The sequence below is a fragment of the Equus caballus genome, chromosome 15, assembly GCF_041296265.1.
Source record: "Equus caballus isolate H_3958 breed thoroughbred chromosome 15, TB-T2T, whole genome shotgun sequence".
In the NCBI taxonomy this organism is placed as follows: Eukaryota; Metazoa; Chordata; class Mammalia; order Perissodactyla; family Equidae; genus Equus; species Equus caballus.
In genome coordinates this window covers 92,742,471-93,030,828 of record NC_091698.1, presented here as the reverse complement: position 1 = coordinate 93,030,828, position 288,358 = coordinate 92,742,471, and the positions used below count along the sequence as shown (strand labels likewise).

The following is a 288,358-nucleotide window of genomic DNA, read 5'->3' as shown; positions in this document are numbered from 1 at the left end:
CCAGACGGAGGCCATAAACCTAATTCGACATCTTATCTGGGCAGGATTCCTTTCTGCTTGTCTCAAATGGGACTGTGTGCTCCTCCAATAATTAACTGAAAAATATCTTGAAAGTTACCTGCAGGTGGTCACATTCTCTTACTATATCTAATTTTCCCAGGAGGTAGTGCCTCCCAAGCAGCCACCCAAAGGAGTGAAAACTGGAGGTTAAGAAAGGAAAAGGAATGAAGGGCAATTAGAAGCAGCACAGGTTTCAGAACTATGTGAGGGGCTGGCCGGTTATTCTTCACCAAGGGGCGACCCTGCACCCCTCAGCGTTAATTGGCTGGACCCTGTCAAACAGCCAATCAAATGATGTAGCCACGGCTCCCAGCAAAGAATCCTAAAATTTATATGGAGCAACAAAAGACCCCGAATAGCCAAAGGATTCCTGAGAACAAAGAACAAAGCTAGAGGTATCACATTCCCTGATTTCAAAATATACTACAAAGCCATAGTAACCCAAACAGCATGGTACTGGCACAAAAACAGACACTCAGATCAATGGAACAAAATTGAAAGTCCAGAAGTAAACCCACACGTTTATGGACAGCTAATATTCGACAAGGGAGCCAAGAGCATATGATGGAGAAAGGAGTCTCTTCAATAAATGGTGTTGGGAAAACTGGACAGCCACATGCAAAAGAATGAAAGTAGACCATTCCCTTACACCATGCACAAAAATCAACTCAAAATGGATTAAAGACTTGAATGTAAGACCCGAAACTATGAAACTTCTAGAAGAAAACATAAGCAGTACGCTCTTTGACATCGGTGTGAGCAGCATATTTTCAAGTCCCATGTCTGACCGGGCAAGGGAAACAAAAGAAAAAATGAACAAATGGGACTACATCAAACTAAAAAGCTTCTGCACAGCACAGGAAACCATCAACAAAACGAAAAGACAACCTAACAATTGGGAGATGATATTTGCAAACCATATATCAGACAAGGGGTTAATATCCAAAATATACAAAGAACTAATACAGCTCATCAACAAAAAAACCAACAATCCAATTAGAAAATGGGCAAAAGATCTGAACAGAGATTTCTACAAAGAAGATATACAGATGGCCAACAGGCATATGAAAAGATGCTCAACATCATTAGCTATCAGAGAAATGCAAATCAAAACTACAATGAGATATCACCTCACTCCAGTCAGAATGGCTATAATTAACAAGACAGGAATCAACCAACGTTGGAGAGGGTGTGGAGAGAAGGGAACCCTTGTTCACTGCTGGTGGGAGCGCAAAGTGGTGCAACCACTATGGAAAGCAGTATGGAGTATCCTCAGAAAATTAAGGATAGATCCACCATATGCTCCGGCTATCCCACTGCTGGGTATATATCCAAAGAACTTGAAAACACAAAGGCATAAAGAGACTTACACCCCTATGTTCATTGCAGCATTATATACAATAGCCAAGACATGGAAGCAACCTAGGTGCCCGTCAGGGGACAAGTGGACAAAGGAGATGTGGTATTTATACATGAAGGACTACTACTCAGCCATAAGAAATTATGAAATCCAGCCATTTGTGACAACATGGTTGGACCTTGAGGGTATTATGCTGAGTGAAATTGCTGAGTGAAATAAGCCAGACGAGAAAGTCAAATTCCATATGATCTCACTCATAAGTAGAAGATAAAACAATGACAAACAAACACATAGCATTGGAGATTGGATTGGTGGTTACCATAAGGGAAGGGTGGAGGGGGGAGGGCAAAAGGGGTGATTAGGTTCACATGTGAGGAGATGGACTATAATTAGTTTTTGGGTGGTGAACATGATGGAATCTACACAGAATTCGAAATATATTACAATGTACATCTGAAAATCAATCAATCAATCAATCAACCAATAAATAAAACAGTACTAGCAAGGTGCTAAAATTTAACTAGTGAGTAATATAGACTAAATTTTAGAGTTTGCTCATCAAGAACCCATAAACCTTAACATCATTTAATGTCATACCATGCCTTTAATGTTTAATATTAAAAAATAAATATTTTAATTAAGGAAATTAAATTTAACTTTTCCATTAAAATGTTTTTCATTTAAGCCAATGCTCTAAATTGTGAAAATTCAAAATATAGCTTCATGAATATAATTGTAAACATGAAGAAATGCTTTTAACATTTAAAAGATTAATTAAGGGGGTTGGCCCCGTGGCCGGGTGGTTAAGTTCACGGGCTCCACTGCAGGCGGCCCAGTGTTTCATTGGTTCGAATCCTGGGCGTGGACATGGCACCGCTCATCAAACCACACTGAGGCAGCATCCCACATGCCACAACTAGAAGAACCCACAAAGAAGAATATACAACTATGTAGCAGGGGGCTTTGTGGAGAAAAAAGGGAAAAAATGAAATCTTTAAAAAAAAAAAAGATTAATTAAGATACTATTCACTAGATAGATAAATATCTCTAATTTTTTGGATTTCTTCCCATAAGATTTAAGAATAAACAGAATACACTTTTATTTTTATTTGACTTTTTAATGTATGACTCCTGTATCTTCCCAACTAGGTCATCAGCTTCATGAGAGCAACCATGTTTTATATTCATTGTATATGCTGGAGTTGGCCTGATGTCTTGCATACAGTAGAACTTAGAAAAAAAAAAAAAAAGAAAGGGAAAGGAGAGAAGAAAAGCAATATGAAAGCAGGTAGCAGATATGAAGTCTATGGGAAGACATTAGACCCCATTTCATTCAAAAAGCATCTATTATGTGCCAGGTACTGTGTTAAGATCTGTGGTCTTAGAATCTGCATACTTGAAAAAGTCACTTAATCTAAATATTAGTTTCCTTATCTGGAATGGGGATGATAATGGATTGGTGAGAGGTTTTAATGAGGTAAAATATAGAAAGTACTGTAAACTTTTTAAAAACTATGCAAATATGCATAAGGATGATAATGATAAACTAGCTACAATTCTGCAAAAAAACACATGACAATGAAAATAAAATTAGGGGAGTTTAAGAGATAAAGTTTAATTTTCTGAGCTTTTGTACTAGGACAGCAAAGTAGAAAAAGATATCCTAAAGAGAGATGTCTGAAATAGACATTCATCTTGCATTCCTCAAATAATTATCGATTACTTAAGGGGAAGGTAATTTAGAGACAAAAGTTAAATCCTTACCATCAATGACCTCATGCTTTAGTAAGGTAGACAGTCCAGTAAAGTGTATAACAACAGTTGAGGGTAATAATCTTATACTACCATGGAAGTATTGATCATGAGGTTCCTTTTGATCCTAAAATTTCAATTCCATGGACAAAAAGTTTCCATCAGGAACATTATAAAAGTAGATGTAGAAGCAGATGGGAGCCATGGGTATTTTAGAAAAAGAATGTTATTTCAAAAAATGAGAACAATACTAAGAAAAAACAAAGACAAAACCTTTGAAGAAACTGAATCAGGATAGAAAGAAGAGATTCAGAGAAAAAATGGAAGGAAAGAAGATGGGAAGGCAGGAAGGAAGGAAAGAAAATGAAGCGAAGAAAGAGCCTGAGTGGCATGCCTTACCTTTGAATTACCCTCAGTATAGAAGGTTTAGAGAAAGAATTTCTCCGAAGGCATATGAATCACTAGAAAATGAGAACATTCATTATTCTTTATTGGAGCTATAATGTGTGAAGTACTAAAAATTAATTTGTTCTAAATTCTAGAATTTCAGTATACTGCCTTCTTATCTCAGAAAGCCTCTATTAATCTTCTGATTTACTGAACACAAATCAAACTCTCAAAATTAAAAAAAAGAAAATTATGAATGAGGAGCAATTTTTCACTATAAGTAGAGAATTAAGTCCTTCAATATACTTATTTTTAATCTATAATCCCCCATGATTTTGTATAAAAAATAATAAAATGAAAACTATACCATTAACAAACTTATAAATCTCCAGCTAAATTGCTCATCTTCATGCTGTTCCGAAAAGAATCTTCCCCTGCCCTACCTAATCTATGCTCATTAATAAATCTTAAGATTTAGCTTAAGTTCTCATGTTTTATATACTCTCCCTCCCCAGCCAGAATCAATCTTTCAAATTTCTGCACCCCCATAGAACTCAGATTGTTCACTCTGTTCTACCTGTCAATATGTTTTTCCCTCCAATTAGATTAAAATTACATGTCTCGTCTATCTTTGTAACTCCCACAGTACTGACCAAGTGCTTTGTATATATCAAATCCTCAAGGAATGTTTATTCAACTGAATAATGTGTTTTATCTATTTTAATCTAACAATATTTCATGCTTTCTTTCAAATTTACCAATATGTAATATTTTTCTATGCCTAAGGATTACTAAGTATTTTGTAAATTTAGTTGCTCTTCAAGTATAATCTCAGTTACTTTCATAATTCTATCCCAATTTAAAACTTTTCTCCTTGATGTACTATCTTTGTAAGAAAAAGCTGTTAAGCAAAGGAACTTTACATCCAAGTTCTAACAAATTCCCAAGCAGTTTTCAAAGACACATAGGAATGTGTTAGCCATAGCTAAGAATTCGATGATAAAATCAGTTTAAGTCAAAAACTAGAAAGACTTGCAAAAGTGAGTGTTTTCTCCCTTCTGTTGTTATGGATTTATGATGTCACTCTTATGATAAAAAAGGAAAACTGAGCAAAATATGTTTTTTAAATAAAGTGAAGTTTAAAAGTCTATATACAACAATGTGCATGTACTTAACGCCACTGAACCATATACTTAAAAATGATTAAAATGGTAAATTTCTATGTATATTTTACTACAATAAAATACAGCTATGTCCTTTTTAATAATTCATTTATAGTAAAAGGATTTCCATGGGACTTGGCACAGTGCATTACACATATTAAAATAAATTACCCCAAACATATATAGTGTTTGAACTGAGCCTTAATAAAGTAAATATTCTAAAAAGTAAATATTCAAACATACAATCGAGACTTTGAAGCATAAAGGTAAATATTCTTCAATCCATGCTTCATAGATGTGATTCCTTAAGGTAGGAGACCATACTAGTAATTTTATTTATAACCTATAAGGGATAGGAAAGTTCCTTTCTAAAGCATTAATGAAAATAATAGCTATTAGTAATCATACGCTTACTATGTACCAGGAGCTGTGCTAGACATTTCATGTACATTATTTCTAATGTCAATACCATGAAAATCAATCAAACAACCCCTACTCCACTCCCCAAGTCCCCATAATCACAAATATTAAGGCTATTAAAACATCTTTTCTTTTTTTCCAGGTGTGGAAAATAGGTAAAATCCATAGGATTGTCTTTATAACAGACTTCAGAAAACCCAAGCAACCGTTTTTACGGTTCATCCTATATTATCAATATAGAATAGGAATCAATTTATGATAGAGTTCCTTATAAATTAGACAGGCCCAAACCACTCCATGGAAACCATTTCACGTGTAGGTTCCCTTAAAAGGATGGTTGCTGTATAGAAAGAATAATGAGTGATATGATTTGAGTTTTATAAATGAGAGAATTTATAGAAATGAGGTCATTTGTTCAGTTCCAATCTCATGATATGCCTTCAATAAATGTTTGTGGGGTCATAAATAAATGAATAAATAAATGAGTCCAGAAAATCATCATATACTTCCTATCTGAGATACATGAAAGATAAATAATAATAACTACTTTAATCATTATTCCTTTTCTTTTTCATCATCCTTAAACAGCAAATAAAAGTTGCTAAAATACCTAAAAATATTGCACATTCTTTGTTATTTACATTTCATGTCTTTATCTCTTACTATTACTCCGTTTATTTCCAATTATTATTTCCAATCCACAGGGTATTTCATTTGCAGAACAACAGAATATCAGAAGTTATTTTAGTAATTACAATATGCCAAATGAGGAAACATCTGAAAGCCAAATGAGGCTACATGACATAGTCAAGGTCATGCAGACAGAGTCAGAATGACATCTCAAATCTCCTAACTATTCTTTTGTTCAATGGGTTTGCCTCTTAGATTTTGTCAACTAAATTTGTATACTCTCTAAATCAGGAACTACGATATATACATGCTTATCCCACAAAGTACTTGGCAAACTGCTAGACATTTACTGAGTCCAAATAAGTACTTGATGGTTATTAACATTCATGTGGTCACAGAACTGGAATTACTAATAGTATTCTGAAGTCCATGCAGCACATCATAGAGCACTCATTATACAAGACATCACCAGAGTAACACATTAAAATATCCCCTTATATTGGTTAGTACTTTTGATTTCCACTTACTAGAACTTTTCAAGCCTAGCATAGATTTTTACAGCACCATCTTAATGTTGACCATTTAGGCTATTGTGCATTTTGGCTCCTAAATGCAGCTGTTGCTAGAAAAATAGAAGTTAAATTAATAATAGAGGAAACTTTCTTTGGAGTCATTTTATAACGGCTGAAATTGCTTTGAAATGTCTCTGTTCAAAGGGAAGCTTTTGCCAATGTCGACAGTGTAGTTCCTTTGAAGAATATCCACAAAGAAAATCTATGTGAAAAACTTTCAGATGTCAAGTGGACACAGCCACAATTTAAAATGAACTATAATTATTGTCTTTTCCTCTAAAAAACTATATATATATATATATACACATACGTATATAGATAGTAGGTGAAGGCCTAAAACATTTGGGACTTAAGTCTTCTACTAGGAGAAGATCCCTCACTAGAAAAGTTAAGATTATAGGAATCTTAAATGCATGTTGCTAGGTGAAAGAAGCCAGTCTGCAAATGCGTATTACATGATTCTAACTACATGACATTCTGGAAAAGGTAAAACTATAAATACAGTAAAAAGATCAGTGGTGGGGCCGGCCCGGTGGTGCAGCAGCTAAGTTCATATGTTGCGCTTCTCGGCGGCCCGGGGTTGGCCTGGTTCGGATCCCGGGTGCGGACATGGCACTGCTTGGAAAAAGCCACGCTGTGGTAGGCATCCCACATATAAAGTAGAGGAAGATGGGCATGGACGTCAGCTCAGGGCCAGTCTTCCTCAGCAAAAAGAGGAGGATTGGCAGTAGTTAGCTCAGGACTAATCTTCCTCAAACAGCAAAGATCAGTGGTTGTCAGGAGTTGGGGGTGAGGGTGTGAAGAGGGATAAAGAGGTGGAGCAGAGGTTTTTAGGGCAGTGAAACTATTACATATGATACTGTAACCGTGGATACATGGCAGCATGCATTTGGCAAAACTCATAGAACTATACAACATACAAAGAGTTAATTCTAATATAAACTATGAACTTTAGTTAATAATAATATATCGATATTGGTTCAACAATTGTACCATATGTACCACACCAATGCAAGATGCTAATAATAGAGGAAACTGGTAGGGGGTGGTAGCGGGTAGTATATGAGAACTCTGTACTTTCTATTCAATTTTTCTGTAAATCTAAAACCACTCTAAGAAATAAGTACTATTAATTTTTTTTAAATTAGTATTATAAAAATGTTAATGGTTTATAAAGCTATGGTCTCCCATTTCTTAACAAGAGTTTTAACCTAGCATGAGAGCATTATAACTCTTTAGATATACACTTTTTCAGCTCTATACAACTTTATTACATTGTATATTTATGAATTCTCAATGCTATTACATAATTTCTTTGTAACCACTTCCAAACTTCTTTTCCTTTGTATTTATAAGTTTCAAAACATTCCTAGATCCAACGACAACTTTGTGGCATTCTAATCAAAATACCTATACTTCAATAAATTTCTTTCCTGTTAAAAAGTTTTTATTATTAAATAAAAGGTTGAAAAATATGTGTGAATTAAGTCATTTTTTAGAGAAATAAATCAGTATGCACTTCAAAGTGTACATTGAGCTAATGTCTGTAGTACTCTGCCTCACGCAAATTGAAATTTTCTGTCAATAAGTTTGAAGTTTGTCATGTTCAAATAAGGGAACAGATCTGAGATGTGCAGTGAAATTTTGTGAAAGTATGTAAAATGTTTGAGCAACGTGCAACCGGAGTGATTGGAAAATGAAGTACCAGCTAGAAGACTGATGCGTGCAGCAGGCTGTGAAAGAACCCTTGCTTTTGCCCCATTGCAAACCAGCAGCCTCCAAATTTTGATCACTGACACTAACTTTGTATGTCCTATAGCAAGTCGTCCTGCTCATAAGGACACTTGATGGCTGATAATGAAGATGACAGTAACGATGAGAATAATCAGGCCAAGTGTAGCATTTAGAATAGTAGTAGATATTTGAGGTATTATTCTCTGAAGGAAACTTTAGAAAACAAGGAAAAATAATTTTGTAAAACATTCAGTTTTGCCTACAGATGAAAGTACACATAAATAATTTCATAAAGTTTTGTTGAAAATCAGTTTTATCAAAGAGTAAAAAATAAATGTGTAAATCAATTTAAGGAGGTGTTCGCCATATTAAAAGGCATTTATACAAGCTTTGTGAGGAAAAGTTGGGTTCTGTTTTGAAGACCAAAGACAAAAGTATGCCAAAAGCCACACTGGGTTTAGATATATTCTCTTCTGAAAACCAAAAAGGGCTATGAACTTAGTAGATTTATCAATAAAAATATAAAAGCAAGCATAAGAAATCATGAAATAAATGCTATATTAATATTCAATAAATATATAATAAATGTATAATCAATAATCACTTTGAATACAAGACACTGATCAAGTGCTTTAGAGACTGCAAAGAAGTTTTTAAAATGATCCCTATCCACAGCTTAGTTAGGTAAAGAGATAATACAGAGAGGTATAATAAAGGTTTTATGAGTGAATTTAAATAGGAAGCACTATTGTTATTCATGGGATATAGTAATCATAAAATGTTCAAGTGGTTGGAGAAAGCATTATAGAGGTTGTAGTTTAAGGATAGGTAAGATTTAAATAGGCAAGAGAGGAAAGCACTTTAGGAGAGGAAAGACTATGAGCAAAATGGGAAAATATTAGTTTAGAAAGTGAAGCATTGTTAGACTAGCTTAGCTATAAGGAGGTTGTGGGGTCATCATCTGGACATTTTCATTAAGTCAGGTCACATTATAAAGGCTTGAAAGAGTGGAAAACGATGAATAGGTCAGAGAACTCTTAGGAGAAGAAAGCAACAGCATTTGATAGTAGGGAATAAATATCAGGTAGGAGAGTGAATGATGACTGATAAGATTTTGGATATAGTGAGTTGAGGTTATTAGCCTGGAGCAATGTGGAAATTAGAGCAGCATACAGTAGCAATTAAGAGCTTTGCCCTGAGGCAGACTGCCTGGGTCTGAATTCGATTTCTGCCAATTAATACTTAATGAACTTAGACAAGTTATCTACATTCACAATGTAAAATAGAGATAGAAATAGTATCTGAATATTTAAAGATTGAATGATTTAATATATAGAAAGAGCTTAGAATAGCTCCTGACTCATATCATGCATGCAATGAATATTAGTTTTTTTTATTATTGTTATGTAATTGAAATTAGAATTTGAGAAAGATATAATTTGATGCCAAAACCATAAATTTGGTATGGTAGATGATTCCATGAAAATTGATGAGCTTTCTAAGGAATACAATACAGAAATAAAAAGCAAAAGTCCATGGACTAAACTTTGGAGTGTGCTCATATCTAAGAATCAGAAAGTAAAAGAAATAGTATGTCAGAAAAATAAGAGGTAGCATATTATCACAAAGCGAAGATTTCAAGGATAGAAGGCAGCTAGCAATACAAAGCAATATAAGAAAATGCAAACCGAAAAACGGCCAAAGTCTTCAGTGACTTTAAGAATGTTCTTCTTGGTGAAAGGAGGCAGGGCAGGGCACAGAGAGATAAAGACTGACGAGAGTAGAGAAAGGATAGGTGTACATGTAAGTGGAAACTTACAAAAGCATTGAGTAAGAATTTGAGATACTGGATGAAGAGCGGCAAAATAAAGGAGGGAAATTGGAGTGGGAATTAGCCAGGCAGCAGAATCAATCACAAAGAAATTTTAAAGAAGAGACATAGTCCATAGGACTATGTAATTAAGCAGTCAATAAAATTATATTTATTGAAATATGAAGCTTATGTTAAAGTAGTATTAAGAATATTTTAAAAGTTAAAAATCAGCATTTTTAAAGTTGCTTTAAAAATTAATGTAATTTTGGGACCAGCCCAGTGGCATAGTCACTAAGTTTGCACACTCCACTTTGGTGGCCTGGGGCTCACAGATTCAGATCCTGTGTGCAGACCTATACAGTGTTCATCAAGCCATGCTGTGGTGGCATGCCACAAATGAAATAGAGAAAGATTGGTACCAATGTTACATCAGGGGCAATCTTCCTCAAAAAAAAATAAATAAATAAATAACAAATCAAATGTCAGATAATCAAAATGTCCGATTCACTAAACTCATTTGACATTTCAAGTTTCAGTTTCTTTAGCATTAAAAAACTTTTCTCCTTTTAATCTTAAATTTTTAACTTATTGAAATGCATAAATTATTAAATGTATTAAGTATTCTATAAAATGTGTAGATACAAAATAGGCAACAACTAAAAACATCTATATGCTTATTAATAATAAATGTCATTGTTTCATAGAAATATGTAGGGACTAGGAACTATTACTAGTTTCTTCCATCAAGGGAAATTAGATAGCTGAACGTTAAAAAGGAAAGGGGGTACTTATATTCACTATTTCTCTTTTTTTATTGTTTGCATTTTGTACCATGTCTAGAAATTAACTTTTTAAAAATAGATAACTAAAGGGGCCAGCACCTTGGCCTAGTGGTTAAGTTTGGTGCGTTCCACTTTGGCGGTCAGAGTTCAGTTCCCGGGCACAGACCTACACCACTCATCAGCGGCCATGCTGTGGCGGTGACCCACATACAAAATAGAGAAAGACTGGCACAAATGTTAGCTCAGGGTGAGTCTTCCTCAGCAAAAATAAATAAATAAATAAAATTTAAAAGATTATTTAAAGAGTAAATAATGAAAGGAAATAAAAATTTGGAGTACTCTAATAGCTGTTTTTTACTAACACAAAGAGAATATGTAATTAGAGAACTTAAATTTATTATATTGACTTTATAAAGATTTTCAAATGGGATAAGAGATAGGACATTGAATTTTGAGAAGTATTTTTATAATTTAGTTTTCAAAATGATTTTAAAATCATATATGCTATATTATTTTGTTTTACCTTATTTTTCTCTTCATTAAAAAAAAAAGACAGACATTTAAAACTGACAAGGTAAGCAGCTGAATTTCTGAAGGATGATACATAGTACCTGATCTAAATCCAAGCTTTGTTTTCACATCTTTGGCTCAAGGAGAAAACGCAACACAGACAAGCAAAGAGAGAAGAGACTTTTAAATTCCAGGAGGGCACAGAACTGTATGCCTCAAGAAGAAAAGTTTAATCAGCATGATACATTTGAGACATACCTACACTTGTTCACATTGCTCATTCTTGCATTCGACTAACGTTTATTAAATACTCATTATGTCAAGCACCGTCCTAGGCACTGGGGATACAGCAATAACAAAATAGTTTAAAGCTTTGCCCCTGCAGAGTTTAAAACCTACTGTGAAAGGCAGACAGTAAATAAGATAAGCAAGTAGAATACATGGTATGTTGATAGTGAAGTATTAAGGAGGAAAAGATAAAAGCAGGGAAGGGATATATGAATGTTAGCAGGAAGGAAAAGCCACATTGAGATAGTGATATTTGAGCAAAGTTCTAAAGAAGGGAGTACAAGGGAAGCTGTACAGATATCTTAGGAACAAGCACTCCAGAAAAAGAAAGCAAGTGAAAGGCCCTGAGGCAGAGACAGTTCTAATGTATCCAACAAACAGCAAGACCAGTAACGTTTCAGTAGAATGAAAAAGGGGGAAATAGTAGGGAAGAGTTTAGGGAATTAAGACAAGGTCAGATCATATAGCCCTTATGCATCAAAGTAAGAATTTCAACTCTTTCTCTGAAAGAGATGGAAAGCCTTTAGAAGGTTTTAAGCAGAGCTGTGATGTGCTATGACATACTTTAAAGAATCATTCTAGCTGACGTATTCAGGATAGACAGAAGGGGAGCAAGTACTAAAGCAGGGAGACCAGTTAGGACTCTATTGCAATCATCCTGGCAAGAGAAGCTAAAGCCAACAGGATTTGCTGATGGGCCTGCTGTGGTTGTGAGAAAAAAAGAAGTGTCAAGAATGATTCCAAGATTTCTAACTGAAAGAATGGAGTTATTATTCGCTGAAATGAAAAACTGTGAGAGGAAGAGTTTGGGGGGAAATATTAGGAGCTCAGTTTGAGGCATGTTAGGTTCAAGATGATGGTATTACACATCACGATAGAGATGCTGGGTAGATAGCTATGAGTAAAGTTCAGGGGAGAGGTCTGCAAGACTTCATTTTTGTTTGTTTAATTACATGTGCTCCAAAATTACAAAATTTATTAAATTACAGAAACATTATAATTACAGAGACTTTTAGATCATGAGTTTATTCTTTTGCCCATAGCCTGAATAGGTGAAATAATTTAATGACTATTTCTTCTGAATTTGATGTTATAGCATCATGTGCCTGTGTTTTACCAAAAAAAAAGAGAAACATGAAATAGGGCTATCTGGCAAGGATAGTTTCAAACAATGATATATTTTACAACAAAACAGGGGAGATATAATTTGAAATCCTTCTGATATCTTTATATCCTAGTCCCCTTAGCCCAAAAGATGATTTTTTTAGCAGTATAAACTCTGCCACAAACTATTGTATGTCTATATAAGTGTGTAATGTCTATGTTATTAGAAAAATTTCCCAAAATAATGACTGACTCTCTAAATACTCTTTTATGTGGCAATTTAGATGGAACTAAAGATCAACTTCAGTACATATTTTGTTTTCCATTTTGCTTAACTAAATAAGGCTAAGTGGAGAATATTAACTCAGAGGTTTGCATACTTAAGGTACTGACCATCAACATTAGTTTTTCAAGTTGATTTAATATAAGGCCCTGCTTCTCTTCTCGTGGTCACTGTTATGCATCCTAAAGTGTATTACTTTAAACTGAAGTAACACAGAGATTTATTCTAAGGTTGAATAAAAGCAAGTATCTTTTAAACTGGCTTTTCATCCTTTGAATATTTTTCTTGTTATCTGAAAGCATTCAACTTTTACATTTAAGAACAAAGATAAAAAGAACAAAGTGGAGGGAGGATGGGTTTCAATTTAAAATGTCTTCTACCACGCCCCCAATGCATCCTCTTCAAACCTGGCTATGAAGAAACAAAAATTTAAGAGCTAAAATGTTACCTCCCTCCTATCCTCCAACTTTCTAATTCCAGAGCCAAGAACTCACAGAACCAGGCAGGAGGAGGAAGGTGATGTCTGTTTGTATATGTATTATGTGTGCTTGGGGATGAAGTACTGGGGGAAGGGGTGCTTGAGTAATGACACAAGCAGGAGCAAGTTTTGCATTTGGGGAGGTGTAATCTTCCCCAACTTTTTTGTAAGAAAAGCATTATTCTGATGTAGTCCAATTTGTTAACTTTTTCTTTTGTTTCCCTTGCCCACGTAAACATGGTATTCAAAAAGATGTTGCTGAGACCAATGTCAAAGAGTGTACTGCCTATATTTTCTTTTAGGAGTTTTATGGTTTCAGGTCTTACATTCAAATATTTAATCCATTTTGAGTTAATTTTTGTGTATGGTGCAAGATAATGGTCTACTTTCATTCTTTTGCATGTGGCTGTACAGTTTTCCCAACATCATTTATTGAAGAGACTTTCCTTTCTCCATTGTACGATCTTGGCTCTTTTGTCAAAGATTAACTGTCCATAGATGTGTGGTTTTATTTCTGGGCTTTCAATTCTGATCCATTGATCTGTTTGTCTGTTTTGGTGCCAGTACCATGCTGTTTTGATTACTGTAGCTTTGTAGTATGTTTTAAGTCAGGGATTGTGATGCCTCCAGCTTTGTTCTTTTTCCTCAGGACTGCTTTGGCTATTTGGGGTCTTTTCTTGTTCCATATAAATTTTTGGATTCTTTGTTCCATTTCTATGAAGAATGTCATTGGGATTCTGATTGGGATTGCATTGAATCTGTAGATTGCTTTGGGTAGTGTGGACATTTTAACTATGTTTATTCTTCCAACCCATGAACATGGAATATCTGACTAAAAAGCTTCTGCAAAGCAAAGGAAACCATGAACAAAACGGAAAGACAACCCATCAACTGGGAGAAAATATTTGCAAATCATTTATCAGACAAGGGGTTGATCTCCAAAATAGATAAAGAACTCATACAACTCAACAACACAACAAAAGTCCCGATCAAAAAATGGGCAGAGGAAATGAACAGACATTTTTCCAAGGAAGATATGCAGATAGCCAACAGACACATGAAAAGATGCTCAACATCACTAATTACTAGGGACATGCAAATCAAAACTACAATGAGATATCACCTTACTTGGGTCAGAGTGGCTATAATTACCAAGACACAAAACAACAAATGTTGCAGAGGATGTGGAGAAAAGGGAATGCTCACACACTGCTGGTGGGATTGCAAGCTGGTGCAGCCACTATGGAGATCAGTATGGAAATTTCTCAAAAAATTAAAAATAGAAATAGCATATGATCCAGCTATCCCACTACTGGGTATTTATACAAAGAACTTGAAATAAATGCTCCAAAGAGATTTATGCACCCCTATGTTCACTGCAGCAAAATTCACAATAGCCAGCATGGGGAAACAACCCAAGTGCCTTCTACAGATGAATAGACAAAGATGTGGTAGATATATACAATGGAATACTACTCAGCCATAAAAAAAGGACAAAGTTGTCCCATTTGCAACAACATGGATGGACCTGGAGGGTGTGATGTTAAGTGGAATAAGCCAGAGACAGAAAGACAAATACTGCGTGATTTCACTCATATGTGCAGGATAACAAATATATGGCTAAAGAGAACAGATTAGTGGTTACCAGAGGGCAACGGGGTTGAAGGGTGGGTGAAAGGGACAAAGGGTTTCATACGTATGGTGATGGATAAAAATTAGACTACTAGGGGTGAGCAAGATGAAGTATATTCAGGAATTGATAAACAATAATGTACACCCAAAATTACACAATATTATAAAGCATTATAATCCCAATAAAATTTTTTTTAAAAAAGAAAAGCATTGTTGATCAAAGTAGTAATGGGGCAGTGGCATAGAAAACCACTGTAAGCAGTATGGCATGTCCTTGGAGGTTAAACTTATCACAGAGTCAATTCAGAGTATGGAAGAACCAGTAGTAGTTGGAAATTTCTGTATCATTTATTAGAGAAAGGATGAAAGCATCTATGAAAGCCTCCTAAAGATTAGGAATAAGACTAGAAGTTCATAAATTTGCCCTCAAGAAATAGATATGAGAACAGAATTCAATATTCATAGGTAACAACAGAGAACAGGGAAAAGAACCAAGGTTTGTGAAGACAAACCTTGATTGTTGATTGAGATGAGATTGGCCTAGTATAAAGATAAAAGAAAAATCCAACATGGGCTTATAATAATAACAAAAAGAAAGAAGAGGAAAATAATTCAAGAAAAAGTCAAACATTCTAAATAGTTATTATTTATTAAGTAGTTACTATGTATCAACAAATTGTTATTCATTATTGAGTAGTTACTATGTATCAGAGCTGTTTTAAATATCTACCATGTATTAACTAGTTTAATACATATGTTTAATCCTCACATGATCCCATGAGGTTTCTTTGTTGTTGGTGCTGTTGAATCAATTCCCACTCTTAGTGACCTGCTGTACAGCAGAGCAGAACCCTGCCCAATCTTTTTGCACCATCCTCTCTCCTTCTGGCACTATATCAGACAATGTTCCACTGCTATTAATAGATTTTTCATGGTCAATTTTTTCGGAAGTAGGTGACCAGGTCCTTCTTCCTAGTCTTAGTCTGGGAGCTCCACTGAAATCTGTCCACCACGGATCACCCTGCTAGTAACTGAAATACTAGTGGCAAAGCTTTCAGCATCACAGCAACATGCTGCAGTTATCCCGTTTTTAGAAATGAGGACTTGCCCAAGGTCATAAAGCTATTAAGAATTTTAAAAGACATAGTTATTATGAGTAGGTGTAGAAATTTATTTATTCGTCCACTCAAATAATATTTCATGGGTACTTACAAGTGGCAGGTACTATTCTAGGCACTCGGGATATATTAATGGGGAGAGAGTAAAGAATCCTGCCTCCAGGGGCTTGGATTCTAGCACGGTATAAATTATATAGTGTGTGAGGAGGTGATGAGTTCTGCGGGAGAAAAAGAGAAACTACAGCAGGATATTGAAGTTGGAAAGTACATGGTGGGGGATGGAAATTAATGAATAGAGCTGAATTTGAGATGGTTTTTAGTGTGTCTGAGAACCTTGGCTTGTAATAGGATAATTTAACCCAGTCAGATTTATTTTGTGAATTGATACACTTAATCTTCCTTCTATCATTATATGCTTTCTGTTTTTATGTTTTTTTGATGCTTCCTTCATTCCTTACTTTTTGCTAAGTAGCGCATTTTAATGTGATTTCTCATTCTGCTGTTTTGAAAAGCATAATTCTTAACTGATGGTTACCTTTGAATTATGTATATCCTACATATCTTTACCAATCTCATGCTCGATAGGGCAAGGTGTTATATGTGTCTTCTCTATTCTACCACTGAGCCTAACACAATAGTAGGAATATTAAAATATATTTGTTCTATGAGTGAATAAATTAATAGTGGGTATTAATTACATGATCATAATTCTGTTCTGGGGCCAAAGACACTCTGGAGGGGGAAATAAAAAACAGAAAGTGAAAGCTGAGAAAAGTGGGAAAGAATGCTACAGAGGAGAGTGCATCTATCCCAATCCTGATACAAACTACGTGAGCTTAAAAAACTTACCCATCTTCTTTGCACCTCTATTTTTTTCACTTGAAATATGGAGCGAGTGGGTTAGAACAGTGGTTCATTACCTTTTTATGAGTTCCAGAGACTTCTGAGAGACCTTTAGAGGCTATCAATCTTCTTCACAAAAGCTTCATATACATATATCATGAAAAATAATAAGTTGACGTTTTATAAGATCATGAAAAGCCTTTAATGTGTATATTGTTAATATGACATGAAAACACCAGTGAAATGTTTTACGACATTTAAAGATTAATTAGATACTTCACACACACAAAAAACCCTCTCCATACCTTATGATAAAGAAAGCCCAAAACCCCCAAACATTTACCCAAGAAGAAAGCATTTATCCAAAGAAAGAAACAGAAGATTTATAGATGTTGTGAAATGTTTTGAAATATTAAAGTCCAATATCTTCTTTGAAGTTCTCATAACATATCTATTTCAAATAGGGATGAAGTTGTTTAAGCTTAGCTTTTCTTGACAAACCGACTCTGATTGGTCGACTGCATGTCTTAAGAGGTAGTACTCTTGAAATTCCATGTGAAAAATTACTACCTAAAAATATAAGACAATAGAAGTACATAAGGGAGTAAGGATTACTTACAGATTTTAAGCTTAAAAATTTTTACCAACTTCTAATCATGATACTAGCAACACGTACTGAGTCACTGAGCTAAGTGCTGTAAACACAGTAGTTTACTTAATTCTGTCTCCATTTTTAAAATGTGGAAACCTTAGCGCAAAAAATTTAAGCAAATTGCCCAATACAAAATAGCAACTTAATAAAATCAGCATTCCAGTCAGGCAGTCTGACTTAACAACAACAACAACAAAACCATACGGGTTTTAAAGTTAACTCGATGTAGCTTTAAAGACCACGTCATTTTTCTATTAGAAGCTAAACAACTAGGCTATCTGTTAATGATTACATTTGGCTCCTAATAGAGATTATTATCAATAATAAAGCACAAATGTATTTCACCTCTTGATTTTGAAGTTTTTATTTAACAACACATTATCATTTTCAAAAAAGTTCAAAACATTTCATGGAGGTACACCTGTTACTAAATTAGTTAACCAAACAAATAGGATCAACTATCCTTGACAATAAAATACAAAATACCTCTAACTTTCAGAGTGCTTTTTTTAATAAACAGTGGGGTAAATATGCAAAGCTAAAAATGTATCAAGCTTTAATCAAATTCTAATGAATTAGTATGACCTTAATATAATAGCACATTATACTAAAAATAGTGCAATCAATCTAATGTTAAATCTGACAAAAGGTAAACAGCATGATTTCTAATAAGTTGAACCAAACAGAATTTCTGTGTGAATCTATGTAAACAATAATAAAATAAAATACAAAATTTAACTATTCTCAAATAAGGAGAAAAAAACTTAACACAAACATAGCTATAAATCTTTTTATGATACTTTATTCAATATCAAAATTATAAAGTTAATTGTAAAAAATGAGATAAAAATTTGTTAGATTTTTTCATTTTTTAAACAAAAAGGAATTGTCCAAATAAAGTAAAATTGTTGGATCATTTCTGATACACTAAACTTGGTTATAAATTAGATAATTTCAGCAATTTATGCTAAGTGTACTTCTTCATTATGAGATTATTATTTCAGAATAAAGCCATGATTAGTCTATTTGACTACTTTTTCAAAGCATAGCTTCCTCTTTCATATTCTAATATGACATTCTTCTGGTAATTTTGCAATAGGTGGGAAATCACTGAACCAAATTCTATCAACAGCAGCCCTTTTGCAAAGCATATGCCCTGACACAGCCATCAAATTATGGTTATGAGGATGTGCTTCTTGGTCTCCTTGGATAGCTTATCTTTTTATTAAATAAATTATGATTCATTTTATTATTGCTATACACTGGATTAACGTATTGCTTATATTGTTTAACAATTCTAAACATTCAGGCACACTACCAGAAATTGTTCATTTTAAAAATCAGTGTTAAAAAAGTCATGTGACGGCCGGCCCAGTGGCCTAGTGGTTAAGTTCACATGCTTCACTTTGGCGGCTCAGGGTTCGTGGGTTTGGATGCCAGATGCAGACCTACACATCACTCATCAAGCCATGCTGCGGCAGCATCCCACATACAAAATAGAGGAAGATTGGTACAGATGTTAGCTCAGCAGCAATCTTCCTCATCCAAAAAAAAGTCACAAATTTTACTAGTGCTCTTTTAGAAATAATACTAACTCAATTGTTTTCTAAATCCTAGCAACTCAAAGTCTAGTCCACAGACTAGTAGTATCTACATTTGCTAGGAGCTTGTAACAAATGCAGAAACTGAGGGCCTGCTCTATAAGAGAATCAGAATCATTTAACAAGACACCAAGGTGATTCATATATATATTAAAGTTAGGGAAGTATCAGTGCTAAATGACTTATAAAGCACTCACTAGCTGGCTGACATATAACACATGTTGAAAATAATTTCAAACTACCTGCCTTCTCCACAGCACAGAGAGAGGAGAGAGAGACAGAGAGACGGGAGGCATTGGAGACATTCGCAGCAGCAGTTTTAATTGTAGGCATCATGATGGCAAGTGGATAGGTACATGTCAGCACAGTAGAGGGTTTCCCAATGCCTTTTAAACCACATGCATAAGCAGGCACCCACTCCACCTAGACAGTTAGCCTGTTCTTATCATCCTCACTTGCCAGTATCTTCCAACTTTTCTCTTACATTATGGACTTTAACAAGCCTCAGGGAGATCACTCCATTTTTATGAACTTTGAAAGGGAATCCAAGACAACTATCCGGACACAGTATTAAGTAATTCTGGCTGACTATTATTTTTCATATTTCATGACAGTGAGGCACTTTTCCTTGTAAAAGTACAATAGAGTATTATGGGTTCAGATATTTCCAACAAATGTAACATTTCTCTTCCAATTTGTGCATATACTTTAATCATCCTCATATATTCATTTTATTATCACAATTATAATCATGATGACAATATGGGTATATGTTCCCTAATCTTCCTCCATTCTATCTCAAAATATGCTCCTACATCTAATTTCTTCTTTTCTTTATGTCCTAGAAGAAACAACCCTATCCTTTCCATGCTAATTCCACCACCCTGCTTTTAGTCCCATAGAGGATTATTCCCTCAATTATTCCCTTTATTCAAGGGAGAAGAGACTACCTGTGGGCTTTTGACCTCCGAAATACACAGATTAATTTTTAAGATTATTTCATTGTAAGCTAAGAAAAGAGGAAAAGATGCAGTTTTGAAGTGACTGAATAAAGATACCAGGGACAACATTCTACCAATGATGAGAAGCCAGGAAAAACGTTTTGTGAAATGATGAATGACTGAAGATGTTTTGGTAAATATATTTTACCTACATCATTGTTCTCTCTACATCTAGTCTTGTTGTGTAATTCCAGCAATTTCTGACCATATGAAAATTTAGATCTTTAGGAAATTGTTCCCTAAAATCAATCCTACCCCTACCTCATCCCCATTGGTACAACAAGCTAGAATAGATGTTATGCTTAGTGTATTTTTTATTCTGATATTGTAGACCTCCTAGGCAAAGAATAAGGTTAGTTATTTAACTTTTCTTTAGTTTTATTATTATTATTATTATTATTATTTTGGTGAGGAAGATTGGCCCTGAGCTAACATCTGTGCCAGTCTTCCTCTATTTTGTATGTAGGATGCAGCCACAGCATGGCTTGATGAGTGGTGTGTAGGTCTGTGCCCGGGATCCAAACCCACGAACCCTGGGCCACTGAAGCAGAGCACATCAACTTAACCACTACACCACTGGGCCAGCCCTACTTTTATTTTTAATAGTAATCAAAAGTTTAAATGCCATAGTGATAAATGATGTTAATATATCTAAATGATACTAAATTTTGTAATTACTAAATAAAACATCTATATAAAGAGCCCCATAGTACTTAAAGCATAGAGAACATTGATAATAAATACATAATTGGGAGTAATATCTCATCAATGGAAATCCAACTTAGAGAAATGCCTTTTTGGTTTTGCCAGTTAATGTTACTCACATTAGATGTATATCTTAGACATATATAACACCTATCTTATCGCATAGTTATTGCAATGAGTAACTGCAAATATTTAAAGACAGTTTTGTAGAACACATTTCCCAATAATATTCTAAATGGCATTTTAATTTTTCACCAATTTTTAATAATTAGAATTTGCATCAATAAAGTTTTAATGTTTACAAAAGTATTAAATCCTTGTATTTATCTTCTAACAACCTAAATATATTTTCCTCATGCTAAAAATAAAGAATGCAATAATCATCTTAGAAGGTGTTCTAGAAAATAACCAAAAATCTTACCTCCCTTCAGTAAATAATTAATTTTTTCTTCTTTAAATTCATCAGAGAAAAAAGCAGGTCTTTTAGGTAAAGGTTTTTCACAATCTGAAAATAAAGATCAATATGTTATAGCAAAGTAACTATGTAAAATGTTAATACTATAAACAAATTATTTTTTCAGAACCATTTCCTCCCATTGGCTCCTAACATTTAGATAAATGAAGAAAGACTCTTCAAAACTCCTTTTAAAAATTTCATCACTTGTTACCTTCAACTTCAGTATATTGTTCAACATTTGAAAGGCCTTTATAGGAAAATAATGTGTATCAATAAACATTGTATTACACTATCTTCTTTTTTGCCAAAATTATATACTTGGCCTACACACAAAAAAAGGAGCAATTTTTATTTATCATGAGAAAGAACATTTTAAAACTAATCTCATTACCTTCCTCAGAAGTAGAATATAGTAATTCTTCCTCTGATGTTCTTGGACAGCAATATTCACTAGGAACTTCCTGTTCTCCATTTTTGGATACTGTTTTCCATTTAAATAAACTTTGGTGTCTTTTATGCATATTAGGATCTTCTACAGTATCCGAGAACAAAGAAGATGGGCGTATTTTCTTGACTGTAACCATTTTCAAATCTGTTTTTATCTCCATTTTTACTTCCTCAACATCATTATTTTCTCCAAAGTAATTTTCTTGCCCATTGTTTGTTTCCACAGGGCTCAGAATTTCATTTTCCCTACTAATTTCATGAAACATACGAAGTTCTTCAAGTACTAAATCAAATTTACTCTTCATCTCAAAATCTTTTGCTACTGCCAGAGCGTCTGTTGATAAACACTTGGCAGCTAAGTCCTGAAAACATTCATTGTTTCCTACCCTCAAGTCAGTATCAAATTGTTGATTAACACATTCTGTAGAGTCATTCTTTGGATGAAAATGCTTTGAATTAGCTAACTCATTTTCTTGCAAAATACTCTCATGTTCATTTCTATCAGCTACATTATTTTGATTAATATACTTACTTTCTTCCACATTTACTTTCTTACTTATTAATGAAACTGGTTGCATAGGAAACATGCCATCCATTGAATAAAAACTATTTTTCTCTTCCTTTTCTTTCTTAATATCTTTATGAACTTGGCAATTGTTTGTTAAACTTTGTGCTATGACTTTTACTTCCTCCTTCAAAATTAAGTCATGGTTTTTTCCTTCAATTTCACTTAGCAAGTTTCCAAAATTTACCACTAGAGATATAGTCATAGGATTGGTTCGTTCACTATGTTTTGCATCGTGCCTTGTCGGTATGGCCCATTGCCCAGTCTTAAAGAAATCTTCACATACGCACTTTAAATTAAAGCTGCTGATCTTACTGTGCTCCTTTTTTCTTTCAGTATCTAAATCTTGGTTGTACACATTTGTTTCACAAAATTTTTCATTAACATATGTACTGTTTTTCTGTATAAATTGAGAACCAGACTTAACATGTGTTTCAATAGTATTAGGACTACAGTGAGCCCAATTTTCCAGGTTCATAAGTTGTTCAGGACAACTCTTATTCTTGTAACTAATTTCTTTTGTCAAAGAAATTTCATTCATGTCATCAAAGTCCATTAAAAGATGAATTTTTTCAAAAATTGGAAAATGGATATATTTAGTTGTCATGTTGAAGGAATTGATGGATGTTATCTTAGGCTCTTCAAAAACTTGTTTGGTTTTAAACAGCTTTCTTTCCTCTAACATAGGTTTTTTCTTATCTTCTAATAGTCTTGAAAAAGTTAAAATGTTTACTAGATATACAGTATGATTCTCCACTATATTTTTTGAATAATTAAAATACACTATCCATTTGAAAATGCATCTGTCTTCTAATTTAGAATCATTTTCAATTCTTGTTAAAGAATCAAAGTTATTGAGCAAAGAAGCTATATTGGCTTTCAATATGATATTCAAAAGTTCTGAAACACTGGTTTGTAAATATATGCTTAAAACATTCTTTCTATTGACATTCATATTCCTAGTTATCAGATTTTGAACATCAATTTGCTTTTTACGCTTCAAAATTTCATACCAGGTTAAAATACTATTATCTTTTTGATTTCCTGAAATACTTTTATGGAAATAAAAAATTTCTGTAACAAAACTTTCAAAAATGTTGCTGAAATGAAAGTCTTCTTGCATAGTATAATATCTCAACTGTAGCATATTATTGTTTCCTTCTTTACCACTTAACAAAAAAAATTTTATTGAAGCTTTTTGGTTACGCAGTCTTCCTCTCAGGAGAGGCTTTGACTGTTCTTCATGTGTATTCATGGCTTTTGTATTGTGATAATCTTTGCTTAAAATATCTATTTCCAGCAATTGCAGCAAATTCAATTTTTCTCCAATTTTTTTCACATTTTCACATTTAGTCTTGTAATTATCCACAATCCAATAATTTTCCCTATTTCTCAAAATATGTCTAATATTACAGTCTGAGCTTTGAGATTTTTCCAATCCATTAGATATGTAACTGTCCAGGCATGTTTCTGCTTCTTCCCAATTTGCATTTTCTAGTATTGTAGTGTAATTCTTTTCAGAATCTCTCACATCAGACTTGATACTACTGTGGTTACAGTAGTTTAAATTGATCAAGTCCTTTTTTTTCACGCAAATATTTTGGTTGCTGAGTGACTGGTGATTACCTTCATAACATTCAGAAACAATATTTTCTGCATCCACAATTTTTTTATCATCCTGCAACTTTTGCTTCTTAACATCAGGTCTATTTTGGGACCAGTAAATGTTTGTGAAATTTCTAACATATGCCTCGTTTTTGTCATTCCTTTTCTTTGCTGTTTCCTTTAAATAGACAGAGGACATTTTGCTATTTAAATCGGTTGGGAACTCAAGGATACTTATTGTGCTGCTATCTCTAAAATAGCTGGGTTTGGCAATTTCCATGCAGGGCTCGTTTTGAGATTTTGATATTTTTAGTGTAGATGCTGAAATGTTATTTTCTTTTTTATTTGATGGCATAACACTGCCAGCTTTACATCTGTTCTTAATTTCACGAAATGTTGGTTTCATTTCCTTGTAAAAGGTAACGTCTAAAAATAGGTTTTCTGTCTGTTCTATGTAACTATCGTCTTTCTGACTATCGTCTCTCCCTTGGACTAAATATTGTTTTCCATCCTTGTTTTTCACTCCGTTCATATCGTTTTTAGAGGCGTTAGGCAGAAGCTGAGCAACCTCTGCTTCGGATGTGTCACTGCAGCGCACACTGGAAACCTCTCTGACGTTCAGTCCTGATTCAGAAGACCTTCTGGAAGCCCTCAAACCAGAATCAAAACTTTGTGAGGGGAGAGACTGCAAACAACTATTCATCTCAGATTGGCTCTTTTGGCATCCCGGGTTACCTATCTGCTTCCCGCTGCCTGATTTCTCCACACACGAGTCTGCGGAGTTACCAAAAATGAAGTTCGCTGAAATAAGCGGCCCTTTGAAGGGTCTAGGCGACAACTCCCAGACTTTTTCCACCTCAGACAAGCGAGGCACCAAAGGCAGCCTCCACCCCGCCTCAGAGACACCCCCAGGCTCCTCCAGACGGAGCCGCTTACTACTGGGGGGCTGGGAATCAGAGTCCTCAGGAGGCGGTAAAAGGGCGGGAGGCTCCCTGAGCTCGGCAACCCGCTGCGTGGGGTGCGTGAGCGACATGACAGCGAACGGAGGAGATCTGTCCGAGGTTCCAGCCAGGCAACTGTCTCTTATTAGGCGCCAGGCGGCTCTGCCCCACCCCCTCCGAACGCCCGGGTTACGCCCCTGACACGCCCCTTGAGGCCTGGCCTCGGCCCCAGCCTGGAGCAAGCCCCGCCCTGTCCCCGCCCCGACCACGCCCCTCAACTGCCCTCGTCAGCTCCGCCCCGGCCCCGCCCCCACCCCGCCCCCTCGAGCCTGCGGTAGTTTCTCCCTCACAGCACAGAGCGCCTGGGGCCGTTACATTGTCTATTTTTAGCGCCTCCCGCAAATGCCACAACTGTATCTGACGTAAATATTTTCTTCCCTCTGGTAGAATTAAGGAGAAAAGTCAGAACCTCTCTCTCTTTTTTTTAACATTTGTGAACGGAAACAGCTTTACTTTTAAAATTCTAGAGTTCTATGTTTTCCTCAGAAGCGGCTTCTCCTCTTCCTCAGTTGCTCCGAAGCGTGTTGACCAGTAAATTCGTGTAGTTCTGTAAGCACCAGACCAAATCTCTGTGTCTGGAAAAACTTTTTTTTTAATGCTCTTAATCATCCCAGTGGCATTCAAAATCAGATTTCCATTTCACTAATAAAGTGTGTTTCGGGGAGGAAAGCACTGGTTCTTCACAATCTGAATATTTCAGGAAAAATTGTGTGGAAATTACTATCCAGATAATTATTAATCTTCACTTTTTAAGACTATAGAAAAATAGTTTTCATGTGAGCTGTGGGGCTTCCTTCCTCATAATTGTGAATAAAATTACTCAAAGATAAAAATTATATGTTTCAACTATTCCATTTATTGTAAGCATAAATAATACACTTCTGACTCCTACCTAATAAATTTTGTAAATGTTTTCTTTTCCTTCTGCTTTGAAAATAATTTATAATTTCCAGTCATTCTGATTTTTAGGAATTCCATAATCATAAAGAGGAAAGTGATTTTCAAAATGTTTATTATTACATGTTTATTAAGAAACATGTATTTATTAAGAAACATGTAATTATTGCTCAGAAATCAAAAACCTCAATGCCCTTGGTGATTGTTTCAAAGTGTTCCCAGGTAAAAATTTATAAGAACTACAATAATATGCGACAGAAATCCTAATCTCAGAACCCATGGGAGCATATATGGCAAGACATGAGTGGCATACCACTTTAAATAATAAGATGTTCCTCAACCTCCTGTCTTGTAAATACTCTTAGATATATTGTAATTCCACTTCTGGGCATTTGCTATTACCGTAGCTGGTAAAGTCCTCCAGAGAAATGTTTACTTAAATTTGAAAAAAGCCTTGCAGTGTAACCACTTCATCAACACTATAAATAAGAATGTGGCAGTGGTTCAGATTATACAACAGTGAGTTCTCAAAGTGCTACTTCTATATATCTTAAATTCCATTGCTTTTTCATCCCGCATTCTCCACAACTCTACATTCCATTCCAATGCAATCTGTTCTAGGTTTGTGATCAGCATAAGGACTGACTTGCTTAGCTAAGGTGGATGCAATTGGTGCACTAACATATTAGGAGCAAGCTTTCTATCTGTAAAGGAAATGTCGTAGCTTTGTGATTCTAGATTCATTTGTAACTTGGTGTTTGATTGTTTCTTCATCTTGCTAGCTTGCCCAAGAACACACTATGTGTTAGATCTCTATTACACCGTTATTTAAAACCTGTGCATTGTTTAAGGACCAGAATTCAAATAAAATTCAGAAGTATTCAATTTAATTCAACAATTGTTTGATAACTATGCCTAAGGCAGTGTTATGTGTACAGAAATGTATAGGGTTTTTTTTTTTTTTCCTATCCTGAAGAAACTTATAGCAATGAAGACAGATTAAGTCTTTTCCTGCACTTACTTATTTAAACATTACACTAATGACCACCATCATTTCAATGTTTATTGAAACTACTATTTATGTGTCTTTTGCTTTGTTTTTTAAATGCCACTAGTTTGAAAATAGACTAGCTATCAGTGAGAAATGTAAAGAGTTGTATCTTCAAGTCATCACAATCAAAATAAAAAATGAGACTTATTCAAATCTTAACCTACTCTTCAAAGCTTATTTCAAATGTCACATTTTTCTATATTACTTTACCGGCCCTTCCTTTGAAATCTCCTGCCTCCTTTAATAACAGCAAACTGAGCCTTAAGGACAGCACCTGTCATCCCTTCCAGCTTGCTGTCTTATAACAATTCAGATCTGAACGAATGAAAGAATGAATGAGTTCATGAGATAAACCTCATCCGAAAATAGCACACAGGCTCCTGTCAGAGTTGTCAGATAGTCACTCAGTAAGTACCTCAGGATGCCTCGAGTCCCATGTCCTTAGCATAGTACAGCACATCTTCACAACTAGATCCTAGCTTCACTTTTTCAGCTTCATCTTTTTTTCCAATTTGCCCCATGCTGCCTACGCCAGACTGTCATTTTCTTTCCTTTCCATACGTGTTCTCAATGTCCTTCTCTTTCACCAACTGACAAATTCCTATTCACTTTAAAGGGTCCTACCCAAAAGTTACCTCCACTGTGAAAGCTTCTCCACCTCCTTCCTGCTCTCTCCAATCCCCAGGCAGAATTATTCACATCCTCGTCTATGTTCCTATAGAATTTTATTTTCGACTGTATTATAACACTTAAAACATTTTATTGTACTGAGTTGTCTACATTCCCTCCACTAGACTATGTATTTATTGGGGCAAAGATTTATTCATCTTCACTTCCCCAGTGCTTCACACTAAGTACCTCAGTTAATGAGAAAAAAATGGAATGATATCACTATTACTATACCTCTACCAATGCAAATGGATCTAGTGGTGTCTTGAGAGTATTTTAAGCTTCTTATCTTGGTTTTTATTTTATATGTTAAAATGGAGACTTGCTTGAGACTCCACTGGCATAAAAGCCAAAAATTTACTTTAGATGTTACTGGTTTTAACATCATTAAAGTTTCATGGTAGGACCAGGTATTTGACACAGCAGTTTTTCTCTTGTGCATCTTTTAACCAGTCATGTAAATGGTGAATAAATACACAAAACCTAAAACTTTGTTTCATGCTGACAAGATAACCGAATATATTTTAAATACTTAATAAGAACCAGTAACAACAATATTTAAACCAAATACAGGGGTTTAAGGGGAAAATATCATCACTTACTAAAAATATGTAAAATAAATATGGTTATAAATAACACAAATAGCACTTTTTATCAAGGCTAAAAAGCACTAGGTGAAAAAATATTTCAGAAAACCATGATGCTGTGTATATCTGCATATAAGCAGAGCAATAATGGTAATTTATAACATAAATATAATCTTAAATGACACAATGTATGTGCAAATACTTTAAACTTTAAAACATCTCCTTATTCTCAATTTTCCTTAATGACATTATCATCTACCCAGTCTCCTAAACTAGAAACTCTTAGTGTTATTCTTAACTTTTTCTCTTTCTTTCCTGTCTTACCCCAACGTCCAACCCCTATATAGACATTCATCAAGTCTTGTTGATTCTACATCACATATGACCCCGAAATTACTCCTGTATACTTTTTTTTTGGGGGGGGGGATTAGCCCTGAGCTAACATCTGCTGCCAATCCTCCTCTCTTTGCTGAGGAAGACTGGCCCTGAGCTAACATCTGTGCCCATCTTCCTCTACTTTATATGTGGGACGCCTGCCACAGCATGGCTTCACAAGTGGTGCCATGTCCACACCCGGGATTTGAACTGGTGAACCCTGGGCCACCGAAGTGGAACATGTGCACTTAACCACTGCGCCACTGGGCCGTCCCCTAGTACTGTAGTCTTTACCCATAATGTTTCAGCTTTATTTCGGGCCCTCATCATCTCTTGCTGAGAATATTGTAATAAACTGGTCTTTTACTAGTCTCCCCTCAACTTCTACCCACTCCTGTAAGACTTTTCTTCTTAAAATATTAACCATTTTGTTACTTCCTTGCTTAAGAACTTCTTTTGACTCTTTGATACTTACAGAATAAAATATAAACTCTTTATTTTGGCATACAAAATTCCTCATAGTTCATCTCACAGTTTTTTCAGCTTCTGTGTCTACCTCCATCACACAACTTGCTTTCCTGCAGCACTAAACTTCTTGCCATTCCTTAAATAGATAAGGCCCTTTCCCACTTTTGGTCTTGGGCATACGCTTGTTCCCTTGACTAAAGAGCAGTGGCAAGCCTTACTTAAAGTCTTCCGAAGTGATTCCAAAGTTTACAGCCATCTTGTATCTTTAGACATTCACAGTTTTTGCTCCTCATTCTCTTTCACTTCTAAATCTTACCTAATTAACGTGCTATTAGATTTTCTGCATGTTTAGCGAGTCAAAAATCACCTTTTTCCCTGAGCCCTCAGTATTGGCTCCATACATTTGATGTTCTAATAAATTTTAGCATCAACTAAAAGACTCTTTGCTGCTGAAATAAAATCAAGAGTCTGTATTATTTTGGAATTCATGCAATTGAACACTTCTTTTAAAAAAATAATTGTGAGTTCTTTTCATTTAACCTTTCACAAGATTTTGAGATGGCAAAATATCTATCACTTTTTCATCAGACAAACTTATAATTACTTAGATTGCTTTCTTCTTTTGTACAATTTTTCTGCTGAAATTAGTTGCTTTGTTCTGGCTGTTGCACAATAAATATTTAGCTGGACATTGCAAATTCACAGAACTACCATTTACTTTGAAATTTTAAGGAATTACATAATTTACATTAAATACTAAATACATTCAACATGAAAACTGTGCTGAACATAATTTGATTTTTTTTATCCTGAAAGCAATATAGAATAGGATTTGGGTGAGTAGACACCGCAGTCAAATTCCCTATGTTTGAATCTATGGTCTAATTCTTCCTAGCTGTGTAATATGAACAAATTATTTAACTTTTCTGAGATACAGATTCCTTTAAGTGGGTATTATAAAGTAGAACTACCTCATAGGCTGTTGTGTGAATTAAATGAAATACACTATGTAAAGCATTTAAAGAGTGTTGGGCATGTAAGTAGCTGTTGATTAAAATTTTTAAAAATTATAATAGCTATTATTAGCATCAAACTAACAATGTGCTAGGCTGGCTCCTAAAGGTTCAGATGAACTGATTGCCAGCATCTCTTCCCAACCATATGTTTCAGTAATTTCTTGTGTGTAGCTTGGAGTGGGCCATGATCGAAGTGTTTATATCATTGAAATCAGCAAACTCTACAAATTAGAGTGTTTTTTTTTTCTTTCTAGAAAGCCAGCTGTTAAACAGTTACCAACATAGTACTGAATCAAACTCTATCTTACAATACCTTAGATACAGCACTAAGTAAATCAAATCTCACTACAGAATTGTAGCTCTAGGAAGGCAAGAAGTTTTTATATCTTGTCTGGCTAAAGTCAGACAGGCAATTTGACAGATTCTATATTGGTATGAGAATATATCGTGAAAAATTTATTAAAAACACAAAACGATGTTAGTTTGTTTTAGTCTCACTTGACACTTTCTATGAGTGGAGAATCCAAAATTTGCCATGTACAAAAATGTAACTATTTCAATATTTTCAGTTTGCTTGTAGTTCTATGATATCAGAATGAAAACAGTTCAGTTCAGGGGAAATAATGGATCAAAAGAGTGCTTCTTTTATCATTATCTAGGGCAGAGTGTAGTCAACTGCTTACTATGAATCAATAAGCATTGCAACTGCATAATAACATAGTTTTCAAAGTACTTCAAGTGGATGCTCTCATCTGGTGATTTGATTTAACTTCCTTTGATTTGCTAAACTTCTATTATGTGCAAGGAACTATGCCTGATACTGAAGTAAATACTATGACATGTAAGATACAATCCTCATCTCTAAAGAATGCATTCAAGCAAGAAATATGCATATAAAAGGATAACTAACAAAATATAGTCCATTATATAGCCCAGTTAATCTGGCCATTCACAACTTTGTCCTAGACTATTTTCTAGTCTGATCTCCAAACACTTCATCCCCTCTCTTATGCCTCCCATGTTGTGCCTCACAAAACTGCTTGTGATTCCCCAAACACTCAGGTTTTCTTCTTGCTGTTGTTCAGTACATAAAACATTTATTGAGTATCTATTGTGCACCAGGCAGTCTTTTTTTCTCAAGGAATTTACTGTATAGTAGGGGAGACAGACATACAGAGTTTATTACAACAAATAGGATAAGTGCTATAATAAAGGAATATCCAGGCACTGAAGTGAGGACCACACCTAGTCTGGAAGCTTAGGGAAGATGCTCAGGAAGAAATGGTACCCAAAAACTGATTCTTGAAGGATATGTTCATTTATTCCATTCCTATGAGCTTATAATTTTCTGCAAAACTCCCTTTCCTCTCCATACTAATCAATTTTTCATCCATGTTCCCACAGCACCTCAGACATCTATTGTAATACTTGTAAAATTATAGAATGGTTGGTTATATATATACTATCTCCTCTACTAAATTATTAGCTCCTTGAGACAGAACAGTAACCTTGTTTACCTTTGTATTTCCAATGTGTGGCATGAGACCTTCCTTACAATAGACAATGATTTTTTTAATTGTTGGGTTGAAAATATACCAAGTGAGTAATATATAAAATAAGTACTATTAAGAAATAAATGCTATGAGTAACTCAGAGAAGGATGAAATCAGTTCTAGACAGGGATAGGCTTCACAGAGAGAATTGAACTGGATCTTGAAAAAAACAGGATCTAGGCAGCCTCAGGAGAGTGGATTCAGCTGAAAAATAAAAATTGACCTACAATCCATAAAAATAGAGCTCTGCTTTCTCAGAGACAAAGGAAGTGGAGAAATAGCTGTAGCATTGAACTGAGAGGTAGAAGTAAAGATAAACTAATCAGGAAATTCATTGACCCAAGGGATCTGGCTACAGGAAGAGCTAGCCAGTCAGGATGATAATCAACCAGTGTCTGGAAGAAATTGAGCAATATTTTTAAAAACTAAATCTAAATAGAAGCTGTAATAGTGATTTATTTAGCCTGAATATAATATATGCCCCGAAATTTCTCTAATTGTAATGAATGGGTTTGGCACATTCTTCATAATGAATTCAGCATATCCTGCACATCAATGGATCTTATAAGAGGAGAGTTGATGATAGAAAAATGTGACTAAGGCCATGCCTCCCTTGAGCAGTTTTTTGAAGGGGTCTTGCAGAAAGAGACCTAAGAATATAGCAAGTGGGGAGGGAATGTAACGTTGGGGCATGAGGAGAGGCAGTTAGTTGCCCATTGCAGTGTGTTGTCAAACAATTCTATTAAAGAACAATCTTTTTCCTAATTTTTAAAACTTTCTCGAGGATAACTATGCTCCATGAGAAAAAATGTAGGATGAGCATAAAGGTTTAGTTTTGCAGTGTTATCAGACGTATATTCATTATATACATAATACTTGTTGTTTTTACATGGTACTTAATCATGAATAGAAAGGAAGAAAAGTTGCAGAATGTCGCTTGCTTTGCAACTTTACCTGAGGTCAGTCATTCTAATCACCTACTTGCTGCAGTTTCATTTCAGCTTCCAAAAGCTAAACCTGAGATCTCTAAACCTAAAGCTAAACCGGAGACCACTCAGAGGGACTCTACAGGTGACTTTCTTAACAGTTATCTAGTCTAGATCTTGGACAATAACTCGGGAAAACATGGAGAATATGGGCTACTTGGTTACAGTGTTGGTGCTGTATTTAAGAAAATATTGAAAAAAGGCAGGGCCTGGGCTTGGAATATAATGTGTAGCTAACCAGGGACAGAACCACAGTAATCATGGTTGGGATGAAGATCCTCTTTCTCATGTGGAAACTAAAAGAAAAGGAGAGGAGAAGAAGCAGCAGAAGCACTGTGACCATACACTTCCAAGCCGTGTTAATTAGAATATGAAGGAAAAATAAGCATATGTTTCTTCAAAACAAAAATAATATAATGACTCAAAGGATTATAAGGAGAATTTTAGCTTAATATGCTCTGACCATCCAAGTTTCGTATCAAAAGCGTAAAGTGTAAAAAGGCACAGAGGTTTTCTTCTTTGTTTTTTGCTTATAAAATCTCTGATGCATGGAAACAAACACAAAAAAACTCATTTCAATTCAAACAATATTTAGTATAGAATATGTGCTCAACACTGTACTGGGTGCCAAGCTCTTCTGAAAAGTATAGGCTTGTAGTTGTGTACACATGAATATGTATGCGTCTTCCTGTTGAATAGCCTTCTGCTTGCATAGTAGTGTAATAGCAACACCATCTTCACCACTTTTACTCTCCAAACTCTTTTCTGGTAGAATAAGATTTTTTTAAAAAGACAAATATTTCAATTTCTGCATGCCATTGAGTAAAAGATCTCTTCCACTGGGTTGATTTATAAGCTAATTGCCTCAAACCATAATTACCCATCCTTGAAGTACTACTCAAGGTCAAGCTTTGTCAGGAACTTCAATATAAAACAAAACTTGCCAGTTTAAACTCCAAAAGGAATAGCTCATTTGTCTGCAGGATAGTTTGGCACTGGGAAGTGACAAATAGAATTGTGGTGTCCTTCACCATTAACCCTTTCTGCAGCCTTTGTCCTCTAGAACAGACCTATAACAAGAGCGTAAGTGTTTGCACATAGTCAAATCTGCATTAACTACACTGCTCAGAAATGTGCCTTTAGTGAATTTGCCAAAGGCTCAGCAGAATTACAAAACTATTTTCATCTTTTTAAATTAAAAAAAAGAATAGTATTCAAACTCTGGCAAGAAAACAACCTCAGAATTCCAGCTTTTTCTTTTTTCTTTTTTGCTTATTTTTGTTTTGTTCTACTGTTTTTTAAGAATGAATGCTATAAATTTGAATCAATTTAAACTGAAATCATAGTAAGAACTTTAAGGTGGAAAATGTCTAGAAGCCTATTGAAAGGCAATACAGAGAGTAGTTAAGGACGTAAGATTATGGACTCTGTACTCCAGAGATCCTCCTCATGCTTCAGTCTTCTACTTCTTCATCTGGTTATTGTGTTCATTTTGTGATAACTCATCGTGTTGTGCATTTATGAATGATATTTTTTTCTGTATGCATGTCTTATTTCCATTTAAAAAAAGAAAGAGAAAAGCGTGGATTCTGGAACTAAACTCCCTGGATTTGAATCCTGGTTCCACACTTATTCGCTGTGTGATTTTGTGTACATTCCTTAATCCTTTGTGCCTCAATTCCCCCAAATGTAAAATGAGAATTTATAGCATTCATTTGAAAAACCTTGTATGTAATGTTAAATAGATTATATAAATACTGTATGCTTGTGGTTCAAAAGAATTGAGTAATTAAGGATTGGATTAGGCCTAGAGGCATCGTAGAGAATATTTATGATTTGGATATAAGCAGAATAGAATATGTTCCAGATAAGAACAAGAGCATGAACAAAGACAGACAAAAGTGTAAGATCTATGTGGGCAACAGTGAGTAGACAAGAGTGTTAGAGAGAGAATGCTTTTAAGGGGTTAAAGAAAATAGGCAGGAAAGAGACTGAGGTCAGAGTGTTCAGAACCTTGAATGCCAGGCTAAAAAAAATGTGAACTTCATGCTACAGGAAAGACTATATTTAGTGTTTGCTTCAAGAGAAAGATGTATGTATTTTAAAAAGCATTTTAGAAAAATTCACCTAGTGGCCACATTTAAGATGAATTGGAAACAAGTGGGAGAGAATGCCACCCCTAGAAGAAAATAGTTAGTAGGTCATTGTCCTACAAGAAAAAACGTTAAGGACCTGTATTTGAGCATCAACCACAGGAATGGAAAGGAAAAAACAAATGAGAATGATATTTTTAAGAAATTATCATTAGAATTTGATGACTGCTGTACTGTTATGGGGGTAAATAATCAGCAATGATTCCAAGGTTTCAAATCTAGATGAGAGGAAAAATAGAGATACCATTAATAGAAGAGGGAGTGGAGAGGTTGTGCTTGTTTAAGAGTATATCGTGAGGATAAAGTGAAGAGTTTGGATTTAGGTATATTGCATTTAAGAAATTTCTAGACTTTTATTGCACTAGGCTTTTGTGGGAAAAGCAGAAATGGAGCTCAACTACTGGGAAAGGCTATAAATGCCAAAGATTTTGTGTATGTGTATTAAAATGCAACAGCATGTTTATGAAAGGCAGAAATATCAGAAGTGCATACTCCCAGTCACTTTTTGTTGCTGTTATGTTCTAATTATACATGGTAACGAGCAAACCGATACAATCTATACTCTGTGCTACTCATGTATACTATCACATGACACCTATAAATTCTGTGTAGGCATAGAAACCTCTTATCTCTCAATGGAAATTAAACCTCATCTCTTTTTACTAGCATGGTTGGCTTGGTTTTAAAACATGCTTTCAAAGCACGATCCCTGCTTTAATATAGTCTGATTTTTAACCATATGGTAAGTTGGCAGAATTTTTACTGGGGTATGTCATCATCAAAATGCTTTTAAGCAGTAACTTCTTGAAGATATTTTATTTACTGTTTAATATGGTAAGTTTTAATGTTCTAATTTTGGAATTTCACAAAAATTAGTTTGAGTGAGTGGCAAAGAATCTTTAAATCAATAGCATGTGGATTTCAGTGTTACCTGCATATAGACAATCGCTCTCAAAATATAAAACTATATGACATTGTCCTTAGAAAGTATAAAAGGGAAAACTATTTAAACATTTACAAAAACCTTGAAAGGCTATGACAAGGTCCACAGAAGCTATCAAATGAACAATTAGAGAAAAAGTGAAGTCTAGCACAACCTTCATTTATCAATAGCAAAGAAAAAAGGAAGAGGACAACTACATACAGAAAAATATAAATACGCTTCTTGGCTTGCACATGATTGTACTGGTTGCCAAAAGATAGTTTGGTTTCAGTGTCTGTCTAATGCCAATCGTAAAAACTGTTGCCCAGTCAAATAAACCTAGAAACTCCCTTCTGTCAAGTCTAATTCCGTCTTTCTTTTATAAATCTAATCACACGGGGTTTGTGGAAATTTAACTCAAACACTAAGTAGCTTCTTGTTTAAATACTTTTATAATATATTTCACCATATCTGGTACAAACCTATATTGAATAATAAATAGAATAACATTTGGGAGATGTCAAATTTTCTTTTTAAAATCGTTATAAGAACGACTGTTTTTCACTGTTTGGGGTCTATAAACAGAGAATTGTGTGCCACACCTACTATACCAATTATGAACAGAATCATTATTAAGTTATAAAAATAATCTTCCCAATTATCAGAATTCCAAAATGAATTTTAATCCTCCTAGAAAATAAAATCATAGAAAAATAATCCACTAAGAATAAAAACTAAAGAGAAAGAGGAAACTAATCAACCAAATAATTGCTGAGCTCTCCTATGAATCAGGAACTTGGTGTTTTCAGTGATACAAAATAGAAGTCAAGACACAGCTTCTGCACTAAGTAGCTTTACAACATAGTTTGGATATTAAAATCCAAAAGGAGAACTATATGTCATGGTGATATTTAATTGATTATACAATTTATCTTAAGTCTACTAGAAATTGAAAAGAAGGAAATAGCACTCTGGGATGGATAATCAAGGAAGTCTTCACAGTATTTAACAAGACCTTGAAGAATAAGTAGGAAACATTTCAACTATCCAAATTCAGCAAAGCACTGTAATCTGACTCTTTGGTGGAAATCTGCCAATCCGTTGTAAAATTCCTCATTTAGGAGAACAAATTAGTGAGTTAGGAGATCTTTCTTTGAGAAGATCTTGCCCTGCTCAGACTCATTTAAAGAATTCTGTTCTACTCTAACTTTAGACATAGCATCTGGTCAGAAATCACTGCCACAACCTGTTAGCTGCCCCAGCCCCAGTTCACCCCACAGAAAAAGAAAATCATGGTAACCACCAAAGAGTACAACTTTCCTCTCTCTGAAGGAAAAAGATTTTGTCATAAATCTGAGATTCCTCTTTGGCATCTATCCACTCATTTACACTATTTGAATAAAGTGCGCCCTGAAAGAAATAGTGTGATCCTTCCTATAGGAGGGACAGGAAAGAAATACTCGGAGAAGGAATTAAAAGGACACTCATCTGACAGCCGCTGGCACATTGTGTCTTAACTGCCTTAATATTCCTGGATGAGGCTTTGTTAATTAGTTTTAAAGTGGCCCAACAAGTTATTTTAACAGTTGCTGGAGAGATACAGACTCTTTAGAGGAATACTGGTGGTTTCTGAAAAAGTAAATAGAGTAGAGTAACTATATTCTTTCCTTTAGACCAAAGTGGCAAATCATTCACACAGCTTTTAGGATAGAAAGAGCACAAGCATAAATCATATCATTAATGGTCTATTCTCTCAGATTAATAAATTTATTAGCTCCTAAAGGGAAAGAGCTTCAATTTATTTAGAAGTATTTAGAAACATACGTTTTTAAAAATGCATATTGAATTCATAAAGACCAAAGAGTGATTTGTAGCTTTGTCAAAACTGATCTTGATCCACTAGATTCAAATTGCTTTCAAAATGTCCGTGATCCCAAATTTCAATTACTTATTTTTCAAGTAGTGCAATGAGGTATGAACATTTTAATGTTTCAAGGTAGTAGGATTTTAATAGAAAGTGGCCTTTATAGATTTAATCTTTGGGCTGTACCTGCTTGGGAATGACCCTGAAGGTTATAATGACAGTAATATGTCATTTTGCCAAAGCACAAGGGTGAATCTTGTGCAACTATGAAGATAGTGCTTGTAAGTGATAATTAAATTCATAAGTCTAGTCAACTGATCACCCAGTGTTTGCAGTTCAGTGTAACTTTGTTGTTCTTATTTAACTTATTGTCTCATTTAATATTCTATAAGTAGACAATATTATGGCCACTTTTCCAACAAAGCAATTTTATCCTAGAGTGATATTCATATACTTGGGATCCAGAAAGGTCTTAGGACATATCCATCATGAATATAAAGAGTTTATAATATATTTAAAAAGCAATACAATTAATCTGTTATTTAGTCTTATTTTTCATCCAATCCAAAATCAATACGCTTGAACTTCTAATACTATTCTACAATGTGTATAACCCAAATCAATAAGGTCTATGGTCAATGCATGTTTTTAAAAACATTATATGTACTCTGAACCTAAAATGGCTCTACAAAGTAAAGTCTATTTAAAAAAACATTATATTGGTAAAATTTTATGTAAGTTTAATTTCAAAATATTGTTTATCATTACAGTGTTATTAATACTCAATTTTATTAGAACATTGATAAACTAGCCCGGGAAATGTTAAACAGAATTTGTGTTACCTGTAGCAGTGGTACCGTGATCAAGGTACCTAATCTGATTTTCATGAGCAACAATATGAAAAGTCTTTAAAGAAATTATTTTAAGTGAACTCAAAACCAAACCCATGAATTTAATTTAGTTTCCAATGGGAAGAAACTGCCTCAATATCATCTTAGACACAAATCAGCACTATTAACTTACTATCCAGAATTTTGTGTATGCCCAACATCTTGAACTTTTGAACTATAGAGCCCTACTTCTAGGTAGAGTTTTAATCTTTCTCAATTTATAAATGAGGAAATCAAGTCATGAAGGGAACCTAAGTGATTTGTCCCAAACCACATCTAATAAGTAGCAGAGTTTCTTCCTGAGTCCATGACTCTTAAGTCAAAGTCCAGTGATCTTCACAGAAAAAAAAAAGCGGGGGGGGGGGGGGGGGGGGGGGGGGGGGGGGGGAGTGTCTATTTGTAGAAAAGAAAACTTTATCTTGCTATTATCTCACTGCCAGAATATTCTTTATTGTAAACCTAACTGCCTACTGCTGTATTTAAATACAATTACCCTCTGTATTAACTTCCTAGGGCTGCTGTAACAAGATACCACAGAATGGGTGGCTTAAAACAACAAAAATTTATTCTTTTGACAGTTCTGAAGGCCAAAAGTCTGAAATCAAGGTGTCACTAGCATTGGTTACTTCTGGGCACTCTGAGAAAGAAACTGCTCCATGCCTCTCTTCTAGCTTCTGGTGGTTGCAGGGAATCCCTGACACTGGTTTGTGCATAACTCCAATCTCTGCCTCCATAGTCACCTGACATTCTTCCTGTGTGTGCCTCTCCCTGTCTCTCTGTCTTTCCTTCTTATAAGAACGCCAGTTATGTTGGATTTAGGGCTCATTCTAATCCATTATGACCTCATCTTAACCTGCAAAGAACCTATTTCTAAATAAGGGCACATTCTGAGGTTGGATGAACATGAATTTCAAGGGGATTCTATTTAACCCAGGGCATCTTCTTACCTAAATGGTGACAGACGGCAGTTAAGAAACAATTTTTCTGTCCTGAATTAACTTACTGTTTTTTGGCTTATAGATTTTTAAAAAATATTTCAACATTTTAAGGATCATTAGAAAGGATTTTGAGGTGGCCGGCCCAGTGGCACAGCTATTAAGTTCACACGTTCCAGTTGGGTGGCCCAGGGTTAGCTGGTTCGGATCCAGGGGACAGACATGTCACTGCTTGGCACGCCATGCTGTGGTAGGCGTCTCACACATAAAGTGGAGGAAGATGGGCACGGATGTTAGCTCAGGGCCAGTCTTCCTCAGCAAAAAGAGGAGGATTGGCAGCAGATGTTAGCTCAGGGCTAATCTTCCTCAAAATAAAAGGATTTTGAGGGGCCAGCCCTATGGCCGAGTAGTAAAGTTTGCGTGCTCCACTTCGGTGGCCCAGGGTTTCACTGGTTGGGATCCTGGGCCCGGACATGGCACCACTCATCAGGCCATGTTCAGGTGGCATCCCACATGCCACATGCCACAACTAGGACCCACAACTAAAACATACAACTATGTATTGGGGGGATTTTGAGAGAAAAAAGCAAAAAAAAAAAAAAGGAAGAAGAAGATTGGCAACAGTTGTTAGCTGTTTTCAAAAGAAAAAGGATTTTGAGGGGCTGGCCCAGTGGCACAGCGGTTAAGTGTGAACGTTCCACTTGGGTGGCCCGGTGTTTGCAGGTTCGGATCCTGGGTGCGGACATGGCACAGCTTGGCACACCATGCTGTGGTAGGCATCCCACATATAAAGTAGAGGAAGATGGGCACAGATGTTAGCTCAGGGTCAGGCTTCCTCAGCAAAAAGAGGAGGACTGGCAGTAGTTAGCTCAGGGCTAATCTTCCTTGAAAAAAAAATAAATGAAAAAAAAGGATTTTGAATTTGAAGTCATTACTATCCTCTCAATGATGGACCAAATCTAAATAATTTCAAAATTACGATATGCTTTTCCTGTGGACAGAGCTCACCATGTTAGATATGATGTACTAGTTATAAAAACTTAACTAAAGATTTAGAAATTTGAATTATACTTGCCTTTCTAAAAGAGAGTATTGCATGGCCATTAAAAGGTATTTAATTTTTCTGGTGCTCGATTTCCTCAACAGCAAAATTAAGCTACTAGTAATTGAACCACCTATCTCACAGAGATACTGTGAAGATTAGATGGAAAATGTATGTAAAAGTATTTTGAAGAGTATTATACACTATGAAAATACAAAGTATTATTATCAATTATAACAGCTCTAGTTGTGCTAAATAAGAGTAACACAGTGCTTGGCACAGGCTATCCACTCATTAAACATTTGCAGAACTGAAGCTATAGATTTAGCTCAGTCATCATCTCCTTTAGGATTCCTTTCCTAGTCTAGGTTCTTTCTCCCACCAATATCCTCCCATAACTTTGTGTTTAGAATACAATTTAGAATTTATCAAATTGTTTTGTAACTGAAAGCCTTTTACAGGCAGGGGCCATGTCTTATTAACCTTTGCAACTTCATCCTCTAGCATTAGATGTTCAATAAATATTTGCTGGATAAGGACAGTAATAATGGCCTGCTACATTGGAAGGAAAAATTATTTATTATTAGTTTTTTTTTTTGAAAGCACACAATAGACAGAAGAGCAATGCTTTGTATATTTCTCATCAAAATACTCATGAAAATATAGAAAAAGACAAAAAATGTCACCAACATCATAAACTAAAGCTAAGAGACTTTGATAGATAAATTTGAGGGGAATTTCAACCTGCGTTATATGGGGATGGATTAAGAAATATGTTCTTAGAGCCTATACCATACATCCTACTTTTTAAACCAGACTAGTGCAAATGCCCTCAAATTTTATTCATCCCCACTGTTAGCCCTATAGGAGACATCCACACAAGAGTCATTCTCCCTCATATAAGAAAAAAAAAGAAAAAGAAAGAAAAAATGCAAACTGCATCACTTTAGGCCAGAGAGAGTGAGATTAAAAAAAAAAAAAAAAAAGGTCCAAACTTAGTTCAACAAATCACATTAGATAAATATTTAGTAGGAATTACAAACTGAACTACTGACTATGCATATCCACTTCCTTTTAAAGCTATGTCTGAGAGAAGTTACCAGTATCCAAGTGAACAGTGAAAGGATGTAAAGGAAATACAAACTCAACTCTGTTGGAAAATTCTAGACCAAATAGTGCTTTCTTCATGTAGGGATAAACAATAAAACAAGAGTGAAAATGCAAAACTAGGAAAAAGGGCATTGCTCTAGAAACTCATGGGGAAAATATGTTTCTAAAAATGATGTTCTATAGGAAACAGAAGAAAATTTTAGAAGACAGCTATTTTGTGTCTTCAGAAAAGGTAAAAGAAAAAATGGCCTTTATGGAATTAAAGCAGGGAGATAATAAACTGAGATGAAGGGAGAAATGCTAAAACTGAAAAAGAAAACACACAAAATGTATTAGCAGAATGAAAATCTGCCGTGAACATAAAAGAACAAAATTAACACTCTAGAAAACCAGATCAGTGTCAAGGAAAACAAAGTTTAGACCCTCCATAGAATACAGAGGAAATGGTCATAGGTAAACATGACGGAAAAAATTTACCCGTTAAATTTACTGGTGCATGGAGAAACTGACACAACTCTCTCCATGTCAAGTCCAAATATCCAGAGGAAAAAATCCAATTGGCCTTTCTAGGTTCTGGTGTCCGATCGAGCAATAAATAGTAGCCAGGGACCTATTTCTTTAGATCGGAGGAGAGGCGAGGGAACTGCTCGTTTGTGGGGTAGGCGTACTCCTCCAAAAGTATCTACTACAGACCCCAAATATGAAAACAAAAAATTAGATAGATGGATGAACAGATGGACGGACGGATAGACAGACAGATAGATAGATAGATAGATAGATAGATAGATAGATAGACATAAGTATATACATGCATATAAATGATTGATAATCACCAATTCAATTAAACATTATTTTCTAAAACAATTTAACCAACCTGCTGTATTTGAAACATATATTACTATTTTATTTTAGCTGGGTTAGATACACATAAGAATCCTTGACAATCATTATTTTAATCCCACAAATACTTCTTTAAAGACAATATCCTAAGTGTTACTTGAAAAAAACTAAAATGAGTAAAACAGTTATTATTTCTAGGAGTTTGCAAACAAATATATGATGAGAATAACAAGTGCACAATAAACTATTTCAAATTCCTTTTTCCAAACTTAGAAGATTCCTAAAGTTCCATCGCTCTTCTCCTTTCTCTCTATACCCATACCTTGTCAATCATATCTAGTCTCATGGCCTCATCTATTACCTATATGAATAACTACCAATTCTACATTTCTAGTGCACCAAAGTTCCAGACCTGCACGTTTTGATGTCTCCTGGGCTTCTCCACCTAGATGTGCCAATAGCCTTTCAAATGCAAGATGTATGTCCAGAATTTAAGATCATCATCTTGCCCTCCTTTTCTCTAAACTTTAACTTCTGTTTCTAGTAAAATTAATACTTTTATCCCAAAGACCTAGTTCCAACTCTTAAGATTGTGTTTGACTTTACCTTCTCTTGCATATATAATGAAGTACCAAATTCCGTTGAATGTACCCCAACAATATCAGATTCATACTCTCTCTCTTTCCACTGCTACTTTTCTGGTTCAAGTCTTCATTACTTGTGATGTGATTATAAAAACTTTTCTCCCAATTCTCTTTACCTCCAGTTAAAGATTATGTTTATGTCTCTTTTACTTCCCTGGTGGTTTTTCAAAAAAAAAAGTTGTTTTAGCAGTGAAAACTTATCTTCAAGTAAAATCATGCACGAAAATTCTATTTATGTAAAACATACAAAACTGAAGCTGTCCTCATTTTAAGTGATCTTTTACTGGTTTAATTTTAATGTTGTTTCCTTCATTAAAATCTAAAATATAGCAAATCAGTCTAAAATAATAAAGTAAGCTCCATCTCAATCACCAAATATCAGTGGATTGCCTCAGAAATTCTACTATAGAGAATTAACCAATCAAAATATTTCTGTCTTTGTTATATTTCAAGCAATTTGAATAAAAGTGATTCCTTGAGGGCACTGAGATTCGGGGCAAAATGTAAAACTAAAAAACGCTTTAACAGGTACATAATTTGCAGTTTTACTGTAAAAAGTTCCATGGGATTATACTATGAACTGCTAATGGATGGCCAACACCCTTTGTTTTCATGTTTTTAATGTACTCTGGTTTCCTAATCAAGGAAAATAAAGTGAAGCAAACACTTTTATTTTTTAACTCTGGCAGTCTAAGTAAGAGTAACTCACATTTGACAAAATAGAAATGGCAAGCAATAGGAGATATTGGAGTATATGAGGAAGACATTTGCTGTAAACCTAATTTGGCCTGACTTTGTTTTCCCAAAAGGGCCTGACACGGCCATCAAGCATGCATTGTATATCTGCTTTAAAACATTTCCTATGGCAAGAACAAATGGCCTTAAGATAAAGGTGCAACTTCCCCCCACATTGGCATTTCCTTAAGGATAGGCATCTTTCCTTAGGCTAGGAACTGATTGCTGCACTCACCTTTGACCACCCAGCTCACCTGTGACCACCCAGCCTGAGACAGCAGATCTGCCACCCTGCTGTGTTCACTGAGACAGCAGACCTACCTGCTGTTTTCATCAATTGCTGTGCAGACAAAGCAGTCTCATGACTATTGTAAAAGGGACATTTCAATCATATGTGAAACATCCTGTTTGGGGGTATATAACCACTCTGTGCACCCCACTTCTTTGGTGCCCTTTCTTCCTTCGGGAAGAAAGGCCCCAGGCCACGGTCCTCAGATTTTAGCTCAGAATAAACTCACCCAAATTTTCATTTATAGATTGGTTATGGATTATTTTCGTCAACACATTCTTCCTAGATTATGATCTACTACTGCATTTTCTTGTCATGCCAAGCAAGAACCTGAAACTGAAAAAGATGGAAACTAGTGGAACATTTTGTCAGTATCAGAGTAGTTACTCAAAAATCAAGATTAGATTACTGAGCTGCACCTAGTTCCACCACATTATAGCCATATAACTCCTAGAAAGCATTATAATTTGGCCTTTCTAAGAAGTTAATAATCTCATCTGTAAAATGAGGATAATGATATCTGTTTGAGGATCAAACAATATAAGGATCGTGAAATCATTTAAAATCTATAAAATAAAAGGTATTTTATTATAGTTCTATGCTTACAATTTATGCTTAAGGTTTAGAAAAACAAACAAACAAAAAACAATAGAATAAAAGACATTGAAAAGCAATTAGCTTATAAGTGCTTTTAAATATGTTGAATTTGGATTATTCACCTTCATGATAGTAATTCAATCAAGGTGGAAGACACTCACGCATAAATGTTACAAAATTTCTTTACATCAGAATTACAGAATCTAAATTCAATCAAAGGCCATACATTAGCCAAAACAGTTCAAGAATTTTCTTCTTACACTAATGCAATAAACTCATTTTGCCTTTTGAAATGAAAAGCAGATAACATAAGGCCTTTACTTAATAATTAATAGATGAATTGCCATTACATAGTATCTTATAATTAAATAGAGCTTCATAGTGTGTGAAGTATTCTCTTATATACTATGTCAGTTAATCTTCGCAACAACCCTGTAAACTGTCTGCTACATGCTAGGAAGAGAAAGACTCTTCTGCTAAGAGATCCTTCAGCTGAACTTGAAGGATTAACAGAAATCTTCCAGACAAGGGAAAGAAGAGTTTCCTGAAAGAAGGAGTATACACAAAAGTACAGAGAAGTAAAAGTATAGCTCCATAGCGTGATGGACCATAGAACAGTAAAAATATGTCACAAGAGATGGTCCTGGAGAGGTATGCAAGAGCCAGAAAATAAAGGGTCTTATATGTTGTGTTAAGGAATTCTTATTTTTATTGTTTAAAGTGAGAAACCACTTAATGACTGTATTCAAGAGAGCGATGTGATTTTGAGTTTTGCAATAGTCCTGAGAACAGCAACAAAAAAAGGTCTAGGAATAAAATGAAAGCCTGAACTAACACAGTGGCAGTGAGGGATGGATTTGAGAGACATTCAGAACATGGAATGCATAGGATTTAAGTAACGATTGGATGGGGATTGAGAGAGATGGAGGAGCTGAAGGTGATACCCAAGATTCCAATTTAGAGGGTAGGGGGCACCTTAAAAGCAGCTAGGGAGCACAGGCAGATGGGGGAGGGGGAGGGGCAAGGGAGATGATTATTTTGTAGATGTTGAGTTTGAGGTTATCTGTAAGGAATTCATGTGAAGATGTTCTGTAGGGAGTTGTAAACAAGGAAGTTGGAGAGTAAGAGAAATGTCTGGATTTAAGATTGTTGATGGTCATTCTTTCTCTTCTTGAACACTCCCTCTTTAGGATGGTAAAATGAACTTAAAGGAGAAATATAGTAAAAACAGCCAAAAAATGAAGACATCTTCTGTTTCTTTTCTCTTTCAGGCAACAGATGAAAATGAAGGAATTCTGGGAAAGGTAGATTTTTATCTAAGCCTGTTTCCCTCCCTCCCCCAAAATAGATGCTCTGTAGTTAAGGCAGGGAAGTAGCAGTCTGCCATGTGATGGAAAATTCTGAATACAGACTTAGGGTTTGAAGTTTCCCCAGGAGAAAATGAGAGACTATTGAAGAGAAATAAAATGATCACAGTATTCACAACATTTCTCTTGCATGGGGATATTAGGTGGATGAAAAAGTAGTAATTTATACAGAGAGAATCATAATATTAATTGGAATGTGGTGAAGAAGAAAGAGACATTGAGGCTGACTGAAGAAGGCATCTGTAGATATTACTAATACATGCATTGCCTCAGTTTCCTCCTCATCTGTAAAATGGGTTATAATAGTACCTATCTCATATATAAATAGGGTTCTTATGAAATGGAAAATTGCATATAAAGTGCTCGGTACACTGCCTGCCACAAAGTAGGTGCCCAATAGGTGTCTGGTAAACAAATAATGAATGAGAGCACAAGTAATTCAACCTGCATCTGCTACTAAACACCATCTTGTTACTTGAGCATTTTTTTTCTTTTTAAACCTAGAGATTGTAGTACAGGTATTAAACCTACATTCTGAAAAAAATCAAAGATCATCAATGGTCACTCTTTCTCTTCTTTAACCTCCTTAGGATGGTACAAGGAACTTTAAAGAAAGAATACGGTAAGAACACTAAAAAACAAGGGAGCCCATTGTTTCTTTCTTCCTTCAGGCAGTGGGTGAAAACCTTTTGGTAAAGGGTGTGGGTTTTGTTTTTGTTGATTGTCTCAGAGGGGGTGTAGAATTCATTACTTTTATTTTCTCTTAAATTGTATGCTAAGATTCTCTCTTGAGATTGAGAGTTTCATTAAAAAATCAAAGGAACTATATTAGAGCAAAGAAAGATTGAAGGGAGAAACAAGTCAGTAAGATCTACTTTAGGCAAGAGGGGTTTTTGAAGACCCTTCAGGATCAGTTGGTCTCTAGAGTAGCACAGAAGTTCCAGACTGTGAATCCATGATTACATTTGCAGTAGCTATTCACACAACTAAAAAAGAGTACAGCCTAGCATAAAGAACTACTTTAAAAGTCATTGAAGAAAAGAAATAGGGGTCATATATAGTCCAATTCTGCTATCATCATTTCTTTTGTGTTGTCACTAACAATAGCGGTGAAAATTCCAACTTAAGAGCAGTGTTATGAATCTACAGGTTAGGCCCAAATGTAGAAAAGAATGGAATAAAGCCTTTTCTGTTCTTAAAGCTGTAGACCACTTGCATTGGCTATGAACATTTCTGAGACTCCAAGACTTCCAGGAAACTCAAAGCTCTGACAATAATTCACTGAGCAGGGACTTCAGAAACATTTATTGCAGATTGTTCAAATTTTAAGGGAAATTGGTGACTCTGGTAAAAGTGATCTTTCAAACTGAACTTTGATCCAGTCATGGATTACAGAGATAAATCGGAAGTGGACTGGGAGAAATGGTTAACTGAATCCATTAAAACTAGGACTTTGAATCCTTCCTCTATATGGAGAGGCAGGGAACTCTCCCTGTAATTGCATGGGGATCACTCCTTCATGGTCTTGCATTTTTCCACTTATTTTAGAAAAATATGTAGAAGGAGTACAAACACACACAATGAAATACTTTATGTGTCAAAAAACTATTGTATGGTTTTATTATAGGGGATAACCTCCTGTTTGACTTTAGGGAAGTTATTTTGTTTGTCCACCACCTATTTTTAAAAATAGGATAAAAAATCAGGATAAACATTATTTGATGTAATGCATCTCCTCTGTAAGGATTAATACCCTTAGCTTTTAGAAGGAAAGGCACTTTACCCATACAAGAAAATTACTATCATTATTCTTTATGAATTTAAATGAGTATAAATCCATTTTTCCAGTTCCTCTCTCTTTTCATTTTTAAATGTTGACTTTCAAACACTTAATTTTTCTTCCAATTTCCTCAATGCCCCCATGCCTTAATTTCCACGCTTCTTAGCTCATATAGTTTATACACAGCATGTCTAATAAATAATATTACCATAAGCTCACAAGACCACAAGCTTAGACCTGTCATAGTACTGGCATTTTGCACTTTTACTGTCATTCTCAGTTTTCGACTTGTCCGTGCCACAACTAAAGTGAATGGAAATATTAAATGAAATTGTGTACTCCTAAAAGTCGTTCTTGGTTTTATTTTGTTTTTTTGAATCTGAGAAGGAGTGAGGTGGAAGAAAGGCTACGTCAGAAAGAACATAATTTGCAACCAAGGAAAGGAAAATGGCTCCTCAGTTGTTTCTGGGCAAGCGAGGACTCTACCAGGTACTGCTGAAATCAAGCAAACATAGCACTCTCCTCCCTTCTCTTCCCCACGTCCAGACTTACCCCCACCCCCCAAAAAATCTCCAGGGTGTGAAAGCTGACACCGCGGTCAGTCCGCAGTGCTGCGGACGAGGCTTTAAGCAATGGGACAACTGCTACAGCGGATGGCATTCTTCACTCAACACGGTGCAGGGTTCCAGTCCCTCTACCCCAGGGAGCGTAGGAGTGCAGCGCAGCGCGTCTCTGCTCTTCTTCGCTCACCAATGACACCTGCAAATGACTGATGGAGGAAAGAAACAGAGGGCTCCCTATTTTTTAGTGTTCCTACCACATTCCTCTTTTAAACTTCATTCTACCATCCTAAAGAGGGAAACTGCTTTTTATAATTTAAAGGATAACATTTCTTCGGTGTCTTTTAGAATTGGTTTCCCGGCTGCGACTGCATGCTGCATATAAAACTAGACTAAAGGGTATCTCAAAAAATTTTTTAAATTACAACAAAATATTAAAGCTGAAAAAGATAAAGCTACATAATACCTGGAGATTAAAAATCAAGATATAGCATTAGGGACGCTAAACAACGCTTCAGCGCAAATAGAACCAAGAAAAAAACCAAGAAAACTGCCTGCCCAATTAGACAAAGCTCCTTTACCAAAGCGCACACATTTAAATCAAATCTCCCCTACAACAAAACACGACTTAAAGTTTCAGTGTTCACTTTTTCCTAAGCACAAGTTGAAATAAGTCATCTAAAACCGAACATTGCCATGAAAGAGACCTCCAGGGCGCAATAAATAGGTACATCTCTTCCAAGCGGAGAAATGGCATCATGACCCCTTCCGTTGATGTAGATTGCAGTGCGAAGGCGGTTCTCGAGAGAGAAAGCAGACAGCCCAGCGTAAAATGCGTTAGCAGGGGAAATCGACAAAAGACGGGAAATTACTTTGAAAGCTTTGGAGGTTGTCTCCATGGCCAACCAAAGTGACTTACGCAGAACTGACTTTTGCCCCCACCCCGTCCCCCAAAACAGAAAGAATCCGCCTGGCGAGCCGCGCTGCGCAGTGCGCACTGCGGCCGTGAGCGCAGGGCTGGCGCCCGCCAGACTCAAAACCTGCTCACGCTGCCGCAGCGCGCCGGGGCCGCGCGCCCTGCTCCGCGTGACTCCGCGCTCCGGGTTTCCGCGGTCACCAGCAGCGGATGGAAGAACCCCACCCCGAGGAGACCTCTATGAGCAAGGTCCCGGGAGTCCCGAGAGCGCTCTCCCTGTCTATGCAAGCTTCGCGAGGCGTATGGCCCAGAGAAGTTCACTCCTCGGCTGTGGGCCTGCCAGGCTGGCGTTAAGCGTAAGGCCAATGCTTAGGCGTCACCGCCCGAGGCCCTCACCTAGCAGGAGCTTTGGATTGCCAGAGATTCATTGAGCAGAGTTTCTCCTGGTGTTTCCTTAAGTAGCCTCAAATTCTTCCATGCTGGACTCCCCGACTTGCAGCCAGGAGCAGCTCTCTTCTGGGAGTGAAGATTTGTCAATCTAGAGCGCTTTGGCCACCGGAGATGCTCTCGGTGTCCTCAGAACTGAAAGGTTTTAACTGCAGTTTCCCTGAACGTAATAAGGTGTGCGAAGATGCTTTGCGAACTGTAAAGCTTTCTGCTTAAGGAGAAAGTCACTTTTAACTGTGCCTCCAAAACTCCCCTCCCTTGAAATAAAATTCTTACCTGTAAGAGTTTTAATGTAAAATTAAAATAAAATAAAAAAGATTTACCTGAATGTAAATCTTAGGAGGGGTTTTGTTTATTGCAATACCCCCAAAGCACAGAACAGTGTTTACTGGTCAGTAGATAGGTGGTCAGTCAGTGAATACTTTTTGCATGAATAAATTGTCAAACATACACACTTGAGGAAACTGATCCGGTTGGGAACATTTGGGAATTCTCCTTTGCTTTACTGGGCACTACTCCTTGCCAAGTCTTCTAGGCTTTGGCAGGCCAGTGGTGAGCGGGGGAGGTGGCAAACTTATCAGTCCTTGAAGGACACAAAAGGGGGCTTGGTCCAAGCCATCAACTGCCTGAATTCTAAGGTTGATTCATTCTCTCCCCAAAGCATATTCAATAAACACTGATTAAGTGCAAACAGAAGGTGCTTATTAAACGTTTGTTGATGGTTAGCATGATTTGTCCGAGGTCACACAGGGCAAGAAGCTTAGGACCCAGTTTCCTTCAACACACATTTCTCCAACGCCATTCTGAACAACGACCATCCTGGGCACTGGGGTACCAGAGAGGCCGGCTCCCAGGTCCTAACATAAGACCCTCAGATGAAATGGCCCAAGGCAAAATGCCCACCATAAGGGTTCCTTCACAGTGAGCGGGGTAGTGTGCTCACAGCTTGCTGGGAACCTTCCTTCCAAGAAGGGATTTCTGCATTTTCTCCTCCCTACAGCCAAATAAAAGGTGGGCCGGGAGCCCTCTAGGGCTGACAGCGGCGGGAAAAGTAGGTTCTATGTGTCCCATCTCTAGCCTCAGCCTTCATCACCAGACTAGGTAACCGCGGAGCTTGGTGGGCCCAGCTCTCCCGCTGCCGTGCCTGTCCAGGTGCAGCCTGCTCGGTAGCCAGGCTCCCTTTTCCCATCTACTTTCCTTTTGAGTTTCTGCTAAAATCTGGAGACATGGAATCCACCCGCGGAAACTCCGAGCCCCTCCAACTGAGCATGCGCCAATGCCAGACTGCTTTTGGTCACTGGCTCCCGAGCTCTCCAAGCTGGGGCTGCGGAGCTGGAGGCGGAGGGAGGAGACGAAAGGGGAGGAGGAGGGGAGTGCCTGGAGAGGCGGCGGCTCGCGCGCCTGCGCATCCAGCTCCCGGGACCCTAGGTTTTCTATGGGATTCCCAATCTGCAGCAGAGACTTACCGGAGCGTGTTGCGGCGGCGGCTGGGCTTGCAAGGCGCGATCCAGGAGGGATTTGAGCAGCCTAGAGCCCCAGAGAAAAAAAGAGCGCGAGAGAACCACACACAGAGACGGCTTAACCGTTTATCCGAATTAAATACATATATATAAAGAACTGTTGAGTTTTATCATTTTCGTTAAGTGACCGTGCGCAGCGCTATAACTGTAAGTGGAAAATACAATCTTCGTTGCATTTCTGCATGTGTAGTGCAGCCAATTGTCTGCGAGATGCTTTGGCTATTGTCGCATACTTTGCTTTGCACAGATGCGTCTAAATGCATGGTGACAATTGCTGTAGTTAATGCTGGTGATCTGAATGTGTTATTAGTCCATGGGGGACCTCTGGGAATAATGGGGGTGGGGGAAGGGGGAGTGTTTATGTGCAGCGTGTTTGGGAGATTGTCTTAGGCTGGTTTAAGATACGTGAAACAGAGGTGCTTTTTTAGTTTAAGTTTATAAATAGGCGGATTTCCTCACACAAATTTAAGTAGCTAATTGACCGATTGTGAAGTTTTCCGGTTGCTGATAAAACTATTGAGCGTTTGCAGTCAAGTATAACCTGTCATCCGTGGGGTTGGTGCACCATTTTTCTCACCGTGGAAGAGCAGTGGAGGTGTTTGCAAAGTAAAACTGAGTGGACGAGATGGTGTGGAAATCAGGGTTGGTTTCCAAGTGGGATGTTAGTGTTCAGAACCACGGAGCTAGGCGCAAAATAAGCACGTTTCTCTCTTAGTATTTAAAACTGAGTAGATAATTTTGCTGTTTTGATTTTTCATCACGATGGTGAAGGGGCAGAAAAAAGGAAAGATGTTCAACCGCACAGTCAGCCGTCTAGGTTGAACAGAGCCTGAGACTCAGCGCCGCTGAATGAGGACTGCCAGACCCAAACTAGTTACCTGCTTTTGCATCCGGTATTCGCATTCCGAAATGCAGGGTTGAGAAATGTAAACCCAGATGTGTTACATTTGGTAATGTTTCTTTAAAGGAGAAAAGGTCGTTTTGTGTTTTGAATTAAAATGGCTTGTTCCTTGCCGAGAAACGGAAGAAGGGTCTTTGCAAGGTCAAACCCCTTGTGGAATTCAGGGGTGCCGGTGAATTGGGGGTGAGAGGAAATGGTGATGCTCCATCTGAGTGCTCAGCACTGCATGGATCAGTGCCCTGTGAAATGCAAGAGTGGGAATCCATTTTTCTAGAGTTGCCCTCCTGTCCGTATTCTGGAGACTAAAATGAAATGGAAATGCTAGTGGGTGTAGAAAATACAAGTGTATACTGTCTGTGTGTCACATCCCACTTGAAGACAAGATGAGCAAGGGAGTTGTATTTCTACATATTAATTTTTTTAATTTAAAGGAATTTCAGGTTGAGACAAATTAAAAATGAAACACTTATGCCACATTTTATCTCCACTACCTTTTAAACTGCCTACCTGTGTGTGTGGTTGGGGGAGGGGTGTCCTGCATCATTGAACACCTCACCCATGAGGGCACTCATAAAGCTTAGGTATTTAATAACCCCAGAAAATGCTGCGCTGAAGCAGGTTGGCAGAATGGCATGAGGCAGGCAGACAAGAGAAGAGCATGGGCAGTGTGTACCAGGTTTCCATGGAAAAGCAGCTCCAATTTCTGGGATGAAATGAAATAAATTTTCCCCCAAACAGGGCTGATTATTATAGGATTCTTTGGCCCTTCAGGCAGTCCAACTATGTAGACTTTCAAAGGAATTTACAATTTATTTAAATGGATGAAATTTGAAATAGAAAATTCGAGAATATCCTTTCCTTGGAAACTCAAAGTGTAAATCATACTGCCCTCTCTGTTCCTCCCTTCCTTACTCCAGGACAGAAGGACCAATCATTTGTCATAATTGAGCCATACTCCTTGTCATCACCGAGAGTTGGAGTCAGCTCCCTGAATGGTGCAGGTGTTGCTCTGCATTGATAATTGGGTAGTGGAGGAAGAAGAGGAAAGCTGGTATTAAAGCTCATATCATAGAAATTTGCTCTCAGATACCCTGGTTCATAAGCTGACAGTTATAGAGGGTCACGTCCATCCGGCAGAGACCTTCAAAAGCAGCTAATCAAAACCCCTTGTTTTACAGATGAGGAAATTGAGCCCCTGAGTCATGGAGCTAGCGAAAAGTCAATTAACTTCTAGTCTATGGAATAAACAGTTAAAAAGTACTCTTGAATGGAAATGTTCCCTTCTCTCTGCACTTTTAGCATCCTCATTGACATTGCTGAAATCTTCAAATAAATAATTGCCTGCTCCCCAGCACATCTTTCTTTCAAGAGGGTCCAAGGGTTCCTTTTCACACCATGGTGCTTCCCTGCCTCTCCTTTCTTGTAAGGTTTCTTTCTATCACCTCTAATATACCCAACTCATTAGATGTTTAGTCTGGCCTTCCTGGCCTCATCTGCACTTCAGTCAATTTCTTTTGGATCTTTGGAGTTTTTGAGAGAACAGGCACATCAGTCAGAATCTTCAGCTCCTATTTGAGGACTGCCCAGGCCCATCTCCATACCCTCTCTGTTCTATCCCCCAGAGTCTTTTGGGGACTCTAGCCTTCGGAAGCACTGCAGGCGCCTTCCTCACTCTTCTGCTGGTCTTGCCTCCTCCAAAACTGCTGCAGCTGCAAGGATTGGGACCCAGTGGAGTGGGGAAGCTGCAGTGTAAACACACAGTGGGCTCTGCCAGCTTTCCTCTGGCTCCTAGAAGGCAGAATCCAAATCCAAGATGCCTAACTGTCTGCAGCCTTCATGGAAGCCCTCCAGATGAAGCCACCTGCAGAGAAGGGGAGAGGGGAGGAAGGGAGACTGAAGGAAGAATGCTCGACTGGTTCAGCCTGAAGCAGGCGCTATAGAGGAGAGCGGTTCAGCTTTTAAAAACCTTTAGAGCGTTTAAAGCACATGCACAGCTCTTGCACACCTTTCCTCTCTGTATTGCTGGACAGGAACTGCAAAGCAGACAATAACACCTGTCTAATTGGCCCTTCTCTTTCCTCCTTTTTTTCTCTTTTCCGCTCACTTGCTTTCCTCATTTCTCCCTCATTTTCTCCCTCCCATAAAAATTTCCTGAGTACCTATACAATAAAGCTCTAGGCCTTTTTAAGATAATCCAGGCCCTCCTCTTCCTTCACCAAAAGTGTTATCTCCCAGGCACTCAGAAGGATAACCAAAACCACCTCAAATGTCCCTTTTGGGAAAATACCAGGAATTCTTACCTGAAAAAGCTGAGGCACTAGGGCAGGCTTGAGGAAGACAGAGTCTGAGTTTCTTCCTCATTTGAAAGATAAGCTAAATACCCCTGGAATTTGTTGAGGAAGCTGAGGAAGCAAAGTGATAAGTTTCTTAACACGTTCACTAACAAATGATGTAATTTAACCCCTCCCCTCGTGGCAAACCTTTACTGAATTGGGATGAGCTCTGTCTTGCATAGAGTTCCTCTCTAACAAATGCTCCTGGGTCAGACGTCACCTGGTGTTGCTATTCTATTCTGAAAACAGGTGTGTCCAGGCTCTCCCGAACACCAGGTATCCTCTGCAGACAGCAGAGACTTGTAGCTGCTGAGCACCCAGCTTTGATTTGCTATGCTGTCAATCTCATTCTGTAATAGGATCACATGGCTAGAAATGTTGTCTTGGGCAAGCTGTAGGTTTTCTATTTGGATTGGATATAGGTATGGATTCCAAACATTACTGAAGAGCTCCCTGGGGAGTTTCATAGAATGACAGTTATAACATCAATGTCAAACTTGTGGTTTCCTAATTCACAAGAGCAAGAGTAATATATATATATATTTTTTTTTTTTTTTTTTGAGGAAGATTAGCCCTGAGCTAACATCCACGGCCAATCCTCCTCTTTTTGCTGAGGAAGATTGGCCCTGAGCTAACAGCTGTGCCCATCTTCCTCTATTTTATATGTGGGACGCCTGCACAGCATGGCTTGATAAGCAGTGCCTAGGTCCATGTCCAGGATCCCAACCAGCAAAACACAGGCTGCTAAAGCAGAGCTTGCAAACTTAACTACACACCACCAGGCTGGCCCCACACGAGAACAATATATTTTAATGTTGTTCCAAAGGTCTTTTTCTTTGTATTGAGTGATTTCTATGCTCCTAATGCTAGTGATTATTTAGGAAGATAGGAAGGTTCTTCTTATAGAAGGAATCACATTCAGTTGCTCTAAGGTTGAAATTGACAATGTACATCTCAGTTAGTTAAGTAGATATAAATATATTCATTTTCTTAAATCATCAAATGATACAGGGACAAATTAATGAGTGATTGATATTTCTACTATCCCAGTGGTTAATTCACCTAATTAATAGAGTATATGAGATGGATGAGATCTATATAAATTACCTAATCCATTCCTCCAGTACATTAAACACATAGTATATTAAGGAACATTTTTATCTTAAAGACATATCTGCAATATGAATCATGGTCCACAAAGGCAGAGATTCTAATGACTTTTTTTGTATTTCCACAGTATCTGTACAATGTATTTTAAAGTTGATACTCTATAACATTTGTCAATTAAATATTTGCTCTAATAAGAATCAGTTGAGGGGCCAGGCCCGTGGCCGAGTGGTTAAGTTCGCATGCTCACTTTGGCGGCCCAGGGTTCGGATCCTGGGCACGGACATGGCACATGGCTCATTAGGCTATGTTGAGGTGGCATCCCACATGCCACAATTAGAAGGACCCACAACTAAAAAATATAAAACTAGGTACTCGGGGGGATTTGGGGAGAAAAAAGCAGGAAAAAAAAGAAGATTGGCAACGGTTGTTAGCTCAGGTGCCAGTGTTACAAAAAAAAAGAGAATTAGCTGTATGCGCCTTGTTAATTATATCAAGATTAAATCATTCCACTAAAAGCATGCGCACAGTTAATATTACTTTAAATATCTTTATATTACTAAAAGGAAACGCTGAAGATTATTTTCTAATTTATTTTCAGTAAAGGTATAAACATACTATATTAATACCTTTAAGAGTGCTTTTTAATTCACTTGCATGAGCATCCTCCCTTTTATCTCGCAATAAGTAAAAGTATAAGTTATTTTTACATCTTTACAAGAATTGATATTTAAGTCAAAGAGGAAATCTAAGCCTAGACTATGGCAGCTAGGTGGACCACTTATTTAGATCATGGATCTCTTAAGCTTTGTTATTGTTTTAACATGTTCACACTGTGAAGGGACCACAGCACTGCATTTCTCATTTACAGTTTGTTTCTAGAGATAACTTATGCTCTCTTAAGTGAATCAAAATAGGTTGAGTTGCTCTCAGACTGATTCATTGAGAACTTCACAAATGGGGATCTTGGGGGTGCTTTAGAGACTATTTAGTGAATGAAACAGAAATGGAATAGCAAATTACTGAAGAATCCTCAAAGAGGTTTGACACGTTAATAATAAGTTGCCTGTGAATACATTAAAGAGATGTTCTATACCCTTATCAGCTAACTTAAAGTATGCAAGTCGGGTGATTTGTCATGATTCTTATGCTCTGGATTTCTCCTCTGCCTTGCTTCATGCATTTCTAACACAGATGACCTGCTGTGTAACCACCAATTATTTATTTTTTTAAAAGATAATGCACTGCATTTCTAACAATTTGTTGTATTATTTCCAGGTGAGCAACCTATTTCCTTTTGTTCTAAATTACAATTAAGACTTGGAGTACTCTCGTTCACCAAGTGGCCTTCAAGCTTAATATATCTAATACAATAATGGCTGAACTTTTTATAGAAAGTAGGGCTCTCTTAATTAAAAAGATTTCATTTTTAAAGTATTGCTCATAAAAGGCAAAGTGTTAACAAATCAGTTAAATTTACTTGCAATTATTATAGATCTATAGAAGGAATCCTATTTTCCTTTATTCTTGCTCGTAGAGGGACTTTTCTGAAAATAGAAATATGTCACTTTAAATGTATTTTTTTCTCCTTAGGTCGGATCTTGTTTATTATCTCTTAGGCTCTGAAAGACTATGAACTTTTGAAGAGCTGAATGTAAATAGATTTTTTGTAAATCATTAACATGTTAAATGTGTTTTGGAGCCTGGGTGAATTTTCTTTCTAATGCAAATGGCTAGACCCTAATATTTCTGCTATTTCATGTTTTAGAATGTTTGTTACAGTTGAAGATTTCTTAAAATAGTAGACTCTGGAAGTCTCTGGTGTTTTATATTTTGCGTTAGTTTCATTAATTTGTGATTAGTGTGTTTACTTCTGATTTCCTGACAGCTAATCTTAAATTAGGAGTGCAATATAATATTGGGGGCCCCTTAAGCATTATCAATAAAGTTGACATGATTATTAATACGATATTTTATTTTTAATATATCATATAGTACTGCACAAGTCTAACTTTCAATTAGCAACTTCTGTTTGTTGGAATTCGTTGGCATTTGATGTTATGAGTTAATGGAAGATTATCAATTTTGTTTATTCCAGATGTTCAAGTGTTTTGGAAATTTATACATAAGGTGTTTAGTGTTCACTTTCTTGCTTATATGGGAAGTTCTGTGAAAAATAAAAAAGGAATTGTGAAATAAGTTTAATTCTACAAATTTACAATCTACAAAACTACAAATTTGTTAGTTTTTCTTTTAAATATTTATAAAGGTATTCTTTCCTCAGGGTGAGATGAAAACTATCCACTTAATTTTACTCATTTTTAGTTTGTAATTGGGAAAATTCCTTAGCTCTCACCAAGATTTCAACTGGCTCAAAAAAATTATAAGAAGAAATCTAACTAAGAATTTTCAAGCTAGATAGACTTAGATAAAAACCCCAGTTCCACAATTTATTAGTTCTGTCACCTTGAATAAGTCATTTAATCTCTCAACCTCAGTTTTCATTTAAAACATTAATTAACGGGATTCTTGAACAGAAAATAGGAGATTATATGTGTAAAAAATTTAACATAATGCCTCATTATTAAAAATGTGCAATAAATGGTAGTTATTATTGTCATTATCATCCCTTTCATCAGAAATCAATAGTTCACGAACTACTTTGGTCTCTGAGTTGTAGTTATCCCATTCGTAGTGGAACCTCTGAATAAGGAAAGGAGAGGAGCTGTTGAAGAGCAGTGGACAGTGAACAGTGCTTTACCTACCTTATAAAACAAAGATCCATTGAGTAAATGTGCCAAGCACTGTGTAGTCATTGTGGAATGAACATTAAATGAGACACAATCCCAGCCTTCAAGAAATTTATGCCTAATGGGGAAGACAGATAAATGCAATTCAGTAAGTCAAGTGAAATCAAAAGGTAGTATACATACATAGAGGAGAGAATTTTTGGAGTACCTACACTGAGACTTCAAACCACCTATTTCTCTCATTCTTTCTTTAAATGCATTTTCTTTCCATTCTACATTTTCTTTACCATCACCACCCTACTATAATACCAATGTAGATTGGGCACAACAGAATATGGAACTAAGATGACATTTTTCAACTTGTATCCTCATTGAATATATTTTAACGTCAACTACTAATTATTTTTCAAGAGCTAAACAGTGTGGCCCTTGTCACCCACGTCGGCCTCCAGGGACTCACTGAACTTCAATAAAAACATTTCCAGAGCCCTGCCTTTTGGTTTAAATATTGAATATCATACTTCTATCCTTTAATACCTTCCAAAAAAGGGATTTCTATCTGATACTCTCCCTTCATCTTCCTGATCATTCCGACTCATTTCATGACTAATCTTTGAATGCGTATCTGTGGGAGAACTCTTACATGATCTACTCTTTCATTTTTTCTCCCAGGGCTTTTACAGTAAGGAAAATACACCTCCCAACCCCTCTTTCCTACTGAACTGAAAACTGGCTTCCAGCCCCCATACACACACACATGCACACGCACACATACACAGATGAAATCCAAAATGGCTTTACTGTCTTTAGCTCTTGTAAGAGCCTTCTCACTTCCCCTCAGCTTTTTCTCCCTTCTCCCACTATTTCTTGCCCCATTTACTAGGGAATTTCAAGTATATTTCTAATCTGTGGTTAAAAAGAAGCATCCTTTTCTCCCTTAAAAGTCTACAAAAGGTGCACCTAAATTCTGAGGCCTTTCTGTATAGTAGGAGTCTTGGATGAGTCAGGACATTAGATTCTAATTAATTTTTGAGCTTATTTTCTCACGTATGAAATGGGAATAATGTATTTACCTTGCAGGGATGTTGAAGACCTAAGATAGTAACCTATACATACATACACAGTCCTCCCCCACTCCAGTGATTTATGGTGTTCCTCATAAATAATGCCAGGGGACATCTACCTACTTTTAATTGTCTTCTGACCTTTATCTTCTCTTTCATACCTTTACCTCCAGGGTGGCTTGAGCACCTTTGAAATATTCCAATGACACCCTTACTTCACTTCTTTTGTGTCAGATCTAGCACTATCACTTACATATGTTTTGTCCATCAAATAAATGTCCATCAAATAATACCAGGTAAATGGCATGGAGGGAGGTCATAGTGGTGCACACAATATATGTTGCAGAACATGCTTGAGTCAGGATTAGCATATCAGAGCCTTCATTTGCTGAGTGTTTGTAGAAGTGTGGCTAAGAGCACTGGCTAAGAGCAGAGAATGGCTCTCAAAGCAGGGGTGAGGGAGAGATGCACATATGTACAGATACATACATACATATATATGTACATACATGATATATACACAAGTTCAATATACTGCCATAGATTGTTTTACACTTTTTAAGCAAAATTTTTAAGGCAAATAGCTTAATAACAAATTAGCGCTTATGAGATGGCATTTAAAGAAAGACCTAAGTTTTCTCATTCTAGATGAATTGGCAGAGTTGAGAGTGGTTTAAACTTGGTGGTAAGGGCATCTCGGACTTTGTTTCTTTAAAGAAATATTTCTGAAACTCTGATGGTTACATCCCCTCAAAGTTTTGTGAAAACATTTTTTGAGGGGAAAAGTGTTTATTACATCCCACTCTTAGATATTCTCAGTGTACATTTTCATATTAATGCTAATTCTTAGTGGTCCTGTTGTAAAGACCCCAGGATCTGTTTAGCTTTGCTTAACCTTATGTTTCCAAACCTGTTTGCTCAGGGAACTTATGTTAAAATATGCTTATTACTATCTCATTGTAGTTCTGAAGAACCCAGTTGGAAAAGCGGCTTTAGAAGGGCAAAATCTGAACTACAGAATAGAAAGTCCATAAAACTAGGAGTCATTAGATGGATGTCTTAGGCATCGCAACTGTGTTGTAGTCATCACAAGTGTGAGTCCTGGAAAAGTTATTTAACTTTTAGCTTCCTCTTGTGGAGGAAGTATGTATGATAGTATGTATGATATGATAAGTATGATATTACCTACCCTCTCTAGTTAAGAGTTATTGTGAGATTGAGATGACTTTGAATATACTCTGTAGATTGTATAGTGCCGTGTGATGGTAGGAAATTTATTGTCATTCAACTTCAGAATTTTAGCTCATCTTTGATTTAAAAAGATAAGTTAAGATTCAAAGTACTGGGGCTGGCCCTGTGGCCTAGTGGTTAAGTTCGCCCACTCCACTTCGGAGGCCCAGGGTGTCACTGATTTGGATCCGGTGCACGGACCTAGCACTGCTCATCAAGCCATGCTGAGGCAGCATCCCACATAGCACAACCAGAAGGACCTACAACTAGAATATACAACTATGTACTGGGGAGCTTTGGGGAGAAGAAGAAGGGAAAAAAAAGATTGGCAACAGATGTTAGCTCAGGTGCCAATCTTTAAGAAAAAAAAGAATCAAAGTACTGATCTTGTGCAAATTATTACACCAAGGTTATATCTACTAAAATATGTCTCCAGCCCCCTACCATCCCCTACCTCAGCTCCTAAGATAGAATGACAAATCTGTGATAACTGTAACCAGGTCTTCACAGTTAAACTGAAAAAATTAGTTTGAAGTAAAATAATTCCAGAGGGAAAACCTAAATTATTTGAGGTTTGAGATACTCCTATATCTTCTAGATTTTTCTTAGGATTTCTCATGTTGCGGTTGTACACCTTGAGCCCACAGGCATTTCTCAGTGGAGTGAGCATGTCTCAGTTTCCAGAGAGTCTTGTGGAAAGAAAGGCAGCTATGAGCATGGCCATGTGTTTGTTCTATCAGGGAAGCTTTGGAAATAAGACTTTCATCCTATTGGGGTTAAGAGAGGCCTGTGAGGGTAACTGGGCATTCCATTCCCGGAATCAGCGTATTTATATAGATCTGAACCATGTAAGGGCAGTGAAACTGGTGGGAGAGACAAAAGAGACCCATGTGTTCCTGTGTCCAAAGAGAATTTGTTTCGGACAAGCCCTGTGCCTGCTCAGTGCAGGCCAACAGGGACAATGGTTTCTCCTCAGGGACAATGGAAATCGTTTCTTGTGAGCTCCTAGCCCTGATTATCAAAATCTCATTCTTCCCTAGGAATCTCTCCCTAGTCATCCTAACCAAGAGTTATCTTTTGGTCTTCTTATCATATCTAGATTGCTAGTCACTTGTATACATTCCAGCTCTCCTACAAAACTGGAAGTTCCCTGTAAGAAGATACCATGTTTTGATAAAATTTTAGGTCCCCTTGAGAGAGGTGCACCACTGGAGGGCAGCTGAATGGGAGTAGCAGCAAGTCAACTGTACATTGCCTGTCAATCAATTGTGAAGTTTGGAAATCTCCAGTCAGGAGTTGTTAAAGAGTCCACAAACACCCCAGGATAATGAGAAACATCATTTGGGCATCTGACTCACAGAGTGTCGATGGCCAGTTATACCCTCACCCGTCAAGTAAGACTTTGCCCATTTCCTATATAACCCCCTTTTCTTGCCTCCTCACTAGACGCAGCAGAGCAAATAACAGAGGAGAAAAGCAAGCCGGATGAAAGAAATCTCTTTCCCACTGCTAAACTGTGAAATCTTACTTCAAAATTGAGCTGAGAAGAGATTGGACTGGATATATAGTAGAAATTTATATTTAAATTAGACTGATTTTTTTTTTTTTTTGAGGAAGATTAGCCTTGAGCTAACTACTGCCAGTCCTCCTCTTTTTTGCTGAGGAAGCCTGGCCCTGAGCTAACATCCATGCCCATCTTCCTCTACTTTACATGTGGGACGCCTACCACAGCATGGCGTGCCAAGCGGTGCCATGTCCGCACCCGGGATCCGAACCGGCAAACTCCGGGCCCCCAAGAAGCGGAATGTGTGAACTTAACCGCTGCGCCACTGGGCCGACCCCAGACTGAATTTTTTAATACCTAGAAATAATCATTTTTGTGATACCTGAAAGTGACCTGAAAAGATGTAGATCAGCCCAGTATATCATCCCAGGATGAGAAAGGGAGACACAGTAGAGCATATTGGAGTCAGAGAAGAGAAAATAAAGCCATATAGCCAATCCATTCAATAAACTGATGATAAAAGGAACAATACAAAATAGCATATGATTCATTCCTAAAGAGATCTAAACCAGAATTGCTGGTATGAGTATTAGAAAGAAGAAATCCATGTGAACTGGAGTGGCAGAGGAGAGTGGTCTGGATCCAGGTCACCAATGGCACAGGAGAAACTGGAAAAAGATGACATTCTTCCAAGGAGGTAATCTGTAGAAGACCATGTACACAGAGGGCTTATATCATTTATCTTAGGCTCTTAGCAAAAATCAGATTCATCTGAATACCGGAAGATATCTCTAGGCTAAGTAACAAGAGTGGGGAAGTGAAAGCAGAGATCATTTATACTTTGTAATAATATTAACTATCAGTGTTGTAAAGAACTTAGAATGTGTAGTGCACTGTGTTAGATATTTATACATGTTATTTCACTGAGCCCACATTATAGCTCTGCAAGGTAAATTTCATTTTATGACTAAGAAATTGTGTCTCAGAAGTAATTTTCCCAAGGTCACACAGGTACTAAGTGATAAAGGCACATTTAAACCCAGGACTCTCTCTACCAATCTACACAGGCTTTTGTTTGTTTGTTTAAACTTTTTATGCTGGAAAACATATACATTTGAAGGGAATTGTGTAATGAACTCCCATGTACCCATCACCCAGCTTTAACTATTATTAAGGCCACTTTGCTCCAATTCTGTCCCCATTCTTCCCCCTCTAATGGATTAGTCTGAACAAATTAAGACATTATATAATTTAATCTATAAATATTTAAATATGTGTCTATAAGGACTCTTTAAAACATGTTCATAATACTGTTACACACCAAAAAAAATTACTTAATATCATCAAATATCTAATCAATATTCAAATCTCATAAGTATTGTTATAGTTTATTTGAATCAGGATCCAAATAAGATCTACACATCCCAGTTGGCTAATAGCAGCCTGTTTTAGCTAAGACACAATTGCTTTTCACCAGAGAAAACTATGGTGTTGATAAAAGAGACGTGGCTTTAAAGATGAGCCAAATCCCTCTGAACAAGTTACCTAACTTTTGGAAAATGAAATTAATATCCCTAAGATTAATTGTGAGGATTACTAACATAACGTCTATGAAAGTGCTTAGAACGATCTCTGACATGTACAAAGTCTTCAGTGAATATTAGTTTCCTTTCCTAAAATAAATTTAAAAGGAGAAAATAGAATAATAGGCCAAAAAGCTTGAGGAAACTTCTTGGAGTGCTTTGGCTCCTGATCCCCTGAGAGCACTCCCATTTTGTTTCTGGATGGAAATTTGACCACAGTTGTGCTGATGACTAATAGCCCGAATCCTCCCCACTGACGTGTTTGTAGTTCTGTATGGTTTCAAAACCACATGAAAAGGAAGAACGTTTGTGACTTTAAAGTGATCTCAAGTTCAGAAAAATGACAATATTGTAAAATATTTTTAACTTCATGCTGATTAAAAATAATAGAAAAATTAAAATATCATATCATGGTAGCAGAGGTTAATATAATATGCAGAGTTAACAATTGAAAAACAAATAGAGGTAATTAATCTGATTCAGATTTGAGTTTGCTTTTTGTTCAAATTGGGACAGGTCACTTCCTTCTTCAGGGTCTCAGTTTGTTAGAGTATAAAATAGACGTTCTGAATAAGATAATTAAAATAATCTAAAGATCAGACATAAGCAACATGGGAAAATGGAAAGAATATTAGACTATACATCGGAATTTATATCAAATTTGAATTCTGACTCCACCACTTAATGGCTGTGTGGCTTTAGGTAAATTATTTAATCCTTCTATGTCTCAGTCTTCTCATTTGTTGAATGTAAATTATAACCTATCACAAAATTGCTGTGAAAACTAGATATAATCTATAGAAAATGCCTAGCAGAACCCTAGCATTTAATTGACACTATATTTAATAACGAAGTAGTATTTGCTGTCCTCAAAGAGCTTTTAATTTAAACTGAGAAGCTAAATGGATTCATAAGCAAGAAGCACGGAACTGAACATAGCTGACTGGCCATCTCCTGCATCAGGTACATCAAAAACCATTTGTGAAGTTAAAGGGTACTTTATCTAGAACGCGGATGTTTGAATTCAGAACACTGTACTTAAGGGTTCATAGTACAGTGATAGCAACATAATGTTCTTATACTGCTATTTGTGATTATTTAGGAAATGTAAAGTTGAGCAGCTTCTTCTGTGTTATGTGGGAACCACTTCCTAAAATGTTAATCAGACGTTGCTGGTAAGGAGTACTTAGATTTTTGTAATAGGTCTGTAAGGTTATATGTCTGTGAACGGAAACTCTCTGGGAGATGATATAATAGATGGAAAGCTAAAAATCCATACACTATTCCAGCTAGCTTCTCTCAGTTGTATTGTTTCCTAGGGTAGATAACCAAGAGTCACTTCATTTCTCTGCATTTGGGTCTAGCTTGGACACCACCAATGGTTATTATGGTGATTGAGTTTGCCTCATTGTAACAGTGAGAATATTCCAGTTTTGTGGTTGTCTAGGATCAGATACAGGTGCAGAATTTTTCTTTGTTAATTAAGCAAAGGAGACAGATTACTTTTGTCTTTCAGAAGATTTTTTAAAATCTAGTTTTATAAACTTATTTGACAAAACTCTTAAGAATTGGAACTAAAGAGGGCTGCTGTTGGCATTCCAGGTAATTCATTGAACAAGTACTTGGTCCTTCAAGTCTCAACTCTATACAACAGCTCTTAAAGGAGCTTCATTGAGAGCTGGGGATTTGCTCTTTTTAAGTTCTTAGTAATACCTTTTCTAAGTAAAAAGAACAATACTTACTCCCTGTAGAAAATTTAGAAAGCAAAACATAGAAAAGAGAATAAAAATCACCTACTATCTGGTATTTATAGATTATATTTTCTTCTTTTATAAATATTGTTTTCCCATTGAGGCTAGTTATTTCTTTAAGTGTGTATTCTACTTTTCTCCCCTTAATATCACCCTTGCAATTAAAACTTCACAAATGTAATTTTAAGGCATTACACTCTATTATACATATGGACAATTTTACCTCACTATTCCCTTATTTATACATTTTAACTTTTAAATACCACTGAAAGGAACGTCTTTGTGCACATATCTCACTACCATTTTAAAGTCGCCTTGGCATAGATTTCTGGCCATCTTTAGCAGAGTGAGTAATTTCTTTGAACCTAGGCCTGCTGCTTAGTGGCAGAGGGCGGGATTCCAGAGAATGGTAGGCTGAGGAGTCATAACATTTAGTACTTTGCAGAAAACTCATCTAAACTAGTTAGCAATTTTCAGGGCTTATATGCAGATGGCTGCCTTCCTTTCAGAAGCTCTGAAAAAACTCTTCTGATCAAAACCCACCTGCAGTTGCCTGAAATTCCATCACTTCTGTCACTTTGTTTTAGTGCAGGAAGTAGAAAAGACAGCCAAATCCAGGCTAAGATCCCTGAACACTCGTTTATACAGTTTTTTTTTTTTTTGACATGCTTTGCCTTTATTATCATTATTATTACTACTACCATTACCATCATCATCCACTTCATCATCATTTCTGGTAGTATTCTTCCTAATCAGTCTGTGAATTCTAGAAAGCAGACCCAAGGCCTCATTAATTTTTGAATCTTTCATAGGCTTGTACACCTAAGGGGTCCTCAGGGAACATTGTTAGATGCTTTAAAACAGAATTCACTCATTTATGTTTTAGCTTAAATAAATTTCTGATTTTTTTTCTTGAAAGTAAGTTTTGTTAGAACAAACTAAATAGAGACAATTGGGCTCCCGGGAGGTAGTGAACAACAAATTTCATGCGTTCAGAATTTGTTCTGTCCCATGCCAGCCCTGAGCCCCGCTTTGACACTCCCAGGAGGCTCTGAGCAGATAGAATTTTCTCTCTCTCATACAGCAAACATCTCTTGTGCTTCTACCATATGCCAGGAATTCAGTCTGGCCCCAGGGATATGAAGATTCATAAGACAAATCTCTGCCTTTAAGAAGCTCATGGTCTAAATCAGGAGCTAAATGAGGTGGGTCAGTTGTTAAATGAGTGTTAAAATGGTGGAATTTTGACCAAGCAGAATACCTGCCTAGTATCTTTGCCTTTAAAACACAGCATCTGTTTAAAATACAAAACTGGCCAACACAAAAACATCTATGGTCTTTATGTGGTTAAAAGCCCATGAATTTGACAATCCTGGTGTAAAAGAAAAACTCTTGGATCCTGACTTTTGCTTCCATTTTAAAGTTAGTTTTTAAAAGATTTCTGTACCAAATGGAGACAGTGTCCATGTGCCAGTGAAAACCCAGCATTCATGAACCCGTATTTACATCAGTTATTATAAGAACCATATTTATTAAATTGAACGGTCATATCCGAGTACAGCCTAATAAAAGGAAGCAAACTCTAGTGCCAGTTCATCACTTCTTAAATAAATTAGTCCATTAAAAGTGATTGACTGGCAGACATTGTGGTAGAAGGACAATCATAGCCATAGTGTCACACAGACCTGAATTCAGACCCCAGCATTTCCACTCACTAATTGCATGGCTGCTATTTCTTTGCCTAAAAATGGAAACTTTTAAGTCTATCTTGCATAGACCTTATAAAGATTAAATAAGATTATGCATGAGACATACCTGAGACAGAGCTGGGAATAGTGTGAATGTGCAATGCCGGGAAGTTATCATCATTATTGTTTACAGTGATATGTGAATAACTAAAGCCCCACTGCCCCCATGTCCTTCCAGGACTTATTTACATAGAAACAAAGCTCTTAGATTGAACATCTATCTAATTCACCAGTGTATTCTCAGAGCCAAGTCCAGTGCATAGCATATCATAGATGCTCAATAAATTTGCATTGAATGAACCAGGGGACACCAAAAGGTCCCAAATGCTTACTGAAGAGATGGAATAGGAAAGTGGGAATTTTTGGCCACGTGGGGAAGATATTTCAGGGGCAAAACAACCTCACATCTGCCTGGATTTACTCATCTGAGTTCTTTCACTTTTCCAAGATTCTTACATCTTATGACTTTCAGTTATTCCAAAACTCCCCATAGTTAATTCAGCAAAGAAGAGGAAAAGAGGAAGAGATGCTTTTTGAGGTGTGCAATGTGTGTAAATACTCATGGCTCATACCCTCTTTCTGTGCTAAGGCCTCTGCCGGGTGCTCTGCTTTACACACATAATACCTCACTCATCTTCATGACAATTCAATGAGATAATATTATCTCTACTTTAGATGAAGAAATTGATACTTACAGGGATAAATTAAATTGCCTAAAGCCCCAGAGTTTGTAAGTGATAGCTCTAAGATCCAAAACATATCTGTGCTCTTTCTACTTACTTCACCTTGTTGCTTTTATATTCATTATGTTGCTTTCATATGAGGTACTATCTCTCTGTTTCATCAATTCATTCATTCTTTCAACAAATATTTATTGAACATCTATTTGCCTAGCATTGGGTAAACAAAGTGAACTAAAACAGTCATAATTCCTGCTCTTATGAAGATCAGAGTCGAGTTGGAAAAACAGATATTAAACAGACAGTCACATAATAGCATAACATTACAGGTAAGATTAAGGACCATGGAAGAAAAATACAAAATACTGTAAGAAAATGTAAGAGTGAGACCTATTTTGAGTTGTTTGCAGTAATAGATTCTAGAGAAATCCAGTGAGGTCTAGTTTTCCAACTCCCCTCCTGGGATTGCTACTAAGATGTGTTTACAGTTGCTGGGCCTTGGGAAGGAGATGGTTGCTGCAATTCTCTTTCAGAAGAGGAGAGTGGGCCTTGATCCCAGGTTTTAGCATCTCCCACTTTATCCATCACTCACAAGGCCGCCAATAATAAGGACAACAACAGAGCTTTGATGTCAGTATGTCTCCAAGAGAACTACACTCTGATGCATAGTTCACAGTTTCCAGATAAAGCAATCTGCAAGCACCTGTGTGTCCAGTGCTCTTCCAAAACCCCTGGTTGCTTTCATGTGGTATAGATCTGCCCAAACTGTGTGCTCTGAGGATATAAGACGTTGCTCCTGCCCTAGCAGAGCTCACATTCTAGTGGTGGAGACAGATAGTTAATTGATAATCTGATAAGAACAGTCCTGAGAGAAGTAGAGTGCTGTGGGAGCACCTAAGATGAGGGGTGGAGGTGGGATAATTTCGGGGATGCCAAGACTAGGAATTAGGTAGACAGTGGGCAAATGGGAGCAAGGGTACTAGTATTGACAGAGGGAGCAGGAACCAAAGTGTATGATAATGGCTGGAAAATACTTTCAAATGCATGTGTCTGACATAATGGTTTAAAGGATTTATGAAATCTTGATCAAATATGATAGCATGGTATCATGAAAAGAAGTGTGGATTTTTGTACTCAGGCTCTGTCACAAAATATTCTGAGTTGTATGAATCATTTTATCTATGAAATTTACATAATGATATCCATGTAACACTATTATCATGGCAATTGAATTATAAATATTGCCACTTAGGTATCATTTGATGGCTGGACTTTGAGGTAGTAGTAATGGTGGTCTTAAGATAAGATCAATAATTCTCCATGTAGTTAATTTATTTTTACTTCATTGCAAGCATTTATCTATCTAATGCTTGCAACAACTCATGCCGAGAATTTTTATTGTCCCCATTATAAAGATGGGGAAATGGAGACTCGGAACCAGTAAGTGAAATACCCACAGTCACATAGCCAATAAGTGGCAACAACAGATAGTCTGACTTTTTCTTAACTGCTCTCCACTGTTTCCCTGCAGTGGTCAATACACAGCTACTATTATTATCATTATGATGATGATTTTTTCAATTCAAAGCTCTTGAGACCATAACCAGAATTCTTATATTAAACATTTATTATGCTTTCTTTTGGGGGGAGCAAGAGCTTACAGATTATCTTTAAAATAGTGTATTTAAACTTTCGTTGTTACACCTTACAATTTACTTGGCAGACTAGTTAGAATTAGATTCAGCTTAAGATGATAGAAAACCCTAATAACAATGGCTTAAATAAGAGAGTTTATTTCTCGCTCATATAAATAGATCTAGAGGTAGGCAGTCCTGGGCTGGTAGGCGGGCTTCACGGAGTTTTCAGGGACCCAGACTCCTTCTGCCTTTTGCCTCTGCCATCCTTAGCATGTGGCTTCCACCTCATGATCCAACATGGTTGCAGCCATCACATCTGCTTCCTACCAGTAAGAAGGAGGAAGGGGAGATGAAGGGTGCACCCCTACCCTTTCAAAAACACTTCATTAAGTCAGACCTGAAAATTGGCGTATAAGCCATTGGCCAAAATTTAGTCAAATTTAGCATAACTCCTGCTACAAATTAGAGGTTTTATTGCTAAGGAAAGAGAAGGAAATGGATCTTGGAGGAAACTAAAAGCTTCTACCGTACTAGTAATAATAAAATTTTAAAGTTTGAGTAAGTATTTTAATTTAGTTTGTCAAATTGCTTTTTAAATGACAAAAAATAATGGTGTTTGAAATTCATGTCTAAGGTTCTAACTGACTATGTCTTTTACAAAGAATATTATCCCAGAGGTCATAAAATCTTGGTATTCTTGCCTGGGCTTTGCTTCTAGCTTTTCATCTTGGTGAAATCACTTTCTCTTGCTGGACCTTTGTTTCATCATATGCAAAATAAGTAGAGTTAAAGTAGGATGACTCCAATATCTTCCCAACTCCACCTACTAGGTCGAGTGCTATGGGAGCAATTCTGGGACATACAAAACCCAAACTTCCTTAAGATGAGGGCTGAAGGTGGGATAATTTCGGGGATGCCAAGACTAGGAATTACTGAATGTTATAGGTAAATCTCATGCATTTTCATACTAGAATTTTAAAGTAATACAAGTGTTATAGGGCAAAAATCTAGCAATGAGCCAGTTTTCTCAGCAATAGACACAGATTTGTCTCTGCGTCTTTATACCTCACCTTGTCTCAGAAAGGATTAAAGACTTCTATTGTTCTTTATTTGTACAAAAGCAATATGACTAGAAAATCAAATAAGCAGAATAAACATTGGAAAAGAGATTGAACTATCATTTTTTGCTGAGTATTTTTAGAGAAAATCCAAGAATTCAAGTAAATGCAAAAATTAATAAATATTTGATAAGGAGGCTGGATACAAGATAAATTATAAAAACAAATAGCCTTTTCTTTTAGTCTATCAGAAAAGCATTGAGACATGAAAATTGGAAAAAAATGGGAAAAATCTATGCACAATAGCAATCAAGATGATAAAATACTTAAGATTAAGAACTGTAAGAAAGGCAAAATGCCTGGTGGATGATAACTATAAAATCTTATTGAAGAACACGAAATATAGTAACAACAAATGAAAAGACAATATAAAAGATTCATGTTTATATATTTTATATTACATTGTTTATAATATTATAAATATTATTATAACAATCCTAATGCCAAAGGATTTTTTATTTTAGGTATTAAGTTGTTTAATCTGGTATTAAAGTTAACTGGAAGACTGGATTCTCAGAGTAAGTTACCAAGAAAAGTATTAAAAAGACTAACAAGAGTAGGCTTGCATTATCAGATGTTAGAATATACTAGCATTGACATCAAGTTAATATGCCTTTGGCATAGGGATAGACAAATAGACCAGTGCAACAAAATAGAGAATCCATAAAGATAGCCTACTTTTTATGAGTAGATCTTATGCATTATCAGCAAAGGTAGCATTTTAATTTAGTGAGAAGAGCGCAGTTCATTTAATAAAGGGCACTACCACAGCTGATTATCCATTTAGAAATAAACAAATTTAGATCTGTACCTCACACTAAATAAATGTATTAAAGATTTCAATTTTTTAAAGGCTTACAAGAAAAGCTAGAAGATATATTTATAACCTAGATGTAGTGGGAAATAAGCAATCCAGAAACCATAAAAGAATAGGCATATTTGATTACATAAAAATTGTAGACTCTCATTAGTTTAAAAGATGTCATTAACTTAGAGACCTTCAGTATATTTTAGTAAACTTTAGAAGACAAGCTTCTGTGTCCTCTGGACCATAACGTCTGGTTCGTAATTGAGATTCAGATTCCAACATACGAGGTAGAACAGCTTATGAGCCACTACAAGGATAGAGCTACGTACCAACAAAGTTTGGATGTAAAAGAACAAATCTTTTTTCGGTAGATTTGTTAAGTTGCCTCTTTGGGCCTCAAAAGTTTCTTCTGTGAGAGTATGACAGTTAATCCAGCTCCACAGGCATCAATGTATTAATCCAGTTTAACATACTAATTGAGTGCTTATTATGTGCAGGCCCTGTACTGGAAAAATTTAGAAGAAAAACAGATAGACTGTCTCATGGATCTTATGTGGGAAGGTATTACAAACAGATAATTAAAAATTGATCAGCCTGAAAAAAAAGGGGGAGATTATACCCCTGTGGGCATGCATAACATAGAGATTTAGTGTAAGGAATTCAGGACAGAGATAAACTGAGATTTACGCTAAGATCCTCAATAGGAGTGGGAGTTAGCCATGTGAAGAGAAGCACACAAAGAGTGCTCCCAACATAGGTATTTGCATGTGCAAAAAGCTGGATTTGATAGCGAGCCTGGTGAGAAACAGAAGCTTAAAAAGGGACTCGGGAGAGTGGCGTTAGATGAGGCTGAAGAGTTAGGTCGCAAGCAGCCAGATTTCAGATTGTGATGAATCTTCTAAGGAGTGTTAAAGATATTTTACTGCATCCTAAGAGCAATGAGAAGCTATTGAAGGTTTTAAAGAGGAAGTGTGCTGATCAGACTTGGGTTTTCAAAAGATCTTTCTGGAGAATGAATTTGGGAGGCGATAGTTGGAAACAGACCAGTTTGGATACAGGTCTAGGTGAGAGGTGATATTGGCTTGTCTTGATGTTAGTGGTGCAGCACGGATTCAGAGACTTGTACAAATTTGAGAGATATTTAAAAGGTAGATCATACAGGAATGTGACTATATTTGTGAAGAGGGAGAGAGAGAGTGTGCTCATGGGCAGCGGGGTTGATGGTGGTACAATTCTTTAGATAGAGAACCTATGCCAAGTATCTATTCTTTTTTGTGACTCTTAACAATAAAGCTCAGAAGCTAATCAAGAAACTGACTCTCCCTTTACATTGTTCTAAATAGGTGCACTTATCAAAATAAAACATTTGGCTTGCACCAAACACTGTCACCCAGCCAGCAGGGTCTGTAACACTCCCAGCCTACAGATTTACTATTCGATTCTATTGAGGTTCAATTCAAACCTATTGAGGTTTCCTCAGGTCTATAGTTTGTGTTAGGTGTTTCCAATCTTTTCCAGCACTATTTTCTACTTCTAGGACTTCTTTGCAATGCCAACAAGCTTTGCAAACTCGCAAGGTTAGTAGTTGTAATTTTACCATTAGTTGATTGAAGGAATACATAGTGACAAATAGCTACCATAAATTCAGCAGTTTAAAATTCATATTTTATTAATAGTAATAGCATTGACATATATTCTAAAAATAATACAATGATATGTGAAAGATATACTATTCAGTTTCCAAAGCTTATTGTTCATATGTATTCACAGATCCTTTGAACAATTTAGTCGATTCTCCCACCTCCAGACTTCACCCCACCAATCCACAGCCCATATTTTATCTTTCAGAAGGTCGTAAACTCTTTTGTTGGAAAAAAGAAACAAAGCTAATGTTAACATGATCTCTTTAAGAATTACACATTCTTTAGAAATCAAAGAATAAACTTTTGCTCCCTAATCATGGCATTTAGATGGGACAATGGGATTATATAAGCATGTATTCTTTCTGCTCTGGTGTAAGTTGGGCCCTAGGTTTAGAAACCTAGACTCTGTCTCCAGTGAGGGCATATATTACATTTAAGCAATTTTACCTGCTTCTGAACCTTATTATACAAAGAGGACTTATTTTAAGGGTAAACATCAGAACTCGACCTACAGAGCCACTGGGAACCAGCAGAACTCTAGAGATTTGCTGCCATCTCCTTTTCTTGGTCTTGTGGGATCCAAGATGTTCCTCTCTCTATACATAGCATCGCTGCTTCTCTCTCTGCAGTTTAGCTTTGCATTCACTATTGATGAAGGATCTAGTACCATCTGTCTTCCATTCCAGATTCCCGAAGGAGCAAGTCTGATTATTTTTATCTCTATTTGCAGAGCCCTTCCCACCATCCAGCCTCATCAGCTAGTCTGTACTGTGCCAACTTTGATTGCATTTTTAGGCCATCTCTGCCCACCTCTGAAGCTTAACAATACTTCCTTGAATATGAAGTATAGATAAGGCCATTTCAGCTAAAAGAATAATGGGATATATCGATAACTGGTGTGTCCAGCATGTTGGGCAAAAAACAACCAAGCAGATGCAATGAAGGGAGAAGGGAACTAACTATTTTATGCCAAAAATAATTCAGGCACCTCATATACATGTATTACACAATACATTATCTTCAGAGCAAAACTGGCAGATTTATAATATTATCTCCATTAACAGAAGGGGATAGCGGGGCTTGGAGGGAGTGAGCAATGTGCTTGATCACCCAGCAGATCCAGGCCTGTTTGACTCCAGAGCTTGAGCTGTTTGCCAGCTCATTCTAGCCAAGAGTGTTTAGCTGTGCCTGTCCTCAGTTAGTACTGTATGCTTAATAGTGAGAATGAAGAACGTTGGTTAATTACCCAACTTGGTTAAGTTTAGGTCAGTCAAGACAGCTCTTAAGATGTTAAGTAAATAGGTAGCTGCTAAACATTTGAGAATTCTCTGTGTGCTATCTAAATTTGTAAGTCCTTTAAAAATAAAGTACAGTTTCATTATAAAGGTAATATTTGGCAATGATAAAGAATCTGGAAAATATTAAAGTAGAAAGAAATAAAAGTCATCATTCTAATATTCAAAGTTAATTATTTTTATTTTGTGGCGTATTTCTTTCTGGTCTTTTTTTTATATGCCTGCTTTTTTTGCACAGTTGTGATACAGATAAAATTTACCCTTTTACTTCTAAATATTCCTTTTAAAAACCAATTCCTGGGGCTGGCCCCAGGGCCGAGTGGTTAAAATTCCACACCCTGCTTCAGTGGCCTGGGTTCCTGGGTTCGGATCCCAGGCACGGACATACTCCACTCACCAGCCATGCTGTGGAGGCATCACATACCAAAAAGAAAAGATCGAGGAAGATTGGGACAGATGTTAGCTCAGGGCTAGTCTTCCTCAAGGAAAGAAAAAAAACGAGGAAGATTGGCAGAGGATGTTAGCTCAGGGCAAATCCGCCTCACCAAACACCAAACAAACAAACAAACCATTTCCTTTAATTATATCAAGTGTTTTTCCAGAGTCATACTCTTCTCTGTTTTGTTTTTTTTTAATCTAGTCTTCTTCCTTGCTTCAGAAAGGATTTCAGTTTAGAAAATGTATCAAGTGCAGTAAAATAAAACAGAAGAAAATGAATTAGAAAAGGGAGATTTCAAGAAAGGAAATCAAGGACTTTTTTTTGATTTGTTTTATCCCACACTTCTAGTTCTTAAATAGTTTTCCTATGTGGCCTGGCAACCTCCTCTGTACCTTCCTTGAGTCCTTCTGACACCAAATATGCTTTCAGAGCCTATAAGCTGAAAGAAATTAAGAGTAGATAGTTGGCAAAGATTGTGTTCCATTTTGGCAATGAAACATATTCATCAAGTGGACTTCATTACACCATCTCATACGACTGTTCTAGAGTGGCCTTTAAGAAATTATTCCGGTACTCATGCTTAGGATTCTGGAAAACCAACAACAGCAACTACAAGCAATTACAGCCTCATTTTCTATGTTTAGAACCATGGCAGGAAACCAGATGACTTAAAGCTTTACTCTTGTTCCAACTGTATTGACTCTCTCAGAACCTCAGGAGATCAGAATCTTTCAAGATGTGTTGCAAATGTTTTGTTAAATTATTGTGTCTAATATCCCCATTCACCGGTGAAAACTGAAATTTAATAAAATCATCTTTAAAAACACTTACTGAATGCCCATGTGGTATAGGCTTTGATGAGCAAGACAGGGTCCCCATCTTCAAAGTGTTCCAAGAGTCTAGTGGAGTCAGGCAAGTGAATACGTAAATGCAATGCACAGAAACTACCTTGAAAGTATTAACTCCAGATGCCATTGTAGCACCAGCAAAGCAGTCATAAGACTAAGAAAACTAACTTGAATTTCCATTTTGCTTTGTGATACAAAATTTGCGTATCACAAAAATGAAATCGGTTGAGAATTACCAGTGGAGGATCAGAAAAATGAATTTTTTTCCTCAACTTAAAAGGACATGCTTTAAATTAGTCAGTAAAATTCTTAGTTATGGCACAATTTTCTCTTCAGTATTATGCACATATTTCCTTTGAAACGAACGTGATTATTCTCTATGATAAGAGCTGGAGGAAAACATCATTATCCAAAATCATAGATGGCACCCAAGCCATTTGATTAGTCAATCTTAAATAAAGTACCTAAGAGGGGCTGGCCGCGTGGCCGAGTGGTTAAGTTCGCATGTTCCGCTGCAGGCAGCCCAGTGTTTCACTGGTTCGAATCCTGGGTGCAGACATGGCACTGCTCATCAAGCCACGCTGAGGCAGCGTCCCACATGCCACAACTAGAAGGACCCACAGCGAAGGACATACAACTATGTACCAGGGAGCTTTGGGGAGAAAAAGGAAAAAAAAAAATCTTTAAAATAAAATAAAATAAAGTACCTAAGAAAAAGTCAATTAGAATTAGAGAGAAATCTGAGTTACAAAATGCTTTAAAATGAAATTTTAAAGGTTAAAATATTAACCTTTTTATTTTGAAAAATTTCAAACATATGGAAAAGTTCGGAGAATAATATAATGAAAATCCATTGATCTACCTAGAATTCACAAATATTAATGCCTTCTCATATTTTGAAATTATCTTCATTTTTCTTCTCGGTCCCACTCACCTCCCTTCTTACTCAGAAACAATCATTCTGTTAAATTTGGTATGAATTTTCTTCATGAATACGTTTATTTTTACTAAAGATGTGTATCTCTATAGTATCATTTTCGCTCTTTGATATTTAAGTAGATGACATCATATTTTATATGTCATTCGCCTACTTGCTCCTCTCCAAAATATTTTTAGAGGACCTGGCCCAGTGGCATAATGGCTAAGTTTGTGCACTCCACTTCAGCAGCCCAGGGTTCACCGGCTCAGATCACAGGCGCAGACCTAGGACTGCTCCACCAGCCACGCTGTGGCAGCATCCCACATAAAATAGAGGAAGATTGGCACAGATGATAGCACAGCAACAATCATCCTCAAGCAAAAAGAGGAAGATTGGAAACAGATGTTAGCTCAGGGCCAATCTTCCTCAAAAAAAAAAAAAAAGTTTTTAGATCACTATTTCTATTCACATAATATCCATTCATTTTAACTATATATAGTACTTCATCATGTGACTACACCTCAAATTAATTTTTCACTCCCTATTTGATGATCAGTTAGGTTGTTGTCACTTTTTTTTATGTTTGCTATCACATGCTTGCAGTGTACACTTTTTCACATGTCCCCTTGCGTATCTGTGTGTTTCTCTAGGGTATATGTGTTGAAATAGAATTGCTGCAGCATGTTCTACATGCATCTTCTGCTGTATTAGATAGTGCCAAATTATTCTCCAAAGAAGGTGTACTAGTTCATATTCCCACCAGCAATATATTAGAAAGAGTTCATATTTCTTTACATCTTTGCAAACACTTGGTATCAGCATATTTTTAAAAAACATTTTTACCAAACGCTGTAAAAAATAATCCTTTGTAATTTTCCGTTTCCTTACTCCTTATTGGCCATTTACATTTTCTTCTCTGTAAATTATCTGTACATATGCTTAATCTATTTTTCAACAAGATTATCTTTTTATCATTCATTATTTGGAATTCTTTATATATTCTAAATACAAATCCTCTGTTATATACAGTGCAGGTATCTTCTCCTTGCCTGTCTCGTGTTTAACTTTATTCATGGTTGCTTTTGTCTTAAAAACAGTTTTTAATTTTGAGGTAGTCATAGTTATCAATCTTTTACCATGATTTGTGCATAGTGTATTTAGTTTGCGTTTGAATCCATTTAAAATATTTTTGTGATTGGTGTGAGATTGGGATCTAACTTCATTTTTGCCCTATAGACAATGTTATCGTAACACAATTTTATTGAATGCATTTCCTTTTCCCGGCATTTTATTATGCGCCCACTCTCACATATAAAATCCCAATATTATTAGCGCTCTGCACTATTGCGTTGTTTTATTTTTCTCTTCTTGCACCGTACCACACTGTCTTAAATAGTATGGCTTTGTAACAAGCTTAGATATATGGTGGAGCAGAACATTCTCCTTGCTCTTCTTCATACTTGTCTTAAATATTCCTGACCTTTTGCCTTTCCATTTGAATTTTTGTGTGTGTGAGGAAGATTGGCCCTGCGCTAACATCTGTTGCCATTCTTCCTCTTTTTGCTTGAGGAAGACTGTCACTGAACTAACATTTGTGCCCATCGTCCTCTGTTTTATCTGGGCTGCCACCACAGCATGGCTTTAGGAGCGGTGCTAGGTCCATGCCAGGGATCCAAATCTGCGCGAACCCTGGGCCGCTGAAGCAGAGGACATGAACTCAACCACTCCTCCAGTGGGACAGGCCTCCATTTGAATTTTAAAATAATTTTATCAAGCTTTATGAAAAATACTCTTGGGATTTGTATTAGAATTGAACTGAGTGTTTACATCACTAAGGAGGCAAATGAAGCAGCCAGATGATTTGATTTCCAATTCAGATTTTATTGCTCTTTCAATGAAGTTCTATAATTTTCTCCATAAAGTCTTGGCACACTTTTATGAGGTTTATTCCTAAGTATCTTTCATGTTTTGTTCCTAATGTAAACGGGGTCTTACTTTTCAATGTCAGTTTGCTAGGGGTTTTTTGGTATAAATCCTTTATTAGGTTAAGAACGTTCCTTTGAGTCAATTTAGTGGGAGGCTTTTTTTTAAATCATTAATGTGTGTTGATTTTATTGAATGCTTTACTAATGAGCGTACTTTTTTCTTCTTTTATTTATTAATGAGATCAATACCAATAATAAATTTTCTAATATGTATCATCTTTGCATTCCAGGGATAACTCCTACTTGATAGTGTGATATTTTAATACATTGCTGAATTGTATTTGATAAATTTTGGGACGTTTTGCCTCTCTTTTCAAAAGTTAAATTAGCCTTTACTTTTCTTTGGATAATTCCTTATAAATGGTATATGCCTGGATTGTATTGTAATAACTCATATATTTAGAATTGTATCTATCTTCTTATTTTATCTTTACTAGAGGTTTTTTATTTTTTCCCTCCTTTTCTGTTTTCTATTGGATTAAAGTTTATTTATTCCCTTTCTTTTCCTCTACTTATCTGGAAGTTATAAATTTTATATCTACTCTTGTAGTGATTTTGTTATCTTTTTAATAGGCATGTTTAACAAATTCTAAGGTTAATCAATATCTTTAGTTGTCTGGTAAACAAGTGAAGAAGCTTGCATGCTTTAATTCCAAAATGTCACCTCCTATCCTCCATATCGTCTAGTATGTTTTATAGTAAGTTTGTTGCACCTTGTTTTTTTAACCCCAAAACATCTGTTGTTGTTGTTGTTTTACAGTGAATGTATATTTAGATTTGCCAAGTTGTTTTGTCAGTTTCCTCATTTGTTGCTTCTTATGTTCACGTCTTCATTCTGGTTCCAATTTCCTTCTTCCTGATGTACATCCTTTAATATTTCTTTCAGGTAGAGTCTATGACTAGTATTTTCTCTAAGTCTTGTGTGTCTGAAAATGTCTTTATCTCACTCTCATTTTAAAAAACTTTGGCTATAAAATTCTAAGTTGATAGTTATTTTCCCTTGTTTTTTAGCATCCATGGTAACTGATGAGAAGGCTGCCTTTAGACTAATTTCTGAGTTGGTCTTACTAATTTAGAGATAACCTGAATTTTAATATATCTTTTGAGATAACCAGAATTTTCTTTCTGGTAGGTTTTAAGATAATTTTCTTAAACTTTGATGTTCTTCAATTTTATCACCATGTCTCCAGGTGTGGGTTTAAGTTCTTTTGATTTCTTCAACTCTGGAATTTGTGAAACTTTTTATTCTAAATTTTTAAGATCTGAAAAATGTCTATGATTTAATTTCTCTCCTATTCTCTCTTTCCTCTCCTTTTGGATCTCTTAATATCCAATTGGCTAGCCTCTCATTCTAGCCTCATTGTCTCTAAACTTCTCTTCCAGATTTTCCATCTCTTGTTTTACTATGCTCCATTCTAGATAATTTTATTAGAACTATCTTCCAATTTGCTATTTCTCTCTTTACCTGTGTCTCAACTATTATTTAAACTGTCTATCTTTAAAAATTTATTGATTTTATATTTCTAGAATTTCCCCCTTAATTGTCTGTTCTGGTCTTCAGGTTTCTATTTCTTCTTAATCTCGTTAACAAGAAATTACAGACAGAGGTTTCAAAACATCTCTTTAAGACTGTTTTAGTATTTCTATCTGCCAGAGCTCCGTAATAGTTTGGCGCTATTTCTTGGCTTAAGATTCTTACATTGAGTGGGTAGTGTGAATTCAGACTGTACCCAGGTAAGTGTTCTAATTTAGGATTTTGATTTATTGTTTTTTGACTCCTTTTTCCATGTACTATCCAAGGCTGTGGACCTGCTTCTGTGCAGTTTTCTCAGGGAAGTGGGCCAAATTATTTTAGTCCCTGTTATCAATCAGATGGACCAACATTTCCAGACACCCAACTTTGCAAAAGAAGCTCATTTTCAGCTCCTTGTTCACAAAGGGCATGAGTATCCATTCTCCAAACAGATGTGTTGAAACTTTCTCCTTTCAAAGTGTGTTTCAGGGTCTAATGTCCTGTGGGCTTTAATAGCTGAAACTAGTTTTTCAGTTTTGTATTTATTTCTGATACCTAAATATTTCCTTTTCCTTTCTTACTTGCTAACTAGTTATATATTAAAATTTGTCTTATTATAGTTCTATTTTAAAGCTCATTTCTGCATGTTTGGAGTTGGAATGGAGAAAGAAAGAACATGGGGGCAGTGGGAAGCTTGCAGCATCTGCTCAGTCTGCTGTATTAACCAGACGTCTGTAGAAGAGTTGTTTGAATTATCTTAGGAAAGTAGAGTTGCTTGTGGATGTACTTTAATGGCTATAATAATGGTTTGTAATTAACATTATATTTCTTATTTGTATAGTATTCTTCAAAATGCTTTGAAAAGATTTTTAAAATATATAAATATATTCTCTTTTCATCCACATGTATCGTGTTGACCCTTGGAAGTGTTTCACTTTTATTTGCTTGAAAAACAAAGGTAAACTTCAGCCCAGTGATTGGAATTATCACAAATTCCAAGTTAGTAGAATCTGACGTAATAGGTTTTCTTTATTGTTGTTGCAGTATTTACCTTTAAAAATTTTCTTTTTCATTTCACATTATAGATTTGCCCATGTCAATTAATATTCTTTGAATACATTATTTTGAATAAGTATGTAGTTTTCCAGTTTATGGAGATACTACAATTACATTTTCTATTAATTATCCCATACTTTCTTCATAATTTTTCGCTATCATAAAGAACATAACATGAACATCCTTGTGCCCAAATTTTTGATCACATAACTGATAATTTCCTTAAGTTAAATTCCTAGGTTGAAAGATATTAACATTTAAAAGCTCTTGATATCTATTACCAAAGATACTATTTTTCTTTTGCAAGTCATTAATAACTAATATTCCAGAACTTGAAATATTGGGTATAAAATTAAACTACCTTGAAACTTTTGTTTCTTTTTGCCTCCTTACTTATAATCAAAGATAAGGTTATATCAGTATGATGACATTGAGGTGGATTTTTGAGAATTCTCATAAATAGCCTTTCTTTTGGAAATGTTTGATGTGAGATCTTTTCTGCTCAGTTTCCGATACCTGGCATAATGCAATGGATGCATCTTAAAATCTTGGCAAATCTCTAAAGTGAGTGTCTCTTTGACATATGATTTCCCTCACAAAATACAGTGAAGCCACTGGCCTCCTCACTTTCTCTCATCCCCATCACCAGCAGGAGTAGGTGTGTTTCTTAAGAAGACACTCTGCACAAAGGAACACAGCTTTTTAGTTTTTGCTTTGTTTTCCAATCACTTATGAGAGATCCACCATGCATGAGGAAGAGTGAATATCAACAAAACTGCACTGAGATGTAGATCCTTGGGAGAATCGCTCCTTAGCTGAGAGCCTTATTCCTACACACCAGCCCTACACCAAGCGTGTCTCACATTCATGTCCCAGGAAACTTATAAATTGCTTCACTTAATGGGCCCACCATGGAAGAGTCCAAATTTCCAATGTTAAATCTCTTAACACCAAGGGTTTACTGTATCTGGCATCAGGATTTTTTTAATGAGTGTAAGTATCTACAAATTGGTATTATTATAAAACTTTTTTCCAAGTGCAAATGGAATGTACAGATCAATACAATCTGGTAAGACTGGCCATCTGAGTAGATACTCTTTATTAAGCATGTACTATATAAGGCACTGCATTAGATTTTTCACGTATGTTACCTCTAGTTTTACAAAAGCCTTTTTGATTCACTTGATATTATCACAATCTTGCAGATGAGGAAGCTGAGTCTTAGAAAGGTTAGTTAATTACCCAAAATAGCTAAACTAATTTACCCAAAATAAACCAGTGATCTTTCTATTGTTCAACCTTGCTTGATAAAAGCCTACAAAGTCACTCTAGGCTAGCAGAGAAAGAAATTAGTTTGTAATCTAAAAATATCCAGAATATCAAGAGCCTATGTTTCGCCTACAGTTTAGGTCGGGTAACATCCCTGTTTTGTAACCCAAACCACACTTTCTTCTAGGTCCTAGGATGCTGTGTGGCTCAAACCTAACACAATTAATAATGATTTTTAAATGATACTGTAGCCTCTAATCTGACTTAAGACTGTTGATTTCAGTTCTTCCCTGCAGCTGGCAATAATTCAGAACTCTACTGACTGTTGCATACCCCTTTTGAGCTGATGAACACATAGATGGGGGAACTTAAAGTTGATTTTTCTTTTAAATGATTTGGCAGAGACAACCACTTTGCATTGATATGTGAAATGAGCACATTCATATAGTAACTATCAACAGCTGTCACTTTCAGGAAGGGGAGCTTGTGTTTAAAAATTATAGAAAATTAAGATGTTCATTTTATAAATATTTATTGAATACGTGCTCAGTACCAGGGGCAGTTTTAAATACGAACAGTAGTAACAAAACAGGCCAGATTCCTGCCCTCTTGGAGCTGACATTCAGGTGCAAAAAGACAATCAAATAATCCTATAATTAATAAATACATCAGCTAGGTTCAGATAGTCTTGAGGGCAACAAACAATATAAAACAAGGTAATGAGATAGTCACAGGAAGTGTGTATCCCCAAGAGGCTAGTTTTAATCGTTTAAACAGAAAGACGCAAAAGGTGACATTTGAGCAATGACTTGAATGGTGAGAAGTCAGCCATAAAAGATCTTGGGAGAAGAGAATTCTAAGGTGAGAGAAAAAGTAATGGAAAGGTCTTAATGTGAGAATAAACTTGGTGTGTTAGAGAGAAAACCACAAAGTGAGTATGGCAGCAGCACACTAAAGAAGGGAGAGTGATAGGAGATGAAGTTGGAGAAGCAGGGTGACCATACACCCCAATTTGCTTAGGATAGTCCTGAATAATGCTTGTTGTCCTGGAGGAAATACCAGCACCTTCTTTCACTCTCTCTGTGTGTGCTCTCTGGACGATAGATTATATAATCTCCCTATTGAGAGTTAAGTACGGGCCAGATTATTTGGATATAGATAGCAAATGAATAAAACTTTATAAAACTAGCTCGCAAATGAATTCCTTCTTGTTCCATTGGCCCTTCCTATTTTAATCTGAGTTGGAGCTGAAATATTTTTATTTTGCATTAGTCTGAGGCAGGCAGTCGCGTAAGTGAGATATGTAGATAAGAGCTGGCTGCCTTTGGAGAACATCCTGTGGAGAGGTTTTTAGATTTAGATGTGAAAGAGGTTTCTAGTTTTACATAGCGACTGGAGCAGCCCAAGGTACTTGTGCCAAACCAAAGAATTAACACTAAGAAGAAGAGGAGGAAAAAGAAGCAAGAGGAGGAGGGGGAGAGCTCCTATTCTGTGCCATGCGATATTCATTATCGTTTTATATTATCTCATCTTTAATCTTCACGATTTATTTTAAGATCAGGAAATGAAAGCTCAGAAAGGTTTAATAGCTTGATCGAGGTCATACAGATAGTGAGAATTAACTCTGGGATTTGAATCTAACTCTATCTAACCCTTTCCATTCGGTTATCCTGCCCACCTCAAGCCTTCCAGCTGTGATCTATTATTCCTTGATGCTTGAACATGCCTTGCTCTTTTGCACCTCACTCTGTATTGTAAGTGTAGAAATTGTCATTTCTACCTGACAATCCCTATTCACCCATCGCGAAGACTGCTTCTCATGTGAAGCTTTCCTTAATTCCCACAAATGTGTGCCCTTCCATAACAGCCAAACAAATATTTCTTACAAAATTTTATTCATTCATCCCATCTAGTCATTCATTTATCCAACTGTTAAATATTGGACATACAGCAGTAATCAGGACAGGCATAATACCCAGCCTCATAGAGCTTGTGGCTAGCAAGTATTAATTAGCCAAGATATCAATGTGAAACACTGGATATTTAATAAAGACATAATAAAGAAATATTATCTCATTCATTTGTCCATTCAACAAGTGCCTACTGTGCTAACAGAGGCCTGATAAAACATTGAGACATTTTTGCAAATGCAAATTCAGTGTGAGCATGAGTCTGAGAGTATGATGTAGGAGTAGTAAGAGATAAAACTAAAGAGAAAGGCATGGGCAAGATCATGGTGGCCCCTGTGGGTCTTATGAAGGAACTTCGGCTTTCTCTTCAGGCAACAAGGAGGTATTGAAGGCCTGAAGTGGTCAGATATTTATTCTAGTAAAATCAATATGGCAATAAAGTCAAGAATAAATGTGAAGGGTAGAGACTGCAGACAGGAAAATTAATTAGCTGTTGCAAAAAAAAAAAAGAGTGTCTAAAGTAAGGTAAAGTCAATGGGATGGAGCACAGAAGACGAATCCATGGTTAGTCATGACAGAATTTCTGACTGACTGGAACCAGGGAACAAGGAATGGAGAAGCATATGCTGACTCCTAAATTTCTGACTTGGGCTTGCAAACGCATGACTCTTCTCTGAATTATTGAGACAGGGATGACGTCCTGCCCACCATATCCTTCATTGCCTTACACTTAAGATAAGTAAGGCCATTTCTTCTGTCACCTACTGGTATTTTTGTTGACGGACTCTGGGTGAGAGCTGCATTTGAAGAGAACATAGGACTTGTAATCAGGAGCTGAGGCTCTCGAGCTAGACCTTCCATAGATGTTCTCTACACTCTTAGAAAGAGCTTGTGTCTTCGATAGGCCTCAGTTTCTCATCTGGAGAAAGAAAAGCATTGATCTAAACTAGGATCTATTTACTTACTCTCTTTAGACCTCAGTCTTCTCAACTTTATAACAGGGAAGATTAATTAAATTTTACAAAGATCTTTTCAAGTTCTCATATTTTAATATAGGTAAACATGGTAACCTATGAGAGATCTCTCACCATTTAACATTAATGTGTTGTCATAGAATCTTGTACATTATAGGAATGTGCTTATCACTCCATATTATACAATGTAATTAAAATTTCTACATCATGTTTGTCTCTCCCACTGGGTCATTGTTTTCTACAGGAAATAAGCAGTTCCTTACTCATCTCTACATCCTGATACATAGCATGGTTTCTGCACATAGTCTGCACTTTTTATTGATTTGTAAGGAAAACAACTGACGTTTTTTTCTTTTGGTAAGGAAGATTGGCCCTGAGCTAACATCTGTTGCCAGTCTTCCTCTTTTTGCTTGAGGAAAATTGTCATTGAGCTAACATCTGTGCCAGTCTTTCTCTATTTTATGTGAGATGCTGCCATAGTGTGGCCTGATGAGTGCTGCTAGGTCTGCGCCCAGGATCCGAACCTGGGAAACCCAGGCTGCAGAAGTGGAGTGTGCAAACTTAACCACTACACCACAGGGCCAGCCCCAACTTACTTCATTTCTTGCAGTAAACAGTTGTAATTATAACGTGTATTTAATATTGTATGTCTTCTTTTTCCACTTAGCATATCATAAGTAATTTGCCATGTTTCAATGTTGTACTCACATTTTATATTCTATTGAGTTAACATGCCATAATTTACTATCCATTTCCCTAATGGGGACTGGTTATAGTTCTAGAGTTTTTGCCGTTATTAAATAAAGCTGCAATAAATATATCCCAGTGTATAACTTTCGTCTCTTGAATTATTTCTTTAAGATAGCTTCTCCTGGAATCAGAGTGTTCTTATTTAACACTTCTTGATTTCTAGTATTTTCTAGTGGGTTGTACCAACAGACAATTTTACTGTGTTTGGTTATTTGTAGTTTTGATGCAAATAATCCATAATGAATTTATAAATCAAAATTGGGGTGAGTTTATTATATGAGCCAGGTCTGACTATAGCCCAGGGGCTTCCTTCCCCAAGGACGGAAGCACACCAAAGAAGTCAGTGTATAAAGTGGTTATATACCATCTTGGAACAAAGAGCATACATCACGAATGACAGGAAAGCCCCTTTTACAACAGTCATGGGACACTTGCTGGCACAGCAGCTTCAGTGGTTTACAAGGTGAGCACAGCAGGTCAGCAATTAATCCTTAGTTTCTAGGAAGAGATGCTTATCCTTAAAGAAATGCCGATATAGGGGGGAAGATACATCCCTATCCTTAAGGGCATCGTTCTTATCTTCGGAACATTGTAAATGTTTAAAGCAGATGTATAATGCTTGCTCAACAGGCCACATCAGGCCTTTTTGGAAAAACAAGGTTAGGCTGAATTAGTTTTAAACCAAATGTCTTCCTTATATACTCCAGTATATCCTATTGCTTGTCTTTTATTCATCAGTTGGATTGAACTTGACCATTGATAGTCCATCTTTGGTTCATATTCTGTCCATGTTCATTGCCCAGCTTTCTATCATGCCCTCTTCCCATTTAATTAAAAGAATTTTTTAATTTTTGATATTTTTTCCCATTTTGATTTGCCTTTTTGTCTCGTATTTCTAGACTCCCTAAACTTTGAATTTTTATGTAGTTATATCTATCAATCTTATCTTTTATAGTTTTTGCCATTGCTTTTATGTTTAAAGATTTTATTTTTTTCCTTTTTCTCTCCAAAGCCCCCTGGTACATAGTTGTATATTCTTTGTTGTGGGTCCTTCTAGTTGTGGCTGCTTTTATGTTTAGAAAGTCTAACTGAACCTTAATAAATAGGTTAAACATGTTTCTCTGGGTTTGTTTTCTATTTGTGTTTACTCTGGTGTGAATGGTCTAGTCATACTCAGATCATTGATTTCTTCTGATTCTAATGGTTTCCTTAATAATTGGAATTTGCTTTATATATAAAGCTATGTGTATACATCCACATAGCTGTTAACATTTTGTCTAGCATATTTTGTTTCTAATAGTTTTCTTTGGGTTAATTTTTATATTAAATTGTTTATTCCAAATGTTAATGATTTTTTAAAAGATGGCGTATGGTGTGGTTCTGACTCGTGTTTTTCACCAAGTTGCTATCAAGTGATGTTGATGGCATCACTTACGAAATTGTATTTCTCTTCCCCCTTGTTCTGAAAAGCTTCCTTCATCATACATTAAGTAATTATGTATAGCCAGATCTATTTCTAGACTCTCCATTCTGTTATGCTGATCTTTAAGTCTATTTCTGTGCCAGTAAAGCCTTCACGTATTTGAGGAGAGTTCAGATTTCCTCTCTTGAGTCTTTGCTTCTCCAGGCTAAACATTCCCCATGCTTTCCATTGCTGCCCTTGTGTTTAGCATCCAAGCCCTCCCCAAGCCTCAGGGGGCCAGAAGAAGGCAATTGTGAGATAACGGACTGAGCCTCAGAGCACCTGTAAGTTGCCTCACTTGGGGGAAGAACTGCACAGATCAAGGCAGCACCCAGACAAGGAAGGAGAGAGAATCTTTATATTGAAATAAGTTTTTGTCCTGGAAAGTGATTTCTTGTTTCTCATCTCCTTTAATAAGGCAGAATAGCTAATAGTGGGCCAGAGCTTTTCAGGGTTCAAATCCCAACTGTACCATTTTCCTGCTGTGTGACCTTGGGCAAGTTTCCTAAATTCTCTAAGCCTATTTTCCTTGACTGTAAAATAAAGACAGTGGTATCTATTTCGTAACATTATTGCAGAGATGAAGTGCATAATCCATGAACATGTAGTGAGTACTTACTAAGTTATGATTATTACTGCTAAAATATCAGTCATATGGATCTATTACTGCATTAACATTTTGAAGTAGTTATTAACATACGCAATTTAAAGTTGAATGAACAAGATAAGAAAGTTTCCATAACTTTCTGGAAGGCACAAGCTGATGGCAGTGCTAGAGCTGGCTATCTCATCTCATCTGTCTAACTTCAAGGCCTGTGCTCTTTCCTGTAGATGACGCTACTGCACCGATGTAAGGTACTTATCACTGGTTCTTTGGGTTATGTAATGGTTACACGGGTGAAGCTGTAAATTCCCAGGTAAAGGTAAATATAAGGTTCAAATATGTGATTGTCTTGAGATTTCCTTTTGGTTTCAAAATAGAAGGGCATTAGATTAATGGGAAGGAGAGAGATGATTTTATCTGAATCTGCAAATTAGCAGATGTGGGAACATATCCCTTAAAACTAAGTATTACTCAACATGCTGCTTCAAGTGGCAGTGACACAGGCCCCGAAGCATTTGTCATCCCCACAGGGTGCCAGAGGAAGCAGCATTTCCGCTCCTTCAGCACATGTAACCTGTGCTCTCAGGAGGCTCACGGCCGGGAGGTGGGTGAGTGGAGGCTGCCACGTTAGCAGCCTGTGCTTGTGCGTACCACTGCCAAGTCAAACAGTATGGAAGGTCTAATTTTAGCCCTCTCAGCCTTGGCATTGTCCCTTTTAGCCAAGATATTTTTCATGCACCACAATAAAGTGCTTTGTTCCAGCCTTGCTGGATACTTCACAAAGGCCCAGCAAGGTTGGGATGACCGTAATTCAGAGCTGGAAATTCATCAAAGACAGGAACCTCACTGGAAAGGATCAGCACTCCTTTGGCAACCTTTGGTAAACAGGCCCTTTCCATCCACCTCCCAAAGCTCCCAGAAGGAGCACATGGTTACCTCCTCTTCCTCCAACTTCTTCTTTGTGAACCTTCTGTTGGCTGGTCATCAACAGGTGTCTTTGCTCTTTCATGCCCAGGATTTGCAATTTACTCCCTTACTTCATCCCTGCCCAACAAAGCCCACTTCTTTTCCTATAGCTGAGCCTTGTTTTCTTTCCTGAGATGTCCTGGAAAGTGCACAAAATTAAGAGCTAGAGCTGCCTGTTTGGTTTGTTCCTTACAATGACTCAGTGAATGGGGTGAGGCAGAAACTTTCACAGAACTTCTGGAGATGAGAAAACTGAAGCTCAAAGAGGAAGCTGACTTTTGCTAAAGTCACACGGGAAACATTGGCAGAGTTGGGACTGAAACCAGCTCTGGTGCTTTAGGGAGAGGCGTCGTCCCATGAGCCTGTGAAGGCACAGAAAACTCACACAGGCCATTTAGGAGGGCCCTAGAAAACTTTTCACAGTGAGGTCTCAGAATGGTGGGCTTTACCTTCAGGTAAAACACAACTTCCTTATTTCTGGAAAGTGGACAGGGAAGCTTGATCCATCCACACACACAGCCAGAGATGCTACTGCTTCGAAAGCTGTCTTGGATCTTCCCTTTGACTTTCTAGTAGATCCCTCTCTGGACTTCGTTGGACAATCCTAGATCTGGCCTTCGGTACCCAGAAGTGATAATCTATGAAATAATCATCTTTTTCTATCTTTGAATTTTCTATCTTAGAATTTGAATTTCAGTCATCATAATGAACATTGGATAGTGCTTTAGCATTCACAAGCTCTTCTCTATGTTACATTTAATACACCAAGATTGGCATTGTTATCAGCAGTCTCACAGATGGCAGAACTGAGCCTCAGAGAGGTTTCCCTGAGGGTTCAAGGACTCTGACCCAGGGATCTCCCGCAACACTGCATCCCCCCATCACTATTTCTCCAGGGTGCTGGGACAGGCAAGGAGGCGACAGACTTGGCATTCTCTTGAAGTTCTCTCCCATATTCATTACTTCACCCAAAGCTAACAAGGATGGACCTCGGAACTAAAGGTCTTTGGCCTACAAGTGAACCCCGAAATATTGCTGTGAATTAATTGTTTGAAAAGGGCAGGATTTTTCCAGGATTCTTGAGGCTGTTTTGTGAACAGAAGACGTTTGGTTTACTTGTTTGTTGAAATTATTTATGTACATTTTTTGTGATTATAAATGTTATATGTGCTAATTTTAAAAAGTTCAGAAAGATATTTAGGAGTGAAATATCACTGTCACACCACCAGCAGTTATACCCACTCTTAAGATTTTGATGTAAATTCTGTACTGCCTGAATTTCTGTGTGCACAAGCTTCAGTGTGTGTATATATAAGGCAAAAACAAGATGATAGTGCACATAGTGTTTTGTGAGTTGCTTTTTTTACTTAGCAGTTTATTGCAATGTCTTTTCTCCTTTTTTCTTTCTTTTTTTTATTGAGGTATAATTGACATGTAATGTTATATTAGTTTGAGATATGCAACATAGTGATTCAATATTTGTATGTATTGTGAAATGATCGCCACAATAAGTCTAGTTCACATCTGTCGCCATATGTAGTTGCAAAAGTTTTTTTTCTTGTGATAAGGACTTTTAAGATATACTGTTAGCAACTCACAAGTATGAACTACTGTATCATTGACTGTAGTTGCCATGCTGTACATTGCATCCCCAGGGTACACTAATTTTATAACTGGAAGTTTGTGCCTTTTGACCTCCTTTACCCATTTCCCCCACCCCCCTTTTCTTTCTCTTTTTGGATCTCAAGTGCACACTTAGGTTAATCATACTCCTCCATTCATGGCACACTATCACTGTTGTCTATATAAAGCCCCTCTTGTGTTTTATTACGTATTTTCTCTCTTCTGTACTCACTTCCATTCTCCTCTTCCTTTCTATTGCATTTAATACATGTCCTCAGGTAAGTATTTATCCTTGAAAATATATGGTTGTTTTATAATTTATATGTTAAAATAATTGGCATTGAGTCAATACCAATCCATGTCAATCAACGCAGATCTACATTACCACTTTTAACGGCTTCATAATTTACATTGTGTAGTTCCAACAAAATCTGTTTAACCAGTTTCCTATGTTGGACATGTAGGTTGGGTTTTTTGGGTTTTGTTAAGGATTGGCACCAGAGCTAACATCTATTGCCAATCTTTTTTTTATTTTATTTTTCTTTCTTCTCCCCAAAGCCTTCCCAGTATGTAGTTGTATACTCTAGCTGTAGGTCCTTCTGGTTCTGCTATGTGGGATGCTGCCTCAGCATGGCTTGATGAGCAGTATGTATGTCTGTGCCCAGGATCGGAACTGATCAAACTCTGGGCCGCCAAAGCTGTGCCGCCAAAGTGGAGTGCACAAACTTAACCACTTGGGCCTGGGGCCCGCTCCTTAGGTTGTTTTCAAAAAAGTTTTTTTTTACTGTTTTAAACAATGCTGGAGGAAACATCTTTGTATATGTGTCTTTGCAGATTTGTGTGATTATTTCCTTGAGATAATTTTGAAGGAACACTTTGTAAAAACTTCATCACCCAATTTTTCAGCTCCTAAAGTAGTTTTGTTACAGATTCCCTGAAGTTCCCTCCACTCTCCTCTTTCTCTCTTTCTCTCTCTCTCTTTCTCTCTGTCTCTCTTGACTCTTTGCGGGTCTCTTCCTAATGGCATTTAGCAGTCATCTTTAATCTCTATTCATAGATTCTCTCTTATCACTCAGCTGATAAACTCTAGTTCATTGTTGACAGGGATCACATCATAATTAATTGATACAACAACATTTCCTGGGCGTCTGTTCAGTAGTAGACTCTGAACCAGTGCTGAGGCGAACCTGACAATCACTCTGCCCTTGAGGAAGCCTGGGTCTGGTGAGACGGCAGATGTGCTTTATGGTGACAGCCAGAGCTGGTGGTGTGGTGAGAGCAGTGTTTACAAGACAGCATTGTGTATAATAAGAGTCAGGGTGCGAGACAGAGGAAGCCAGACAATGAAGTCACTGAAGATGAGGTTCCTCATCTATGTCTGGAATATGGGTTGGAGTTCACTAGAAGACCAAAGTGGAGCTAATAGGAACTGCCCTCAAAGCAAAAGGAGCAGCAAGCACACAACCAGAGAGGTCTGAGACAATATAACAGGTTGGAGCATAGGATGGGAGCATGTGCAGATGAGACTAAAGAGGTCCTGGGGCAGTAAGGCCCAGGTGAGTCTTGAAAAGCCATGCTGAGGACTGGATTCAGAGTGAGGGTAATGGGAGGCTACTGAAGGGGTTAAGCAGAGCGGTGATGTGATTGGATTTGGTGCTTTAGAAAGGTCGTTCTGTTGTAGTGTGAAAGATGGATTTCAGGAGTGCAAAACCACAGATGGGGAAGCAAGTTAGGAGGCTACTGTCATAATCAAAGTGAGAGATGATGATGGCCTGAAATAAGGTAGTGGCAACCAAGAGAAGTAGATGGAATTTGAGAGAGTTAGGAAGTAGAATCTACTAACTACTTAACTTGATGATTGATTAGATACAGGAAAGTGAAAGAGGTAGAAGAGTCCAGGATGACCCCTGGGCTCCGAGTGGGACCCTGGGCAGATGGTGGGGCCATTTACCCCAAGAGCAGCACAAGCAGATACTTGGGTTTGATATGACTGTAGGATTCAAAGGTGGAAATGTCTAGCAGACAGAAGGATATATGATCTGGTATTCAAGAAGGACTTGCCCTGGAGATAAATTTTGCAAGCATATTTATCTTTGTAATTAGATGATAATACTGAGTAAAAGTTTGTTGCATAAGTGAATTAATTAATTTTTAGTATCATGCTTCCTTCAAATAGAATGTTTTACTTCTATAAAGCCACCTTTATATGAGAATTTCAAAGTTCTCCCTGTTGAGACCCCATCTGAGTTAAAGCATTTTTTTTAATTATTGTAGAGATAATGATTTACAACATGGTGAATGCAAATGGCTCTCAGAGGGGGAAGACCACTGGCCTAAGAGTTGGAAGACTTGAGTGACTTTGCCACTATCAGTAGACCCTTGGACATGTCACTCACCCCTTGGGATATCCAAGCGCTCACTCTGAGAGCAAGGTGAGGGCTGGTACTACTGATGCTCTAGTCTCCTCCCAGCCCTGTGAGTGGGGATGTGCAGGTGACGTTGGTGCCCCCGCTCTGCTCTTCTCTTTCACAGCTCCCTGCTGCTCTGAGATAAGGACCACAGTCCTTCCCCACTGGGACTTGGCAGCACAACGGAGAACACAATCTGTTGGACAGAAGGCTGTGATTATTAATGAAAGCATTTCCTCTGTTACCTCACAGAACTAAGTGAGGTTCTGACACTGCCAGAGATGGCTCATTTCCTTTCATAGAAATTGATTCTCAGAAACACATAGAGTGGTCGCAGACAAGACACACAGAGAAGTAAAAATAAGATGCAGAAAAGTGGGTGGCTCCTTGAAACACTTCCAGATGAAAGGTTACCAGCTATTAATCAGCTCACACTTCTGTTCAGTGGGGGAGCGAGGAATTGCATGGAAACTTCACTCAACAGCTGATGCTTAGTCAGGGCTGCGGGGTCCTCAGATGACTTTCCTCTGTCAGGTCAAATACGAAGAACTTTTACTTAAGAGGAGGACAGTAAACAGGGCCATAGCCAAATTCCCCATGTCTCACAATTTCTGTGGAGGGTAGAATGACTTCTAGATGTCTGGGCTTAAATCTTGGCATGTCCTCCTCTCCATCTTCTGGAGCAGCCCAGTTTGCTGGGTCCCGTGATGAGAATAATAATAGTACTGTTTGTTGAACACCTGTTATGTGAAAGGCCCTGTTGGAAGGAATTCAGTGTGCAACCCAGTGAGCCAATGTGATCACTTCTATTTGACAAATGAGGAAACTGAGGGTCCGATGGACTAATTAATTTATCACAAGTCATATAACTTATATGCAGCAGGAGCATCATTTGATCCCAGATCTGACTCCAGCACACTTTTTTTTCTCCCACTAAGCTAAGCCCAAGTAAAAAGTAAAAGAGACATTGTGTCCAGATAGAGAGAGAAGGGAGCCCACAAGATGCAGTGAAAGGGAAATTGAGTTTGAATAGAAACTTTTCCAAAGTCATAGCCTAGCACCTGGGCACCAAGCGTGGTTTAGTCTCAGTTGCCCTTCCCAGGTGCTCCCGATATGTTCCTTGTGCCTGGGAGAGGAAAAAGAAGACGGCAGTTGAGTCTGACCCCCAAGGGCTGATCTGGCCACTTGATCCCTTGCAGATCAGAGTCCCTGAACACAAGGCCACCAAATTACCAGGTGAATTTTAGTTTGGAATCACCTAGTTATATTCAAGGGCTAATGTTCATTGGCAGCTCCAGTCCCAGTGTCAGGACTGTCCCAAACAGACATGACACCAGGGCCCCTTCAGGCTTCCAGTGCCTGAGCTGTAGCAGGACAGCTCAGGTGGGAACTTGGCTGGAAACAGGCCTAGGGAGGGAGGCCATTCTTCACAGCCTAGTCACAGGGACATGGATTGGCTCTGCCCAGTCCCACAAAGCCTAGGACCTTCGGCCCATCTCAGTGCCCAAGGGTCACAGGCCTGGGCAAGGCAGCAGCCTCTGAGTCTCCTTGCTGAGGCTCAGCAGCCAGGACACTGCTTGTCCCTGTGCTGACTTTCTATGTTCCCTGGCATAAGGCCCCTTACCCCCTGGGCCTCCTCTAGAAAACAAAAAGCTTGGACCAGATGGTTGATTCCTGAGGCCCACTTTTACTTTTACCTTTGTGTGCTTATTGTACTTTCTGGGATGGAACTCTTGTCACTTGCCTTAACAGAACCACTGCCACTGCCATCAGAATGGTTTTCCCTCATTTAGCACAGATCAAATAATTACTCTTGCCTTACCTTTAGTCACCAAGGATGCAATCTGTGCTCCCTTCCTGTTTCATGTGTGTGGGCCAGGACCTCAGCTAATCCCACGAGGTTCAGGGTTTGAAGGAATGTCATCAGGGAACTCCATGAGAAAGGATTTCTCCCCTTTTCTGAAGCTGCTCTGGCCCCCAGACACAGCACGAAAGGCCAGCCTGTGATTAGCACTCTCCCTGCCCCTTGGAAATGCTGCTGGGGGCTCATGAGTACTTGGCTTCAGGAGGATGAAGAATAGAAGAGCAGAAAGAGCCAGAGTGTCAGATATTTGCCTTTATTAGCAAAGAAAACCTGACACAATGTGCTGGGCAACTTTGAGGCTTGGTTTTCAGGATTGTTTTAACAGTCTCTGGAAACTAGCAACCAAATGTCATTTGTTTATAGGATAGATGGGTGGTGATGGGGATTGTTTCAACATCCTGGCACAGAGATAAACATGCCTCCTGGCTTATAGGCTTTAAGTGTTTGGCATGGGGACAGCATGCTGCGGGGTTGGGAGGGTGGGAACACCCAGCCAGGTCAGGAGACTGGAGTTCTCATCATGGCTTTGCCATAGGTTACCCATGTGGTCTTGGGGAGCCTCAAACTCTCCAACCTAAAACAGAAGAGCCCAGATGCAAACCTTTTCATATTTTTGTCTTCCGTAATTGTGAGATTTTTGAATTCTTTACACTAGCCCCCAGTACAAGGTTCTTAAAACATATCAGGGATGCCAGATGGAGGAAGTGAAGAATCAGAGACAAGTTAGGTTATGTCTGTGCTCTGAGTGTTTTCTCCGTAGACCATCTACTTTTATTTTTATTCATGTTTTTTCATCAATGCTTCCCAAATTGACTGAGGATTATATTCACCTGAGTTGCTTATTAAACGTACAGATTTCCCTCTAAGGGAGGGGCTCATGAAGCTGTATTTTTAACAAGATAACCAACGGGGTGATTCTTGTATTCAGGCCAATTTGGGAAACACTGCTTAAGAGTTTTCACCTGAGGACCAGTCATAGGTGAAGTTGCCTGATCTGGTGGGAATGTGTCTCTCTGTCCCCTGTGCTCCATAGCTCTCCACTACGAGCTTTCATCTCACCATGCCCTGTATTTCTAGAGGTGTGACTGTCTCCTCATTCAGTTCTGAGCCTTTAAAGATTGAAACCATGTCTTCTCTTTATTTCCTACCATGCCCAGTAGATCTCATATCTGATCTTATAAATGTTTGCCAAACTGAGTTGTCCAGAGAGTTTTCTGCCTGCTTCAGTCAACCAGCCATGGGTCATTATTGATACAAAACCCTGCTAGCAAGGACAAGGAGATGAGAGTTGTGAGAGCTTGTAGAGAAATGTCATGGAGAAGACAGCATTGAAACCGAGCCCTGCAGAAGGAGTAAGATTTAGACAGGTGGTAAGGAAAAGAAAGAGCAATCTAGGCAGGAATCTAAGCATGAGCAAGGCCAGTCTCTTTCAGTTATTTCCGTGTACAGTTGAGGAGCCCAGGGCCCAGAGAGAAGACCTGATGTATTCAAGGCTGGTCCAGGTAACTCGACCCTAGAACCAGCGCAACTCCATTCAAGACTCCTTTCAGCCCGGCACCAAACCCTTGGTGCCGAAAGGGTTTGCGGAGGAAAGATGCTCATGGGTGCTTCTCAGCTCCACTGGTGGGCCTTTCCTTCCTCCAGGAAGTCTCCCAGTTCTCTCCTAAGGGCACTCTTACATACTCTGCCTCTTCTGCTCCGGAATCCTGCTATCAAGACAGGGTAGGAAATGGATGAGAGGTGGGCAAAACTCAAGGCCAGAAGACCAGGTAGAAGGTAGTTACAGAATCCAGGCAAGAGGCGATGATGACCTGTAGGAGGAAACCAATGGGCTCCAGAGAACTCGTTCATTCTGCACTAAGCTTTTTACTACCTGGTCAAGCTAGGGTAAATTACTTTATCTCTCTGAGCTTCAAACTCCTGATCAGTAAAAAGGGGATGATAATTATCTCTTAAAGCATTGTTATTCAGGTAAATGTTATTGTACAAAAGCCTTTTGTAAATTGCAATGTAGAAAAATATGGTCTTTTCTGGGTATCATTTGCAATTAAATGGTGTTGGGCTTTCCTCGCCCATGGGCCGTCACTGGTGGTGTTCTCTTGCCCATCAGAACCGCTCCACCTCTCCCATTTTGTGCCTAGCACTCAGTCTCTCTCAACTGCAGCTCAAACAATGAGACATTATTTGGTTTGGGGCTGGGCTCATTTTTATCTTATAACCTGGAACCCTTCCTTAAAAATAATACACTCCAGTGTCTGTCCCCTCCCTTCTTAGGTAACAAACACTCAAGTACTGACGAGTTCTCAGGTAAAGAATTCACAGAACCAACATGTGCTGACTTTTCTGAGGCAAGCCAGTTTGAAGTCTCTGACTCATATTCTCTTATTTAAAAAGCGCACGTTGCAAAGCAGTGAATGATGGGGTTGGAAGACCCTTAAAAATCATCTGGTCCAACTCATTTATTTTTCAAATGGAGAAACTGAGTAAGGAAAAGATCTTGCCCAAGATCACAGAATCAACTAGAAACAGAGCTGGGATAAATCCCTCGCACATTGTGACATGGAATCTTTTTATTGAGAATGTGATAAGCTTTGCTGTCATTTTTACCCTTTCTGTTTTTCTGGTCCCATAATGAAAGATACTACTTGACTCATACCACTGTAGCCTCAGAACAAAGGGAGGATAGGTGGGGAGGGTTAACCCATCAATGCTTTTATTATCAAACATGACTGAGCACCACCTATGCCAAGTACTGAGAATACTAAGATAAAAGACATGGGTCTCGCCTTCAAGGTGTTCAAACTTTAATGATGAAGACAGAAAGGGAAACAATCCAGGAGGGCAGGCCATTTTCCATAGACTTAAATGAAACATTCCTCCCATCTGCTGCCCGTACTTTGTATTTATACTTATGATTGCATTGACTCTCCTCGCAGATAGATTTTTATGAGATTGATTTTCCCAGAAAGAAACATACCAAATACCATAACTTGATGAAGACCAGTAACAAGGTCCTTGAGTACCTACTCCATAGTGGCTCAGTCGCCCTCATTCATTCATTCATTCCCTCAAAAAATATTTGTTGAGCATCGAGAATAAGGTACCAGTGATGCAAAGATAAATAAAAGACAGTCCTCTCTCTCAAGAAACTAATAATCCAGTAGAGAAATAAATAATGATCATGGAAGCTTTTACAAGGAAAGGGAGATGCCTAGGAGAAAAGATGCTAGTCAGCCTTGGAAAGTCCTTGAAGATTCCCAGAGCAGGTGGCGTGTAAGCTGAGGCCACTTAAAGAAGGAGAAGACTTCTGAGAAGACAAAGGGAGCTGTCATTCTAGAAAAAGAGAACAGCGTGTGCAAAGCATGGACATGTGGAAACATATGTAATCGTTGATTATTGCTAGTATATGAAGTGAAAAGACAGACTGGCAGAAAATGAGGACATGAGTAGGCAGGTCCTGTGCCATGCTAGGGAGATTGGGTTAGATCCTGTAGACAACGGAGAACTGTTGAGGGTTATAGGGACAAGATCGGATGATGAGGTTTGTATTTCAGAAATTCATTCAGTCAGCCATGCAGAAAGGTGGTTGGAGCCAGAGAGCTCAGTGAAGAGGCTGATCATTAACACAGGCAAGACCTGATGAGGGCAGTGGCTATGCCACTCTGAGGCAGGCCAGAACTTGATTTTAAATGATTCATCCATTGTTAGGCACACCTGAATGATGATGCTGACCATGACCCGTAACCCAGAAGCATGAATTTATGCATTTGAATCTCCCAAACTGTGATTCATGGTCCTGACAATGTTCCCCATGTGGATAAGAGACCACCCTCTCCCCATTCTCTGGAACAGTTTAAGTGATCATAGATGATCTATGGAGAATCCAAGCTTCCTTGCCTAAGAAAGACGCTGACACATTGTTGACCTTCTAAAGGCATTTGGGGGAGGCAATTTTTAATACACCTTAATCCATTTTCCCATCATCACTACAAACTCATTTCTGATCTTATGGTTTTGGTAGATCTAACAGTCTTTTCCAAACAAGGCCTTGGCAAAGTGACAGATGCTTCTCTCATCCCTTCTTTCAGCGCTGAGAGGCACTGATTCACCCTCTCAAACCTTACCGGCTTTGCTCCTCCTCTTCCTTCTCCTGAAATGCCTTCCATCCACCTGTCTGTCTGTGATTGTGCATTGGAGTCTTACAGATCCAGGTTCAAATTCTAGCTCTGCCAAGCACTTGTTGTATGATCTTGTACAAGAGCTGCCCTCGTCCTTTTTGCTGAGTTGTCATAGGGTTAGAGGTAAAGTTTGTGAAGTGTTCAGTGTAGTACCTACCCCACAGCCAACACTCAATATTCAGTAGCTGTTATTGTTAGGTGAGATTCCAGTTCAATAAGGAAAATTTATAATTCTCTGCTGAAAAGAAAAAGTGAAATTCTGAAAGGTTTGGTAATACATCTTTTGATTCTCAGGATAATCATGAATTACAGTTTTCTTACCCAGATTAATTAAACCTGACACCTGAGTACCCACTTGATTTCTATATCCAGCTGTGGAATCCCACAGTAACTTATAATTAAGAGACAGTTGCTAATAAGAGACTTGGAACTTGAAATTAAGAGCAAAAATAAGTAGAGAAATTCTGTAATAAAGGGTGTAGTTGCTGATCCTCAGCTCCTTTCCTCAAACAGAAGAGCTTGGAAGACAAGTGGCCGTCTTCATGGTATCTTCTCACCGTGCTGTGTGTTGTTGGGATGATGCCAAGAAGGAAACATTCCCTGGAAGTAGCAGGAGTGGTTTGGTTTCATTACAGTGAAAGAATTGTTCAGTGTTAGGGCAGGTTACTGACAATGGGTGTGGAATCTGCCTTAGAAGAAGGTGAAGAAATAAGAACAACAAAGTATGTGACGAGATTACCCTTCTAGGCTTGCAAGTGTAGACCTGCCTAGTGCCTGGGAGAGAATGTGTCTCAAGCACATTGAAGGACCAGGTCCACCAGGTCAAATTCTTCAAAACCTAACTCAGTCTCCTCTAACAGGATTTTAAAGATCTTCTGACACTTTCTTTATTCTGGTGGTCCCTCAGATTTTCAAGTCTAACTTGACTTTTTTAATCACTCTGTGTTAATTTGTTTTGTTTTGATTCTTTTTTTATAATGAAACAGCAACATTAAAGGGAAATTTTTTAAAAAATCATCCTTAATTTTCCTGTATTAGTACAAAAACTATTTTAATTTTGGAGTATTTTTTTATCTTTGTTTATCTACTTATTTCTTAATTAGCCATCATGGAAAATCTGAAAGAGTTTTGTTTCTATGTACACTTTATTAAGGAAGAAATTAAAGATAAAGCAGTTAATTAATACTGCCCTAAATAAAACACATAGTAAATGTCTGAATCAGGAGTAAAAATCAGCAATGACTATAAACCTATGCCCTGTCTGCCTACACTCTACTGTGATGTTGGCCACACAACCTGACACATAATTGATATAGGTATTATTTTCTATGCTATTATTTTTACTTACTAGCAGCAAGAATAACAGCATGGAATTATGTTAAATGAAATTCACCAATTTCAAGAGAAATTCTTGAAATTCTCTTTTGAGAAAGCCACCAAGAGTTTGTCAACTCTGAAGGCAATGTCGTAGGAAGTCTCTGAAGATGAGAAGAGAAATAGAGAATTGGTGTGACTAATAAAAGTGAGCTGTTTCCACATGTAAAAAAAGGTTGCAACTTTAGAACTAAAACAACTGAGATTCTCTGCTACTGCTGCTCAGGATTTTCCAAGTCACTTTTTGATCATTGGGCAATAAAGCCTTCTTGTTGTTCTGGAACTAGGCCCCTGAGCAGCAAGTGCTAATGAATTGTAACTCATAGGGAATATAAACAGTTTCCATGTCCTTTTTATGAATAGCATTAAAAGGACAGTTGCCTTCCTAACTGGGAGTCAGTGTATGTGAAAGATGACGCATCATGGAAGAGGATGAGCTCTATAGCCTTTTGAACCGTGAAAAGAGTCTTTTGTGTTCATCTCTTCTAGAATATCAAATAGAAGGAAGCAGATTTGGGCGGACTTGGATATCAGACACACTGGAGCGAGGTCCCACCAAGGGACTGATCAGAATTCTAGCTAGGCTTCTAATCAAGTTTGAAATAATCACAGTCATGGCGCTAATTGCGTTAATTTGCTTGTCTTCAGGCAAAATGGGGAAACAGAATAGCAAACTGGCCCCCGAAGTGATGGAGGACTTGGTGAAGAGCACGGAGTTTAATGAGCATGAGCTGAAGCAGTGGTACAAAGGGTTTCTCAAGGACTGTCCGAGCGGGAGGCTGAACCTGGAGGAATTTCAGCAGCTCTACGTGAAGGTGAGTTGGTTTTCAACCTCCTTCTTTTCTTCAGGCCGGAAAATATTGTCTTCGTGAAGTGGACTGTCACGCGGAATTATAACTCAAAGTAGCTCGTTTGTTTCACTCAGAAAGAAAAATGGACCATTTTGAAAATGCAAAGGGACGTGTTTTGTCCCAGAGATAAGTCAAGCAATTTCTGAACAAGAAGAGTAATTGTTCGATCAAAACACTGAATAGAGTTCAGAGGATGACAGCAGCTGGTGAAAGAACGTAAAAATCTCAGATAATAGTGTTTGCTGATGATTATTGACAAGCTGCTAATTACAACGTTGTCTGGCTTGTTAAAGGTATCTGCACCTCTCTCAGTTAAAGAGAAAGCACATGGAGGCTTTTTCACCAAGCAAGGTCCTCATATTTTCAGATAAGAAAAGAGCCCAGGTTTCTACAACAGGGCATTTAGAAGCGGGTGGGGAGGTCTCATTTACATCCAGGCATCAATATCTACAACCCAGACTCTGAACTCAGCATTTTGTACTGTTTACAAGCTGATGTTTCTCTGGACGTTAGATAGAACCGTTCCTTGGAAGGTGTAATTTCTATTTCAGTGGTATTGTTTTGGTTTGTATGAGTTTATCAGTTGTATTGGTTCAAGCTTTGGCATGATCTAAGACATTCCATTTTGTGTATACTCATATAACCTTAGGCTTGTGGAAGAAGTGCATTTTTTCTTTTAACTTTTTCTGAGTAAAATATCAAGTGGAAAATATTGCTTTTATCATTTAAGTGTAGCAAGTGTCAATTTGAGCAATATGAACCATCCACATACATACATGTGCGTGTAGGATGATGGTATAAACTGTTAAACATTGTCATTATCTCCTGAAGTTAAACATTTCACATAACCTGTGCTCCAGCAATTCCATTCTTGCACATGTACAAGAAGGGACATGTATAAGAATGCTCATGGCCGCACTGTTCACAATAGCAAAACTGGGAAACAACCCAAATGCCCATCAAAGGGAGACTGGAAAATAACCTGTGGTATATTCACACAGCAGTCAAAACAGTTGAACCGTAGTGACACTAAAACATTTAGTGCAAAAAGTATTCTCAAAATATTCTAAATTAAACACAAATAAAATAAAAATATATTTTATAGGACTACAAATAAATGCAATAAAATCATATAAAAAGGAAAGCAAGAGAGTGATGAACACAGGATTCAGACTGATGGTTAGATCCAGTGGGGAAGATGCAGGGGATGGGATGGGGGTACGGCCATGTGGTTAGACATAGATTGTGTCAACTCATAGCTATGGTTTTGGGTGGTGAGTTGCAGGTGCTCCTTGCATTATTAAAAGCTCACTGACCCTGTGTGGACCACTGATGAGTGTCAGGGACCCAGGATTATCAGTAATCCAAAGCCGAGCACCTGTGGGCCCCACATATCTACAAAACGATCTCCTCAGATGTGTGTAGAAAGCTACACATATAGTAGCATATATGCATGTTATAAGATCACTGTGACATATCTAAGGAGATCTGAGTAATTCTTTTTTAGCATGTGGAGATCTTTTATATGGAAGTGCTGAGAAGTGCGTTTATTATTCAATTAACATAAATTGCTTTTGCAGAGAAGTGGGATGGTACGCATTTTTCTAGACTATTATACCACTCTCCATAATTTTCAAAGTCACATCTTCTCCCATTTTATCACCGAGGAGTTAGCCTGAGCCTCAGAACTGTCTTCACTCTCAGCCCCAAGGAAAGTACAGACAAATGAGATTTGTCAAAGCCACTTCCATATCACTAAAGGTCATATAAGCTGTCACTCTGTGTTTAAGAGAGCTCTGTCTGCCATGTTCCTCACTATTTTTTTAAAATGAGAGAAGTTTTGCCTTTGGAGAAATAGTTGAAAGGCAGGAAATGAGGTATGTCATTTATATACTAGAAGGGCTCAACACCGAAAATGTACCAGCTTCCAGATGGGGGGGGCCACATAAACATTAAACACAGCTTAGCATTTGTGGTACAAATGATGTATATGTCCCAACATCATCCTCCACTTCCACCTCCCCTACTCCACCCCAGAGTGGATTTTTTTGTTCTAGGAAGAGAATATATGACTTTCTGGATGGAGTTTAGATTCTTGGCAGCCTCTTAATAGCCACAGTCAAACTCAGCCTGTACTCTTGTATCAAATAATCAGAAAGCAGGCAAAGTCTTCCTCCTCTCCCAGAGTTGTCCAAGGACATAATACAGAGCATAATCACAGAGGAAATGTGCCACATACACGGAAAAAAAGAAAGATAGTTCTGATAGTCTAGAAGGGAAAAGCACGGAAAAAGATGTGGATTATGTAATAAGGCTCAGGAGAAGGGCTGAGAAGAAAAAGCTTCCTTTAATGCTGCTGTAGAACCAATTCTGATGAAGGTGTGGGGAGGGGCAGGGTAATGAGAGAGGCCCCTCTGCAGGGCCAGCAGCCACAACCCTCAACTTTAGAAGCCTTTGTATTCAAAATATAGAGAAACTCAACTAGGTTTACATTAGAAAATATTTGAAACTGAGGTTCAGAAAAATTGAGGCAATTTGCCCAGTGTCACAAAATGAGTGAAGGCAAAATGAAAGTTGGGTATGCTGACTTGCACTGCAGCACACAGCCCTGCCTCTCGACTGGATTCCATGGCAGCCCCTCAATGCACCCTTCCACCCCTGCCCCTCTGCCATACAGCTGCTAGAGTGAGCTTGGAAAACAGATCTGGGCATGGTTCTTCCTAGTTTGATACAGGTTTCATTCTTCAGTCATGTAGGCCAGAGTCACCTCATTTCGATCAACATAACACCCAGTGGCTAGCGCAGAGCCTGCCACAGAACAAGCTTCAGCAGGTGTTTCTTGAGTGAATTCTATTAAATGCTGGTTACGTATCCACTTCGCAGGAAGTCTTGTGGTGGAAGCATAGAGAAGTAACTACGGGATAGTCCTGTCTGCCCTCTAGGATCTCACCGGCTAATCAGAAAGATGCAGTTAACCACAATACAAGGCAGAATGACATACATGCTTGGCACTGGGGCAAGAGTGAAATGAAGAGACATTAATTTCAAAATGGGGTATTAAAATAAGAAGTTAACTAATGCAGTGATGGAAGGAGGACTTTTCTCTTGGCCTTGTAGAAAATAAAATGTCTCTAAGTGGATTGTTTTTCCCTTTTTCCAGTTTGGTACCTATGATATGTGGAACTGCGTCCCCCCAAAATTCATATTTAAAATCTTACCCTCCAGTATCTCAGAATGTGATTTTATTTGAAGATAGGGTCTTTAAAGGGATAATTAAGTTAAAATGAGGTCTTTAGAGTGAGCTCTCATCCATTATGACTGGGTCCTTAGGAGAAGAGGTGATTAGGACATAGAGAGGCACAAAGGGAAGCCCAGGTGCAGACATGGGGCAAGACGGCCATCTACAACTAAGGAGAGAGGTCTCAGAAGAGACCAACCCTGCTAACATCTTGATCTCAGATTTCTGCCCTCCAGAACTGTGAGGAAATACATTTTTCTTGCTTAAGCCACCTGGTCTGTGGTACTTTGTTATGGCAGCCCTAGCAAGCTAAGACAGCCTCCATTCATTCTTTGTCATGTGCAAACCCAGAGCCTTCCATATGTGATAGAAGGATGCGTTCCGTCAGGAATGCTCTGGCACTCGGCACACATAGTGATGTCTGGGTCTCTGGTCACAGATGTTGGAGCAGATGTTTCATCCTCCCCGTCACAGCACTGCTGTGAGAGGCTGGGAAGGGAGTTTTTGCATTTTGTCACCAAGAACCAAATACCTGATTTTTTACCCCCTGAGAATTTCCTGTTTCCAACAATCACAGTAATTGCCAAATCAAGATCACAAATTAAGATTGAGTGTGTGCAATTTTAACTGTATTTGCCCAGAAGCAGCCACAGATTCAGGAGAAAACTGACACTAGGAGAGTAAGTAACTGCGTGAGGGAGACAGTGTCCCTATCCCAGGTCCTCTTCCTCGGAAGGCTGACGCCATTCCTATTTTGTTTAGTCACCATGACATCAAGGCCAAAGAAACCAAGTAACAAACCTGCCAGAGTCCTGTGAACATGTAAATGGGTTTTGATAATTGTTTAGAGTTTGACTTTCAGGACCGTTTGGGTGGGTTTGGGTTAAGTTGAAAAGGCAGTCAGGGAGTTAGTTTAAAAAGATCATGAGATTTGGAATCTGACAGACTTGCCACTCAATCCCAGCTGAGCTACGTTTGCCAGATCTCTGCCTGTCTGAATCTTTGTTTCCTTATCTATAAGTTGGAAATAATAGGCCCTGTCCTGTCACCTCCGTGGTGGAGTCCCAAAGGAAAGAAGGGAAGTGAAAATGATTTGCAACCTATAACAAGATCTTCTTGCCATCATAATTGATGATCTACTCATTTAGTCTCAGAGAGCCAAAATGCAAAATAAGTTTTATTTCACATGCTAAAGCCAATGGCAGCATAACGTGGTCTACAGAAGAGGAAGTGAGGCTCTCTTGAGGTTCAATAGGAAAATGAGACTTAATCAAATAGTGATGTCTACCATGCCTTCCAGGGTGCGGCAGCAACCATGGCGGGACCCACCACGAGGCTCTGCTGGGCCCATTCCCATCATAGAGTCTTAGATGCTGAGCTCTGTGTCCTTCTCCAGCTCCCTGCTGCCATCCAGGATGAAGTGTGCCATTCAAGACCTTTATTCAGTCCCACCAGTCACTTGGTGTCCTGTCCCTCCCATACCTCCACCTGCTCAATCTCCACTGCTTATCATTTTGCAGATGAAGAAAGACATAAATTCACAGAGGTGACTAAAGAGCCAAAGGTTGCCCTTTTGGCCTTTAGTCCCATTCCCCTGAGCCTTTGCTCTTCCATCAAGCAAAAACCATTGCACCAAATTTTCTTCTCAAGAGTGTTAGGTGTTGGTTAGGCAACTGGGAGGTGTACCTGAGACAGTTGGGAGGGCCCGAGTGTCCAATTTGATTGCCCCTGATTCAACAGTTTGAATTTTGGTAAGATTTATTTGCGTATAACAAAGAGTTCCTGCCAAGTCATCCCACATCCATCCAAGTGGTCGTTTCCTAAAGAGCTCCTGTAATTTGGTCATTAGGAAATGCACTTCCTGCTTATCCATTGAAGAGTAGGTTTATTCAATCGTTCATCAATCCCAGACTCATTTCCTTTGTGCTTTCCGTAGGACAGACAGTATTCTGGGCATTGCCTTCAGTAAGCTCAGCGCCTGGAAGAGCTGGAATATCATCTTATTTTTGTATAATGCTTTTCACCTCACAAAACCATGTTTACTTTACAACAAAATATATTGGTGAGGTTCCATTTAGTAAGACATTTTCTAGGCCTAAAGCATTGGAAATATAAGTCTACTCACCAAAATTCTATTGACACAACTACCCAGAGACATGTATTAAAACAAAATAAAAACAATTGATATCATAGAATCAGGAGCACCTAAACATTTGATGAGAAAGACATTTTAGTAGAATAAGAAGATTTCCTAGTTAATAAAGTATTATGAAAATATTCTACAATCCTCTGAATAGTTTTAGAATTCTACTTTCAAATTGTGTCCTTACGCTTAAAACCTACTATCAGGAGTAAAAAGTATGTTTCCTGAAAGTTATGCAAACATATAATATAATATAGAACTTTAAACATTTAATCTTTGTTTTGTGGAATATGAGATAAAACATGTGCATCTAGTTTTGCCCTATTTACTGTGTGACTTTGGACGAGTGAATTTGTCTCTCTGATTCTCAGCTTCATCATCTGTGCAAATGAAAACATCGGTGTACGTCAATGGCCCTCAGACTTGAGTGTGGATCAGAATCACTCGGGCTGACAGCTCAGTTGGCAGATTGCTGGGCCCCCTCCTTAGGGCTGCTGTTTTACTGGGCCTAAGACAGAGCCCCAATATCGAGTTCTTAGCAAGACCTCACAGATAGCTCAATGGAGAAAATCCATGAATGACGTTTTGAAAAGCACTGGGCCAGAGCTTAATCTGAGAGTAGCCTTGGATAGGCTTCTGGAGTTCTGTACACACTGAAATTGTATGTAAAATTTGTGTCTGTGCTCTTTTGGGATAGCTTTCATCAGATTTATAAAGGGTTCTGTAAGCCAAAGAAAGGTTAAGAATCGTTAAAGATACTTTTAATCATTGGCAGACCTAACATTCTAATTTCCATGACAGCAGGGCTGTTGGGTCTTAACTGACACTAAGACAAATGGAGAAAAATCTCCTTCTAAACCACACTTTCAAATAAACTTCACTGACAGAAAATACAAATAAAATTTCTAATCTGCTCTTTGTTAAATTTGTTTTTGGTTTGTAGGAGATGTTTTCCTGATCCATTCAGGGCCCATTAATTAAGCTATATTTTGTCGAGAGCCCCATGAAAATGACAATGGGAAGGCCCCAGTGGGGTAAGATGCAATCCCTGCTTGCCAGTCATTCTCCTAAACACACCTGCGCGCCAGATGCTGCATAGGCCCTGAGTCTCCCGAGGATACCGTCACAGTTCCCCGCCTCACACAGCTATGGTCTGGTGCCATCTAGAAGCCTGTAGTCAAGTGTAGGGTTAATATATATATATGTATGTATGCATCTGTGATACAGGGATAATTGTGATCAAAACCACGGAAGTCAAGGAAGGACATGGGGGCCCAGGGCTGGCGGCAATGGCACCATTGAAGCTGATCCTTCAAGGAAGGGTGATTTGGACATGGAGAGCTGTCAATCTGTCTGGAAACTCAAAAATCTCACTGACCGGAATCGAAAAAGCTGGAATAAAAAACAGCTATTTTGTTTGAGAGTCCCTTTGCATGGTGTTGGCAAGAGGCCCACCAGATTGAGTATATTAGGTTGAAGCAAAAATACAACAAAATAAAACGAAACAAACAAACAAACAAACAAAAACCTCTTGGCAGTCCTGCTGAGAGAATCTGGAAAACCACCTGCTGAAGAAAAAGCTTGTACATATGGGGTCTCCTACCACTCTCTTATTTCTCCCTTCCTCTATTGCTCTCTTCCCTCTCCTTGTCTTTGTTCCCTTCCTTTGTTATTTTAAAGTGCTTCAATCTGGCCATTAGCTCACTTGATTCCCACCATGGCCTATGAACTAGACTTTGGAGGCAGCATTCCCCTCTGCTCCTTGGAAAGTCAGGAGGTTTGACCAAGGCTGCAGAGGGGCCAGCAGAGACGAACACCTGGGCCACCATGTAAGCAGCATTCTCTCCACCTTTCTGTGCTTCCTGTGTCCTCTGGGCCACGTTCAGAAGCAAGCATCTGGGAGTTTCTCTGGTCTATTTTGTTGTAAAGCAGAATGCATCACATGGTCTCTCATTGCTCCATCCTAGCCACTGTTGCAGGACCAGCTCAAAAGCTCCTTGGGAGAGCCTTCCTTGATCTCCCCATTCTTGAAGCTAGAAGCATCTCTTCCTCCTCTGTGTTCCTATGACTTTGGTCCTCTCACCTCCTTTCACAGGGACATTATGTTTTTACAACACAATTCCGCAGGCTCTTCTCACCTTCTCACTAGTTAGACCCCTTCCCCATTCCCTGGAGCCATCACTGGCATTTTGCCTGAATACATGTAAATGTGGTGTGATTTAATCAGAAGGCAGAATGTAGGGGCCGGCCCAGTGACATAGTGGTTAAGTTCACACATTCCGATTCTGCGGCCTCGGGTTCACCAGTTCAGATCCCAGGTGTGGACGTGGCACTGCTTGGCAAGCCATGCTGTGGTTGACATCCCACATATAAAGCAGAGGAAGAAGGCCTTGGATGTTAGCTCAGGGCCAGTCTTCCTCAGCAAAAAGAGGAGGATTGGCAGCAGTTAGCTCAGGGCTAATCTTCCTCAAAAAAAAAAAAAAAGAAGGCGGAATGTGTACTGGCTCTAGCCATGTGAATTTGGGAAAGTCTTATGCTTAAAAGGTTGTTAACTAAATCAACAAACCACTCTGGTCCTCAGTTTCCTCATCTGTCAAATGGGGAGAATACTCTGAGCCCTGCTTACTTTATGTGAAAGCCAGCCAAAATGCTTTGTAAATCATATTGGCCAGGTGAGGCCGAGAAGTGGCTTGATCTTAGGCACGTGGGCATGGGAGGGCTTTCAGATGCCAAACAACCCAGTCTCTTGGGCTGTGGCATCAAGAGTTGGCTCCTCTATCAAATATTTTATCAAAAGAAAGTGTGACAGAGATGACTATTATGGCTTCTCAACATCTGATTCAAGTCAATTTTGAAAATAAAACTCTTGGCGCAAAAAAGATTTTTGGATTGGTTTTCAGGGATTCAGATTCTGCTTGTTCACAAGAGGTAATTAGGAGTAGACCTTATTATAAATTTGTTGGGCAGAGCTATACACAGAAGCATTTTCATTCCTTTGGGAAACAGACATTACATAAGACACAAAATGTCATCCAGCTTGGACTGGCAAGGATGTTGCAATTTTTGGTGAGAACCTGAGAATTCATTTCCATTTGGAATGTTTGCCAACATGATTGAGGCTACACTTCAACTTGAATTAATGTGGAAAACAAGAGCTGCAGTCTGAAATCTCGAGGAAGAGATGACAATAAGGTTATAGTTCTGGGAAAACAAGGTCCCATGGGAGACTCCAAAGGCATTTTGTTACCATGAGACTGTCTCAGGGAACAGCTAGCTACCAGCATGTCTTGCATTAGAGAGAGCATTTATCCAGAGGGGTGGAAGTGATAACCTCCTCCTGTCTCAAAGGCTGTGAAATTATTTTGGATGGCTTCCACACCTTGGGATTTTGCTTTCCTGTGATAAGGCAGGTGTCAGTTAAAGAGATATCGATGGTCATTTTAGCCATGATATCTAAAGGAATGCTCTTAGACGATACCTCAACTTCTCTGTCCTAGGGATAAGCTTGGAAAGAGCCCTTTAGAAGTCTCAGTCCACCCCTGCTCCCGTTTTACAAAGGAGGGAACTAAAGCCCTTGGGAGAGGGAGGGGCGGTCCAAGATTGAGCTCTTCTTAAGTTGCTCCAGTTAACATCCAAAAGGACGTGTCTCAACTCCAGCCTGATTATGGAGGTTTTAAGCCAGAGGACCAACTCTCCTCTTACCTATTTCCTGCAGCTATTAAAGGACAATCCATTTCTAATTGGAAACAGAGCCAAAGAGGAAGAAACAGCCCATTTCTATTACAGGATTGGACTTAAAGATACAAAACCATGTCTGGATCTCTCAATGTAAAGCTATTTTACATTATTAGATTTTTCTGACCCTGTGAAAGGGTGATATGGACTTGGATCTTGTACCATTGGACTACCTTGGTGAGAATCATTTCCTCCCTCCCCTCTCGTGGCCACCGAGTGCCCGCCAGAAGCAAGCTCCCTGTCTTGTTGATTATTCATTCTGTGTCTCCACTTGGAATGGTTCTCAGACGGTTGACTGTTTCTCTCTGAGGGTTGTTATAAAGCTTGGGGTGCCATCCTTGTGACTCCCCTGATGTTGTGAATCGTGTTCTGTGCTCAGCTCTTAAGTCAGCTTCTTCCCTCACGGATGAAATGCAGGCCTGCTGTAACGGGGAGAAATGGGGGAAGTCAGCCATCCAAAACAGGCCTAAATCCTTCTACAAAATGTCCAAGGGCCTCATTAGTTGTATCTTAGGGGAATCCATTTGTATATAGCAATCCAGAGAAGTTGTTAGCAGTCATCCACTTTCAACAAACACCACCGAGTGGTATCTATACCTAGTCTATAGCCAAGAGCTATGGGGGATGCAGGGTTTGAGTCAGATTCCCTCACTCTTTTAAAAGGCTTGCAGCCTAGTAGAACAATCTATGTAGATAGCTAAAGATAATAGAAAAAGTGGTATCTGTACCAAGACTGGTGCGGATATTCTAGCCAGAGAATTTCTACATAAATATCTTCACTGAAGATTTCAAGATACCTTGAAATGTAGGTAGGATTTGCAGCTACAAGGATGGCATTCCTAAGAGGAGGGACAGCCTATACAAGAGCACAAGTTCAGGGAGACAGGGGGTGGTGTGGGGAATAGAAAGTGGCTGCATTGGCCGCAATGTCTAGATGACCAAGGAGGTATCAGGGGAAAAGGGAGATTGGAGATGTGCATGGGAACCAATCACAGAGGGCATTGAATGCCAGAAATGCCCTGAAGTTCTGAATGTTGTGGACAAGGCAAACAGATGGTTTCCTGCCAGGATGTGTTAGATGACCATGGCAATTCTGGTGGCCTGGTGTTGTATTCTTCTTAAAACAACATAAGTGACGGTACCAGTACATTTTCATGTCCCCGTAAAAGTACCCAGTGACTCAGTGAGTGATGCTGCAGGAGCTGGCAGTGGCCCTCGAGCAAGTTACTTAGAGCCAAAGTCGACTGAGTTATTCATCAAGTACTTATCTTCTGTACCTTGAGTGTGCTGCATTAGACTAAACGCTGAGGGCATCAGCAGGTAGGGCACCCATGGAAGTCCAGGCCATCCAGGAGGATAAAGCTCTCCAAGCAGAGAAGTGCAGGGACAACCCAAGAGCTAAATGAGGTCATGGGTCAGTCGCAGCTCTGGGAGCTCAGGGGAGGGGAAGGGAGTGAAAAGCTTGGGGCAGGGCAATGTGGGGGGGGGGGGGGGGCGGGGTGGGGAAGAACCAGCAAGATTTCCTGGGCAGAGGGGGAGGGGATGGTACAGGAAATGGAGGCTGATGTCCCAGGAGGGACTTAGACAGACAGAGAGGGTGAAGACACTTGCTCCACAGAGCTGATGGTGAGCAGGAGGTGGGCAAAGCACTGATCTTGGAATGGTTGGGACCCTGCTCAGGGCATTTTGGAATTTTCCTTCATGTAGTCTATCTGCCCAGGTAGCCTCTCCACTTCCTCCCTTTAGTGGCAAAGACTGATCCCAGCCCCCAAGGCTAGTCCAGTCCTATGCTCCTGGTCTTGTTCCCAGCAGAGCTGCCTGCTCGGAGCCCTCCACTTGCTCAGGAAGCAGGCCTTTCCTGGACCTTTGTTTCTGCCACTTTCTATGGAGAGGAGCTGGTGGTGACTTGCTGAGAAAGAGGTGGATTCATTCAACCTCTCAGCATTAAAACAGTGGCACCAGCTGTCCAGGAAGACCAGCTGGGCCTAGCTGCCCCAGGCAGCGCTGATGCAGGCAGACCTCCATACGCATCTCTTCTGGAGGTGAATTCTCTTCTCTCGGAAGTAAAGAAGCAAACTCAATGTGTTTTGGCTTGAAATCAAAGACAAATGGGTTGTTTTGTTGCAGTTCACAGCATTTTCAGGGAACAAATGCAAAATGGCTGTTGTCCTGTGTTGTTGTATATATATTTTTTATTGCTGAACGGCACAAAGATGTGAGGTAAGGTTGTTGTGAATATTATCATTTTGGGCTTGGATTCTTCTATCAGGGACGTAGGGAACAGCTTAGAATTTGTGTTGAGTAATAGCTGGAAAGGCAGCTGCTTTTGTGGAAAGAGCAGCCCAGAGCCAGACACCTCACCTGAACCCAGGATCTGCCCCTGGAGAGCTGTGAGTTCTTGGGCAGGGTCCTCCACTTCCCTTGCCTTAGCTTGCACAGCTGTTAAATGATTCTTCTTAGCTACCTTATACTTGCTTGCGACTACAGGTGCTCAATCAATGTTCAAGGTCACTCTCATGGTTACTGAGGCGTTGGGGACTGGTGACAGGAGCACAGGGCTGAGGAAGCTGGCCTTACCCAGTGCTCCTGCAGCAGAGATCCTTCTGGGTCTGTAGGGCTGTGTGCGGCCTCAAGTTACCATTTGTTTCCCGGGGTAACTGTCCCTCCCCAGAGAGAGGGCTGTCTTGGCTTTCAGTCATGTGTACCAGGCTCCCCTTGTACCTCTTCCACGCCAGCCCCACCACCACTGCTCCTGTGTGGAAGCAGGGGGAAAGGAGGAAGAGAAGAGCCTGTCCCAGAGGTTGGGGAGGTGAGCCAGCAGAGAGGAAATCTTCCCCTCCCTGCGCTCCTCTGCAGTAGATGGTCACAGCCTCAAAGGTGTTACACTGACTCCAGAGAGAGGCTTTGGGAGAACACAACTTCCCCTCGACAAGTCACCCAGAGGAGTATTTGGGTCATTTGTACCGCCCGCACTGAGGGCTACCCGGTGGGACAAGACCCCATCTGAGACAAAGCATCCTAAGACTAGACATTGAGGTGGGTGGCAGAGAGGGTGTCTATTATCCCTGTAAAATCAAGTTTCCTGTCTGCTCCAAGGGACTGTCATACCCTGGGGGTGGGGGAGGAAGCTTATTGTCTTTACAACATAAAACTCTATAGAAACCAGGTATCTTCGGTCCTTTCTAGAATAAATCAAAGGATGACTAGATGCATAGATGAATAATGGATAGATGATAACAGCAGCATTAACTGAATGCTTATCGAGTGTCAGGTTCTGTTCCAAGCAGAGTACTCTGCATATACTAATTCACTTGATCCTCACAAGGGTATATGAGGCAGGTCTTATTATTTCCTCCATTCTAGAAATGAGGAAATGGAGGCACAAAGTGGTTAATAACTTTCCCAAGGTCACACAACATTCAAACCCAGGCAGTTGGGCTCCATTGCCAGTCTCTTTACTATGTAGATAGGTCCTTGATGGGAATCTCAGGGGATCCTGACCCCTAATAATAAGGATGATTTGTGTGGTTTACCTTCCTATAGTCTTTAATTAAAAACATTCAAATGAATGACTCATGTGGGTCCTGATGACTTCTAGATGCAATCAATGTAGAGAGGTAGAAGGAGCGAGGGGCCTGGAGTCAGACAGAGCAGAGTCCCAGTCCTGGCTCTGCTACTGCTCTGCTGTGGGCAAGTCCTCGCTCTCCGAGTCTGAATTTCCTCGTCAGAAAATACAAAGATCTGCCTTCCCTGCCTCCCACGGTACTCATGAGGGCCAATGAGACAGAGTCTACATCTGAGAGCTCCTTGTTGGCAGTGCTGGAGTTGGATCAGTGGGAAACCAGGATGGGTTGACTATGTATATGAGTTTGGAGAAGCCCACCCATCACAAGGAAGTGCAGCTTCCTTCTCACGCAGACTGAATGAGCACAGATTATGAGGTCATGCCACCTAATGCCTGGTACTGGCCCGAGGAGACATAGAGGGGTGGTTTGATTAAATGAGTTGTCAGACACTTGGATACCTACCCAATGGCCATCTCCTTCTCCTCATCCCTTCATCTCTGGCCATGGCCTACCTCCCACTATAGAGGCTAAGAATCCAGGGACACTCTTTCCTCATCTATCTTGCATTTAGGATGTGGGCATATTAACCCACATCAAAAGGGATCCGAGAAAAGATCTCCTTGAGTCTGAGGAGGGTTCTGGAAAAGGTTTTCTTCATTCATAGAAAGCCTAGCATGCTGGTGTTTGTGATGTCTGCATGTAATTCCAGGAACTAAAGGTAGCTGACTTTCAATGGTGAGGGGAGCTATTGCTTCCAAGGTGAACATGGAAAAGTGGAAAGACGAAAAGAACCTGGGCCCTTGGTGATATCCCAGATCTGCTGAACTAGTCCTGAAACAGTATCTGCATCATATGTTGTGTGGGATAATTAACCCTTTGTGGTTTAGACCACCTTTACTTTGTCTTCTGTTCCTCGCAGGAGAAAGCATCCTACTTAATAAAAGGATAATAGGGCTGACAGTCAGGAGACCTGGTCCTGGTCAGGACTCTGTTGCTAACTAGTTGTGTGATTCTGGGCCAGTTACCAACCTCTCTGAGCCATAGGGTCTCAATGTATTGAAGAGGCTAGTAATTCCTGTCCTACTTCCCGCTCAGAACATTTGTGAGACCACATAAAACATTTTTTGAACTCCACCTCCTTCTTTGTTCTGGAGATATAGAAATGAATAAAATACAGTACAAAGGCAGAGATAAGAGTGAATTCTGTGTTCCATGGACAGGAAGACTTCAGTGTGGCTGAGCAGAGGAGGTAACGGGACAAGAGGTAGAACGTTAGCAGTAGGAGAGGTCGGCATGGCCTTAGTTTCGTCCTCTGCAAAATGAGGCAGAGAACCATATGACTTCTTAAGTTCTCTTCCAATGCCAAGATTCTAGAAACCAAGTGGAGCTGTCACTAGACCTCCGCTAGACATGTATGTCCCTGTACTGCAAGTCACTTGACATCATGGCAGTTTTCCTGTCCAACTACCCACAGGGGTGAGAGCTGTGTTTTATTCATCTCTGTACATGGCAACAAATAAAAATTAGTTGGTTGATAAAACAAATTAATAAATAAATGAAAGGCTCTGTCTTATAGCTTAACTGAAATTCAATTTGAAGAATAAATGCAATGAATGAAACATGCTATAGTGTGTTATCGAGAATAATAAACATACAGAGGTTCATAATGAAATATTTTGATATAGAATGTTTAAATAAGCAGATGCAACATAACATAACAGGATAGCATAGCATCCCCATTCTCCGAGTCAAGTGGCTAGCTAATTTTCTTATAAATATGTGAGGTACTTGCCAGCAAAGAGAGTAGTCAGTGAGCTTCCTTAAATACCATTTTCTCAAAGAGGAAATGAAAGGCTAAAACGTAAAACTTGAGATGTTGAATACGAAAAAGCTATCTGATAACTTGAAAACTAGGCCACTTATATTTGAGTTTGTAATGAGATTGTCAGAGAGAAATGTGAAAAGCAAAAGGATTTTCTTTTAGAAGAAATATGAGAGAGACCATAAGAGGCGTAGATGGTCTCTGAAAATGGATAGCTGTGTCTGCTTTCTAAGTAAATCTCACTGCATAGTCAGGGTAGGACTTATTTTTATCCATGTTCTTTTAAAGAATGTGACATGTCTACCAGGAGCACGATAAATGATGACATTGTGTTAGAGCTAATATGTTGTGGCTTTACAGCTCAGCCCCAGTCAAATCTCTTGCAGACTCAGAAGCTGGTGCCTGTAGACATCTTTCAAGATGCCACAGCTGGGTTGCCAGGGTAACTCACTGGATGAGGATCTAGCTGGCTTTGCAAGAGATTACATAAGACAAGACCAACTGAGAAGAGTCAAAGGAGTCCTGGAGTCAAGGGTTGAAAGGAGTTGGGGCCATTGCCCTTTCAACTTTCAGGAACATTTGGAAATGGGTAGCATTAAACACCTGGATCAGTGACCTTAATAGGAAAATCTTAGTGGCTAGACTGGTGAAGAAAGCTCTAGATAAATAAGAATTTCAGTTGCTAGAGAATTAATATAATATATATCAAGAAAGGATGACCATTTTCCTAAGAATCAGTTTCACCATCTCCTTTTAAGATTTCAAATATATTGAAGATGCCCTGTTATTTTATTTATTTATTTATTTTTGATGAGGAATATTGGCCCTGACTTAACATCTGTTGCCAATCTTCCTCTTTTTGCTCGAGAAAAATTGTGGCTGAGCTAACGTCTGTGCCAGTCTTCCTCTGTTTTGTATGTGGGATGCCACCACAGCATCGCTTGATGAGCCGTGTGTAGGTCTGTACCTAGGATCAGAATCCACGAACCCCAGGCCGCTGAAGCGGAGTGCATGGACTTAACCACTACACCACCGAGATGCCCTGTTTTTTTGTGTTAGGGACATCTGTTAGTATGTGTTTATTATACAAATGGATGAATGACTTCCTTGAGGGACCAAAACTCTACTGAATTCATAACTGTCAATGGAGGAGACATGAAGATCCTCCAAGGTGTGTGTGTGTGTATAAAACTTCAACTGAGTGTGACAGAGATGCACATGGTTTCAACATGACTAAAGATTATTTTTCTCTCATGGAAAGTCCAAGCTGGCTGGCAGCTCTGCTCTGCAAGACTTCAGGGACTCACCCCCTTCTCTCCTGGTGCCCCTTCCTGGGGTGTTACTCTGATTCACATGACCCCAAGTGATTCCTCATAGCATCACTTTCTAGCAAGTGGGAAGGAGGAGACAGAAGGGATGGGAGAATGTGCTCTTCCGTTTAAGGACAAGACCCAGAAAGTGTATGTATCACCTTAGCCCAAATCCAGAACTTAGTCTCCTAGCGAAACTTAGCTGTAAGGGACCCTGGGAAAATAGCCTTAATTTTGGGTGGCCGTATGCCTAGGTCAAAAGTCAATTACCATAGAAGAAGAGAAGACTAGGTAATGGGGGATAGCTAGCAGTCCCCACTCAGAGAGTGCGTTTTCGGAGGCTGCTTTCTGTCATCAGCCTCTCTTCTAAAGGTCAGGTGCAAGATGTGAAGCTATTTGTGCTTCTCTGTGAATGAGACTTGAGGCCACAGTAAGCAGAAATGGACTCCCTCTGTGTGCGCCTCTGCTTTACCAAGAGTGGGTGGTGCCCAGATACCTCATTCTGCTGCCTGGGCTGGGCCTGACAACCTCCCTAGGGCTTCGCTCTGTCCAACACACGAGGGCCTGATTGAAGTGCCCTCCAAATAGAGAGTTAAACTGTAGCCATAAAGGTCCCAATGGTTGGCCACTTCATACACTGCAGGAAGTGGGGTTAATTTTTTAAACACAAGAAAATGTTGTCCATAATTTAGTAACATAAGAACCACCTGTCGCCTCTACCCTCTTCCTGTGCCTGTTCCCTGAATCTTTATCCCCACTGAGGTGCCTCTGCAGGGTGCACAACCAGACTGACGGACCATGATTGGTGCCTGTATTTCTCTCCTTGTGTCAGTTTGGCAGCAGAATCATTTATTTGCCCACATGACTTGAATATCACATGAAGAACAGGCCTGTGGTGGTGTTATGGAAATGCAACATCACCTGAGGGACAAACATCTCACAACAGGTGAGAGATGCTGGGACACAAGACCTGTAATCACACTCGTAGTAAGATTTACAGATGCAGAATGACTGTTTGGTCTTTGTATTCCATCCATGCATCCATTCATCCATCCATCCATCTATCCATCCATTTATCCGTCCATTTATTAATTAAACATTGTTGAGTATCTATTCTACAAAAGCCCCAAATTAAGAGCTGGGGATACTTAAATCAACCCACAGCCATGGCCTCTGCCCTCAAGGAGCTCAGTCAGTGGAGGAGACCATCAAGTAAACATGATGATACAATGAGGTAAACGTTGTACTAAATGCCATGAAAAATGGGTCATGCTGGGAAGAGGCTGTAGCGGGGCTTCCCAGAAGAAATAACACTTGAGCCACATGTTAACATAGTGAACCAGGTGGCAATGAAAAGAAGGAGCTGCTGACAGCAGCAAGCATTTGCAATCTTTATTATTATTATTATTATTATTTGCTGAAATTTATTTCTTCCTAGTCCTAGTCCACAAAATCATTTTGCCAGGCAAGATCCTAGATATTTCTCAGCCACACTAAAAATACATCTATAATCTAATGGAAACAAGCACGTTGGCAAAATGTTCCCCTTCCTGCCCATTAGTCAGGCCTTTATCAGCACTGCCCTGTCGAGGACCGAGAACATGACGCTGGATCACAACGTGTCAGTGATATGGGACTGGAAGCATCCGGATGACAGGGCCTTGGCTCTCGTCTCCACTATGTGTTTCCAAGGAATCTTCCTCTGAACTCCAGCCAGGAGAGGGCCGCATCTCGAGGCCCTGAACTCTGCTCACTTTGATCCAGTGGGGCCAGTGTTGGCTCCTTTTCCTGGGGAACACGAAAATTTTTGTTCCATAAAACAAGCAGTGGTGACGTTTTTCTGGTCCCAATGGCAGTTTTCAGAAAGACAAAGGAAAGAGAGAGGGAAGGGAGCTACTATTTACTGAGTGCCTCCTATGTGTCCCCCAGATGCTATGAGAGAAACAGAGGAGATAGGATCCCTTAGAAGCAACATTGAATAGTAACAATAACAAGAATAAGAATAATAGCGAACCCTTATGAAGCATTTACTATATGCCAGACACTATTCTAGGTATGTTCTGTGTATTAATTCTTTTCATTCATACAGCAGCCTTTTACATTAGATACCCGTACTGTCTCCATTTTACAGGTGAGGCAACTGAGCACAAAGAGAAAAAAGTAGCATGTCTAAGATCACACAACCAATGAATGACTGAGCTGTGTATAGGCTTTAACTTTGATCCTCCCAGCTCTGACCTCTACTGTGTGACCTTGGACAAATTACATAAACTCTCTGAGCCTCAGTTTCTTCATCTCAGTGATGGAGATGGCAATGCCTCACACACAGCTCTGTTGTGAGGATTTCAATTATGCAGAGACCAAGCTTGCACAGAGATAAAATAAAGGGTGATCATGCCATATAACTAAATATGCAGTGGTAGGCTTATGTACAGCTGATTTGGGACAGACTTCACCTAGGAAGTAGAGCTTGAACTAGGCCAAAAGGTAGACTTTTTCCAGGCTAGAAATAGTTTTGGAACATTATTCTGAAGAGAACAATGGTGGTTCCAAGTGTGAAATGAGCCAACTCTGTCTCCAGCATCCCCACTTCCATTTTTGTGTGCCTTGTTCTCTGCTCCATAGTTCTCCTACTCCTGCCTACCTACTCCACTCTTGCCCTCCCCTCACTAAACCTGCTCTCCCAAATGTTTCTAATCAATTTATTTATACTAACATATGATGACTGATTACACTTAATGTGTAACATCCTGCTAAGGGATTTACAGTTTATCAGGAAAGCCAAAGTCATAATGGTGAGATTTCAGGGCCTATGGAGGGGACCTCCTTTATGTGCTAAAATTCACATCATATCATAAGGATGGGCAATGCAAGGCAAGACTTTCAATCATGAGGGGGGGTATTTGACAAGACACGTCCTTCGCTCCAGGGAAGTATGTGTGAATGCATATTGGGGGTGAGGGAGGGATATGTATGTTTGAAAGTTTCTGCCTTTCTTGACTTTGGCTCCTTCAGCAAAAGAATCTCTTTTCACTTGGTCCTCTACTGGAGCTGAAGCTCTCAACCCTGAGGAGGGAAGTGGAGGGTGGTCCCAGAGGGTCTTTGACACCTGTGTGATCCCTGGGGTTTGTAGGGGGACTGAAAAGCAAGGAGCTCCCTTTTCAAAGTGCTCCCCAGTATCAAGGCCTCCTTCATCAGAGGTCACTGGGGGGTGAGGGTGAATGTGGGACACTGAGTAAGAGTTCCTGTGGTTGGGAAAATCCAAATAGACATTCAGCCCCACCAAACCTTACTGAATGGACCATCCAGACATGTTAAAGAGATGAATCTACAGAGATTGCAAGGCCATCTCTAGAAGAGGCCAGGGAAGTTGGAAGAATCTAAGAGTGGTTCCTAACTCAGGGGTATGCATTCTTGATTTCCACATGCCTGATGGGGCCCACCCCTCCCTCTTCTGATTCAGTGTGAAGGGGGTAAGATCAACATCTATACTTTGAAAACACTCCAAGATGACTCAGAAATGCATCCCAAGTTACCACTGGGCTTTAATATGATGCTAAATCGAGATAGAAGACTCTGGGTGACAGCAGTTGTTTCATTTTCCAGAAGATAGATTTGCCCATTCTATAGTTCATTCATTCACTCAACAAAGGGTTCCCAAAGCCCCTCTTGAAACCTGAGGGCTCAGTCTAGTGCTGGGGGCACAAAGATGAGTAAGACACCCAACTCTTCCTCACGTGACCACAGTCCAGTCATACCATGTCCGATCCCTACTCCTTTGTATCCTGCCTCCCCCCACCTTCCTTACCTTTCCTCTCTGGGCCACCCCCTCCTTCTTAGTCTTCACCACCAAGCCCACCACCCTTGCTGTTTCCATCTTTCCCTCTCTTCTCTTGTTTTTGGGAGCTCAGGCTATGCACTGCAGCATCCTTTTCCCATGATCCATCATGGCCCACCAGTGGCGAGGAAGGCCAATTTAAGTGAAACAAGAAAGAACATGGCTGTGTGAAGGTACCAGCCACAGGAGTGACCTCTCAGATATTCAAGAGGGGGTTATTTACTGATTGTACAGAAAATATTAAATGAGGTAGAAAATAGGAATTGTAGAAAACAAAGAAACCTGTTGAAAAGTATAGTGAAATCCTTGGAAAACATTTGATGAATTATATATGTGTCTATATTCCTGAGATCATTTGTCCGAATTCAGGTGATGGCCACAGGATGGTAAATAGAAGCATCCTGGGCAGCTGATTGAGCTCTGGGCTGGACATTAGCAGTTGAGGGTTCTAGTTCCAGCCCCACCCTGAGACCCATGAGACCTCAGACCAGACACTTCTTGTCTCGGCCTGTTCCCTCATCGTGAAATGCATCAGGACTAAATAACCTCTAAGGACTCTTCTTGGGACAGTCACTCCAATGTTTCCTTCGTGAACACTCTTCACTCATCGTAATGCCCAGGCAGGGCCCTCTGCAGGAGGATGCTCAGTTTTCCCCTGAGCTGGACACAGCTACTGGTCCAGAACTCATTTGCTCACCTTCTCACTTTCCATCCTGTTGCCCAGAAGCAAAGGATACATCTCTCCCCAACTAGTCATTCATTCATTCATTCCACAGAAACATAAGTAGCTTCTGGCATTTAAATGGCTCTTTGTAAGGTGATCAAGAACTAGAAATCAATCAGACCACATCCTGCCCCAAAAGATCTTCCAGTGCAGGGGGCGAGAGATAAACAGTTAATTCTATAAGGTAAAATGTGCTTAGTTCCCTTCAAAAGGGAAGTCAGCCCAGGGCTGTGGTGGGGAGGGCACTACACCAGGCGGTCCTTCTATCTGGGCAAAGCTCCTTGGGGTACAGCTGACGGCATGAGAAGTCTTGGTGGCCCCTGTCACCACCTTTGCTTTTGGGGCAGCGGAGAAGGGGACATTGAAACTCAGCTTCCTGTTGTCAGACTTCCCAGTTGGGGGAAATATTGGCTTAACAATGTTCAGCAAATTACACATTCACAATGAATCCCGTTGGCAGATCTTCCAGCCCTGAGCCCTGACAGCATAATTACCCCTCACTATGAGTTTTGCCAGTTGTCATTTTCCCAGGAATTTTGCTTAACAGTTGGCAGGGAAGCCAGCCTGATGGGCTCCACACAACACTTCCTCTGGCTTTCTCATCCTGTTCCCCTTTTCCTCCAAATCCATGCCAGTTTGTCCCTGCGTCACTTACTCAGCTTTGGCCAGCACCAAAGGTGGCTTTTATCCCTCAGGATCTGGTCCAGCGCATTTTGCCTTCTGAGCAGGACTCACCAGAAAGAGGTTCTCTGGGCGTTCACCTTGCACTGTGCCTCCCCATCAAGGCAATTCAGATGTTTGCATTTGGCAGCATGGAACATGGAGGCAGTCACGGCAGGCCACCAGTGGAAAAATGCAGACCTGCCTGTTGGTGAAACAGAGGAACAGGGGCTTTGGGGTCGGATAGAACTGGGTTCCAATTCTGAGTGAGCCTCCATTTCCTCATCTGTAAAACGAGAATAAGCTCAGAGGACTTGGGATTAAATGGAACTGCCGAGCATAGCTCCTGAGCTTAGGAAGTTACAATACATCTCCATTTCCTTTTCTTCTCAGAGGGAGGGGAGGTTTTGTCTAATTTTATTATGCCTTCTTTATAGATTACTGAACACACAGCAACTTCGTCTTCCTTGATACAGCTCCCACGGTGACCTCCCTCTCCTCCAAAACCTCCAGGATCCATGCTACATCATTAAACAAAAAAAGCCAATTGCAAAGCATTTTATAGAGACGTGTATAGCATGATCCTATTTTTGCAAAATATACACACATCTCTCCCCGCAGCCCCCTTCTTCATAGTGTTTGTCTTCTAGAAGTTTTGGTGAGAAGGGCCCTTCTCTCCTTACTTTTCAGTGAAAAGTGAAAGTTTTCATGACATACATGTATGGCTTTCATTTTAAACTAACATCAAACAACAGCAATAAAAGCCCTGTCAGCCCCTTTGCCTGCTGGAAAAAGTATAAATTCCATTTCCTTGCACTGGACCTGTTGGTTACTTGGCTACAAATAACTGAAAATCCAACAAAAAGTGGCTTAAACAGACAGGAGCTTATCCTTCTCACAGAGAAAAAAGTTTGGAAATGGACATTTGTTTAGTATTGAATCATAACTTCTAAACATCTCTGGGATTGTCTTGGCCTTATCTTCACGGATATGAGCTGATTGCTGCCGTTCCGGGCATCACATCACCATTCAACTCTGCCAGAGGAAGGGAAAGGGCTCCAGCTGTGTCAGTCCCTTTTTATCCGGAATTCAAAAGATTTGCAAGAAGTGCCTCCTACCCATCCACCATTAGCAGACTTCCTCTTCTAGCTCTTTGGCCTAAATTATATCACATGACCAAAAAAAAAGAATTGTAAAAGCAAGAAATGGGACTCTCAAGAATAGTTTTAGTGCAATCATCCTCTATTGCCTAGGGCTGGGAATATGGTGCCTTAAACAGAAGCAAGTGGTTTCAGTAAAGAAAAATTGGGGATGGGATAGTAGGTAGTTGACTTAGACTATCTGCCAAAGGGTCCCATAACTGTCCTTTCTCACTATACTAGTCCGTGCGCCAGCTAACACAGGCAGCTGACAGTCACTGAACATTCTTCGCAGTTGCACCTCCAGCCCTGGGCTCAAGCTGTTTTCTTGGCTCGTGACATGGTCCCTTGGGAGGTCGTGATGAAGGGAACAAGGCAGTCACATACTGTGAACATCATCACAGGGTGAAGCCTGGCGAGCCACATACTGCGTCCTGACTCTGGGTGGCACTGCAGCCAGCTGTTGTATTTAATTGATGAACTCCAAATTATTTATCATGAAGTGTTATGAAATGGCGTAGCAGGGCCTTGCCCCATCAACATTGCTGGCTCCCTGGACCCTCTCTGCAGCATTGTGGCAAGTCCCACATAGATGGGGAAGGACAGAGTGGACTTCTCCAAACACTCTGTTGCTGACTGGTGGTGCAGGGGCAGGTAGCATGAGCTGACGGAGTGAAGTGAATTTGCTTCCTAAACAAGCCAGCTTGGCCAAGGCAAGCTCCGTGTAGAACCTGGATTGCAGTTACTTGTGTGTGTGTCTCAGCTTCCCTGCTTGACTATAGCTCCTTGAAGTCAGGAGTTAGTTGAGCATCCTTAGAAAAGTTAACTGGTTAAGGAGATTGGTTTGAGGAGTCCCTCCTGCTCTGTGTTATCTGGGCCCCAGAGTCCATCCTGGCCAGTGGCAGGGCTTAGGATCTATGATATGGTCGCTGAGGAAGAGAAAAGGAAGTAAGCCTCCTCAGGAGCAGAGGATCCTCTGATGGACGGGCCACAAGGGGTGGATTCATCACCCATTCTCCTACCTCATTCACTGTGGAATAGTATGCTCCTCCGAGAAAGATGGGCACTGTGAATAACACAGACAGCAGCATCCTTTGACACCCAGCTGCCCCTTGGGGCTTCTCCCTCCAGTGGGGAAGGCTGCTTTTCAGGAACATGGAGAAATAGCCATTAACCTGACCATTCTTCAGCTCTACCCTGTTCCTCAGTCTAAGTTCATCATCTCCCATGAACTTAATCTCAATTGTTAAAGGGGCTCTCAGGGGCCATCTGTCCAAGCCCCTCTTCACCACACCAAAGAGGAAATGGGCTCGGAGGTGGGAGAGGACTTTAACCAGGAGATCTTGAATTCAGTACTCTGCCCACTGTAGCTTGCAGCCTCCCATCCCTGTGCTCAAACCGACTTCCTGGCTTCTAGAGTCCCTGCAGTTAATTTAGAAAGAGGGAAAACAGCAGAAGTTCTCTGGCCTCATGGTATGCAGACCCTGTCAGGATGCGGCTCTGCCAAGCAGCGCTGGGTGGTGACTGGATCACACAGTGGCAAAGCTGTGCTAAGGAGGCAGCTAGCAGAAGCCAAGGAATGTTGTTTCCATGGCAACTGCCGTTCATCATCAGCTTGCCAGGTTGGGTGCTCTGGAGCTGACATCGTGTAATATTTTTTCAGTTTTGTGGTCTTTGTCTACACACACTACACACACACACACACACACACGCAGGTGCACATACACCCTTGCACCTTTTCCCTCTACCTTTGCCCAGGGAAGAAGAGGTGTGGCTCCCAGTGGCACATTTCAGGCAAGGCAGTACATTCCCAGCCCCAGACAGCATCAGTAACCTGCGGAAGGCATGTGAGGAGCGGAGGATGAGGGAAATGTGAGAGGGACCAGCTATTGTTATGGTACCTAGAGATCAGAGAAGTTTGGTGGTTATTTTGGTGCTGTCTGTATTCAAGGATATAGTCACCTGGTGTATCAGTTTGCTACTGTTGCTGTAACAAATTACTACTTACTGAGTGGCTTAAAACAACACAAATTTATAATCTTAGAGTTCTGGAGGTCAGGAGTCTAAAATGTGTTTCATTGGGCTAAAATCAGAGCTGCGTTCCTTCTAGAGGATCTAGGGGAGATCCATTCCCTTGCCTTTTCCACCTTCCAGGAGCTGCTTGCTTTCCTTGGCTTGTGGCCTCTCCTTCATCTTCAAATCTGGCAGTGTAGCATCTCCAAATCTCTGCTTTTGCTTATGTTGTCACATCTCCTTCTCTGACTCTGTTAAGGACACTTGTAGTTACATTGGGTCCATCTGGATAATCCAGAAATAATTTCCTTAAGTTAATCACATCTGCAAAGTCCCTTTTGCCATGTAAAGTAACACAATCACAGATGTCAAGAACTAGAGTGTAGACACCCTTGGAGGGGGAGCATCTTTCTGCCTACTACATCGGGGTTCTGTGACTCAATAACCTGTTATTGTAAGAGTGATAATAGTTCCCACATATTCACCTAATATGTGATAAGCATCTGCTAAATTTTTACACGTATTAGCTCATTTAGTCCTCACTAAAGCTCTACAGGGATAGTATAATGATCCTAATTTACACATGAAGAAAGCGGACATGAGAAGTTCCATGAATTGGCCCAGTGAGTTTAGGCTAGGGAGGCAGAGGAAGGAATGGCCCCAGATGTTTGTGAATGCTTTCCATTATGTCACTGCAAAATTCTCCCAGCACTTTAGACCAACTACAGCTGGTAATCGTTCTCACATGACTAAACCAGTGGACGGGAGAGGTTTGTGAAGAGGACCTGACTGTCAGTGGTGAAGGAAGGGAACTGACACTGAACACCCACTGTGTGACCACACTGTGCCAGCTGCTCTCCCAGCTAGTTCCACTGAATCCTCCCAAGGCCCGGGGCACTGACATACCCCAGTTTACTGAGTTGACCCCTGATGCCCAAAGTGAGTAAGCAACTTGCTTGAAGTAACACAGCAAATAAGTCACAGAATTGTAATTGGATCCAGTGTTCTTTGCTCTTCTTTCATTGTGTCTAATAGTGACCCACATGGTAGTGAGCCAGGCATAGGCAGAGGGGACCACAATCCATCTTCTTGGAATGCTCATTTTACTTGGAGATTGAAGAGTGTTGTGTAAGTTAACTAACCATAGGTATTGTAAAGATGTCTCTTTTTTCAACTTTGTTAAGGCATAATTTATATACAAAACCCTTCATCTATTAAACGTATATAATGTATGCAATTTGATGAGTTTGGACATATACATATACCCCTAATACCATCACAACAATCAAGGAAATAAACATATCCATCACCTCCAAAATTTTCCGTGTCCCTTTGCTATTTTGTGTGCGTGTGTGGTAAGAATACTTAACATGACATCTACCTACCTTAACAAATGCTTAAGTGCACAGTACCACGTTGTTATTTATAGGCACTATGTTGTAAGCACCTTTCTAGAACTTATCTTGTATAACTGTAAATTTACATTCATTGAACAACAACTCCCCATTGCCCCCTCCCCCATTCCCTGGCAACCACCATTTTATTTTCTGCTTCTGTAAGTTTGACTATTTTCAATACTTCATACAAGTAGGATAATATAGTATTTGTCTTTTTGTGATCAATTTATTTCACATAGCATAATGTCTTTCAGGTCCATTCACATGTCACAAATGGTAGAATTTCCATCTTTTTTAAGGCTGAATAATATTCCATTGCATGTGTATACTACATTTTCTTTACCCATTCGTGTGTCAATGGACATTTGGGCTGCATGTTCCAATTTTTGTAAGAGAACATTTTAGAGAGTATAATGCAAATTTCACATACGTGTTAAATAAAATGTGAAACTTCAAACTCAGCAGCCCCCGAGCCTGCTGAAGCCCAGGTATTCTCAACTCTTAAGGTTGAGAATATTGGTGGAAAAATTTGGGCATTGAACCTCTATGTGCTCAGTCAGGTAGATTTTCTCCTATTTGCCCTTTTTGAAAAGGCCTCTTCTAAGCTGGGAAGTGGAGTAACCAGGTCACAAGCAATATTACAATGCCCTGTCCTGACTCCCAGCCACTGCTCCTCTAACTAGAACGCCCTGCCCTGACTCCCAGCCACTGCTCCTCTGACTGCATCAGCTGCCTCCCTGATTGTGCATTTCCCCAGCTGAAAAATGAAAAAAACTCATTCATTCACTGAATTAGGTTTCTTGGGCACCTACTATAATCAGGAACTGTACTAGACATCTGGGATTCAAAGATAAGTTAGTATTAGTCTTGAAATAAAAATTGAAAATTAGATGCAGACCCTGCTTTCAGGGACTCAGGAATGTTAGGGGCTGTTCTAAGTGTTGACAATAGCATGAGTTAGTGCCATGTTGGAGTCCTGTTCAGGGCGTTAAGAGGCATGGAGGAAGGGCACTCAACCTAGCTTTGAGTTCAAGCTTCTTATATGAGCTGAGTCCTAGAGGATGTGTAGGAAAATGCCAGTGGGAAGGGAAGTGATCAAGTGGAAGCGTTCTATGTAATGGGAAAGGCATGGGGACAAGAAACTGCCTGTCATACATTGGAAGGTTCACTGGGACGTACAAAACTTCATCTTGCTAGAGCAGGAGAGTACCACTGTATGAGTGGGATAAACCCTGGAGCGGTGGACAGGGCCCCTTTTAAGCAGTTCGTTTCTGGCAGCAGTGTGGAAAATGGATTGGCAATATGAGAGGGACAGGCTAAAGGCAGTAAGGGCATCAGGCACCTGCCAGGTGATCCAGGTGGGAAGTGGGAGTGGCCCTGCTTCCTCCCTCCGGGGAGATCAGCTGAGCTCCCAGAGGATCTTCCTGCATGGAAGGTTTTCAGGATGGAGGACTGTCACGGTGGCTTCAGCCTACACATCAAGCCTCTAATTAAAACCAAGGGGCCACCGAAGAATGCAGTCATCTCTGCTTACCTGGGAAAGTGGGTGGGTAGGTGAGCAATATGCTAGTCATGATATTATCTTTTGAGAAAACGAATTTCACACCCACCATTGTCTTTTATCTAGTGACATTACAGATTCCAAGCCTCAGAAATCAAAGAGGGTGTATAGTAAAAAATAGCAAACTTCACACAATCTTCACTTGCTTGTGTAAAAAAAGCACAGGGAGTAACCCCTGATAAATTCAGAAAAAAAGTAGAGTGAAAACTCTTAATTTAGAGTCTGGGGAAGGCTCATTTGAATTTTACATTGTTTCTAAAGAATACGATTATAATCCTCTCACATCTAAGCATAATAAAACCATAAGAGAATATTTGTGTAATCAAATGCTAATGAGTAGACTAAGGCAAGTTAATGTGAAAATTATAATAGACTTGTGTTACATAATGGTGAGTCATGAGCAGTCTGGTCATTTTTATATACAAGAATGAAGCTGATGAAGGAAAGCTGTCTTAGAACAATACCCAGCATCTCACTTAACAGGGAATCCCACTTAACAGGCAGCCCTATAAAAATCAGCAATGTCTGGGGAGGCTACTGGTTTTATTTGGATTCTGGATAGCTGGGAAGACTGTGAAGAATCCTAATACGCGAGGTCCATCTGACTAGGTGAAGTTGGCCTCATGTTCTCATTCATTCTCCTCAATTCTTCCAGGTCCCTTTCTTGCCTTCCCATCCTCCTAACCACCACAGAAGTCAAACCCAGATGCATCCCAAAGCGGTCAACCCTCTTCCAGCTCATCTCTTAATCTAACACCAACCTTACCTTTAAACATAGACAGAAAAAGCTTCAATGAATCCTAGTAACTCATATTTAAAGCATGTTAAAACAGTCATTCACCACAATCAAGTAAGGTTTTTTCCCCCCAGGAATTTGATAGTTTAGCATTAGAAAAGCTATGAATACTTTATAATATAATTACACCAATATTTGTTTTAAAAACATATAGTCATTTGGGGGGGGCTGGCCCCGTGGCCGAGTGGTTAAGTTCTTGCGCTCTGCTGCAAGCGACCCGGTGTTTCGTTGGTTTGAATCCTGGGCGTGGACATGGCACTGCTCGTCAGACCACGCTGAGGCAGCGTCCCACATGCCACAACTAGAAGGACCCACAACGAAGAATATACAACTATGTACTGGGGGGCTTTGGGGAGAAAAAGGAAAAAATAAAATCTTAAAAAAAAAAACAAAACATATAGTCATTTGGATAGATGCATTTGAAAAAAACAGCATCCTCTAAAAGAGAAAAAAAAAATCTTTGGTATCTAATCATGGAGGGAAATTCTTTAATTTGAGGAAGGTTTTGCTATCTTAAACCTACATTGGCATCACCATTCTTAACAATAAACATCTACTAAAATCAAGACTGAAGAAGGGACACCCTTCATCTTTGACCACTGTTGTTTAATTTTGTTATGGAAATTCTTCTCTATCCAGTAAGATAGGAAATCAGCACTAAAATCAGAAATTAAGGGACATATTTATCATTATTGAGGGACCGTGTATCCCCCAAAATCCATGAGAACTAACAGAAAAAATTAGATTAATAATGATTAACTTTAAACGGCTATATGTAAGTTAAAAATCTAATAGTCATTGCCTTTCCTCTACTATCAATAATTAATTAGGAAACATAAAAAGGATAACACTTCTAACAGCAATAAAATAAAATACTTAGAAGCAACCTTTAGAAAAAAGTGTGGGACATGTATGAAGAAAACTTTATTGAGGGACATAAAAGAAGCCTTAGGAAATGGAGAGAAATACAATGTTCTGGGATAAAATTACATATTATAAAGATAGCAATTATTCTGTAACTAATTTTGGGTGTGATTAAATGTCAATTTTAGATTATTCTGAGGTGCACTTGGAAGAATAAATAGCTGAGACAGGCTGACTTTTAAGTAAATGGGATACTTGTTCTGTCAGATATGCAAACATGTTTTATAACTTCAATAATTAAAACAGTATGGTACTGGTGCCACAACAGAAAAATGGCATGAACCATTAGGTCAGAAACAACCCACAGCATATATAGGAATGTAGTTTATGATCAGATGCCGTCAGACTAATGACTGCTGGCACAGAAATTCTGATCCTCTCCCTCCACCAGATAATAAATAAATTTCTGATAAATTAAAACGTTGGTTATTTAAGTTAAATAATAAGGAAACTCTAAGGGAAGAGAAGTGTTGTTAACTAATTATCTGCGTGTGGGTGATTTCTAAGAGTGAAAGTAATGGGAAATAGCTATTAGATCCATAGTTTGACTCTATACAAATTAAAGATAGTGTAGGTCCAAAAACGTCACAGGCCAAATTAAAGGCCCAGAACCATCAGGAATTCTGCTGTATATACACCTTGTGGTGAATTACCCAAAGGACTAAAGCTGCTGATGAGAAACACTGATTTCTGCAAGGCAACTCCTGGGAAAGGAAGAGCTCAAGTCTTCCAGATTTGTTTCGGGGTTGAGACCAGGGTTGACTTTGGCTATTAAATTTCAGACCCAGTGCTTTGACAGAGCACAGGCTGTACGTGGACAGATGCATCCAGTGTGTGGTTATCTACCAGTCTGCAGCCTACCAACTGGGCGAACTTGGATTACTCACCACCTCTCTGTGCCTTTTGTCTCCTGTGGGAAATAACAATGTGGTAGGCAAAATAAGGCCCCCCCCCCCCCCAGATATCCACATCCTAATACCTAGAGCCTGTGAGTATGCTGTGTTACGTGGCAAAGGAGAGTTAAGGTAGTAGATAAAACTAAGGTTACTAATCAGCTGATGAGCCAGGATCATCCAGTTGGGCCCAGTGTAATCACCAGGGTCCTCAGAAGTGGAAGAGGGGGCCCAAAGAGGCGGTCATAGAGATGTGATGTGAAAAGAATCCCACCAGCCATGGCTGGCTTTGAAGATGGAGGAAGGGGCCACAAGCTGAGGACAGTGAGCGGCCCCTAGACAAAAAAAGGGCAAGGGAGTAGATGCTCCCCTAGAGCCCCCAGAAGGGAACACAGCCCTGCCAACACCTTGATGTTCGCCCAGGGAGACCCGTGTCAGACTTCTGACCTTGGGAATGGAAGATAGTTTGTATTACTTTAAGCCAATAAGTTTGAGGTAATTCAGCACAGCAGCAGTAGGAAATTAATACTATGACTAATACTCAAGCGTACAATTAAGATTATTAAATAAAAGCACCTACATGAAACGCCTACTGTAGTGGTTGGTACGCAGGTGCTCAATTAAAAGCACCCTGGTTACCGCAATAGTAGCAGCTGCAGTGGGACCATACTGGTAACCAGCTTTCCTGAAGGGGCTTGAATCTTTGACTTATAAACATGAAGTGACTTTTTTGCTCATAACTCCACACAGCAACCGTGCAACAGTGAACTACTCTGTCCTGTGTAGCAGTGGCTTTGACGGCATCTTAGCAAGATACCCTAAGTTTGAAGTCACTTTCAGTTGTTAAAGCAGACTCATTTCAGGTATTTAAGACTCAGTCACGTTCATTTAAAAAAATTCCACCTCCGACTCAGGTCAGAGCTCTCTTCCCTCACCCGGCATAGGCTGACTTGTCTGTGGCTGCAGCTTCTGGAGACGGAGGCAGGCGTAGCGCTAGGAAGTTTCAGTGACCACTTTTGGCACACCACTCCTCCTTCCTCTGCTACCAACCAGCCCCTCCCCTCCTCCAGTGTATTGGGGCAGGAAGAAAGCAGAGAAAAGGGGGCCATCCCTTACCGAACTAGACAGGTTGCAGTCCTCTCCCTGGCCGATCATCTAATCTAGCTCATTGTCTCAGGGCTCCTTGAGGCCTGGCCACGACTCCAATATGCTTCACCGAGAGTGAGGCTTCTGGCTCTGCAGCGCCCCCAAGCGTTGGCTGTCTCTTTGGAGGTGTGGATTTCACGCTGCATTCCTGTGAGGACTCAGGTTGTGCTCCCCTCAGCTTCCCCACAGGCCAACCCTCAGGCCAGTGGGCACATGCAGGACCCAATCTCCAACCCTCTTAGGAGCTAGGAAGTGGAAAGGGTGACTGGAATGGGGAGCATACAGCCTGGACATCCTCCATTTCTCTTTTCCACAGTCAGAAGCACAGAGGCCACTAAGCAACTGCCTACGCAACCTCCATCCAGGGAACAGAATGCCAGTCTTGCCCTTATACAGGAACCACCATTCTTTTATAGTAATTCCCTTTGAACGACCTGCTTTAGTTGCAAGGAGGGGAAGCCCTCACCCGCCGCCACGCACCCCACCCTCTTCCCCCGACCCTCTTCCCGTTTGGAAGGAGAGGGAAATTTCTCAGCTGACCTGGGAGACCACGGTTGGATGCAGGACTGGTTCTTGAATTAGCAACTTTTATAAACCTCGTCAGCGTTTGGCTGACCCCCACTGCCAGCAGCTCTCTGAAGTTAGAATGAGGGGTGCTTAGCACCTTTGAGTCTCAATTTTTGGCATTGGTCACAGTTCCAGAACACCAGGAAAAATCTGACTCTGGCTAGAAGCTTCACTAGGATTCTCAGAAGAGGTGCTGGGAGGATTCATTAATTTGTTCACACAATGAAGAATTATAGCGCTCCTAAGCCAGCCCCACTTCCAACTGGGTCTGACCATTGCCAGGGCCTGCTGGGTCCAACAAGTCTGCCACAGGCTCAGGATGGGATAAGCCCCAAGCAGGGTTTTCAGCAAGAGTGAAAGAAATAAAGGACTATTTGTCCAAGGCCTACTGCTCCTGGCCCATCCCAGCAGATCTATCCTCATTTCACCAACACTGCATCCAAACAGCTTCATGGCCAGAATGCAAACCCAGGTTTGTGTGACTCCAAACTCGGCCCCCTTCCACCACGCAACCGCTGTGTGTCTGTGCCAGGATTGCGCACAAGTGCGCCTTAACCACTTAGACATATGGACAGGCAGACAGACCTGTGATGGCTTCTAGGACTATCCAGTTATTCCTTCTCTCAGTGAGGCACCTCTCTTGTGCCCTGCTCTGAGCTTTGAGGGCCACAAAGACAGATAAGAGATAGCCGTTGCCCCTTGGTAGCATACCCCAATCTAGCAGGGCAGACACAGACCCATAGCTGTAAAATAAGACACAATAGCATCAGCACTCTAAGAGAAGTACAAATAAAGGTTAAGAAAGCACAAATCCAGGAGAGAGGTTCCAGCTTGAGTAACCAAGGTAACAGAGTGTGAGCTCTTGAGGGCAGCAGCCGCATCCTATCTCTCTCAATTCATCTGGGTCTAGCACTGTGTCTGACACATATTGGATATCTAACATTTGTTAAACTAACCTAGCATTGGGGGCATATGAAGAATTTGAATAAAAACAAATAACTCAGTACATCTGTCTAGCGGAGGTGGGTGGGAGGTATGATCAGAGATCGGTACCTCATTATGAAGGCCCTTGAATGCCATGCTCAAGAGTCTACACTGTTTCCTTGGGGCAAGAAGGGCAGGAAAGATGTTAAGGAGAAAATTGGGGCTGGCCTGGTGATGTAGTGGTTAAGTTCGTGCACTTGCCTTCAGCGGCCCAGGGTTTGCAGGTTCAGATCCTGGGCGCTGACCTACACACTGCTCATCAAGCCATGTTGTGGTGGCATCCCACATGCAAAATAGAGGAAGATTGGCACAGACGTTAGCTCAGGGACAATCTTCCTCAAGCTAAAAGAGGAAGATTGGGAGCAGATGTACAGATGTTAGCTCAGGGCCAATTTTCCTCAGCAAAAAAAAAAGAAAAAGAAAAGAAAATTGAAGTAAAATTTGTGTTTAGAAAAATCACTATCAGCACCCTGGCTGGTGATTAAAGGCAGGAGAGGGGGGCAGTAGTTTTGTTCCAGGGAGAGAAGAGAGTTGTGAGGACTGTAGTAATCTGAGAGCTCAGATGTGGCTTCCAGTTTGCTGGGACACTTCCTTTTAAGTGGTGTTAAAAGAGAAAGTCAAAGTCCCATAGCACCTCATGCCAGCTGCCCACTTCTGGGGTTTGAGGGGGGCCTTACCCCCTACATCCAAGGTCCTTGAGTTTAGAAGAGTCAACCGGGGAACATGGAGAGGAGTGTAAATAAAACATATATACAATATGTGTGTGTGTATGTATATATATATATATATATATATATTTTTTTTTTTTTTTAAGTAGCTTTTATGCCAGCTGTCTGCCTGGAAGGGAGTCCTATTGGCGGATGCAGTTCACAGAGCAGTGAAATTCATGAAAACTCGATGACCAAAAGTGCCTAAGGCCAAGGCCCACCAAGGCAGTAGACTCTTAGGCAGGCAAACAGATGTCTAAGGAAATGTCCCAGCTGCTCGGAAGGGTGAAGATGCTTCTGTTTAACACTGTACAGCACTTGGACATTTTACGACAGATCTTACGGATCTTCCCTGGCAGGCTGGTCCCCGAGCTGAGCCGGGAGCTCGGCCTCCGGCCTGGTCTGCAGCCCCATCCTTATCTTTGAGGAGCCAGGGCTCAGGAGCAGGCTGCTTTCAGGTGCATGAGGACACACGCCTTCCCTGGCTTCCTCATTCTCTCCCCTGCGCCATCTGCTTTGATCCCTGCCTGCCCCATAGTCACAGAGCCTTGGCTCGCTCTTTTCTGTACTTCAAAACTCCTGGCTTCTGCGGGACAAAGAGAATTTCTGCCTTCAACACAGGGCTCAGAGCCAGGCAAAGCTTTGTCCCCCCAGCCCTTGTCCTGTTTCTGCATTCCCCTTGGGTATCCGCCCCACCTGGCCCCTCTCCCAGGCACCAGAGCTGCGTCCTCCCCTCCGTCTCCACCCACCCCAGGCTGGGTCTTCAGGCTGTGATGAGTTCCCTTCATGCTCAGGGTGGTTTAGTGAAAGGCCCAGAGACAGAGAGATCTAGGATTCCATCCCAGAGCATTGCTCCCAGGCTTTGGGCAGGTCAGCAAACCCTCGGCTCGTTCCCCGTTACATGGGGCAACCCCACCCACCTCCGGGGTTGGTGGGAGATGCCACAAGAAGCTTACGTGAAGCACCTACCCTAGGAAGTGCGCCCAAATTAGCAACCTTTCACTTCACTCACAGAAAGACTGTCAGGCTGCCCCTACTGAGACCTAGGCAGTGGCAATTTCTCCAGAGAAAGATATATTTATTCCTGGGGCAGGATTTTCTGACATCCTTTCTCTGTGTCTGCCTCTCTGAGTCCGGCAGACTTGAGTGACCTGGCAGTGAGTTACTCTACCACTGGCAATCCCAACCCACAGTCCCTCTTGGGTCACTCTGAGAGCTCGGTGCCTCCACCCCAAAGCTTCAAGGCTTGCAGCTCTGTGAGAACGGCTAATGGCTGTTCACACTCCAGAAGCCTGCTCAGTCAGGCAGACATAAATAAGCAAACGGACGCTCCGAGTTCTTGGATGGGAAGATTCAGCATTGCAGAGAAGCCAGCTCCCCCTAAATGGTGTAGCAGCTCGAAGCAATCTCGATCAAAATTTATTGGGGTTTGCTTTGTTTGGTTGTTTTGCAACTTGACCTAATTTTGAAGTTCCTTTGGGAGAACATATTTTCAATAATAATCAAAAGAAGAATTAAGGGAATGCTTGCCACGTATTAAAATATAAGCTTGCAGTAATTAGGGCACTATGCTATTGACAGAGGAACAGATGACCAACACACTAAGAAAGGGAATGACAAGTTCAAACATAGGCCCCAGGAGACAGTGGAAATGAGGTATTTCAAACCAGCAAAGAAAAATGGATTCTTCATTAAATCATATAACAGTTGTCTAGCTATTATATTCAAAAAATAAATGTGGATATGCAAAGGAAAATGAGAGAGAGAAAAAATATAGGGGGATATTTTGAATTTCAGTATGGGAAAGGCTTTTCAAAGCATGACACCAAAACGAGAAGCCATTTAGAAAAATACTGATGGATTTTACCTAAAAATTTAAACTTCTGTACAGAAAAAAAAAAACCAGTTATAATCAAGCTTACTTATGATTTCCGCAAAGGAAATACAAAAGGCGTTTAACCTCACTAGGAATCAGACACACAGAAATTCTTAGATAATAACACAGTATCGTTTTTTTTCTATCAGAAGAGGGAAAATTAAAGGGAGCGCTCACACCTCACATTGTCAAGGATTCAGGACAAAGTCGCACTCTGATTAACAACTGGAGTGTCATTTGGTAATATGCATCAAAATTTTAGGAGGTAACCAGAACAATTTTATGAATAAAAATAATTTCACTAAGGTATTGATCACAGTGAAGTTTCCAGCAATTGTCTAAGAGTTGAGATTTGGTTAAATAAACTACAAAACCTCTGGGCCCTAAGAAAGAGGGTCATACATTTAAAGCTAAAGGCATGAAAAGATGTTTGTGGCATATCACTAAATGAATAACTCTAGTCAGAAATCGCACATGTACATGCTTGAGTGTGTGTGTGTGTGTGCATGTGCGTGCAGAACCATACTTAGGACACACATAAACAATGACTCCCGTGAAGGAAAGGCTTTTGTGGGTATGTTCTCTGCTGTAGCCCCAATGCATGAAACATAGTCACTGTCCACAAATACTTGTTGAATCACTGAATGAATGTCTTGGGCGATGTTCACTATTAATAAGGGCTCTCTGAGTGGTAGGTTTTTGGATAATAATTCCTTAATTGCTGTCTTTTAAATTTTTTCTTTATAAATGTGTTTTACCTTTATAGTAAAAAAAACCTGATATTTTCATTCAATGAAAATAAAAGTGATTTAAAAAAAAATATCAACCAGGAATTTCCTCCAGTTAACAGATCACTCTTTGGAGAAGAATTATGAAAGAAATGTGGAAATCAGCACGTAAATATATCTCTTGTTAATGTAATATTAAAGTGAGAAAAGACCTGTATATAACAGATCTGATGGGGGCTACCTTCACCCGTTAAGTTAGTCAAGAACCATTGATTGACTACCCACTGTGTTCCGGGCAAGAGGGACACATAAATGAGTCAGTCACGATCCTTCTCTCAAGGACCTCCTGGCAGAGTTCGGGGCAGGTGTATAAACAGATCACTAGCAAATGACAAATAGTAAGTGTCCTGAACACATCTGTGCTGGCAGGGCTCTGTCATCGTACAGAGGGGAAGCTTAGGTGTGGGAGAGTGTGGGCTCTGGGGTGGAAAGGAAAGAGCAGTCTGAGAAGACAGCTCAGAGGAGGTGACTGACCCTTGAGCTGAGTGACAAAAGGCTAATGGGAGCCAGCAAGAAGTGAAAGAGAAAAGAGATATTCCTGGCAGAGAGAAGAGTTTGGGCAAGGCATGAAAGAGCACCTTGGAAGGATTTCCAGTGGATCCGTACAGGCACGGAGTGCCCGAGGGCTGGGTTGGGAAGTGAAGCTAGAGAGGTTTGCGGGGCTCAGGTCCAGCAGGGCCTGGAGTGACTGGGCTGAGGAGGATGGCTTTAATCCCAGAGTTGTGGGAGCGTGTGGTGGGGAGGGCATCAAAGAGCTTTCAGTAGAGAAGTGAAAGGACTAGACTTGCATAGGTACCAGCTCCTTCTAACAGCAGCGTGGAGGCAAGACTCAGTGCCTGCTTCACGGGCCTGCAACCTGTGCAGCTGCTCAGAGCCCCACGCTCAGAAGGACCCTACCCTTGGTTTAATGCTCTGCTGTTGCTGTCTTGAAATTCTTAGTCATTTTTAACAAGGGACCCACAGTTTCATTTTGCACCAGGCCCTGCAAGTCACGTAAGGGGTCCTGGCAAGACTCGAGGCCAGCTTTGTATTGCAGTTGACCAGGAGGGAGGGCAGCCTGGGCTTCGGTCTTCTCTCTCCCAACCTTTGTATTTAGGGCTCTTCTCAATACGTTGTCCAGTGAAGGAGCAACAAATAAAATGGCAATGTAGGGCATTGCCCAGGCCAGGGAAGATGCCCTGCAATGCGTCCAAGGCAAACACTTCCTGGGGCCCCCCCACCTCCCCCTACACACTCATTTCACCTCTGCATGGAAACTGAGATCAGCCAAACAAGAATGAGGTTCTCAGGTCGGAGCTGGGAGAGAAGGAAGACAAATGTTTTTGTATATTTGTTTATGTTTTGCTGGGAGCACAACTACCAAATAGGAGAAAATGGTTACCTCTCTGCTTTCAATCGTTTAGCTCCATCCCACCCCTTCTGGGCTTCAGTCTGCTCCCACATCCTCCTGGGGTCCTGCTGGAAGAGTTACTGCTTCAGCTTATTCTTCCCCGAAGGGAGCACTGGCTGGCAGCTGGGCCTGAGTGGGCTGGAAACTCAGCCCCCGTCTCCCTTACACATACACACACACGTGCACGCAGCTCTGGGCACATGAGGGTTTGTTTTTGTCACCATGAGGGTTTCCTTCCACACATCTCAGCATGCACCAGCTGCTTAGCAACATGCTGTTGGGCAGAGCTGGGAATTAAATGTCTCTCTGGATGCTGCAGCCGCAAGTGCCCCGTGGGAGGGCAAGGGTCCACAGGAGGGACTCCAGCCAAAGGGCAGGGCTGTGAGGCCGCCAGAAGGACACTCCGGAGACGTACAGTCGGGGCTCTGGTGCTGTGCCAGGAATCTCGGAGGCCTGCTGGGAATGATGCTTCAGAAAATAGAACCCCAACAGAAAGCGTGGGCAGCGGGCAAGCTGCCAGGATGGCTGATAACAGGTGGCAGGCAAAATATAAAAATCCGTAGGTATCTGCTGCTGGGATTTGCCTTGGCAGGACCTGGGGTCAGGTCATCAGTATAGCCGCCCTAAAAGCTGCTGCCCTCATTTGCAGTTCTTGCCTTTGGAGCTTAAGGTCAAAAGTGCCCTCCCCTAGGAGTCCTGCCTCTGGTCGAGCAGCGAGGCAAAATGGACCAGCACCAGGGCTCTGCAGGTACACTTCCTAGGTTCACCTCTCAGCTCTATTATGTGACCTTGAGAAAGTTTCTCAACCTCTCTGTGCCTCAGTTTCTTCACCTATGAGGCCTCCCTTATATGACTGTTGTGAGAATTAAGTTAAAACAGGTAAAAGGACTTAAAACAATGTCTAGTGCATGCTTGTGAATCAATGTGTGATCAATTATACGTCTCTGGGATAAAGGTACTTTGTTGTCAGAGATGGCACAAATTGGGATGTGGACTCCAAAACATAGCCATCCACAATCCTGAGGGCAGGAGCAAGAGATGTAAGCTACCTTTTTTTTTTAGTGTCTTCTGTGTACCTGGCACTGTACGAAATGCTTGCCAAAGCTATTATTAACCACCCATGGGACTAGTCTTTTCATACCCAAGGCTACTGAGGCACAGAAACAAAGCGCCCTGCTCAGGGTCACATGGCTGCTTCAGAAGTGGAGCCAGGGTTTGACGCAGAGCCCTTACTCATTCCTCTAAGCCAAGCTATCTCCCCTATAGCTTCTCAGAGAAGGAAAACAAAAAATACAGATTTCTCACCAGGGGGAAGGGGATGGCCAGGGGCGGGGTGGGGAGGCGGGGGTGGCATCAGGATTTGCTGGAGAGAGCTCTGCACCCAGAGGAACATTTCAGAAATATTCTTTAAAGCCATCATGACAGCCGTGTCACTCCCTGGTGTGTGGTAGCTGGAGCAGAGGAATATTGGCCAGGGTTTTGGGGAAATGGAAGATGTTACCAGGAAGATGTTACCAAGGTCTGAAGGCCTTAGACACCTGGATTTGGAATGGAGCCATAGATTCATGCAATTATGCAATTCATGGATGTAGGCGTTCTAAGGTCCACACAGAAGCAGGAGGCCCAGACTGTCTGTCCACTCGCTGGCCTAGAAGCCTGGTGTGTCCAAGGACAAGAAGAGAAATCCATGTCCAGACTGAGAGGTCACAGCCGTTACTCAGAGGCCACAGTTTTCCTGGTTAATCCACAAACCCCTGCCTCCCTGACCAGTGGACACTTGTGCTGTGACATGTACATACTCCTGAAGTTCACTGAATGGCAATAGACTCTATTTCTAGAATTGGGCTAATTAAAACACATTCTTTTGCATTGTACGCACTGCCCAGAGCTGCAAGTTTATAGATGGTGGCCATGAGCCACAAGCACTTGAAATCTGGGAATTGGGATGTGCCATAAGTATGACAGACCAGTTTCAAAGACAGTCAAAAAAAATGTAAAATATTTCATTAATAACTTTAATATTGATTACATGTTAAAATGATATAATTTGATGTGTTTTGAATATAATGGGTTAAATATGTTATTTAGAATTAATTTCAGTTGTTTTTCCCTTACCTTTTTTAGTACGATTATTAGGAAATTTCAAATGATGTGCGTGGCTCGTGTTTGTGGCTCACAGTATCTTTTTAGTGGCCAGGGCTCCTCTTGAAAACATTCATAATAGGCCTGGCATTTGGAGAGTGCTTCAGCAGTCATAGAGTATCTGCCTTTCTTTTTTTGAGGAAGATTAGCCCTGAGCTAACTGCTGTCAATCCTCCTCTTTTTGCTGAGGAAGACTGGCCCTGAGTTAACATGGGGGCCCATCTTCCTCTACTTCATATGTGGGATGCCTACCACAGCATGGCTTGCCATGCAGTGCCATGTCCACACCCGGGATCCAAACTGGCCAACCCCAGGCCACCGAAGCCAAACGTGAGAACTTAACCACTGCACCACCAGGCCAACCCCTCTGCCTTTCTTTATAGTAGAATCACAGAAAGTCAGACCTGAAATGAGGAGCCTTAGGCCATTTTGTTCAATCTTCGGATCTACAGCCAGAGAAACTGAGGTCCTAAAAGGAGAAATGATGCTGGGGCTCCGGGTAGCATCTGTAGACCCGGCTCCCGTTGCCTCGCCCCAGCCTATTGCTGGCCCGCCTGTTCTTTTCAGCACCTCCACCTGCATGACCTCCCCTCCAGCCCTGGGGAAGGCCTGGAGGACTCTCCTAGGGGAGGCTCATCATCTTTATTCATAAGCCTGGCAATGGGGAGCCCTCTGAAGGCTGCTCTGTGCTTTCTCTGCTGAGAGAAAAATATGGAAATGTGAGGAGAGCTTCCTTGTCAGGAGTCAGGCCTGCCTGCAGCCTCATCTAAGGCATAAACAACTCGGACGGAGGACGAGGCTCCTGGGGCTGAAACCAGCTGTCTCCTCAGCGCCAGCCCAGCCCCAACCTCCAACTTCCAGCTTCCTGTCCCTACTCGCCATTGGCAGGTCACCCAAGGCAGGCTCAGTAGACCCACTGGGCCTCTCCCCACGCTGGCCCTTGGTTTCTATTTCCCACACCTCCTCCCTAGGCTGCACCCCAACAGCCGCAAACGCATGCCTGCCAACTTACCTCCTGCTCCCTTCACACCCGCTCAAGCCCCCTTCCTTCAGCGTGCCTCCCCTGACCCCTCCAGGCCTGTCTGGGCTTCCTGCTTCAAACCCCAAAGCCTGGAGTCTACAGCCTGGCTTTTCGAAGTGCGGTCTGTGAACCCGCAGCTTCTGCCTCCTGAGGGAGTGTGTTAGAGATTCGAAAGCTGCAGCGGCCCCATGCCAAAGCTGCTGAATCAGAATCTGCATTTTCACAAGACCCCCAAGAGGTTCACTTGCACAGAAACCAAGCTTTGGCTGACACCAGTGAGAGCAGGACAGTGTGTCAGGTTAATGCTATACCCGCTACAGTGCTGGCACAGAGCTGAGCTAGCGGTGGACACTAACACAGAAGTTGGGTCCTTACTGTCGATGCGGCACCCTCACATTCCACCCCACTGCCCTGGACAGTGCTGAGCGGTTAAGCCAAGCACCCTTGGCGCTGGCCACAGCCCACGCCCCTGAACAATCTCTGAGCAACTCTTTGCTGCCTCTGTCTGACTAGGATGGATGCAGACGGGCAACTGTTTATTGTGGAGGTAGAGGCAGAATTGAGATCTTGCCTTCCCTGGTGTCTGTGTCCCTCTATGAGCTAGATCAGAGACATGCAGCTTGGTAGCTAAGAGTATAGCCTCTAGAGCCAAACAGTTCAGATTCTGCCACTAACTAGCTATGTGATCCTGGACAAATTATCACAATATCCCGGTGCCTCTGTTTACAAATCTGTGTGATGTGGCTAGCAATGGGACCTACCTCAGAAGCTTGTTAGAGGGTTATGTGGTGAAATATTGACAATGTGCTTAAACCACACCTGGCACAAAGTCAGTGCTGTAAAAGTTTAATTAAATCAGCATCTTTCATCAAGTGTCATGTTGACAGTTGTGTAGATTTAGAATCATAGGAATTAATAGAACCCCCAGGGCTCGTAGAGAACCAGCTCCCTCATTCTCCACAAGAGGAAAACAGGCCTGGTTGCTAAGTCCCTCTGCTGACATCAGCCAGCCAATAAGTGGCACGGTCCAAACTGGGTCTCAGACCCTGTCTGCCGGGGATGCTCCTATTACCATGCCATGCAGGACAGAGTGAGAAAGTAGAGCAGCTCCAGGTGTGGCACCGGAGCCCAAGTCATCCACCCCACTAAGGCTCCTGTCCTTTGTCCTCCTTGGGGTGGGAGGATTCCAGCTGTGGCCCAGAGGTTTTCCCTCTGGCCTGAGACTTAATCTCTAACTTGGTCCTTCTAGACCACTGAGTCAATGCAATCAGGTCATGTTTGCTGGGGTTACTTCCCAGAAAGAGGAAAGCTGAAAGAGTCTGAGTTTGGGGGGAGAGACAGCAGAAGGGGGCTCCTCCGCAGGGAACTGTCAAAGGCTCACCTGCCTCTCTCTCTGTGGCTTTGCGGAGAGGATAAGAAATGGTGGGGGGTCTGGTGTCCAGGTTTGGCTGCCCTTTTGTGTGGGGTTTATGTTCCTAATCTTTGTGCCCATGAGGTCTCACTCTTGGTGCACCTGTTGGTCCTTCCCAAATAAACCTTTGTCCTCAGCAGGTCCTAGACTCCAGGAGTGGTATACAGGATGCCCTCCCAGAATCAGGCCTCTGGAGCCCAGCAAGATCTGAAAAGAGAGAGCTGGGAGTTTTCTGCAGGGATCTGCTATGAGGTCTGGTATGGTCTTTCCGTTCTTGAGCTCAGGAGCTGGTGGCCACTGCTGCCCTGGAGGGGAAGGGAAGGCCCTAGCCCCTCAGAATTCCCGTGTTGCAAAATTTCTTGCCTCAACTGAATTACTGGTTTTGTGCAAATTTGAACTCTGGTTGACCCAGGTTCTGCACAGGCTTGAAAGTAATAAAAGGAAGCTATAGATACGCCAAGATGCATCCTACACATCCCACAGGGTGGGACCAACGCCCCCATCCCTGGCTGGCAGTGTGCTCCTTGGCCACCTGGCATTGCTAATTAACTTTGGGTGTGACTCTGTGTCTGCCTTCCTCGCCAGGCTGAGATCCTGGGCCACGGTTTCTGCTTTTCTGCATCCCTCTCAGCACCTGGCACATAGTGGGTACACAGAGGAGGTGATTATTGACTGATTGCTCAATATATTTTTTACATAAAAGAATGAAAGAAAATTGTTTTCTTTATATCTATTTTTTAGTGTTCCTCAGTTTTCATATTCTTGGCACATATAGAATACAGCCTTGCTGAAACACAAAATTATAATGATACTAATATAGTATCTTTCATTTACCAAGCCCCTACCATGAGTCAAGCACTGTGTGGGAGTCATTGCACACATCACCTTAATCCTCACAGCATCATTACCAGGTCCATCCAGAGAAGGAAAGCCCACTGCCCCTAGTCACACAGCTCCTCTCTAGTGGAAGAACTGGGACCCAGTTCCAGGCATCCTGACCTGACTCCAGTGTCCTCCCCATGGAATCCCACAGAGCCCAGCCCAGCAGCCAATTCTACCCCGACCCCCAGCCTATTTTTCATATGAATAAACTAAGGCTTTGAGAAACATTAAAAACCGTTTGCCCAGGGTTTGACATCTAGTAAATTGCAGAACTGATATTCAATTCGAGACCCACTGACCACACCATGCACATCACTCTTCCTTCTCTTCGTGGTGTATTTCCTTTGCTTCTTGGTCTGTAGCCAGACCTTTCTCTATACCTCTGGTGGCAGAGATGGTACTACGTGGGACTGGAATAATTTGGGTAGAATTTCTAGGTATGTCAGTAATGGTGGACAGTAAGGAATTTGGGGGAGCACCTTAGAGTTGGTAGGAAATTCTTTCTCTCCAGGAAACAGAGGGCACATCTTAGGCTGTGGCCATGAATATGTTCATTTCTTACAAACATATTCAACTTCTGCAGACAGAACTTCCCTAGCTCCAGCTTTCATTGCTGCCACTGTCACCAGCTATGTTGTACAGCGCTCTTTCCAAGGTTGCAGACCTGGTGGCCTGTGGCCTTCTAGCAGTGTTCTAATTGAGAGGCAGCCGGGCTGAGCATTCTCATCACGGTCACCATGACGTTGTGAAATAAGTTGAGTGTAGGGAGAAATGGGAATTGATCGTGAACAGACCACTTTATTCTAGGAGGAGTTGGGAAGATGAAACAGTTTCAGAACCGGTTGCAAAATCCGCTTTTCTACTACGTCAGTTGGACTAATTGAAGAGAATACGGGGTGAGGAGTTTGTTCCCGTTTTCCCCACAGCAACCAGCCTTCCACCAAGCACCTTCAACGATCCTCACCCCTTTCCTAGTGTCAAAAATGAATTCCTTTTTAAATTGATAAAAAACAATCTTTCTAACCTAGCACGTGGAAGGCAGCTCACGTTTTGGGCTGCATCTTCCTGTGATTTGTTGCCTCTGCTTGAGGGCAGGAACCAGGTCTTATATTTGACTCTTCTTCCTTGTTGCTGTCCTCACCCACCCTCCTGCCCACACAGAGCTCAGCATAGAGCCTGGCACCAGCCAGGCTTCTGTGAGTATCTGTTGAATGAACACATCGGCAGGAAACAGTTTTTGGACTCACCGTTTCTAATGAAGGGGAAATGTCTCTCTCCTCTTCCCGTCACGTGACTACGTACATGTACCGCCCCGGGGATGATTCATACCCTCATGAATCATCAGCTAAAGTAGTAATGGGGATGACAAGTTTGAAGGCCAAAAGGTGAGCCTTCTTTAGCACAGCTGACTTCAGACAACCTTCAGAACATATTTCAGCCCTTCAACTGGTCACTGGGGGATTTGCCGCTGTCTGCTCAGACTTGAAAAAGATCTGCTGTGCTGAGTTACTTGTTCATTCAACAGATACTTACTGAGCACCTTCTGAACGTTTCTTCACAATTACGATGTATTACCAAAGATGGGGCTCGATGATGTACACATAAGTAATGACCCTAAGGGGGTTCTGACCTAAGCTCAGAGAAGGCTTTCCTGAGACAACAAACACTGAATCAAGGTATGAAGAACAAACAGGAGTTAACTGGGCCGGGGCAGAAAAGGAGCACTCCAGACAAAAGCAACAGCACGGCAAAGGTCCATGACCGTGGCTGGAGAGCACAGCAAGATCCCGAGTAGAGAAAGAAGCCGGGGAGAGAGGAGGGGACCCGAAACTGGACTCGGAGGCAAGGACCAAACCTGGAAGGGCTTGGAGGCCTGAGGATAATTTTGTTCCTTCTTCTGAGAACAAGTAGATGCTATCGGCAGGCATGGGAAGTGGACATGACTGAACTGGCATGAAAAGGTCGCTGTGGAGTCGTGCAGAGAACAGATTGGAGAGGCCTGGCAGTGGGGTAGGGGAGCCGTTAGGAGGCAAAGAATGTGCAGCATGAGTGGGGCCAGTGAGACAGCCCAGGAAATGGGGCTCCTCTTCCTGGGTGAGGCCTCATGGGCATGAAGAGCCTAAAGCCAAAACCAAACACCAAGTTAATCCTCAAGGGCACCAGCTTGGCCAGCAGCCCAGGGCGAGTGCACTGAGACCCCACCACTGACCACCAGCTGACCCAGACACTGTTTGTCAGCATCAGAGCATGACACACAGCATGGCAGCCTTGAGGGGACACAGGGACGGGAGGGGGCCACCAACACCCTAGGCCTTGCAGCCTCAGAGGTCTTCCACATCTGTCATCTCCAGTAAATCTCACAACAATTCTGTGTAACATCTATCATTATTGCCCCATTTTGTGGACGAGGGAACGAAGGCTCCAATGGGTTAACTGACTTAACCAACGTCACAGAGGCAGGCAGAAGTGGGTTCGCACTCCGCCTCTGCCTCTCGTTAGCCTTGGGTGGGTCCTGCTTGCTTTTAAGGACACCACACTCCTGCAACTCAGGAGGAAAAGGATGAAATGTCAGTACCGTGCTGGGCCAGAGCTAAGGTCCTGGAGGCTGATTGGAATCCTCGGGCTTGGTCTTGGCACATTCCCCTCCCTCCACAGCAGCATCCACCACAGAGCTAGGGCCCACGACCCCCACGCCCCTGCCCTGCGCACAGCTCCGTCTGGGCCTCAGAAACTCTGCCAGGCGCTTCCTGCTGCCTGGGGAGGGGAGAGTTAGTGTGGACTTGTGTGAGGGGCAGTATGCTTGCCCCTTTAGTCCCTAGTGGGTGCCCCATTCCCCCTGGGGCTGCTGCGGCCTGGCCTGGCCCTGCTGATGAGGACGAAGACAGGACGTGACCACAGTACAAGGCAGGAGGAGCGCTGTGTGGGGAGGAAGAAGCAGAGGGACGGGCAGAGAGGCAGCCCTCCCCGATCCTTGCGGAGGAAATGGATCACAGCTCAGCACAGAGGGTGGGGCAGGCTGGGCAGGTGCTGGAGGGAGGCAGCATTCCGCAGACGGAGCTGGGTTTGATCCTAGCCCGCCCCAACCCCCTTAGTGGCGTGACCTTATGCCAGTCACTTAGCTCAGAATAATGTCCCGAAAGTCCCAAACTTGTTGAAGAACCAGCTGAGGTAGAATATGAAAAGGGCCTGCTTAGGGCCTTGCTCCCTGAGAGTCACTCATGAAACAGTAACTACCGTATTAGTGGCAGGGCCTGAAGAAGTGGGGACACAGCCAGCTCATCCATAGATGGCCTCTGGCTAATTCCAGCAGAGGGGACGGCAGACGACTTCAGAGGTAGAGTAGCCATATTTCAGGGACACGATAAAGACGACTCCACCATGGGGGAGGGAATCGTGTCGTGGGTTCATAAGCCAGACAATTTAGGTTTCTGCCATTTGAGAACAAAGGAAAACAAAATCGACCTGAGTGAGGACGTTTTAAAAGGGACTGTGTCCTATGAGGGATAGGATGGCAGACCTCTCTGAGACTGAGCAGCAGAGCGGCCCAAGAATACTCTTCTGTTCTTTGATCCCCTCATGAGCTCTATTTTAGGCAGACTAATGGGCAAAAATCTATTCTGAGGTCTGAGGGCTGCCTAGCATCAGCCGGGAGCTGGACCTTGGGCAAAGCCCTGGAGAGAGACTGTCCTCCTCAGTGGCCTTGCTGCCACCCCCTCCTGACACAGCACAGCAGAGGTCACAGCAGGCCAAGACTGTGCTTATGTAAACCTGTCCCAGCCAAAGGTTGGGCCAGGGAACTTCAAGGGAACCTGCATCCTCCATCAAATTGAGGCAGGCACCAGTGACACGGGGAGAGGGGAGATTCTCAGGAGAAATGTTGCAGTGTTTTCCCTGAACTCAGTGCAACATCTGGAAGGATGAGATATCCAGGCAGCAAGATGGTGTAGAGGGCTGGAGTAGAGGATGCGGAGGAAAGATTGTGCGAGCGGATGGAAGCCAGTGTTTTGAGACCATTTCTTAAAGCAGCCACCAAACAGCCTTCTGTGCCCCATGGGGGTGGAGAAGCCAATGACACGACATCTATTAGCATGAGGTGTCTGGGCCTCATTCACCACTTCTTAAAGAAAACAAACCTTTTAATATTCACACCTGGATATCATTGAAAAAGATAGAAAGGGGTTTCGGCCCACTTTTTGCAGGCAAAGTCCTCTACCATGGCTTTGGAGGGAGCTGGTTAATTTGTGCAAAGCCTCTTGTTGTTTGCCTGGGGAGAGACAAAGATCTCACAATTTCCTGGGGTTTTCCTGTCCTGCACATTGGTCGGTTCAGAGTAAAGGCATGCAGTACTGTCGGGAGAAGTCTAGACTTGTCTCATCCCAGAAAGATTCAAACTCTGAGACCATTCCTCAGCTATGATGAAGAATAGTGAATTGTCAGCAGCCTGCATGTTAGAGTGGGGAGAGGAAATCACACACAAAATTTTCATTTAAGTTTCATACTCATAAGATCATCTCCATTACTCTTGTTCACAGTTCTATATGCTTGTGTATCATGGTGTAATTTTACACTTATTTTTGTAGTTCTTTGATTAATATCTACACCCCCTACTATTCTTTTTTTTTTTTTTTTTTTTTTGAGGAAGATTAGCCCTGAGCTAACTGCTGCCAAACCTCCTCTTTTCGCTGAGGAAGACTGGCTCTGAGCTAACATCCGTGCCCATCTTCCTCTACTTTATATGTGGGACACCTACCACAGCATGGCATGCCAGGTGGTGCCATGTCCTCACAGGGGATCCGAATCGTCAAACCCCGGGGCCACCAAAGCGTAACATGAGCACTTAACTGCTGTGCCACTGGGCAGGCTCCCCACCTTATCCCCCCTCCCCCCCCGGCCCCCCCCCCCCCACTATTCTTAACGCTCTATGTATTTTTTCTGTTTTATTCCCAGCACCTAACACAGTGCTTGGCACATGGTAGCTGCTCAATACATGTTTGTTGAATTAAAGAATGAACGTATCAAAAATATCCCTCAGCAGCATTTTAGTAATTTCCATGCAGTATACACAGGCTACCAGAAGGTGGCGATAAATGCACGCAGCCAAGCACTTCCAGCGTTAGAGGCGATGGAAGCTAAGAATTACATAATGCGACAAATTCCTTTGCGTCATCAAATGTGGATGTAGGTTTATTTGCTCGGCTAATAACTGGTGAAGAGAAAGAGCGAGTTGTAGAAGAAATGATCGGACAGATCCGCATTCAGATCCTGCCTCTGCCACAGCCAGCCTGGACCCTCTGGCAAATGCCTTGACCTTTCCAACTTGTTGCATCGTCTACGACATGGAGTGTACAGTGGCAGGTTTTGTTATAAGGAGTAAATGAAATAACACACATTAGGAGTATTAGAACAGAGCCCACTCCAATGCTATGTGATAATCATGAAGGCCTTCCAACAAATGAGGCACATGAAAATCTCTCTCCCTAACTTTCCGCAGTCTTCTTTTTTGTGTATCTTCTTCCCCACGAAGGACCAATGGTACTTAGCGCTCCCTGCAGCAGACTGACACAGTGGGAGAAGAATTAACTGAAGAGTTTGCTGGACCTTTCTGAGTTCACATTTCTTTGTCTATGAAATGGAGCTGAGGAAAACCGCTTGACAGGAATATCGTGAGAGCTAATGACGTAGCATAGATCATGCTAGTAATACAGAAGCCACTAGCTCACATGTGGTTATCTAAATTGATGTGTGAGTTAAGTAATATTAAAACATTCAGTTTTTCAGTCACCCCCCAGAACATTTCAAGGGTTACTTCCCCCACTGTCTTCAGTGCTCTGTATGTTTTTGCTATTTTATTTCTACCACCTAACACAGAGGTTGACACATACAACTAGTGGCTATCATTTTGGACAGTGCTGTTTATAGAATATTTCCATCATTACAAGAAGTTCTATGGACAGAGCTGGCCAGATACAATGATCGTTCAATAAGTGGCAGCTGTCCCAGTAGCAGCATTTGGTCCCCAGTTCCCCTCCAGTTGGCACCGCACGCTCCTTTCATTTGTCCTTCAGCAGGATCTTGTTCAGCACCCACCCTCTGAGGGAACTGTGCTCTCTGTTACAGATACAAGGAGGAGCAAATAGGCTTTGCACTCTGGGAGTTTACAGCTCAGTGATAGATAGTAAATGACCTCCGAAATAAATATGAATGGCAGATGGTGCTAACCCTCTGTCCTCAGACCTGCTTCTCTGTTATCAAGCGAAAGTTAAAAAGAATCAAGCCACCCCCTTGAGTTGTCCTGAGGCTTCTAGGAGACACTGAATGTGCAATCAATTGCAACTATACGGTACAGTTACTACGAAGGAGAGCGTCAAACAGAAATTGCTTCACTCATTCATTCACTAAATAATGACTGAGCACCCACTGTGTGGCGATCAGGCGGGGAACAAAACAGCAGAGCAGCCAAGGCTCCCTTCCCTCATGGGGTTTACATTTCTCGTGGAGGAAGAAAGAAAGTGAATATGTATTAAAATATATTGTATGATGGGCATTGAAGGGGGTTAGGGGATTCTGGGAATGGGAGAGTTGACATTTTAATGAGTAATATTTTAATACTTCTCATTGCCATTCAGCTGTAGTGAAAACCTTTCTCTTCCCTCCTGGGAGCGTGGATGCACTTCATGCAGCGTTCCCATTGGACAGATGAAAGCAAGCTGCCAAAAGAAGTGACACAATGACAGATACAAAGCTGAGCAAGACATAGACCCTTGGCTCAGCAGGAATTTATGGAGCTTCTCCTTGGGAGGCCCTGAGACAAAAGTTAGGGGGGTACGGAGATGAGCAATCTGCTGTTGCCCTCACAGAACTCAGGCCAGGAGGGACAGAGACAAGAATAGAGCTTACTGTCATCTAAGGCAGGGAGTTCGGAAAGACTCATCTAGAAATAAGTGAAGTACAAACCGAGCAAAGAGAGAGATCAGTTCAGTCATGAAGGTTTCATGGAAGTAGAACAATGAGCTGGACACAAAGAAAGATGGGATTTCCTGATCGGCCAGGATGAGATGGGGTGAGAAAGGGAAGGCATACGAAAGAGAAAGGGAAAGCCATGTAGGGACACAGTCAGGGCACAGGTGCATAAAGCAGAGGAACGAGAGACATGCACGCAGGTTGGGACAATCACGAAGGGCCACAAACAGCAGGTTAGAAGTTCAGAATTCAACCTGTGCAAATGGGGGCCTCCGGAGGGCTGAGCAGAGAGCAGAGAGAAGCAGGACACACAATATTTAAGGCACACGTTGGGTCGGATGTGGAAGCATTTGAATGACAAGCAAAGGAGTTTGGATTTGATTCCACCGAGGGCTTCTGTGAAGAGAAACCACTCAATCTGAGCCCTGTTGCAGGAAGATCAGTGTGGCTCTGGGGGTCGGACTTGGAGGAGACCAGAGGCAGGGACAAATTAGGAGACTATGGCCAGAATCTGATACGTGGTGGTGGGGTCTGGGCAAGTCTTGACCCACTAGGCCTCTGCCAAAGGGGAGTCACCGAATGAGGAGATGGAGAAGTTCTCTGGGAAATCTGAGCCCACTCTCCTCTGCAGTGGCAGGGTGGGCTCCGTGAGCTTTCCTGTGACCCAGCTCTGAGGACAGATGGCCATGCCCTCAGGCTGTGCCCACCTGACTGGGCTCTGCTGAGAGTCTGAGTCGAAGGTCCAGGAAGGCCTCCCCCTCCACCCAGGAAGAGGAGGCAGTGGGTGCAGCCCTGCTTTGCAGCAGCTCCCCATGGTCTGATGGCCAGTACAACTGATAGCCCTCATTTCTAGACATCCTGGGGAAGGGGAGTCAACAGGAAAGAAAGATGTGTGACCCAGAAAACTTATCTCAGAAACTTCTAGAAATCAGTCCCGGGAATGCAATGGGACAAATGTGCCTTCTCCTGCTTGTCAGTGAGCAGGAAGAGAGTAGGCAACCGCACCAGCTCTCACCACATGTACCTCCCCTGGAAATTCTGCCAGGAATCCCGTTTCTTGGGCCTGCCTAGAAAGCCTGGCCCCTTTTCCTCTCTTGAGAAGGGGTAGGGGGCCTGTGCGTTCCTTGTTCTCTACTATCCTGGCGCAAGTACGGGCCTCAGCATGGCAGAAGCAAGAGGCCTCATGGGGTTGCCTTTTCTCCTCACTTCTGAGGTTCTCATCCTCAGGGGACTCTCCCACCGCAGGCTCGCCCATTCCCTGAAGCAAAGTCTCCCCCACTGGATTAGAAAAGACTGTACAGGGAACTCAGAGCTGAGGGAAGCAAGGAATTTATGGTCCTGCAGAGGAGAGCCACATGTACAAAGATAATTCAGATACAAAGAGAGAGTGGTTGACATCAGGTTGTGTTTGCAGATAAGGGGCCCTGGAGGAGGGTGACCAGAGCAGAGCTTCAGCTGATGGGGAGGAGGTAGAATGAGCCATAGGGGAGGGTCTGACAGACAAAGGGAGCCGGGTGAGCAAAGACAGAGGCGGGAAAGCACAGGGCACTGTGGATCCATGGGTATCTCCAGCAGACTTCCACCAACAGGCGATCCTGCCCGAGTCAGAAACAGGGCCGGCCCTTACCATTCGGCTGTCAACTGGCTTTCAGGACGAGGATGACATTTTTCTGTGGACGTCACGCTACACTTGGTGGTTGGGTCCTGGTCCCACCCCAGGCCGGCAACCTCCAGAGCCCATTTCCTCAGAGCATAACTGGGGTGCAGGGACAGATCACCATGTGGCCCTCAGGTCAGAGTCTCATCAGTGGGGCCAGAAGTAACCAGGAATGGAGGGTCGTCCCTCCTTTCACCTTCTGCCAACCTCCTGATACCAAACTTTGAGCCCTCAGATGCTGGAGCAAAAGGGCTGTGCGTTTGCACAGGGGCCAGGAGGGGGATTGGCAGCAGATGTTAGCTCAGGGTTAATCTTCCTCAAAAAACTAACTAAATAAAATAAAACAATACACATTTCAAGCAACAGTGTGCAAAAGATGCTTGTACTTTTCAGGCACTATTGTTCTCCAAGAGAACTGAGTATGATTTCAAGACCCTGATTTCTTCCTGAAGAGATTGAAGGCAGTGTGGATTCTCATTTCTGTGATGATCCAGCCAGAGTCGAATTATTTCATCAAAAGAAAGAGCATTCCCCTGATTAGAAAAACCCGAAGCACTCAGAACACGATAGGATGGATTTTCTAAGGGAAAAACCCCTCCAGATCTTTGAGGGCTCTTGAGCACACACTCAGCTCTTCTGAAGTAAACATGTTGGCTATTAAAGTCAGTAAATAGAACTTCTGCAAGGCATATGTAGCTTTTATTGCTCAAAATTTACAATCGATTTTTTTCCTCAAGAGTTTTCAGATCTAAATTAATTTTTAATATACTGACCTAAGGTGCCCTGCTATTTTTAGATAAAACTATCAGATATCCCTCAACTTAAAAGTATGCTGTGAGCAACAGGACAGTGAAAGCATTATACTGCCAGAAACCCATACGGGTGGCGGGAAATACACAGCAGTCCCAGGTCACCGCATCTAGAAGGCTGGTGGAGACACTGCACTAAGGACACTTAGGAATCTGTCAAGGGGCTCCCTCTGCTCTGCTGCTAGGCCATGTCACAGGTACCAGCTCTGCCCAAGACCCCTGACCACAAGGCAGATGAACACATCAGCAAACAGCGGAAAGGGATAAAGGACAGTCATGTACAAGGCACATGTGATGCTGTGATATAATAAGAAATATCTATTTGGTCTTAGTCCCTGGTTCCTGACATGAGAGCTTATAACTTGTGGAATCTCAGGAGTGATAACAGTGCCTTTTGTATGCTAATGAGATGACTGGTGTCTGGGTGCCCCTCCATAGCTTCAGGATTGGGCACTGGTCACCAGAAAGGCCACGGCCTGATCAGAAGGTCAGAACTTTCAGCCCCACCCGCCTGACCTCTGGGGAGGGGAGATGGACTGGACATTGAATTCAATGGCCAATGGCCAGTGATTTAATCAATCATGCCTACATAATGAAACCTCCGTAAAAACCCTTAAACTACGTGGGAGCTTCCAGGTTGGCGAATACATTGAGGTGCTGGAAGGGTGGCGTGCCCAGGGAGGGCCTGGGAGCCCCCTGCACCCTGGCCCCTATACCTTGCCCAGTACATTGCGTCCACTGAGCTGTTCCTCAGTTGCATCTTTTATAATAAACTGGTAATAGTAAACAAAGTGCCTTCCTGAATTCTATGAGTTGTTCTAGAAAATTTTCAAATGAGGGGGCGGTGGGAACCCCCTGCTTTACATTAGGTTTAATGGAAGTACAGGTGGTAACCTGAGACTTGCAACTGGCGTCGGAAGAGGGGGCAGTCTCGTGCTACTGAGCCCTTAACCTATGGGGTCTGCGCTAACTCCAGGCAGTTAGTGTCAGAACTGAATTGAATCGTAGGACACCCAGTTGGTGTCCAGAGAGTCAAAGAATGGGTTGTTGTAAGGGGGAGAAAAACCTCACATATTTGGGGTCAGAGGCATTCTGAGAAAAGACAGTTCAGAGCACATAAGGATCAAACTTCCCTCTTTAGAAAATTTCAAGTTCAAAATCACTAGTTCAAAGCTCAGCACCTAGCGGTCTGTCCTCAGGTGCCCAAACCCTTAGGTGGCATTGGGGATGGAGGGGAAACACGCTGAGTAGAGGAAAGAGGAAGGAAGCCTTTCGCCCCCATAACTCCCCTTCTTGAACCCGCCGCTCAGTCCTGAGCCTTAGGAATTCTTGGCTCTTCGTAGACAACATGACCATCATACATTTCTTGTTGCAAGGTTTCAGAGAGCTCGGGCACCATGAGATGTCGATCTCTGTATTCCCAGCACCTAAGATGGGGCCTGGCAAGAGAAAGGCCTCCGTGGATTTTGATGAAAAATAAAAAACAAAGGATATCAGAAATAACGATGGGTTTAGGAAATGAGGGAACAATGGAGAAAGTTGTCCTTCACAGCCACAGAAAGATTAGTTTGATTAAAAAAGAAATGGTTCTCAGATTTTTATTTTCTGAGATTAATAAAACAATTGTTGCTTTAAGCCACTCAGTTTTGGGGTGATTTGTTAGCCATAGTGACTGGAACAGATCCTGGCATCGGAAGTGGGTGCTCCTGAAATACAGGCCTAAGCAGCTCCTCCTCCCCCTGGAACTCTGGTCTCTTCTCCTGGCCTTATGTCCTGGATCCTTACAGGGAAATGCATATTTTGTTTCTGGAGGGAAATCTTCCACTTCCAATGTGCTTCTAGGTGTAGGAGTTGTGGGCAGCTGGCCTTCTCTTGCTGTAGGGCTCAGCAGGTCCCAGGGCAGGATGCACAGTGAGAACGATGAGCTGAGGGCTCATGAAGGGAGACAGCCCCATGTGCGCATGAGCAGACCATCTGTACTGAGGCTGGCCAGCCGGTCCCACTAACAAAGTCACAAAGGAACAGGGATCCCAGTGACATCCTCAGAAATCTGCTTTGGACTTTGTATTCGCTGGATTTATTCATCCAGAAACACATACATACTTCTCTGCTTTAAAACAGCAGAGGGTTTATTTTGCTTTTGTTTTGGGCTGTGAGGTTGGCTTGTTTTCTACGTTCCACTTGGAGAATGTTCTTTGGCTTTGCTGAGGCAGACGGAGGTCAAGTATTAGAACTACCTGTGTTTGTGACTGGCCTAGGCTCGTGTCCGGGGGACTGAGGCCACGGCCTCACTCTCCGCGCAGCCTTACCTCCTCATGGGTCTGCGCTTCCATTTCCTCGTGGGTCCATTCTCTGTCTCCCTCGGCACCCTTGCCAACTGTTGGCCCTGAGAAGAAACCTCTTTTTATCTCACAAAAATAAGTCCAGTCATGTTCTATTTTTAATGGGTTTTAAATGTCTGTTCTACAGAAGAAAAGTCCCTGTGAAAACAAGTCGGACACTGGAACCTCACCAGGGAGATGAGTGTGGGCTGGGGACGGGGAGCCGGTGGCAGGAGAACACAGGTCTGGGCAAGCTCGTTCTGGTCCCACAGGGTGGTAAACCTAGATTTTCACACCCAGAGGAATTTGGAAGTTCATGGAGCACCACCCTGTGTGTGGAGAGAAGTCTGCTACCTGCCTCAGTCCTTGTCCTTATGGGAGAGTGACCAGAGAAGCCACAAATGAGGGATGCTAGCTGCCCCCTCTGAGCCCTGCCAACATGAAAGCCACATGTCACCAGCCTCACCCACAGGAAACAGTGAGGTGCCTGTTAATGAGGACGCATCCAGAGATGGCCTCTCTGTGCCTGCCCTTGGCCTTGAGCACTGGGCCAAACCCCTGTCCAGGCGGGAGAGCCTGTCCCAGGCCCTCCTACGGCAGCCTTGGAGAGCATCCTCGGTGCTGACAGCAGGCACGGTGCAGTGGCCTTTCAGGCTTTCCTGGCTAAGACCTCAGCCTAGACCGGGGCCTGGGACATTTCCCTCCCAACAGCTGAACTTGTGTGCTCTGCTTTGTAGTTCTTCCCTTATGGAGACGCTTCCAAGTTTGCCCAGCACGCATTCCGAACCTTTGACAAGAATGGGGACGGCACCATCGACTTCCGAGAGTTCATCTGCGCCCTGTCCATCACCTCCAGGGGCAGCTTTGAGCAGAAGCTGAACTGGGCCTTCAACATGTACGACCTGGACGGCGACGGCAAGATCACCCGAGTGGAGATGCTGGAGATCATTGAGGTGAGGCGGCCGGCCCTCTCGGGAGCGGTGGGTTCGCTCAGGGTAGGAGCAGGACCTGGGCTGCGGGACACAGAAGGCAGATCCCCAGCAAGAAGCTTCCTCGGGCATAGGTTTATGGCAGCTTCTTTTCTTCCCTGCCAGGAGCCCTGCTAGTTGCCTGCCAAGCCTTGAATTCTCCCCACCCTGGCCCCCTCCTCCAGGGCAGCACTGGGATATGTCACAGATCCAAGCTGCTGGGCCCTGACTGCCAGCTGACAGTCAGCATTTTAACCAGCCACTCACGCCCTGTGAGATCTTCCACAAATATAAGCCTACTGGACCCAAAGGACATTATCAGGACTCAGTTTCTCCAGCCCTTGGCTTAGCTCTGCGTGGCTGGACGTTGCCCTCTTCCTCAAATCAGCTTTCCCATGGTGGGCAGAAGATGCTGCCCGTGGGTCTTCTAACTGGCATTTAAAAAATTTTCATTGAGTTATAATTTACAGACCATAAACTCATCCATTTTAATTGTACAATTAAATGACTTTTAGTAAACTTACCAAAGTATGCAACCATCACCATAATCCAATTTTAGAACATTTTCATTCCCCCAATAAGATCCGTCATGCCCACCTGCCCATTCCCATCCCCAGACTCGGGAAATCACCACTCTATTTTGTTTCTGTGGGTTGGCCTTTCTGGACATTTCATATAAAAGGAATCACACAATATGAATATATAGCCTTTGTGTCTGGCTTCTTTTTTTTAGTCTGTGTAGTAGGATTTATCAGTATTTCATTTGTTTTGTTGCTAAAATAGTATTCATTTGTATAACTATGTCATATTTTATCTGTTTGTCAGCTGATCAGCATTTGTGTTGTTTCCACTTTTTGGCTATTATTAATAATGCTACTAGGAATATTCACCTGCAAGTCTTTGTGTAAATGGGCATTTATTTATTTATTTATTTTTGTGAGGAAGATCGTCACTGAGCTAACATCTGTGACAATCTTCCTCTATTTTATGTGGGATGCCACCACAGTGTGGCTTGACAAGCAGTGCTAGGTCTGCGTTCAAGATCAAACCTGCAAACCCTGGGCTGCCAAAGTGGAACACACAAACTTAACCACTATGCTACTGTGTCGGCCCTGGGTATTTATTTTTTAAGGCACTTTCCTAAGAAAGAAAATTGTTTCTACTTAGGAAATTCCTATATTGAGAATTAAATGTGTACAATTAATTGAACTGGATAATTGGACTCTTCCTACTTTATTCTTTAACTTATAAACGTAGTCTCTGATCCACAGCTCCACCTAAACTAACTTCTTTCAGGGCTAGATTTTACTGGCCCACCTTGCTTGATTGTCTTAACAGGTTGTAAGTTCCTTATCGGTTAGGATGACATTTCATCTTCCCTAAACCTCCAAAGGCTAGTGCTTGTTGACTATCATCAGTGCCTCCAACTCAGAATGTTTAAAACCGAACTCATCACTTTCCTCCCTGAACCTGTTCCTAGTCCACTATTTTTGATCTCACTGCTGAGCAACTCTTTCTACCCACTTCCTCCAGCCAGAAACCTGGGAGTCATACGAAATCCTTCTGTATCCAATTGGTCATGAGACTCACACATATTTGATTATTTCACTCTCTTATTTAAAGCCATTTAAGCAGTCCTTTGAAGTAAATTTAAATTCCTTGTCATATCACAGGAGAACTTTACGGTCTGTTTCTTGTTTCCCCAAGGCTATCTACAAAATGGTGGGCACTGTGATCATGATGAAAATGAATGAGGATGGCCTCACGCCCGAGCAGCGGGTAGACAAGATTTTCAGCAAGATGGATAAGAACAAAGATGACCAGATCACACTGGATGAATTCAAAGAAGCTGCAAAGAGCGACCCTTCCATTGTATTACTTCTGCAGTGCGACATTCAGAAATGAGTGAGGTCAACGCTATGGACTGCACAAGTCTCAATGTTCCATTCAGTCTGCAGCTATTCTCTCTCTCTCACACACACACACACACACAACACATACACACACACACACAAATATTGCTTGGACTACCTATAAATGGACTTGCTTCTTGTGTTTGAAACACTTGTGTGCATGAGAATGTCATTTGCTAATGAATTTTAAAAGCATCTATTATAAAACAAACAACCTGCCACAATGTGATATGTGTAATATCATTTCATAAAATCCCCCCTCCTCCAAAGCCTGGGCAGAAATGTGCTGCAAAGAGTTCTATGATTTCTTGTTCATGTTTTGCTGATGCTCGTGTCTCCTTGATTCCATAATGTTAGTAGCACTGAGATCCCACGGTAATGTAACAATTATAAGCTGTGTCACCATTCTCCCGTAAAATAGTACTGGACAGACACACCAAGGGGCCCTTGGCTCCTCTGTGTGGTCCACACACAAGAGCTTGTATCATCAGTGAACATAAATGTGCTACATTTGCATGCCTTTTAGGTTTGCCTTAATTCTTACCTCATTTGCATCCTATCAATCTGGAAAGAGCTGTGTTGGAATTAATGCAGTATAAAACTTAAAAATCTTGCTAAATGACTCATTAAGTATATCTATCTATATATATACATATACACAAAGATATTATTTATTGAAATTAAAAAAAAAAAGATGGAAGTGTATTGATTTCTGCTTGAATTTTCAAAGGCTTCCAAAGAGTTGGCAACAGATGTCCCAAATAAATTTCTAACATTTGACTTTTTCCCTCAATTCTTATTTCATAATTTTAAATTTGAAACAGATCTTCATAATAATCAAGGGTCAGCTAGTAACAGCTCACCAAATCTACCCTTAAACATGCAACTGTGGAATTTGAAGAATTAATGACAACAAAAGGGGAAAAGCAACTTCCCAACTCTTCATCCTGACCCTCAAAAGAGGGACAATTAATATGGTCTGTAAAGTTTAAATAAAACGTAAAACTTGTTCATTCTCAAAAAAACGCTCATTATATGAAAATAAATTTTCTCTCAGTGTGATTGTGGTGCTAACAACACATTATGTTCTATATAACTCTGCGGAGGGCACATTTAGCAGGCTGAGCAGTGTCCTCCAAAAGAAGCCAGTAGGAAAGAAGACTCTTGTCTTTCCAAGTCAAAAATATACCAGTTGTTATTTTTTAATGATGGAACAGAACTCTGAGCCTTTTAACCTTGGGGAAGGAAGGCAGAAGAGATTCCATCAAGAACTCCAAAGGAGGTTTGTATTTTCAGAACATGCGAGAAGTTCAGTTTCTTTTTCCAGTGCTGTCCAATAGAACGCTCTGTGATGATGGAAACGTCCGGATCTGCACTAGCTACATGTGGCTGTTGAGCACTTCAAGGATGGCGAGTGTGACTGAGGAACTGAATTTTCCATTTTATCATATTTAAATTTAATTTACCTTTTGTAGCTATTAGTCATAGTATCAGACATAGCACTGCTATGTTATTCCTCCAAGCATTTTTCATCGAGTGCCTTTTTTCCTAATACTCTTACTCTGTCTGTCTTAGGATCATTAAATGAGACCAGAGATCAGAGCCTGATGATTCCATTCATCCACTCAGCAAGAAAGTGTGAGCAAGCAAACCTCACCATAAACACCCAGGACACCAATGGTACCCGAAACATTGATAGAACCCAACTTCCGCTTCCAGAGAGCACAGTCCCAAGTGCAAATAGAATGTCCCCATGCCCTTAACCCCTGTGCTTGGTGAGTCCAAAGTGGAGGAAGGGAAAGATGGGGGAGGTTTAGTGCCTCCCGGTTCTCTCTCCCCACAACTAAGTGAGGGTGGGGTGTGGTGATGAGCTGGAGAGGCTCCTTAAAATGGCACTTGGTTAAGTTAGGCTCTGGGTGACACATTCATAGAAAATCATTGATACCTGCTGTGCACCCAACACCACTCTTTTATTTATTTGGTGATGAAGATTCACCCTGAGCTACCATCCATTGCCAATCTTCCTCTATTTTTGCTTGAGGAAGATTAGGCCTAAGCCAACATCTGTACCAGTCTTCCTCCATTTTGTATGTGGGATGCCACCACAGCATGGCTGATGAGTGGAGTAGGTCTGCACCCAGGATCCGAACCTATGAACCACTGGCTGTTGAAGTGGAGTGCAGAACTCTAACCACTTTGCCACAGGGCTGGTCCCCCCAACCCCATTCTTGTTGGGGGAGACAGACAATAACCAAACACACTCACAGATGTCCAATTGTACGAACTCTGAAGAAAAGCACGGCCAGCTAAGAGGGATGGAGAGCGATGGGATGCAGCAGGGGCTATTTGCTATAGGGTGCTTAGGTGACACTTGAAGTAAAACCTGAATGAAGGAGGTGAGCCACATGGGTATTTGAGGCACTTATGGAAAACAAACCCTCCAGCAGACTCACTGGTTCTTTTCATAAATAAAATGTAGAAATTGGGGCAGCAAATGAACATTTTGTTATTTTCTTGTTTCAGTCCTCAATACTCTGAGAGTGTAGACTGGTACAGTGATCCTGGAGAACACTCCAGTAGTACTTGGTTAGAATGAGTGTACTTATGCCCTCTGACCCAGCATTCCTACTCCTGGGTATATCGCCCCAAGAAGCTCTCACAGAGGGTCGTGAGGGGATGTCTCCCAAGATGTCTGTGACAGCTCTGTTTGTGGAGTGGGAATTGGAGGCCATCTAGTGGTTCATCACTAGAGGAATAGGTAAGTAAAATATGCTGCATGCAAATTATGGCTGCTATGCATCAGCTGGAAGCAAGACTGATGTACACACAAGCAACACGGACATATTTTTTAAATGCTGAATGGGGAAAAAAGAGACAATAAGATCTATTGCACAGTATAATATATATAAATGAAAAATACATTCTCACAAAAGAACACCAAAGTCATGTAAAGTAAAGGGAAATAATCACATTATAATGGTTTCTAGGGAGTGGGTGGTAATGGGAGTGGTTCAGTTATTATTGCTCCACAACTCATCCTCAAAATGTAGTGGCTTAAAAATAGAAACAATCATTTTACTAGTTCTCGTGGCTTCTGTGGGTCAGGAATTTGAGAGGGGTTCACCCGGATGATTCTGGCTTGGCGACTTTCATGTAGTTGGAGCTCAGCTTGAGCTGAGACAGGTGCCTGCAGCAGCTGGGAGCTGACTGGGCATCTCTCTTCTTCTAGCCTCAGGGCTTCTCCACATGTGCTAGTTTGTGCTTCCTTACAGCTTGGCGGCCTCAGAGCAGTCATACTACTTACATGATGGTTCAGGTCTCCAGCATAAGTATTCCGGCAAAGAAGTTGCAAGTTTCACTGTCTGTTCTGACCTAGCCTCAGAAGTCACGAAGTCATGAAATATCACTTATACTGCATTCTACTGCTTACACAATAGTCACAAACCGATCCATAGTCAAGAAGGGAATTAGACGCTACATCTTTGTAGGTTATGGTAAAGTTCTAGAAGAACACGTGACATGACAGATATTGTTGCCACTATCTTTAGAAAACAATCTCTTACAGTCTGCTCTGTAGCCACAATCCACATCCCTTCCACATACAAAACACATTCACCTTCTCCCAAGAAACCAGAAGCGTCTCATACCATTGTGACTTCAGGTGCAGGCTTGAGGGTCCAAATCTCATCATCGAAATGCTCTTCAGGTGTGGTTCCTCAAGTACAGCATATCGAGTATCATCATTTTTGATACCCAAAGGCCTATGAACTCAAGGGATAACTATTGCCCCTTTCCTTTCTTACACAACACATCATGGTGGACAGGCCTAGCATAACTGCAAGAGACATGCTTTCAAAAAAGGGGGAATGGAGAGCTCATAGTAGTCTCTGGTACATAGCAGTTCTGAAATCCAGGCAGGTATGTCTTGAAAGTTCCTTGATTAGGGCTCAGTCCTAATCTCTGAGGGTTGTTCTCCACGGCTCTTGGCTCTGTCTTTTGTGTTTTGTGTTCTTGTTTCCACCCTCTGAGCTAGCCTCCCTTTGTTTTTGTAAGGAAGATCGGCCATGAGCTAATATCTGTTGCCAATCTTCCTCTTTTTGCTTGAGAAAGACTGTCCCTGAGTTAACATCTGTGCCAGTCTTCCTCTATTTTGTATGTGGGACGCTGCCACAGCATGGCTTGACGAACAGTGTGTAGGTCTGCACCCAGGATCTGAAGCCACAAACCCTGGGCTGCCCAAGCTGAGTGTGTGAACTTAACAACCATGCCACTGGGCCAAACCCTAGCCTTCCTTTTTCATAAAAAAAGTATCTATGTTTATAGTTTTCTCTGTCTACTGCCTGCCCATAAAAGTTTAGGAGTACAAAAACTTCTTTTCATTTTTTACTGTCTCTTTCAGTCTAAGCGGATACAATTCTTTAAAAAACCTTATAGGTTTCTTATATATCAATTTATAAAATCCACTCCATTAGAAGGGGCTCATTGTGAGACTGCTAGGGAACAACACCCTTAATGGTCTTGGAAGCCTATTGTTTAATGAAGAGGTGTCGAAAGGCAAGTCTTAGAAAAAGGTCTTTTGTTTGTTCGAAAAGGTCTAAAAGCACTGTCTTGGATCTTTCTGAGGTCCTAACCAAGGATCTTCACCAGCCCTGGCTCCTTTATATGTAACCGTTTGCTCTTTAGTTCATCTCTTTCCTCTCACATTTTGCCATGGGCAGCAAGAAGTCAGGAGGTGCTTTTCATATTCCACCTAGACATCGCTTTGGCAAGGTGACCGGTTTAAGTACATTTCCTATTTTCCATGTTACTGTGGCATCAGTGTTGCCAGACTTTCCACTACTACATAACAAGGGTCCCCTTTTCTCCTGCTTCCGATTGCATTTCCCTTACTGTCTTTTAGCCCTCACCAAAAGCATCCTTGAGACCCTTTAACATTCTGCTAACACTCCTCCTCAAGGCCCTGTGGATTCACGTTTGTCAATTTAACTATCTTCAAGGACCTTCCAGCAAGCGCCACCTGGTTTAGATTTATTTTTTTTTGGTATTTCTATTTTCAGATACCAAAATCTGTTTGTTGCTAATGGTATGTGACAAATCACCCCAAGTTAGTGGCTTAAAACAATTATTATATTATCTCTCATGGTTGTTGTAAGCTAGGAGTTCCGGAATGACAGCGGCCAGTTCTGGCTTGGGAACTGTCCTGCAGTTGCAGTGAGATGGGGAATAGAGGGGTGCTGGAGCAGCTGAGGGATGGCTGGGCATCTCTCTCTTCATGTAGTCTCAGGGCTTCTCTGTGCGGTATCCCCACATGGGCTAGTTTCGTTTAGGCTTCCTCACTAGGTTGCTTCCATGGTGGCACAGTGATTCAGCGTGAATATTCCAGAGATCAAGGTGGGACTTCTATTTCTTTTCATTGCCTTTTCTGACTTAGCCTTAGAAGTTACAGTGTCATTTCCACTGCAGTCTGTCAATAATAAGTGAGATACAAATACGCCTAGATTAAGAAGGGAATGAGACCTGCAAGGCAAGGTTCTGGAAGAACACGGGAAGCATCTATTGTGGTCACCTTTAGAAAATATAATCCACCACAGGGAATGAAGAATGGAGGTAAAAGGAATTAAGTACTCATGGACCAGTGACGAAGGTGAGTCATGAACTGAAGGCTATGTTTAACGTGACTCTGCAATTGAGTTCCATTCAAACACACACTCGTGCCTTAGCAATAGGCATCCTCAGTCCTCAATATTCCAACCAGTCACGGTGGTTCCTTCGGAAAGGACCAACTATAGGCTTCCTCCAATCATTCAAGTCGGCCTGAGTTCTATGGGTTCCAGCTTACACTCAGTTGCTATTTTAATTACCATGTTAATTAGCTGTTTAATTCCTGCTGTTGTTCTGAAAGTAAAAAGGCCATTAAATGTCTTACTTTTTTTCTAGCCTGAACTCTTTCTGCATTTAGAAGTCCTAAGTTTCCATATTTCCTCTCTTTCTTATTTCTTGAATAACTAAACTATTTTTAAAAGAGAATCATATTGCTCTAAGTCTTCATCTTTCCTGTAATTCTCTCATTCAGGATCACGTCTCTAGATGAGTAACATAAACTGCTTTCTTAAGAGGCCAGATGCTTTTTTCCTCCCCACAGTTGGAAACCATGTTAAAATGTAAAACACACGCTTCAACAGACGTCTTTGGAGAGCCTTACAGCAAAGGATGTGTAGGGGTAGAGTGAGAAATTGAGTCAATTAGCACTTCTAAATAAAATGACACACTATTCTCTCAGGTCCTTTCTTGTAAGCAATGAGGTTTCCTAAATACTTTGGGCATGCAATTTGGGTTTTTCCCAGCATTTTACGGGCGAAATATAGATCTCTAGACCCTCAAGTCGTGTTACTGTTTTCCAAGTTCTTACATTTACCAGTGTAGTTACCCAGCAAATACCTGATTGGTGGTTATCTCAAATGTTGCATGCTCAGCTCAAAGCTTCTCTGCTTCTCCCCCACTAGCCATCCATCTGTCGGCTCCACCTCTGCATCTTCCCTATCTCTGTGAATGGCACCACCATCCACCCAGCTTTTTAAGCCCCAGGCCAATTATCCTTGATGCTTCTCTCACAGCTCCACAGTGTTCTCATCATTAAGTCCACTGCCTCTAGATTTCAAATCTGAATGCTTCTATTGCCACCACTTTAGTCCAAGTCACCATGACCTCTTACCTGGATCACTGCAAAGGCCTCCAAATTGCTTGCTCTTTCCACGTTTGATCTACTCTAATCCTAATCCATTCACGCAGGAGCCAGAGGGATTCTTTGAAAACGCTTACCAGACCACGTCTGAACACCTGCTTGGGACCTCAGATGATCTCGCTCCTGTCTACCTCTGAATCTCACGCCCTAGCCACCCCCTTTGCTCACAAAGCTCTATTCCTGGACATGAAGCTCCTTCTCACCTTAAGGGCGATGCACGCGTTTCCTCTGCTTGAAGCTGTTGCCCTGGATCTTCCGATAGCTCATTCTCTCACTTGTTTCAGGCCTCTGCTTCAATATCACCTTCTGCAGTCTTCCCTCAACACTCCATCTGAAACACCACTCCCCTCCACTCTCAACCCCTCACTCTGCTTTATTATCATTCCTAGCAATTACCTTTATTTGAAATCACATATGGCATTATGTTTCCCTAACGAGAGTTGACGCTCCCTGAGGGCAGATTTAATACTACTTACAGTAATATTTCCAGTGCTTAAAACAGTTCCCAGCACATGGCAGGAACATAATCATTTTTAAATTAACTCATCTTCACATTCTTAAACTGGAGAAAAATTCGGCAGCCAAACCCCTCTTAAGCTTGCTATGATACCTGAGTACTGCCAGGCCACTTTACTTTCTACGGATTCTATCCAGATGCTCTATTCAAAATTTAATAGGCTAGGTATCAATATAATTAAGAAAGAAAATTCTATGCAGTGACTCAAAGAAACAGCTAATTTATATCCACATTATTACTTTACCACTCTTTGATGAATAAAACCTGTTCCTATTAAATGATATTTTGATATATCTTCAAGTCCACTAGCATTTAGTTCAAGTCACAAAATATTTAAACTTTTAAAACTATAAATTTCAAACAAAGTCTCCTGAAAATCTATGTCGGTCAAAGTATAGGCACCTATGTAGATGTATAAAAAAGTAAAAAATCTAACCAGAAAATTATTGACTCAGGACATAAGAATTTGTACTAACTTGTACCACATCTAGTTTGTACTCAGGAAAACTTTCAGACACTCTGCATCACTTGGTTTTCATCACAGTGGGCAACAGTTCTGATCCAGTTCGTAAGTACCAGCAAATAGCTTCTTAACGCAGAATTGAAGTATTTTGGTCTCCATTTATAAACAGCCCAGACATTCTGAAGACATGAAAAAAAAGCACTGGGAGATGGGAGGAAGGAAGAAGTGAAAACTTGGAAAACATTTAAGAAGGTAATGCCTGAATCTTTAGCGTTGATTATCAGTTTGAGTAACGATATTATTTACACCTTGGTTTACTAAAACTCATCACATTTGTCATTTTGAGAAGGATTTTAATCACGTTCACCTCAAAGATTTGAGGCGGCAGGATTTCTTGAGAAGGAAGCCTTTCTTCCTTGTTTCCTGAGGCTTCATTACTCAGTTCAGTCAGAGCTGCACTGTGATAAACTAGGGGTTGTAGAGTCGTCTGTGTAACATATTTCCATCACTTTCCAGGAAGAGGCTGGATTCAGTCAGTTTATACCACCTTCCACAATTCACAAAAGCATGACCTTAATACATATAAAGTTTTATTTTTACAAGTTACACATATTTTAAAAGAACAATTTCTTTTCATTCTAATTAATATTACTATTAATTAGAATATCAATTGAAGATATTTTTACTTATGATAGTTAAAACCAAAACTTCGTGAGGCCAAAGCAATGAATAATCTTTGACTCAACAAGAGAAGCCTGGAGACCTGAGGATTACATTTCCCATTCTGTATTAAAAACCAGAACATTCAAAAACTATCACAAAAATTCAGACACTGAAATTATTCAACTAATATAAGTTTATGCATTTGGTATATTCCACTTATTTTTTATTTGAAAAAGCACATGTATGTTAAAATAGTTTTGATACAAATGAGTTATAAATGTAACAAAAAAATCAGACTTTGTATGTTTTAGTGGGGAATGTTCATTAAAACATTCAACACACATTTCCTCTTTCTGTAAATTCATAGTGTAGAAAAGCACAAATTTTTGGACTTCTCATCTGCCAAGTGATCTCAACTTAATACTAAATTAGTCTTCCTCCCCCCCCCAAAAAACAAAATCCAGTATTTTCTCAGTAACTATAGAAGTGCTGCTGCTTTTAAAATACTGTCTTTTTCTTAAAATACTTTCTGTTCAATTTCATAAATATTTATTGCTAGCAATATAGGGAATACTTCTTGTTGGATATCCATGTCTTTTTAAAAAAGTTTAGCCCTAATCCTAGTATCAAACACAGAGAATACAGGCAGGAGTCCTATTCATGTTTTCTTACCAAAAAAAAAATCAAAAGTACCATTTCTTATGATAGACTATATTTTATCATTCTAAGAAGCACACTTTTTAACAACTCTAAGGTCAGGGTGTTCTCATAATTGATGTCAGCTCACCATCAACAGTTTGGCCTTTGGCTCCTAGCTACTCGCCTGCTCCAGGGGGAACCACCCTCTACCCTCGTCCTCAGCTTGGTCTGCACAGTCCCTCTGCACTGTGTCTTCTCTCAGCTGATCCAGAGTTTGAGAGCCCCTGGAATGGAAACTGAAGGATTTTAAACCAGGCAAGCATGCCGCAGGTCAGGGCACAGAACTGTGCTGCAACCCAGTTCTGACACGGGTGAGACGCTTAGTTGGGTGGACGACAGTTAAAGGACTGAGAGAAAGGCATTGTGTCGGAGTGCTGGCAGTACTTTAGTGCTCCATAAAAGTGTCTTTTAAATAGACAGTACCTTAAATTTGATGAAATTCAATAATTAAAAATACAGCCAAAATCTATAGTTGGATCTCTAGGGCTAAAAATGAGCTGTGTAGGGATTTTGACCAAAGTTTTTATAGTCCTGTGTAGGTCCCTCATAATTAATAAGCAAAAAACAGACACTAAAGCCACTGTAGTCTGGTCCCTGTCCACAGACCATCTGTGTGCCTCATCCTCTGCAATGAGAATGTAATATGTAATACTCTGGAAAAGCAAAACTAAATATAAGCAGGTGCTCAAACTTTTATTTTAATTCTTACAAAATACTATAGAAATGAACCCAAACTAAACAGGTATGTACATGTACATATGTACAAAATTTTACTTCTGAAAAAGAATCTATAAAAGTAGATGGTTTAAAAAAAAAAGAAACGGAAAAAAGATTTAAAACCAGTACTATGAAATTGATTCTCTTGAAGTAAAGTAATAGTAATTTTAAATTGCTGGTCGTAGTTGGTTTTCTAGGCTTATTTACACATTTTATTATGGTCAGATATATAAAGGAGTTTCTTTTACTTTAGAATATCTTCAGTTTCTTTTTATCTCATCAACTAGTCCTGAATTTTTTCCCTTTACACATCTTTCAGCACGAGGACACACAGCGTATTAAGGTACAGATCGACTTCGGTCTTCGTCCTCCTCCTGAGCCACAGGCCGGAAAGGCAGTGTACTCTGTCCTCTTTCAGGATCAGACATTCGAAGAATTCTAATCAGTTTACTTGACGGAAGTGAGCTGGAGGAAGCAAACTTAATTACTCAAATTTCCAAGAAAATTTTTTCACATTAAAAAATATTCTATTACCACCTCATGAATATATAAATCTAAATGGCTGTTATCTGTGAAAAGGGGGATTCATCTAATATCTGGAGTTCTAGGAGAAATATAATTTGCAATACAGAAATAATTTGTTTCCTTTTTTTAAAATGAACTTCCTGCTAAATGCCATGGGTTTCCAGTTCAGAGGAAAAAGAAAGTGAGGAGATGTACATATCAACTATTTCTAACTCTTACTCTTCTTGTCTAGCAAGGAAGGAGTTACCTGAATGTTCCCAATCATAAATTCAAATCCTCATATGGTCAAGTGACCACTTTAAGAGATGGAACATCAACTCTAAGTGACACAGCGCCTGATCACCTTACAGGCGCCCAATAAATGCTGACTGACAGCAGCATTCATTTAGAAAGACTAGTACTTGTAAGTCACCAGAAAAAGAGCCAAGACTAGGGAAATCACCAATTGTTTCTTTAGTCGCAACAGAATTACTAAAATTACTTTAGATTAGTTGGTTATGCTAACCACCTAGGAGCAGATTCGAAATTGAAATAGTAACAAGTCAATAATCACATTCCAATCAACTTGCTTCTGTCATAGAAGGGAGACAACACAAGCAAAATTTTAAATATTTAAGAAGGAAAAATTATCTTAAATCTCCTGATATAGAAGCTAAATTTTCTTTCTATTGGTCATTTATTTATTTGCATTTTAAAATTAAGATTATAAAAGATTTCTTTCCCCTTTTTATATATGTGATATATATATTCACAGAAGAACTTTAGAAAGTTACCTCATGCTTTGAGGGGTAAGCAAGATAAACTGTCGGAAACGCTGGGAATCTGCCATCTTGAGTATCATGTCCATCGCAATCCTCCGGTTAACCATGTCCTGAAGAGCAAGGCAGGGGTTAGGACTGCTCCAGTGTCAACCATGTTCCTGTAGAAGCAGCATTCTGCTGGCTGTTACAAACCCCTGGATGTTTATCTATGACGCTGAGCAACTCATACAGGGAAAGATAATACCAAAAACGACCAGGGGAAAATCACAGAAGACATGTATCTTCCAGGGAATTTCTACAGTCAAAGCATTTGTAAGTATAGCTCCCTCCCTCAAATATACTCAGCAATGAAAGGGATCAGAAAATAGTCACAAGACACAATTAAATGTCACAGAATGGATCTAATTTGTACAGTAATAACCACTCAGGAGAACAGTATCAAAAGTGACTAGTTGCAAACTTAAGTCTCTCAAATCTTCCCTCAATGATTAAAGTGTTTTAAAAACTCTGCCCCCATGTCCTTCTACAATTTGTACAACATGAACCAACTCGAACTTATAGACCAATTTCTTGATCCAATCTTTAAAATAAGTTAAACATTATATCCTTGTATAGAAAATAGTGCTTAGTTATAACAGGTTCTGAAATTAAACGAATTAAACTGCGAGCTTATATTTTCTGAGTTAAATAAGAGAAAAAGAAAAAAAAATCCAAGTACCCCCCAGAAACCCCTGAAAGTTGAAAACATAGACAGATGAACGCACATCCTTTTCAAGGTCTGTCTGAAACTACACGTGGTGGAACAGCACGGTGGTTGAGAACACAGGATTGCAGGCAGACAGGGCTCCCATACCCTGGCTATATTTCTCAGTGGCTTGTATTACATAAAATCTTCCATCAGGCCTATCTGTAATGGAATCTAACTTAAAGTTAACAAAAATAACCAGAGCTCGCACAAATGGAACACTGTCCTTTCAAAACTCTGCCCTGGGGAGGCCTATCATTCAATAACAAAGCCCAAGTGCACCAAAAAATATTTGTTCCCTTTGGATTGGTTCTAAGAACTTGGGTGCATTTTTCTGAATGATTTCAATGGGGCAAAATGCCACTCTGATTAAAAACCTCTAAGTTTCTGAAATAAAAAAAAGTTCAGGATTAAATTGGACAAATAAGATGGGTGACAAGACTGCATAATGGCATTTTGGACAAAAATACTGCATGGAAAGAATAATCATTTCCTATGGTTTGTGAATTAACTTCAAGCCAATTCTCAGAGGAATTTCTAACTAATCTTTGGCAATGGTATCATAAGAAAAAAAAGACACTGAAGGATTATACAGCACTCACAAGTATAAATTCCGATTCACGAATAAGCATTTCCTAAATGCTTATCATGGGCTAGGCATTCAGAGGTAGAAATATGATTAAGATATACTTGATAACTTCAAAAGGTTATAATTTGGTGGGAGATTCAGACATGAAAATAAGGGGCTGCAATGGAATGAAAAAAGATATAAGATATATAATAGTGAAATGTACATAAAATATATACTATAATATAAAATATAAAAATAACGTATCAGCATGATTGACGTAAGGTGGTGCCACGGGAGCTCTGAGAAGTTCCTGGTTCTGCCTGGCAGGGTGATGGCATGAAGGCTACATAAAGCTGACATCCGAATCAAGTCTAGAAAGATAAGCGGGGGTGTGACATACAATGAAGGAGGGCACAAGAGGCAGAGGCAGTGTTCAGAAAACCACAAATAGCTTAGTACCCCTGAAAAAGGAGGCAGATACTGGATCACAAAGGGCCTCAGTTACCCCACACAAACATCTATCCCAGGTTGCATAATTAACCACTGAAGAGTTTTAAACAAGTGAGCGACCACAAGCAGATTTATTTTGGAAACGTAAACCTGGTAAAACAGTAAAGGAGGGGCCTGAAGAGAAGGAGCGAGATTAAAGTCTAGGAGTCTGGACAGGAGGCGATTACAATGGGCAAGAGCTGGAGCTGGAGCTGGAGCTGCGCAGGAACAGGAAGGAGAGGACAGCAGAGACAGGGGAGATACTTAAAAGAGGGAAAACAGAGAGGTCAGACTCAACGTGTGAGCGAAAAGGAAGGAAGACTCACAGACAAATCAAAGGTTTTGCAGTTAGGTGACTGGGTAGGTAATGGCAATTTGCCACTAATCAAGGAGGCAAGTCAGGAAAAGGAAGAGGCTTTGAGTGGAAGAAAAATTTAGTCTCAGCCATGCTGAGTCTGAGACGTGCTCATTTACTAGATAATGTCTAACAGAGAGATGTTAGGACAAGATATATATATCTGTTGGTATCCAAATGTAGGTAGTAGTTTTGGGGACTGTGCGTGTATGTGGCGGGGGTAGGCAGGGTATGGTATCCAAGAAAATGAACACAGTAAAACAAACATAAACACAGAAGACCTCAAACATTTAAGGCCAATAGAATTAGGGGAGGCAGCTTGGCAATCAGAACCAAGAGAACAGGCAGAACAGGAAAGAGGAGCTGGGAACTGGCAAGAAGACATGTTTGAAGAGATGGAGAATAGGTCTGTGGTGCCAAATATCTCAAAGAGTTAAAGTAAGACTAAAAGTTCATTTATGATCTTTGCTACACAAGTCTTGCTGCAGTATCATAGTCTAAACCCAGATTACAGTGGGTTAGGAAAGAACGAGGCACGAAGTAGTAAAGAGAATGATTGATAGCTAGTTTGGGCAGACTTACCATGTGCCTGCACTATTGAAAGTGCATTACATGCAAGACCTCACTGGAGCCTCACTATAGCCCTACGAGGTAGGAAAGACTAATAACCTCATTTTATAGATGAAGAAACTGAGGCGCCAAAAGGATAAATACTTTTCCCAAAGTTTATCAGAATCACTAACTGCAGAGGCAGATGTCAATCCCAGGTTTGTTAACTTCAAAGTGAAATGCTCTTCCTCCCTTGTGTTATATATACTGTTCTTTGGGAAAGTGTGGTTGTGAAGGAAGGAGAGGACAAACAGCGGCAAGAGTTAGTCAAAGCAAGGGTGGTAAACTAGTTATGATTTTGTTTTAAAAAGGAAGAAGGAAATAAACTAGGGAAAAGGCCGAAGGAGTCTATCTGGTGGAGAGCAAGGACATCCCGGATGGGAGAGAAGGTGATGAAATCAGGACAGGGTCTCTACAGGTGTAGCATCCAGGGAGAGAAGTAGGATTCCGTGGTTCTTCTCTACCACGGATCACACACTGAAGTGTCAGGGCAGGAGCTTTCCATCATGGGTAAAACTACAGAAAGAACTGCTTCTTTTCAAAAGACACATTTCCAACAACAAAAAAACATTAGAGAATGTAAAATTTAACACTACCATGTAGACATCAAACTCATCCAGGCATCTGAAAGGAGATTCGGCAATGGACCACAGAGACAGAATGAAGCAAACTGTGGAAAAGGAGCGTTCGCCTCCAGACAAGGCTCTCATGTCATTGAAAGCAGCTTTGTTTCCCTCTCCAGGCTGAACCTTGAGTGAGTGAACAAAAAACAAAGTATAGAAAAAGTCCGATTAAACTGCTTACAAAAAAAGATTGGCTAGCATTAGAAAGAATGGGCTTATAGTAAAAAAAAAAAAATAAGAAGAATAAAATCATTTAGTGATAGGAAATGACATCTATCTCATTTAACATATTTTACAGGATAACAGTGAGCTGTATAATAGTGGTTTTTGTTTTATTGCAAGAAAATCAAATTGAAAGGATTTTCTCCCCATAACTGGTTTCCAATTAATAATAAAAATGCCAATATTAGACTAACATTAGTAATCAAAATAAATAATCTAAACTAGTTTTCTTGATGCTGTTAGTTTCCTTTTTTATCCGCTCTAGCTTTACTGAGATAAAATTGACATATAACATTGTGCAAATTTAAGGTGTACAATGTGATAATTTGATGTATGTATATATTGCAAAAAGATTACCACAATAAGGTTAGTTAACATATCCATCAACTCACATACTTCTTTTTGTAGTGAGAATTTTTGAGATCTACTCACTGAGCAAATTTCAATATACAACACAGTATTGTTAACTATAGTCACCATGCTGTACTGGCATAAAAATAGACACATGGACCAATGGAACAAAATTGAGAGCTCAGAAATAAACCCACACATATATGGTCAACTAATATTTGACAAAGGAGCCAAGAATATACAATGAGGAAAGGATAGTCTCTTCAATAAATGATGCTGGGAAAACTGGATATCCATATGCAAAAAAATGAAGCTGGACCCCTATCTTATACCACTCACAAAAGTCAACTTGAAACAGATTAAAGACTTAAATACAAGACTTGAAACCATAAAACTCCTAGAAGAAAACATAGGGAATAACTTAGTCATCTTCTATGGCTGGTACCCTATGATCACCTTTACTCACTTCTCCCACTGTCCCCCATACCTGGCAACCACCATTCTACTGTTTCTATGAATTTGGCTTTTTTAGATTCCACATATAAGTGAGATCATACAGTATTTATCATTCGCTATCTCACTTATTTCACTTAGCATAATGCCCTCAAGGTCCATCATGTTTTTGCAAATGGCAGGATTTCCCTCTTTTTATGGCTGAATAATATTCCACTGTATATACACACATTTGCTGTATCCATTCATCTGCCAACAGACACTTACGTTGTTTCCAAGTATTGGCTATTGTAAACAATGCTGCAACGAATACTGGGGTACAGATATCTTTCCAAAAGTGATTTCATTTCCTTCAGCTATATAGCCAGAAATGGAACTGCTGGATCATATGGTAGTTCTATTTTTAATTTCTTAAGAAAATGCCATACTGTTTTCCAGTGGCTGTACCAGTTTACATTCCCACCAAATGTGTACAAGGGTTCTCTTTTCTCCACATCCTCACCAGCATTTGTTATCTCTTCTCTTTTTGATAACAGCCATTCTAACAGGTATGAGGTGTTGTCTCATTGTGGCTTTGATTTGCATTTCCCTGATGATTAGTGATGTCGAGCACCTTTTCACGTACCTGTTGGTCACTGGTATGTCTTCTTTGGAAAAACGTCCACTCAGGTCCTTTGCCAACTTTTAAATTGGATTGTTTGGTTGTTTGCTATTGAGTTGTATGTGTGCCTTATATATTCTGGATATTAACCCCATATCAGATACACGGTTTGCAAATATTTTGCAACCTATTCTATAGGTTGTCTTCGCATTTTGTTGATCATTTCTTTTGCTGTGCAGAAGCTTTTCAGTTTAATATAGTTCCACTAGTTTATTTTTGCATTAGTTGCTTGTGCTTTAAGTATCAAAGCAAAAAAATCACTGCCAAGGCTAATATGAAGGAGCTTCTTCCCAATGCTTTCTTATAGAAGTTTTATGGTTTCACGTATTTCTTTAAGTCTTTAATCCACATCAAGTTGATTTTTGTGAGTGGTATAAGGTAAGAGTCCAGTTTCATTCTTTTGCAGGTGGATATCCAGTTTTCCCAACACCTTTTATTGAAAAGACTATCCTTTCCCCATTGTATATTCTTGGCTCCTTTGTCAAAAAACAGATTACTGTAGGGGCCGGCCCTGTGGCCAAGTGGTTTTGTGCACTACGCTTCAGCAGCCCAGGGTTTTGCTGGTTGGGATCCTGGGCACGGACATGGCACCGCTCATCAAGCAGTGCTGAGGCGGCATCCCACATGCCACAACTAGAAGGACCCACAACTAAAAATATACAACTATGTACCAGGGGGCTTTGGAGAGAAAAAGGAAAAAATAAAATCTTAAAAAAAAAGTTTACTGCATATGTGTGGGTTTCTTGATTCTGTTCCATTGGTCTATATGTTTATTTTTATGCCAGTAGTATACTGTTTTGATCACTACAGCTTTGTAACGTAGCTTGAAATCAGGAAGTGTGATGCCTGCAGCCTTGCTCTTGTTCTTTTTTCTCAAGATTGCTTTGGCTATTCGTGGTCTTTTGTGGTTTCATGTGCATTTTACAATTGTTTTTTCTATTTCTGTGAATCATTGTAGTCTAGATAGGAACTACAATGAATCTATATATAGCTTTGGATAGTATGGACGTTTTAACAATATTAATTCTTCTGATCCATGAACACAGGTTATCTTTCCATTTATCTGTGTCTTCTTCAACTTCTTTCATCAATGTCTTATAGTTTTCAGTATAGAGATCTTTCACCTCCTTGGTTAAATTTATTCCTAAGCATTTCACTGTTTTTTTTTACGGTTTTTGATGCTATTGTGAATGGGATTGTTTTATTTTTTTTCCCAAACATTTCTAAGTGCCAAGATAATCTTCTGTTACTTGAATTACAGTGACATCTAGTGGTTAAGCTGCTTTAAAAGTAATTACTGAATGCTAAAAGGATAACAGGACCAATTTAAAGAGGCTCACACTGGCCAAAGAAGAACAGCGTGAATGAAGCCTCTTCAGAAAATTCCTCTTTACTAAATAAGGGTTCACGGGGACTATAAAAAATCAATTAATGACATTAATAACAAACTTTCCAAGAGTTCCTGAGAAGGTAGCATAAAGTAACGCTAGAAGGAATTCTATTTAATTTTGACAGAATTCCAGATATACATATACGCCCATAAATTGAAAAAACAGAGCACCAACCAGTTTCATATCATAAAGTTTTATCATGTGTTTTAACAGACACATAGCTTCACATTTTATAACTCACTATTTGTAAAATTCTGAAGCTCTCGAGTTCATTTATTTTTTAATTTTCAAAGGGTTATAAAAAATTCTGAATTTAAACATACACTGAAATTTTATATTTATCATCTGTAAGTCTGAATCCTCTATGAAAATCCAAATGGAACAGCAACATTAATCTAAGTAGTAAAAAGCCAAACCAAAACAACCACCAACCAAACAAAAAACCCTGCATAAAAGCGAGGACTAAGTAACAGGATGCAATCTATTCCTCCAAAACTGCATTTTGTATCAATCTACTAACGAAGCCCTAGATAAACTGTGGAATTCCAAATTTTATCCCTGATCTATTACTAACTTATCATGAGACTTTAGTCTCAGTTTCCTTATTTATAACATCAAGACTATGTAGCTTAAAGATTCTTAAAGCAACGATATTCTTTTGAATAACAGATGATAACATCAAAAAGTTTAGCTTGGGTTGTCCTGTACAGTTAGCTCTGGGGATAAATTATTCAAACACTCCTAATATCTTCTTCTTTCTCATTTTTACTAGAGTATAACTTATATACAGTAAAGAACACAAAACTTAAGTGTTCAGCTCATGTAATTTTTAGACACACACACATATATACACACACCCAGGTAATCATTAATCAGATCAAGACAGGGAACATCCCTAGGATTTCAGCAGGTTCCCTGCATCTCCTTCCAGTCACTACCAAGCCCCAAAAGTAACAACTATTCTAACTTTAATCACCATAGATGAATTTTATTGGTTTTTGAAGAGTTTTGAAGAGTGGAATGGCTTTAATAGACATTGCCAGACAGGTTTTCAAATTAGTTATACCAAATTATACTCCCACTAGCAAGGTATGAGAGTTCTAAGTCCACACTCTCACCAACACAAGATACTATCAGCCTTGCTCGTTTCAGTCACACTAATAGCAGTGTGATAGTAACTTATTATGGTATAAATTTGTATTTCTCTGATGACTAATGATACTGAGCATTTTTTCAAGTACTTATTCGCTATTCGGATATTTTAATTTATGAAGTTCCTATTTAAGCCTTCTGACCATTTTTAAATGCATTGTCATTCTTTTTCTTAATCATTATCATTCATAAAAAATTTTTGGTATGAGCCCTTTGTTGTATAGATATATTGTAAATTACTATTTATTCTAAGAATTAAAATGAAAATATAAAATTTATAGCAACTAAGCAATTACTTGAAAGTTCTTCCCCAATTACTTAAGAGTGGGTAGCTGCTCTTGATATCCTGACTACACAATTTTAATGCTACATCCAACATTCCCTCTTTTAACGCATGTGACTATAGAAGAATCCACAAACACAGATCCACAGAGTTGAATATGGTGGCTTTGTTTATCCAAAAGAGGCTAGATCTAGGGACACCTAGTAAGTACAAAGACAATTACATGGGGTAGAACGTTCTTTGGGAATCCTTTCTTGGCTCCCTACAACGTGACCAGAGAATATGGACTTTCTATAATGTTGCACATAATTTAAAATGCTGTATGAATGTAGAAAAGAAACCTGTGGAATAGAAAGAGAAGATGAACACCTGTTACTGAAAATAAAATTCCTAATTATCATTATAAGAAAATAATGTAGTTGTCAGGGGGGAAAAAAAAAGCTATAATAGCTGCTTTAGCCAATAAGATCAATTTAATTTTCAACACTTTGGCAAAGACTATCCTTAAGTTAAAAATAAGTTCTTTTGTTTTTCAAAGACAACAGGTCAAAAGCTTATCAACGTATCATGAAAAGAAGTGCAGCAGCTAATTCTCCTATGATCAACATGCAAAGAGTTAAGATACTTACTGATATGCTAAGAGTTTCATTCTTGTGGTCAAAATTCATTTTTCCACAATAGGCCCGCTGAGATAATAAGTTGTCAAAGTATAATTTGCATCGTAAAGTTAAACATCTTGAAATAAAGAAATTGGGTACATTAAAAGAATATAAAGACACAGACCCGTATATTGAACATGATCTTTAAGCCAGCACGAAAGATCAGAAGGAAATATGCCAAAAGGTTAGCACTGGTTGCCCATTTAACAGGTGGGACTTTAGGATTTTTTCCCCATGTCTTTATATTTCATTTGTGTCTCCACATTTTTACCACTTCATTTCCTTTTATAATAAACAAATATCTACAAAATTAATAAAGATGTCATCCCACATTTAAGATATCCCATTGTGTTACAGCCAGCCCATATGAATATTCCAGTAATTTATATAAGGCATCACTCTAATACAAAAGACATAGATCTTGTCTATGAGAGGATTAAACTCTAGTACTGTTAAGATAACGGGTAAATGGCGTGGCTTATTCATTTGCCTGTCTCCTCTCAACTTTATAGTAGCAAAAAGTGTAAGGGCAATCTCTTATTCACTTTGTACCTCTAACACCTTGCACACTGCTTGGTACAATACAAACTCTACCATGCCTTCTCTATTTATCAGACAGCATTCTACTGTAAGGAGAGTTTTCATTCTTCCTCAATTATTTATTTACTTACCCACCTTTCTATTTATCAGGATACAGTCACAGATTCTTATTTTATTCATTGTTTACCATCCATTACTGTCCTTATTTATTGTGGTCCTCAAATTGTCCCAGATTTCGCCAATGGTAGCCCCTTCCAGCTGCCTCCTATGTCCTTTTATCATGACTCTCAATTTTTTTTGAGCACTGCCTTACTTTCTAGCATAGTAAGAGGCTCATCTGTTATCTTCCCTGTCCAGCTCTGGAATCAGCCATTCCTCGAAGGAGCCGTGATTCCTTTTGGTGGAGAATGGTATTTAGAAAATAAGATCCGGGTCATAGGTGACCGGCTGTTTTTCTTAACATCTTTGCTCCTTAAGGAGCCTAAAGCTCATTTCTTAATAGTAATTATAATTTTATTCTTTACCCTCTTAATTCCCTTCCTAAACTGCATTAAATCTCCACACTAGAAAATATCAATAGCCTGAGTTTTCTTTTGTGCCACAGCAACCACTGCTAGCTGGTTTTCAGAATTTTCTCTTAACTTTCTTTCTTTCAATACTGATATGTATTCTTCAACTGCTTCCATTCATGGGATATCTAAGAGAGAATGTCCTCATAAAATGACGAGGTTCTCCAGTGTAAAGAGACAAATAATTTTTAAAATGTAATCATTCTTATTCTCCTCCTAAGATTGGGTAAACAGTATAAAACATATCAGTAGTGAAGAAACATAGCAAGGTAATAAACTGTAAGACCAACACTTTTACAGAAGATATTTTAAAAACAAATTTTCTAGATAACAATACAAATCCTACTGTTTCTGGAAAAGATGTAGTAATAGGCATTGAATTTATTCCTCTGCCTGAAACAACTAAAAAACGGGACAAAATATACGTACCAAGAGTTTTCAGACTGGACGCCTGACTGTGCAGGCGGTTCCAGTCAAAGGATCCCTGAAAGGCGGGAAACAAACAAACTGAGCCCTACGGGGGCCCCGAATGACGGCTCACGGAATAAAGGGGCGTGGACACCCAGCAGAGCTCGGAGGTCGCCCTGTGTGAGCAAACAGAGCTAGGAGTCTGGGGAGGCCAAGTCACCTCTGGTTCAGAGAGAAGAGAGAGCAACACAGAGAGAAAACAGAGAACCTACAAAGGGTGCCTCGAGAGCCTCAGGCCGAGTCCTCTACTCCTCAGGGCATGTGAGAGGCAACTACCTGAGGCCAGGGAAACAAACGTTGGAAAGAAGCAGAAGCTTCCCCAAAGGTCACCCAGGAATTGTTCACATGCCCACTGGCAAAAGTGGACAACCTGAGAACTCACGAGGTATGAGTGGAGAACTTACAAGAGCACTGCTTCACAGGCAGGAGAAAACTGCCCCTCGACTAAAGGCTCCTCTGGCCCCAACTAACAGAACTTACAAAGTAGCCTCAAAAGGATCAAGATGAATCCTATATAATTAAAGCCCTAAAAACATGCTTATAAAACTGGAACGCACATTTCAAAAACTAACCTTTAGTTTAGTTAAGGAATATGGTCAAACATGCAAAGTCTGCTTCTCCTTATGGCTTTACCTGAATTTCCCCATATGTGATACAGCTAGATATACTTTTTATTTCTATAGTCTTAACTTGAGTTTGGGGTATAAAGACAGGTAAGAAGCATGTTACTGAGGGAATGCCACCTGGGAAAATAGAGGTTAAGTAGAAAGACTTGGGCTGCCGTGGATCCAAGTATATCAAGGGCCACCCCTACCTATCAACTACCTCTCGTTTCTTTCTGTTGCTTGTAATTTTAATTGGGGTGAATCTATTCCTACGAGTCTGCCTATTTCTGGGTACATTAATAATATCCACTTGCCCTGACCCTGTATTCATTCATTCAACCAATATATATCAAGTTTCTAATATATTTCAGGCACTGGAGTGGACACTGGAGATACAGCAGTAAACAAAACAGAGATTCTGCATCCATAGAGTGACCTATTCTATTAGATCACGGAAGATCATCTGAGATACTGCCTCAAGAGGTCCCATCAAAAACTCGTATCCCTTAAAAACATATAATGTCCAAGAATGAAACAGGCTGTTTCCAAACCAATGGGCTCCCTGTCAAAGGATCTATTTAAGCAGAGACTGAACAGCTATCTAAGAGTTATCTAGTAAAGGACATCTAACGGAGTGGAAAAGGTGGATAAGCTCACTAAAAAGGACTCTTCAAATCCAGAATTCTCTGATTAAATTATAGGATCCTAAGTACTGGCCAATAAAGCAAGCACTGGCAGTTTCTTCTTTAATTGAATCATGTAAAGTTCTTTCAGTCTAATTTTATTATTTATAAGGGATAATGTGAAAACAAAGAAAAAACAAAATGTATAATATGTGGTAATATTTTTAAATGCACTTACCTTCTAAATTGTTGATATGTTTTGTATCTATGAGTCATTATCTCTTCCAGTAATTTAATAAACCTTTTTAAAGTCCTTACTTTATTATCCAGATCAAGATAAGTTTCTCTTGCCTCTTGGTACTGCCTATTTTATGAACAAAATAGTAAGTAAATAAATGACATTCAAAGAAATATAAAGAAAAGTAAAACCTCAAATATATTTAACGAGGAAGAACAGGGAGTGCTGAGGGGACCCACTTCAGAAGTAGCAGCTTTCAAAAATCTCCAGACAAAATGTGTGACCAGAATGAGTGTGTGCTGCCCTGGCTGGGAAGAGCTGTTAGCAGAGCTGGGCAGGAAGAGAGCCCAAGGCCTGGAGAAGGCAGAGAAAGCAGGCGAGGAGAGCGCCGAGGTGGGGCCGAGAGGTGGCAGATCCTAGAGAATGCCGGCAAATATACACCTTCAAAAAGTGAAGGGATCACTCTGGGAGCCAAGAAATGTTTCCCTAGTGACAGACGCCAATGTGGAAACCTCGGAACACAGGGTGAGCATTAGGATCCCCCAGAAGCCCAGCCTGAAGGAGACGAGGTCGAGAAGGCAGGGCTACTCAGAAGCACCACCATGGAGGCAAAAGCTCACTGCTGGAGCAAACGAGAAAGTTCCAGACAAGGTATGAAAGACAACCCTGGCCAAGGCTCCCACAGCTCCCTGCCCCATCGTTCTTCAAATGCCAGTCCAGGAAAATCCAACCAATTAAAAAATAAAAACAGAAAAAGCACAAGCATAGCATCCATACAAAGATATTTATGGAAAAAAAACAGGTGGGAAAGAGCAGCAAAAGTCCCCCTATGGACAAAGAAAAGTTCCTAGAATAACGTTGTCACAAAGAAGATGAACACTGTAACTGAACAACACGAATTAAAACAAAGCAAAAGATGAGACAACTACTACCAGGAAGGACTACCTCAAAGCAGAAATAGAAGAACTGAAAGAAGACATAAATCAAGGAGCCTGGAGAATAGACACGCAAACAGAAGGTGATAACCAGAAAAGAACAGGAGGAGAAGCAAAAACTCACTTGTAGAACCCAAAGTGGAGGAGGTGGGGGTTAAACACACACAGAACAAAGACACGAAGACGAAAAGGGAAGATGACGCACAGGGGCAAACAGACAACACAGAAAACACTGGTAGACATAGAGATCATAAATGAGAAAAGCAGACAAAATGGGGTAAAAAACAGATAAAATGATTAGACAAAATAACTAGAGAAAACAAAGGATGTCCAACATATGCACAACTGAAGACCTCAAAAAAGGAAACTAAACAACAGAACAGAAAACATTTAAAAAGTACAATATAAGAAAACTTTTAAAAAATAAGACAAATCTACAGAATAAAAAGCACAGTGTATACCAGGGAAAGGATCACAGAACCTGACACTCCGGACAAGTTATAGGACTTGATAGACAAGTGTCATCATAAACAGACACTCATGAGAAAAAGGATTTTATACCAGGCTAAGCTATCCTTCAAATTCAAAGCTAGAGACAAATGGTTTGGGACATGCAAAAACACAACAAACACTGTTCACATGGCCACTCTTAAGGAAACAATTAGAGGACAAACAACTTTCCTACATAGCCATTTGAAAAAAGATAAAATACATTCCTCACACCAAAAATATTCACAGAAAAATGAAAAAGTACACTAAAAGATCGCAGAAAAAGAAATATAAATAAATGGTCCTTAAGACATGAAATGATATTCAACCATAGGCAATATATGTGAAATGCAGATTAAAATTACACTGAGGTATATTCTTTCTTTTAGGAAATCTACCGATCAGGAAAAAGAATCTAAGATGATCACACATGGTTTAGGCTGTGGGGCAAGAAGCACTCTAACACACTGCTGATGGGAGCACAAAATGTACAGTCCCTGAAAAGGGGACTCTGCCAAAATGGGGTTTATCCCATTAAAAAAAAACCCTGGATATATACCAAATGACCTACATACAAAATTATTTCTTGTGTACCACCATTTATAATAGCAAAAGATTAGATTAAAACTCAACTACCCACCAGTAGGAGATGGTTAAATACTGTGAAATTACAAAAAAATAATGAGAAAATATGTACTGGTATGGAAAGATCTCCAAAATATATCACTAAATCAAAGAAAGCAATCTGTAAAACAGTTTATATAGTGTTACCTTTTGTATCTGCAAGAATGAAAAGTAACATATACTCATGTTACCTTGTATTGGCATACAGAAACACCAAAAACATATTTAATAAATTAATTTAGTAAAAGGAAAGAAAAGTAGAGATGATGAGACTAGAGATGAAGTAAAAACTTGTCAATGAATGCTTCTTACAATGTATTTTTAAAACAATGCAGTATTATCTACTTTAAAGAAAAACTTCTCTTACTATTTTTATGTTTTTTCTATTGTTTTCCAATGTTTTTGAAAACAGAATGGGGATCACTCCTGTTTCCAGCCTTTTTTAATATGAAAAGTTCTCCATAAAGTGTAATTTTCTACTATAATTTAATCTATCCTACAGTTGTGCACTATTTCTAATAATGCTGCAATAAACACATCTGAGCACAAATTGTTTTTCTCATTCTGGATTATGTTATAACAACAAAGCTACTTGGCCAAACTGAAATTTTTGAAGGTGTTTGACATAAACTGCCTTAATGCTTTTTAGAAAGACTTTAATAATAATAATATCTAACATACTGTGTATCTTATATATTCTGTTTATCATGGATCATCTCATTTAACCTTCATAACAACCCCATAAGGTAAGTATTATAATTATTCCCATTTTATAGATGAGAAAACTAAGGTTCAGAGAGATTAATTTTCCAGTCATGTAAGTAGGTAGCAGAATTGCAATTCAAACCAAGGTACTACTGCTTCAGAACCTATGCTCTAACTATCCTAGAGCTTTCATTTTTACCAGTAATATAAGAATATCCACTTCACTGAAATCTCACTGACATGAAGTATAAGTGTTTTTTTCATCGATATATATGAAATGGCTTCTAACTGTTTTGATTTGCATTTCTTTGATTATTTGTGAAGCTGAACATTTTCACATCTATATGAACCTTATAGGTATAAAAATGACATTTATGTTAAAATGTCACTCCATAAGTTCTGCAATAATTCAGAGGAAAAAAGTTAGTTTATTATTAATAACACTAGTTTAGCTATAACTATATGCCATAGCAACACTTCATCCAAGTTTAAGATTTACATATAAACAGTTACTTTTTATGTCTTGAAAATATATATGGATAAAATAATCAAACAGAAAAGCTACCAACCACTTACCTCATTATTTCCTCTCGATCTCCATGACTAGCATGTTCTGCCTGTATCTTTTGTCTTAATCTATTAATTTCTTTGTCTAGAATTGATGCAGATTTTTTTACTTCTATCCGCTCTGGGCAGATTTGTCTTGCTTGTGACATTTTCTCCTAAGATAACAGATGTTTAGTATCTTTAAAACTCTTCTTTGATATAACAATTCATTGTACTACTCATGCCAAAATGTGCAAAGCAAAATTCTGAACTTAATGTTTAAGAAATGTATTTTAGTTACATTTGGTATCAATGTTATTTCTCTAAGCTTTATATTGAGAATACAGTCCAGCATCATTATAAATCTTCAAGAGAAAACTGCATTACTGTGCACAACTTTAATAATTTGTAAGATCTCTGTAACTTCCTAGAGAAACAAATTTTACGTAGCAGTTATGAAAAGTTTGGCATCCAGGGCACTGAGGTCGGACAGCTTTCTGTGTGTTTTAGGTGGCACTCTGAACACCAAATAGTATTGAAAACACCAACAAAAGCATCGCGTTCATAGACTATTAAAAACCTCATTTCGTATAGTAAGTCTTAAAGAAGTAAAGCAACGGATTACAGAGGTTAGATCATTTTCCTAAGAAAAGTTGGAATCCATCTCTTCTAGTTAGACCAAGGTCACCTTCAACTTATTCTCTAAAAATAAGGCTGCTGCTGACAGTTGTCAGCAGGGTGTCTGGTAAGGAGAAGCTGAATTCTAGCCCAGCCCACACCACGCTACTCAGAGCAAGGGGTGCCTTTTTCTGACATAAAGCTGCTATCCACATGCCAAGCTGGGCATTTAAGGAGCTATATTAGAGGGAGTGCCATTTTCCAAATCCCTCAGAGGCACCATATGGGACTATTGCCTAAAGTCCTCTTCACGTCGGTCTATTTAAGTCCCCACACTTGGAGAGTCCCCAAGCCTATTCCTGTTGATTCACCGAAACAGTTGTTACTCTATACCAGACAGATATCCATCAGACAACTTGTCCATGGTTGGAAACATGACATTAAGGAAACAAACTTCAATAAACATGACTAAGAATGTAAACAAAACATAAAAAAAAAAATGATGGCTAACCTCTAGTTCCTTTTCCTTCATATCCAGTTCTCGTCTCTTTTTATTTAAAGTATCCAAGTGTTCTTTTTGTTTCTCTTCATAGTGCCGCTTCCCTCGTTTTTGGTTATCCACTTCAGAATCAGCCAGGTTTAATTCATCCTGTTTGAATAAAGCCAAAATAATCTATAAAGAAAAGATTGTTTTAAAAAAATTACCCGCATAGGTACAAAATTAACTAACAACTCAATAAAGTGGATAGGAGCATGCTGCTTGAAGAGGCAAGTACGAAAGTTCCTGTCTGTATGTACCTGAGCGAGGAGTTTCCCAAAATTAAGAAGTTACATTATTCTAATCAAATTCTTATATGAAGTCTCCATATATTATAGTGCTTTCAACTTTATTTTGGTAAACAAGGTAGTTTTGTGGGAAGCTACATTAGCCTGAAAAGACTTAAAACAATGCAAGTGTGGGCTATTTACAGAGGCCACTTGGTTTTAAAAAAGGTGACTCGGGGTGGAGGAGGAAAGGATGCAAAGAAATTTAACAGACTTATTTAGTCATCATTTCGGGAGATATAATCTCACAATTTTGAGCACAAAATATAACCGTAAAGAAGCTATCCCAAGATCACTTTAAAAATAAATAGCAGTAGACTATGATACGGTAAAGATGCATATTGTGATGAAGAGCAATCACCGGGGAAAAACAAAGTTCTGGCTAAAAAACCAGTAGAGGAGATTTGAAAAAGGAAGACTAAAAATTACTTGGCTAATCCCAAAAGACGGAAATAAAGAGAGGAAATAGGAGAAGAACAATTAAAACACAAACAGCAGCCAGCCATTACTTTGAAGATGAAGTACTGAATGCTTTCTTTTTTAAGAGCAGTACCAGGTACTATAGCATTAAAAACATCAAACATATATCTAGAATACATAAAGAACACTTAAAACTTAACAATGAAGACACGTAATACAAGTGAAAAAACGGCAAAGATTTGAAGTCATTTCTCCACGGAGGACATACAAATAACCAATAAGAAAATGAAAATTTGCCCAACAGACTTAGACATAAGAAAAACACAAATCAAAACCACAATAAGATACCACTTCACACCCAATAGGATGGTTAAAATAGGAAATGCATACGATAACAAGTACAGGCAAGGATGTGGAGAATTTGGACACACAAACATTGCTGGTGAGCATGTAAAATGGTGCAGTCACTTTGGAAGATGGTTTCAAAGTTCCTCAAAACTCAGTATAAGCATGTAGCCCAGCAATTCCGCTCTTAGCTATCTATCCAACAGAAATGAAAACACGTATCTATCCAAACACTTGTACACAAATGTTCACAGCAGCAGTACCCAAATGACCATCAACTGATGAATGGATAAATAAAATGAAGGACACCCGCACAATGGCATATTACTAGCGAATACAAAGGAATGAACTACTTATATATCCTGGAACAAGGATAAACCTGGAAAATATGCTAAATGAAAGAAGCGAGCCACAAAAGACCACATACTGTATGATTTCACTTACATGAAATGTCCAGAACAGGCAAATCTATAGAGACCGAAGTAGTGGTTGCCAGGAGACAAGTGGTTGTGCAGGATACAAATCCTGAACATATTTTGTTAGATTTACATAGAAATATTTCTCTTTTTTGAGCAACTGTGAATGGCATTGTAATTTTAATCTCAGCATCCATGTGTTCATTGCTGGTATATAAAAATACAATTGATTCTTGTATGTTTATCTTGTATTCTATGACTCTGCTGAACTCATTTATTAGTTCTAGGAGTGCTCTTGTAGACTTGGAATTTTCTAAGAGAACAATCATGTCATGTGCAGGAGAGAGAGTTTTATTTCTTCCTTTACAATCTGTATATGTTATTTCCTTTTCTTGCCATATTGCACTGGTTAGAACTGCCAGCATTGCATTGAGTAAAAGTGGTGAGAAGGAACATTTTTGCCTTCTTCCTATGTTAATAAGAGGAAGGTTGTTAGGAAGGTTGCAGGTTGTTTGTTGATGCTCTTTAATGTGTTGAAGAAGTTCCTCTTTATTTCTACTGGTTTCTGAGTTTTCTTAAAATCATGAATGGGTATTGAATATTGTCAAATACTCTTTATGCACTGATTGATACAATTACACAATTTCTCTTCTTTAGCCTGTTAATAGGGTGGAATCAGTCTTGCATCCCCAGAATGAACCCTGTGTGGTTACTGTAAATAATCCTTTTTATGTATTGTTTTTCTAATGTATTATTTAGTGCCGTAAATTTCCCTCTCAGCACTGCTTTAGCAGCATTCCTCAAATTTTGATAAAAGTGTGTTTTCATTTTCATTTGGTTCAAAATATTTTAAAATTTCTCAACACTTTCTCTTTGGACCATAGGCTATTTATAAAGGTGTTAGTTTCATGTGTTTGGAGATTACCCTGTTACCTTTCTGTTAATGATTTCTCGTTTGACTGTATGGTGATTAGAAAACACACTTTACAATTTCAACTCTTCAATTTGTTGGGTTTTTCTAATGGTCCAGAAGATGGTCTATCTTGGTATATGCTCCACAGACCCTTGAAAATAAGGTGTATTCTGCTGTAGTTGAGTATTGTTCTACAAGTATTGATTAGATCCTGTAAGTTGATGGTCCGTTCAGTTTTCTAAATCCTTACTGATTTTATGTATAGTCATCCTTTCAATTGTTAAGAGAGTTCTATCATATTTTGCTGCTTATATGTTGCACCTCTGCTATTTGGTGCAGACATTTAGGATTGCAAAGTATTCTTGGTGGATTGATCCTTTTGACAGTATATAATGTCCTTCTCCATCTCTGATAATTTTCTTTACTTTGAAGTCCTCCTTATCTATTTTAATATAGGTGCTCCTGCTTTCACTTGATTATTATTTGCAAGATATATAATTTTCCATTCTTTTGTTTTCAACTTGCCTATACGGTTATATTGGAATTGACCCTCTTGTGGATAGCATACACTGTAGTCATGTTTTTAATCTACTTTACCTGTATCTGTCTTTCAATTGATTTATTTAGACCATTCACATTTAATGTAATTATTCATATTTTAGGGCTTAAGTCTGTCATTCCATTGTTTGTTTTGTTTTTTGTTTATCTGTCTTCTTTATCCTACCTCATATGGGTTACTTGGACATTTTTTTAGGATTCCATTTTGATTTATCTACAATATTTCTGAGTGTATCTCTTTGTATAGCTTTTTTAGTGGTTGCTCTAGGTGTTAAATTTATATTATATATACTCAACATCAGTCTACTGGTCATTATTTTACCAGTTTTAGAAGTATGTAAATACTTCTTTTCTATCCCTTTATCCTTCCTAATTTTTAATAAAATTATCTTAAACATTTCCTCTACATATATTAGAATCACCTCAGACATATGATAATTTCTGCTTGCTTTCTAAACATAATTTCAAAAACTCAAGAAGAGAAGGTAAGTCTATTGCGTCTACCTATTTGTTTATCTTGTTCTTCTTCCTTCGTGAAGTTTCAAAATTCCTTCTTTTATTGTTTTCTCTTTGATTAGAGAACTTCTTTTAGTCATTCTTTTAGAACAAGTCTGCAGGCAATAAATTCTCTACTAAGTTTTCCTTCATCTAAAAGTTTTTATTTTCCCTTTATTGCTGAAAGACATTTACGCTGAACATAGGATTATAGGTTGACTGGTGTTGCTTTCAGCACTTGAAAAATGTGCTACTTCCATGTGGCCTCTATGGTTCCTGATGAGAAATCTGCTATCATTCAAATAGTTTTTTTCCATATAGGTAAAGAATACCTCTTGCTGCTTTTAAGACTTTTTCTTTGTCCTTAGCTTTCAGAAGTTGACTGTGATGTGTCTTACTGTGGATTACTTTGGGTTTATTCTGTTTATGGTTCACTCACTTTGTTTAATCGGTAGGGTCAGGCGTTTTGCTAAATTTGGGAAGTATTCAGCCATTATTTCTTAGAATACCTTTTCAGCCCTGCCCTCTTTCCCCTCTCTTTCTGGGACTCCGATGACATAAATGTCAGATCTTTTGTTACAATCTCACAGATCCTTAAGGTGTTACTCAACTTTTTCAGTCTATTTTCTCTCTGTTGTTCAGATTAATAAGGGATGGTAAGAAAATATTATGAACAACTTCAAGCTGAATATATATGACAAATTTAGGTGAAACAATAAAATCCCTAAGGAGAAAACTTGAATAGCTCAGTATCAACTAAAGAAATTAAATTCATAACGAAATTATAGGCCACAAAGAAAACTACAGGCCAAGACAGAGCTTTGCTGGTAAATTCTATTAAATATTTAAGGAAGAAATAATTCCAAATCTGCCAAAACTCTTTCAGAAAAGGGAAGAGGAAACGCTTCCAAACTCATTGCATGAGGCCAATATAGCCATACAAAAAGAATCAGGGAAAGACATCACAAGAAAAGAGAATCAAAGACTAATGAACAAACATAGCATCAAAAATCCTTAATAAAATTTTGGCAAGTTGAATCTAATCACTTCTAAAAAGGAAAATAATTATGACTGTAAGGGGTCTGCCAAGGTGACTTTAATATTTGGCCAAAAAAAATCAATATTATTCTCTGTATTAATTAAAAAAAAAAACCCAGATGATTATGGTTTTCAACAGCCCATAATCCCACCCCTAGGTATTTAACCAAGATAAACAGAACATATGTTCATACCAAAACCTATACTTGAAGGTTTATAGTAGCTTTATTCATAATCACCAAAACTGGGACCATCTAAATGTCCTTCAAGAGGTGAATGGATAAGCAAGCTCTGGTACATCTATAAATGGAATTATAACTCAGCAATAAAAAGAAGCTATTGATACAGACAACAGTATGGACAATCTCAAATACACCATGCTAAATGAAAGAAGCCAGACTCAAAGGTTACCTACAATATGATTCCATTTATATGATATTTTATGTAAAAGGCGAAAACACAGTGATGGAGAACCAATCAGTGATTGCCAGAGGTTAAGTGTGGGAGAGGTTTGACTAGAATGGGGCAGCATAAGGGAATTTTGGGGGGATGATAGAACTGTTCTGGATCTTGATTGTGGTGTTAGGTACATAACTCTATGCATTTATCAAAACATATAAGTTTGCACAAAAAAGAGTGAATTTTACTGTGGGTAAACTGAAACACACATTTTTAAAAGTGCTATATTCAAAATACAGATGAAAGAGAAGACCAAAGCACTAGAAAAATGTATTACTCAACTATTCTAATTACCCCAAATACAGCTCTAGGCAAGATAAAGATGCCAATGCTGAAGACACATGTGAAAGGTTACATAAAATTAATTCATGAAATGTGAATGGAAACAAAGTACTATTTCTAAACGTTAAATATATCACTTTGTGTACATGCTTCTGAGTTCATGTATAACTAAATTAATAAACTGAATGTCATAAGTACACATTTGATTATTTTACCTCATAATTTCACATATGAATGGTAGTCAAAATATATTTTCCCTTGTTATTGTGACCATGGGAGTTTGCCATATATTAGGGTATATACAGTATATGACTTTCTTTAAAGGAGGCATAGCTTGGTGGAAAGATTTTAGAAGATGATATATGCACACAGCCATTAATTATGGCCCCTTTCTCAAAGAACAATCCATAGATTGACTATATTATAATCAATTTTGACATTTTAATAAATAGATAGATTTCTAGAATCCACCTTTAGAGATTTTGTTTTAGCAGGTCTGGAATTCCCGAATCTCGATTTTTAAAATAGCTCATGATTTAAGAACCACCAAATGAGGGTTTAGATTGTCAGATAGTCTGGTCATTTAGTTTGATACACAAAGACTTGTACACAAATGTTAAGAGCAGCTTTATTTCTAATTGCCCAAGAGTAGAAACCCATATATCCATCAACAGGTAAATAGATAAACAAATGGTATCAAACACAACGGAATACTACTTGGCATTAAAAGGGAATGAATTACTGATTCAAGTAAAAATATGAATATCATAATCAAACAGAAAAACTTATTCTAGTCACTCACTTTTTCTTTAAAAACAAGGAGTGTATATACATTATGTGCTTAGACAATATTAGGTTCTGAAAAAGGTCAGATCAAAAAAAAAGCAGGCGTGCATAATGTGTGATTCCATTATAGACAATTCTAGAAAATGTGCAGACTATAGTAACAGAAAGCAGACTGGTGGTTGCCTGGGGACAAGGTGCAGAGAGTGGAAAGGGACAGATCACAAAGGGGCAGGAGCAAACTTTGAGCATGAAGGGTATGTTCCTTTTTCTAACTGTGTGGTTCCACAGGTATATACATGTCAAAATGTATCAAATTGGACACTTACATGTGTATTTACTGTATGTCAATTATATCTCAATGAAACTTTTAAAAAAGGCTCCTGATTTAAGAACCACCAAATTAAATTTTAGCTAGTTTGCCTGTTTGTTTTTGACCTTAGCACTGGTCATATATACTATGATTATCATGACAGGCCTCATTAGTTGCAGCTATAAACAAAGAAATAAACACAAAGCAAAACAGCAATAAAAGCATCATGAAAGACAGAATATTTGGAGATATCCCAAGAAGGAAAAGAACTTGTCAAGTATCTAAAAATAGAAAATATTTACCTCATATAACATATAAGATTGAGGCTATTTCCTAATCTAAGAATACTATTTATTGCATCTTGTTCATACTGCTAAAAATAACTATTACCCATGGTAGACACCCGATCATACATAGCTTTTATAAAGGAGTTCTGTTAAAAATAAAAGCGTTGTTACATGGAGGATGGAGATAAGCTGTTCCTTTACTCCAGAGTGAAGGAAAATGGGTGCAATTTATGCAGTAGGAAATATTACAACTGAAAATTGGAATAGCTTATGAAACAGAATGGTTGAACACTAAGTTTTCTAATCATTTTTGGTGGAAACTTTCTAAATAAATAGGCCCACATTTGCTTTAGGGAGCCAAAGGGGTAAACTATATCAGGATATATTTGTGCTGGTTAATCTTTCCTCCTGAGAACTTCGGAAAGAAAAGACCTAACTTGTAAAATAGTATGAAAAGAACTATAGATGCTAATATCTCTTTCTCCACTTTTATCATGGCTGTTTGATTTGTCCTTGTATATTCAATAAATTTATGTTGTGAGTACCATCAAATTTAAAACTAAAAGGGAAGTAAGAGAGTATTTCATTTCATTTCATTTTGCTGATGGTGAAACAGAGACCTAGAGATATTAAAAGCCAGTTGATGACATTCATCCTGGTTTTGGGGTGAGGACTAGGATGGATTAGGTCTAAAATTAAACTTTGATATGGCCCTAAACCTACAGAGTTTCTAGCCTTTAAGAAATTACAGCTTTTAAAAAAGAGGCTGAGATGCTAGAAGGTATCACTACAAACAGAATCATTGAAAAATTTTATTCTCTTGGATGCCTAAATAACCAATTCTAGTTACTTAGCAACACTGGATAAATTGTTACAGTATGTATTACTGTCACTTGTTTCACATAAACCTACATTAATTATGAGGTTTTAAAAACTATAAAACATTAGATCTTGGAATTTTCAAAAGTACAGTCACCCTCAATCCAAATAAACTCTCCATCTATATCAGAAACTGAGAGGCCCTCCGACTCCAACAATGCAAACCATCTATCTTCGTAGGTTCAATGTGGGTCACACTCCCTGCCCAACAAATTTAATTTGCAACTAAAGCATTAAGTTTGCAGTATAAATCAAAGTAAACTGTTCAGTGAGAAAAATATTCCTGATGCTAAGATTTCATTGACTACATATTTAAACAGTACTCTACTCCTCACCACCCCGACACGAATGAACAAAGGTCCTAACAGCAAATAGACCCTATCTAGAAGCTGCTAATATATCATGATGGCAGCTTCTCAGGAATTAAATCATCCTGCTGGCCAAATCCTCTTGGTCCTGTCAATGCTGGCCTAGGGTGGTGTGACACATCAAAGGAAAAGGTCCTCAGCTACCGGCTGGTCGCATGCAGGTTCACTGAAGACTCATCTCCTCGCTGTCAGTTATCTGCAGCCAAGGCAGAGAGCTAAGACCAAGGATTCTTACTGCCTCCTGCCCACATCTGCTGCTCCTGAACTTGTTTATAGACTCCAATTCCAGGAGCTGCTTTAGCCTAGAGGTCCCTAAAGAACAGAACACAGCTTACTCTTCATCGTTTCTTGTTTTTAATTGTAAGTTGTCTCCGATAAATAATTTATTTTATTTCTTCTTATTCTATTTTCTCTTAACAACTACTTTTGTCTTCTTTGTTATCTTAGGTGTTTTGTCTTTTTAATTCTATCTTTTGTAGCAACTACTTTCTTGTCTTTCTCAATATTATCTTTCCTCACAATTTTAATATTTAAATTTTATATTCTTCTTAATCAGTTAATTTATAAGCCTATTTTCCCATTTATTTATTCTTATCTCAAACAGAAAAAACGAAACCACCTTGGGTTCTAAGGGCAGACAGGAATCCCAGCTCTATTGCAGAGCAACTACAGAGAAATCCACCACAAACAAGGGAAAGCTGTTTCTAGGCGGCTCCTCTTATAACTCCCTTTAATATTCTCCCAACTCTTTTAAATTACCTTTTCCAAAATTTTCAATGGAGACAATTACAATAAAATTTATATGCATGCAAATTCTTTTAAACTTTTAAAATATCTAAATACATTTTGATTCAACGGGGGTAATTTTCCTGCAAAAAAAGGGGAGGTATATTAGAATACCATCAACATACCTCTCCTGCTCTTAAAATATTTTATTCATTCTTCTCAGCCTCTTATAAATAAAATTTGAAGTTCTGAGAACAATTGAGCTATTCACAAAAAATGATAATGACAATAAGCCATTGATAACTAAGCTAATAAACATGGTGAAATTTACACAGTTTAATTGGGAAATAACTTTATTTTCCCTAAATTTGGTTTCAAAAAGCATATGTTAAAAAAAATGTCAATTAAATTCAAGCTAGAATATAATTGAGACACGCCAAGTAACAGGAATTGGGGAGCACTTTATGTGAAGTTGGCTTTTATATCAACTAATCCTTGAGTTTTCTGAAGGAAAGGTGGGACTAAAGAACAGGCAAGCAGAGAAACAGTATAGACAGACAAGACATCCCTGCCTCTGGCTCTAAAAAAAGAAAAAAAAATCATAAAATAAAGAGGGAAAAAAAGCTGTAATCTTCTGGAGGAAAAGGAAATTTGGCAATCTATTCTTCTAAAGGTATGAACGGAAGTGTTTAATTCTAATTGATCTAATGATGAAAATTTGGTTTCCATCCCATTTTTATGTGGTTATATTTACATTTAACCATAAATTCTGGGTTAGGGCAATATCTAGTGAGTACATTGTAGACATAGAACTGAAACATAAAATATAGACATAACAGAATAACAATAATATATACCTTCAGTGGATCTGCTAGCTCGGATAGCTGATTGATTTTCAGTTTAATTGCATCATACTTGTTTTCTGCTTCTATTTTCAGACTTTTTAGATATTCCATATTTTCTTTATGTTGTTCCATATTTTTCTCAACCATTTTCATTTTGATTTTATTTTCCTGAGCTTCATCCTCCTGGTTACATTTACAGAGCACATAGAGTTAATTAAAATATGTAAGTTATCAAATAAAAAATACTACAAAACAATTCTGAGGAGAAATTGAAGGTTATAGGCAAATCAGATCAAAGACAAATACAAAGAACACTAGGATATTTTCACATCCTTAATGGTAAATTAGGAAGTAGAAAAAAACATTTAAACATAAAAAGGGATGGGGGCTGGCCCTGTGACCTAGTGGTTAAGTTCAGCACTCTCCACTTTGGTGACCCAGGTTTGGCTCCTGGGCTTGGACCTACACCACCTGTCAGCCATGCTGTGGCAGGACCCACATATAAAATAGAAAAAGATGGGCACAGATGTTAGCTCAGGGTGAATCTTCCTCAAGCAAAAGAGGAAGATTAGCAACAGATATTAGCTCAGGGTAAATCTTCCTCAGAAAAAAAAGAGAAGGGAAAACATGAGCAGACAAGTTAAACTATATTGTGTTTGAGGTCATAATCAAAAAGAATAACTTTTATTCTATCTACTCACTTTCTCTTTTAAAATATAGTGTACATAAATGTATATCTTGTGCCAGACAATGTGTTTGATGATGAGTCAACAAAAATAAAGACGACATAGTCCATACCTTTAAGAAACTTAGTCTATCAATAAAAGGAATTAAAATAGAAAAACCCAAAGTGAAAAATAAGATTACTAATAAAAAAGGAAGACAAATTCTCATTAGAATAAAGCTCCACTGGCACAGCGGCTTTATGAGTCTTGTTTCTTGTTGAATCCCCCAACACCTAACATGGTGCCCAGTACAGAGTAGACACAATAAATATTTATCCATTTTAACAAGACTCTACAATCTATGTAATCCGTGGCTTACTGCAACTCAGAGAAGCTAAGCTGAATATTATAAACAGTTGCCTGAAAAAAAATAAAAATAGAGTAACAAATTTGTGGTGAATTAAAATGAAAACCATTAACTTGGAAAAAAAGAAAATAATGCAAAGAGACCAACTAGAATTGACTAAAAGATATCCATTACTAATGATACTGATTAACTCTGAAAAATGCTATGCTAGGCAGTTTGGTTTGAAAGGGCATGGTTTAAAAGCACAATTAAGCTGTGATAAAGTTTTGTTTTGTGTAGTAGAAGACAAAATCAATTATTTTGCATGCAAATGATATAGACAAAACAAAACATTAAGGAACTTGAAGGCCAGATGCCAGGGTAGTTTCTACCTTATTTGAAAACAGAGATACCAATCAGAAAAAGTAGCCTCAATTAAAAGGATTTAGAAAAACACCTGAGAGTAGGTGCTATTAACCTAAATGATAGTTTTGTCCTTTAACACTACATTTAATTTGAGGAAAAGAATCTTACCAAGGTTGCAATATCTACAGACTGGTGTTCTTCTATATTCTCAAGCTCCCGAATTTCGGAAATAGTTTTTCTTATTTTCACCTGAAAAAAGTATTTAGATTTTAGTAACATAAAAATAAATAAAAGATAAAAATAAAAACCTTGGAAAGGATGTTACTAATCCACAAAGTTCTCCTCTGCTTTATGTTACAGAAGGATTCTGGAGTTAATGAAAGAGACAGGTTAGCATTAAATGAACCAAAAGTAGTTATTCATAAAGTCTGCCATAATCACCCTTATTGTTAATCCATTCCTATGCAAAAAAATTTTAACTACACTCCACCTTAGTATTTAAAATGATGACAAAGTTGAATTCACAGAATATTCAGAAAATATTTTTCTGAAACACCCAGTCTCAAGTTATGGAACGATTACTCTGATCCAGTGGTTCTCGAAGGACAAGCCAAGTAGCCCCTGGGTGCCTCTGAGACTCTTTCACGGGATCGTGAGGTCAAAATTATCCTCATAAAAACACTAAGACATTAGTCACCATTTTTGGTATCACTTTCTCACAAGGGTACAAGAGGTTTCTAACTCTATGATGTGTACGAAATATTTCAACAGACTGACTGCAGAAGCTGATATGACAATGCAGCTGAATTTTATTAAGCCAGATATTAAAGCTTTACAAAAACATAAAAATGTCAATCTTCTTACTAAATATTTTTGTCTTTGGAAAATAATGTTATTTTTTATAAAAACATTATTTAACACACAGTGAGATTATTATTATTTGTAAATGAACTAATAAATATTCTTAAATTTTGTTTTACTGTTTAACAATGCAAATACTGACCAATAAAACCCACATAAATGAAACCTCTTTTAAGGCACTTGAGGCCAAAAAGTTTGAGAACTACTCCTCTAACTAAATGAATGGGAGGATCTTAAAAATAACTTGGAAGTGATAAGCTGAGAAAAACAAAATGATGCATATTTTTTCACCTTTAACTCTTTATAATGTAGTTGGCACCTTCTAAGAAATTCTTCATTGCGTTTAATATCCTTTTCAAGGGCAGATAAATGCTGCTGAAGATTTGAGATCTGGGCCTTCTTATTTTCAACCTCATTCTCCAAGTCACTTGCGAGAGAGGAGAGGATAAAAAATACTGTAAGTCTATGTCTAAATATTACAAATACTTTAGATCTTTACAAAGAAAGGCTTATTTGTAATAGCTTATTTGCAAAACCCTATCCAGTTAAGCCAGTTCTTTATTCCTACCAAGTTATTAATAACATGAAAATACAGAGATTGCAAAAAAAATCTTCTTAACTGGAGTCATAGCTCACCAATAAGTATTTACCATACAATTTCTGGGCGGCAGGCATGGTGTACAGTGATAGGCAAAAGTAGAAACAGAATTAAGACATGAAGGAATCAAACAAAAAGGAAAAAAAATCAAGAAATAAACCATAACATTAAAATGTGAACAGGATACTATACTCTATGCCCGCAGTACTACAGAAACATAAGAGTGAGTCTGAGAGAGGTGCCAACTGAATTGTACTCTCTAAAGTTTTCATCAACTGGACCAACTGGGGGCCAAATGGAAAAAAATATACAAAGGCACAGAGAGATGAAAACAGATAAAACTGATAGTCAGCTCAACATTTACTGTAGGTGAATAAAAGAATGTGTGGAGAGTGAAAGGGACGAGGAGGAGGCCAATGAAGAGGGATGGAGAATAAAGTAGACAGATGCCAAAGTCATAAAGGGTCCCTGTGCCAGCAGAAATCAACTGTCTTTAGAAAAGATCTTTTCCCAACTCACTGAACTGAGCACCTGTCTCCCAAAGCTGTGCGCCTGGTGGAAGACAACCACCTGTGAGCTAAGAAAAACTTTTCTGATTGGGAGCGTATGCCGTATTTCATTAAGATGTATATTCTTCCACATTTTATCATCTCTGAGCTCTGAAATCGTCTTCCAGTCCACGGTTCAATTACAGTATTTTCTCTTTTTTACTCACATATAAAATAATAGAGCATCTTAAATTTGATGAAAGATTATAACTGTGCTACCTTGCTAGAATTCTCAAAATTTTAAAAAAAAAATCAATAAATGATAGCTGAATGAGTGATACATGAATAATAAAAATGAGGAAAGGACAAGAATAATTGTGGTATTTCTGGTAAAACTGGGGCCAGATGCAAAAACTTAAGAGGGCTCCTGAGGATTTAATAAAAAGTTTATTTTACCACATATAAATCTCTACCTTTATTAACAGTTAATTGTGCTTAAAAAAAATTACCAAGTAAACAAACTTTGAAACCTAGAGCTTAAATCAAAATTAAAAACTGACAAAATGAGCACCGAAAATATTCTATTATTATATAATTTTTTGATGTTAAGAATAAAATTAGGCAATCATAATTTATATGAACAAAACCGTTAAATTTTACAACTTCCTTTTTGCTGGGTAGGACAAATTCTGTTTCATGTTTTCACATAGCGTTTCTCCCTACTTTCTCATTAACTTTTACACGGAGAAAGACCATCTGCTCCCTAAAGAGAGACATATTAAAACTGCGCAGGCATGCATTGTTTGTGTGGGATGAATACACGTCTCCAGAGCAGCCTGTCCCAGTAGTGCACCCCTCACTTTGCATGCCTTACACTCCATTACACCCCGCACTCGCTAGACCATGCTCTGGCGGTCTAAGTGGAACAAGCCAGACACGAGAGGTTGCATATTATATAATGCCATTTATATGAAATATCCAGAACAGACTGATGCATAAAGACACATTCAAAAGCAGACAAGTGGTTAACAGGGGTTGGGGGTGAAGGGAATAGAGAATAACTACTTGTGGGCATGGTTTTCCTTCTGGCGTGATAAAAATGCTTTGGAATTAGACAATGGTAATGGTTGCAGACCTTGTGAATAAAATAAAAATCTCTAAATCGTACACTTTTAAAATAGAGTGAATTTTATGGTATGTGAATTATATCTCAATTTTAAAAATCATATGTATATGGTATAAATATATAAACTGTTTTGGAAATACATATAAGAAACTGCTAAACTATTTCCTTACTGTTGAAAAAGGGAGGAGGATGAAGGGTTTCACTTTACGTCTTTCTGTACCGTTTGAATTTTCTCACCATACGCACATATTACTTCTAATTATTTTTAAAATGTCAATAGATACTATGGAGAAATGGGATTATGAGCTACTTTTGTCTTCCAATTAATATTTTTCTGTATTTAAAAAACACTATTGAATCTTTTTAAACTTCTAAATATCAGACAACTATCATACTGGTTCAGGTCAAAACAGAGGACACAAAGTCATTTAAATATCATCAGAACTTGGTATATTTTCAAGCAATGAAGTTTTCAATGTGGTAAACAATTTTTTAAAATCCACTGTTCATGGGGCTTTTAAAAGAAAAGCGTTTTTTTGTCCATTACACATTAATACAACACTTTTAGCTAAAAATGAAGCCAAATATTGACTGCAAACATTAAGTTTTGAAACTTTATTACTAAAATGTAGAATCAGGGATCCTAATTTGCTGCAAGATAGACTTAATCTTTTCCAAGAGTACTATACTTATTTTGTTTTAAGACTTGGGACACGAATGCATGAGGCATTTTTGTCGAAAGAAGTGTGAATTACACAGAGTAACACTACCAACACCGTTTATATATTTGCACTCCTGTTTGCTTGAATACCATATAATTTAGTCTTGTCCAGTTAGAATTAGGAATGCCTGATTTAAATGTCCTGGCACAATGGATAAAACTTTATCACGTTACAGGTCACTCTCATATAGATGCATTCAAACATTTATGGACTTTCGTTTATCCTATCAGAAAGATTCAGTGTCAATTTAAAATGTGTGCTGGGTGCCACAACACCAAGTTGCTGATCATTTAACTTTTTTCTGTTGCTCAGTTGAGATTTTACTCAACTTTACAATAATTATTACAATTATTTTCCTTTATGCTGCTCTCATAATCACACTAAAATGACTACTATTACTTAGCAACAGGGAATCTATTTCAACAAAACTCTCATTTCTCCTACACACACAAGTCATTTAGAATACTTCCACTTTTACTCAATTTTCTTAGATATTTCTTTTACTTAAGTGGTAAGTTCTTCTACCTAAGGTCTGGTCACTGATTCAGTTTCAACCCATCAATTCATCAACTGAAGTAGTTCGTTTGGAAAATCACGTTTTTTGTACCAAAAATTCTTTTTGCATGCTCTTGACCCTCATTAAATACACATTACTTTTTCGTTCAACTTCTCAATTTGTCTCCTCTAGCAGTTCTATTTTCCTAGGCATGTGTTCTTATGGTGCCAACTGATCTTCTTTCTAAAACAGTGCAACTCAAAGTACCAGTCAGAGACATAGTACGGAACCTGAGACAGAATGTAGACCAGCATACTTGTACTCTCATTACGAAAAATCAGCAGAACTACACAATGGGCATAGTGATGTAGCTGATTTCTATTCTGAGTTAAGCTCCTTACCTCCTTGCAGACAGGTTATAGACAACGTGCAGATCAGCTGGTCAAGGGAACACACTTTGTGATCTCAGCCCAGAATACTGTCGTCAAAGTGATGATGGAAAATAACTGTCAACCTAGAATTCTATATCCAGCTAAATATATTTTTAAGAACAAAGAGATTACTCACAATTCTTCACTGAAATAACTACTAATAGAGTAATATGAAAAGAACTGAAGCCTGAAGGAAGCAGTGGGAGTAATATGGTAGAGCTACAATGGACACTAACCTTATTTCAGAATCCACATCTCTGCTTAGAAACTTCGGTCTTGTATGTTCAGATGAATAATAACGTTCTTCAAAAACCTGATCTCCGTCAGCAGTAAAAGCTTCTCTACAGTTCTTGGGTGGCTTTTGGGACTGCATCACTGCACGAGCTACAGAATTGTTCTGAAAGAGGAGGAGAAGGAATATATTTTTAAGTTCTGTCAAAGCACTTCTGATGCATACAGTTTCAAAATGTTACCTATCACTAAGATTCAAGTATTTTTAAACATTCTAGTAAAATAATTCCATAAAGTTAAATAAAAGTTTTAAAAACAACTTTCAAGATTCAAAGAATTAAAACTGTTAAGTCTTTAAAATAATGTAGTAAACAATGCTTTATGACAAACTGATATATTTTATTTTTAAATCCTAATATCGCTATACATTTAAAATTACAAATTACTGTACGTATCTTTTCACATGGAAATATTTACTTTAGCTCAGTTCACACAAATCTTATTTTTTCTAAGTTTTACACCCTAAAGAAGATGTGAGTGAATAGCAAATTCCAATAAAAGTTTAGTATACTGAATATGTAGGGAAAGCCTAGAAATATTTAAGCTCTGGAGGAAGTAAAAAGGGATTAAGCTTACTGGAGGCCTAGTCAACCTCTCTGGAAAGATCTTTACAATAGGACTTCATTATTTTCTTTCAAGTATTCTTCTAAATTATGAGATAGCAAAGGCCACAAATAATTACAATATGAACTTGCAATAGATATACACACAACTTGGATTACTGATACCATTACTTCTCCATTTCCATTAATGAGAAAAACAGACTCTATCATGATTGTCTTGATTACAGATTTCTGTTTTGAATTTCCTTGTCCCTTTTCAGCAAATTTATGTCAATAGATGAAACACAATATGATGACCTAATCCAACAAGTACATAAAAATATACACACAGAAGAAAAGTAAATATTGATTTATTTTACGGGACTCAAAATTTTAAGAATAAAAATTAATAAAATATCAAGTAAAGTACTTGTTTAAAAAGCAGAACAGTAATAATACATGTATCTGTGAGGATAAATAAAAAATGGATTTGCCAGCTAATCAAGAAAGAATGAACAAAAAAATTTTATAGCATCATGAGCCAAAAGAATAATATATACTAGCAAAATTATTTTACGAAGAACAGTCAAAAGTTATAAAAGTTTCCTGGGGCAGAAAATGCACAACCAGCTCTACATGATTGTATAGATTTTCCTATGGGGTAAAAAAGTACAATGGTAAAACATATCAACAACTCTATGATACAGAAGGGGAATAGGAATTTATTTAACCAACTTCAGTTTTGAAAACTTAAAAATAATATACAATACAGCAAATACTTGGTCTTACTTTGATTAGTAGCACAGTCTCTATGCCTCTCATGTCAATTAGGCTGTTTGCAACAACTGCATTATCTATTTCTAAAGCTTTCAGAACCGTTGGAAACTCTGGATGATAAGCAGCTCTAGGAAATAAAAATATATAAGTATTAACTTATCAAACTTTAAGTTTATAGATATATTTTTTAATGAGTGGGTAGACAATAATAAGCCAATGGAAAATATCTAATAACATTTCAGAACATCTGTAATAGATTTAATTTATTTTATTTACTTAGCAAATATTTATATAATACTATGTGCCAGGTACTATTTTAAGATTATAAATATGAGCTCATTTAATCCTCATAACAAGCATGAGATAGATAATGTTATTCTTTCGTTTTTTTAAGATGACGAAGCTTCAGAGAGTTTAAGAAGTTCCCCAGTTTCCTAAGGCCGGTTAAGTGGTTGGGCTAGGATTTAAACCAGGCAGCTCAGCTCTGGAACCCAGATTCTTAATCTTTATGTCCTGTTGCCTATTATAATTAATAATTACAATTTCCTTAAATCTTATACTGCTATCATACATAAACATAAATGTCAATTAATTAAAACACATTTTAAATAGCTAAACAATTTTCCCACTGAGATAAGAAAAGCTGAAGTGAAATTTATTATCAACACAGAAGAAATATGAGCGAAAAGATACTCCTATTAATTGTAATTTGGGTTCCCTAAAAAGACATTCAATCTTTCAACAAAACAACTTAAACATCTGAGCTACTGACAGCACTGAAAAATAGACACACCAAGAACAGCAGGTGCAGGAGCCACGAATGGCTAAGGGGGAAACGATCGTGGCATCATTAGTGCAATCTTAGTCCTAGAGCTCCAAAACAAAGCCTGTATCTTTGTATATACGTTTAACATCTATTCATTCATTAATTCAACATGCATTTAATGATCATCTACTTTGTATCAGGTGTTGTTCAGAGGATGAGGAGACAGCAGTAAACAGAACAGATTATGTCCTTTTCCCAATGGAGCTCACATTCTATTGAAGGGAGACAGAGAATAAAGAAAAAGAAAAAGGGGCATAGAGTGCTTTTTCACACAAAAAAGGGTCAGGAAGCCTCACTAAGGTAATAGGGGGCAGATAACTGAAGAAATGGGAGAGGCACATTGGCATCCTGAAGAAGAGCATTCTGGGTCGAGGGAATGGCATTTGCAAAGGCCCTGACAAGGGGTGTGGAGGAACCAGGAGACCAGAGTGCTGGGGTGGCCAGAGCAGTGAGGCGAGGGCTTCTGGAGACAAGGACGGGAGAGACAGCAAGAGGAGAGATCATGGGGGCCCTAGAGGTTGCAGTAAAGCCTATAATAAGGGAAACGGGATGGGAAATGTATATGGTGCTCTGAGCAGAGGGGTGACGTGATCTGACTTTACTCTGCAATACTGAGTAGGGGTGGCGGGGAACCAGAAGCAGAAAGATCAGCCCATTGCAATACTCAAGTGAGACATGACAATGGCTTGAACCAGGGTAGTCACTGCAGAAATGTTTAGGTCCTGGATATATGTTTTAAAGAACAGCCAATAGGATGCAGTGTGGCAGAGAGGAGTCAAGGATGACTGAGGTTTTGGCTTGAGTAACTGAAAAATGAAGATGGGCAAGATGCTAAGAAGAGGAAGTTTTAGGGTAGAAAATAGGAATTTTGCTTTTAGACATGTTAAGTTTGAAATGTCGACTGGACATCAAAGTGGAAAATATATATTCAGTTTATTATATTCTGGAGTTCAGAGGAAAGAGCCCCACTAGAAACACTGATTTGGTAATCATCAGTGTATGAACTGTCTTTAAAGCTGTGAGACTGGAGGAGTTCGCCTAGGGAACAAGCGTACTTTGAAACGAGTTCTGGAGCACAGATGCAGTGAGAGGTGAGGCAGGAGCAAAAGATATAAAAAAGAATACCTAGAGATTCAGGAAAACCAGAGAATGAGGTCTTAGGAACATTCCAGTAAAAAGCGTTTCAGGAAGAATGAAAGGATCGGCTGAGTCAAATACTGCTGGTAGGTCAAGTTTGTGAGCAGGAAGGACAGACTACAGACTCAAGCAAAGAAAGGCTCACTGGTGCCTTGCTGTTCTGATATGTGGTGAAGTCATAAAGGCTTGACTGGAGCAGGTTCAAGAAAGAAGGGGAAGAGAGAAACGAGAGACATAGACCACTCTGAGGAGTTTTTCCTGTAAAAGGAAGCAGAGAAATAGGATAGTAAACGTAGGATGGAGTTCAAGTGGAAGTAAAAACAAGGATAGGAAAGAATGAGAAGTGGGTGTTCTAGCAATGTCAAGCAGTGTCAATCAATGAATCAAAGTCAACTATGAGCAGAGAAAGCAGAGGGAGAGGACGTGGTAGGAGATCCTGGTGAAATGCAGACCCTGGCCAGTCTGTTGAAAGCACAGGCTTCTGTGCTAGGAAGGAGCGACTATTTTTGGGCAGGCACACACCACTGCTAGACAAGACTGCTCCCCCCAGATTGTTATACAGCACCAAGTAACAACCACCCTGTCGTCCTGCTCTACTTCCTTGGATTTACTTCATCTTGGCTCATACCACAACTAGTTGCATGCTAAGAAATGCTATCAAATCAGTCTAGGAGAACCAGAAGTAGGAAGGAACAGTGGCAGTGAAGTATAAGTGACAGGAGACAAGGAAAGAACAATATGAAATAAGCTCACCAAACAATGTCAGGTAGAAAGCTTAAAGAGGACAGGAGAGACAGGAAAACTGCAGGCAAATATAATGAGCCTCACTGGTAAGAGGAGGTAAAAACAAAATGATTTGATTATCCTAATTAAGCTTAGAGGGAATCACTTAATAAAAACGTGATTTTTAAAGGCAAGTAATGGTAAAAATATCACAATCAAATTAAAATATAGAAAAAACATGTTTAAAATTTACAGCATGTTTTTTGTTTTTGTTTTTGTTTGCTGAGGGAGATTTGCCCTGAGCTAACATCTGTGGCAAATCTTCCTCTATTTTGTATGTGGGCCACACCACAGCATGGCCACCGACCAGCAATGCAGGTCTACACCCAGGAACTGAACCTGGGCCACTGAAGCAAAGCATGCAGGATATAGGAAGTGACAACAAACCAATGACAGAGCCTTCAGGAGCACCAAGATAAAAGGAGTGGGAGATAAAGAAAAGCTACCACATAGGCTGATAGCATCTGAAAGGTAGAAGGAGAACCCAGAAAGTAGTGTCACAGTGACCAAAGGAGCACAGGGGTTTCAAGGAAGGTATATTTAATGGTATCTAATGCCCAAGAGAAGGCAAATAAATACACAAAAATATATACATATACGTTGGATTTGGCAACAAGGAAATAGCTGAAAAATACAATGAATATTTCAGCAGCTAGATAGCAGTGAGTCAGGGAGTAAATGCACAGTCACCCCTAGGAGTAGGTCATTCTTCTGATGGGAGAGGCAAATCAGTGACCTAGGATGTTACAAGGGGAGAGAAGTCAACAGGGTAGCAAAGTTTAAGGCTCAGGAGAGAGCTGAATTAATTAAAAATGGTTCCTGAATCAGGCAGGAAAGTACGCAATTCAGAGCATAAGTAGAATAGCCTCAGGCAGAAAGAACATTTCTGTTGAGATGGGGGTAATAACAAGCTGAGTAGGGCAGTAGCCGCTACTTCCTGGGAAAAGAGGAATGAAGGCCCTTTTCATAGGAAAGGAAATGACATTTCCCCAATATCTCCCTGGGGAGCTAGGCATTTTTCTAAGTATCTTGGTTGAGGTTATCTAATTAAGCCTAATGTATCTGATTCATTCCACACTCTTAGAGAGTTTCACTGTTCTTTTCTACATTAAAATAACACGCCCAATTTTTAAGTTTAGCATTTGAAACACAACTTATACTGATAAAGTTCTTCACAAAAAAAGTCACCCCTTCAAAATGTTTATAAGGCAGCGAAAGTTGACAGGGTATTAAACATACTCAAGACTTGTCAATATCAATACCCAAAAGGATTACCATCCAACTTCCTCCACTCCTCCACCAACTTCAACCTACTCCTGAAGCTAAACATGGACTGTGTCATCCCTGGAGCTGCTCCCATGAGACTCTAACTTCCCACTCTCACTACAACCTACCATCTTCTAGGCTAATCCCACCTGTTAAACCTGCTTTCTAACTTCATCAAGGCTGAGCTATATATAGATTTTCTCCCAGGCCTCCTTCTCATCCCCATCTAGCCTAAAACCCATGGCCAATCATTGAACTACTTTCCCAGAAGCACTTTCTCACCCACGCTAAAAAATACCCACCCCCTCTAAAAAATTCTAATGCAATATTAATTCAACAATACACATTCTCCACTCAACTCTATTTAAAAAATCAAACATTATTAGTAAAAATTCCTGTAGCCACCATAGGTGTTTGAATCTCAAGTGAACTTTGGGTCAGCCTCCTCTCTCATTTTCCCAAACCTCCTACCCAACTCCCGAGGCCCTCGTTCTTAGCACATGAAATCACCTACTTCCAAGAAAAGTGACATTCTACTGCACAAACTTAGCTCACCTTTGCACCCCTTCACAGGAAACTGTAAATCACACTTGGTATATTGCTAAGAGAATAGAAACACATCTGGGAAACACAACATCCCAGCAGGTCAGTGCCAGGCCTTCCTCTTTATGGGAGGCTTTGCAGCAGTTCACAGAACAGTCCATACAGCTGTCCATGACAACTGGTCTTGCTCTCCAAAGGACAGTTCAGGTGCAGGAGGATATTCCTCAAAGAAGCCAGTATCTCTCCTAATAACCTCATGGGAATAGTTTCCAAGGTCCCATATGGAAATGCCCAAGTACAAGACTCACCATACTGGCTTCCCACCAGGTGTATAGAGTTCTCCCAGGCCAGATGCAGCTAACCTGTCAGGGGTCATTTTTACCATAAGCAATGCTGTCTGGTAGCACAACTTAAATTTCACTCTTACCAGGTCTTAGAAACCAGGGATCAGAGCTAGAAATTAACATAAAGTCAAGTTTTCAGGCAAATAGAGAAAACTCTCTACCCCTAACTCCCAAATCTTTATTTCTAGCCTAAAAGCTAAAAATCAACAATTCCACAACAGGACTTATCTACTTTTACAAAGCCACTTTTTTCTTATACTTCTCCTAAATCATTTGATGGCATATCTGTTAGGAAGTCACTCCAGCCAGAAATCTAAGAGTCATCCTCCATTCCTGCTTCTCTTACATTCAAGTAACACTATTTATTGATTTGGTCCTAAATATCTCTTTTAATCTGTTCCTTATTATCTATAATGCAGACACTATTTTTTGCAGAATAATTGATGAGGTTATGCCCCCATGCGTTTTGCACATAGAATTCTATCTGCCTAGAAGGCAATTAACCTTTGTCTATCACTTGACAAAGCCATCACTTAGAAGATTGATCATTTATCCTCTCTTCTCTGATTTCTTTCCTAACCTACCTACTAACATTTAATTACCCCCTCATCTGAACTACATCTGCATCTTGTGATCCAATTTCATCAAAGCTGACAAAGAATAAATTAGAAAATATGTATATATTCAAAAGTAAAGTGACTAGCTAGCCAGCAGCTAGCAAAGAGGCCAATTTGGGTATTGTGCTCTTGAGAAGGTTTCTTAGGCTCATCAAAGAAAACAATCACAGCTCTTTAAGGAATCTGTGAAGCACCCTGACAGCTGAACTGTGGGTAACGCGTACCAAAGTTCTTCCTTAGTGCCTTTCTCTTAGTTTGCCTAGGTCTGCATCATTTCCCTCAACAGTAGAATTTCTATGCCACACTACATCTGGGTTTCCCTGTACTACCTCCCACAGTACAACTCCTATAAAGACCACGAGGGCAGGGAGTATCTCTTATTTATTTCTGTATCTCCAATATCTAGACTGAAATTAAAGAAGTGGCTTGATAAAATTTTGCACACCAGTAGTGTAGGTATGGTTAACATAAAAATGTTTTAATTCCTTCTAACCTTGCAGATGATTAAGCAAAAGCAGAAACAATATTTAATTACTGATGCCTTACTTGTGTCTTACATCATACATCTCATTCCGAAACTCAGACACTATTATCTGTGGCCGTGAGGTCCCTGGTGAATAAAACTTTTTCATCAGTGCCTGAAGAACTCTTTCATCAGCATGATTGTGGCAACAATAGGCTTGCAGAAGTCCTTTTAGGCAAGATTCAATAGCCAAAGCAAGCTCAGGGTCCCGAAGATGAATGCAAGCTCCTAAAAGTGAGAGAAAATTATTAAAAGGCCCATACTTACTTTGAAATATTAATGTAACTATCTTTTAATAATAGTTCATTAATGACTTCAAAATACTTTCACATAAAGCAGCTTAAATGACATTACAGATCTTACTTTCACTGAATGAGAAATCCCCACAGTTCCTTTGGACACAACAGGGAGAAAACCTACCAAATCCTGTGAAAAAAACTGTCCCACTCTAATGTAAATTAATAGTGGTTTTTCTATGTAAGTTTAAACTATTACAGTCTCTGAATGGTGTTCTGAAAATCAAGCCAAAAGGTTAATAGATTTCTTATAATTTTCTGTAAAACTAATTGATATTGGGATTTCAGATTTAGAGAGGGGAAAAAATGCCTCATCCATTGAAATGGATCCCAGGTATAAATGTACATACCATTTGAATGAAGAGACATTTCTACAATACTTAATATAGTATGTAATCTATACTTACACCGTACAAGCATACCTCATTTTGTGCTTCACTTTATTGTGCTTCACAGATATTGTGTTATTTACAAGACCTTTCACTAGCAAAAAGATTAGGACTAGGACCCACTGAAGGCCCAGATGATGGTTAGCATTTCTTAGCAATAAAGTATTTTTTAATCAAGGTGTCTACATTGTTCTTTTAGACATAATGCTATTGCACACTTAATAGACTACAGTATAGTGTAAACACAACTTTTATATGCACTGGGAAACCAAAAATTTCTTGTGAATCACTTTATTGCAATATTTACTTTATCACAGTGGTCTAGAATTGAACCCACAATATCTCCAAGGTGTGCCTGTAATATAGTACTTTACTAAGAAAATATATTTATATTTACAGAATCATTTTCACCTAACGATGTACAGAATTAGAGAAAACTCCTCAGAAGAACTCGATTTTTTTAAATCTCATGTATAAATGAGGATAATTAAATAACCCCAGATTTTACGGTTGGAAGAGGACTTAGAAAGAATGTTGGTCAACCTAAAGTGAAATTAGGAAAAGACAAGTCATTTTATAAAGGTTACACAAAACTCAGGTGTTGAGTGTTCTTTCCACTATATCTTGATGTAACTGGATTTTCCTACTAATCAATTACATTCAAATTAATTCATTCACTTGTTCACTCATCCATTCAGGAAAAAAATCAAAATCAGATTATTAAACTCTGTAATGACTTTTCCTTTTGTTAAATTCTCTTTCTTTTGGCTATTTTATGATTTAAAGATATAAAAGGAAAGTCTGAAAGTTTAATGTGATTTTTACCATTATTTAAAAATACATATATAATTAAAACCACACATAACTACACAGCTTTGATAATAGTTTTAAAATTAGATTCAACAGGGGCTGGCCCCGTGGTCGAGTGGTTAAGTTCGCGCGCTCTGCTGCAGGCGGCCCAGTGTTTCGTTGGTTCGAATCCTGGGCGCGGACATGGCACTGCTCATCAGGCCACGCTGGGGCAGCGTCCCACATGCCACAACTGGAAGGATCCATAACGGAGAATATACAACTATGTACTGGGGGGGCTTTGAGGAGAAAAAGGAAAAAAAAAAAAAAAAATCTTTAAAAAAAAAAAAAAATTAGATTCAACAGACCCCTTCCTGAAAAAAAAAAATTATTTCTAATGTTTACTACATCCTGACTAAATGGTGACAAATACCTAAAGGGCCCACAGGTTTACAGGTAAAACGCCCACGTCTATAAGCATCATCTATTGCTTCAAGAAGAGCTGGAACATTAGGGCCAAATCTTTTTAGGCGATCAGTTTTACTATCTTTCAATTCTTTCAGTTGCCTCTGATTATAGTTCAGCGTATGCCTCACATCTAATTCTTCTCTCCTAAAAAATAAAAGCACAAAAAAAGAACAAATACGTGATACAGTTATACAGAAATATTCAGCCTTTTCCCCTAACACCTGCAAACCAGTGACCCAGCTACCCTAAAAACTAAGAGCAAATTTCTTTATTTGAAAATAATTGTGTTACTAAAGAAAAACAGTCAGAAGTACTCAAAACTTAGCATGAGCTTAGCATGAAAAGAAATGATCGATAGTGATGAGGACTAGGAATCCCAGAAACTGTCCAACTCTACAAGTGTAAGAAAAGTCTTGGCAAAGTGATTTTAAAGGATCCCTGATTATGTAGAAGAAATGTTAAAAAACCATGTTTTGTCTCTTCATATAAAGAACAAAACTATCTAATTTTCAATCGAAAAAAAACATGTTAAGGATGATGAAACCTACTTAATTCTGGTATGTTCTTCTTTGTCTTTTTCTATGGCTTGCTGAAACTGTTCGATCTCTTGATTGACAGAACCTTCTTGATCCTGTAAGACTTTTACTTTTTCTTTTAACCAAGATATTTTTTTTTGCCTTTCCAATCGTTCAGGTTCCAAAGATTGATCAGTACTAACAGTAAATAATCCAAAATGGAAAACGTTAAGTGAGAAACATAACATTTAAAAAACAAAGCAGCGTGATAAAATTCCTTTAGCAATAATACAGTCATTGCTTGGTACCGCAGATGCCCAAGTCCCTTTGTCGGCCCTCCCTATCACCGATGTGGAACCTGAAGATACAGAGGGCCGACTGCACTCCACTTCACCTAGATCACTTTGTTACAAAATGACATTATCACAACGATTGCAAAGTAACTGTCTTACCTTTTTTTCAGTTCTTCAATTCTTTTGCAAAGCTGCTCATCATCCTTCCTTAATGCTCTATACTCGTTTAGGGAGCGATTATATAAAACCTAAGGAAAAATTATATATATTCGAGTAAATCAAAAAAACAAATATCCCATTCAAGTCCACTTTTGCCAAATCTTCAAAACAGAAGCTAAATATATGCAGAAATATATTTTTAAAATAAAGTACATAAATGGCCATATGAAATCATTACAGTTTTGAAAGTCTGAAAGCCACACAGATTTCTCTCAATTACAAAACTGTACTTTTAAAAATAAATGAACAGTATTTATATTTGATATGCAGTTTTTAATATTCAGGTTAGAAGACTTCTCACCTCAGCTTCATTATAGGCCCTTTTCCTAGCAGTAACATCTGCTTTCAAAGCCAGACATTCTGGTGTTCGTGCATCTGTCTCTTGACTAATCTTTTCTAGTTTATCTTGAATATCCTTGTATTTTTTTTCTGCTTCATTAAGTCTGACCTTTAAGAAAATAACAACATTGATGGAGTATATTTTCTTTGTCTTCAATAAACAGAGAAATTTAAAAATAATTATTACATAGTTCACATCTCAACAACAAACTTATTTTCACTCTGACTAAATAAACTAAGACATTAGACAAGCAAACATAATTATATAAAATACTAAAATATAAATTAATTTTAATTCTACATTGAGTTTTCCAACAAATGTGTTATCTTCTGGGGATACAGAGATATAGTCACAACTGTCTTAAGTAACACAATTAAAGGGAGATAAACACAATTTAGCTGAGAAACAGACACACAAACTGACAATACAACTTGTAAACAATAATGCTTAAGTAGGGTATGTTTATTTACAATCGTGCAAACATAGAGGAAGAACCCATAGGTCTGCCAGAAAAAGTGAGGAATGTCTTCAAAGCAGAAGAAGCATTTGAACTGAGATGTGAAAGATTAATCAAAATGTACCAGGAGAAAACTTGGGGAAAAGTGTCAGAGACAGATGGAAAAGCATGTAGAAAGGTATTAATATTTACTTTTAGGAATTAAAATATTTCTGGGGCTTAAACTGAGAGGGGAGTGATAGGAGATGAGACGAAGCGGGTAGAAGGGCTTTGAATCCCATAATGATCAGCTTACAACTTAACCCTCTAGAGAACAGGGAGACAAGACATGACCAAATCCATACACTACCTCACTTTGGGAGCACATGGAAGGCAGGGTGGAGGAAAACATTAAAGGTAAAGATTTCAGTAAGCAGGTAACATGAGATTGTGGAACAAAAATAATTAGGGACCAAAATGGGGCACCGACAATAGGAAAGGATTAGAAGGGACAAATACAAGAACTATTTAGATCAGGGATCAGCAAACGTTTTCTAGAAAGAGCTAGAGAGTGTATATTTCATGCTTTGTTAGCTTGTCACAACTATTCAACTAGACATGCTAAGTCTTAAGTGTCTGCAACACGTAGGTAAAGATGTGAAGACAGATATTTGAATCAAGTGCTCAGGATAAAAGTTTGAAGAGGAGATAAAGATGAGGGAATTGCCAATACATAGGATATTTAGGAAGCACTGCATAGAATGGTAATGAAGTTTTATCATTAAAACATTGACTGTATGATCTGCATGAGTTTTACAAAAATTGAAGTTGGCCCACATGTTATACAACTAAACATAATTCATTTATTTTCAGTTTTAAATTAGGTTAACACAAGTTTAAAGTCTGCAGCGTGAGAGGATCCCTTTGTCTCTCCCCTTCAATCCACAGTCAGTAAAACATCCATAACCCAACACAGGCTACACTGCCCAACACACCGGAACCCCAGAGAAATCCACACATCGGTACATATGAAGGTGGGTGGACTGGAACACACAGAAGAGGTAAAATGGGGGAACAGCAGAGGCGGTGCCCAGCTACAGCAGCTGAGCCAGCCACCCTAAGCCCCAGAGAACCTGGTGGGCAGCACCAGGGGGTGCAGAGGTGACTCTAGCCATAGGGAACCAAGCAGCAGCAGAGGTGGAGCCCCATGATCCCAGTCCAGCTGCAGCTCAGAGTCTGGTAGCAGCAGCAGAGGTGCACACGGGACTCCCACAACCCAACTGTAGTGGCACCTGTGGCCACAAGGTAACAGGAAACACCAGAGCTGGTAGCCTGTGAACCCAGAACCCAGCTCCCTCCCCACCCTCTTCCTCTCCCTACCACAGTGAAAGAGCTTCTGACCCAGCTGATCCCAGAGGCACTGGAGGCATCAGCCATCCCCGTATGCCCAGGAGGGAAGCCAACGACCATAGCAACACTAGCAACAGCAAGACATCAGTGACCCCCAGAGGCACAAGTGGTGACAATCAGAGTACCACTAATTTGAAAAGATGTATGCACTCTCATTTCATTGCAGCACTATTTACAATAGCCAAGACTTGGAAACAACCTAAGTGCCCATGGAGGGATGAATGGATAAAGATGTGGTATACACAATAGAATACTACCCAGTCATAAAAAAGATGAAATCTTGCCATTTGCAACAACATGGATGGACCTTGAGAGTATCATGCTAAGCAAAATAAGTGAGACAGAGAAAGGCAAATACTGTATGATTTCCCTCATACATGGAAGATAAAAAACCAACAACACACAGATACAGAGAACAGACTGGTGGTTACGAGAAGGGAAGGAACTTGGGGGGAGGGCAAAAGGGGTAAAGGAGGACATCTGTATGGGGATGGATGGAAGGTAGACTTTGTGAACACGATGCAACATATACGGAAGTCAAAATACAATGATGTACACTTGAAATTTATATAATGTTATAAATCAATGTTACCTCAATAAAAAAATAAATAGAACAAAATAACAAAGTCTGCTTTAGACGCTATTTTTTCAGAAACCTTCCACTCAATAGTCATTGTAAAATCAATAATCAAGCATATACTATATGTAAGGTTTTATGTAAGACTTGGTGGGAAGGATATAAATATAACATAGTCCTTACCCTCCAGAAATTTACCATTTACTACAGAGAGTGGCCAAACACTTAAGTGGAGCAAACACCCACAGAATTAAGTATCACCCCGCCTCAAGATCCTCCTTTCCCATCTGAAGAAAAGGTGGGACCCTATCACTCACATTGCATTCTATTTTTAGGGTGGGGAAATATCTAAAGAGGAAAGTAACTTAAGGTCTTCCCCTTTAACAAGCTAAAAAATGAGGCTGAGAAGAATCTGCATAAATTTTAGAATATTCTCTCAGAAATGAAAATTTCAGGTGAGAGAGATAGGTGGGGTTGAACTCCCAGGTACTACCTGAAGAGGGAGTAAGAAACTCAGCCCAGAGATCACTAAGTAAAGATACTATCTTCACTATTTCTGGTGTTTTTACATACTCATCTACTACCTTTGATGGATTGTCATAACCCTTAAAAGGAAAAAGACATGTCTTTGAGGGCATATAGGAAAAAGCGAGGTAGGGAAGATTACATTCTAGGCCACAATCAAGCTTGGGAGCCCAAAACTCCCAAGCTAAGTAGAAGTAGGTACTAAGAGGTAAGTCAGCCACAGTGAGTACATGGGGCTATAAAGAAAGAAAGGCTAGGAGTCCTACTTCTGCCATGACAGTATGAGGAATTCTGCAGTGGTGGCTGCATACCCTTGTAAACATACTAAAAAATCACTGACCTGTGCATTTTAAATGAATGGACTGTATGGTATATGAACTATATCTCAATAAAGCTCTTAAAAAAAGAATGAAAAGGCAAGGATAAAGAGGGGATCTGCTATATGGTAAAAAGGCCCATGTGGAAACCCCCAAAAGAAAATTACTATCTTTATTTATCACTCAACTAACCTCTATCTCTAGGCTCAAGTGGAAGACTCTGTGGCTTTCCTGAATGTTAGATAAACAGCACAGTAGCTTCTACCTGGGCTCTTAGACCTCAGGTTGAAATTAACCTAACAGACCTAACAACTTATCCCACATGTGTTCCACATACATGAAAGTCTCTGATGGCTGGGTCCTAAAACTCAGTTCCCTGATGTACCATTAACAATCTCTGGGCATTGTGTCCAGTTCTGAACTCTTATACTTCATGATACTTAGCTTTAACGCTATTCTAATTGACTACTTTCCTAGCACCCCTTTATTCCTCAGACCGTTTTATGTCTCTACTCCTCAATGAACCCAAGAGTAAAAGCTTTATGCTCTATCATCTCTAGTCGGTAACAAAGGACCATTGTCCACACACATGCATTTAGACTTCTATATCCCTAGCCTCAGAGAGGCTATGAGATCCAAACACAACACTCTTTTTAAGAGAAAGCTGCCACAACAGTTCTTGAACAAAAGTTTACACTGGCTTCACTTGAGTAATAAATTCAAATACAGATAAATATCTAGGCTGAAACTGCTACTTTTGTAGGTCTTAAACAGTCTAATATCAACAATCTCATATGATTCAATTTACTAAATCTGTATAAAAAAGAGTAATACCTGCTGTTCTTCCATTTTCCTGTCAAGTCTAGCAGCACGATCTTCTCCAATTCTGATATTATCTCTGATAGCATTCAATTGTTTTTCAATTTCATTGACCTAAAAAGAAATTATACCAAATTATGTATAAGACTAATTGTAACCAAATATATTCTATATATTACAAATATATGTGAATAATTCAGTGAAAATTACCACCGCCCAAGCCATTTCATGTTTCAAGTATTCTAAATTAGTCTTCATTGTACTTAAACCAGCAATACTTTGAAAACGTTCTTCTTTCTCCAAACACTGGCGCTTTAGTTCAGTAAGTCGCTTAAAAAAAGAAAAAAGGATATATTTCTTATTAACATTGAAAGAACAAGACATTTTGCAAATGCAGTTCTTTTGAATACATTGCCTGAACAAGTACTAAAAAAGATTTGCTAAGAAGTGATTTAATTAAGGTGAAATAAAAATATTTTGGGTTCTTTGGTATACTTTAACTAGATGCAATAATTTAGTTACTTTCTGTACTATAAAAATGGCCAAATACTCTTCATACGAAGAGTAGCAAACGGATACTTCAAAACTACGCCAGTATAGACAAAACCCAAAACTCAGTTTCCCATTTTCTCTCGATTCTATAACTGATAGACAGACTGGTCTGTTCTGGGCAAAGTATACCCAGTAAACATTCCAAAGATAATGGAAGGCTCAGAAGGAATTTGTTTCCAAAAATAAAGTGTTATAATTTTTCTTATCTAAGTCCTCCCTTAATAATTAATAATAAAATCATCGAGCAAATTTTAAATAGAATGACATTAGAACTGCTTCTGAAGTGGCTCCTAGACTTTATATTCTGTACACTTGGGCAGACAACCTCTCCTCTTCATTTATGCCTACCATATTCAACTAAATCCTTACACACTATAGATCTTACTCGGTTTTCCTATCCAAGTCACTTTCCCATTCTCCAGGATTATTTCAAGCCATTATCACTCTCTTCAAACCTCATATATCCTGCCACCCTGATCCTTCATTCATTCTCTCTGTCTTCTACTTCAGAGAATTTAGAAGCCATCAGAGAAAAACTCTCTCCAACTTCGAACAACCTTCCCTACAAATCTAAAGCAGTCATTTCTCCCTCCTGCTACAAAAGAAGAGGTGGCTGCATTATACTTAAGTCCAGTCCCCATCTCTTACCTAGATTTTGGATCCTGCCACCCCCTCCTGTGTTCTCAGGAGGTCGAAATTAGTTGATTTTTTTCATCCCGTATCTTAATTTTTGTTTCCACTTCACCCTCTTCACGGACTCCTTTCCATAATCATGTTTAAATCTTTACTCACTATCTTTCGCACTTATAAACAAAACCACCACTACCCATCACTGGGCACCACCTCCTCCTCTGAAAGTCTTCTTCCCTTTCCAGTCAAGTTTCATGAAAATTCTCTCATCTCTTCCATTTCCTCACATTTTCAGCCCCACAAATCTGGCTTCTGTTTTCACCACTACTGAAACTTGTCTTGCCATAGACATCTATGAAGACTATGTCACTAAACACAGGGGGTATTTGTCAATCCTTGTGTTGTTTGCCCACACAGTACATCTCACAGTCCTGACCATTTCTTTCTCAATTCTCTCTTCCCTTGGCTTCTATGGCTTCCACGAGCATTTCTCATAGCTCAGGCCTGGGCCTGCTTTCCTCTCCTCCTCAGCAAGCTAAGTCATTCCTGTGGCTTAGATATCAACCATACATGATGAGTCCTAAATTTTTACTGAGGCCAGATTTGACTTCTGTATGCCTAACTCATACATCCAACTTCTCACTTTACATTTCAACTTGGATGCTTTATAAGCACTTCAAAATTAATCTTTCAAAAGGGAATTCATCATCTTCCTTAAAAGAAACAAAAGGAAGAAAAGGAAAAGAAAAACTGGTTCCTTTTCCCAAGTTTCCTATCTTAATAAAGTTACTCTACTGCCCAGGTCAGCTGATCTAATCTGGAGTCCGTTCAATCACCCATGATGTCTCCTCTGTCTCAGCTTTACCTTCCACGTCCCATATAAGATCTGCCCAAATCATTTCAAAGCTTTGCTCTCCATTACTACTGCCACTACCCTGGACTTACGTCCTCATCATCTCTTTGGACAATGCTAATTACCTTCTTTATTGAGCTCTCTACATCTGTTGTCTCCGTACAGCAATTCATTCTCTTCTATAGCAAAGTACTCTATTGAAAACATACATTTAATCAAGTGATCCACTTTTATGTGTTCTAGGGCCCTTAAGTCTTACAAGGTCCTCCACAAACTGGCCTCTCATCCCTCACTCTTGTGTTCTTCACTCTAGACAATCTGAAATTCTTACAGCTTTTTAAAAGTACCACATGCTCTCTGGGCTGAAACTCCAAGCAAGCTCATTTCTTGGAAAACCTTTCCTTAGTCTCACCATCCCTTGCCTGGTGTTATTCATCCTTCAATTCTCACCTTAGACATCACTTCCTTAACAACTGTACCTTTCCCACTGCCCCTGCCTTGTTCCTACCCCCCACTGCTAGTAACCTGTTAAGTGCTTTTGGACAAACCTAGTCTATAACTCCTTTAGTAGTGCTCACTACACTCAATTATTTACCACCTGCTTCCCGCCAAATAGCTAGGTCGATGACCCCAAGAATCCTGATACTTATTTGCCATTATATGGCCAAAGCACAAGGCTAGCAGGCACGTGGTAGGAACTTAATATTTGATCACTGAACGACTTCTAGTTTCTATCTTCCACACACTATTTCTTAAAGACTTAACTATTCAAACCCAGAGTTTATTTTGAGAATATAGGGCATTTAACTAAGTAGGAAAAAAATTCTTATTAAGTGCATAATATACATAAGGAACTCTGCTACATGACATAGGGAAGTGTTTCTTAAACTTCATAACCAAAATATCTTTAATTGTCGATAAAAGTATACCATAAAGAAAGTGAGTGTTTAACCCCAAACTATCCAAAGCAAACAAACTTCTTCAGTGTCCTGATTTAATATTTTTAAAGTAATAAATGTAACATATACTATATACATTTGTTTGAATATGCAAATATTTCCCTTCCCCAATAATAACACTGATACTCCAAGAAAGTGAGCTATGTTAACTCTGTGGTTTATAGTACCTCCTTGCACATTACCACATACCCCAGGTCTGAAAGGATTATGATGTGGGGAATAAAGATAAATATATTCAATCTTTGCTTTTTGAGTTTTCACTTGATGAACCATACAACTATAAACCTAATTTTAAATATACATTCCTCAAAAATGAAGTAAAAAGGTCAGTGTAACATCTAACAAGTTTGACTTGAGTCAATCCTTACTATAACTCTACCTCAAAAGAACAAGATAAGAAGTTGCTGACAGCTCAGCTGGTTGTGTAAAACTGACTAAAGAACAACAGAACAAGACACAGAATCAGACAAAAATTGGTGGGCCTTTATGTACTGGATGAACAGCTGAAACATAAGCCTTATGATTCTGAAGTCTCTGATTATCAGACAGAAGGTTGGATCTTCAGGAATGCGAAGAAGAAAGTACAAGAACAAAATGTAGAAGATGTAAAAACAAATTTACGTAAGTCACGCTGGCTTGAGTGACTTCAAATTCAGGCAAATCTGCACAGCTGCCAAGCTGGTGAGTACTGATGTGATAGCTGCTACCAAGCTATCAGAGCTTAAAGAAAGTAACCTTCTACTAGTGCAATGAAAGAGCTACCTACCGTACTTAGTTATAAACGCATATTATGTTGATAATATCAGCTTAAGGCTTGTGCTTATTTTCCTATCGAAAGAAATACTATAGTTTTTAAAGTACTTATAGTGGGAATTAGTGATACCTACTGTGGAATCAACTGATCATATATCAAGGGATAAGTATGTTAGATACTATCCTGTCCTTTAGTTTATAGTCTAACAGAGGAAGTAAGATACACGTGTACATAGCCATCATTACAAAACAAAGAAGTAAAGGCTAATAAATTTCATGGATATAAAAACCACACTTCAAACACTTCAGAGAGTGCTATAAAAACGTTCTTAGTTTTAAATAGATATATAGGCATATCATTTTACAATACCATTTACCTACTAAGGACTATAGGAATCTGACTCATCTCAAAAACATTTGCGTTAAATGTTTGCAAACCTCTTCTCCTTGATTTATCTGCTCCTTTGTTCTTTCTTTTGTTTCCATAATGTATGAATAATCTTCCTTCATCTGTTCAAGTTGGGTTGCTTTCATGAAGAACTATATCAACGACAAGAAAAACACAAGCAGGAGTTTGAAAACTTCCATGGAAGTGTGAAAAAGAGAATTTGGTCTCCAAAAACTTTTAGATCAATTATGTAAAAAGACATTAAAAACACACTTAGGCAAGTACACATAAACACAAAGAACATGTCTTATTTCAGACCTAAAATTTTCTTAACCTGCCAGGCTCACATCTATACGTTCATTTGCAAAAGCTCTTAAAAGCCCACGAAAGAAAACACTGCTAGTGGGACCATTTTGAAGGCTCACTTTCACTGTCCTTCCATTCTCTAAGCAAATATGAAAACAGAAAAAACATTTCTATCCTTGATCTTAGCAGATCTTAAATTCTTAGAATAAGAAATTCCAAAATCTATTCAAAGGTTATACTGTAAGTTTTAGTAGTAGTCAATTATTTTGTTAGTTTCTTGAGTTTTAAATAATTTAAGGATTACAAGTTATTATATATGCATGGTTAGTTATTTCCCTGTATTTCTCTAAAGATTAATTTTATAAAATAATAATCTACTCTCTCAGAATTAAAAGCCAAAAAATTGAAGCAGGATTTACAAGAAAATTATACTTCCATTTTACTTAACAATTTCCTAAATTAGTCCTACAATACTACTTTAAATAGTGGCTTAAAAAAATACTCAACATTTATTATGTGAGCAAGAGTAATGTTCAGTATATATGCTTAATCTATCAATGTATTCCTTTTTGTTAGGTTTATATTTACTTCGGTGCTTCTTACTTTGTATTTGTCTCCCTCATTTTTAGACTGTAAGAACTGCTTGCTCATCTCTTGGGTTAAAACAGAAACCGGATTATCCACCTGAAACAAACAAAAGAAGATTATGTTTGAATATTTCATTTTAATGTGCCTTAAAGATAAATGAACTGAAATATACATTACAAGTGATCTACAGTGCCATCAAGAATGCTAAGTACTAGCAAAGGTTAGAGCATTAGGGTAAATACACAAAGACAAAGTGTTAGAAATTCTTAATGTAGAGACAATGTTTCAAAATTTCACAGTACTAAAATGAACACTCTAGCCAATATTAAATATTCTGCCATTACATGACAGCATAAGCACAAGAACTCTCTGAAGAAGTTCTTTTATTAGAAAGTTTTCTCTTTTCATCTGTTTTATAGTCTATCACTCCTCTGCTGCTGGTTAACTATCAGACAACAGGTCAGAAAAGCCCCAGCATGGGGGCAGCTGACTTGGGGTCTTATTTGGGCTCTGTCTCTAACATCTTAGGTAGCCTTAGGCAAGTTACTTTCTCTCTCCAACTAAATACAAAAAGTCCAACTCGGTTATTTCTAATCACTATTATGATAAGTACTGTTTATTTTTCTTACAGCACGTCTTCAGATTTCCCATTTCTCGTTATTTCTTCATGAGGATATTGTAAAACAAATGGAAATACTGAGTCACTTCTATCTTTTGGAGCGAGAGTCATTTTAAATAAGCCATTGCTTGAGTTAAACTACCTTTGGTTAACAAGTTAAAAGTACAGTTAATATAACAGCAAAGTACAGTAGCACTTTACAGTTGAAAAAGTTTTTTTAAAAAGTATAACTTGCTTCAAAAAGATTCAGGGTTGTTACTCAATTACATATTTGGTGTTAATAAAGTAATTTACATGTTAAAAAATAATCCCATTTGTAAATTAGAGAATATGTAGGACTAGTAGAAATGAAAAACATTTTAAACTGCTTCATTTTACCATTTGTAAAATACCAAATGTACTTTGTTAGTACACCAAGGGTTAAAACATTCCTCAAAAAGAAAAATTTGGGGCCGGCCTGGTGGCGCAGCTAAGTGCGCACGTTCCGCTTCTGGGCGGCCCGGGATTTCCCGGTTGGATCCCGGGTGCAGACATTGCACTGCTTGGCACGCCATGCTGTGGTAGGCGTCCCACATATAAAGTGGAGGAAGATGGGCACGGATGTTAGCTCAGGGCCAGGCTTCCTCAGCAAAAAAAAAAAAGAGGACTGCCAGTAGTTAGCTCAGGGCTAATCTTCCAAAAGAAAAAGAAAGATTTGGGGTCTTTTCTTGTAAGCTAAAAAACATTCATGCATTAGAAAGAAACTTCTACATATCACATTTTTCTTATGATATAGGTAAACCACACTCTGATTGCCACATATTTTTTACAAGGCCTGCCCTATACCTTAATTTCACACTGTATCTGACTTCTTAAAAGTAAGACCTAACGCACTAGATTTAATACAGACATTTTACCACCAACTTTGAATTAACAGCTTCACCAGTTTTCACTGTTTCTTCTACATCCTTTTGAATGTTTCTGAAATGGGGTTCCTAGTTCCTACACTACTCTAGGGATTATTTAAGAATCTTGCAGCTTTACCTGCCAAAACTGTGGAGCAAGCACAAAAAGGTTAAACTTCAGAGAAGGGATGAGAAGCAGAGGCATGGAGGAACAAATATAATCAGGGACTTAAAGACATTAAATACTCTCCTCCCTCCTGGTTATTTAGACCAGCACTGTCCAATGGAAATATAATGCAAGCCACACATACAATTTTAAATCTTGCAGTAGCTACATTAAAAATGTAAAAACAGTTAAAATTAATTTTAATAATATATTTTAGTCTAATTTATGTAAAATATTATCATTTTAACATATAATCAATATAAGAAATTGACTTATTCCTTTGCATTAAGTCTTCAAAATCTGGTGTGTATTTCACACTACAGCACATCTCAATTCGGACAACCCCAATTTCTAGTGCTTAATATCCATTTGTGGCTAGTGGCTACTGTGCTGTTAAGTGCAGCTCTAGACCTTCTGTATTTTGATCAATGAACCTGAACCTTTAGTTAAATCAGGCAGGAAAAGGACTAAAGGAGCTGTGATAACAATCCTCAAATATTTCGACTATAAGCATGTTTCACATTCTCCAAGGAAATGGTAGCTTAGAGAAACAGGTTTTATTCACCTTTGCACATAATGAAAACTTTCTAATACACCTGGCCACAGAAAGACTGAGAAGCCTCAGGCAGAGGTGATTTTCCCACCTCTATCCACTCAAGCATCCACTGAAGGAATACCGGGTGCAGATTCCACACAGGGTAAGGATGGAGGATGCTAACTATACTGGATGCCCTCAAGATTCTCCCAACACCTATGATTCTGTAAACTCTGACTTTTAGTTTTCCTGATTTTCCATAACAAATTGTCCTGTGTTCTAGTCTCAAATTTATTTGCTGTGTCTGCTTTTCTCCAGATTTTAATAATTATCTTTCTAAACCTATGTTGCCTTCTATGCAAGCCACTAGCCACACGTGGCTTTTTACACTTAAGTAAAATTAAATAAATGCATTTCTCAGTCACACATGCCACACATGGCCAGTGGCTACACAATCAGATAGCATACTACAGAATACTTCTAGCATCACAGAAAGTTTTTCTGGAGAGCTTTGTTTTACACCAAACTGGAAAAGGGACCCAGACTCATAATTCTTTTCCCCTGGCGACTAGTCTTGGTGTTCTCAATCCTAGAATAAGGCAGGGTGGTACAATGGAAAGAGCGCTAGAGTGGAACAGGCAAGCCTAGGTCCCAATCCAGGCTCCACCAGTAACCACACCTAGAAAACCTTAAGCACAAATTTAACTTTTTCTAGCTCCCAGTTGCTCACCTGCAAAATAAAGGGTCTGGATTAGATGACCTCTAAAGACAATTCCAGTGCTAATGTGACAGGGTTATACATGCCCTATATCCAATTTTCAGTCAAAATACCTTAGCAGAAAGAATTCAAGCCTTGTCTCCTACAAGGTATCATCAATAACTCCAATATACATAAAGAAATGCTTTATCTTTCTAGAATAAAATTCCTTTCTACAGGAATTTAGTAACTGAGTTTAGGGAACTGTGATACTATTCCGACTAGGACAGCAGAAAGCAAAGAAACTTTACATCCTTATTAACATAAATTTTAGTACATACCAGTATAGACCAGATGTTCTTGACTGCTTTATCAAATTAAAGATATTATATTACATACTGAAAATTCCTGGTGAATTCGCAAATTTTAAGGAACTTTGCTAACAACAGTTATACATGTTCTTCCTGTGGTCAATATACTTATCTGAAGCCATTTTAATTCTTTCTACACCCCAAGTGAAATCAGAAAAAAAGTAACCAGTGCATGAATTAATCTAAAGCACAAATTTAGCGATTACCTGTATGTTAAAATGATCAAGAATTGCAATCAGCTCTTCTTTCCTAGTGGAAACCACGGTGCCTAGTATGAGAAACACATAAAATGACCAGATTGTTTCTAGGGCAATAATATAGAAAAAAAAAACGAGCAATTACTTATAAATACAAATATTAATTACTTTTCATTAGGTCATCAAGACAGGCACCATTGAACACACATATCTGAATGAACTGGGGTGATGCACCCATCACACCACAAGGACAGAGGAGGAAGAAGCACCAGATGCAGGGATAGTACTTCTCTTCTCACAGCTAAACCTTTTCTCCTCCTCCTCCTCTAGCTCTTTAGTAAGCCTTAACACTCATCTCCTCTTCCTTTATGTCCTTTCCCACCTTTTGCTAAGCATCTCTTTCCACATGCAATAGAAACTAAAGGGGTGAAAGGAGGTCTGCAGGTGAGAACAAAATGGCATAGCCTGTTTCAAACGGACCCAAATCCTGCTAATCATGGTTTTGCTGTAGAATGTCCTGTGGTAAAACAACTATGTGTAATACATGCATGTACATACACATTCGTATGAACATACACATGCAACCAACCAATCATCTTACAAGAAAGAAGTGTCAAGAGAGTGGGAAGAAGTGCCTTTTCAATGAATAATAGCACAATCACTTAACTCTTTTTTAATTGGATATTTACTAATAACTTATATGAAAAGAAATTCATAACAAACCTGTTTCACTTTTTAGTTTGTAAGATCGACTTCCATCCATGCTGATGTGTTGTTGCACAATTATAGAGTTACCGTACACATTTGCTTTATAGGCATCATCTCCTCTATTCCTTAACGTTATTGAGATATCTGCTGAGCTAAAGCAATAAGGTTAAGTCACATGAAGGTACAGTGCAATTACAATACTAGGTTCCTATATTTTAAAAAACCCCCAAGTAATCTGGCTAATTCATTTGAAAATTAGCTTTACACCAGCCGTTGATGGCAGATTGGCTACTACAGGATAATGATAAAGATATCAAGCCTAACAAAAAAAATAAAGTTGACAATAAGAGATGCTTTATAAAAAATAATTAGGGCCTGGCTCGGTGGTGTGGTGGTTATGTTTGCGTGCTTCGGCAGCCTGGGGTTCACAGGTTTGGATCCCGGGCGCAGACCTACACACTGCTCCTCAAGCCATGCTGTGGTGGCATCCCACATATAAAATAGAGGAAGACTAGCACAGATGTCAGCTCAGGGACAATCTTTCCTCAAGCAAAAAGAAGAAGATTGCAACGGATGTTAGCTCAGCGCCAATCTTACTCATGAAAAAAGAAAAAAGTTACTATTCTATCGACAATAGAAATACCACATTTGTACAAAAACAGTTTAAGTTTTGGTTGTTTCAAATCATGTAGATAAGTTATACATTTTCCGATAAGCAATGTGTAATCGGTATTATAATACCTACTCTAAATTACAAGATAAGGCACCATACTGACAGCAAGCCTTTAAGAATAATGAAGAATTATGGTGAAGTAACATTTTCTAAGAGAATTAGAATCAAAGGAAATAACTTAATTTTTCAATTACTTAGCAATAAAAAGATCAGAGGATTTGATATCAAGAAATGTAAACTGAAGCCCAAAATTCTTAAAGTTTATTGGTATTACAAAAGAATTATTTTTAAAGTTTTAAAGAAGTTTAAAGCATTTATAGTCATGCATATTTTAACATATTATAGAGAGGAAAAAATCAACCTTTGTTTATTTTTCTACTCTAACTCTGTTAAAATAAGACTTGGTAGAAAAACAAAGAAAAGATGCTAATGAAGTGCATTAATGAATATATATTTATAATTTCCTTAAACATAAAAGCAGACAATACTTTTTCTGGTTCAGATGAACATCTGCCAAACTGCTAAAGTCCTCAAATGCAAAATTACTTTACTTGGTAATTAAATGAAATCTTTAATAGAACATGCTTGTTTTTGTGAATTTGTAATGATACTCCAAAATTGTTCCCATTGCAAGAAATGTAGGAAAAAATACTCAAGATGAACTTCCCTGTAAACTGATATTACAGCAGACACACTGAAGGCTTTGCTCAGCTCTTGCTCCTCTACCCTTTTCTTTGTAAGCGTCCTGGCAGAAAGAGGGCTTAGCAGCCATATCAGTCCCCCTCCTCTCCTCCAGCGATTGAGCTAAATAGAGAAATCTGACACTAACTGGGCCAGATTCTCTTCTTTAAAAATCCAAATTTAGAAAAGCTGGTAAAATTCAAATAAAGTCTGTAGTTTAATAATATTATAACAATGTTAATTGAAAAGTTTTGTTAAAAGTACTTTATTTAAGTTATTTGGGTTGTCAAAATTAATGAAAACTGGGTGAAAGGTGTGAAAGAAACTGTAATATCTTTGCAACACTTCTGTAAATCTAAAATTACTTCAAAATGAAACATTTTTAAAACAAATCCAAAGTGAGACACAACCAAGTGGAAAAATGGAAATTCCTTGGAGCCTGGAAAAAGTTATGAGGCCTCTGGGACTAGAGAAACCAATTTGGGGTATTATACTCTGATGAGGAAGTAAAGTAGAAAGTCTGCAGAGACTACAGAGAAAAGCAGGAGCACAGAACAGATAAGCTCTTGAGAAGCCAATGAAACAGACTGATAGGGACACACCCCCACAGATACTGGCAGTGAATCAGAGACAAAGAGAACACTAGAGCACTTCCTTACACGCACAGCCTACAGACTAAGACAGTAAGACAAATGCCTGCACACACAAAGACCTAGACTAACAAGGACTCGGCGAAATAAAAAGCAAGAGCACACATAACCCAGAGGCAGCGAGAGAGAGAAACACATTCACACATCCACACACTTGTCAGCAGCAGAGAGGGAGGAGAGCTCAACACAGAAGTACAGCCCACTACGTAGGGAGGGTCAGGGCGGTGGGGTAGAGCAAGAGTTGCGGCACGGACTGAAGGAAGGGAGAGGGAGAAAGAGGCCTAGACACAAAGACACACAGAGAAAGCCAGAGACACACACAAAAAGACCCAGACAAAGAAGATCCTTGGTTCTGAGGTCTCTCAGTCCTGCTCACTCACAAGACTGAATTGTTCTTCCTCCCCGCAGCTTCTGAGATATAGATCCCTGCGTCTACGATGAATCTCCTTCTCTAAAGCTACCCTGAGTGGGTTGGTGTGTGTGTTTTTTTAATCAGAAATCCCTAATTAAGACAGATATGCACCTGAAAAGTTATAATTAACAGGATTTTTAAAAGCTTCCCGAGTTGATTCAAATGAACAGTCAAGTTTGAAAACCATGAACTAAAGTATGATAGGGGAAGGGCAGCTGACCTGCAACATGGAGTAAAAATATTTTATTTCGTCAGCTAGTGTGATTACCTAGTATTATGTGAATGTACCTCATGAAGACCTTTTAAAAATAAAATGAGGGGCTAGTTGTGTGTCCTAGCAGTTAAGTTCAGCGCGCTCCACATCAGTGGCCCAGGTTCAGTTCCCCGGGCGCAGACCTACACCACTTGTTGGCAGCCATGCTGTGGCGGCAACCCACATACAAAATAGAGGAAGACTGGCACAGATGTTAGCTCAGGGCAAATCTTCCTCAGAAAAAATAAATAAATAAAACAAAATAAAATGACTACAAATATTTGCTTTCTGAATTATCAAACATCTCTCTTCATTAACAAACATCTACTTTATTATTTTCACTCCTAGCTACTCCTTGCATTTGAAAGCTATCTTTAATACTGTGAGAACTTTGGACGCACTGGTATCCTGTTGCTATATGAATTTAACAAATATAAGAAAGGCAAGTTATTCAAAAAATTAAGCCTTAAGAAAAAAACCTTATAGTAACTGCTCAAAAAACCTGTACAAGGAGACAGGGACAAGTGAGCTGGGCACTAACTGCTGTCCGCCCACCATAGTGATGTGGCTGATGCTCAATTTGGGTCAAGAGTCACAGAGTCCAACATCTATAAATCCAGGAGACCCTTAAGTGAAAAGAGAGACTATCAGTGAGGGTTCTTTCAGAATGACAACACAAACAAGCAAGGCCACAGTAAGAATTTGGCTTCTTTCTAAACTCTGGAAAAACCTATCTGCACAGAGATACCTGGCAGCAGCACACACTAAGGGGAACGAGAAACAAGGAAAGGGCCATGTAAAAATATGATGCAGTGCTCCTTCTCTGGGTAGCCAGCTCACCTGCAGTAAGTTCTGTAACCTGAACTAAATAAACCAGGAATGTACAGCAGGAGTATGAGTTTTCACTCCTCCATAACTCACTCCCGATGCCCAGCTGATGTTAAAAACAGGACTGGTGCAAAGATCCCGACGCCACCAGGGTCTGTCTTAGAAAGGCTGAGAGAGGGAACTGTGAGCTGAACATGTTCAAGAAGAAGCTGAATAGTTAGGAGCGTGAGACCTTGGGTCACTGAGAGAGGTTTTCATGGGAGGAGATACATTAGGAGAATTCATTCACTGTCTCCATATCACTGGAAAGGATTAGTGGATAATCAGAGGGCTGAGCCCCAGGTAAAGTGTCTCGAAGCACAGCTCTCGGCTTCTCCAAACCATATTAGGTAAGCATCTCTAAGGATAGCTGAAACCCCCACAAAGGCAGCCCAAAGATCAGGTGTCACAAACGGGGAGTGTAATGTTTGATATGGAGGCAAGGGGAGAGTCCTTGACTACCTCAAATCTGTGCCAGACTGACAGACATTCTTCAGGCAAATTGGGATAGCCACATAGATTTTAGATGCAGAATGGACTAATAGAAGTGCAAAACTTAATGAAGGGCTTCAGTAAAAAAGTGATGACAGAATGAGAGACTATAAAGTAAGGAGAATTTTATAGATACTAAATGTTTTAAATGAGGAAGAAGACGACAAGAGGAATAGTAATAGGTTTAGAAAAGCTGTCTGTAGCTACTTTTTCAGACGAGGTCAGTAAAAAGGAAACTGGGCTTAGGTTAAAGCTTTTAACTTTAATTGTTTAAAATATATTGATGTTCCTATCTACAGGCAACTGTGTCCTTAAAAGTTGGTGATTTGTGTATGCTAGCCTTTTTCTTTCTTGCTTTCTTTTCTTTAATAGTATTTCAAGGACAAGTCTCAGAAAGAAGTTTCTGCTTTGGTCCAGGTACTTCCCAGAGGAAAAAAATAAAAAATATTTAATCAAGACATAAAACATTTAATGGTAAAGAAAAAATAATTTCTTCCTGAAGTGTCTATTTGAAAGATCAATGTGTTATCTGGCTAGGTAGACTAGGTGATTGTTTGGACAACTAAGAAAAGTATAGTTAAGTATAATGCATTGAAACAGAGTTGGGACCATTAACTTAAAAATGGTAAAGTAACTAACTTTTGACTTCAGACATAATTTTGTTTGGAGACTGTGGGGGAGAAAATTTTGCTGGGCTGAGGCCCAAATAAGATAAGTAGAGACAGAAAATATGCTGGAGAACTGTTACCAAATAGTTCTTCTCCAAGGCCACAGAGCATGGGAAACGATTTTCTGTGTACTTTTCCCCCCTTCTCCTGAGTCAACTTGGAACCCGGCTTAGGATTCCTAAGGTTTCTGAAAGACACATAAGAAAGCTTCAATCCTGATTCATAGCCCATTCCCATTCTATTTTTTAGTAATAAAATGGGAGAAGTTAAATGGATATAACACTGAGTAGAAGGAAAGTCTATTATATGAAAAAAAAGTTATCACTGTTAATTACCAAAGTTCCAGAAGCACTGGGTATGCAAGGGAGGAACGTGCAGTGTGAGTAGCCTCACTCTGGGAGCTAGTATGACAGAGTTTGGGACATCTAGTTGTTATTAGAAACAAGATTACCCTTCAGAGTTATCTGAGGTAGTATTAAAAAGAATAAGGGGACCGGCCCAGTGGCGCAGAGGTTAAGTTTGCACATTATGCTTCTCAGCGGCCCAGGGTTCGCCAGTTCAGATCCTGGGTGGAGACATGGCACAGCTTGGCAAAAAAAGCCATGCTGTGGTAGGTGTCCCGTGTATATAACAGAGGAAGATGGGCATGGACGTTAGCTCAGGACCAGACTTCCTCAGCAAAAAGAGGAAGATTGGCAGTAGTTAGCTCAGGTCTAATCTTCCTCAAAAAAAAAAAGAATAAGGAGCCTGCTCTGATGGCCTAGTGGTTAAGGTTTGGTGCACTCTGCTTCAGCAGCCTGGGTTTGGTTCCCAGGTGAGGAACCACACCATTCACCTGTCAGCAGCCACGCTATGCTGATGGCTCACACAGAAGAACTAGAAGGACTTACAACTACGTACTGGGGGCTTTGGAGAGGAAAAAAAAAAAGAGGAAGATTGGCAACAGATGTTAGCTCAGGGCAAATTTTTCCCAGCAACAACAACAACAACAAAAAGAACAAGGGGATCAGTCTGAAAAGAGCTCCTAATGGGCAAAAGGCCATCAATCTATGATAATGCAAATTGTGTAATTAATATATAGTTATGTGAATGCAAGCTATAACAAAAAGAAATATAAAAGTAAAGTCAAAGACCATTCACCAAGGGTCAAGAAGGATCACAAATAGACTTGTAACTGGTCCTCAAATCAAACTCATTGGCAAACAACCTTGGTAAAGGATACAAAATCAGAGACAAAGAGTGGACTACTTTCTGGAATTCTCAAAGGGCAGGAGGCAGAAGATCTGCGCAGGGACACCTTGGCCAGCCACTGACTCTGCTTTCACCTGTGTCGTATCAATGCGGACGTGCTGACACTTAGTTTGGGTCAAGAGCCAGGAAAGTCCAATGTTTATAAATAGTCCTTTAAACAAGTTCAGAGGTTTATCACTGCTTGTTCTTTCAGAAAGGTAACAGAAACAAGAGTGTAAGTGGGCAGCAACAGGTCAATACCTGACACAAGCTCTCTGGAAAGGATAACAGGCAACAGTGGGCCATGCTGGTGACAGGTGGCAAGAGAAAGGAATGAAAATGTATGATACTCTGTCCCAGTGCTGGGAAGCCAGTTCATTTCCTCTAATGTCTACACGAATTGGGACTCTAAGTAGCTGCTTCTTTTTAAAGAACTGAAAAATACAAGTAGAAAGCAAACACTTACTTCTGTCCATCTTTCACAAAACCTTTTAAAGAAGATCCTCTATTAGTAGCAACTGCTTTTCCACCAAGGCCAACTATGAGAGCTGTGAGTACTGCACTCTTCCCACCTAAAGAAACAGGTGTTGAAGAAACCACATTCATTAGAGAGAGAAAAGAAAAGGCTAACTCCTATAATTTGATGTAAAAAGATTTTTGAATGAAAATGTGAATTAGTCTGACCCTGAAATAAGCTTCAGTGATAATTCCCTTGCAGCACCAAAGCAGGAAACTTATAAAAAATGCTGTATATATCGTGAAATATTTAGCTGCTGCTATTAGAAAAAAATTAGCATATTTCAGGAATAAGTTTTGCCGCTAACAAGGAAATGGAAAAAATGGTTGATACCTTTCAAACCTAAAACTCTCATCCGAGCCCATCAGCCTGTTAAATAAATTTACCTTTCTAATTACACATATGTACTTAATTCATCTAATTTTTATTACACTCTAATTTAATTACAATTTACTTTTACATAAATTCTCAGAAGTCAGAAACTATTTTTAACATCCCTTGAATGCAAGCTCCACAGGGACAGGAACGTTGCCTTTTTTATCGCTGTATCTCCCATATCAACCCATAATAGGCACTCACATATTTGTTGAAGAAATAAATGAACTTAAATACGAAAAAATTATCAGTCATAAAGACAGATGTTTGTATGTAATATTTTGACCATTATTCCTAATTTGAATATTATTCATTTGCTAGCTCTTTGAAAACTGTGCTTCTTTTCACCCTGACAGACATGAAATATCACAAGCTGAAACTCCAAAGTCTATAACAATTACTTAGAATATGGTAACTATTTTCTGAACTCCACAATCAACCGATTCAATCAACTCTTATAAGCCCAGCATCTTCCACACTATATCCCAAATTAAGCAAAACACCACTGGCTAACTCCATTTAGTTCCTGGAACGTCTTTCAAGTCCCTATCCTCTCTCCTTTTCCTTCATTTCCAAATTCCCTGCCTCTATTACTTGTTATTAAGTTTTAATAACAAAAGCACCTTTTCAAAAGTTAAAAAAGAAAAGAGCTAACTGCAGAACCCACCATTCTTTACTTTTTGTCCCATGTGACCTCCCTGTAGCACTCATCCCTTTGTCCATTCTCTCCTTGAAAACACTTTCCTGTTGATTGAATATAGAGCAGGGAAAACAAAGAACAACAACTAAACAGACTGGAGCTCCACATAGCCAGTTTTGCATTCTAGCACTGTCAAAGTTGTAGACTCTGGCAAGCCTTCTCTCCCAGTGGACTGGTCCAGTCAAGCTGTCAGCAGCTCAAGCCTCGCTCCTCTATCACAAGAGCTGCCTAACTGGTCTTTCCAACTCCTGTCTTCCCCCTTCTAATCCATTCTCTGCAATGTGACCAGTTGGTTTCATAAATCTCAACCCTGTCATCACTTTACTCAAAAACTTTAATGAGTTCCCCAGTGACTTCTGAATAAAACCCCAAAATCTTTATCACGGCATTCTAGATCCTCAAGAATATAAGCCACAACACAATTTTCCAGTGTCAGCTTCTGCCCCTCCTACCATGTATAAGATAAAGCCATATAAGGTAGTTCACCACTCTCCATACACATCTACTTCTACCCCTCCAAACCTCTGGTGAGGAGCAGTCTTTGCCTGGAACATCTCAGCTGCTTCTCCTCCAAGGGGACCTAAAGAATCTAGAATTTCCATTCAAGCATCAAACAAATACCATCTCCTCTTAAAGCTTTCACTGGCCCAACAGTGAGAAGTAGTTTCATTCGTGTTTGGATTCCCCTGGCACTTTATTCATGCTCTATTACAACATTTCATGGATGTAAGACACAGGGCTGCCTCAATCACAAGGAGGACAGCTTTTCCACTCTTCTGTGGATGAATTCCAAGGTAAATGGATTCAAAAGAATAAGCAGGAAATGTTTGTCTCTGCTGCATAAATAACAAACCCAGAGTTAACTTATTATTTTCTTACAGTATAGACTGGAAGCAAATACTAAAAATATTCATGACCACAAGTTATAGATCTAAAACTTGGATTTATAAGCACTAATAGTCACCTGTTTAAAAAAGTTAATGCATTCTAATCTCAAAGCACTGCTCAAAGAAAAATAAGCGGTGCAAAAGCACTTACTTCCATTGTTGCCAACAACAAAGTTGACATTAGAACCAAATTTAAAGGGTCCAAGCATCGAATGACACATGAAGTTTCTTAGCTGAATACTCTCAATTATTCCAACTTCTGCTGCAGTCTATTAACAAAAAACAATGAAAGAAAACAATCAATTTGTCTACTTCACTCAGTATAATCAAGCATTTGCTGGCAGGAGAAAGACCGGCAGTGTTACCAATGAAAGAAATTACAGAAAGTGAATAATATTAACTTCAATCAGTGAGTCAGATGAAATTAGACAGGAACCTTATATGAGTAATCACTCATTCTAAAGTCCTTAAAGGGTCTAATAAGCGTATCACAAGGTTTCTTAAAACAGACAATACTAACATTTGAGTCAGAAAATTTTTTGTTGGAGGGGGTTGTCTTATGCATTGTGAGCTGTTTAACAGTAAACCCAGCCTCTACCCATTAGACACAGGTATAACACAACCATTTCCCAGCTGTGACAATTAAAAACATACCCAGACATTGCTAAATGTCCCCTGGGGGACAAGATCCCCCCTGGTGTAGTAAAACTTCAAAAGATGACAATCCAGCCATGGTTTGAGCACTGAATTTGCTACAGACAATTCAAAGAGTAGAGCACACGTTCTTAAAAGGTAAAACCTGCTTTTCTTGTGATTTGCTATGTCTGTCACTTGTTATAATTGTGTGACTTTGGCAACATATAAAGAATATATGATTTCAGGGCCAGCGCCATGGCCAAGTGTTAAGTTCATGCGCTCCGCTTCAGCAGCTCAGGGTTTTGCCAGCTGAGATCCTGGGCACAGACATGGCCCAGCTCATCAGGCCATGCTGAGGCGGCATCCCACATGGTACAACCAGAGGCATTCACAACTAGAACATACAACTATGTACTGGGGGGCTTTGAGGAGAAGAAGGAATAAAAAGGAAAAAGAAGATTGGCAACAGGCGTTAGCTCAGGTGCCAATCTTCTAAAAAAAAAAAAAAGAATATATGGTTTTTAAATCTGCGAATCAGAAATAATTAGCATACACCAGGATTAAATTAGAGAAGGTTTATACATGTTTTAATCATGAATTTGGGACACAGTGATCACACTTTGCAGTTAGAAATACCAAAATAAATCAACCATATTTTACCAAACCTCCCAATTTTTTTGAAGAATGAACAATGTTTTCAGCTTTTTTAATAGTTTCTTTAAAAACTCCCTGACTCCCTTCTTCTAGACAGTATCTTATTAAAAAGCAGAAAATATTCATATCTTTGTATGGTTAGAATACCAGAAATCACAGTTGAAGACTTTTAAAAATAAATTTTTATTTTGATCTAATTGTAGATTCAGGTATAGTTTTAAGAAATAATACAGGGAGATCTTGTGAATCCTTTACCCAGTTTCTGCCCATGGTAACATCTTGAAAACTGTAGTACAACATCACAATGAGGATACCGACACTGATACAGTCAAGACACAGGACATCCATCAGCACAAGTATCCCTCATGTTGCCCCTTCATAGTCACATCCACCCAATCCACCCAATCCACCCCCCTCCTTAATCCCTGGCCCACTAATTTGTTCTCCATTTCAGGAATGTTATATAGGGGGCTGACCCCGTGGCTTAGTGGTTAAACCCAGAGCACTCCACCATGGCAGCCCAGGTTCACACGTTTGGATCCTGGGTATGGACCTACACACCACTAGTCAAGTCATGCTGTGGAGGCATCCCACATACAAAACAGAGGAAGACTGGGACAGATATTAGTTCAGGGCTAATCTTCCTCAAGCAAAAAAAAAAAAGAATGTTATATAAATGGAATCATACAGAATGTAACCTTTTGAGATTAGCTTTTTTCATTCAGCCTAATTGTCTATTGTTGCCTGTATCAGTTGTTCACTGGTTTTTTACTGCTGAGTAGTATTCCATGGACGGAAGTACCACAGTATGTTTAACCATTCACTCACTGAATGACACCTGGGTTGTTTCAGTTTGGGGCTAATACAAATAAAACTGCTATAAACATTTATGTATAGGTTTTTGTGTGAAGATAAATCTTGCTCTCTCTGGGACAAATGTTGGGTTACAAGGTAGGTAGCTGCATGTTAAATATTTTAAAAGAAACTGCCAAACCATTTCCCATAGCCAGCTGTATCATTTTACATTCCACCAGCAATATATGAATATTCCAGTATCTCTGCACCCTTGCCACCATTTGGTATTGTCACTGCTTTTTTCATTTTAGCCATTCTGATGAGTGTGTAATAATATCTCATTGTGGTCTTAATTTGCATTTCCCTGATGAAGAATGATGCTGAACATCATGCCATGTGTTTATCTGCCATCTGTCTATCCTCCTCTTCAGTGAATTGTCTCTTCATGCCTTCTGCCCATTCTCAAAATGGATTATTTGCTTTTAACTGTTGAATCTTGAGAGTCCTTTACATATTCAAGATACTAGTACTTTGTAGCATACGTAGTTTGTTAGTATTCTCTCCTAGTCTGTAGTTAGACTTTTCATCCTCTTAACAGGGTCTTTTGCAGAACAAAAGTTTTTAATTTTGATGAAGTCCAATTTATCAATTTTTCATTTTATGGTTTGTGCATTTGGCGTCAAGTCTAAGAATTCTTTGCCTAGTCCTAGATCCCAAAGATTTCTCCTGTTTGTTTCTAAAAGTTCTATAGTCTTACGTTTTACAGTTAAGTCCGTTACCTAATTTTGAGTTAATTTTTATAGAAGGTATGAGACTTAGGTTGAAGTTCATTTTTTTGCCTAGAGATGTCTAATTCCTTCAGTACCATTTGTTAAAAAGGCCCTTGCTCCCCCATTGAATTGCCTTTGAACCACTGCCTAAAATAAGTTGGTCATGATTTGTGTGGGTCTATTCTTGGGTTCTCTGTTCTGTTCCATTGATCTGTGTGTCTATACACCAATACCACAGGGTCTTATTTACTGTAGGTATATCAGAAGTCTTGAAATTGGGTAGACTGATGCCTCCCACTTTATTCTTCTTTTTCAAAATTATTTTAGCTATTCTAGTTCATTTGCCTTTTCATATAGATTTTAGAAGAAATTTGTCTATATCCACAAAAACTCTTACTGAGATTTGAGAGAAACTGCATTAAATCTATATATAATTTTGGGGAAGAACGGACATCTTTTCTGTGTTGAGTCTTCTAATCTAGGAACAAATGAAGTATCTCTCTCCATTTATTTAGGTCCCCTTTGACTTATTTCATCTGCATTATACAGTTTTCAGCATGTAAGTCCTGTACATATTTTGTTAGCTTGAGACCTAAGTATTTCATTTTTTTAAGGGACTGTAAATAGTATTATATTTTGAATTTAGATGTCCCTGTGTTCAATGCTAATATGCAACAAGTGACTTTCTAAAAAAATGTTTATCTTGTACCTTGTGACCTTGCTGAATGCATTTATTAGTTCTAAGAGGTATTTTTCTGTAGATTCTTTGAGATTTTCTATGTAGACAATTATGTCATCTGCAAATACGGACAGTTTTCTTCTTTTCCTTTCCAACCTGTATACCTTTTATTTCCTTTTGTTGCTTTATTATACTGGCCAGATCTCCCAGAACTATATTAAGTAACAGTGAGGAGAGCACATCCTTGCCTTGCTCCTGATCTTAGGGAAAAGACATTTCAGTTTCACCACTAGCAATAATATTAGCCATTGGTTTTTTGTCAATGCTCCTTATCTTGTTGAGGAAGTTCTCCTCTATCCCTACTTTTCTGAGAATTTTAATCATGAATGGGTGTTAAATTCAGTCAAACGTTTTCTTCTGCGCCAAATGATATGATCATGTAATTTTTCTTCTTTAGCCTGTTAAAATGGTGAATTAAACTGACTGATTTTCAGATTCCAAAACAGGCTTGCATGCCTAGAATAAACCCTACTTGATCGTGATATATAATTCTTTTTATATATTGCTGAATTCTATTTGCTAAGATTGTATTAGGGATTTCTGCATCCACATCCATGAGGTCTGCAGTTTGCTTTTTCAGTACCTTCTTTCTCTGGTTTTGGTATCAAAACAATGAATCGGAAAGTGTTCCCTCCTATTCTATTTTGTGGAATTGACTGTGTAGAGTTCACGTTAACTCTTCTTTAAACATCTGTACAATTCTCGAATCAAACCAACTGGGCTCAAAGATTTCTTTTTTGGGAGTTTTTAAGTGATGAATTAAATTTCCTTAATAGTTGTAGAGTGATTCAAACGCTCTATCCCATATTGGGTGAATTGTGGTACTCTGTGCTTTTTGAGGAATTGGTCCACTCCAGCGAAGCTGTCAAATTTAGGAGTGCAGAGCTGTTAACAGTATTCCCTTATTATCCTTCTGATGTCAGCAGGGTCCATGATCATATCTACTACTTCATTCCTGATATTGGTAATTTGTGTAGTCTCCTTTTTTCCTTTGTCAATCTTATGAGAGGTTTGTCAATTTTATTGATCTTTCCAAAGAAACAGTTGTTTGTTTCATTGTTTTCTCTACTAATTTTTTCTAATAATTACCATAAATTTCAAAATTAGTCAGGTTCTTTTCAGCTTTTTAAAAATCATGTTGCTTTTCCTGTATTGAATTATTAAGAATATGACATATAAACCAAACATGAGAAACATGCCAATTAAAAAACCTAATTTTGTAATTTTGCACTTACCAAAGTAGAGGCACCATTAGTGAAAGAAGCTGTACCTTCATCTTCGTCACCATCTTTATCAAAATCCTCCAACTCTTCCTGTCTCGGTCTTTTGGCATTCTCAGGAGAGAAGAAATTTTCTTCCTTCCTTTTGGCCATCAGGTCTGAACAAATATTATAGTATCAATAAATTAAATCAAGTAGAGCATCCATGATTGTTTCATACACATTAAACTTAAAATAAATCAGACAGCGCTTAAGTTTTAAGTATTATGTCCATTCATTTTTACTTTAAAAAAAGTAAAAATATCATCTGCGTAGAGGAAGGGAGCTGTGAGCCAAAGAATGCAGGCGGCCAGTAGGGTCTGGAAAGGCAAGGAAACAGATTGTCCCTAGAGCCTCCAGAGAGGAGCAAGCCCTACAGCCGCCTTGATTTTGGCCTAGGGAGATGTGTTGGGCTTCTAACTCACAGAAGGATAAGATAAAAAATGTGTGTTGTTTTCAAAAAGAATCATCTGCATATGCTATACTAGCTGATTCTACTTCAGTTATTCCTGGCCAAGATTTTATTGATATGGGCCCCCCTAAATGTTTTGACTCCTAAACTCACAAAAGGTAAAGGATTTTATTTGTGAAACTGTGGTCTCCAGTTTCCTAGATCTATTAAGGGAGACAGCATCATGCCTTATGAAATTATTCCAGAGCAATCATCCAATGTTTACAAGCTTAAAGTATTAGTGAATCAAACTTTTAAGTTATTTTCCCAAAGCAGCATATTTGAAGCACTGCTCCCTAGCACCAGCAGTTTAGTCCATGCTGATTGTCTACTTTTTACCAATATACTGTAAAATTTATACCTAGAAAATTAATATATTCAAAGTCACACAAGATTTTCTAAATGGATGAATACCACACCTCAAATCAAAGCTGACAGTCTGTGACTGAAATTAAACATTATGACTACTCTGATTGTTGCTTTCACTTTTCTCTTTAAAATACATTTAAGACCTAAAATGATAGGTACCTAATAACTGTCTGCTGAACAAATGGAGAGGAAAATCCACGACATTGGTAATCAGAAATTTCTAAGATACAAGAAAAGACTATGAGGAATACTTCCAGTCTCAACCCATTTAAGTCCCCCAAGGACTACACCATCGTAACCCTGCCTGTACCAGGTACCTGGACAGTAGTAGACTAAATGAGATGTTCTCTCTCATGAATTTGGACTGGAAGATTCTAGTCAGTTCTCACTAGAAGAGATGATGGGTCTATGTGATGATGTGCACACAGAGGAAGAAAGCCAGGCTTAGGTGGATGTGTGTGCTGGCAGGGTGTGGGGAGCTAGTGGAATGGCATTACAAAGAGATGATGAGTAGAAGTGTGGGAACAGAAGTAAGAATTTGAGAGAGGAAAAGAGAGCGAGGGGAGAGAGACATTCACACACACTTTAATTTTTTAATCCACTGCTTTCCAAACTCACACTGACAGAACAAATTTTGCAGAAATATCAAATAGCTATACATATTCTGGAGGAATTGTTTTGGGGAACTATCTTTGTCAGGTTTTGTTATTATGACAATGCATGCTTCACTAAATAAACTGAGTAGTTTTCCCATCTTTTTAATGATCTAAAATCGCTTCTATGGCATGATATTTAACTGTTTTTTGAAGGTGAGAAAGAACTAAGGTTAAAGTTATTAGTGGCGTCTGTTTTAATTTTACAAAATTATTTCAATTTCTTTCTTGTATAGTGGTCTTTTACTCTTCTCTATATCAATTGTTCTGTAATTTTATTTTACGAAACATTGATAATTTAAAGCCTCAAATTTACTACACGAAATTACCTTATGTTTTGTAAAATCCTCATCCATAGTCCTAACTCCTTTCACGAAAATTCTATTTAATTAAATTTTAAACATTTTCTCTAGAAACTAGCTCTTTGCTTTATCAAATCTAGTTTTTCTCTAATGTGAATATTTTAAAGTTTATTCACATATTTTTATACAAGCAAATATAAGAGATATGCAGTGGGGCTAGTTCAGTCTCTAATTCTTTTTTTCCAAAGTACAAGTTAAAAAGAGCAATGAGAAGAGGCCAGCCCGGGCGGCACAGTGCTCCATTTTGGAAGCCTGGGGCTCACTGGTTGGGATCCCGGGCATGGACCTACACACTGTTTATCAAGCCATGCTGTGGCAGACATCCCACACACAAAACAGAGGAAGATGGGCACAGATGTTAGCTCAGGGACAATCTTCCTCAAGCAAAAAGAGGAAGACTGGAAAAAGATTTAGCTCAGGGCCAATCTTCCTCACCCCCCCACCCCCAAAAAGCAATGAGAGACTTCCACTTCCAGGAAGATGGAATAGATGTACTTTTCCCTATTCCTCCTGCTTAGTAAACCTAAAAGCCTTGGAAATTATATATAAAATAAACGTAAGACAACTCTGAAAAAGAAGGAGGTTGACTGGCTAGGGACCTCAGGACCCAAGAAATGACACCATGGCGAGTTCCCTGAGTTTTTGTTTTGCCTCAAATATCCCATACTTGGAGAAGCCAGCAACTGAGGAAACACCAACAGGTGCAGTGGGGAAGAAAAGGCCTAATGAAAGCTTGCTCTCTCTAGCCAAAGGACCAGGAAAAGGACAGCCTAACAAAACAGAAAACTTTTAGACACTAATTGCTCTACTCCAATTAAATACCACTGAAAAAACTGCGGCCCCTCCTTCCCCCCCCAATGCCAGCCAAGGCCAAGTGGATAGCCTGGACTTCCACCCTGGTGAGGCTAGAAGGAGGTATCTCAATATCCCAAAAGGCTAGTGTCAGAGAAGGCTACGTAGGCCACGTAGGCAGCCATGATACTGGTGTCGGTGGAGACCACCTAGAGAGCCTAGACGTCCACCCCCACCAAGCAGTAATAGGGTGTTACTTACTCCCATTCCCTCCTGGATGATGTCAGAGGAGGCACTACCACTACCCAGAGAGGCAAGGACACCAGCCGACTGCAGTGGCCATGGAGACCACGAAGGGAGCCGAAATTCGCACCCCCACCCAGCAGTCACTGCAGCTAAGAAAAGAGTTCTGGTAAAGTTCTAGGTTTGAATCTGTCGGTGGCCCAGTACCACAGGGCAGCAGATCTCAAAGGTTGTGGTCTCTTACAAAGTACTAAGGACCTCAAAGAGCTTTTGTTCATATCTATCAATATTTACCATATTAGAAGGTAAAACTGAGAAACTTTAAAACAAAAAACACACAACTACACCTTCTATCAGTTGTCAGAGAAATGTGATCACATGTCTCCTAACATCTGGAAAACTCCACCGTACACTCATAAGTGAATGAGAATGAAAACGGCAAATGACATCTCATTATTATTATGAAAACAATTTTGACCTTGTAGACCCTTTGAAAGAGTCTCATGGATCCCTGGGCCACACTTTGCAAACTGCTGCTATATGGATACTATAAGCAAGTCCAAGACACAACGCCGTTAAGTTATAAGGCATAGCTGGCAAGCGATAAAATTAGAGCAGCAGAGGGCTTTAGATTGGATATTCACAGTGTGGTCCAACGACCAGCAAGTATCACCTACATCTCCTGGGCACGGGCTAGATATCCACAATCTCAGGTCCCACCCTCAACCAAGTGAACGAGAATCTTCATTTTAACAAGATCTCAGGTGATTCATAAGCACTTTAAAGTTTGAAAGTACTGTTGTAAAAAAAAAAACTTGGACTTTATTCTATCCTGAAGGCAATGAAGAACCTAACTTATCATGATAAATTAAATATCATTTAAAAGGTACATTAGCTAATATCCGAAGGACACTTATCCTAAACAAATGCCTTTTGAGACAATATTAACATTACCAACACATTCATAAAATATTCAACATCTTTTTCACCAATAATTTAATGTTTATTTTAAATCTCCTACAGAAGTCAAAACTTAAAAATCAAACATATTTCTCAAATTATTTAATAACAAGAATCAATGTACATTAGTTTCAGCTTCAGCTTGTTGCTAATTTAAATTCTCTAGCATACCAACAGGCCATTATTTCCCCAAGAACATTTTCTTCTCTCCCACCCATCCTCTATTCCCTTCTCAATTACTGAGCTGTAATTTATTTATTATAAAAGAGCAAAGAGGCAGCATGACTTGTTGTTTTTCCCAACAGCAAACGCCCTTTTAGATACAGTTCTTATTAATGCCTAATACACGATACACAGTGAGCAGGCACTCACACATCAGCTGACTGATTTTAGTATTTTACCATTTTCAAGTAAAATTGAGGGGAGGGAGGAGAATGAAGGCAAACGGGATAAGCTTCTTACACTGTATGTGAGATTCTGTACTACACTGAAGATAGTGTGCTACATGACAACCAGGATGTTTTGTTTGCTGTGCTTGGCCTGGGATTTGCAGTTTGCTGTTAGGTTACCATGGTAACTTGCATCTAACAGACACTGAAGCATCCTACCTTTTAAAATAGGAATCACTGTGTAAAGTAATGAGACTGGATTTTTGAAAAACACATATGAACATCCTGAGAGTTAGATACAGGTCAAAATAGTAAAACTGTTTCCAATAGACTAAAAAGGCATATAAACAGATGCAAGGAAAAATATTTTTAAATATTCTGGAATACACAAAAAAGGGAAAAAAAGCTCCTCTACGGTTTTCAATATACCCACAAAGCTCTTCATAGTTTTTAATGTTTGTTTATTTACAATTAAAAAATCAGAATTAAGGAACATATCATTCCTCCCTTACAGGAAGCAAACTCCACCAGAGCACAAACAGTAACAAATATGCAGACTATCAATAAAAAATAAGTTCAAGAGGAAAAATCAATAACCAAGGGTTCATTACAACAGGTATGTGCATAAGAAATCTGATAGAGATCAAACGCATTTTAACAGGCTTATAAATTTCTAAATTTTAAATTTTACTCTATCTAATAATTCATACTTCCCATTAATATCAAAGTAGGGACTAACAGTAGTTGAGAACAGACATAACAGAATTGGAATTACCCGCAGAAAATAGTGATAAAAAAAGGCAAATTGCTGCTACTTCTGAATCTGCCGTGGACTGCATTTACCTCATTCCCAATTCCTTTCCTCCCACCATCACAGACGTTTTCATTCTACATTAAACAACCTCATTTTCACTGTATTCACTCAATTAAGTGCACTGCTTGGAATATATCACGAAATCAAATGAGATGTGATATATGATAAATAATATAAATATTTAAGTGAAAAAATTCCTAACTCCATCCATCAAACAATTCCAGATCAGTAAAACTGGGAAGCACTAAGCATAGCATTTCAGACAATAAAATTTGAACACAAAGATTTGTGTTTTCAAAACATCCCTGTGACCTCAATCTAGAGGACAGACGAAACACAGGGAGTGAAAAGACGGGCAAAAGAGACCAGTCTCTAAAGCATGAGTGGTGCTGAACCAAAGCAGTGGCAACACCAGGGATGAAGGGAAGAGAGGAAACCAAAAGACTGAAAGACTGGGTGAAGTGGGTGAGCGGAATTAACATTTGTTGAGTACTTACTGTATGCTTAGCTCTTGAGATAAACACTTTATTTCCTTTAATCCTCAACATCCTTATGAGATAAGTAATGGCCTTATCTTACAAAAGGGGATATTGAGGCTCAAGTGAAAGACATCTGCCCAGGCGTATGAAGCTGTAATTTAGCAGAGCCCAGATTCAAACCCAGGTTTGTCAAAACCCAAAGTTGCAGTTCCTCCAGGCACAAATAACTGAGTTTAAATGACAGTTTAATTGTTTATAGGCAGTGAAATTGACTAGTAATCTACTCATCTTCTTGTCTATCCTTTATTAATGTATAAAACTACAAAAAGGATTCTATTGTGATGTGTCCCTCCAATATTACTATTCCAGCCAATTAAAACTTTGGGCTCACATTATAAAATTTCATGTTGTGTTTAATTTTCAGAAACAATCTTCACACAATGTTAAATGCCATAAGTAGTCAAAGCAGCTTTAGCAAGGAAAGAGGATAAAGCATTTATTTTGTTTGAAAACACTGAGTGTGAAGTACTCCTAGGATATTGAGATGGAGAGGCCAATAGGCGGTAAACTATACTCTGCAGTAGAGGTGGATGTGGGAATGGAGCTAAGAAAGCTACAGAAATCATCTGAAGTTGGTCACTAGGGAAAGCATGTTGAGTGAGAAAAGATTTATCTAGTGAATCAAAGAAGTTAACATTAATATAAGTGACTACACTTGACCCTCATCTGGAGTCATACAGACTTAAGAGTGTGGGGGGTACATATAACTGTGACATTTAATTATGCCTTAAATATAATGCATACTATTATGGTAAAATTTTGAGTTACTTGGTTATTAATTCCTGAATGTAACCCAGATACAGCTTGGATTAATTTTCCTAACTTAGGTCTAAAAGTGATAGTCAAGATTTAGGTAGGTTTTATACAAAATTCTACATCCAAGCACTCAGTAAAATACATTCAGTAAAATAAACCTCTGAGGAATAACACCTGTTTTTCACTGTAACAACTTTAATATGCTATTTGTACTTACTTTTTCCCAGGCTCAATACTAAATGCTTTATACTAATTAGAGATAGATATAGAGAAAGAACTCTGTCTCTCCCCTCCCCCAACACATTTAAGAATCCTGTAAGTTAGGTACCACGTTGTTATGGTCTCCAATTACAGAAAAAGAACCGGAAACCTAAGAGGTGGTATCAGCTTGCCCAGAGTCACACAACACTGGTTCTGTCTGACACAAAATCGTTTTGTATGCAACACTCTAGTGATCTCCAAACTTTTTTGTACTTACACCAATTCAAGAAATTTTAAGTATACATTCCAACATAAAATTATTGCCCTGAATATTTCACACAGAAACAGAATGAGATAAAATAAATCTAAGGAGAAGTTCTAATATGCTCCCTCCCCACCCACACGCCCATGGAACAATCTGCAGGCCACTGCACACGCTATTGAAGGTTTTAAAAGACTCCACAGCAGCCGTCTAAAGGTCAGGGAATTTGAACTTTTCTTCTTTTGAATATACCACAATAACTTGTTTTTAAAATACTCGCTTTTAATCTCCTACTCATGAAATATGCAGAGTAATAAGCCCTCACATAAGCTCTGTTGCTCCTTCTACGAATCATCACAGTATTCTCTCAAGCCCGATACGTCCCAGAGCCCTTTCTCCACCCTTGAGTCCTGGGTTCCGTAATTCCCAGTCGGAATTCTTCTCCAATTCATTTCCACAAGAAAACAGGAAGAAGAAATGCCATCATAAAACCTCCGAACATCACAATTTAATTTCCCGAGATAATACAGTTTGCGTTTTCATGAAACTGAAATGTGACAACAAATCTAATTTCAGTGATATTTGCATATACCTCTTAAACATACTTAAGTTGCTGCTTGTGAGATTTCACCAGATTCATGAGAAGACCCCAATTCCCGAACCCAACCTCACTCCCTTACCCCTAGCTTCTTCAAGCTACTCTTCAAACCAAAGGCCCCTGGGGCCGGGCGCCGGGTCGCACCGCCAGAGCTGAGATTTGCAAGGCTCCCCGCAGGGCCGCCCGAGGGAGGGGCCCAGGGCAGACGGGCAAGTTTCCCGCGGCTGAGGGGACCTGTGCAGCCCGCGGAGAGGGCGCGAAGATCCCCGCCGGCCGGCCCGCCTGGGCCCGCAGGGAACAGCCTAGACACTGCCACAGCTCCGGTGACGGGCCGCCACCTGGTGGGCTGGGGTCTCCAGTTAAAAGGGCAGAGACAGGGGGACGGATCCGGAGCAAGGGAGAGCGACAGCGCGCGCCCTCACCCTACCTCGAACAAGTCGAAGTGTCCCAAAGGAACCCGATCGGCGGGGCTGTCGCGGTGCAAGCGGACGCTAAGGCCACCCTGGGGGCGTCTCGGCCTGAGCCGGCCGCCGTTGGCCCCCGCCGGGAAGCGCGCGCCAGCTGCAGGAGAAGGCAGGAGCCCGGCCTCCCCGGCGCCCACCGCGGGACGCTCCGCGCCTGCGCCCCGCCCCCACCCCGCCCGCCGGGAATCCGCCCGCGCGTGCGCGGTTCGGAGTTTTCGCGCCACTGGCGTCTAAGAGGAGGGGCCGGAAGCACCGCTGGGCGGACGGGGAAAACGAGTGGGTACCGAGAGCTCGGCGCCGGCGGTGTGGGGCGGGAAGGCGGATGATTTGCCTAAGTGAAAGGGCAGATAACCCGGAGGCCCCGGCAACAGTTCCACGCATGCGTACAGCGGGTCGGCTGGGAGCCGGGATGGCCGTGTCTGCGGCCCCGGCGGGGGACAGGGGACAGTCACTTCCCGGAAGAGGCAGGGCCGTGTGGGAGAAGGCGCCGAATTCGAAGTGCTCCCAGGACCTTTCCGGGTCAGGGTGTTAATCCCTAAACGCCAGTCTTTGGGAAAGCAAAGAGGAAGTTTTCTTCTCCTTTTTTTGTTTTAAGAAGAGAAAATTCAGGAACTTGGAGGCAGCAATAGTTAGCACTCAGGCCCAATTGGTAAATGACGGAGGGGCGTCTTCCAAAACCAAGGAGAGAGGGTTGTCCCGGTAAGTCCCGCGGAACGCCGGGGACCCGCCGCCGCCCCGGTCCTTCCCCCGATGCCTTTGAAATCTGCGTTGGGGCGAGCTCTGCGTTCGCGTCCCGTGCCGCCCGCCTCCTCCCGACGCCGGCCGCAGCACCCCTGTGAGTGCGGGGACACGGCGCTCGAGCGGCGGGGACGCCAGCCGGCCGCCTCCCCGGCCCTGCCCTGAGCCCCGCGGGGTGGCTCCGCCCGCCTCCGCCGAGGCAGCTGGGGCCTGAGCGGCCCTCCCCCGGGCGCTCCGCGGGGCCGCCCCACGCCCCGGCCCGGCGTCCCGGCTGAGCTTTCCCTGATCCCCGTGGGCAAACTTGGGTGTTCCTCTTCCGGTGTTAACGTGGGGTTTAGAAAATACTTCCACGATAGCAGTTACCGTAAGGGATTGTGGTTGTTGGTTACAGTCCTTTCCCCTGCGCGAGCCTCTGTTGCCAAACTCCCTCAGTAAATGTCCGAATTCAAGAAGTTTCAATTCCTTGGCTTAGCTTCAGCACTCTTCTCAACCCCACATTAACCTACTGCTTCAACCGTGACACACCTCATCACGTGACATGCTGAGCCAAGTAATCTACTTTCTATGTTCCAAAATCTTCCTTTCTGGATGAAAAAATGTGGCATTGACCTCTCCCCTAGTCCAACCCCAAATAAAGTGATGTTCAAACTTCTGGTCCCCAGTAATGAAATTCCTTCCATTAAAGTCACCCTTTGACTTCTAAAGATTATCAAATATATGTTCCTGTTGTGGCTCTTGACGTGATACAGTGAGAAGTATGACATCGTCAAAATAGATTAAAACACCACAACAGCTGGCCTAAGTGGTCCGTGTTGGTAAACAATGGGAAAGGCAGTTCAGAGGTCTCTGCTTAGATGTCACTTCCTTTAGGAAGCCTTCCTTGATGCCCTGCACTAGGCAAGGTACCTCTCTTTCTATCTACTCATAGTTCATTCACCTTACCTCTGGGCCTGTGCTTGTCACATTGTTCTAATTCCCCTTTTATCTCTAATCTCACCAAGATCCTTAAATGGAGGGCTCGATCTTTCATTATGGCATCTCCAGCCCCTAGAAGAGTTCCTGGAAAATAAGCGTTTAATAAATATTCATTGATAACAAGTAAGTTACACCTGGGTTATATTATGCTCCAAATTTAAGCTAAATTCATATGAAAATAAAACTGAAGAAATAATAAAAAAGAGCATTAGTTAGTGAAATTATGTGGTAAATCCCGCACAATACAATCCTGTACTGAAAGAAACTTTACACCATTTACCAATCTTTATGTGAAAATATAGTTATCTAAATGGGAATTGGGAAATTTAAAGTATTTCCCACTTCACTGTTAAAAGACAATTCTAATGTTTTTGCTTAAAACAGGAAAACTGTTGGTTTAATAAAATGTGTGTTTTTGCGTAAATCAAACCACTGACTGCTTTTTATGTTCTTTAAGTTTGATTCATTAGTGGAATTAGCAAGGTTCTGTGCTTTTCTCACCTCATTCAGTTTTATAATTAACCAATAAAAGCTTAGTAGCTTTTAAGGAAGTTTTAGGAGCATAAATTGATTTATGGACACCATATGGTTACATCAAAGGATTTTTTTGTTTTGTTTTAACCTGCAATAGATTCTTAAGCCTTTTCTTTAAACTAGAAATTCGTGTTCTTTCTACCAAGCAATAATATCTGAAAGAGAGTGATTTTTTCTTTAATACCAAGCTACCAAAATTGGTGATGAGATTCAAAGGATATCAGAATCTTGTAATTCATCTGGTAATACTTCTCAGTTTGTAGATAGGTTAAATGTCTTCCCAAGGTCATAGAGCTAGTCAGTGGTATATCCAAGACTGAAATCCTAGGCTTTCTATCCCAAGTTCAGTGCACTTTCACTAAAATAAATAAATTGAAGCCACTAGTAAGTTATAAAGTTATTTGCTATGGATTGTCCTGACTTTGTTGATTCACATAAGTATTCTTGTGAAACACTAATTCTTAAGAATTGTGAGTATATTAGGAGACTCTTCTTTTTATATATAATATACATTGATTGAATGATCAGATTGGCATCAATAAAATTATTACATTAGAAAAGATAGGAGTAGAGACTCACCAAATCCCACACCACAGAAAATTTCAAATTTCACCATGTTAAAATAAGCAAGACAGAATACATAGTTTTGATTGAGTTTGATATGTGTAGTATTTTTAAATTTTACATGATGCTGAGCTATTTTCAAGTAACCTCATCAGGTTGATCATGACCTCAGGCAAGAACCATCTGTTCTATCTTTGAGTGTAGTTGTCCTTGAACATCTTAAATGCTGTTGCATTCTGTCCCTTTTTGGAACTTTATGTGATTTTGCAGTCTTACCATTGCTACTTAATGTCACTTTGGAGGTGCAAAGAAAGTGACAAAAAATGGAAAACAATGGATCATGGAAATAGATATTTTGGATTAACTGCATTTTTAAAACGTTATGGTGTCATTTTTCATAAAATACATGGTTCACAAAACTGTACCCTTTCAGAACTGTTGAGCTATTCTTTTAATATTCTGCTTTCATGAGTGATTTCTGAAAGGAACATGCATTTTTACACTCAAAGAACTTAGGTTGTAGATCTACTGAAGATAATCATAAAAGAATATTTTAAAATAATGTATTACACTTAGAATATGTAATTTTACATTAATATTCTTTGCATTTTGTCACTGCTTATAAGGTAGCACCATAAATGAAGAAGTAAATTAATTTGTGTCAAACAGGAATTATGTCACCTTTAAGGAAATTCACTATCCATTGCCAGAGAAATGATAATTTTAGTGTTTTAGGTTTTTAAGCAAGATCTCTCTGGCTCCCTCTGGGAGACTGATTGTGTAGAAGTGGAGGGTAGTACAAAGTGGAAGCAGGGCAGCCAATGGGGAGACCATTACCACCGTGTACAGGCAACGCTAGGGGCCTACTGTTAGAAATGGGGATTTAGGAGATATTTTGGAGATAGAGGACTTGCTGATTAAGTTGCTGTTGGAGAGCAAAGTAAAGAGAAAGAGTCAAGATTGACTGCTAGGTATATGGCTTAAGCCACCGGGTATTTGGGAAAGACTAGGGGTAGAACAGTTTTGAGAAGAGGTGGTGGAATCAAGAGTTAGGTGTGTATCATGCATCCATGTGAAGATAAAGTAGGGGATTAGATATTCCAGTCAAAAGCTTGGAGGAGTTGTCAGATGATGTGGGATAAATTAGAGGGAAGTGAAGAAAAATTCCTTCATTATAAAGTCTTCAAAGGGAACTCAGCAATAATATCCTCTCCAGTGTAGTCTGTCTTTCTAACTGACTCTAAAAGTATTCTTTCTATAAGTCTTTCTGCTCACTTTCCAATTCCCATGCCAACCCCTAATCCTTTGAATCTTCTTGCTTGGCATAGTTATAATTATTTTTAGTTAAAAGTTGCGAAGGCTATATAAAGTCTTGGCAGTAATTCAAGAAGGTCTAATAGAAATGAATTAATGGTAAGTTACTAAGAAAAAAAGATTCATTGGGGCGTGTCATAGAGAAAGACTAGCTCCTATAAAAATGTCCCCTTGATTCCTATCCTTCAGAGAAAAAAGTGGAAAAAAAGTATATTTCATGATAGCATTTCTTTCAAAGAAACATAGCAGGGCATTACTGCTTTATAGGAGTGTGCTTGGGGAGCACAAGAGAGACTAACCTTTTTCAAATCCATTTCATTAGATATATGATATATGTAGGTTAAGGCACCAAAGTGGTTTAAAAGGCTTTGAGATAGGTTAAAAAATATGGTGACCAGAAGGATTGGCAATGAGAGACATTTTTCTAGAAAATGTCACTTAACTAAGGAAAAGTGGAGAAGAGAACACTAGCTCAGAGACAGTAACTCAATTTTTGTGTGTGTATTTGAGGAAGGTTTGCCCTGAGCTAACATCTGTGCCAGTCTTTCTCTACTTTATATGTGGGATGCCTCCACAGTATGGCTGATGAGTGGAGTAGGTCTGCACCCAGAATCCAAACCCGTGAACCCTGGGCCGCCAAAGCCGAGTCCGCAGAACTTTAACCACTTGGCCACGGGGCTGGCCCCTGTAACTCAAATTTTGCTTTCTGGGGACTAACAGATTTCTGTTACAAACTTTTTTTTCTTTTTGCCTATGTTGTTCATACCAATTGTGTTTAAGTAGCCACTGTTACAGCTTTGTAGACTTTGCTCGTATTATAATAAAGGAAGAGCCCAAATAGATGGGCTAGGGAGACATTGCTGGTCACCGTTCAACTACCAGTGCTAGTTGTTCTGTAACATGACTGCTGATTCTCTTTCTTTAAACCAGGCTTATTTCTGACAAAGAAACTAAAATAAAATGAATAAGTAAGTTTTAAGTGGAACGATCATGTTCTATTAAAGATATTATTTATGGGCTTAGTTAAAAGCCCTCTTCATCTTGCTTAAGGGATCCAATCTGTGGAAATTTTAATATATTAATAGAATCAGTTATGAGTTTATTTTTTTCTAGGCATGGGTACCCCAGTGAATAATATATTCCAATAACGTTTTTACAAAATGATTCTTGTGGGCTGACCCCACGGCATAGTAGTTAGGTTCAGTGCGCCCCGCTTAGGCAGCCTGGGTTTATGGGTTCACATCCTGGGTGTGGACCCACACCACTCATCAGTCATGCTGTGGCAGCATCCCACATAGAAAATAACGGAAGACTGGCACAGATGTTAGCTCAGGGCTAATCTTCCTCAGGAAAAAGACAAAAAGATTCTTTACAAAATGATCCTAATGTGCTTGAAATATTTAGAGAACTGCAATTTGTAAAGTCTACCTCATCGTGTTTCTCTAATTTTTTTTTCCCTACAGCCCTCAGAAGGAACACAGTTTATATCACAGTCCTGTACGTAAATGTGTGCTTATTTGTGCTATCATAACAACCCTGCACCATGTAACGGTCATCATTCACTACTACTCATTTATATGTTTTGTCAATTTACGTAATGAAGCATTGGAGATGTGGTAGGAAGGGTTGAGCTTTAGGGCTGGAAGAGCCAGAGAAAAGATGCACCTTGCCTGTGACCACATGACTAGTTCCTAGGCATTCTGAAGAAAACCAGAAAATATGAATCTCTCATTCCTTAAAAAGCCATACTGAAGTCATTTAATATTCAGGTACTTGTAACCTTGTAGAACATTGCTTTTTAATCTGACCCATGAAGTATATCCATATTTGGTTACTTACTGTTTAGGCAAAAAGTAAACCATCTAAAGATTTCTAGTTTATTTTCCCAAACCTTTATGTATAAGACCACATTTTTTAAACTTATTTTAAATTTGAAAAGTAAGACATGCCTATGATTATTTTAAAAAATAATAAACAACACAGAGGAATATACTTTGAAGACTAATTCTTCTCATTCCTCAGCTTCAGTCATCCCTAATGTATAAACTATTTTGTACCTGTTTTCATTTTAAAACTTGGAGACTTTTTTGTCAATACATATAGATTTGTCCCATTTTTATTTGCTGCATCATTTATTCCATTGTTTGAACGTACTGTAATTTCTTAAAGATATGTCCTTTGTTGATCCATATTTGGTTCCCAGTGTCTTACTATTATAAACAATGCTACAGTGATTATCCTTATATGTAAATCTGCGTACACCTAACAGTATATCTTAAAATAAATTCCTAGAAGAAATTGCTAAATAAGAAGATACCTGCATTTAAATTTTGACAGCTAGAGTCAGGGTCACATTTAAATGAGATGAGATCAGTTCTGATAATATTCCTCCAGAGGGGAATTTTGTGATTCCTTCTATCCCTGCCCTTTCCAGTATGCAGGGTGAGTCACAAATAAAAGGAAAGTAAAACTATCAACAAGAACTTCCTCCTTAAACTTTCTATTTCTGAATTTTAAATGTTCTGATGGTTGATACTTTAAAAGTCTTGTTTGCCTTCATAATAATGCCTTAGAAAAGATATGCGTCCCCACTCTTTTTCCAGAATTAACTACAACTTTTCACATTAACAAAGAGATAAAACCTTAAATCTGAATCTGTGCCACAATGTCACATTCAACCCGTGAGACTTCTTGATGTGAAGTAGACAGTATTAGCACTGAGCCACTGTTAACGTTAATGGTGCTTTCGTCTTTGTATTTAAATCTGTTTTTCTTTGTAAAGTGACATATATGCAAATATTTGTGCACTTCTTCATAAAAAATGAATGCACAAAATGATACTTATGGTGGCATTGGCTGCAGTATAAAATTGATTCAGAAAAGCACAAAGAACATGACAGCAACACTTCTAGCATTTATTTTTTTTGTAGCCATGTACAATTTGAGGAAATCACTTTTAGTGTGGGCTCTGTTAAGGGAAACAGACAATACAGTACTTTTTATTTAGATTGGTTTTGCATCATGGTGATAGCTTATGACTTCATATTTTTTGTATCCTATCTTGTGTTTTTGGAATGAATTAAAGGTCATTATTTAGAGGATGATAATCTGGATTATATTTGTATAGTCAAACTGAATCTTAATTGCAAACACAACACAATATTTTCGTCAAATAATAACAAAGGAAAAGAAAAACAGATATATATGTTTAATAAAGAAAAACTGCCCTACAGAAAATACCAAAGCAGGATACAATCGCAGAGTTTAAGCCAATTTCGTTTTTAAAATGTCATGTACATAGAAAAGAATTGAACATTAGTTTTCTTTGGATGGTAGGACTATAGGTGATTTTTAAAGTTTTTTTCCTTGAAAAGATTTTTTATTTTTCCACAACAAACATGTGTGACCTTGTAATTTAAGAAGTCAGTGCTCTTTTAAAAAGATAATTCCATATTCTTCCAACTCTCCATTTTCTGTCTCCATCAAAGTTTGCCTTCGTCAACCCCTTGTTTTTTTCTTTAGTTTGCTTATCTGCATGCTTCCTTGCTTTTGTTGTTTTTTCTGATTATAAAAGAAGACTAGTCCTATTCTCTTTAGTACGTAAATCAAGAAGTGAATTCTGAAGAAGACAAACAAGACTTACAGCATCCCTGGGTTTTCTACCCACCTCTGCATTTGTTAGCTCTTATTATTAGCTGGAACAAAGTCAATTACCACCATATATTTTTTTTTTGTAATGTTTTCCCTTTCCAAATTTCATGCAATATTAATGTAACCATGTGAAAAGTTTTATTCTTGGCCACTGCTAAGGAGAACTTAGAAGAAGAAAGAATGAGGAGAAACAAGGAGACCGTTAACATTTGAGTTTCATTAACTTTAAAAATAACTTTATTTTTCAGTACTATAGAGAAACCCATGTTTGGTGACATCAGTGGATTTTAGGGACAAATTTAGCATGCTACAATCTGAAGATAACTTAATCCATTAGTTGCATTAGTGTTTTTGTAGCCGGTAGGTCAGTTACCACCATTTTTAATGTTTCAGGTGTTCTTGGTTCATTTAGAAAAGCTGACAAATGAAAGAAATCAGGAGAATCTTCTATTTATGAATTATCCTAAACTAGCTTATAATATATTGTTTGTATTCCTGTTCTGAGCTTCTGTGTGTTTTAAAATTTTTTGGAAAGTGTGTTTCAAATAAGCGCAGTTAATCACCAGAATGGGAGTGAATGACTTGTGGCAAATTCTGGAGCCTGTTAAGCAGCACATCCACTTGCACGGTCTTGCTGGGAAAACCATTGCAGTTGATCTGAGCCTCTGGGTATGTGAAGCACAGACAGTCAAAAAAATGATTGGAACAGTCTTGAAGCCCCACCTCAGGTATAGTACGAGTTATTAGAATATAAATGTTTGATTACGTAAGCAGTTGATATCTTGATTTTGTTTCCACTTTATTTCTTTTGTTATTTTACATTTTGAGATTGTAAAATGCATTAACATGTCTAGATCTGCCATCTTTATTGATGACTCACAAACTTGTACCTCTTGCCCTTTGAGGTCCAGACTCACATACCTTGCTGCCTACTAACATATCCATTAGGATGCTTCATTGGAAAAGGCAGAAATTTGGGAGCCATTCGCTGCCTGTTTTATCCCTCCCTACATCCAATCCATCAGGAAGTCTTGCCAGTTCTACTTCCAAAATATATTTTGTGTTCACAAACTTCTCTCAATGTCCAGAGGCACTGGCTCAGTGTGTGCCAACACCATCTCTCATCTGTCCTGCTGAAGTGATATCTTCACTAGTTTCCCTCCCTCCACTCTTGGCCTCCTCCTCCAAACCATTTTCCACATAGAAATTAAAATAATCATAAATCTCCCTTCTTGAAAACATTCCGTGGTTTCTTAGTCCACTTAAATCTTAATAAATAAAATGCGATTGCATTTTTGATACTAGTTTAATTTTCTTGCCAGTATGTCATACTGCTGTGTTGATTTTTGCTATCAATATATGATGATTAGTATATTACTAATTTTTATATTTCAGGAACTTATTTTTTCGTATCTCATATTTAACGCTAATGGATGTAAAACTGGTGTTCGTTATGGAAGGGGAACCCCCAAAGCTGAAAGCTGATGTCATAAGCAAGAGGAATCAGATTCGGTACGGGCCTTCTGGAAAAACATGGTCTCAGAAAACAGGAAGATCACATTTTAAATCAGTCTTAAGAGAGGTGAGCATTCTGATCTGATGTGAATTAGAGAGTATATTTTACTGTGATAAAGTTTGTTGTTTACTATCTTTTTGTTAATTTACTTTTATTTTATTGAGGTGATATTGGTTTTTAACATGTAAATTTAAGGTGTGCATTACTGTATTTCAGTTTCTGTATAGGTTGCATTGTGTTCACCACCAAAAGTCTAGTTTTTGTCTATCACCATACACATGTGCCCCTTTACCCCTTTTGCCCTCCCCCACCCCTTGTTCCTCTAGTAACTACTAATCTGTTCTCATTATCTATGTGTTTTGTTTATCTTCCACATGTGAGTGAAATCATGCAGTGTTTGTCTTTCTCTGCCTGACTTGTTTTGCTTAGTATAATACCCTCAAGATCCATCTATGTTGTTGAAAATGGCACAATTTTGTCATTTTTATGGCTCAGTAGTATTTCGTTGTGTATATATACCACATCTTCTTTATCCGTTCATCCATTGATGAGCACTTGAGTTGCTTCCACGTCTTGGCTATTGTGAATAACTCCGCAGTGAACATAGGGGTGCATAAATCTTTTTGAATTGTTGATTTCATGTTCTTTGGGTAAATACCCAGTAGTGGAATAGCTGGATTGTATGGTATTTCTATTTTTAGTTTTTTGAGAAATCTCCATAGTGTTTTCCATAGTGGCTGGACCAGTGTGCATTCCCATCAGGAGTGTGTGAGGGTTCCCTTTTCTCCACATCCTCTGCAACACTTGTTATTTCTTGTCTTATTAATTATAGCCATTCTGACAGAAGTGAGGTGATATCTCATTGTAGTTTTGATTTGCATTTCCCTAATAATTAGTGATGTTGAACATCTTTTCTTGTGCCTGTTGGCCATTTGTATATCTTCCTTGGAAAAATGTCTGTTCATATCCTCTGCCCATTTTTTGATCGGGTTGTTCATTTTTTTGTTGTTAAGTTGTATGAGTTCTTTGTATATTTTGGAAATTAACCCCTTGCTGGGTATATGATTTGCACATATTTTCTCCCAGTTAGTGATTTGTCTTTTCGTTTTGTTGATGGTTTCCTTTGCTGTGCAGAAGCTTTTTAGTTTGATGTAGTCCCATTTACTTATTTTTTCTTTTGTTTCCCTTGCCTGAGTAGACATGGTATTCGAAAAGAGGCTGCTAAGACCGATGTCAAAGAGTGTACTGCATTTATTTTCTTCTAGGAGTTTATGGCTTCAGATCTTACATTGAAGTCTTTAATCCATTTTGAGTTAATTTTTGTGCATGGTCTAAGATAATGGTCTACTTTCATTCTTTTGCTTGGCTGTCCAGTTTTTCCAATACCATTTATTAAAGAGACTTTCGTTTCTCCCTTGTTGTTCCATAGCTTTAATACTTATTAACCTAACTGTAAATAGAAGGCTAGTGTGGATAGAGAAGAGAATTTATGTTTTGGAGTGAAACTAACCTGAGTTTAAGTCCTAGCTGTGGCATCTAGAAACTCTGAGACGTTGGGCAAGATTTCTAACCTATATCTGCCTCATTTCCTACTCTGTGAAATGAGGATAGTAATACTTTAGCGGGCTGTGGTGAAAATTAGAGAAAATATATCTAAAGCAACAACTACATAGTAGGGACTGGATACATGTTACCTTTTATGACATCTTCAGCACTTAATTCCCAGAATAGAGATCTTAATTCACACTTTACTCGTTCAGGATTAATGATAGTTCATATCTGCCTTCCCTTAGGGCTTTGTAGTTTTAAAAAGTACTTATTATTAAATTTTAATATATTTGTGAATTACTTATAAAATCTTATATTATTTATAAAAGTTAAGAAAAAGAAATCTCTATAATAAAATAAACTAATTAAAACAATAGAAAGCTACTATTGTCTCTTTTCAAATGTATATATTTCTTAAATGTTGGCTTAATAATGCACAAATAACTTTTATCTTGGACTTTTAACTTAATGTATCATACCCATATTTCTCTGTTGCTACATTCTATTCAAAATCATAACGTAATGGTTGTACAACATATAAATCTATGAAATTGTTCCCCATGACTGGATATGTTGTTTGCTTTTTCTCTGTTTTCTTCCCTATTGTACATGAAATTTTGGTGAACATTTTTTGTGTGTATAGCTTTTCCTTGTGATTTGGAATTTTGAGATGAAATTACCCAAAGTGGGATTGATAGCCCAAAGTTTCGGAATGATTTTATAGCTCTTGCCAGTTACTTTCTACCAGTACAGAGATGAGATAAACAATTTCACTGCCCCCACAAGAACATTGGATATTAGATTTATCTTTAAACTGTTTAGTATACAAAAACAAAGCTTTTTCTTTGTTATATAATAAATATAAATACACATAATACATATTTAATATGTATTGGTCTCTTAATGGTAAGCTTAAATATTTAATGTAGTTTTAGTCCCTCTGTGGGTAATGGCCAACATGTCTTTTCCCCACTTATCTCTTGAGGTTTTAATTTTTCTTTTGTTCAAGTTCTTTATATACTAAGGATATAAACTTTTTATCATATTTGCTTTGAATTCATATCCTTGTTTTTATTTTTTATTTTGGTTAAAAATTTCATTTATTTTAAAAGGTATTACGTAAGTTAATATTTTTCTCCTGAAATTTTGTTTATTTTCTACTTTTATGTGATTTAAAAAAAAATAATTCTCAGTTAGTGACTGTTCCACCTTCATGATATCAGTAGTTGAAGAAAATATATACTGGATTTTAATTATTTCCTGTATAATCAGTTCCTGGAAATATCCATGGTCCACATACTTAGGGCATTAAATGCCCAGTATAAGGCAAAAAGATATCCATCTCTTCTTGAGAAAATTGCTCCATTCCTATTTCTTTATTACAGTAATTGTGATGTTTTTAGGCATTTTGTGTCAGTTCAGTGTTGCTCACCTATTATTCATTTTCATATTTCTGTACCGTCACTTACTAGGCCCTACTTCCTCTTAATCCACTGCCATCTTTTAGGTATAAGTATGAAAAACACAAACTAGTCCTCCGATACTACCTCCAACCCCCATGACAGAGACTTAGGGTAGAGAAAATTGCAACCAGCCTCTTCACAAATTCTGTGCTGGCTTTTTAAAAGAGTTGGAATGACATGACACTAGAATCTGAAATAACTTTCAAACTCTTTATGTTTATTGTGAAAGAATACTTCTTATCTAGGGGCAAAGTCAAAGGCAGCTATGGTGTTGCAATAAATCAACACCTGTAACAAAACTGTCTCTCTAAAGTCATTCATCCAGAGTCCTGAAAAGTACCCCCTTTTTTGACATACTTTGTCTTTCTGAACCTTGCCCACTTTGGGCAACATCTGGCAGAGGTTTTTCTTACGTAATGTAGCATTCAAGCAATTAATCAGTTAAAGCAAAAGAGATGATATTTATTCTATCAGTCTCTAGAAACTACAAGCAAATAGCTTCTTTTCCTCACCATACCCAGTATTCCCCAGTGATAGAATGAGAGTCTGATACACAACAAGAAAGAGTGCATTAGGCTCTAAGGCTAAACTATAAGTACTCAGCTGGGTTAAATTCACAACCCAAAGAAAACTCACAGCAGATTGTTTATACATCAGCAAATTGATATAAAGATCCGGCACCAACATTTGGCTTCTTAAGCACACACCAACAACTGACCCCTATGTGGTTTCCCCCAATGTGAGAGTTTCATTGTAGAGGGGAGGGGATATGAGGAAAAGGAGAGACCCTCAAGGCCTCAAGCCAAAATTGTATGATAGCATCTTCTTTGGAAGAGCTCATATTGGGTTGACCATCATGTGAGAAGAATTTTTATAGTTTTATAGATATAAATCTTAATGTGATTAATTATTTAAAGATATTTCCAGAATCTTGAGATAATAAGATTGAACAAAACAATGAAAATGGAATATTCATTACTTTTTTAAAGTAATTTTTTAAATTGAATATGGATTACTTTTTAATTAATATTAAAATTTTTAACTTTTCACTACAGAAAATTTTAAATCAATACAAAAGTAACCCATCACCAACTTTAAATAATTATCAACTCTTGGTTAATCTTGTTTCATCTATCCTCCCACCCACTCCCCTACTCCCACATTATTTTGAAGCAAATCCCAGACATAATACTGTTTCACTCTCAATATTTCAGTACCTTTCTCTAAAACATAAGGACTCTTAAAAAATACATAAAAACATACCCACAATACAGTTTTGATTATCACATCTAAAAGTTTAGCAGTCATTCCTTAATGCCATGAAGTATTCAGTGTTCAAATTTCCAGTTTCTTAACTGTCATAAATTATAAAACACCTAAATAGCTACTATTAATATTTGTAATACAGACATAAATTAAACACTGAAAAACATAGCAATGATAATATCCTTAGATTTCTTGCACCTACTTTTTCTTTTCAGTGTCTTGACATGCTGGAATGCTTAGGAATTCCCTGGGTCCAAGCTGCTGGGGAAGCTGAAGCCATGTGTGCATACCTCAATGCCAGTGGCTACGTAGACGGCTGCCTCACCAATGATGGAGATGCTTTCCTTTACGGGGCCCAGACTGTTTACAGGAATTTCACTATGAATACCAAGGTATGTTTTCTTTCTCTTTTTCAGCATTTGTTTCACAAAATACCTTTTTAAAGTTTTTATTAAATGATCAAATGAAATAATATGTGTAAAATGCTTACTATAGTACCTGACACATAGCAATTACTAAATAAAACATTTACTCTTATTAAAAATATCATTGCCACATAGTTCATTCTCTTTGAAATGTGTATTACTTTCCTAAGAGCTTGACTTATTTTACATGATTTAATTCGAAGTCAGTTTCAATAATATATTACAAAATTGCAGATGAAATGTACTGCTTTGACCTAAACATTTTTTATCCTCAAGAATACCTCTAATAGCCTCAAAAACACCTCCAAATATGTAAGGAGAGATATGCAAGCAGATTAATTGCAGCATTGTTAGTAATAACAAAACTTTGGCAAATGACCCAAATGCCCATTGATAGGGAATGGTTAAATACAGCCATGGTTCTCAGCTAGAGAGGTTCTCCCAGGGGACATTTTGGTTATAACTATTCAGGGTTGGGCAAGGGAGAAGATAGATATTCGGTGGATTGAAGCCAGGAAAGCTAAATCTTTTGCTAGACAATTGTGTTATCTCTCCAAAAATGCTAATAATATCCCCATTGAGGAACACTGCCTTAGAGTCCATATAATGTGGTAGTAAGCAGTCATTAAAACGGTATGTATTATTGACATTAAAGATATCTAGATGTATTAGTAGGCAAAAAATGTTGCAAAATAGTACTTTTAAATAATATTGTTTTTCCTTAAAAATATGTTAATAATAAATATTTGTATATATGTATCAAAGAAAATTTTTTTGGAAGAATATGCACCTCGCCATTAATAATAGTTAACTTTAAGGAAGGGGCGGAGCAAAATGGCGGGGTGAGCTGACCCGGGATTCTCTCCCCTCCAAATTACAGCAAAGGATTGGAAAAACTAAATTTCGAATAAATCTAATGCCAACACGTTAGAGACCTACAATACCAAGAAGGCGGAGATCATAAACTTTGCTCACGGCCTCAGAGGCGCTGGAACGGGTAGGAGAGAAGGTCGCTCCCTCCTCTAGAGTCTGCGATCCCTGCTGCGCGGTCCGGCAAGGAGTGGGGGAGGGGCTGCATGACCGGGGGATCATCCAGGACTCCTGCCGCTGATTCAGTGGAAACCCACTGATGGGGGAAAGCTTCCGTGCACAGGGACCCCATAAACCCAGGGCCTCGGGAGACCAGAGAACAGAACTGATCCAAATCCAGATCAGCGTTGGAGAATAGCAGCCCCTCCCACCTGGCAAAGCGCACTGGGCACCGCCATCTTGTCCGAAGGCGGAGAGCTCAGAACACGTGGCTCTCGACCCCCATTTAGTGGCGACAGGCTGTAACTGCAACCAAATTCTACCACCATGCGAAAAAACCGCTCCTTTACCATCCAGCAATTTCTAAAAGCCCCAGACAAGAAGGAAAACAATAAAAACATAGAATCAAGTCCTGAGGACTTGGAATTAGGTAAACTAAGTGCTAATGAGTTCAGAGCAGCTATAATCAAAAAACTCAATGAGGTAGAGAGAAAGATAGAGAAACAAGCCAATGAGTTCTGGAGTTACTTCACAAAAGAGATTGAAATTATAAAGAAGAATCAAGCAGAATTACTAGAGATGAAAAACACAATGGACTAGATAAAACAGAATACGGATTCCCTGAATGCCGGTGTAGACACCATAGAAGAGCAAATTAACATAATTGAAGATAGACAGGATGAATGGCTCCAGACAGAGGAAGAAAGAGAACTAAGAATTTTAAAAAAACGAGGAAAATCTCCAAAAGATAGTGGATTCAATGAGGAGTAAGAACTTAAGGATCATAGGAATTCCTGAGAACGTGGAAAAGGAAAATGGAGCAGAAAGTGTGCTTAACGAAATTATTGAAGAGAACTTTCCAAATCTAGGGATTGACAGAGAAATGTGTGTAGAGGAAGCTTTCAGATCTCCTAGATTTGTCAATGTAAAAAGACCTACTGCAAGGCACATAGTAGTACAATTGGCAAGAAGGAAAGATAAAGAAAGAATACTCAGGGAAGTAAGAAAAAACAAGAGAATAACCTACAAAGGAGCCCCTATCAGACTTTCAGTGGATTTCTCTACAGAAACCTTACAAGCTAGGAGAGAATGGAGTGACATATTCAAAGCTTTAAAAGATAAAAATCTGGGCTGGCCCCGTGGCCGAGTGGTTAAGTTCGCGCGCTCTGCTGCAGGCGGCCCAGTGTTTCATTGGTTCGAATCCTGGGTGCGGACATGGCACTGCTCATCAAACCACGCTGAGGCAGCGTCCCACATGCCACAACTAGAAGGACCCACAACAAAGAATATACAACTATGTACTGGGGGGCTTTGGGGAGAAAAAGGAAAAAAATAAAAAAAAAATAAAATCTTAAAAAAAAAATACAATGGATTATAAGAGAATACTACAAAAAACTATATGCCAACAGAAAGGATAACCTAGAGGAAATGGATAAATTCTTGGACTCCTACAATCTCCCAAAGCTCACTCAAGAAGAGGTAGACAATTTGAACAGACCAATCACAAGGAAAGAGATTGAAACAGCAATCAAAAACATCCCAAAGAATAAAACCCCAGGACCAGATGGCTTTCCTGGGTAATTCTACCAAACTTTCAGAGAGGATTTAATACGTATCCTTTTCAAGCTATTCCACAAAATTAGGGAAGATGGAACACTTCCTAACACATTCTATGAGGCCAACATCACGCTGATACCAAAACCTGACCAGGACGTCATGAAAAAAGAAACTACAGGCCAATATCACTGATGAACATAGATGCAAAAATTATAAACAAAATTTTGGCAACCAGAATTCAGCAATTCATCAAAAGGATCATACATCATGATCAGGTGGGATTCATACCAGGGACACAGGGATGGTTCAACATCCGCAAATCAATCAACGTGATACACCACATCAACAAACTGAGGAATAAAAACCACATGATCATCTCAATAGATGCAGAGAAGGCATTTGACAAGATCCAACAGCCATTTATGATAAAAACTCTGAACAAAATGGGCATAGAAGGAAACTACCTCAACATAATAAAGGCCGTATATGACAAACCCATAGCCAACATCATACTCAATGGGCAAAAACTGAACGCCATCCCCCTGAAAACAGGAACGAGACAATGATGCCCTCTATCACCACTCTTATTTAACATAGTACTGGAGGTCCTGGCCAGAGCAATCAGGCAAGAAAAAGGAATAAAAGGAATCCAAATAGGGAGGGAAGAAGTGAAACTCTTGCTGTTTGCAGACGACATGATCTTATATATAGAAAACCCCAAAGAATCCATTGGAAAACTCTTAGAAGTAATCAACAACTACAGTAAAGTTGCAGGGTACAAAATCAATTTGCATAAATCAGTAGCATTTCTATACTCTAATAATGAACTAACAGAAAAAGAACTCAAGAACACAATACCATTCACAATCGCAACAAAAAGAATAAAATACCTTGGGGTAAATTTACCTAAGGAAGTGAAGGACCTATATAATGAAAATTACAAGGCCTTTCTGAGAGAATTGGATGACGACATAAGGAGATGGAAAGACATTCCATGTACATGGATTGGAAGAATAAGCATAGTTAAAATGTCCATTCTACCTAAAGCAATCTACAGATTCAATGCCATCCCAATCAGAAGCCCAATGACATTCTTTACAGAATTAGAGCAAAGAATCCTAAAATTCATATGGGGCAACAAAAGACCCCGAATTTCTAAAGCAATCCTGAGAAAAAGAACAAAACGGGAGGCATCACAATCCCTGACTTCAAAACATACTACAAAGCTACAGTAATCAAAACAGCATGGTACTGGTACAAAAACAGGTACACAGATCAGTGGAACAGAATTGAAAGCCCAGAAATAAAACCACACATCTATGGACAGCTTATCTTTGACAAGGGAGCTGAGGGCATACAATGGAGAAAAGAAAGTCTTTTCAACAAGTGGTGCTGGGAAAACTGGAAAGCCACATGTAAAAGAATGAAAATTGACCATTCTTTTTCACCATTCACCAAAATAAACTCAAAATGGATCAAAGACCTAAAGGTGAGACCTGAAACCATAAAGCTTCTAGAAGAAAACATAGGCAGTACACTCTTTGACATCAGTATTAAAAGGATCTTTTTGGACACCATGCCTTCTCAGAGAAGGGAAACAATAGAAAGAATAAACAAATGGGACTTCATCAGACTAAAGAGCTTCTTCAAGGCAAATGAAAACAGGATTGAAACAAAAAAACAACCCACTAACTGGGAAAAAATATTTGCAAGTCATATATCTGACACAGGCTTAATATCCATAATATATAAAGAACTCTCACAACTCAACAACAAAAAATCAAACAACCCAATCAAAAAATGGGCTGGAGACATGAACAGACATTTCTCCAAAGAAGATATATGGGTGGCCAATAGGCACATGAAAAGATGCTCATCATCGCTGATCATCAGGGAAATGCAGATCAAAACTACACTAAGATATCACCTTACACCCATTCGAATGACAAAATTATCTAAAACTAATAGTAACAAATGTTGGAGAGGTTGTGGAGAAAAAGGAACCCTCATACTCTGCTGGTGAGAATGCAAACTGGTGCAGCCACTATGGAAAACAGTATGGAGATTCCTCAAAAAATTAAAAATAGAACTACCATACCATCCAGCCATCCCACTACTGGGCATTTATCCAAAAAGCTTGAAGTCAGCAATCCCAAAAGTCCTATGTACCCCAATGTTCACTGCAGCATTATTTACAATAGCCAAGACATGGAAGCAACCTAAGTGCCCATCAACAGATGAATGGATAAAGAAGCTGTGGTACGTATATACAACGGAATACTACTCAGCTGCAAAACAGAACAAAATCATTCCATTTGCAATAACATGGATGGACCTTGAGGGAATTATGTTAAGTGAAATACGCCAGCTGGAGAAGGATAATCTGTGTATGACTCCGCTCATATGAGGAATTTAAAAATGTGAACTAAGAACAGTTTAGTGGATACCAGGGGAAAGGTGGGGTGGGGGGTGGGCACAAAGGGTGAAGTGGTGCACCTCCAACACGAATGACAAACATTAACGTACAACTGAAATTTCACAAGATTGTAACCTGTCATTAATTCAATAAAAAAAAAAACTTTATCAAAAAAAAAAGAAATGATAATGGGGAATAAAACAGAAAAATAACGTTAAAAAATAAATAAAAATAATAGTTAACTTTAGATGATGCAATTACAGGAAATGTTTACTTTCTATTATATACATTTTTACAGTGTTTAATTTTGTAAGATGAAAATCTGCTTTTGTAGACACCAAAAAACAGTAAAGAGGAAAAAATTAACTGCTATAGTTTATTTTTTTAAGCCGTTTTTGAAACTATGAGTTTATTTCCAGATATTGAAGTGTTAGATTCTGTGTAGATTCTGGTGATCAGGATAATTTCCCTTTTTAACCTTTAGGAATAATTAAACATTTAGAGACAACTTTGACAAATTATTTTTTATAGTGTTGGTTAATATCTAAATGTTTACTTTTTGAAGATTGAACTATGTCCATGCTTTCTTCTAGGACCCACATGTTGACTGTTATACAATGTCATCTATCAAGAGTAAACTAGGTTTGGATAGAGATGCTCTGGTTGGACTAGCAATACTGCTTGGCTGTGATTATCTTCCAAAGGTATGCTGAAATTGTCATATTTATTTACTATTCAGAGTGTATCTTTTTTGATACCTTACATGCTACATAAATATGAATGCAATATGGTTATATGATTAAGAATCTAATTTAGAATGTAATTTTAGGCCTAGTAAACTATCCAATAACAAATAATTAGCATTTCAAGTCGCATTAAAAAGCTCGCTCATTCTGACACTGAATGTTATAAAATGAGAATGAAATAATAACCAGTACCACAGCTTGAATCTCAGTAAACCATTTCTCTAGATTAAGGGATTCACATTCAAGTTTGACTACCCTTTGAAGGAAATATGGAATTACTCTTTTCCTGTATCACGCCAATGTTAGTTTCTTTCACTGTTTTGTTTTTTGATTTTCAGTTTCATTGTAGCTTTCCAATTGTGCACATGCTCAGTGTTATTATTACTGTTGCTAGGCAACATGATTATTGAGGTAAGCCATTCATCCTCCCATGCCTCTTAGCATCATGTTGAGTTTTGTTCATAAAAACCTTTTATTTATATCCTAAGATGCAAAATATAGTACTCTGTAAAAAAAAATAGTATAATAGGTGTGATGAATTAAGAATTATGAAGAAACCCCATCCTTAAATATATCTCTCCCTAAGAGAAGTCTAAAGAAGGATGACATAAATTTTTTTTACCAGAGCTTAGGAGAGGAAAAAATAGCAGGATAGTAAAATTATTAACCCTAATTTCTAATTTATGTCATCAATGACCAAAGAGAGAAATCAACTTTTTTTTTAACTAGTAAGGAAAGGACGGAGGAGGAAAGAAACTTTTAAATAACACAAAAATAATTATTTTACAGTAGTCCTCCCTTATCCATGGTTTTGCTTTCCATAGCTTCAGTTACGCATGGTCAACTACAGTTCAAAAATATTAAATGGAATATTCCAGAACTAAACAATTCATAAGTTTTAAATTGTGTTTCATTTTGAGTAGCATGAGAAAATCTCAGCCGTCCTGCTGCATCCTGCCTGGGACATGGAGCATCCTTTTGACCAGCGTATCCGTGCCATGTACACTATCTGCCCCATTAGTCACTTACTAGCCGTCTTGGTTATCAGATTAGCTGTTGCAGTCTCACAGTGCTTGGGTTCAAGTAACCCTTATTTTACTTAGTAATAGCCCCAAAGAGCAAGAGTAGTGATGCTGGCAATTCAGATATGCCAAAGAGAAGCCATAAAGTGCTTTCTTTAGTGAAAAGGTGAAAGTTCTAAACTGCACAAACACAAGCAAGAAAAAACTCATATGCTGAGGTTGCCAACATCTACGGTAACTTTTATTACAGTATATTGTTGTAATCATTCTATTTTATTATTAGTTATTGTTGTTAATCTCTTACTGTGCCTAATTTACAAATTAGACTTTATCATATGTATGGATGGATGGGGAAAAAAAACACGCTATATATAGAGTTTGGTACTATCCATGCTTTCAAGCATCCACTGGAGATCTTGGAATGCATCCCCCGTGGATAAGGGGGAACTACACTATTACTATATTGTCATTCTCATTCTGAAATAGAAGATTCGTCTATCCCATATATAATTATATCATAATTAAAGTCTAGAAACAGCCCAATGTTGAATGTAAAAAAAGATTTGCAAACTTGAACTCACAGAAACCAACTTTAGCTGCAGTGGTGTTACATTATGCATTAGCCTTAGGGGTTTTGACCTTTAGTGTCCTTTGTAACCAAAGCTGCTATCTATTTATATTGTTCTACTTAAAGATTTTTAACACTATGTATTAACATGATTTGCCTTCAGAAAATTTAAGATGTAGCTAAATGCTAATACAAGAAGGGTGATATCCAAATATCTAGCAATTGGTATGCCAAAGACATAGGCTGTAGAGATGGAACAGGCTTTGGGTTACCCTCTGTTGTGCCATATGCTAGCCTTTAGTAGCTGAATCCTGGGTATAGGTGGGTTGCGAAGGGCATTCAGGTTCGAGGGCAGACCCCTTCGCTGGCAGGCACTCAGGATGCTTGGCAGTGGCTATTTACTAACCAGTTTAGAAGTATTTTAGAACTGGTATGCCTGTCCTGGTGCATATTGACTAAACAGCAGCCTTGCTTGTAAGGACATATTCATAAACTTTTATAGGAACTGGAAGACTCAATTTAAACCAGAAATTGTCGTGTGAATACACATTTATTTGTATGCTTTGTGTGTTGGAAACTTAACACTTGTTTTAATTTTCTTAAGTTATTAATTTCAAGAGTTAACTTGAAACTCTCCTTTGTTCTCCTTAGAGTCTGGGTCTCTAAATATTAAATGGTCATGTAACTAAATAAACATGCTTTTTCCTGATTACAAATATAATGTATATTTAGGTCAAATTAAAAATATTATCAAAATAATTAACATAGAAAGTGAAAGCCCTCTAAAATTCTTTTGCCCTCTCTCCTAAAATAAACATCATCACATCAGTATTTTTTTTTTTCCTTAGGAAGATTAGCCCTGAGCTAACTGCTGCCAATCCTCCTCTATTTTCTGAGGAAGACTGGCCCTGAGCTAACATCTGTGCCCATCTTCCTCTGCTTTATATATGGGACACCTATCACAGCATGGCTTGCCAAGTGGTGCCATGTCCGCACCCGGGATCCGAACCAGCGAACCTGGGGCTGGCAAAGTGGGAACGTGCGCACTTAACCACTGCACCACCGGGCTGGCCCACCTTCTGACTTTTTTGTTTGCACAGATTAACAATATAATTGTTATTTAACTTACAAATCTAGATCATACCACATGCCATTCTTCAATTTTTATTTTACACACAGCAATGTATCCTGTACATCTTTTCCCATCATTACATAGAGTTACTTCATTCTTTCAGCTGCACAATCTTCCATTGAATGGTCCCACTACACTTTATCCATTCCTTAGTGATTAACATTTGAATTTCTTTTCCCCCTTTCTGAAAGGGAGTTCCTGGAGTTGGAAAAGAGCAAGCGTTAAAACTAATACAGATTTTGAAAGGGCAAAGTTTACTTGAAAGGTAACTAAAAATTACTTTTTCTTATGACATTGGACTTTGATTCTTGTTGAACTTAATAGTGAATATTACAAAAAGTATTATGCTTTCCCAAAAAGAGTTTTATATTTTTAAGCTAATCTAAATTTTCACTTAAAATCACTTATTTTTATTTATTCTGAAGTTTTCCAAAGAAAGGATGAGTATATATGTCCTAAGCTATATTATATTTTTTTCAATATTATTCGGTCACTACAAACCCAAGTAGTAAGATGTCAAATGTGTTTGGGCATTTGCCTGCCACAGGCTATTTTAGACTGTTTTACTACTGAGTAGAGATAAACATAAAATTAAAATAATTTTATACTTAAAATTATTTTTGATATAAAATACTTTGATATTGTATTTATTTTCTATAAATAAAATTCCTATGTTGCAAATATTTAATAATAAGTAACACTTGATCAAAATTTTTACTTGACTTCCTTTTGTTCTATAGCCATACATTTACTGATATAGTAATTCTAATTAATTTCAACTGTCGATTCGATGATTCAGAACAATTAAGATACAGAATATATTGATGTTTACAAACAATTCTATTTAGTTTTGAAAGCATGTGAATTTACTTGATTGAAAGCAATGGTTTGTAAAAGTTAATATTAATGATGATAAGATGTAGCGTGAATAAGGAGGAAAGGAACTGGAACACCAGCAGACTTAAAACAGTCTTGGCCTCCGGTAGGTTTAAGATGGTGAGTGCATGAAAGGAAACATTAACTTGTAGAAATCAAGAAGGACTGACCATGAAAAAAATTTCCAGTAACTGTGCTCTTTCCTGTAATGCTTCTCTTTCAGCTGTAAAGCTGTTAATAGATCTAAGACTTCAATAAATCCCTTATTGATATCATTGATTCCTATGCCAAAGCAGGGAAAAAAGATCTACTTGGCCTGGGAGTGAGTTAAGCAATCATTTGGTAATTGTGAAGAATAATATAAAGAAGGAAAAGCAAGCAAATGTGGTACTAGCTACAAATCATTCTTATTGAAATATTTCCAGCAAATATGTGCTTTTGGCAACATTTTACTAAATGTTTGACATAACACGTGAAAATAATGAAATTACGTTTCTTGTTATAATTATCTGTCATTCTAATTTTGATTAATTTAGACTGACTTTCCCCCTAGTTGTTTTTAATTTTTAAAGTTCTATTTATTATTTTACCAGCAGTAATTAGTCCTAATTTTTACCAAGCTTGTACTTGGTCTTTGTAGTAAATGAGTTAGAAATTCCAAAAGCCAAATAATAACTCTTAGTACCATTTACTACACAATGAGCTAAAGAGAGAATTTAACTTTTCAGTAAAAGTTTAATTTCTGTAAGTAGAGGAACACAATTCAGAACGCTTATGTTTTATAATAAATGCTTAACTACCCTCTTGGTGGTTTTATGTTGACCTAGAACATTAGCCAAAAATAAATTTAACTTCTATTTAGTAGAAGTCTTAGCAGTAATATACATTTTTCTTAAAATCTTTCATTAAACAGGTAATGTTTTCACTATTTGCATAGAGATTAAAAAATGATAATTTCAAATGATCTATATTTTTTAAACAGTTTTTCCCCAGAAGCTTAAGGTTTTATTTAGTTTTATACTTTCCCCTTCACCCTAATTTCTGATACAGAGAAATTTTCATGTACAGGATTCTGTTTTATACTCTAGCATACACAAAAGAGACCAAAAGTAGATATATACAAATCATTCTCCCCACATATTGCTGCTTAACTTAAGATTTAGAAAAAAGAAAGGCTGAATGAGTATTCGAATACACACACATACACACACTTTCCCCTCTTTCTCTCACTCTGTTTTTTTTTTTTTGCTCTCCCCTGTTGCAATTCTGCTGTCCTTGGGGCCACGTTTAGAAATTTTGGTACATAGCTTGAGGGTTTTCCCAAACTCGGCCAGCAACTTTATCTGCCACCAAAGGGACAATAAGTAGGCAGGTGGAAGGGAACAATACATCTGGACATTTGAGAACATGTCATTTTGGTGACCTTGTTATTTTATTTTTTTTAAACTATCTTCTTTTAAAGGTTTAATCAGTGGAATGAAAAATCTGGTTACTCTAATCCACAACCACAAGTCATTAAAAAACTGGCTCATTGCTCTGTGTGTTCCCATCCAGGTAAGTAGACATAGGGAGTGCTACCTCTAGAATATTAGTGTCTGATACCTGTGTTTTCATCCCTGTTCTTATAGTACTTTGTACACACCTGCCCTCCTCACTAGATTGGGGATTCTCAGAGTCAGGAGTTGTGTCACATACACATAGTAGGCACTCAGTAAATGTTTATTACTGAAAAAATGTCATGTAAATGATAAATATAGGATAAATGCAATTTCAAACTATGCTACCAAATTATTTAGATCTTCAAATTATGTTTTCAATATAGAAATTCCTTTTAAGAAAAAAAGTATTATACTGATGATTCTTGGGAGAGAATGGAACTGAAACCATTTGTTTTTATGTCAGTGATTTATATTTATATACTTAAACGATCTTAATTGTCCTATAGAGCATTTTTATTGTGTGTGGAGATAGTGATGTAAAACTAATTTCTAAGACACGTTCACTATTATTGAAAAGAGCTTGGATCCTCTTCGTTAATCTTGGTAAAAAAAAAAGTGATGTCACTGACAAGTACTGGGTCAGAAAGGCCTTTTGCTCCCAAGAGAGATTAGCAGATCACATTAGCTCATCTTTTAAAAGGAATTCTGCTTTATCTATTTGTCTTAATATGTTTTATTAACATTGTTAAGTTATAGATGAAGTCATGGAAGAAATAAATGTTTTTATAGATAAGATGCCATTCCTTAGTTTTTGATACTTTATAAAAGACAATTTTAGGTCATTTATCAATTTATCAATCAATTATGTATGTTCTTCCGTATTCTCAAAGCAATGTTGAAGGTGGTCATGTTTTCTTTTTAAAGGGAACTAGGTCCCCCCAGTCATAATTTGTTCATGTTCCAAGCATAGTTTAAAAATAGCTATATAGGTAACTGAGAGCTGGCCACTAGCAGAGGTAATTAACTGCTATATTCTTTTAATATTCTCATTAAAGAAAACATTTCATGATTTATTAAGTAAATAAACTTTTTTTTTCTTTTTTAGTGAAGATGCTTGGCCCTGAGCTAACATCTGTTGCCAGTCTTCCTCTTTTTGCTTGAGGAAGATTGTCCCTGAGCTAACATCTGTGCCAGTCTTCCTCTATTTTGTGTGTGGGACACCACCACAGCATGGCTTGCTGAGCAGTGTGTAGATCTGCCTGCAGGATGCAAACCCACGAACCTGGGCCACTGAAGCAGAGCCCACAAACTTAACCACTACGCCACCGGGCTGGCCCTTAAATAATCTTTTTTTAATACTACTAATATCCTACTTTTCTTGCATGTAGCTACCACATACACTACAAAGTTTTTCTTTGTTGATTATTATAAATATATAATATCAAGTTACAAATTAACACCTTCAGAGAGGAGTAATTTACAAAAACAAAAAAAAGTAGTGTCACGTAGTAGTAACAGCTCAAGATCTACTTTACCCTAAGAATTACTGTAGTGTTCATTACTCTATTTGACCTATGTGTATTGAAACCCTTCTATATGCTAGGCACTGTGCTAGGGCAGTATTTTTGAAAGTTTGGGTCAGGGCAAAAACATAAAAATGTATGTAAAAGGTAATTCTAAAAAGCAGTGAAAATCATACTTTTTTGTATCTCCATAAAGGTTCACCTAAGGATCATGAGCATAATGGATGCAAATTATGTAAAACTGATCGATATTGTGAACCACATGATTATGAATACTGTTGTCCCTGTGAGTGGCACCGTACAGAACATGACAGGCAGCTGAATGCAGTAGAGAATGGTATTAAGAAGTAAGGTTTTCTCTTAATTCTTTTTTTTCTGGCATCACCTGTTTATACATCTGTGGTTGAAGTATTTCCATATAACCTTCCTCCGTGTCTAGATTAGTAATGTTTCACAAAGTCCTTTTCTTTATTCTGTGCAAAAATCAGCCTGTCTCAGAAGATAGTAATCTAATAGTGATTCAAAGAGAAGCTTAATGACAGGGATACTATACAGGGACGTTTTTCATTAAATGAGAAGAGATTGGATGAGATGATTTCAGAGTCTGTCTAAAATTGCTTAATTGTATTAATAACGTGTATATAATTTATTTTCAGAAAAGCTTGCAGTTGTGAAGGATTCCCATTCCCTGAGGTAATAAGTAATGATTCAACTATGTGTTTATTTCAGAGGCTTTTTTAAAGTTTGAAGTCTCAATTGCTATTTTCTTTTCTCTTGCTAGGTTATTCAAGAATTCCTTTTGAACAAGGATAAATTGGTGAAGGTAATCAGGTACCAAAGGCCTGATTTACTGTTGTTTCAGGTATCTGAAAATAAATTCTTACTTTATGGTATGAAGTTGGATACTAGGACAATAAGAATGGATAGGCACTCTGATTGGTCTGAGAGGAGATTTAAAATAGATGCCTATTGACTGCCCCTATGTTTTCCAGCGTTTATTTCTAATCTTCATTCCTCTGCCACACACTAACCATACTTTGCAGACCATAAGACAAATCATAATTGTGCTGTTCCTTAGAAGACACCTTAAATACCATGTACAGATTGTATTCAGGGACATGTTGTGGGAGAGGGGCTAATAACAAGAGAATGTCAGGATCAAATATATTTTTATGGTAAGCAGTATAGTTTATAAGGGCATTGGAATTTGTAATCAATAACCTAAATTTAATTTGGACAGTCTGTCACTTACTGGATATGTGTTATCCTCAGAATAGAAATAATATTCCTTATCTCATGAAGCCACTATGAGAATTAAAAAAGATAATTTATATTAACCCCTAAAATAGTAGCTAGGGGAAACAGAGTGGGTCAATAAATTATAACTACTTGTTGCTTATCCCTACTAACAACAGTAATAATAGCAACCAACAGTTATTGAACATTTAAAATTTGCTATTATATTTAACACATTACGTGTAATCTCACTTTATCTTCATAATCCGTGAGCTGGGTTCTATTTTACAGATGGGAAACCTGAGGCTAAGAGAGGTTAAGTAATTGACCCAACATCTAGGAAATATGATACTGGCATTCAAATCAAGAACCCTCACACTTAAACATTGTGCAGTATTGTCTCCTTAGGAGGCTCATTGTTCTTTCTGAGAATATTCTGATTGATACTACTTTAACTAATGTTAATTCCGGAGGAAAAAATAAGATCATTTGAAAGTGCTGTTTGTCTCCAAGAGATAATGAAATCTTATTTTATTTTTATTAAATTTACAGAGATTTACTCTTGAAAAAATGGAGTGGCCCAATCACTATGCATGTGAGAAATTGTTGGTGCTTTTAACCCGCTATGACATGATAGAAAGAAAGCTTGGTAGAAGGAACTCTAATCAATTACAGCCAATTCGGTAATATAAAGAATTGTATGAAGAAGTCTGTTGTTTCCATTTGAATATCTTATGATCTAAAATATTCTTCTTAATATCTTTAATAATGGGATATATAGCTCTTTGTTTTATAAAGATGGAGGAATGATCTACTGGAATATTAAAAGTTTATTCAGGGCTTACAGTCAAGACAACATAGCGAGTTTGTGCTTTGACACAACTTTTCTGCTTCAAACATGTAGTACTGATAAATTATTAAAAGAAATAAATATAAAAAGATATAGCCAGGCTTAATCGGATAACTATTTCAATGGCCCAGAAAGGAAACAAAAATGTAAAGTGAATGGAGAGACTGAAACTGAGAATTGATGAATCTTGGTAAAGGATATGTAAGTATTCATTGTACTATTCTTGCAACTTTTCTAAAAGTTTGAAAATTTTCGAAATTAAAAGTTTGGGAGGAAGTATCAAAGAGAAAAGATAAACTACAAAGGAATGACAATCTGGTGGCACACATCTTTCATGACAGTAATAGATTCCAGGAGATGATGGAGTAATATTTTAAAGCTTTGAGTGAAAATAATTGGCAACGTAGAGACATCATTAAAACGTTATTCACAGTTGGTGAGGCATCTTCAGACATGAAGACTAAGAGTTTAGCTCTCACAGACCCTCATTAAAAGCACTGTTAAAAGATGTCCTGCAGCAAGAAGAAAAATGAACCCAGGGGGCCAGCCTGGTAGCATAGTGGTTAAGTTCACACCCTCTGCTTCGGCAGCCTGGAGTACACAGGTTTGGATCCCAGGCATGGATCTAGCATCACTTGTCAAGCCATGCTGTGGAGGCATCCCACAAAATAGAGGAAGATTGGTACAGATGTTAGCTCGGTGACAGTCTTCCTCAAGCGAAAAGAAGAAGATTGGCAACAGATGTTAGCTCAGGGCCAATCTTCCCCACACACACGAAAATGAACCCAGAGGGAAGATGTGGATAACAAGAAACAATGGTCGGCATAGAAACTGATAAGACATATTTAGCTCATTTAATAAACTGACTGGAAAAAATATGCATATCTGCATAATGCTTGATGATTAATATATGATGATGATAATAAACTAAAACTATGCATGTAATAAACCCAAAATATGCATTAAACCTTTGAAGGTAACCAGTAAAACTTTAGAAATACAATCTCTATCTTCTAAATACATAAATAAGAAAGTAAAACTGTCAGACAAAAAGAATACAGGAAGGAGGAAAGGGAAGTAGCAAAGAAAAAGTGTGGTAACAGAAAACGCAAAGTAAGATGTACAAATGCGTCCAACTACATCTGTAATCACAATAAGTGTAAGTGGATTAATTCATCTATTAAATTACATTATATTGGATGAGTGAACAAAATTCAGCAATATTCTGCTTATAGGGCATATGCAGAATAAAACTCTACAAAGTTTGAAAATAAAGAGATTTAAAAGACAAATATTTACCAAAATGATGTAGGAAAATTAACAGAAACGAAATAGACTTAAAAACAAAAATTATTATGGAAAAGAGAAACACTGAAAAATAATCAAAGGTACAGTCCACTGATGGGATCTAACAATTATAAACTTTATGCGCCTGTCAATAAAATTATCTTTTGAATAAACTAATCAAAGGAATAACTATGCATTAATTCCATATATTTTCGGAGCATTATAAAAATCAATAGAAATTGAATTATTCAGTCTAAAAATTAGAAATTTCCAAATAACTCATGCAATTGGACCTCATTAGATGAATTTATTTTTCAGAATTGTTAAAACCCGAGTCAGAAATGGAGTTCATTGCTTTGAAGTAGAATGGGAAAAGCCTGGTATGTACACTTTAAGCAAAATTTATAACATTTGCCCATAGATGTTTAGCAAATATCATATACATATGAATGCATAGAAGAAATACAGAAGAAACCTATCAAATGCACCAAGGGTTAATTCTGTCGTTTACCTGTTATTTAAATAGGCTTTGACTAATAGTAAATATGAAAAAGTTTAAGTAACTTTATTTTGATCCTTAAATGGATATTTCTTTTGTAATTAATGTTACGAAAATAATATGGAAATTGTTTTGATTTATATTTCTCAAGAAAATGCTACTACAAATGGTCTGGTCATTGAATTTCACTATATAGGTGGGTCTCAGACAGAAATCTAGGTTGCTGATGGCACCTGGGGTTCTCTTCCTCCCCTTTCTTCCACTCTTTTTAGTTTTCATGGGAATTCATAGCTGTCAAATTACTCTTCTTTTGCTACAAACGGAAATACAGTGAACTCTGAATTAGTTCCAAAACTGAAGGCAAGGAAAGCACAGATCGTTTAAAATGGAAAGTAATCCCAAATTCATTTCCAATTGGCTTTTAAATTAGATTGTGTGATTATATCTGAATGAGAGAGAGTAGATTTGTTTAATGAAAGTTTAAGCTGTAGGCAACTTTGAAGAATGAAACTATAAAGAATGAGATAAGCAATAATAGGAAAATAGAGGGCTGAAGAATTTTGAAAACAGTTTAGGAACAGTTCCGCCAGGAAAGAAAATGGCATTAACCCAGTTTGGCGGTGCATCTCCTCTGTCTAGAACTGAGGATTAGGTACCTAGTTTCACTTATCCTTGTGGGAGCTATCCGTTGAGGGAGAAAATGTACCCCAAGCTAGTCAGACTAGAAACACTTTAAGTTCACCTGTTGCTATTGTTTCTACTTTAAACTCAATTAATATTTTTATCATAATTTGACTTCTCAAAGTCAATTTTGTGCTCATATAGGATAAACACAAGAATCTAGTCTACTATTTATATATCTTATTATAAATTTACGTGTAAGCATTCTCATTTTCATTTATCAGCTGCTTGTGAGTCCAGTATTCCTGGGCTTATAATCAAGAGATTGATAACCTCTGAAACAACAATCGGGAAAATGTAGTATTTTTGATGACCCCTTCAATTCTGTTCTTTTCAGAAGCCACCATTAAGGAAAGTTAATGTTGAAGAAGTTTTAGGAAACTGTCTGTTCCCATTCTTTATCTGTAATTTTAACACTTACTATACTAAATTAAAGTCAACTTTATCTAAACAAATTTTCTATGCTCTAAGCTGCTCCTACCATCTCTGAACCAAGAGAATTTAAAGTTCGAATTTAAAGGGGATCTCCTTCCAGCTTTTGCTAGGCAGAATAAAATCAGTACTGCACTAGTATCAACAGATGATTAGAACAGAGATGTTGTAAAGCAAGATTTGCAATGAGTTCTTCATTTGTGGATGACTTAGTTTACCTGGTAAACCTAGTTACCTGGAAAAATTGAATTTTTAAAATCTGTAATTAAGGCCGTTTTACTATATCTTTAATCTTTTAGAACATTATGCTATAGAAGATGAATATGGAGAATTGGTTCTGCAAACAATAGAAGAAAAATCATTGTTTGAGGCAGCTTACCCTGAGATTGTTGCTATTTACCAGAAACAGAAATTAGAAATTAAAGGGAAGAAACAAAAAAGTAAGTATTGCATTTGACAGCTATTTATGCCACACACAAATGTTATAGAAGAGCCGCCTGTTCTATTTGAATCTATCTTGTCTAAATTTTGCTGAAAGTTATATAAAATCAAGCGTAAAGATTGTGCTTTTGCTTGTCTTGACATACTTTCTTTTAAAACTGAAAAGCCAAGAGTAAACCATTCTATTGTGTTTGCTGACTTAAGCAATTATTAATAATGCTAATTATACTAACCACTTATTGAACAACTGGTACGTGTAATGTATTTTGGATTGTAAATACTCTTTATTTCGCAGAACTCAGTGAAGAAAACAATTCAATTATAACATTGTTTCCAAAAGAAAATATTTTGCTTTATAACACAGTTTCCAGGAATGCCCTGAGACAAAAAAGACAAAAATTACTTATATAGATGAGTTCCAATCTGAACTCTTTAGTTATTTGTTTACTCAAGGAAAATAAAATAGATTTTAATTGTATTGTCATTTTTTTTCTTTTCAGGCATGAAAATTAAACCTAAAGAAAACAATTTGCCAGAACCAGATGATATGATGAGTTTTCACTCACACATGACTTTAAAACCCACATGTGAAATCTTTTCTAAGCAGAGTTCCAAGTTACGTTTGGAAGTTTCCCCTGATTCTACATTATCCCAGAAATCTATTTCTGCATCATTGAATAGCTTGCTTTTACCTGAAGATGCTCCCTGTTTGAATACACAACAACAGTTAATGTCTTCTGCAAGACCTTTGGTTATGCAGCAAATTAAAGCTGTCAGTAAATCTCTAATTTCAGAATCTAGTCAACCCAGTACCTCTTCTCATAATATGTCGGCAATTGCTGATCTACACTTGAGCACCATTGACTGGGAAAGTACTTCTTTTAGTAATTCTCCAGCTATTCCAAGGAACACTTTCTCTCATGGTTTGAAATCAGAGCTTGAAACAGCCATCCCTGATAGCTTTAAAAATATCCCAGGACAATTGTCATGTGAATCAGAGCAGAACACCACAAACATCAGTAAAGTGTTGGATTGGGATCTTCGAAAGTCTAATCCTGAAGAGCATCTACTTTCTGGCATTACTGATTTACATCTTCAGGATTTGCCTTTAAAGGAACGAATACAAGTAAAATCATCATATCCTCAGGAGAATATACAACCAGATGTTGACCTAAAAACTTTATCCCTACTTACTGTAAAAGAAGCTTGTATTGCTAACAGTAGTTCTGATTATCTGTCACATCTTTCAAAGGATATTCTAGGAATTCACTTAGAAAATGAATCTAGAAACTCTAAAGTTCTAAAAGGAGACCAGCTGTTTCAAGAAAACTATGAAGTGAATACTTCTATACCTTATTCTATCAATAACCCAGTAGTAAAGACCTCCAGTGTTAGAGGTGGACTACCAAATACTGCCTTAGATCATAGTAGAAAAGTTGATGTGCAAACCACTCAGAAAATTGTGATGAAGAAAAGCGTTTGCCTTGATAGACATTCCTCTGATGAAGAAAATGTCCCAGTGTTTGAGAAAGCTAAGTATACAACTCACAAAATGAAGCACAATTCTCAGAAGCATAACTCAGCCCAGTTCAAGAAAAATGATGTCAACAAATTAACTAACTCTAAGATACATATTAAAGAAACTGAACAGTGTGTCCAGGCTTATAAAACAGCTGGAAATGAAGAAAACTGTTTCCCAGTGGCAGAGAAAGAGTCTCTGAATTTTCCACAGTGTCATAAGGAAAAAGAAGACTCTGGTGCTTGTTCGGATAGTCCTCTCCCTTTATGTCAGAGATTAAAACTGAGGTTCCAAAACACTTGAAATGAAATTAAAAATATTTAAGTATAACTTAGTATTCTAGTACAATCGACATTGGCAGAGGCAGAGGCAAGGTGTCTAGTTAATGTTTGGTAGAAAAATGTAATGTGGTTCTATATGTCACGAGACGCTTTTGCCTAAAATTTTAATCAAAATTGTAATAAAAAATGATACGTAAAACTTTGGTTTTAAAAGATGATCCTTTGTGGTGACAATTTGAGATAAGTATATTTTTAAAACATACTTTTCCCATTTTGTATATTATTGATTATTTTTTAGTTATAGCTTTGAAATGTTAGTACAGTACCAGACAGAGTAGATGCTTCATCCATTTGCTCACTTCTACTCATTTCTTCCACAAGCCTCTGAAGTATTTATTTATATTCCAGCTTGCTCCCAAAAGGATACTTCTTTATAATTGTCTTCATTCTCACAATGTCTTCTATTGTGCCTTTCCTGAGAGTTATGTTTTCTCTCAATGTGAAGATATTTTTAATGTGCTCTTCCAGTTTTGGTAACCTTATTCTCTTTTGTGAGGGGCAAAAATGGAAAAAGAGAAGATGATCAATATATGTAGCAAAGATCATAGTTTTAAATGGCTGAATAAACTGAGAAAAGCTAGTACTTATATATCCCCAGAAATTCATAGGTGGGCCAAATGAAAAAGATTTGGAAAATAAAATGTATAACCAGAAGAGGGTTAGAAACTTTCTCAGGATCACACAGCTAATTAATATTGGTGTAGGATTGCCTCCCAATTCATTGGTTTTTCTGTTTTCTTTCTCTTCTATAGCAATTTTTTCTTTCCATTACTCTTGGTTTAGAAATGAATCTACAGGGGCCAGCCTGGTGGCATAGTGGTTAAGTTCATTGTGCTCCGCTTCAGCAGCCCAGGTTCACAGGCCCAGATCCTGGGTGGAAACCTACACCACTCATCAGCCATGCTTTGGCAGTGACCCACATACAAAGTAGAGGAAGTCTGGCACAGATGTTAGCTCAGGGTGAATCTTCCTTAAGCAAAAAGAGGAAGATTCACAACAGATGCTAGCTCATGGTAAATCTTCCTCAGCAAAAAAAAAAAAAATTCTACAGTATTGACTTCAATACCTCCAAATATTAAGTTGTGTATTAATTTATTTAGCACTCAAAAAGCCTAGAGGTAATGAGTTTGCAAAGGAAAAAGTAGAGGCTGGCCCTGTGGCCGAGTGGTTAAGTTCGCGTGCTCTGCTGCAGGCAGCCCAGGGTTTCGTTAGTTCAAATCCTGGGCGTGGACATGGCACTGCTCATCAAACCATGCTGAGGCAGCGTCCCACATGCCACAACTAGAAGGACCCACAAAGAAGAATATACAACTATGTACTGGGGGGCTTTGGGGAGAAAAAGGAAAAAAAATAAAATCTTGAAAAAAAATAGAAAAGGAAAAAGTAAAATTGTCTCTATTTGCAGAGGACAAAATCGTATGTATACAAAATTCTAAAGAATCCAGTAAAAACTATTAAAACTGATTGAGTTCAGCAAGGCTGCAGGATACAAGATCAATAGACAAACGTCAATTGTATTTCTATACACCTGCAGTGAATAATACTAAATGAAATTAAGAAAACAATTGTGTTTACAACAGCATCAGAAAGAATAAAATACTTTGGAATAAATTTAACAAAAAGTGCAAAACTTACACTTTGAAACTACAAGATATTGTTAAGAAAAATGAAAGAAAACTTAAATAAATGGAAAGACATCTCACGTTCATGGACCAGAACACTTGATATTAAGATGGCAATATTCTTCAAAATCATCTACAGATTCAACGCAATCCCTGTCAGTTCCAGCTGACTTCTTTGCAGAAACTGACAAGCTGATTCTAAAATTCATATGGAAATTTAAGGGACACAGAATAGGCAAAACAATTCTTGAAAAAAGGAAATCGTAGCACTTACCGTTTCTGATCTTGATTTCAAAACTTACAAAGCTGAGGTAATGAAGAGTGTGTTGAATATCATAAAGGTAGACACATAGATGAATGGGATAGAATTGAGAGTCCAGAAATATGACCTCACATTTATGTTTGACTGATTTTTCAACCAGAGTGCCAAGACAATTCAATGGGGAAACAATAGCCTTTCGGCAAATGCTACTGGTACAACTGGATATCCATGTGCAAAAGAATGAAGTTTGAACCCTACCTCATACAATATACAAAAAATAACTCAAAATGGATGAAAGACCTAAATGTCAGCTAAAACTATAAAACTCTTAGAAGAAAACATAGACATAAATCTTTGTGACTTTGGATTAGGCAAAGGTTTCTTAGATATGATGCCAAAAGCACAGGCAAAAGGAAAAAAATGTATAGACATCAAAACTAAAACTTTTGTGTTTCAGTTTATGTTCCACCAAGAAAATGAAGAGACAACTCAAAATGGGAGAAAACATTTGCAAGTCATTAATGTGTTAAAGGACTTGTATCTAGAATGTGTTGTATAAAGAATTCTTACAGCTCAGTAATAAAAAGACAAATCACTCAAAAATGGGTAAAGTATCTGAATAGACATGTCTCCAAAGAAGGTATACAAATAGCCAATAAGCACATGAACAAAATTAACTTCATTACTCATCAGAAAAATGCAAATCAAAGCCACAGCGAGATACCACTTTATAGCCAATAGGATGGCTAGAATCAAAAAGACAATAACATGTTAGTGAGAATGTGGAGAAATTAGAACCCTTATAACCTGCTGGTAGGAATGTAAAACAATGGGGCAGCCACTTTGGAAAAACTCTGGTGGTTCCTCAAACAATTAAACGTAGTTACCATATGATCCAGCAAATCCACTCCCAGGTACATACCCGAGAGAAATGAAGACACACATTCACACAAAAACCTGTACACAATGCTCCATAGTAGCATTGTTCATAATAGCCCCAAAATGCAACCAACTGATGAGTGGATAAACAAAATGCGGTGTATCAATACAATGGGACATTGGGAATAAAAAGAAATGAAGTACTGATACATGTTACAACATGATGAACCTTGAAAACTAAGTGCTAAATGCTAAGTGACAGAGGCCAGTCACAAAAGACCACATATTGTATGATTCAATTTATATGAAATATCCCAATTAGGCAAATCTATAGCAACAGAAAGTAGACTCGTGGTTGCCAAGGGCATTGGAGGAGAGGAGGGAAAAGGGAATGACCACTGATGGGATGGGTTTTTCAGGAAGCTGGTGGATGATGAAAATGTTCTAAAATTGATTGTGGTGATGGTTGCAAAACTGAACATACTAAAACCATTGAATTGTGCAATTTAAATAGATAAATGATAAATTCTGTGGTATGTGAATTATATCACAATAAAGCCATTATTTTTTTTAAAATGTAGAGAGTTTTACCTGTTCAAACTTTAACATCTAAAATATATGTAGTCTAACCTTACTCACACATGCACTACCATCATTATTTTATAGACTAGAAAACAAATCCAGAGAGGTGAAGAGATTTTCTCAAGACTGGAAATGAAATTTTGGTTTTTCAGTCTTGTATTTATGACATTATACCATGTTGTAATATTAGATTCAAATTTGACATACTTTTAAATTTTTGAGCATTTTCTGAAATTTGTTTTTTGCAAATGCTGCTAAAGATATATAAAACGCTTAGAATCGAGCTTTACCTTCTTTTAGGAAAATAGGATGTTTGTCGAGCACTTACATATAAAAACCTGGGCAAGGGGAATCCTAAATAAGGACAGTCAGCCCTCTGTTCTCAAGGAACCCACCTACCCTTATGGAACTGATTTTTTTTTTTTTAATGAGAGAAAAATTGGTGGTTATTTGCATAAATGTTATGTACTTTTTAAGGTAAGACTTTCGTGTGGTTAAAAAAGGTGAAATTACAAAAAATATAGAGTGAAAAAGTCTCCTTTCTATCCTTAATGTCCAGGCTCCAATTCTTACATCTAGAGGCAAGCACAGTTTCTCATTTCTTGTGGATCCTTCCAGGGGTGTACATTTATTAATGTATCTTGGAAATTATTCCGTATCACTAAATAAGGTCTGTCTCACTCTTTAATAGCGTCAATAACCTGCATGTCTATCTTTGCACAGATGCCTAGAGATACATAATAGATGTGTGTTGTGTTCAGTTTTAACTGTTGATAAATGTACATTAGTTGAAGCATTTTTGATCTTGTAATTTAAGGCCAACTAAACTGTTGAAAGACAGATATGTGAACTAAATCATTTGAGTGATTTAATTCATATTTGATTTTGCTGTAAGCTTCCCTTTTTAAAAATTTCCCTAAGTCCTTTAATAGTTTAGAATAATTATAAGTGACATGACTTTGCTGTACATATAGAAAAAATAAACTTACTTTGAAGACCTGACATTAGAAAAAGTTGACAATATGGCTGCCGAGAATAGCATTTTCTTGGTAAAATCACTAGAGTTTAGAGTTTGGTCAATTTTGAGCTAGCACCCACATATTTTTAGTAATCTCAATTTTAAATGCCCATGTAATGTAAATTTTTTTCAGAGAATTATGCTTTTGATATTAATTAGAACTTACTGCATAGATATGTGTACAGTTCTAAGTTCTGAGGTTAGAGCTGCACAACTAAGAACCCAGTACTATATATTGAAGAAGTTGAGGGTGAAATTTTAATTTGGAGTAGTAATTGATTTTGTTTTGAACTACTCACCTGATCCTATACCCAATACTAATTATCTTTATGTTTTCAGAAATTTACCTGAAGACTCAATTCCTTTTTAGCTTCACTGACTTTGTCTTTTTTTAATTGAGGTATAATTTACATACAATAAAATCTACTTATTTTAAGTGTAAAGTTTGATGAAGTTTGGTAATTGTATACAGTTGTCTAACTTCCACGACAAGCAAGATACAGAAAAGTCCCGTCACCCTAAAGTTTCCTTATGCTTCTTTGCAGGTAATCCTGTCTCCCAAACCTTGATCCCAGGCAGCCACTGTTATGCTTTTTTTTCACTATGTTTTGCCTCTTCTAGAATTTCTATAAGTGGGACCATACAGTATGTAATATTTGTGTTTGCCTTTCTACTTAGCACATTTTTAAGACTATGTTGTGTATATTAATATTTTGTTCCTTTTCATTGCAGAGTGGTACAATATAGGTTAATATACCACAATTTTTGTACCCATTCATCAGTTGATGGAAAATAGGGTTGTTTTTACATTTGGTGGTTGTGAATAATGTAGCCATGAATATTCAGATACAAGATAAAAGTAGACACACATTTTTATTTCTCTTGGATCAATAGCTAGGAGTGAGATTGCTGGTTCATATGACCAGCATATGTTTAGTTTTTCTAAGATACTGCCACACTCTTTTCCAAAATGGCAGAACCATTTTGTGTTCCCACCAGCAATATGTGGGAGTTTCTATCATACTATAGCATCACCGAAACTTAATACTGTCAGTCTTCTTCATTTTAACCATTCAGTAGGTATGGAGTGGTATCTCCTTGTGGCTTTATTTGCATTTTCCTGAGAACTGACGTTGAGTATCTTATGTGCATATTGGCCATTCATGTATCTTTTGTGAAATTCTAAATTTTTTGCCAATTTTTAAATTAGGTTATTTGTCTTCGCGTTATTAAATTGTACGTGTTCTTTATTTTTTCTAGGTAAAAGCCCTTTGTCAGATTAATGTTTTGCAAATATTTTGTCCAAGTCTGGCTTATCTTTTCATTTTAACTGTGCCTTTCAAAGAGCAAAACATTTTTAATTTTGATGTCTATTTTATTAATTTTTGTTTTCGGTGACCTCTTTAAAATATCTTTGTCTAACCCAGTCTCCCAACTACTTTTAATTTGTTTTCTTCTACAAGTTGAATGGTTTTCACTTCTATATTTGGGTCTATGATTCATTTCAAGTTAATTTTTGCATATGATGTCAGGTAAGGATTGGGGAATATTTTTCCCTGTACAGATATCCAGTTGTGCAAGAGCAATTTGTTGAAAAAACATCTTTGCCCTCACTGAATTACCTTAGTTCCTTCATTGAAAATCAGTTGACCATGTAAGGGTGGATGAGTCTATTGCTGAACTCTATTTTTTTCATTAATTTGTATGTCTATCATTACTCCAATACCACATTGTCTTGATTACTTTAGCTTTATAGTAAGTCTTGGAGTAGTTTATCTTTGTTAATTGTCTGTATTTTCTTGTCAAGATCACTAATTGGCCTCTGTGTTACTGAAGCTAGTAAACAATTTACGATCTTGAATTTGCATTTTTTCAGAGTTTTCAGAACTATTTACCTTCCCTCTTTCTTGAAAGCTTCTGTTCTCTGACCTGCCAACACTGCATCTTGGTTTATCTCCTATCTCCTTAGTTACAATTTTAAATTCTTCATAGGCTTATATATTCATGATCCTTAAATACTTGTGTTCCTCCCGTTTTCTCTCTTCTCTTACTTTCTTCACTCTTTTTTTCACAAGATATTTTCTATTCTCATGACTTCGACTGCTTATAAGCTTATGACTCAAATATGGATCTTTATACAAAGCTTCTCTCCTGATCTCTAGACCTGCTGATTTAACCAATACCTGACATCACTGAGGATAAAAGTTTAGTAATAGAGATGGTAGAAGCTCTGAGGTGCCTGACACATCTAACCCTGGATATAGTTCCAAGTTTTGCTGGTTCCTGGTTCCAAGCGAAGTCATTTGGGTAGTGCACATCCATTCATTCCAGAGACATTTATTTAGGGTCAAATGCCACAGGCTGTCAAGAAATACAAAGTGGCATAAAACTCAGTTCTTACTTTCAAGAAATTGACAATCTAGAGCAAGGTAGGGAAATGTGACATACATACAAGAATAAAATTATGTTGGCTAGCACAGAATTACTTGTTAAATTAATGGAATAGGCAATCAGTACTACATGAGTCTTTCAGAAGAGGGAAGACTCTTAGCAAACAGGAGATTTGTCTGGGCTTTGAGTGTAGAGAGAAATTGGATTGGCAGCAGTGGAGCAGCATGATGAGCAGAGGACGTTTCAGTGGGTGAAGGAATAGCTTGAAGAAACCTTGACATAGAATAAAGAATGAGAGTTGGCATGCTTAGGGAATGGTGAACAATCCATTTCAATTGTGGAGTCATTTGGAACTCCAGTTTCCAGGGAACAAATCTCTATGCAGGCAAAGAAATGGCCAGGGATTAAGAATAAGTAATGAGGAATCTGGACCAAAAAGCAAGCTAGGGTATTTTAGGGCAAAGAGAAAAAGAATTAGGACAAAGTGTAGCAAAGAATCTGATCATGATGCTAAAGGATTCTGAGCATACAAGCCACATATAAAGTTTTGTATGTGTGTTCATCAGTTCTCACACATTAAGTATCAAATATACACCCAACCTGGTCATAGAAGAGGAGGAAGTCACACGAATTTAAAATTGCTGGGCAAGGGGGAAAAATTTCTTGGGTATCTACTGCATGCAAACTAGATTCTTTACAAGCTTTTTATCCTCAAAAAATCTGTAAGGTCTGTATTGCAATATTTTGAATATTCAGAAGGAAAAATAATCCTTATTAAAACATTCCTCCAGGCATCTGCTTATCTTGATTTGTTCACTCTGGGCACCACAATCTTGGCTATGATAGTCAGTTTAGGATCATCCAGTCCAGGTAAACACTTACAATATCCAGAGGCATTCTTTATTTGGGATTTTATGAGATGAAAACAACAAAATTAGTTGGAGTGACTGATCTGGATTCATTTTGCAATAGCTAATATAGGCATAAATGTATGGACTCTGATGTCGACTTTCAGTTCCTCCTCCTGAAGGATTTCTCTTCTTTTGTTGTCCAGATTATACCAATCTTTTTAATCTTCCTCTTTTTGCTTGAGGAAGATTGTCCTTGAGCTAACATCTGTGCCAATCTTCCCCTATTTTCTATGTGGGACACCTTCTCAGCATGGCTTGATGAGCAGTGTGTAGGTCTGTACCAAGGAGCCAGGTCCACAAACCCCAGGCCGCCAAAGTAGAGCACATGAACTTAACTGCTGTGCCACCAGACTGGCCCCTATACTGATCTTTTTAAGGCTTTCCATGTTGTTCTAGTTCCTGGCTGATCTGGTCTATGATGTCACTTGTATATAGACTTTTATCATAAGTTGTCACTTGTGT

The 288,358-nt window shown here is 38.7% G+C and overlaps 4 protein-coding genes across 12 annotated transcripts; 2 read left to right on the top strand and 2 right to left on the bottom strand.

The window, feature by feature from the left end:
* Positions 1 to 17,107: 17,107 nt before the first annotated feature.
* RAD51AP2 (RAD51 associated protein 2) lies at positions 17,108 to 27,064 on the bottom strand. Its single transcript, XM_001918082.4, has 3 exons — positions 21,737 to 27,064; positions 21,310 to 21,393; positions 17,108 to 17,499 (listed from the first exon to the last, which is right to left on the bottom strand). The coding sequence occupies exons 1-3, from the start codon at positions 24,993 to 24,995 to the stop codon at positions 17,381 to 17,383; spliced, it is 3,462 nt and encodes a 1,153-aa protein (XP_001918117.3). The 5' UTR covers positions 24,996 to 27,064; the 3' UTR covers positions 17,108 to 17,380.
* A 23,852-nt stretch (positions 27,065 to 50,916) lies between these two features.
* VSNL1 (visinin like 1) lies at positions 50,917 to 159,402 on the top strand. Its single transcript, XM_001503420.6, has 4 exons — positions 50,917 to 51,323; positions 101,119 to 101,285; positions 156,479 to 156,694; positions 158,417 to 159,402. Exons 2-4 carry the CDS (start codon positions 101,124 to 101,126, stop codon positions 158,612 to 158,614), a joined length of 576 nt encoding a protein of 191 aa, XP_001503470.1. The 5' UTR covers positions 50,917 to 51,323; positions 101,119 to 101,123; the 3' UTR covers positions 158,615 to 159,402.
* A 7,515-nt stretch (positions 159,403 to 166,917) lies between these two features.
* Positions 166,918 to 247,912, bottom strand: SMC6 (structural maintenance of chromosomes 6). Of its 5 annotated transcripts, none has more exons than XM_070236624.1 (27): positions 247,745 to 247,912; positions 238,767 to 238,909; positions 234,089 to 234,206; positions 231,925 to 232,030; positions 225,548 to 225,684; positions 224,834 to 224,895; positions 221,371 to 221,451; positions 220,512 to 220,613; positions 216,537 to 216,656; positions 216,342 to 216,440; positions 212,204 to 212,350; positions 211,843 to 211,931; positions 211,424 to 211,588; positions 210,841 to 211,019; positions 208,957 to 209,161; positions 202,907 to 203,021; positions 201,521 to 201,681; positions 197,715 to 197,850; positions 196,731 to 196,811; positions 195,198 to 195,368; positions 185,745 to 185,882; positions 184,646 to 184,791; positions 181,317 to 181,442; positions 178,244 to 178,349; positions 173,075 to 173,227; positions 169,722 to 169,819; positions 166,918 to 168,888 (listed from the first exon to the last, which is right to left on the bottom strand). In XM_070236624.1, the coding sequence occupies exons 2-27, from the start codon at positions 238,902 to 238,904 to the stop codon at positions 168,762 to 168,764; spliced, it is 3,306 nt and encodes a 1,101-aa protein (XP_070092725.1). In that variant the 5' UTR covers positions 238,905 to 238,909; positions 247,745 to 247,912; the 3' UTR covers positions 166,918 to 168,761. The 5 variants fall into 5 exon arrangements, 4 of the variants coding, with proteins under 4 accessions (XP_070092725.1, XP_023475250.1, XP_070092726.1 ...); XM_023619482.2 differs by lacking the exon at positions 247,745 to 247,912 and adding an exon at positions 246,607 to 246,844; XM_070236625.1 differs by lacking the exon at positions 247,745 to 247,912 and adding an exon at positions 246,262 to 246,583.
* GEN1 (GEN1 Holliday junction 5' flap endonuclease) lies at positions 246,749 to 281,614 on the top strand. 5 transcript variants are annotated; one of them, XM_070236627.1, is made up of 17 exons: positions 246,749 to 246,919; positions 247,239 to 247,342; positions 248,383 to 248,479; positions 252,232 to 252,265; positions 254,955 to 255,147; positions 255,815 to 256,001; positions 260,428 to 260,604; positions 266,233 to 266,343; positions 269,299 to 269,372; positions 271,446 to 271,537; positions 273,142 to 273,292; positions 273,602 to 273,638; positions 273,727 to 273,807; positions 274,734 to 274,864; positions 276,637 to 276,698; positions 278,230 to 278,370; positions 278,872 to 281,614. In XM_070236627.1, the coding sequence occupies exons 5-17, from the start codon at positions 254,987 to 254,989 to the stop codon at positions 280,191 to 280,193; spliced, it is 2,727 nt and encodes a 908-aa protein (XP_070092728.1). In that variant the 5' UTR covers positions 246,749 to 246,919; positions 247,239 to 247,342; positions 248,383 to 248,479; positions 252,232 to 252,265; positions 254,955 to 254,986; the 3' UTR covers positions 280,194 to 281,614. The 5 variants fall into 5 exon arrangements, with proteins under 5 accessions (XP_070092728.1, XP_070092727.1, XP_070092729.1 ...); XM_070236626.1 differs by lacking the exon at positions 252,232 to 252,265; XM_070236628.1 differs by lacking the exon at positions 248,383 to 248,479 and having other exon boundaries at positions 246,855 to 246,919.
* Positions 281,615 to 288,358: the final 6,744 nt, after the last annotated feature.

Coding starts and splice junctions, on each gene's coding strand:
- RAD51AP2 (XM_001918082.4), bottom strand. CDS start 24,995: ATGTCGCTCACGCACCCCACGCAGCGGGTTGCCGAGCTCAGGGAGCCT. Junction 21,394..21,736: donor ATATTCTACTTCTGAGGAAG/GTAATGAGATTA, acceptor CTTTATTTTCAG/ATTGTGAAAAACCTTTACCT. Junction 17,500..21,309: donor TAATTATTTACTGAAGGGAG/GTAAGATTTTTG, acceptor TTATATTTTTAG/GTAGTAATTTTTCACATGGA.
- VSNL1 (XM_001503420.6), top strand. CDS start 101,124: ATGGGGAAACAGAATAGCAAACTGGCCCCCGAAGTGATGGAGGACTTG. Junction 101,286..156,478: donor TTCAGCAGCTCTACGTGAAG/GTGAGTTGGTTT, acceptor TCTGCTTTGTAG/TTCTTCCCTTATGGAGACGC. Junction 156,695..158,416: donor AGATGCTGGAGATCATTGAG/GTGAGGCGGCCG, acceptor TGTTTCCCCAAG/GCTATCTACAAAATGGTGGG.
- SMC6 (XM_070236624.1), bottom strand. CDS start 238,904: ATGGCCAAAAGGAAGGAAGAAAATTTCTTCTCTCCTGAGAATGCCAAA. Junction 224,896..225,547: donor CAAACTAAAAAGTGAAACAG/GTTTGTTATGAA, acceptor TTCTCATACTAG/GCACCGTGGTTTCCACTAGG. Junction 201,682..202,906: donor AGACTGTGCTACTAATCAAA/GTAAGACCAAGT, acceptor CTCCTCTTTCAG/AACAATTCTGTAGCTCGTGC.
- GEN1 (XM_070236626.1), top strand. CDS start 254,987: ATGGGAGTGAATGACTTGTGGCAAATTCTGGAGCCTGTTAAGCAGCAC. Junction 266,344..269,298: donor GCTGTGATTATCTTCCAAAG/GTATGCTGAAAT, acceptor CCTTTCTGAAAG/GGAGTTCCTGGAGTTGGAAA. Junction 273,293..273,601: donor GTAGAGAATGGTATTAAGAA/GTAAGGTTTTCT, acceptor ATTTATTTTCAG/AAAAGCTTGCAGTTGTGAAG.